Source organism: Epinephelus lanceolatus, chromosome 14 (assembly GCF_041903045.1).
Source record: "Epinephelus lanceolatus isolate andai-2023 chromosome 14, ASM4190304v1, whole genome shotgun sequence".
NCBI lineage: Eukaryota > Metazoa > Chordata > Actinopteri > Perciformes > Serranidae > Epinephelus > Epinephelus lanceolatus.
The window spans coordinates 36,447,743-36,695,809 of record NC_135747.1 but is presented as its reverse complement, the minus strand read 5'-3'; the positions used below and the strand labels follow the sequence as shown (position 1 = coordinate 36,695,809).

The 248,067-nt window shown below is 40.4% G+C and overlaps 7 protein-coding genes across 11 annotated transcripts; 2 read left to right on the top strand and 5 right to left on the bottom strand.

The window, feature by feature from the left end:
* Nucleotides 1-27,352: 27,352 nt before the first annotated feature.
* On the bottom strand, nucleotides 27,353-31,772 carry gja3 (gap junction protein, alpha 3). The gene is made up of 3 exons (XM_033614483.2): nucleotides 31,411-31,772; nucleotides 30,330-30,391; nucleotides 27,353-28,903 (listed from the first exon to the last, which is right to left on the bottom strand). Exon 3 carries the CDS (start codon nucleotides 28,866-28,868, stop codon nucleotides 27,444-27,446), a length of 1,425 nt encoding a protein of 474 aa, XP_033470374.1. The 5' UTR covers nucleotides 28,869-28,903; nucleotides 30,330-30,391; nucleotides 31,411-31,772; the 3' UTR covers nucleotides 27,353-27,443.
* A 2,876-nt stretch (nucleotides 31,773-34,648) lies between these two features.
* gjb8 (gap junction protein beta 8) lies at nucleotides 34,649-38,429 on the bottom strand. The gene is made up of 2 exons (XM_033613272.2): nucleotides 38,292-38,429; nucleotides 34,649-36,073 (listed from the first exon to the last, which is right to left on the bottom strand). Exon 2 carries the CDS (start codon nucleotides 36,038-36,040, stop codon nucleotides 35,243-35,245), a length of 798 nt encoding a protein of 265 aa, XP_033469163.1. The 5' UTR covers nucleotides 36,041-36,073; nucleotides 38,292-38,429; the 3' UTR covers nucleotides 34,649-35,242.
* A 4,644-nt stretch (nucleotides 38,430-43,073) lies between these two features.
* Nucleotides 43,074-103,913, bottom strand: cryl1 (crystallin, lambda 1). Of its 2 annotated transcripts, XR_013493290.1 has the most exons (10): nucleotides 103,775-103,913; nucleotides 102,932-103,039; nucleotides 100,484-100,610; nucleotides 91,878-92,039; nucleotides 84,563-84,658; nucleotides 83,887-83,985; nucleotides 57,637-57,745; nucleotides 46,979-47,088; nucleotides 44,611-44,792; nucleotides 44,430-44,567 (listed from the first exon to the last, which is right to left on the bottom strand). XR_013493290.1 is itself a non-coding variant. In XM_033614141.2 (9 exons), the coding sequence occupies exons 1-9, from the start codon at nucleotides 103,813-103,815 to the stop codon at nucleotides 44,688-44,690; spliced, it is 957 nt and encodes a 318-aa protein (XP_033470032.2). In that variant the 5' UTR covers nucleotides 103,816-103,913; the 3' UTR covers nucleotides 43,074-44,687. The 2 variants fall into 2 exon arrangements, 1 of the variants encoding a protein (XP_033470032.2); XM_033614141.2 differs by having other exon boundaries at nucleotides 43,074-44,792.
* Nucleotides 103,914-104,227: 314 nt separating this feature from the next.
* On the top strand, nucleotides 104,228-143,030 carry ift88 (intraflagellar transport 88 homolog). Of its 4 annotated transcripts, none has more exons than XM_078174660.1 (27): nucleotides 104,228-104,429; nucleotides 104,606-104,668; nucleotides 106,347-106,406; nucleotides 106,827-106,880; nucleotides 107,171-107,234; nucleotides 107,605-107,674; nucleotides 110,061-110,151; nucleotides 110,663-110,767; nucleotides 113,063-113,165; nucleotides 114,081-114,427; nucleotides 114,792-114,862; nucleotides 114,995-115,081; nucleotides 117,168-117,267; nucleotides 119,273-119,359; nucleotides 119,582-119,768; nucleotides 120,111-120,219; nucleotides 120,386-120,536; nucleotides 121,341-121,456; nucleotides 123,242-123,294; nucleotides 123,641-123,706; nucleotides 123,841-123,947; nucleotides 129,994-130,057; nucleotides 130,671-130,718; nucleotides 132,671-132,688; nucleotides 132,898-132,948; nucleotides 139,411-139,518; nucleotides 142,065-143,030. In XM_078174660.1, the coding sequence occupies exons 1-27, from the start codon at nucleotides 104,349-104,351 to the stop codon at nucleotides 142,184-142,186; spliced, it is 2,583 nt and encodes an 860-aa protein (XP_078030786.1). In that variant the 5' UTR covers nucleotides 104,228-104,348; the 3' UTR covers nucleotides 142,187-143,030. The 4 variants fall into 4 exon arrangements, with proteins under 4 accessions (XP_078030786.1, XP_033474111.1, XP_033474117.1 ...); XM_033618220.2 differs by having other exon boundaries at nucleotides 130,668-130,718; XM_033618226.2 differs by lacking the exon at nucleotides 130,671-130,718.
* A 914-nt stretch (nucleotides 143,031-143,944) lies between these two features.
* Nucleotides 143,945-149,607, top strand: il17d (interleukin 17d). The gene is made up of 2 exons (XM_033617190.2): nucleotides 143,945-145,469; nucleotides 147,124-149,607. The coding sequence occupies exons 1-2, from the start codon at nucleotides 145,156-145,158 to the stop codon at nucleotides 147,443-147,445; spliced, it is 636 nt and encodes a 211-aa protein (XP_033473081.1). The 5' UTR covers nucleotides 143,945-145,155; the 3' UTR covers nucleotides 147,446-149,607.
* A 4,296-nt stretch (nucleotides 149,608-153,903) lies between these two features.
* On the bottom strand, nucleotides 153,904-158,859 carry eef1akmt1 (EEF1A lysine methyltransferase 1). The gene is made up of 5 exons (XM_033617041.2): nucleotides 158,752-158,859; nucleotides 157,262-157,456; nucleotides 156,077-156,159; nucleotides 154,784-155,073; nucleotides 153,904-154,402 (listed from the first exon to the last, which is right to left on the bottom strand). Exons 2-5 carry the CDS (start codon nucleotides 157,391-157,393, stop codon nucleotides 154,272-154,274), a joined length of 636 nt encoding a protein of 211 aa, XP_033472932.1. The 5' UTR covers nucleotides 157,394-157,456; nucleotides 158,752-158,859; the 3' UTR covers nucleotides 153,904-154,271.
* A 3,229-nt stretch (nucleotides 158,860-162,088) lies between these two features.
* xpo4 (exportin 4) lies at nucleotides 162,089-245,045 on the bottom strand. The gene is made up of 24 exons (XM_078174659.1): nucleotides 244,907-245,045; nucleotides 239,325-239,430; nucleotides 236,897-237,038; nucleotides 236,237-236,375; nucleotides 228,583-228,699; nucleotides 228,340-228,492; nucleotides 208,942-209,055; nucleotides 191,068-191,225; nucleotides 179,277-179,451; nucleotides 178,527-178,703; nucleotides 178,108-178,250; nucleotides 177,749-177,894; nucleotides 176,838-177,015; nucleotides 170,646-170,805; nucleotides 169,651-169,820; nucleotides 169,134-169,308; nucleotides 167,227-167,433; nucleotides 166,897-166,983; nucleotides 166,540-166,720; nucleotides 166,281-166,402; nucleotides 165,745-165,875; nucleotides 165,165-165,282; nucleotides 164,515-164,607; nucleotides 162,089-163,759 (listed from the first exon to the last, which is right to left on the bottom strand). The coding sequence occupies exons 1-24, from the start codon at nucleotides 244,997-244,999 to the stop codon at nucleotides 163,562-163,564; spliced, it is 3,483 nt and encodes a 1,160-aa protein (XP_078030785.1). The 5' UTR covers nucleotides 245,000-245,045; the 3' UTR covers nucleotides 162,089-163,561.
* Between the last annotated feature and the right edge of the window lie 3,022 nt (nucleotides 245,046-248,067).

Here is a 248,067-nt window from a genome sequence, read left to right as displayed (position 1 = left end):
CATCAGAGGTGAAGTTGACCAGAAAGAGAACTGAGTCCTTTTTCAAATGAACTGACACTGTGAACACAAGAACTGAGTCCCTTTTCTGTTGGTCCACTTTTTGGTGCACTTAAAGGGTGCTTTCAGCCCTATACTTGTCTTGCTTTGGTCTGAATCAGGGACTCATGTTGTTCCAAAGTTGTATAATTGCCTAGAGTTGGTTCGTGTTCTCACGGCAGCATTTACAAGAGGACCAGATCAAATGCCTTGTGTGAGAAAGCTGCTCTTGATTGGTCAGAATTTCCATGTGGGAAAAATCCAGGAAGTAAAGCAAACGTTGAAGAAGAGATAGAAGCAAGATAAATGTGACACTTTCTAATGTCACAATGGAGGGACAACTACGCAGGTTGATTTTAGCGCTGCTCATCGTGGACTATATTGCTGTCATTGTTCATTTTAGTCAAACCATACAGTTTGAAAACGAGGCGCGGCTCCAACTAGAAAACAATGTTTTGATGCATTGGATGTGCTGAATGTGCATATTAAGGCAGTACAGGAGGAGGTGCACATTAATAATCCTCCAGGACTGTAACATGCTCATGTTTAACCCAAACAATGTGTCATGTGACTGCAGTTGCTTCACATCCAGGTCGGAACACCTTCTCACCACAAACCAACCGCACCAGAGTTCGTTTGTAACCGGACTGAGACCACCTCTTCAAGAAGGTCTTGGTCCAGTTGTTTTGGTGCACATCTGAATTCAAATAAACACAAGAAGTTTGTACTCTAAAGAAGAAAAAAAAAAAAAAAAAAAAAAAAAGAAAAGGGGATCAGCGCTCAGTGAATAACCTCCAAAGCCCTACGATAAGCTATTATGGCAAGGCTTAACTATACAGACCAGTGAGCAGTGATAACTAACATGTCTTTGGGGTCATCGGGTGGGAACCTCCTTTCACCGTCGTTTCGTCTAGTTGGTCCCACGACACCTCCAGGAGGCTAGACAGTGATCTCTGGCGTCCCAGAGACACTCCCCTAATGCCAGGTCTCACTGCTCCCCGCACCAACCCAACAACCTCCTTTACCTTACCTATACTACCACAGAGGAGGTAGAGTGTGATTGCTGTGTTCACACCTGCCCAAACAAACCGCACTGAGGGGACAAACAAACTTCGTTTTCGTTTTGTTTGGCCAGCCAGATACAGGATTTAAATAAAATCTACTTACCAGAAAAAAGTTAACAGCCGCATCCGACATTTGCAGGCGACCAAAATGTTCTACTTAACTTTGTTTTCCTGAAAACACTGTGAAAGGGTTGAAGTTCTAGGACGAAAACACAAACAGTGTCCATCAGCTCGTGGAGGAGAGGCTGGTTCTTGTGACAGTGTGAGATGTAAAAATGAATGGCATGTGCTGTAACGTTAGCTAGTTCAGTGATGCTGGGTGAGCTGGTAGTAGCTGGCAGATGTAACTCAGCAAAAAAAGTGAGTGTCACAAGCCGAGCGCCATCTAGTTCCATAATATTGGAGAGCGGGCAGACATCTCTACGGCTGATATCTCCAACACTTGGCTACTCACACCAAAACTATTTACACTGATGAAAAGCACTACAGGTAAGAGGGAAAATATGTGTTTTTAAATTTTGGGTGAACTGTCCCTTTAATCACTGATGACAGGAGGCAAATCAATATGTTTATTTCTTTAAAGTTTCACACACTTACAATTCATTCTGTTTAGATAATTATTCACATAAAATAGACTGAAAATACATTTCTTCCATTATTTTTGGTAAAATGTCAAACTTAAAAAGACAGGTTAAAGGAATAGGAGTGATCACGGGTCAGTGACCTTGTATCCAAGATTATAGAAATATTTTCCCTCTAATGTACAGACTTAAGTTACTGCAGTGTGTTAACAGCACAACACGGGAGGCCTCCTCACTGTGTTTGACCTTCCTCGCTATCATGTACCTTTTTTTTTCCTTAACAAGGTGCCAGGCGGACATGACACTGAGGCGGGGAGTGTTATCTGGGAGAAGACAGACAGCAGGACAGGAGCAGGAGAAGGAGACGAGGCCCGTTGACACACTGAGGTCACTGCAACAGCCTGGGAGACGAGGCCCTAGTCCATGAGACAGGAAGTCATGTTGGAAAGGTTAAAGAGGATGTGTTGCTTCAGTATGCAGAGACGCCGGGGGAGCAGAGTCTCCCAAGGGACTATGAACACTGGTGGAATGTAATGAAGTAACTGTACTTTTTACTTCTACTGCAGTATTTGTAATAGTTTTTACTGCATTACATTTATTTGATAGTTGATACCTTTAGTTGTGTCTGGTTGATCTGATCTGGTACTAAAAGGTGGAGCTGTGAACCCTGCAGTCTGATTGGTCAGTAGAGGACAGTCACTCTGCTCACTTCTCACTCACTTTGCTGCCTCTCACAGCAGCTGGAGTCTGAGAAAAATAATTCACTGGGCCGACTGCCGGCGACCTTTAAGGTGGAACATTAACTTGTAATGTTACTCAATGCATGAGGTGACGACGTGAATCCATCAGCACACCTTAAATTTCACTGTGACAACTTTGACCATCACTTTAGTTTTTATGTGACACACACTTTAAGTAATGAGTGGATCTTCAAGTGTTCATATATATATATATTAATTGCGACCGTAATCCTCACTCTGAGAGAAAAAAAGCATGGCGGAGCATCGTTCCTGTGGGCTCCAGCAACAATAAACCCCTGAGCTTGCCTGAGAAGGACTAAATGCACAAAGCTGCTATTTTTAAATATCCCATGGAGAGAGACTCTCACTGCAGCCTGTTCTATTTTGCTCTGAAAATGTCGGCGTGCAGCCTCGTTCTGTGGACGATAAACCAGGTGCAGACTGATAAAGGAGGAAATACAGTGAGTGCTGGACGGAGCAGTGAGTGACAACAACCCCGCCCACATTTAAGAGTACTGTTTGTGGTGGAAACTCAAGGGTCTAGGTACCATGTCTGAAGGGTTACTGTTGGTTCCAAAGGTACTATCCTGAAAGTGTTTGGTGGAAACAGGGCTTTTGTGACTAACTAGAACAGCAGTTTTTTTTAAATTGGTCCAGTATTGAGGGAGAGCACCACAGTCAGCAGAAACAGGCTGCAATCTCAGGGCGTGTTTGCACTGTCACTTTACGTCTGTTAAAAGTGCTTTTTTTTGCCTCTGACAGGCTCAGATTGTTATTATAGGTGTCTGACAACATTATGGAAAAGATCCCTACAGAGACAGACCTTTTCGTTAATGAGTAGGATCCTTTTAAGATCTGTCTCCAGTTCTCACAAATAGATCAGGACATATAATGCATCAGTCCTTTTCTCTGTCTGTGGCTATCGAAAAACGTAAATCTTTATAGTTTATTATTTATTAAAAGGCTCCGTAGTATTTTCAAAAGACAGTAGGTGACTGTGGTTTTACACAGATGTTACTCACAAAGGAGTGAACAGCACATTTGTTGGGGACTATTCTCAGTGGTGGAATAATACACATTTGGTGCAGGACAGTGTATGTGGGAGTGAGTCAAAATAAATGAAACTCATCGATTAATTTATTGTTGGACTTGTTAACGAGTAGAATAATTCAGATGATCTCTGTATTTCATCCTGTCACAAAGGCAGACATTTGACATTTGCTTCTGTCTTTGTGTCTGAGTGCAACAGAGCACTGTCCCGTCTCTCCCAATGGGGGGCGCTACGCCCTCGCTGTGAACCCCCTCCCCGGTGGGACTGGCTGAGTGTCCCTGATCTCCTGGTTTATCAGCCATCATCACCACCAGACGTGTTGTTAAACTATAACACCCATCATTATCCGCAGGACGAGCTGCTGCTTTGTTGAGCTTCCGTGTCAGGACCCACGTCTGACAAGAGGTTCATCTGCAGCCGGGCGGACGTCAGGCGGCCTCCCCTCTCCTCCCATGAGCCTGTGCACACCCCACCTCCTCCACCTCCTCCTCCTCCTCCTCCTCCTCCTCCTCCCCAGCCTCACCCTCTCACCCTCCACACAGAAGAAGCAATGCACCAAAACTCAAATCTTTTGAAGGCTTTAAGGAAAAACATTCCCTCCATTTCACCTCACTTTTTTTTTTTTGGTGGAGGTGGACGGGTGGAGGTACAAAACAAGGTGACAAAACCCAATTTTTTGAAGAGGCAAGCTTTTTTCTTTCTGTGCTATCTGTCAGAGTTGGCCAGACTCCAGTAACTTGTCCCATTGATCTAAAGCTAAAACGGCCCTGTGCACCCACACAGCCAGGCCCGCGAGGGAGCGGGGTGGGTGTAAAAACATTTTTTCACCCTCGTGGGGTTTTTTTTGTTTGGGCTCAATCCCCAGCTCTTTCAGGGGGCATAAAGAAAGCGCTGTGGTCAGCAGGGTCATGTGGGCGAGGCCCGGGGGGTAGACTATAGGTGGCGATTAGGGCCTCTAATGTGCAATGAATCCTCTTCGAATCACATGATATGAACTAATGTCGCCATTTAATGATAAAACAACAGTGACTGGGAGGGAAGAGCCAGTGTGTGTGTGTGTCTGCGTGTCAGTGAGTGTGAGTGTGTGTGTGGGTGTGTGTGTGTGTGTGTCAGTGCAGTGTACAGCTGCACAGAGGACAAGAGGGCAGGAATGGATGACAACTGCATTTCTCAGGTTGTGTGCCTCAACGTGCGGCGCAGGACCAGCTGGAGGACGGGAACGGGTTCAGCCTGGACAGCTGGGATGTGGGTTAAAGTGCAACACAAATATTTTCCACCTTTCATCCTCTCGGATACTTTTGTTTCTGCAAAATGCACCAAAAATGTCCTCCTGTTTTGGCATCTTCCAAACTATGGATGAAGATATCTGGATTTTATTTCATGGGTATCAACTATCCACACACACACACACACACACACACACACAGAACAGTGTGACCTTGGCTCTGGCTGGTGGCGAGGGACAGTGGGGGGCTTGGAGCTTGGATTAAGTTAAATTTAGGATGGCCTGACCCTATTTGGTGAGCCACAGTGAAGCTGTGAGTGCAGCGCAGAGTCACCAAACTCAACTTTTTCCAAAACGCCCACCAGCTGACACATCACACACACACACATACACACACACACACTGTTCCCCTTTGAAGCCATGATCCCATTATCTCTCCCAAATCTTCGACAGCAGCTCCTCGAAAGTAACATTTGCGCCACAAGTCGAAGTTAAGCAGCTCTTACTGGTGTGTTAATGATGTTAACTGTGATCTTTGACCTCTAAAACCCAGTGATTTTATTGATTCCACACTGATTGATGACGTGCTCCTCCCTAGGACGAAAGAAAAAATGCAGTGCATGATGGTCAAGCTGAAAGAACTACAGAGGGAGGTCTTGTTATGTGAAGAATCCAGAGATGCTGCATCTTGTGGGTCATTTATTTGATACTCACTCTATTTAGCTGCTTTATAACATATAACAACAGACCTTCCAAAAGTCTGTTAATGAGCTTCCAACTGTAAATCATAAGCTCTATATCGTAGGACAACTACTGGACTACGCAGTTGGACATGCCTGAGCTTCTTGAAGACGTTTCACCTCTCATCTAAGAAGCTTCTTCTTTTATAAGAGGTGATACGTTCTCAAGAAACTCAAGCAAGTCCAGTTGCCTACGATATAGCACTTATCATTTCCAGCTGGAAACATAAATATGCCTCTGATAACTTCGAACGGAGAAACTATAGGTGTTATATACACTGGAGAGGCTGAGGACATGTCCGCATCGCTGACGGAATTTGTGGATTTTGTCCCTGAGACTTTTGAAACAAGTCCAGTCTCGCTCTGAAGTTGTCGAAATCCGGCGCTTGGGCAGTGACTTGCGGCATCTGATACTGATGATAAAAGGCGTCCTTTAACATCAGCATGATACGTGGCCAGTTGCTGATATAGTTTGAAGGCGACGTCAGGGGGAAACACAGCGGGACAAGCACGAAAGTTAAGGCGGTGAAAGTCCACGGTGGTGGTGGATGGGTCCAACAAACACCAACTTTTACCCAAGAGAGTGGTGTTCACGTTCCGAAAAGATTCTTTTTTCCTAAACCCAACCATGTGTGTTTGTTGTTGAAGGAAAAAAAAAACTTCAATTCGCAGTGTTGTGCAGACGTACTGCTTTTCTTTTGAAATAGACTGTATGTAAACGGTAAATTTCCTGTGAAAGCAGAAGTGTATTTTGAAAGAAGACAATGCATGTAACAGGCAGAACTTGATACAGCGTCCCAGAACATCAACAACCAACACACCCAGGGTACCTTGCACGTCGTATGTAGACGTGGAAAGTCCATGACCAAATGTCGATATGTGACGAGGTCGGAGTGAGCATGCTGGTAAAACACAGTTTCTTAAAAATGTTCTAAAAAAAAGTAGCTTGCATTAAGAAATGTTAAAAATTAAAAAGCTTTGAGAATGTTTTATTTGCACAATAAGAAAACACACAATACAATGTTAAAGGGAAATTTCGGTTTATTTCAACCTGTCTCCTATCGTCAAGTGACTAGTGACATAAAAATAATAGTTAGCATGTTAGCCGTTAGCCTAGATAAAGCTGGGGCGCATAGTAGTGTCAGACCTGTTAAAACGTAAGTGAACGGGCAACCTTCAAGTGCAAAGTTAGTCCACTAAACAAGCTTTTTTTCCACAAAGACCGCCTCATATCGTTAGGATAAATGTCAGAGAACATATAGAAAACGACATGTAAACGTGTTGTCTTACCTTACCGGTGTGCTGCCATGTTTGTTGTTTACCATTTAGCTCTGCTTTCCAAAGTCCGGTCGAAATATCGCGAGAACAAGCAGCGATCTCATACAGTGCCTTAAATTCTCACGAGAACAAGCAGCAACAGCTGGAAGGCAGAACCGGACAGTAGCCTGAAAAGTTCATTCATTTATTTTATGAAAGATTTATAGAATAATGGCTGACTTTTTGCCAGACTTCGACTTTGTGGAGGAGGAATTTGATTTTGCAGAGTTTGATGGCCGCCCTTATTTATTTGAGCCAGAATACACTGACGAAGAGCTTCGTGAAATTGAAGGACGGAGGAGGAGAGAGAGAGAGAGAGGCGCAACAGGTAGAGGACGAGAGAGGAGGAATGGCTGCTGCAAGGCTGCGTAGCTCTGGAGATTGGTGGTGTACCTGTGAATGCTGTGCCCCAGTGCCCACAGAAGAGGAGTGCCTCTGTTGCAAGGAATGGGACCGGTTGCAGCCTTATTTTCAAGGTCTGGATGTGACCGAGGACGAGACACCTCCACCTGGAGTAGTATCCAGCTGGGCTTTATCTAGAGCTCGCGAGATATATTTCGGCCACGCTTTGGAAAGCAGAGCTAGATGATAAACAAACATGGCAGCACACCGGTAAGGTAAGACAACACGTTTACATGTTGTTTTCTATATGTTCTCTGACATTTATCCTAACGATATGAGGCGGCCTTTGTGGAAAAAAAGCTTGTTTAGTGGACTAACTTTGCACTTGAAGGTTGCCTGTTCACTTACGTTTTAACAGGTCTGATGCTACTATGCGCCCTGGCTGTATCTAGGCTAACGGCTAACATGCTAACTATTATTTTTATGTCACTATGTCACAATTTAGGACGATAGGAGACAGGTTGAAATAAACCGAAATTTCCCTTTAATACAGAAGAAACAAATGTGCGTTGTCCAAAACAACGTAAGCAAAAACTCCCCTCTAAGCTACTCATTCTGCAACAACCCAAAACACGCCTGCGCCCATCAGTAATTTTAACAAATTGATGACAGTTTCTTCTCGTCTAAGTTTTCCATTTTCTCTCTGTGACCATGACAACACTTATTGGCTATTAAAGTCCAGGTGGTTATGATTTAACTCAGATTAATTAATGTGTCATTGCCATGAAAAGGTGCCACATGATGCACATTTAAAGAGTTTACTTCCCCAAACAAAAGACAACTGAAGGGTAAATCATGCCACGTGTGTTGGTCTGAAGTTGATCTACTGGAGAATAAATATTTGACAGAACATCCTTCATTATATTCCATTATGTTTTCATATCCTGAATTGTGACCTAAATTTTGTGTTTGCCTATACAGTACAATATAAAGTCATTTCCAACATAAACTGGTGCATGAATTGGTGGACGGCAGTAACTCTGTCCAGAGGCCTGGGTGGGGAACTGGAGGGTCGCTGATTCAAGTCCCCGTTCGGACCAAATATGGAGCGTGGACTGGTAGCTGGAGAAGTACCCCTGAGCAAGGCACCGAGCCTCCAACTGCTTGGGGCACCTGTGCATGGGCAGCCCCCTCACTCTGACATCTCTCCATTAAATGCATGTATAGGTCCTGTTTGTGCATGTGTGTGTATTTTGGGCCTGTGTGTATATGACAGTGGAGAATTTCCCCCCAGGGATTAATAAAGTATGTCTTCTTCTTTCTTCAGGAAAAGATGTGTTTGATGCTCAAAATAAAACCAGAACATTTGCAGAACATTAAAAAACTTTTTTGTTTTTTTCCTCTGTGCCCTTATGTTCCCGCAGAGTTTCAACACAAAATGTCCTTGCAAACAACTGCAGGTATATATGGTACAAGAGTACATTTTGAATATATTACATTGATGCAAATGGTGTGCAAGACATTAGGTGAAGTGAAATATGTTTGCTTTTTAAAACCACAGAATGACATGGCTCTCAGAAACATAGAGCCATCTAGTTGCAGTTGCCCTTCACTGATGATCTCTGCTCACATGAAAGGAAATGAAACATCAGACACATTAAACCTGAGGCCGGTCTGATTCCAGCTCTTTGCTAAATGGATAGTTTAGTAAGGCAAAGTGAGGAGATGCTGCCACGTTTCATATTGTTGTAAATATCCATATGTGCCTTTCTTTACCTCTGGAAAGACAATTAGAGAAAATCGTTTGTACCTCTTATTTCTTCTCAGTTTACGCAGTCATGATGAATGTGCCTTGGTGCATTCAGGTGAAGTCAGCCAGGTGCACTGTGGGCACCATGTCCATACCTTTGCCTCACCTGTAGGTGTCCCCGCAGAGCTGACCTCCCCTCACATCACCCTCTCACAATGTTCTCCCCCCCGTGAAGCCCCCCACCTCCACCACCACCTCCATCCCCACCCCCACCCCTATTTCCATGGACAGACAGTCAAAACAAGCCGCCCCCCACATGACCGCACACTGTACAACTGCTGCAACATTACATCATTTAACAACCACATACTGTATGTAAGAAGCATATTTAAAAATAATAATAACTGAAATACTAAATTCAAAATGGGTCAGGATTATTTGACTGAGATTTTCTGAACTTATTTTTTAATTTTCAGGCAAGTCATGGTCGAACAAAAAATCTTTCAGAGGGGTTCTCTGTTAATGGTCAATAATAATAGAAATTTAATGGATTCATTTGATTAGCTACTGAGACTTCTGAAGTCCACAGGCCATTCTGTGAACAGTTTGTGAAACAAAATGCTGAAGTTGATGCATTTTCTCTGAAATCCAGTAGATGTAGGACCTAAAAGAGCTCATGCAGAGCTGTACAGTAAGTACTTTTATGGATACTGAACTCATGTCCTCTGTATTGAGACTGAATGTTTAAATGACCTGAGAAGGAGTCTACATTTTGCCACGAAGAGGTTCCACAATAAGTAAATATCTTCCCCCAGCAGCACAGAAGATCTACACAAACAGCACAGTATGAAGATGGACACTCAAGATTAGTGTCACTAATTCCATATCGGACCAAATGTCTCCTCTTCTGATCCTGATCGAGATATGACAAAAGACATTTACAGCTACATGTGCTATTACATGATCTGTTGGGCGACCACCATTGGTTGCAGAAGTGTGTCTCCTTAGCTTGTTCATGTCTGATGCAGGGCTGGGGCCCGAAACATTAAACATTAATATTTCCAAGGGGAGTAGTTTCTGAAGCGTGGTCTGTTTCTGTATTTTTGTATTTTCTGTCCAGCGCCCAGTATTTATCGTTTTTGGATGTGTGTGTGCTTGGATGTGTTTATGAACATAAGTATCGCTCCTGAAAGTTCGACCATTTGACCACAGAAAAAGAGACACAAGCCTCCTCTCCCCTCCCAATCATCTTTCTAACTTCCTCCACTTCTTTTAAACATTGAAAAGTATTAAAACTAGGATAGTGTTCTGCAACAGCATTTACCCAGAGGCTTTAACTCCTAAATCACCAGTGTACTCTTATTACTTTTGTCAGTGTGATATAACATGACCATGTTTATTAATTCATTCATTCATATTATCATTCTCTTTTGCATAAAGGTGTTACTGCTGACTGTGGTCATTTAATGTTTTCACCATTTGTTTTTTTCTCCAACAGTATCTTTTTTGATTTTAAAAACAATAAACAAAGACATAATGCATACACACATCTAGTATGTCTTTGTATACATCTACAACCACATGAAGGAAGAGGACACCAGAACAAAATCTCGGAACAACCGCGAAGAATTTAACACATCCACTCCCACCCCAAAAATATGAATTTAAAAATTAATAAATAATGAAATTAAATGTAATTTAAAAAAAAATGAATTAATGAGAGAGGAAACTAAATGAATCATCAATTACCTTTTCGATTGTTGACAAATGGGGGGTAGATAGGATAGTGACTGTTTTTGTTGTGTCCTGGTGAAGTTTCTGAATTGATTATAGGACTATATGTTATATTTATCAGTAATTTCTTCAAATTTTTACCACTTGTTTTGCTCGGTGTTGTTACTGTGTGTGAAGTATTAAATCTTGAATGCTGAAATTAGACTAGCAGCGTAAAGAAGGTTTGAAAAAGTGTTAAGATCATGCAAATTTTCCTATAATTGAACTGAAGTTAAAAAACATACTAAGGAGGGTGGAGTTTGCATGACTTCACTGCAGTGGTACTGGACTCAGGTGAAAGAAAAACCTCAAATTCTTTCACAATAGTGAGTCAAATCTTTCTTTTCTCACAATAACTCATCTCTTTACTGTGTTTTAGAAATAAACGTACCAACTTATAGTTACACTGATAATTACTTTAACCTTTTTTATATAGGACTTTGAGGTTGCATTATCCGTTCAGTGAAAAATGCCGTCACTCTGGCACCACATTAGAAACGTTTCTGTCAAACAAACCAACATCTTTCCATGAGCCAGCGGTCAGGCCTCCCAGAAACAAATTCATCACACTCCTGAAATACATAAAGAGGGCTTGAGGTATTTGTGCTGTGGGCTGAGTGTGAATTTGTTAGGTGATTAAAAGCTAAATATAGCCTCCTGTCTGCTCTGAGTTGTAGACGGGTGACTCAGTGAGCAGACCTGCTCTGTCTGTAGTAGATGCTTTTCCACCACAGGGCCAAGTGGGGCCTTTCAGGGGCCACGGGATCCGAAATGGATAAGAACCATCGCTGAAACCACCGTCATGACCTTGGAACTTCATGTCTTTACTCTCTTCATGGGCCAACATGTTATATTCTTAACATTTATTTTCAATTACTGAGCTATTTCTATAAATTCATGGAACAAAAGTTAAGTGCAGACCAGTGGCCCCGGGGTCCAGATTTCTTCATAGTCATCAGTTCAAGGTCCACACAGCAGTTGTGTTTGGCCATGTCGTCCAGCTAGTTTGTTGTCTCTGTCAAGTAGCTGTCTGTCTCAAGTAGCTGTCTGTTAGTCACTCAGTTTACAACAGGAAACAGCACTTCAAAATAAAAGCTCTGTGCTGGAATTTCACTGTACTTCAAAATAAAGTGTGTTTTTTTTACAAACTTGACATGTTCGTGAGTCACTTGCAGTCCATTGAGAATGGACCTGTGACCCATTTTTGAACCGCGACCCACCAGTTGGGATCCACTTGTGTAGACAAATGTCTTCAGTGATTAAAATACTAAAATGAAAATGTTCTGTTATTCATTCAGTGTTTCCTGTTTTATTTTGTTGCCCACCTCTTCCCTGGTTTCAGATCACCTCATTTCCTGCTCTGATTGTCTGCCCCGCCCTGATTAGTTTCACCTGTGCCTTAGTAGTCAGCTCATGCACACCTGTTCTGACTCCCCTAATTAGTCTCTCCCTACTCATACCTGCCCAGGCGCTTTGTTTGGTAGTTTGTCCTCATCTTTTCTTTGGAGTTCCTCTGCCACCTGCTTGATTTTGGGACACTAGCCTGTAAGCTGTCTTTTTAATGAATCTATGAACTTGTTTAGTGGCCTTATCATTTGCATTTTGTAATCTGCATTTGGGTCCAATCCTGTTACCTGCTCTCCAAAATGTGACAAAGTGAATGTAATGCTGCCGAATTCAAAGCCCCAGGTGTCGGACACAAAAGCAGGGTAACAATACAGTTAAAAATTTAAATCGGTGTAATGCTGTGATCAGATGTGGTGGCAAATCACCAGATTAATATACATTTATTGACTGCTGATTAGTATATAACTAATTAACAGAGGAAATTTCCTACTGGGTAGTGACAGGTCTGCACCACGTTGTGACCTACAAATATTTTGACCTCACTCTCGGTGAGATCTCTCGCCAGACCAAGAAGTTGCAAATAGTGGCAGATCTTCTTATAGAGCAGTGGTTCCCAACTGGTCCAGCCACGGGGTCCAGATTTCTCTTCATGCTAGCTTTATACTAGCACTTCAGAATAAAAGCTCTATGCTGGAAATTCTCTGTACCTGGAAAATAAAGTGTTTTTTAAAACACGTTTGCAAGTCACTTGCAGACCATTCATAATAGACCAGCATCCACTATTGATCTCCAACCCACCAGTTGGGATCCACTGCTACAGAGTGCCCCAGGAACTGATCCTCAAACTTGGAATGAGTTACCTCTTATGTACTCCACACTCATGAGTGCACAACATCATCACACTGAGCACAGCTTTATAGCCGTTGGGGCGACATTAATTCATGCGACTGTGGTGTAGTTCGTTTATAGTCTAATGTTAGCTTTTTACGTCTGGTGATTGCATTTGAGGTTCAAGAATCATCAGAGTGGTTTTCAGGAAGATTATCTTGCTGAACCAATGTGTAAGTATCATAAACGTTTGTTTGCCACAGAGCTTATTTTCTGCAATAATCCAAAATCCAGTGGAAAAGTCCCACAGGTTTTCTGATGAGGGAACCAAGGCGACTGACTTGGGCATCGGCCTACAGAATCGCTAGAGCACTCTATAGGCCAGTGGTTCCCGACTGATCCATCCTCGGGGTCCAGATTTCTCCTTAGTCATTAGTCCAAGGTCCACACAGTTTAATATATTCAGCATCATACTTGCGTTTGGCCATGACGCCAAGCTAGTTTGCTGTGTCTGTCAAGTAGCTGTCTGTTAGTCACTCTACAGCATTCTACAGCAGGAAACAGCACTTCAAAATAAAGGCTCTGTGCTGGAAATTCTATGCACTCAAAAAAAAGTAGAGTGGTTTTTTTTTTTTTTTAGCCCTAACACCTATGCAAGTCATTTGCGGTCCATTCAGAATGAGCCCATGACCCACTTTTGGACCACGACCCACAAGTTGGGAACCATAAGTGACATGGGCAGCGTGTCAAACTTGTGTATGTGGGAAGTATTAAAGTAGGAAAAAATGAAAAGAAGAATAAGAATAAAAACAAGATGAAATTTGCAAATTTGTATATATCGCATTATCTTATTGTTTGTTTGTATGGTTTGTTAGCTAATAATAGGGGCCCTAATAATGATCATAATAATATTATTCATAATTATAAAAATAATATTGTTTTGGGCAGTGGGGGTTGGGAGTCGGCACTACTCCCAAAAACGTCAAGTTCAAATGGCCATGACCAGCCATGAGGTGCATGACTAAAAACAAAACTTCTACTCCCCAAAGTGTTTGTTGTTTCCTCTACTGTTAATTCACAGGTTTGTGAAATATAATTATTAGTAGATCACCTTTAACACTGAAAATCTAATCAATGGATCCTTTGGCAAAAGCACTCTGTTGACCTAATTCAAACAAGTCAACTTTACAAAATATTTTTGTTATTGTGGATCAAAGAAAAGTGTCCCTGTAAATCACTGAGCTGTGTTCAGCCGGCAGTGGAAAGAAGGCAGACTGACTGAGTGACGGGCTGAGGCCTCCAGTCAGTCGTGCCAACAGATGAACTATCTGCCATCACTCTACAGCTACTGAACCCAAGAGCCCAGCACTCATGTACTGCACTCTGTTGTTGGACTCAGTGCCAAATATCCTGTGCAAAGTAAACCTTCCAAATCCTTATGCTGTTTTATGTTATTATCTAACTTATTAAACATGTAGTTTCTGTTCATCTGGATAGCTTTTCTTATGATGAATTTCTTATTATCACTAATTAACTGTTTACAAGATAAAAACATAATCAGCTGGTCTAATTACTGTCTGCTGAGTTATCCTAAGACACTGGAAGACAAAAAAGACCCCGAAGTTAAAAGAATGGGTTAATGCAATGGTGGAAATACTATCTTATCAATGTAGCTCAGTAGAATAAATGGTGATCAGGAGAAAGGAGTACCTCCTTGGGACCGCTTATGGACTCATATCAAAATAGAGGATAAGCCTACATAATGAACTAGCTCTGTGATTTTGTGACCCTGTAGAGTGATGCATGAGGACATGTGTGTGACATGTTTTAGTTTGTTTTCCTCTCTTTCCTGATACTTATTTGTTAGTTTTTCTTTCTGTACTGGAGCCCACCTCCATATTATAAAAATATGTACCTTGTATTCTTGTATTCCCGGAATTTGATCAACAATGAAGGACGATCACTGACGTAACTGCATTTAGACACTGAAAAAGACCTAAAGAGCAAACTTTAAACCTGCTACAATCAATATTATAGGGACATTGAATTAAATAACCTCCCTGTACACAACCACCAAATCATATGATAATGATAATTGTAATACACTGTAATGTAAGAAAATTGATTATAATGTTCATGTTAACTTAGGGAGCGATCACACCGAGATGAAACGCTAGAAACGCGACACCAGTAAAACCATTGTTTTCCTATGATACGGCGCGTCTGACTGGCGTTCAAGCGTATTTTTAGACGGGCGTTTTTCCAGCGTCTTTTTAGACGCGCGTTTTTGTAGACACCTCGTTTAGACTCGTGTTTTTAGACGTGCGTAGACGCTGAAAAAGTTAAAATATTTTCAACTTTTTTGAGCGTCAGACGCCAGTAGCTAGCGCACATTGAATAAGCGCTTCCAGTGTTTCAAGCGTCTTTGAAGTGTCTGCGTCTCTAGCGTCTCATTTCTGTGTGATCACCCCCTTAATGTTAAAGTAGCCGTTAGCTGTTAGCTTGTTCTGATGTTTTTTGTCCCCTAATGGCCAAAAGGTTTTACACACAAAGAAATAACCATGTTTTTCCTGCCCCACTGGCAAATAGTAAAATATGTCAAAACAAAAACTAAGTTATGGTGAAAAAAGTTATGTGATAAAGTTTGAAAAAACATACTTAAATCATCACTTTACAGTGGATGCTACATTTCGCTGCCTTAACTGAACAACATATTTGCTAAGCTAATGTTGTAGAAGGCTAATATTAGCTTAGGAATAAATGCTAACATTTTACATAGAGTATTTTGTTTGTTTCATTTTTAATAGTTGATGCTATGTTTAACTGCCTTAAGTGACCAATGTATTTGCTAAGATAATGTTGTAGAAAGCTAGCATTAGCTTAGGAATAAATGCTAACCTTTCACGCAAAGTTTCTCTGTTGAGTATTTTGTTTGTTTCATTTTTAATAGCTGATGGTACGTATAGTTTCCTTAACTAACCAACATATTTGTAAGCCAACACTGTAGAAAGCTAACATTAGCTTAGGAATAAATGCTTACATTTTGCATAGAGTTTCTTTGTTGAGTATTTAGTTTGTTTCATTTTTAATAGCAACGTTTGCTTTTTTTTAAATCTAATTTTGTGAATAGTCAGCTAATTTAACATACCTAACTACAGCTAGCTAGCTAGGCTGTTGCAGTAACACTATTTGGTGTGCATGTTAAAATAGTGATTTTTAGTTTCATTGTTGCCAGCAAATATTCCACCTGACGTAATGTAAACTACGTAGATTGCAACGTTAGCCTCATTAACAGAGACAAGGTTGGTGAAAGTGTAGTTTATGCTATGTTTAGCTGCCTTAACTGACCAACATATTTGCTAAGCTAACGTTGCAGAAAACTAGCATTAGTTTAGGAATAAATACTAGTATTTTACATAGTTTTTATGTTGAGTATTTTGTTTGTTTCGTTTTAAATAGCAAAATACGCAGTTTCTTTTAATCTAATGTTATGAATAGTCAGCTAATTCAACTAACTTCAGCTAGCTAGCTAAGCTATTACAGTAACACTGGATGGTCATTTTTAGTTTCATTGTTGCTAGCAAATATTCCACCTGAAGTAATGTAAACTCGATTGCAATGTTAGCCTCATTTACAGGGTCAAGGTTGGTGAAAGTGTTATTGATGCTATATTTGGCTTCCTTAACTGACCAACATACTTGCTAAGCTAAAGTTGTAGAAAGCTAGCATTAGCTAAGGAATAAATGCTAACATTTTACATAAAGTTTCTATGTTGAGTATTTTGTTTGTTTCATCTTTAATAGCTGTAATGTTGTGAACAGTCAGCTAATTTAGCAATCTACAGCTAGCTAGCTGAGCTATTACAGTAACAATAGTTGGTGGGCATGTCGATGTTAAAATACAGTCATTTTTAGTTTCATCATTGCCAGCAAATATTTCACCTGAAGTCATTTTAAGTAGATTGCAACAATAGCCTCATTTACATTGACAATGTTGGTAAAAAAAATAAGTAAATGTTTGCCAGGTTAGCATCTAGTTTAGTCTGCTAGTTAACTGTCCAATTAGTTGGTGTTAAACCATAGACTGTATAAAAATAAGTGTTAAACCTGTTATTGCTGTGTTGCGACAACAGTTGTCCCTTGCCAAACAAGGCATAATGGCCTATGAAAAGTTATTGAATCATTAATATGTTAATTGATTAATTAACTAATATTCATTTTTCTTTCAATGTGTCATCCTTTCAGATAAAACATTCTGTGGGTTTCTTTTCAGGCTTCAGATCTACATTTGAAGTCTTGTTTGAGGGTAAGTGTAATTAATTATTTGTCAAATTGGATGTTTCCCAATATTTTACTGTAAAGAGCTGCTTGTATGCTAGCAATGAATAGTCATTTTATTTGATATAATTAAAATAATATGTGTTTTCATAGGGATACCACAATCCACCGCCACCACACCCAATGGTAGCCTACCCATCACTGCAAGAAACAGTATGTCATGGGCACGACGAGGCCTTTTACCACTGGCTACTACAAGGTGCACTCAGGAGATATTTTGGGGATGTTGTGGTCTGTCACAGTTCCTGTGTGTTCCAGTACCCATACTACCATACAATAAGGTACACCAGAAAAATATTTAGTAAGTCCCAATAAATAGTCTGTCAAATGCAGTATGCCAAAAATACCAGGATTTTCTACTACATCCGGTCCAAGTTTGCAAGCCAGCATGCTTTTCAAGCTATTCTGACCCACAATCCCACAATCTGCGCAATGGACAATACATCACATTGACTGAGTTGCAAACAGCTGACAGCTGATTGACAACTGTAAGAGGTCGCAATGATGGATGACATTTAATTGACTGATGACCAGTCCAATAGTAATAATAAGAATACTGATTGTGTAAGTGAACAAAAATAATCATAAATATTTCAAACAACAAAAATAACAATGACAGAGGACTGCAGATGTAATTTCACTGTCTCAAATATAATAGGTTAGAATCTACAGTCTGTGCAGTTATAATTTGAAAGCAACAACTGCAGATTTCTCCGGGTTGATCTCTGTCTCTGGCAAACACGGTAAGTGACATTTGTTTTATGTCTAAGGTAATGTACAGTCAGGTCCATAATTATTTGGACAATGATACAGTTGTCGTCATTTTGGCTCTGTACACCACCACAATGGGTTTTAAATGAAACAATGAATACCTGCTTAAAGTGCAGACTCTCAGCTTTCATTTAAGGCTTTTTTCATAAATGTAGTATGAACGTGTAGGAATGACAACCATTTCTTCACACAGTCCCCCAACTTTAAGGGCTCATAAGTTTTTGGACAAACTAACATAATCATCAATTAAACAGTCAGTTTTAATACTTGGTTGCAAATCCTTTACAGTCAATGACTGCCTGAAGTGTTGGACACATAGGCATCATCAGATGCTGGGTTTCTTCCCTGGTGATGCTCTGCCAGCCCTTTACTGTAGCCGTCTGCACTTCCTGCTTGTGTTTTGGGTGTTTTGCCCTCAGTTTTGGCTTCAGCAAGAGAAACGCATGCTCAGTTGGATTCAGGTCAGATGATATGACTTGGCCGTTGCAGAACATTCCACTTCTTTGCCTTAAAAATGTCTTTGGTTGCTTTTGCAGTATGCTTCAGGTCATTGTCCAACTGCACTGTGAAGCATCATCCAATGAGTTTTGAAGCATTTGGTTGAATCTGAGCAGATAATGGTGCCCCAAACACTTCAGCTTTCATCCTGCTGCTCTTGTAAGCAAGACAAGACTTCACTAGAATAAATACAGAGGGTTTATCACAAGATGCAAACCATTGGTTAGCCTTAAAAATGGAAGGCCAGATTAGAGTTTGTCAAAAACCATCTAAAAAGCCTGTACAGTTGTGGAACAGCATACTATGGACAGATAAAACAAAGATCAACTACCAGAATGATGGGAAGACAAGAGAAGGAAGAAGGGAAGGAACTACTCATGATCCAAAGCACACCACCTCATCAGTGAAGCACAGTACCTCCACCATGCTTCACCTCATCAGTGAAGCATGGTGGAGGTACTGTTATGTCATAGCCATGTGTGGCTGCCAGTGGAACTGGTTCTCTTGTATTTATTGATGATGTGACTGCTGAGAAGAGCAGCAGGACGAAAGCTGAAGTGTTTGGGGCACCATTATCTGCTCAGATTCAACCAAATGCTTCAAAACTCATTGGACGATGCTTCACAGTGCAGATGGACATTGACCTGAAGCATACTGCAAAAGCAACCAAAGACATTTTTAAGGCAAAGAAGTGGAATGTTCTGCAACGGCCAAGTCATATCATCTGACCTGAATCCAATTGAGCATGCGTTTCTCTTGCTGAAGCCAAAACTGAGGGCAAAACACCCAAAACACAAGCAGGAAGTGCAGACGGCTACAGTAAAGGGCTGGCAGAGCATCACCAGGGAAGAAGCCCAGCATCTGATGATGCCTATGGGTCCAACACTTCAGGCAGTCATTGACTGTAAAGGATTTGCAACCAAGTATTAAAACTGACCGATGATTATGTTAGTTTGTCCAAATACTTATGAGCCCTTAAAGTTGGGGGACTGTGTGAAGAAATGGTTGTAATTCCTACACGGTTCATACTACATTTTTGAAAAAAGCCTTAAATGAAAGCTGAGAGTCTGCACTTTAAGCAGGTATTCATTGTTTCATTAAAACCCATTGTGGTGGTGTACAGAGCCAAAATGATGACAACTGTATCATTGTCCAAATAATTATGGACCTGACTGTATATAACAGCAAGAGGGTCAAAGTTCAGGACATAATGTTTTTAGGAAGTCGCATATCCAGATTGTGAGCATATTAGATAAAGAAGTACATACTTTGTTGGGGCAGCTGCAGCACATATTAAAAGTAATTTAAAAAAGTATGAAATTCGGAATTCACTGTTACTGTTATATATATTGATTTGTGCTCAGTTTGTGTGGCTGTCTGTGTTTATGCTAAGCTAGGCTAAACCAAGCCCCCTGGAACAACACCAGGCTTTGAAGCCAATTTAAGATAGTGGCCAAAAGTGGAATTACAACCTCTGGGTCTGTCGTGATGCATTGGGCCAAAAGACTTTTCCCATAGACTTACATTGGGAAAGAGATGTCTGTAAATCAGTGGATAATTTTTATTGAATGTTTCACTATCAGGATTTGATCCATTTGTACAGATAACATTTAGAATAGCTACAAGATTAAAGTATTTTACTTCCACTCAAGTTAGTGGAGAGCTAAACCGGAACTCAGACGCTTGGCACAGCCACCATCACCACAAGTCTGTAGTGCACTTGCTCTATGGGCCCCACTATGTGCAAGATGTGGCTAATGTCTTCCCATGGAAAATGAGCATTTTGGCTCTCTGTGCCGCTGAGCAGTTTTCATGGGAGTGAACTGGCCCTGCCTCTAATGCTATATCCAGTTCTCTTCTTAAATCAATGGGCCGAACACATATATTTCCATACTTGACACACAGAGATCTTACACTCTAAAAGAAATTTAAAATAGCGTTTTTTTTTTTTGTTTTTTTGTTTTTTTTATCAAATATGTATTCCTTGATGGTGTCCACACAAGTATACTTTAACATTTGGATAATCCACTTCTGTCTCTGTATGAGTGTCTGTTTTACTGTATCTGTTGCTTTGTTGATGCCCACTCTGCCCAAAGATCAAACCGTACTTTCCCAGCAGCAGTAAATTCCACCCACCTCCATCATGTATTACACAGTGTTGTAAATTGTCACTCAGATCTTGTGATGGTGCAGGTAGTCTGTGATAGATGTCTCACGCTCAGGTGCAAGACTGACATGCCCGTCTTATTTTAATTATTTCTGGATGTGGCAATGAAGCGGGCCTGGCTCTGTGTGTTAGTGTCCCTGGCTCAGCGTCGCATTCTGACATTCACTGTTGGAATGCTGAGTGAGGGAGTGAGCTGTGGCGAGGTCGGAGGTCAGAGAGTCTACAAAGAGAGTAATGCCAAAGACACTCAGAGGCTCTCCTGATGCCCATGTGGGCAGCACATATCCTGAAGAGCAAACAGGGTGCCAGCAGTTCAAATGCCCACTGAGAACTACATTCTTTGATGTTGCTACAATAACGTCATGCCATAATGTAAGAACCACTGCTGTCAAAATTAAATTCTAACACATTATTTAACTGGCATTAATATATGAAGACAAAACAATACTGATCTCAGAACTACAAGTTAGTAGATCAATATTCTTTATCTCCACATACGCAGAAAATGAAAAACAAAGTTGTGACTCATCTCGTGTAGGCTCATACATAAAACCATAAGTCTCATTTAAATTCATTAAACTTTGTATGTGAATTTAAAACCCACCGATTAAAGCATGACATACGTCACTGCATATATTTTAGACTTTCATATTGTACTTTAAGGCACTTAAAGCCTGTTTACACCAGGTATTAACATGCATTTTGGCGATCTGAACACAAGTGGAAGGCCGAGACACATTGCTGCTTACATCTGTGTCTACCATGCATCTCTAGCAACCCCTCAGGAAGTGCACTTCAAAGCCAGTTTTGTAGTGGCCAAACAGTGGTACTGCAATATCCAGGGTCCGTCATATGTCACCCTGTGGCCCAGAAAGACTTTTTCCCATTGACTTACATGGTGAAAGAGATGTCTGTAAATCAGTGGAGAAACTTTTTTGAGTGTCACAGTCCCCGTGAAATGACTTGTTTCACTATAAGGATTGGATCCACTTGGTCTGATAACATTTCAGAGGACTAGAAGAGATTAGATTAAATCATTTTATCCCTATTTGAGTTAACAGAGCGCCAAAACGGAGGTTAGTCATTAGGCTGGAGGAAGTACGATATTTGGCCACACTTGGTCGCATCAGCTGCCTTAAATCTGTAGTGCATCTGCTCTATGGGACACACTGTGCAGAAGTAAGGCCAGTCATCCGCAGATTGTCCATTTCTCATAATACATCCATGGCCTCCAGCTTGTGTTCAAATTTTGTTACTGCCTACATCCCTTACCCTAAAAGGTCAAAGGGCCCAGTACAGTTATTACATCCACTCTCACTAGGTGCTTGCTGGCATGCTCGCTAGTTACATTTGTGGTGGTGTCAGTACAGAATGGACAGTCATACAACACTTCATCCAACTTATCGTAAAACAGTCAAGTTATAGAGCGTCAGCGGCTGTCACGAAAACATATACCAAGTCCTGCATAGATGATGTCTTTGTTGGGGATGCATCCGTGTTTACCCTTGAAAAGATAAGTAATCTAATGTGTCCCAGATCATCTTGGCAAGTGGTTTGAGTGATTTTATCACACTGCATTTTGCTGGTCGTAATTAGAGCACTCCACTTACATCAGATCATCCAAGACGCATGTCAGTACAGGTTGTAAACAGGATCTTAGGAACTGAGTCTTTCAGAGAAGAAATTACACATTTGATGATGTCTCCATAAGCATTGCAGTGTTGAATTAATTGACTCCGGAAATCTATTTAAAATATTAGATACAGAAAATTGAATAGCCACAGATACATTGACACTGATGGCACTTGAAGAAAGAGTTTACAATCTTCATGACAACTTGAGCTAACTCCATCAGCTGATGAAGACCATGAGATGTGGTTGAAATCTCTGGAGAAAGCTGGTAAGTTGACACTGAGTTAAATTTTTCTTTTGTCAAACTAGTTGTATATCTCTTAATGTATAGTCTTAAGAGACATTATTAGATATATATGAATTATTGTTCGGACTACTGACCTTGAACTTTTGAAAACGTCAACCTGAGTCATACATGTTTTGTTGTCCATGTATTGAGTTAGCAATTTAATATTTTGTCAATCTCTGTGTTTATGTACTTATGAGGTGTGACGGCCAAATGGCAAAGCGTTTGGTCTTGTAAACCAATGATCGGACTTACATTGCTCATCCTTAATTCAACTCACTAAGTTTAACAAATAAGCACATTTAGAAATTCTCTTTGTTACAAAAAAGCTGAACTTAGTCTTTGAGTGTTTCAAGTCATCTTGAGGCCAGGGTTTTTATCTTCTTCTTACCAGCCCATTCTTTGAAAGTAACGAGCTGCATCTCTGGTTCTGAATATGTGATGTGTGTCCAGTATATACTGTATAATAAGTATGTTTTCCCTCTTCAGAACTAGAAAAGTAGAGATCCTGGAAGTCGACCTGCCAGTTGAAGAAGCATCAGGTGGAGGCTTGAACAACAAGAATTAACGAGAAACCCCAAAATTCACTGTGCTAGTAGCCAGTTGTGTCAAACGCACAGTCCATGTTTGGCTGTCTGTCCTGTTGTGAGAAGGTGGTTCTCTCCAAGATAATTTGGAGAAAAAAAAATTCACCAGGAATGAAAGTAACATTTCGAATATAATGGAGTCCCAAGAAGCAGGTATTAAAACCTCCTGTGACTGAATTCAAAAATGCAAACTCCACCCATGCCCTCATTCTGTTGCTGATCCTCAAATTCATTTGCAAATACTCTTCTTTTGTTCAAACTAATTTGTCCTCCTCCACTCATCTTTGTATTGATCACAGCTGTTTTTAAATCTTCATGCAGCCCAGTCACCAGAAGAAAATATTTGCACTGTGCATTTCTGCAAACCATGAATACGTTTGTGCATTTCATATCAGTGTTTCTAAAGTAACATGGTATATGAGAGTACTTTGTCAGGTTGGAGGGATGGTGGATGGAGTGACATCTCGGTGAGACACCTTCCAGGCTGCAGACCACTGTTCCAGATCATCAGACAACAAACCTGGTTGTTTTTCAGCGAGAAACTGAGACACTCCTGTGTTTCCAGCCAGAAAAGTGCCCCCAAAACCATGTATTTTAGTAAGATTAATTAGTTTTGGTTTATGTTTTTGTACTGTTATATGTTTATGTTAGTGTTTTGGAATATATATACTATATATTACATGGGTATGAGGGGTGACACTCATAATCTATATGATATGTCTCGTGTTCACCTCTGTTGTTTTTATGGTTGGAGAGAGAGGGTGATTGGTTAGCCGTATTTTTGTTGCCCGCAGTTTTATCTATCAACTGTGATCATTTTGATTATAGGTTTGTGCACGTTATATTAAGTTGATTCTTTTTCATTAATAAATTCATTTAATGCGTTTTTGGATCTAAACCAGGCTCAGCTCAGCCTCTCAGCTATCTTTTAGTTTGTTTCATGCAGTTTTTTGTACCTAAACCCAAACACGTTAACCACAGAATTGTTGAAACAAAAAGAACCTTTAACATTCAACGTACCTGCTACGTAACGTACAAAGTGTAACGTATCCGTAGTTTGCAGAAATGGAAAATGGCAATATTTATTCTAGGGATTTGATTGCTTTATTTGCAGGTCCATGTAAGGACCACCGGAATGACCAAGTCCTTCTAATACAAAGTTCTAAAATGGAATGATTATTTATTAATTGTTTGGATTTTACCAGGTTAAAACTTGAAGTCACTCAGTCAATGTCAAGTCAAGCCTACAGTCTACAGTCTGCAGCTATGCGTCTTCATCCATCGTGCAAAGCAAAAGTGAAAGCGAGAACAACAAATATGGTACAAAAAATTTATTTAGTAACAGTTTTGTAAACATTTGAGGTAAATGAACATTTACATCAACTTGTTCTTACAAAAGAATCATTCATACACAAGGCACTTCTCTTGTTTAAGACAGCATTGAAAACAGGTTGCTGTTCTGAGCATTGTGAGATGGTTCCTACTCCCTGACGATCCAGAGAAATCATGCTCTGCATGAAACGTAAGAGGAGAGAGTTTTTTTTGGAGGAGTCAAGGGGACGACGGGCTTTGAACACAACATCCTTTCAGGGCTTCGTATGCAGGGTTAGGGAAGGGCCAGCTACCCAGCTAACATTCTCTCAACAGTGGAGTCGTCTGATGTGACGTCTGTGAGAACAAACCGTGAACACACAGAAAAATACCCCAACTGTTTTTTCTCTCTCGCGCTTTTTTTTTTAAATCTTCAAACTCATCGTTATCTGAGCTCGAGATAAGTAACAGTTTCTTTTTTTTAATACTGCCTTTTGTGTGAAGAGCCACTGCGTTTTAGTTTTAAGACATTTTTTTCCTTTGAGGATCATAGAGATTTGGCAGTTTTCTCGTCACGCTCGCTCTCGCTCTTTCTCTCGCGCTCTCTCTACTACTACTACTACCAATATTAGCATTGTAGAACAGCAATTTTTCTTTCCTAAATGTGCAAATCTTTATCAACTACCAAAATGTAAACTTTTGGGATCAAGAACAAATGCAGATAACAAAGATTTTTTTTTGTCATTTTGAACAAGAAACATGGATTTGGAAAGGCTGCTTTTACCTATGCATCGTGTGGGTGTTTATTCTCCTCTTTGTGTTTCTGTTTGCACTAAATGTCATTTAAGCAACTTAAGTAAGATAGAGTATGAGACATTATATGGGTACAAATACTCTTACACTATACAGTACCATCATTTTGTAACCCCCACCCCCCTAAAAATAAAACAAAACAGCTGCTACCACTTTGCTCTTACTCCAGTGTATTAACCTGCACATTAACTGCTGGAAAAGTATTGCTCCTGTAAAATACTGTGCACAAACATATTAGTTCTTAATCATGTTGTTATGCCCTGTGAGTACAATATGTCCAATGAGTTTTCACACAGTCTTACTGTGCACTTCCAACTCTGCCCTAGAGGTGAACTCACAGGATAATACAGTGGATTAAGGTTGGTGTTAAAGCTTTAAAAAAAAAAACGGGCTTTTGAAGGTGAGTGCCTGGGTTGTGAACGAACCAAACAGCACAGTAACACAACAGAGACAGAGGACTGCGGCTGCTGATGAATTCAGTTAAAAGTTTGGGTTTCTAAAGATCTCTAAGAATCAAGATGAACACAACAAAATAGAAGCCGTCAAGGTCGACCGCACCGTGGCGTTTTGAACTTTGCAGCGCCAGGTCATTTTGTTTAAATCGTAGCTGTTTCGCAACCACAAACTGACTACTACAAGTATGCAATGTATGAGTAAAATTCAATTTAAAAAAATAGCACTTTTCAGAATAAAACCAATGAAGAAGCAACGTAAATGTGTGACGGTGAAAGTCAAACTCCCAAAGTTGCTCTCAATATTTAGGTGTGATGATTAAAGAGAGGGGTTGTGGGTTTGAGGGCAAAGATATCTGCCAAGTCTCAGTCCCCCCCCCCCCCCCCAAAAAAAACTGCAGTTTAATGTCAACCAAAGAGCTCTGGGAGGCTGTTTGTGTGCATGAACAAGGAATATAATGTTATTCTTAATATCAGATGGTGGCTGTCGTGTGTTTTCATAACATTTCCAAAATTCTCTGAAGGCAATTTCTTGTCATTTGTGCAGTTAGTGTAGAGCATTTTGCTTTTCAGACATGTTGACTGAAGGCGACGCTGACAGAGGTAGGCACAAAGGACCTCTTTTGCAAACTTACAGCTTAGTGGAAACGTTTTGATCTATGTTATTGACAATGTAGTGCTCGTAGAAACCCAGGTGCATTCTGGGCATCACAGGGATGACTTCTACCACCAGTTTTGACCCATATCCTGTCCACACTGTGACTGTATCTGTTTATGCTTAGGAATCCGGGGATATCACATCAGTCCATTCCTATCCATTCCATCTCAATTACAATAAATATCGTCTCTGCAGGGAAGTGCAGCAGTGGATCATGGGTAAAACCAAGCTAGCCACCTTTGCCATGCAAATTTCTCAGTGAATCGGTGAGTTGTAGGGCTGCTGGCATGCACACCTACAAGGAACACAATACAAGTAATGTTTGTTGATGGAATTTCTACATGCATGAATTATGTTTAACACAACAGGTGTTTGGTAAAATGATGCATCAAACGACCTTCCAGGTCAAAGAACAAACGCTGTAACAACCTGGTTAACATGTAGTGCAACGCGCAGTTCACGTTTGCGCGGCCGATTTGACTGTGAAACCAGATAAAAATGATGAACAAGATATATGAGCGAATTGTCTGGCTACGCATTGAATAACTGATCTGTACAACAACGCCAGCTACATGTGCTTCCTTCAGTTGAAATAAAAATAAAAATCCAGTCATTGTTTTCACAAATGATCACTTTCATGTGAAATAATCAGTCCTTTAGGCTCAACAAAAAGAAGGAAAAAAAAACACCATGAGATCTTCCCCCCAAACCAAACACCTTGGTGAGATGTGTCCATTTCGATGCAAAATTACGACAGCACAATGTCCTTCGCTCCATGTGGGCAGAGCCGTCTGGCTTCAGCACTGCATGATCACATTTTGTGTGCATAAATTAAGACCAAAAAAAACAAACCTTGCCTCAACTACTCTGCAACTCACCGATTGCACTAAATCAACGACTGCTGCTGATCAAGTCATTTCACATTTGCCTAAACTTTTCTGTTACTCTGCTTTCCTGTCTCTTGTCACTTTGCCTTCTTCTGTTTTTTTTTTTTGTTTTTTTAATTTTTTGGTTTTTTTTCTGCTTTCTGCATGTGTGAGATTTTTTTGTCTGAGAATCACTGTGTTTGGGGGTGGGGTTTGGGGAAGCGGGGTGTTGGTCAGGGAGGGTTTAGGGACATGAAAGGGCTGAAGAGATTTAGACAGCCAGGTCGCTCGGCCTGGCCCTGATGCTGCTGCTCTTGCTGGCCCGACTAAGCCGCCGAGGGTCTGTGCTGACCGTTACTGGAGGCTTGTGCATCTCCACAGTAGTGGTGGTGACGTGACCTTCCTCCTGCTCGCTCTTCCCTCCACTCCAGCTGCCTGCGTTGGATGCAGTGCCAGGGCTGCTGCTGCTGGAGGCGGCAGTGGCAGTCGAGTTGGTGATGTTGGTGTTACTGGTGTTGCTGGTTGGAGGGAGCAGCACAGCATCGATGGGCGGCTGCTGCTGCTCCTTGTCAGCGGTGCTGGAGGAAGAGGAAGATGGGGAGGGGGAGGTGGCCTTCATCTCCCGAGTCTGCTGCTCGGTGGCCAGGTTGGCCCAGTTCTGCTGCGTGGCCAGCCTGTGGTTGTTGTTGTTGCTGATGTAGTAGTGGGAGGGGGAGGGCTGGTGGAGGGACTCCTCCTGCTGGAGCTCGTCCATCTTGAACCCCGCCGCTGAGGGCACGGCTGCCGGCACCATGGGCGGCAGGAATGCCCCGCTGCCTGCCGTCACATCTGTGTAGTTGGGAGGGTAGCTGAGGGTGGATGGGGCAGTTCTGGAGGCTGAGGCCATACACTCAGGCTCTGCAATGTCGACGCGGCGCAGCGACTCGTGGTCAGGGGCAAACTCATTTGTCATGCCCTGTTTAACTTTCTTCCATCCAAGGTGATAGATCTCTAACAAATTCAGCAAAAGAGACACGCAAGCCACCACAAGCATAAATATAATAAAAATAGTCTTTTCAGTGGGCCTCGAAATGAAGCAGTCAACGGTGTTGGGGCAGGGCCAACGTGCACACTTGTACAGGGGCCTCAGCTGGAAGCCATAGAGAAAATACTGGCCCAAAATGAATCCCACTTCAAACAGGGTCTTGAAAATAATGTTGAACACATAGGTACGCAGCAATGCGCCTCTGATACGGATTTTGCCATGCTCGTCCCTGATTGGTGGCTTCTCCTTCTTGCCGCCGCCAGCGCCTCCTCCAGCATCTCCACCATTTCTATAAAGGAGTTCTTTCTCCTCTTGGAACCTGTTTGCTTTGCGCATCTCCTCCTCCTTCTCTTTCCGCTTCTCCTCCATGCGGACGATGTGTAGCACGTGACCCAGGTAGATGAGAGTCGGTGTGGACACGAAGATGATCTGCAGCACCCAGAAGCGGATGTGCGAGATGGGGAAGGCCTCGTCATAGCAGACGTTCTCGCAACCGGGCTGTTGAGTGTTGCAGGTGAAGTCGGACTGCTCATCGCCCCAGACCTCTTCGGCCGCGGCCCCCAGCACCAGGATCCTGAAGATGAAGAGGACAGTCAGCCAGACTTTGCCGATGACCGTTGAGTGCTCCTGAGCGTTCTCCAACAGCCGCCCCAGAAAGCTCCAGTCGCCCATGCTTCAAGATTTCTAGCCTATGGAGAAAGTACAGGCTGGAGAGGACAAAGAAGGGAGGAAAACAAAAAGAAGAAACAGAAAGTTAATGAAATGCTGATGAATCTGTGCTCGAAGTTGGTCTGAATGTTTGTCACATAAGGCCTTACCCCGAGGTTAAACACGCTACACATACGAACACACAAGACGACACAAGGACATGGAGGAGAGTGCAGGTGTCGACCAAACTCTGACATATTTCTCTTTTTCATAGAACGCTTAGCAGAACAAGGTCTTTATAGAAAACTGCCACGTAGGCGTCAGATATCGATAACTAATCGAAACACAGCATTCGCCTCAAACACAGACACTTTTTAGCAGCTGGTATACTGTATAGGCCACCTGTTTGACTGAACCCTGGTTCACTCTGCCTTTCTCTCTGTCTCTATGTCAGGCCCGTCTCTCTCGCTCTCACCTGCTCGCTCCACTGCCCAGCAGGCATGTGCTGAGATCAACATTATAATGTTCGAAAACAGCATTTAGCAGCAATGGGGCTCTGGTGTGGCACACACACACACATGCACACACAGAAACAAATACTGACACATACACACCACCCTCCCTTCCTCTGTCTCTCACTGTCAACTGTAACACTGAAGCCACAGCGACCAAAATGAAACTTTTACTGTAATTACAATAGACAATAATAATAATAATAATAATGTAATCGTGTCTGATTTACAGTAAGACATAAGCTGTTTTAGGTTTTAAAAAAAAAACTCTTAAAGTTGAGATTAAAATTTGGAAAGACTTGTTATTATCATTATCCATTATTTTTTCACTTTTTTCTTTGATTAATTGAATTATTAATTCCTTAAAATGTCAAAAAAATCACATTGATGAATTCAAATAGCTTTCTTTGTTTAAACAATCATCCAAACTGCAAAATTATTTAAAAAACAGTGGCATTAAATGGAGAAAATGAACATATATTTGAAAAGCTGAAATCAGAGGATGTTGGACTTTTTTGCTTGATAAATGGCTTGATTAATCGATTACACAAAGTTTTGTCAATTGACTTCCTGTTGATTGACTCATCTTCTTAGCACCACATCTGTTATTAAATGTCACAGATTTAAAGCTAAGTTTATAGCTGCCTTTTAAACAGACTCGTCAAACAAATATTTTCAAATGTAACTAACTTCTCCGTCAGTGCTGTCTTGGCAAGGTCTCCCTTGAAAAAAAGATCATTGATCTCAATGGGATTTACCTGGTTAAAAATGGGTGACAAATAAAATAAATGAAATTTAAGTAAAACACGTGAACATTTATCTTTTTTGCCCTCTGATGGGACAGGCGGGTGATAAATGTGTCTGATATCTGAAATCTGATGTTATTCTTTACATCTTTTAGACAGTACTGTGTTCATTCAACTATTCATGCAACAAATTCAACACAAACACACAAAGCAGAGGAGAAACTTACTAAAATATTCTTGTATTAAAGGTAATAAATCCATCGACTAGGGTTCACAATATGTATGACACCTGGAAGAGAAAAAACAGTCAAACAATTTCCTTTCTTTCAGACTTTGAATGACGTTAGCAGATTAAAACTAGTGAGCAAAACAAAATAACACATTAAAAGTTATGATAAAGAATTCAATTTATACAGATTAACAAAACTTCGAAGAAAGTATTTTAGAAAGTGTAAAAGAAGTTTTAAAATTTGGTAAACACTTGATTTAGATACTCAACCTACAGATAGTTCATTAAGTATTTGTCACATTTTAACAGCTTATTAGTTTACTTTGTCTGTAGATGTGTATTTATTGAGTATATGTGACAATTCACTACATATTTTTAGAATAAGTTAGTTGAACTGAAACTTTTTACTCAAACTATGCTGCATAGATTGAGAGAATAAGTTAAATTCAGGTAAATTATTCTGAGAATATGTAGGTATGTTCATGATTTGTGACATTTACTTTATAACCTAATTAACATCTACAGAATAAAGCAAAACTGTTTATCTCAACTTATAAGATGCTGAAATGGTCCAAGAAGGAACTATATAAACTATTTGTAGGCAGACTATCCAAATAAAGTGTTACCAAAATCTTACATATTGTAATTTTCTAATTTCTAATGTTTAAGTACTTAATATAAATACTGGTAGTGGTGTAAATTTTGTGGAAACTGCAGCAATTAAACTCAGAGTCATAAAGTCGTGTACCATCTGACCTTGTAATTTTTGGCAAACTTTGAATCAATTTCTGTTTTAGTTTCACAGGTATTTGTGGCATTCCTGTCGGCAGGAGATGAATGTGACAGACAGAGCCAGGTTCAAATACAAAGCCATACCTACCAGGCTCACAATACAGACTGTGCCAGAGTCCCCAGACTGCCTTTAAGCTTTGTCAGGCTTTTGTCTTTCTCTTCTTGTTTAGTAAAAACTGATGCAACTCTTAATTACCTGATAACGCGCCGCTCTTCATTTACTTGGTGTTACTTTACTCCCATTTTAAGCACAGGCAAATATTCTCAGCAGTGTGTATCCGTCATACCTTTAGACCGGAGATGTCATACTTAAACACGAAAAGCAAATCCATCTGCCATCATTGGTGCCATCATTTGAGTGCGTCGAAAAGCGCGTAGACCTCCAGCGGCTGCAGTGACCCTCCCTCTGGCTCCCTGATCCCAAACCCGCAACCTGTCGCCTCTCTGTCAGCTCAAACTTTTTTTTTTGTTTTTCAAAATGCTGCCTCTCAAACTCATTCATGCACGACCTCGTCCACTCTGTCTGGCTGTTTGTCCCGGGCCCGTTAACTTGCACAAGGAAAAAGTTTTTCCCTTTTTTGTTGTTGTTAGTTTTTGGAGGCGGCTTGGAGTCGGAGATGGGGCTCGGTTAAACGGAGCTGCCTCCCGTTTCCAGCCATGTCTGGACTGTCACATTGTGTGACCATGCATGAGTGAATCCACAGAGTCATCAGCCCGTCCGGTGTCACACCACGCCCCTGCCAACCTCCCCAAAACCTGTCCAAAATGCGCAAAAGTTGCCGGAAATGTGCCCCAGAAATTTACGCACAATTGGCTTCAAACCTGCATGCTCTGAATTTCACAGGAAAACCACTTGCTTCCCAAAAGTTTCACCCAAACCCTTAAAACTCTAACAACATGCAGTCTACAATTTTAAAAACAGTAATGGCTAGGCCTACTATATTTTCAAAGGAAAAAGCATCATTAAAGGATCATAAGGTCACTATAAACTTACTGTTGACTCTCTAAACCAGGGGTGTCAAACACATTTTAGTTCATGGGCCAAATACAGCCCAATAAAACCATCACACAATAACCTATAAGTACCATCAGCTAAGATATTCCCCTTTTTCTGTGTAAAGAATTAAAAGTACATTACATAGATGTCCATCCTTTTACAAAACAAACAGCCGGAGATGTCTGAAGAAAAATAAGTGCAGTTTCAACAATATGTCCCAGTTATTCCACATTCAGTCAGTGTCATTACATGTGCATTTATCCATACATTTACTAATACAGACTCTTTTGAACTGAAGCTGCTGATTAACAATATTTTGCACAGTGTTCAATATCTTTAAACATGATCACAGTAAGTCTTCACTGTTACATCAGAGAACTGTTTTGTGGTCAGGATGGAAAAGCCTCTGTAGCAGAATTTTACATGAAGTTGGCACCTCTTAGTCTGGTCATCTAGAGGGTCTGTTTGGACCTTTTGGTGGGCCGGTTCTGGCCCATGGGCCACACCCCTGCTCTAAACACACTGTCTATCCATAAATAGTATTAAGACTACTCATGAAAACCAGGTATCTGGTGATTAAAGGGGACAAACTAGGGGGGAAAAGATATAGTGAGCTAAATACAGTATTCTCTGAGCAGACTAATATTTTGGCACCTCTCGACTCCCAGTGTCCCTGTGTTAGTTGGTTTATTTGGGCCATTTTTAAACTTATACAACTCAAATACACACAAGAAAAAAGAAATATTAATAATAACAATAATAAGTCATTACTTTTGAAGCAGTGACAAACCAAAAGAAGTTATACTGACCGAAAAGCTCACCTTATTCAATGAAAATGAAAGAAACAATCAAAAGTATATGTATATTCTATATACCCCAAAGTCCCATCAAATATTCATATACACACCATGTCATCATAACTTGGTTTCTGGTATTTGTTAATCCTCTTATTTTGAAATATTTTTAAAAAATCTATCTAAAATGATTTACACATTTTTAGCTCCTTTTCAAAATTATTCCGCAAAATTTTGACTGTTATACATCTTTGTATTGCTTTTTTTTTTTTTTTTTTTGTAAACATACAGTACATGTTCCTCTTAGTTCATACTGACTCTGAATTTTGAACATCTTCTGGACACAGTCTGGAAGCATCTTATTTTTTACTTTATACATTAATTGTGCAGTTTTAAAGTCCACCAAATCTCTAAATTTGTTGGTTGGTTCATGATAACCAGCTCTGTCTCACCCATACTGTTCAAAAGAATAAAATAAAAATGAGCCACACAGTTTTGTTTTCACTAATTTATGAAAAAAATTTATTCAAGGATCAAAGTGCAAGTGTGATAAAAACATCTCAGGTACAAAACACAATCACCAACTTTTAATATCTTCATTTGCTTGTTCAGAAAGCTGTCTGTTCATTAGTATGTTGTGTGCTGTTAAAGGCAGACTACTAAATGTAGAGTTATCCAAAAAGTTACAAAAACAACATCTTGGGACTGGAATGATCAAGTGTGTCCCTTTAAAAATGACTGCTATCACAAAGTTTGCATCAAAATGGCTGTTACAGAAAGGAAGAGGTCAAACATACAAAATTAAAAATCACAAATATTATTCTTGCATCTGCATCATCTGGGATGATGCATGACTTTTGGATCTTTGGTCAAAATATTTCTCGCCCACTTCAAAATGTCAACATTACACTTCATGCTCTAACTACACAGAGCAGCATCAGCTATGTAATGTCAATAAATGACTCATCCAGATCTTCTTTTTAGAATTTCTGGTCCGATGTGTCTCTCATAGCCCCTTTCCAATCTTTTCTTATCACTATTGTCCGTTCACATAAAGCGATTTATTTTAACAACACAGATGCGACTAATCCGACTCAGCTATTCCTGGATTGGAGGGAACACAAAGACATTTTCTCTTTGAGATCGGCCCATAGTTCCTCATGTTAAGAGGGCGAGCAGCGATTAGTGTGGTGGCTAAAATAAGGCACTTGCTGAAAGCTGATACAGCCAGCTGGGGTCAGTACACACTGTGGCGACAACACAAGTCCAAATAACACAGGAGGATCAGGTCCAGGCTGGACGGTGTTTCATAAAGCAAAGATTAACAGTTAGACTCAACTTCAAGACCAATGATGACAATTAATAACCTTCAGAAGCAATGACATAATACTTGTTTAAATTTCATAATCCTGCTTCAGGGGGCGAACACAAGTGTTACAAATGCAAAAAGCTGGAGTCAAATAATCATTGATTCATACCTAAAGATCACTGTGAGTCTGACAAATTAGATATCCTCAGAAACCTCAAGCATGTTGTAATTTAAAATAACACTTTGCATGTTTTAACACACCTCAGTGTTTCTGAATTAATATTTTTGTCTCATGTGACATTAACTTTTACCTCTATTTTTTTAGACTTAGATCCAGATCAGTGATGCAATATGATTTGTTAGAGACATTTCTTGCTCTTAAAAAACATCTTATACAGCCAAAACATACATATTTTGCACACACAGTTTGTTTAGGTTATTTAACTCACATAATGAAACCCTTCATACACTTTTAGTTCAAGTAAAAGACAAAAAAAACCACTGTCATTTGATTGAACAGCAAAGAGAAAACTGTTGTGGTGGGTAAAATTTCATCATGTTATAAAAAGTTTTTGTCAGTGTAATCTTGTGCAACACACTCAGTAATTATATTATACACATATAAAAATGAAAAACTCTAGCATCACTCATAGAAAGAATAACTAGTTTCAAACTTCACCTCATTTTTCGGCTTCAGTTTTCATGACTTCATTTGTTCTCCTTTCTCTTCAACACCAGATAAATCATTCAGGCTTTGAGGAAAGTGTTTGTGCTCATTGTGGGGGGTGGGGGGGGTGGGGGGGGGGGGGGGGGGGGGGTGAAACCAACCACCAACCACCACTAGGTGTCAGTGTAGACTGATTCTTCTCTTCAAAACACTCAAGCAACATTAAACTGTGAACACTACATCAAAACCTCCACCGTACACCCACAGTGAGGAAAGTAAGGTTACCATTATAGGTGGCTGGATTTACAGTTTCTGCTTTTCTTCCTCTCTGGTACCCCTCCATAACTTTCCTTCAACACATCTTGTCCCTGGTCGAATCAGGTGTAGGAGACAACAGCATCTCGTTCCTCTTGTTCTCCAGATGGGCACTGTCCCGTGTCATGCTGTCTGTGTGGGTGTACAGGTGTTTCCTCTTGTTGGAGCACCTCATGAGCGCCTTGACGATGAGATAACACAGCTCTGCAACGTTAAGGACCATACAGATCGCTGACGAGGACACCATGAAGATGGTGAAGATGGTCTTCTCTGTTGGCCTGGAGATGAAGCAGTCCACCTTGTTGGGGCAGGGCCACTGCTCGCACTTTACCAGCCGGGGCATCTGGAAGCCGTCGTAGACCATGTACAGCGCGTACATGAAGCCGCCCTCAAAGATGAGGCGGAAGAACAAGCTGCAGGTGTAGGTCCACCACAGTGGGCCTGTGATTGGCAGACGCCTCTTCTTCAGTGTTTCCAGGTCATTATCTGTCATCTTCTCAGTGCCGTTGGAGGCCAGCATGGTCCTCTTATCCCCACGTTTCCTGTAGGCCACATGCATGGCCACCAGCAGAGCCGGGGTGGACACAAATATCAGCTGCAGGCACCACAAGCGGATATGCGACACAGGAAAGAAGTGGTCATAGCAGACGTTTTTGCAGCCAGGCTGCTGCGTGTTGCATGTGAAGTCTGACTGCTCGTCTCCCCAGACGCTCTCAGCAGCCAGAACCAGGATAGTGATGCGGAAGATGAAAAGGACAGAGAGCCAGATCTTTCCTAGACTGGTGGAGTGTTTGTTGACACCGCCCAGCTGGGCATAGAGCGCTCCCCAACTCATTGTGGCGAGGAGGAGTGTGGAAGCTCAGACAACCTGTAGAAGGCAGACATACAACAGAAGTTTAACAGCCTAGAAAACCCAACGTTCAGTGTGTTGATGAGGAGCATCTACCTTTCTCACAGAACTTCTGTCTGCAGAGATGTACCTGATGTCAGCCTACACACTCAGAAATATTTCATAGGGGTGGCCAGATGGGACGACTGAAAATTTTGGGGTGACAATCCAAAACCAAAAGCCAGAACTGAATTTTAGAAATTTGATTTTGCTGCTGCAGTAGGCTATATAAGTTAGTTGAAAACTATGCCAGTATGGAGATTTAAAGAACATCATTCTGATATAATTTCGTTTCTTAGTCTATTGTTATTAGTACTAATTATCTGATGTGTATAGGCTATTATCGGTACAGTTAACTTTTTGAGTTCCACAACAATCCAGTTTTCATGTTATGTTACATGCTACTCGATTTGTTGTTCTTCAAAAATGCTGGTTATGCTTTTCCTTAAAAATCCTTTATCTTTAGGTTTAGGCAACAAAAGCACGTGATTAGGTTTTGAAAACTAAATCATAGTTTGGCTTAAAACTGACATGGAAAGAACAGTGGGACCCAGGTGAAAGACTGAAGTTTGTCTAACCCATCCTCCCTGGACGGACTTTGTCGCTCTTCATATAATGGCAGCTACCGATGGCATTACAAACTGACGCTGCCTGGTTTGTATCATACAGCCCTGAAGGGTGCCTCTGTGTCTGTCTGATGCCGACATCAGAGATCGGCTTTATTTGACAAGTTGGGAGTAAGAACAGGCTGGGGTACTGATAAAGCCCATTTTCATTCTGATATCTTGAGTTGAGAGTTCAGGGGACACCTTTAAAAATGGCCTCGTTGGTTGTTCCCTCGCAAAAATTTAACCTAAATTTGGAGCATTATTTCACCCCCTTGCCAACAGACTACACCGACATGGTTTGAACATGTATGCCTTAAGTTGTATAGTTTCTAAAGATACCACTACCTTCTTGCTAGTTTCCAAAACAGTAATGTCAGCCTCCAATTATTTTTGACAGGGGCAGTGGAGGTCCAGCAATTGTATCAGGTTGGCCATGCCCCCCTTTGGTCCCCTCTTGGGAGCACCACTGCCTACAGCTCCTTTTAGTAGTAGATTGGCATTTGGCAGTGATTGGTGGACACAGGTGACATGTCCCCCTTAATATTTAGAAACATAGAAACATGAAAGTAGACATTTTTTACAAAGTTTTTACAGCATACTTTGATGCAGAAAAGGCACAAATTGGTGCAGAAAAATTAACCAGTATGCAGGAAATTAAGTGTTTGATTCTCAAAATTTTCTATTGGAGGATGTCCCTCCAAAACCCCCCCCTAATGTTGAAACTAAACCTTCACCCTTGCTTTGTGACATGGGCCATAAGTGGGACTTAAAATCACTTTCAGGACAGGAATGAAAAACAGACACAGACTTTATAAACCTGTCCCTTGTGTCTAATGTTTGACTTTTGGATACTGGTTACTTTTATAAACCATATAAATGATACAGGCAACATTGAAAAGTTATTATTTGTTACTATAGAGCACCTATGTTGTCTATGTTTTAGAGATCTCAACATATTTTACTCTATAGTACCTCTTCTATTACTACCTGATCATAATAAAAGTATTACAAGCTCATTTTGATGATAATCCCTTTGAAAATGTATTAATTCGGGATTTACTTTCTAGAGCGCATTCATTTGCTGTCACTATGTTCGGCCTTCATGGCTGTGATTTTTTGTTTAACGTGCAGAAATAAAAATGACGGTGAGGATTAAATGGGGCAGGATTACATCGCAAATTCAGAAAGCAAGCGTCTTTGGTCCTGATTAAACCCATCTTTTTGCCTACCTGGAAATACTTTATAATCTTTCATCTTCATTCTTGACGTATTTAGGCTATAGAATAATAACAGTTAATTTGGTCTTTAAAGAAAATAATTACTTTCTTAAAAGAAACGAACATTTAAGTATTAAAAGGGAGTTTCTGCTTTTTCGCTGTGATTCAGTTAATTGGATTTTTCCTTCAGTGTCCGACACATAAATCACGCTTAGTATTTGCACTCTTGCGACACGAAAGTGCGACATGTAATTATCAGGTAGGGCCAGAAACTGCCTGTTATTATTGTCGTCATCTGCATAACTATTTTAAGAAATTAGGTCAAAGTGCAACGAGCTCACAAATCTAAACATTATAACACAAATAACTCACCTGTTTCTGAAGAGGTTACTTTAAAAAAAATGTCAATTTTCCATGAAGGGAAAAACAGTTAATCCAGTATTTAGTGAGGTGTGAAGAAAAGAAGCAAAGAAGCTTCTTGCTCGTCTCCCAGCTGACAGTGAGACACACCTGCTGTCTTTTAAGGTTTCATCCCCCTCCTGCAGACAGGGGAGGGAGCCGGCCTCAGGGTGGGGCCAGACCTGCCAGACACCCAATGACAGAGCCTGGCTTAAACTTTTAGCGTTCCAAACTCAGCAAATAGAAGTTTGAATTGTGTGAATACTCTTAAGATAAAGGAGGCATCTCATTTTAAAGGTCCAGTGTGCAGGATTTAGGGGGATATATTGGCAGAAAAAGAATATAATTCAAGAAGCATGTATGAAAATAAGAATTATTGTGTTTTTGTAACTTTAGAATGAGCCGTTTATATCTACATAGGGAGCAGGTCCTCCTCTGTGGAGACCACCATGTTTCTACAGCAGCCCAGAACAGACAAGCCTAGCACTGGCTCTAGATGGCACCATTTGGATTTTTAGGTTTTGCCACGGCCACCATAGTTAGAGGCCAATCTGCAATGAGCATTGTCGGAAAAACACTTATTTTTTTGTTTGTTTGTATATTTTATTTTATTTTTTCAAAATATACAAAGCACACAGTCACAAATTGACAGCACTACTGTTACATTACAAACGTTTCAAAAATAAATTAACAGACAATAAAATAAATTGGCACGTGACAATGGAAATAAAAATGTAACTAATAAAATTAAATACTACACTACAAAAATGGGGGCTGGGGGGTTTGAGAGTTGGCGTAAAAACACACAGATTTTTAATGTTAAACTGCTTTATGCAGTGTTTTTGCCGGTTTTAATCACTTGGTCTGTTTGCTTTGAAGAGGAAGAAACCTTTGCTGATAATATGTCTCCATGTAAAAACCTCCCGAATGTCTAGATCTTAAATTATCAAAGAAAACAGGTGAGCACGCCAACAGTGTAGCACCAAATTCGTAGTCTCTGTGAGCCCCCCGCCCTTTCTCTCATTATCCTTGTCTCCGTTACACTCTTTTTGATTTTCTTGTTTTTTAACAAAGTTAGTTTGCTTAATCACATAAAAGATGGGAATAAGGACCTATAACAGGTGAGGGGAGAAAGACAAATGTATATTTTATTCAACACCCTTCATGGCTGAGGATTTATAGGATTTAATATTTTGTATGATAATGTAGGATGGATGATGTGCTGTCTTGTTATATTTATGTGCTGAGATGTATAGTTTTGTTTAATTGTATTTTATTTTACATGATTGTTTTGTTTATGTTTGTTGAAACCAAAATTCAAATAAAAACTTAAATGACAAAAAAAGTTAGTTTGCTTTCTTTCCCTTTCCTTTCAGTCTTTCTTTTATTTTTTTGGAACACTAATTTTCCGTTCTTGGGAGAGACATGGTGTAAACTAGTGCTCCGGCAGCATAAGCAGTCACTTGCTCAGCTGCGTGTAAGAATCCTCATGCAGGAGCAGACTAAACTATTTTGCACCTTAAAGGTGTGAGTGGGGCCTCAAAGAGCTTCCACTATCTATTTATTAATTTATTTGAGTTAAGTCTTTCAAACTATTTATTCAGCCAATTTGAATTTTGTTATAGCACAAATTATTTTAAAAAATTACAAACAAAAAAACAACTTTTTATTCCAAGCTTTTTGGGGGCTCCCCTCCAATTGAGGCCCTGGGTTTATCAGTCCCACTTTTCCCCCAACTATGGCGACTAGGCGAGCCACTTGTCTGTGAACACTGATTTGTCACGTGAAACTTATTTATTTAGTGGTTTGACCAGTTTAGAACACCTCGTCTGTTTAGTTTAGGAGAGGAGGAGACCTCTGTGAATAATTCGCCTCCCAGTAAGATCATCTGATCAGAAAAAAGGTGAGCACACATTATGTTACCAGAGAAGAAGAGCAGTGTCAGCTAATTGCAATCCTCACCGCTAGACGCCACTAAATCACCCTAAATCTTACACATATAACCTTCAAACATCATTGGTGGAACATAAGAGCTATGTTTTTTAATTTAGGTGAGGGGCAAATTATCAAACTCTGGTCAAAATCTAAATGAGCCACAGCTATAAATGAAGACTAGTTTAATTTTTGATGGATGGATGATTGGATGGTCAAATCTGACTACTGATCCAAGGTTAGATCAACTTGTTTAACCAGCTTGTGTGGCTCGTTTGCATTTACTATAATAGAGTACTTAGCTCCATTACATTATCTCCCTCCGCTCCTGTATTTAACTGAAATTCAGTCTCACGTTAATTCAGCCAAGCTCATAATTTCTGCCTTTGGGGAGAAGAGTCTGGTTCTGCTTGAGATTTCTGCCTCTTAAAGGAGAACTATAGGCTCATTTTCAAAATTTATATAAGAGTAAACATTAACTATTCTCTCCCAAATCCAAAAGCTACAGTGCAAAAATTCTAAACTTTGAGATGTACAATGTAATAGAGTCTAAAAGTCTGTAACTATGACACTGACAATGAATTGGGGAAGATGTTCTAGATGACACAGAGCACCCAGCGAAGTGCTCTGTGTATATGGGTATATTTTCTGTTTCAGAATTGAGAACACTACAACAGAAATAAATTCATTTGGGTAAGAAAAAAGAGAAAGCAAAAAAAAGAAAAAAAGCAAGAAAGCAAACATTTTGTGCGTCTCCAAAATCTAACCAATTGCCAGAAAAAATATTGCCATTGTACATTTTTGTAAACCACGGATGCGTTACATTTGCACATTATCATGTAGTGGATTGAAACTTTGCATTTCAACAATGTTGTGGTTAACGTGTGGTTAGCAAGAGATGATGTCTTGGTAAAACGCAGCTGCTTTTCATGGCACAATCACCATTGCCATGAAGAGCACTATCCCAGGCAGCTGGTTATCATATGTTCCACAGTTTGTAGTGGATCCCTGCATTCGCAGTGGGCACTGTCCATGAGACCCCATTTTTGCATTCCTGTCCTGAAGCGTCCTATGCCTCTCGTCAGGTGTTTCCTCTTACCAACAGGATGTGCCTGGAACACCTCAAACTGGAAGTGCCCAGTAGGCATCCTTAAGAAACGCCCAAATCATCTCTACTGACCCCTTTAGACACAAAGGAGCAATGGCTCTACTCTGAGCGTCTGGTGGCCAGGCCTTGGCCCATCAGGCTTAGTCGGGCTCAGCTAGAATAATCAACATTGAGCCGTCGCCCTGTGGGCCCACCACCTGCAGGGAAAGGAATCAGAATCAGGTGCTTGTGTGGCAGACGGCATGCAGGGGTGGGTCTGATGCTTAGCGTCGCAGACTGGCTCCGGGGATACGTTACATTTGCACATTACTATACCATACCATACCAATTTATTTATATAGCACATTTAAAACAACAGAGCTGAGACCAAAGTGCTTTACAAGTAAAAGAAAAAACAGGTAACAACGCACAATCACAACTCATAAATAAGAAACGTACACAGCGTCACATGAAGAACACCAATCACTCAGGCTGTGCTTGAAAAAGCCAAAGAATAAAAATGTGTCTTGAGGCGTGATTTAAACACCTGCAGCGTGGGGGCTTGCCTAACATGCAGAGGCAGCTCGTTCCAAAGTTTTGGAGCTGCCACTGCAGCTGATACGCTGAAACTTTGTTTTAACAATGCTGTGGTTAACATGTTGTTAGGTTTATAGCTAGGAAAAGATCATGTTTGGCCTAAAATACCCAGTTTTGGTGGCACAATCCCCAGTGCAACAAAAAGCAGTATCTCCCTGTCCCACTATCCCTGGTGTAAAAACAGTGACAGGTATCTAAAAAACACCCTTGTGTGGGCTGTCAAATCACAACTGGTTTTGTTGTTTGTTGGTCTCGAACAGTCGTCTGCAGCTTGGCAGGTGTCTGACCTACGTACAAAACCATCCACTATCCCCCCTCGTCCCTCCACCTCCTGATGACAAAGTTACCTTATACACTATATCACTTGAGAAACATTGATATGATACCTATGAAACATACAAATGCAATGTATTCATGTCTTGTAGAGAAATAGGGTGGCAACATTTTTCTTCTAGTTCCCATCAGGCTCCCATTCATTGTCTATGGAGCAGCTCCAGACTTTATACTTGATGACAACACAAGTTTGAGGCTTACTTCTCTGGTTTCTGGCTCTGAGAGAGCGAAGCTTATATTCACACATAGTGACTGAACTTTCCTCGGCCATTGAAATAACATATTTGAATATTACTTTATATGGTGTTTCCCTTTAAAAGGAGGTTTTTCCCTGCCGCTGTTGCTAATGTGCATGCTCATAATAGATAGTGTTGGGTCTTTGACTACATGCACATATGAAACCCTCTTTATAACATCTTCTATTTTCATATATTACTTTTTCCTGACATTATATTTAGTATGTAAACTCATATATATGTAAACTCATATATATATAAGATAAATGTCATAAATGTAAGCCACGCAGTCACTGTGAAATGAAATCTGTAACATGACCAGAGCAGGAAAGTCACAGCGACTGTATGTAGCACTCGTGACATGTTTCCATTCTTTGTTTCCCGTGATTCAGGACCTTATCAGTAACCAGTTAATGCTCCACACATCATCCATTTGTTTTGCTGGAGGGAACAGACACCACTGCATCATTCAACCTAACTTATTTAATATTTGATATGACAGTTTTATTTTCCATCATGAATAGGTTTAAACACGTTGTATTGGATGAACAGAAAAAAATTACATAGACATAAGATTCCATAGTTTTATTATTCAAACATAATACATTTTTTCACTTAATTAATTCACACAGGAAACCAGTATGTGTTGTGTAACACCTGATGAGATAATTTCCTTTAATCCAGTCCCTTTATTTCAAAAATATTAGTCTTAAGATCAAGTTGTAGACAAAAAGATAAAATATAATCTCCATAAAGAGGCACCTTGAGAGCACAAATTTTCATTTTCATTTGTTTAATCATTCTTAATATTTAAAGGTTCTGTAGGAGACATTCAGAGCATTAATACAGCAGTAGATAACAGTTTGTTATGTGAGTAATGGCGTCCTGACCAAATGGTTGAGTCACGCTCCTTCTGTGTGTGATCTGAGCTTCTCTGTCCGTGGTTGTGGTGGACTCTACAGGGGTCAGCAACCTGGGGCACGTGTGCCACCGCTGGCACGCTGTGGCTTAACGAATAGCACACTAGCAATAAGTTTGCTGGAGAGTTTGTTGAAATGTTCAGCTGGAGGTTTTCCCACACGTTGGGATTTATATCACCTATTTTTCCATTATCATTGTACATGTACTTTGGGGACAGACGGAGCAGCAGGACGCTGGGGGCAGTGAAGGTGTAACTTAGCCGTTCATTGTGCTGGGTCTGAAAGTTTCCTTTCACTCAACGCAGCAGCCGTTCCTCTCATCCATTGATCTAATCTGATCAGATCGGATCAACTGAGCTATAGACCCTTTTACTGTTAGTAAACAGTACGGCATTTTTTTGGTGAGCGGGGCTTAGCTGGAGGCAAAACAATTCTCAACAGACATTAGCCAGCGCTAGCTAGTGAGTTATTTTGGCTTGTTTAAGACAGTGAAGGAAGATGATGTGAGTGGTGTGGGAATGTACCGTTTGGGCCTTTAGTCTCATTGCATTTACCTATAGCTGTCTTTGTTTTTGTTGATGGGCAGTGCCTGCTGGTGTGCAATAAAATTTAAGTTTTGAGTCATGACTCCTTCTATTCTGGCTCCCAATAAAACAACAAGACTTTTCTACTCCATAACTCAAACTCCACAAACTGCTGGCAAGGAAAAGAATAAACTCATGAGAGGGGACACACACGCAGGGAAAGTCTGCAGCTTTAACATCGCACTTGATGAGAGTATGGATGTGAATCATATACCACGTTTGGTGGTCTTTTTAAAAAGGTTGCCGACCCTGTGGCAGATGGTCCAGTGGCACCTACATGTTAAGGCATGTGAGTCCCTGAGTGTGAATCCCTCTGGCTAGCTAACCACCACTCGCCACCGCTGTACTGTTGATAATACCTTCCTGATCCATTGAGGCCGACCTTTGTTGTTGCGGAAACATAGCGCCCACCCTCTGGTTCCCCCCGGTTAACACCATTAGCTCTGTCAGCACTGTTGCAGTTGTTAGTGCTGTTCGCCACCTCCATGTTGACAACCGCGTGCAGACAACTCCAGCCTGGACTCTGACTCATAGATATGCTCTCAATGTATACAGCTGCTTTAAATTCTTATCAAATGACATGTCTGTCTACTTAATTCCTGTCCATCTACCAAATTTCATAGATTATTTTTTCAATCATAATCAGACGTTTTCTTGACTTTGGGCCCTGCATGCTGATCTTAGTGCTCCTTCTTCAGCTTGGCCAGACCCATGAGGAGCTGGTCCCTCCTCTCCATCCTGGCAGACAGATGCTGCGGGTTGCTGGGAATCAGCTCACACATCTCCTGCAGACAGCAGGGAAGGAAACGTGAGAAAAAAGCAAAGAATAGATGCCTTTCACATGATGTGACAGTCCTCAGGAACTCCAAAAACAATGGATGAGAGTATAGATGATTGTATTTCCAAAAATATGCAATAGTTGGGTTTAACTGGAAACATATTCTTTCAGCACATGTTGTTTTTGGGTACTATTAGTTTCTTAGCTAACCTCCACTTCGCTGCTGTGAACACATCTGATTTACACACTGGATAATGTGTGCTAGCTCGAACACAGGAAGTGCATGGATGTAAGGTCTGATTCCCACAATGTCTCTGTATTGGTCATGTGTTCTAGCAAACACAGTTGGCCATGCTTGTGTAAAGCTTGTCATCGGACTCTGACTGGTTGGTTGGGATGCCTTCACAGTATGGAAAAGGCATATAGTGTGAACCTTGGTATGTTTTGCCCTCTTGGTGAAGCTCATTGTTGGCAGATAAAAAGAAGAGGCTGGTAACCCCATGTGTCATAAATGTGGCATGTCTGTCTCAAGAGTAGAGTAAAGAAACTGTTTCCAAACTGGGAGAAAAGGAATGACATTTCCTCAAACCTAGGTAGAATTAAAAAATAAGTGAAACTTGTATGGCATGACCATTAGACTCAATATTCAAAAACAAGTTTTTTGCTGTTATCTGGCCTGACTGTCTTTTTAGTTAGCAGTTGAGTTCTTACAGCTTTGGCATTAAGGCTTGAGCTAAAGCAGGAGTGCATGTGGATGCACAGTACATTATGTTGCAGCAGTGTTTGAGAAACATACTGGAAGATTTCACACTATTTTTTCCTGGGTTGCTGCTGGGATCTGTTCTCAATCCAAGCTGACTATAGCTGCTGTCCTCTATGAGAGAACAAGCAACAAACTTCGAAGTTACACCTTTTAAAGCTATAAGGAAGTGAATGAGTGACACTCATATCATTTGTTTTCGGCCAGCCCAGTTGTCAGTATAAATGTTGGCAGGTTTCTGCAAACCCTGAGTACATCAGTGTGTTACTATGTAGTGGATATGTTGGAACTTTATGTCTCAACAACTCTGTGGTTAATGTGTGGTTATGTTTAGACACAAAACCACTTGGTTATGGTTAGAAAAGGAGGATGTTTTGGGTTAAAATGTCCAGTTTTGGGGGCACTATTCTGTCTGGAAACACAACAATGTCTCTGTAAAAAAACAACCACTTTTTGTGGCATTGTCCTCAGTGGAAACATTGCAATGACTCGCCAAAAAACAAGCAGTTTTGTTTTGTTGGTCTTGAACAGTCGTCTGCAGCTTAGTGGGTGTCTGAACTTCAGGTGTCATACCATCCACCATCCCCTACACCTCCCAATGACAAAGTCAGCTTCTTACGTCACTTCAGTAACATTGCTAGGATGCCTGTGAAACTTAAATATGTAACATTCGTGGTTCATGTGGCTGGTTTTTTTTTTGTGCTTCCATGTATCTCTACCGTTGTACCATTAGCTTAGAAAATTTAGCTCCTGGGTGTGATTCTGTATATACAACTTAAGTCAACATGCAAAGGCAATATTGTAAGTGAATGTTTTAGAATATGACTTTCTTAAGACTCCAAACTTGTGTACCACCTATAAATATTTCCTAGGAGAGGCAGAAAGCACCAGAAAACAAGGTATCTGTCACCTTAAACTATTTATTGCACCAGCTTACGGTTTCCTCACACAGTGACCTTGTGTGGCTAACGTTTTAACAGCCTCTGATAGCATGTGACTTAGTAATGCCTACTTAGGAGAGAGCAATTTGACGGCGGAGTGACAAAGAACTCCTGATTTTCAGTCATGCAGAACTAAAGTGACCATTGAGAAAACATTATATTCATTCAACCTAATCAACGGGAAAACAATCATAAAACCAGGCAACAATATCTATTTATTTTTTTAAGATATGTTTTGGTGCATTTTTGCCTTTAATTGATAGGACAGTCAAGCATGAAAGGGGGAGAGAGAGAGGGAGTGACATGCAGCAAAGGGCCACAGGCTGGAGTCGAACCTGGCCCGCTGCGGCAACAGCCTTGTACATGGGGCACCTTCTCTATGCACTCAGCTACCGACGCCCCAACAATATCTCTTTTGATTAAAATGAATAGTTACATTTTGAGCATGAGTTTCAATTAATGCATTGTCTCATTCACTGCCGTCATACTTACATTTACGATTCTCTTGGCTGCCTCACCGCTGGAGAAGTTTGGTACAGTCCCAAAAGAGTTCAGGACCCTCGTTATGCCCTCTCCATACCGTTTCATATAGTCCTCCAAACCTGCGGGAGGACAGTTGGTCAGATGGGGACAGCATGGGCAAAATAACACAAATCTCCATTTAAGTGTTTTGTCTTCTTTGGCCAATCCCACATGGGATTACAAGACACTGTTATTTTATAATAATGGTCTTACATGTACCAAACAAAACACATAAATTGAAAAGAAAAGAAACAAACACAAAGAATTAGAAACAAAACAAACCAGAATTACTGCCTTGCGGTTGTGTACCTCAGTGAACCAGTCAAGTTGCAGTTACAGTTTCACCCCATCTCTATCCAGACTTTAATACAGCCACGGCAGTTCACAATACAATCAGCACAGTTTTAACATGGACAACAAAATTTGTGTCACCAATGTAGTATGTCTCCCCTCTTGTTGACGAGTTAAGATGTTAGAAAAGTGTTTTTGGAGAACATTATGATGTCACAGTGAAGCTGATCTTTCACTATTTGGATATAAACTGTCATGTAATGCCTTATTTCATTCTATTACACATTCATGTAAAAAAACATTCATAATTAGCACATGAATTTTTAGGTTATGGCCAAAAACATGTTTTGTAAGGTCACAGAGACCTTTGACAACTAAAGTATGACGAGTTCATGTGGAAGTTTGTGCCAAATTTGAGGAAAATCCCTCATGGCCTTTTTGAGATATCGCGTTCATGTGAGTGAGACAAGAAGTCAGTCAAGGTCACAGCGATCTTGACCTCTGACCACCAAAATTTAATTTAATTTAAGAATTTAATTCTAAGTACATGTTTGTGCCAAATTTGAGTAGATACCCTGAAGACGTTCTTGAGATATCACACTCCCGAGAATGAGACAATCATGATGTCACAGTGACCTTGACCTCTGACCACCAAAATCTAATCAGTTAATGTGAGTCCAAATGGATGTTTATCTATTTTTTATCTTACTAAACAAAGCATCACACAGTTCACAATAAACAGAGAAGATATTCTTATTTATCTGTTTATAACTGACATCATACAACTGTGAAATGTCTTTTGTAGAAAGTAGAAAACGAATTAAAACTTGTTTTCTATATCGTTAAGACAACACATTGGACAGATCAGCTTTTCTCCTACTAGATTAACAAACCCTCCAGTTTCAACAGTCAAAGGTAAAATACCAGATATCACTTGAGCATATAGAGATCTTTGCTTTTTAGACACATTATATACAACATAATTCTCCGCACCATATTATTTTTTTATCAACGTAAAAGTACACAGTTCAGTCAGGAACCCTTTAGTTAAGGAAAACCTAATTTCCATTTGCAGTATTATATTTGGCAGTATGGCTCTGTTCTGGGGCCTCTCTGCCTTTCATCAGGCCTACACAGAAAGCCTCCTCCACACGCCTACGTGGGAACTCTAAGGCAGAGAGAGCCATGTGCAAATGAGGAAAGCCTTGAGGCACAGAGAGCAAACCTCCCTGCCCTCCCATGCACCTACATGGAAAGCCTGAGGCCTGACGGAGAGCAGCAGCAAAGCCCCCTAGGAACAGAACAGAATCAGCATCCAAACAGAAATGACACTGATAAGCCAGACACAACATAAAAAGGAGGAGCTGGGGTGGAGGCAGGTTGCAAAGCAGCTTGCAGAGGAAGCAGCAATAGTAGGCAGGCCAAAGCAGTTTAAATAGGGCGCCCTGAATGAGATCCACCAATTGGTTGCATAGAAAGGAATCATGTGATCTATCAGCTGACTCCCTTCTATCATTCAGCTGCTCCACTGGGCTGTTTGAGATCAGCTGATGTAGCTGGGATGTGAGCTGAGCTTGACACCTTGTCCTGCCTGAACTAACACTATGCTCAATTTGTGGTCTAGTCCACATACTTTAAAGTAAATATTCTGCTCCACTCCAGGAAAGCATTGTCATGGTGCTCAGGGCAAAAAAGGTGTCCTGACCTTTTACAAATTTCCTGCAGGTGAAGTGACAAACACACTGTAGGAGTTATGAAAGTACATTCCAACGACTGTTGGAAATGGTTTTCCAACAGTCTTGAAGGAGTTCCCAGAGGTGTTTAGCACTTGTTGGCCCCTTTGCCTTCACTCTGCGGTCCAGCTCACCCCAAACCATCTGGATTGGGTTCAGGTCCGGTGACTGTGGAGGCCAGGTCATCTGCCGCAGCACTCCATCACTCTCCTTCTTGGTCAAATAGCCCTTACACAGCCTAGAGGTGTGTTTGGGGTCATTGTCCTGTTGAAAAATAAATGATCGTCCAACTAAACGCAAACCGGATGGGATGGCATGTCGCTGCAGGATGCTGTGGTAGCCATGCTGGTTTAGTGTGCCTTCAATTTTGAATAAATCCCAAACAGTGTCACCAGCAAAACACCCCCACACCATCACACCTCCTCCTCCATGCTTCACAGTGGGAACCAGGCATGTGGAATCCATCCGTTCACCATTTCTGCGTCTCACAAAGACACAGCGATTGGAACCAAAGATCTCAAATTTGGACTCATCAGACCAAAGCACAGATTTCCACTGGTCTAATGTCCATTCCTTGTGTTTCTTGGCCCAAACAAATCTCTTCTGCTTGTTGCCTCTCCTTAGCAGTGGTTTCCTAGCAGCTATTTGACCATGAAGGCCTGATTGGCGCAGTCTCCTCTTAACAGTTGTTCTAGAGATGGGTCTGCTGCTAGAACTCTGTGTGGCATTCATCTGGTCTCTGATCTGAGCTGCTGTTAACTTGCGATTTCTGAGGCTGGTGACTCGGATGAACTTATCCTCAGAAGCAGAGGTGACTCTTGGTCTTCCTTTCCTGGGTCGGTCCTCATGTGTGCCAGTTTCGTTGTAGCCCTTGATGGTTTTTGCAACACCACTTGGGGATACATTTAAAGTTTTTGCAATTTTCCGGACTGACTGACCTTCATTTCTTAAAGTAATGATGGCCACTTGTTTTTCTTTAGTTAGCTGATTGGTTCTTGCCATAATATGAATTTTAACAGTTGTCCAATAGGGCTGTCGGCTGTGTATTAACCTGACTTCTGCACAACACAACTGATGGTCCCAACCCCATTGATAAAGCAAGAAATTCCACTAATTAACCCTGATAAGGCACACCTGTGAAGTGGAAACCATTTCAGGTGACTACCTCTTGAAGCTCATGGAGAGAATGCCAAGAGTGTGCAAAGCAGTAATCAGAGCAAAGGGTGGCTATTTTGAAGAAACTAGAATATAAAACATGTTTTCAGTTATTTCACCTTTTTTTGTTAAGTACATAACTCCACATGTGTTCATTCATAGTTTTGATGCCTTCAGTGAGAATCTACAATGTAAATAGTCATGAAAATAAAGAAAACGCATTGAATGAGAAGGTGTGTCCAAACTTTTGGCCTGTACTGTAGTTTTAATATTATGTAAGCACAAGCTTCTTCAAAGCTATTAATAACATTTAGACTTGACTTAAGTTGTTTTCTTGCAATTGAAGGCTGGAACATGCTTCTCTGGGCTCCATGTAAGTGACATGACATGAATTTAGATATTACATACATTTTTTCCCCTGTGTTGAACCCACCTTCAGACATAAACTTGTTAAACTAATGACACACTGGTCTGTGCAACACACAGGATACCATCCTCCTCAGTGTACATCTAGAACTACTATATTCTGTAGTTGCCTCACACTGAATTGGAAACGTGATAATGCAGCTACAGCAGCAACGTTTCTAAAAGATGTGATCACATTTTTGTCTCTCAAAGCCTTCATACCATGCATCTTATGTATCTGTCCCATTTTTTTAAGTTGTATGTATCCATGGCCCATTTGCGAGGTTTTTTGTCCAGTGAACAAAAGATAAACGGTAACTGCATATCAGCTCCAAGATACAGCACTATATTGCACAAGTTTCATTGGTGACTGTCACATAAAAAGTTTTTTATTTTTCTAGTATTTTCTGTAGTTTATACATCCTGCATCATATTATTTTTAGACCAGCTTCAGTCACTCTGAAGTGGGAACTCCTCCTTGCTGATAGCACATGTTGAATTCTTCTTAAATAACTGTCAGGGTCTTTGAAGCTCTTTCTGGTCTTAGTTTAAGTTTCCATGTGACTCCTCCTGGATGTTATTCTCTCATTACACATCATTATTGATTAATCTTTAATGATTTATTTGTGATGTAGGAAACAGACACTTTGGCTGATGAATGATTCATGTGCTGCCCAAATAAACTGTCAAAGATTAATAAATGAGGGTTCTGGTTTTCCTCTGAACTCAATGAGCTACTTGTTGCATCCACTCAGATGCAAATAGTTGTAGAAAAATGACAACACACAGCCAATTATCTCTGAGGCAACACCTATCCCTGTAACAACAGTGACGAGACAAAACATACCATAAAGATGGTCAGTGGAATAGTTGGTTGACATTCCTGTGATAAGAACCACAGCAGGTGAGGACTAGGTCGAAGGGCATAGCTTTTGTTTCAACATAAGGGGGGGCACACATATGAAACAGAGGGATAGGGGTCCACCACCAGAAAGTTATGAGCATCAAACACTTATTTTCCTGCATCATGCATCTAAAAATTGCATCTAAAAATTGAGGGGGACATGTCAAAGTCAAAGTCAAAATTTATTTATATAGCACATTTAAAAACAACCTCGGTTGACCAAAGTGCTGTACAGTTCATCCAAAGAATGAATGAAGAGCAAAAACCACAAAAATTATCAATAAGATCAACAATAGGTTTAGACAATAAAACATCAACACTAGAGTACAGGTAAAATACAAATAAAAGCTGTAAAAGACATGTCTATCTCAACTAGAGGTGAAAGCAAGCGAAAAGAGGTAGGTTTTTAAAAGAGATTTAAAGTGTTCCAAAGTTTGGGCTGCCCTTACATGGAATGGTCCCATGCGTCGCTCCGAAATCTATACCAATGACTAATGCTTTGAAATACATATTTTTTTTACTGTATTGTTTGACTGCAAGGGTTGATTATTGGTGCCTTCACAAAATATCTACATGATGTGGTTTTTGATTAAGAATCATCAATATGTGGATATAATGACTAAGTGATTAAAGGCAAATAATAGAACAGCTTAAACAGTCTGGTGAGTTCAGAAAATTACGTCACTTTACTGTAATGCAGCCTTTAAAACCAGGAAATAACAACACTTTGTGCATGTGAACGCAGAGTACTAAAAGAAGGCGATTAATAGTACACCTGTCAATACCACACAGTAAAATTTCTACATTCAAATTTTTACTTTAACTAAAAACCGCAAGAGAGGCATTATTATTTATTACGTTGTATAAATGTATTTAACATTTGTTCAAGGTGGAGCTTTCCATTGTAATAACATGCCAGATAGTTTTAAGGCATATTATACAGGATTTTCCTAATAAAATAATATATGGACCCACAGGGAAGTAATTTCTCTCAGGGCTTATTTATGCTCAACGTTAGACATGTCTGTGTGTACTCTGGGTCCCCTTTTAATATATGCATGATTTCTTATAGCTTACGGATACGGATGAAACTCAGCAGTGCCACTGGGGATCGTCGACATGTATTTAATGGCCTTAAAGACCACCACTGTTTACAACATTGCCTCCGTTAATAGGTACATTTTTAAATCTTCTCCATCGTCACATCATTTGTTGTTGTTGTCATCTATCAGATATTTCTATGCCAATTTAAAGGAAGCATTAGGACAGTGACGTTTACGTTTGCAACATACATAAAAGGAGTATAAATGAGCCCTAAATCATCACTTATGACCCAGTAGCAGTGTGTGATGGTGTCTGTATCTGCAGAAAATCTGCCTTCTGCCTGTATTTTCTTATTTTCCTCTTATTTTGTTTGTACAGGACATTTCTGGGTGTCTTTCCATATATTTTCCTGCTTTTTTGTCCTTTTCCATTCACATGCCTGAACGAGAATTACCGCCCCGTGGCTGTATGCCTCCGTGCACGAGTCGTATTCCTCTTATAGTTTACATTCATGTCTGTGAAAAACATGGATGTTTCACACACAGCCCCCCCGCCCCGGCAGCACAGAAGATCTATACCATGAGAAGAGTTTCAAGGTGGACACCCAAGATTAGAGTCACCAATTCAGTATCTGACCAAATGTCTCCTCTTCTGTTCCTGAGATATGATGCTGAATATTGGACAGCAAAGTGTTATATGCAGAATATTTTGATGACCTTTGACCTTTAGGATATAAAATGTCATCACTTCATCATTTAATCCTATTAGACATCTGTGTAAAGTTTTGGCCAAAAACGTGTTTCATGAGGTCACAGTGACCTTGACCTTTGACCATCTACCACTAAATTTTAATCAGTTTATTCTTAAGTCCAAGTGAACATTTGTAACAAATTTGAAGAAATTCCCTTAATGTGTTCTATTGTGTTGACAAGAACAAGACGGACAAAATCAGTTATCTTGACCTATGACCTATGACCACCAAAATCCTATCAGTTCATCATTGAGTAAATGTTTGTAAGTATGTATGAGTAAATGTTTAAGTATCTATGTAAATGTTTGTGCCAAATTTGAAGAAATTCCCTCAAGGTGTTCTTGAGATATCACATTTATGAGAATGAGACTGATGCAAGGTCATGGTGCCTTGACCTTTGACCACCAAAATCTAATCTATTCATCCTTTAGTCTAAGAGAATTTTATGACAAATTTAAAGAGATATTCCCTCAAGGCGTTCTTGTGATATTGCATTCACAGGAATGAGGCATACTGATGTACAGAAAGCATAATGCCTCCGGCTGTGGCTATAACCAGCATGGAGGCATAATAAAACCAGTTAATTAATATCTCAAGGCAGTTGAATCGAATGCAACTGGACAGGCTTCATCAGTTCATGCTTGTCTGACTAGGCTGGAACTAGTCTGACAAACTGGTGTGGACACAACCCAGGCATTTAACCTCTGAGGAGGTCTTCACAAGGCCAATGATGTCACTGGTTCGTTAGTGTTCCAGTGGTGTGTCAATGACGGTCGTTGAAACTCCTGCTGCAACGGTGGTCATTGGAATCGTTAGTCAGACAAGCATGAATTGATGAAGCCTCTTGGATAAGAGGTGAAACGTCTTCTAAGACAAAACTACGTCCAGTTGCGTTCGATTCAGTTGCCTTGAGATAACTATGACCTGGATAAATGAAAATATCCACAGGCAGTTAATTAATAATAATTTAATTTTAGGCCCTGGTAGTATGTTTGCTCCATTGTCGCCTCACAGAAAAGAGGGGTCCTGGTTGAAACCCCAGGGTGGGGGAGCCCTTTTGTACGGAGTCTGCATGTTCTCCCTGTGTCAGCGTGGGCTTCCTCCCACAGTCTAAAGACATGCAGGTTAATTGGTGACTCTAAATTGTCCATAGGTGTGAATGTGAGCGTGAATGGTTGTCTGTCTCTATGTGTCAGCCCTGCGATAGTCTGGCAACGTGTCCAGGGTGTACCATGCCTCTCACCCAATGTCAGTGTGAGGCTCCACCCCCCTGCAACCCCCAACAGGATAAGTGGTTATGGAAATGAATGAATGAATGAATGAATGAATATATTTTGTAAATGTGTTTTTTTGTAAATGTATTCCTGTCTCCCCATATATTTTTTATTTATAAGTTTAAGGGTATTTACAGAAAATCATATTCAGAAAATTTCATAACCCTTCCCCACCCCCCCAACCCCTCACATATCAACAGGAAGGGTACAATTATCAAAACAAACAATTAAAATAAATAAATAAATACACATCTATACAAACGTCTGTGTAAGTCAAATTTCATTTATAAAGTTTTTCAAAAATTTTCAAAGTTCATCGTCTCAGAAAGAATTCAGTCCGCCTCATTCTTTGTGCACGAAAGCAAGAAAATCGCCCCATACCTCATCAAAGGCTTTTTGGTTCTTCTTCAAATTGTACATTATTTTTTCCGGTGGAATATAAGATGAAAGCTCATTCAGCCACATATTAGAGCATGGAGATGCAACACTTTTCCATTTTAATGCAATACACTTAATTGCAGCTATCAAGGCCATTTTAACAAATCTAATATTATATTCAAAACCCAAAGGTAATATGGATTCATCTCCCAGTAATACTAACCTTGTATTTAAAGCAAACTCAAAACCAATCACTTTTTCAATGGTATTTTTTTTTTTTACAGTTTTCCAAAACTCGTTCAAATGGGAGCATGACCAAAACATATGGACAAGAGACCCAATCTCTATTTTGCATCTACGGCACAGAGCCGAGAGATCGGGATTCATTTTATTTAGACACTGTGGTGTGTAATTTTGTTCTCACATGATCTGCTGGGCGACCACCATTGGTTGTAGAGGTGTGTCTCCTTATCTTGTTCATGTCTGATGAAGGGCTGGTGCCCGAAACGTCACATGTGGTGATGCGATTAAAATTTCCAAAAGGAGCAATTTCCGCGGAGTGGACCTGCTTTTGTAGTTTTATATTCTGTAAGTAGACTCTGAATGCAGTAAATGAAGTAGCATGTTTTCCTTTCAAGTCAAGGTACACAGTAAGTAAGAAGAATACAGCCGAGTTGCATATTTTTAAAGTGCTTTTTGGCAGCAATACCACAGGCTAAGCAATCAGCCCAGTCCGAACAGGCCCGTTTTGAACAGGCACTAGACTAGTTCCTTTAAGGATAATGCCGTCCTGTGCAGGTACATGGTTTTACAAAAGCCGAGTCATTCAGGCTTAGCAGAGACAGACATAGATGGAGAGCCTGAGTGCTCTAGTATCTGATTGGACTGATTTAAGGACGGGAAGTAACAACAGGAGTAGGTCTGAGCGATCTTTTGTGAACATGATCATTCTACTGTTTCCTGAACAGAAAAAAAAACCTCAGTAGAAAGCTTCAGGACTATATCTACAGATAGAGCTGGCACCTGGTTTGAAGGCCGTGATGTTGGCTCTGTGAGTTTTGGATTACTGGTGTGAGGGAGTGCATTCATCGGGTCCCATCAAAAGACTGCTTTGTTCTGCCAAAGCGTCCCTTTTTTTGTGTGTGTGTACACAGTCAGGGTTTCTCTCTGGGTTTCACACTCACCTTAGATAATTTCCATCTCCCTGATGGTTGACCCTCGGTCTCTGTGAGTCACAGTACAGTACAGTACATGTATGTTGACCTCAGACATGTGAGCTGTGTCAATGTTGACTCCCACATGTTCTATATAACCAAGGACGTGGCATTCTTACTAAAAGCTCTTCGTAAAATTACTGTCACCTAAAAATTTTAGTGCTAATAACTTTGGTATGTTTTTAGTACGTAGTTCCTGCAGTGTAAATCACATCTGTCATAGTTTAAAGGTTCATCTTGAGGGCTGGAACAGAAGCTGAACAGTTGTAATCATGTTAAATTACCAGTGATTGTACTTTATACAACTGATACTTTCCTCGGTCATTTCAAGTATTTATCCTCTCATTCTTTTTGTATAACATGAGAAATATTGTGTGTAAATCACCAAAAAAAGACAGTAAACTTATACTTAAAAATTTTGATGGGATCCCCACTGAATTAAATATTGACTACCGCTTAAGCCCCGTTTCCATCAAACACTTTGGGTATGGTACCTTTGGAACCAAAAGTAACCCTTCAGACATGGTACATAGACCCTAGTGTTTCCAACGCACACAGTGCTCCTAAATGTGGGTGGCGCTGTTGTCACTCAATGCTCCGTCCAGCACTCACTGTATTTCCTCATTACTGGTGACACAGATGGAAGTCTGCACCTCGTTTATCGTCCACAGAATGAGGCTACAAACCGATATTTTCAGAACAAAATAAAACAGGCTGCAGTGAGAGTCTCTCTCCATGGGATATTTAAATATAGCAGGTTTGTGTATTTAGTCCTTCTCAGGCAAGCTCAGGAGTTTAGTGTTGCTGCCCACAGGAACAACGCTCCGCCATGCTTTTTTTCTTCGAATGAGGATTGGGATATATGCTGTCCCGGTCTTAATTAATAAATATAAATGCTTAAAGATCCACTCATTACTTAAAGTGTATGTCATATAAAAACTAAAGTAACAGTCAAACTCATCAGTGAAATTTAAGGTGTGTCGATGGATTCATGTCACCTCATACATCGAGTTAACATTCCACCTTTAAAGTCGCCGAAAGTCGGCCCAGTGAATTAAGTTATTTTTTTTCTCAGATTCAAGCTGCTGTGAGAGGAAGCAAAATGTCCTTTCATTTTATAGTTACAGTTTACTAATAAAACTCTCCACGGTATGAACAGTGTTTACATGAGCCTAAAAACCAGCCACAACTCAGCCCTGAGCAGAGTGACCATCCTCTACTGTCCAATCAGACTGCAGCGTTCACAGGTTCACAGAATAATCAGCTTGATCTGTAATTGGTCTCATTCGTATTGGTCAAAAACCTGATCAACTGCAATAAAACCTATTACCACATTTACCCCGTTTACCATGCTTATCTTCCTTTTGCTTCATCTTTCTGTTTCTCGAATTTTTGCTCAAAACAAAAGCTTAAAATTTTGTTTTTTTGGGTGATGACCTTTTGTTCATGTGAGCAAAAAGTCCAAAGAACGAACATTACCTGCAGGTGCATTGAGGTGCATTGTTTCCATGGGACCTATGAAGGCATAACGCATTCCTAGCCCCTCTGACATCACCAGGTCAATGTCCTTGACAGAGATAACACCATCCTGATTTAGAAAGAGAGACAAAAAAAACAATTCATTCATATTAATGGGAAACACTACATGTTAAAACCTTTTTTTTTTACATGCACTTGTCAATTTTAAAATTTTGGGCTATTTTTCCTCAACAGTATGTCTTCTTTCCATTTAGTGGAGAGAAAATGTTCAAAATACACATGTAGGTGTTTATTTTACTTCAGGGTCCTGTTCTGAATATTTATGCAAAAAGCTCATGTTTAATTAGGTAATTCATCATTTACACATTTAAACATAAATCCCCCCCCCCCCCCCTCCCCCCAATAAATTGTAAAATCAGTAAGAAACTGGAGGTTTCATGGTGATGTTAGTAAAAAAAAAAAAAAAATTACCCTATTTACCTGTAGTGTCTTTTTGTGGTCTAAAATGTTTTAAATCTTACATGACATATCTTTAAAGACTGTTTTTTGAACCAGCACTTACATATACCAACCTTTCCAGTTTTACCATGCCTCTGCATTGGTAACAGCCATGGCCAGAGGCATTATGTTTTTGGGTTGTCCGTTTTTCAGTACATTCCATTCTCAAGAATGCAACATCTCAAGACTACCTTGAGGAAATTTCTTCAAATTTGGCACAAATGTTCACCTAGACTCAATGGTGAACTATTCGGTTTTTGGTGGTCAAAGTTACTGTGACATTGTCTGTCTTCATTCATGTAACGCAATATCTCAAGAACACTTTTGGGGAATTTTCTCAGATCTGGCACAAATGTTTACTTTGACCCAACGATGAACTGATTAGATTTTGGTGGTCAAAGGTTGATATCTCAAGCACACCGAGACGGAATTTCGTCAAATTTAGGACAAATGTCCCCTTCGAGTCACAAATGAACTGACCAGAATTTGATGGTCAAACGTTAAGGTCAGTGTGACTCTGTGTCCATCTCATTCTCATGAATGCGATATCTCAAGAAGGCCTTCATGGAGTATCCTCAACTTTGGCACAAAAGTCCACATGGACTTAACAATGCACTGATTAGAATTTGGTGGTTGTGGGTCAAAGGTCAGGGTCACTGTGATTTAATACAAGATACTTTTGGCCATAACTCAAGAATTCTTATGCTAATTATAACAAAATTTTACACCAATGTCTAATATAATAAAATGAAGGAGTCCAAAAGGTTAAAGGTCAACTTCACTTTGACATCATAATGTTCTGCAAAAACACTTTCCTGGCCATAATTCAACATCATAACATATCTGACCAAACGTCATAAGACATTTGGTCAGATACTGATTTGGTAACTCTAATCTTGGGTGTCCAGCTTGAAACTGTGCTGACTGTATAGATCGTTTTTGCTGTCGGGGAAAGATGTGTGTGAAGCATTCATGTCTTCACAGACATGGTGCAACTTGACTGGTTCACAGAGGCATACAACCATGAAGCAGTAATTCTAGATTTTGTGTTGTTTTGTGTGTCAGTTTCTGTTCATTCCTATGTATTGTATGTCACTACCTTTGTTTTGTGTTTATGTACTGCCCCATGTACCAATGATAAAAAAAGAATGAGAATGTGTGTAAACTGTAACAGCAACTTGACTGGTTCGCAGAGGCATACAATCACAAGGCAGTAATTCCAGTTCCTATTTATTGTCTGGAGGTTCTGACAGAGGGATTTGTTCATACATCATTCATAGCCTGATTTATATGACATTTTATTCCTGAAAACACGACGAAAATGTTTTTTTCATGGCTTTTGACAGTATTTTATGATTTTTGGAGTGATAAAAAGGGATATCCAAAACCACCAACTCTAATGGGTCAACAAGAATTTTGAACCTGGCTTTATCCAATGTTTGGGTTTCTTTTCTGGAAATGCATGCAAATTAGTACTTAATTATTATTAACTGCAGCTCAAAATTTAGAACATATTATCCTGGCAGTTCAGGTTAGGCAGGTCACAGCTTTTTACCTCCAGGGTTTTGGACGAGCCAAATTCCCTTTGATCCCATCAGACTACTCCCACCATATAAAGTTTCCCTGATCAGCCAATTCTGTGTCCTCAGGATTATGTAGTCAGTACTGGGAGGAGAGAGGCTGAGGATGGAAGGAGGGAGAGACTGAGGGAGTGGTTCAGGTAATCTTTTGGAGATACCTGTTGGCCGACCACGGGAGGAAATCAAAGCTTGGATACGGAGACAGAGAGTAGGGTGAGCAAGAGGAAAGGGACAGGGTTGTCTTTGTTTGGGTCCTGTGTTCAACAACGGGCCTGTTATCTGAGCAAAGCGAGGGGGTGGGTGGGGTCTTTCTCCACCATAATCACTGGGGGGAACCAGTTGCTTTCTCAGCCGCTCTGCTTTCCAACGCTGGCCCTGACTCAAAGACTATTTTCTGTGTGTGTATGTGTGTGTTTAGAGGGGTAAAGGAGGGTCCCTGTTATGTAAGAAGAATCACAAGGCCTTGATGCTCAATAACAAACCTATAGTCCTATTTTAATCTTTTTTGGACTACTGGTCATACTAGTTTGAGGGTGTAATCAATGGCTTACAAGCTTACAAGCTGTGTTAAGCCCCATTTCCGCCAAACAATTTTGGGACAGTAACCCTTCAGACATGGTACATAGACCCTAGTGTTTCCACCACAAACAGTACTCTTAAATGTGGGCGGAGTTGTTGTCACTCACTGCTCCGTCCAGCACTCACTGTATTTCCTCATTACTGGTGACACAGATGGAAGTCTGCACCTCGTTTATCGTCCACAGAACGAGGCTGCACGCTGACATTTTCCGAACAAAATAGAACAGGCTGCAGTGAGAGTCTCTGTCCATGGGATATTTAAAAAAAAGCAGGTTTGTGCATTTAGTCCTTCTCAGACAAGCTCAGGGGTTTAGTGTTGCTGTAGCACACAGGAACAGCATTCCACAACACTTTTTTCTCTCAGAGTGAGGATTAGAATATATGCAGTTCACATGACCTGGTCAAAATTAATATATATAACCACTTGAAGATCCACTCATTACTAAAATTGTACGTCATATAAAAACTAAAGTAATGGTCAAAGTTGTCACAGTGAAATTTAAGGTATGCTGATTGATTCATGTCATCAACTCATGCATTGAGTAACATTACAAGTTAAGGTTCCACCTTAAAAGCACCCGGCAGTCAGCCCAGTGAATTGAGTTATTCTTTTCTCCGACTCCAGCTGCTGCGAGGCAAAACATCCTTTGTTTCATACTTACAGTTTACTAATAAAACTCTCCACAGTATGAACAGTTGTTACATGAGCCTCAAAACCAACCACAACTCAGCACTGAGCAGAGTGACCGTCCTCTATTGACTAATCAACAGACTGCAGTGTTCACAGCTCCACCTTTTAGTACCAGATCTGTGTGCTAGGTACCCCAACAGAGGGGGGACCAAAACTGAGGACGGTACAGAACGGTTTCATTGGTATCATTGACAACTTTTCATAGTGGAAACAGAAAAAAGCGCACTGAACTGTACTGTATTGTAACATTCTGCTCGGTGGAAACAGGGCTTTAGTGAACAGTCACCCAACTGGCAAACATTCAGACTTCTTTTCGAGAATGCACAGGCTTTTTTTTAACCATTTTGTAAAATGCCATGACAGATACCTAAGCAGAAATGCTCTCGTGAAATAAAATCAATTGTTCCAGTGTTGATGGGAATTTCGTCTCTTTACTGTATGGCACTGCCTCTGCTTTGTCAATGAACTTACTAGTTTGAATTTAGCCTCTTTAGGAAAGGTGTGATGTAAATAAAGTTGCCTTGCTTTAACACTTAATATAAACTATAGTGGACCTAGGGCAGGCAGTGAAATTTGGGCACAACAATAAAAAGAACAGTTCTCACTAGAGCTGGGTATCGGTACGCAATTCCTCTGAGATATCAACTGAAATAATCCTGTTCCTAGAAGTATTGAACCTTTTAATTATTTTTTAACCAGATCTAGAAAAAATGACTATTTGTATCTGATAGAGTTGGCAGTTCAGTGAACAGAGATGCCACCAAATGAAGTACTCTGTTGATATCAGTACCACTTAAAGTGACAAGTATTGTAATTTTTGAATGATACCCAGCCCTAGCTCTCACCAAGTACTACTTGGTTCCCTTCATTCGTATCCATAAGTCGTTGAAAAGAAACAAATCGTTGTATCGTAGGCAACTGGACATGCTTGAGTTTCTTGAGGACGTTTCGCCTCTCATCTAAGAGGCTTTCTCAGTTCTAACGAACTGGTGTGGAGTACGAGGACCCACCCACACCTGGACCCATCTAACCCTAATGACACACAAGATGTCCAGGTGGGTCAGTGACTCACATGTGACCTTATCGACTCTGAAACTCAGAGCTCACATGTGACCTCAACGACTCTGGGGTTCAAACCCACAAAGAGTTTGAAGCCTGCAATTCTGCACCAGTCCATTAGAACTGAAGAAGCCTCTTGGATGAGAGGCAAAACGTCTTCAAGAAACTCAAGCAAGTCCAGTTACCTACAACATAGCACTTAAGATTATCATGACCTGGATGACTGAGAATCTTCACAGACAATCAGATCGTTCACAAATGTAACATGACTACTTTCCAGTTGGCCTGCTGATGCTGCCGAGTTGTTGCCACAGTGGAACTTATTCTTGCTTCCTAATGTAATGGGTCATTCTGGAAGATCTGTGATGGAGTGACTGACGAGTTGCCAGTCATGAGGTGACAAACACTGGTTACAGCAAATTAAGTCTGAGGAAAAAATGGACATGAAGAGGACAGTCCTAAAAGTTGTGTCTCATTTGGTGGAGCTTGGTCATAAACCTTGGTGATAATGCAGCCTCTGTTAATACAGTAGGTTTACTGTTTATTTCCTTAGCTCCAGTAACAACAGCACTATTCTCATGGTCCACATGGGTCTCTTTGACGTGTCATAGCAGGAAAGGCACAGGTGTTACTAATAACATTAACTATGGCTCTGTTCTATCCAAATATCCATGACACTGTTTTAGTGAGTCCAGAAAACCATGACCCTAAAAAAGAAGCAACTGAATGGTATTTAGCCATCTTTAATTTCATTATTTACACATGCTTCTCCTGCTGTCACATGTCAAAATGTCTTTTTCCATCAAAGGTCAGTGCTGCCAAGACAGTTTGCAGTTGGTCAACGTCACACGTGATTGTGTACCTTTTCTTGTGCTGCTTACTTCCTGCACATTTTATTATGGTGCTGAATACAAAGGATTTCCAAATACAACTTATGTACAGGAACTTGTTTTAATTGTCAACGATGATTCAAATTAAAACAACGCCTCAGGGTGTGTGACGCAAACTGCGTGACACAAACCATTCTACAGATCACACATCATAAGGTGTGTGTCACAGTAGCCTGCATTGTGACTTTGTGCACGGTGTAACCCTCCATTGTGTGACTATATGGAACAGTAGTGATACGTTAGAACACAAAGGGGTGTGCACCATTTACTGAAGGGCTTGTCAGCGTCATGTATCGAAGCAATACAGACTAGATACAAACTTGTTCTAAAACGTATTATTAGTTTTCTGTGGTGGAATTTAACCCAAGTACATTTACTCAAATATTAGTACACATTTGAGGTATTTGTACTTTACTCGAGTACTTCTATTTTATGCAACTTTCTACTTCACTACATCTCAGAGCCAAATATTGTCCTTTTGTTGTTACTTTTAAGGTTAACATTTTTACGCCCCTTCCTGTCCAGTAAAAACATGCTGGCAGGCAGTCACAAATAAATTAATGCGCGGGAAGCCCTGTGATAATTATATTAATTCCCATCCCTACTTAACATATCAAAAAAAAATCTCCCATGAATATCAAGAATATGATGCATTGCTGAAGATTTCAGCGGAAAGAGACACATAATGACACCATCAGCGTCTGGTTCGGCCCCTATAAACCTTGCTTTCAATATCCAATTCTATCTGCCACCAGGTACGATCTCCCGAAGGCTCGATTTACAGCACAAAGAAAGTACCTCGACCATTGTGCAATCAAACAAGGGGCAGGATAGTGCTTTTGTTTTCCCTGGTACCCATTGGTTGATATCTCCAGTTACCTGCAGGGATGGGTACCAATACCCGGTATAAGAAGGGCCCCAAGACCATAGAATTGATAACCTCTGACATTATTTGTTCTTTTATTGGTACTTTTTAACATTCTGGTGTAATTTATTATCACGCTACACCTTCTCCATTGCTCTCTGTGTTGGGCTGAGCTCATTCATACACACAGGACACGGTGGAGACAAAGTGATGATAACGCAAAGAGCTGATGACAGTTACTGACTAAAAGTAAGTGGAATAAAGCCTTTGCCAGTAAAAAGCCAACACTTTAACAATACACCTGTTCAACCAACATAAACATAAACATGTGTGATGATGTTCAAGATGGCGCTCCCCTGTGTGCAATGCTCTTAGAGTCAAACTTTTGCTACTTCTATTGGTTTCCCTCCCTTTCATGAGCCACGACAGGGCTACAGTAAGAGCAAACACTATCTACGACTGAGCGTCTTTCACTATTTATTACCTGTCTATTTCTGACTTGACTATGTGTTTTTTGCACAAGAATTCCTCTGTACCCAGACTGCTTTAGTTTGATCTGCAGGTTCTCATCCACTGATGCTGTTTTACACCAGCACAGCACGCTACTTTGGCTAATAGCTCATTTTTACAACCAAGCTCAAATGAAAGCTGTCTGTATGTAGCCCTACTGTCTAGCTCAGTTTGCAATGTATTTCATAAGTTGATCAATTCTGTTAAACTTAGCTGCTGTCTGGGACAAACCATCCCCTCCTCTCTGTACCAGTGGTACCTATAGGCAGTGACTCACATCAGCAGCAGAAAGAGGAAGACAGATGACAGGGGGAGTGACTGATGGTAACTGATGTCTGGGTTCTTCATTCTTTGTAAAGTTCACTGAGTATTTTGATGTCAGAAATATAATACTAGTTTCTAGTGAGATCATATTGAGTTTATACTGTGACTAGGCTGTTACTGTCGCTGCTCTGGAAACATTTAGTTTAATTTAAAATATTCACTTCTAATTTATGAATTTATTCTTTTCTAAAAAACATATTTTTATAAAAAGCAATTATTTAAATATGAATGAGAACCAATAAGAGTACCGATAAAGAACCGAACCAGCAAGGAGTATTGATGACAGTACTAAGCAAATAAAATCCCAACGATACCCATCCCTAGTTAACTGTGGAAAACAAAATACGTTGGCCTTACAACCTGTGTTGTTGTTTGTTGCTCAGCTCTGAGCAAAATGGAAAGTGATATGATTGTCTTTGCAGCACCAAAAATAATACCACTTGGAAATGCTTGGTGGAAAAGTTGTCTGTTTCGATTTTCATTTACTCAAGTAAAGGGGCTGAATATTGCTTCCACCACTGCCTTTACAGAAGCCCATAAAATCTAAAACAAATTGACAACCATCATAACGATCTAATACACCTGTTTTATTCAAGAAGTTAATATTTGAAAATGGTGTGTTTACTTAACAGCTTAGTTCCTCAGTACCTCGAATGATAAACCTTAGAGCCACTTAATTCCCTCAGTCTACTTTCTTTAAATTATGCAGTGTCGAGTTTTAGTGTCATAAAAAAAGAAGTGCGTAAAATACTCATAAATTCTTTTCATATTTACCAAGATTTCAAGAGGATGTCATTATCAAATTGCTTGTTCTGTGTGACCAATAGTCAAAGACCCGAAGATATTACATCCTAGATATCCAAATCCTCACACTGAGGAGGCAGGAAGCAGTCAATGTTTGGCATTTAATTTAACTTATTTTTGGCTTTCTAAGTTCATTGACAGTAACATGAGACCGGCAGAAGCATGGGCAGTCATATGGTTTGTGCCTTAACCATTAGGCCATCAGGGCGCCCCACTGTTTGGCATTTATGCTTGAAAAAAGAAAAGAAAAGAAACCTTTAAGTTGTCAAAATTCCTGTAACTTCAGTCTCCTCTATTGTAGTTCATATCTCTTAGATGAAAGATAGAAGAAACACAAACACAAAGCCAAAGCTGAAAGATGTAGAGGATTAGTGTCTATGGGTGACTGCTTGGTGAAAAGTAACATTAATCAACTTCTCTTACTTGTGTACACTACAGCCCGCGACCTTTGACACCAACATCAAAGAAAATCAGTCGACCAGAACAAACCAGTTTCTCTAACTCTGCGACTTCACAACATGATATAGCCAACAGTGAGGTTGTGTGTGAAAGATAAATGTGACATTTACACGACAGAAAAATGATGTTGATTGGAACACATGAAGAACACACAAACATAAAAATAATAAGACCCTTTCTGACCTCTTGTGAGGGAAGAAATACTGAGTTCTATTACCTTGTATTCCAATGAAGCATATGTTTTTGCAACAAAAATGTGTTTCTAACTGAAACATCTTGATTAAAAAAATCCCACTGACCCACAACAACCTTTACCTGATATATTTGAAACTAGCTGTTACACTTTTCAAACCTAAACTGAAGTAAAAGTTGCGTCGTTAACACTGGTGTCAAATGCATCATGCATACCTAACCCAGGGAATGTCAGTTTTGGTTGAATTTACTTTCGACAACCTGAGACCCATTAACCGCTGACTAACAAAAACACAAAATGACGTGAAATACAAGAGGCCTTGTCTTTTGGTTTGGTGCTCCGTTGACTCAGTAAGCTTTAGTGCTGCATTTCAAAGCACTTGTGATGTAAATTATTTTATTTTCTGCTGACTTTGCTGACTGCCAGTTAGCCACATTAACATGTTGAAAGTAACATAATGCCCACTGCTCAACCTCCAGCCTCCACTGGCGAGCTAGCCTTGGCGCCTTTAAATAACGCCATCTGGGTCATGTGGGGCCAAGCGAGCACCACCACTTATTCGTGATTACCGATGGTGACACTATCCCATTATCTCAACTGTTATCTCAGCCTTGCAGTGCAAAGTCTTTCCTCCTTGCTGCTGCTGCATCATGTCCACAGCTCTGTACCAAAGAGTAGCGTGAAAGTCAAAAGTGCTCTCTCTGCAGCAAAATCTGGGGACCAAAATGTCCTCTGAACTACACTGCAGAGCACACTGAAAAAAAGACTGCTTGACTTGAAACAAACTCAGTCAACTGAGGGGTCTCTGACTGATGATTAGAATCTCCGACTTCTAGGGGGCAGTTCTAGTATGCCAACTTCTTTTTGTAACCGTTAACAGCTTGCATATCCAAAGTCAAAGATTTTTAACAGCCAGCACCTTGTGTGAACACCACACAATATTGGTCAGTCAAGCAAGATCACTTTGCATTTTTTCTGTTCACCTCACAATGCCAGGACTATGACCAGAGTTCATAGGCATGCACCTAGTAGGAACTACGCAGGCGAGACAAATATATTTTCATAGACAGACAACAAACATGCAAATGAATGGCTACCAAATAGCAGACATATTGCCATTGGGTCTAGGTAGACATAGCCACAACAAAGAAGCGCAAAGTCAACAGCGAGGGCTGCTGCTTTCAGGAACATTGGAAAGTTTGATATTTTTTCAGTCAAAGGTGAAACAGTTGTGTTCGTCTCATTTGTATAAGTATTTTTATATAAATAAATAATATGATACCATAAAATAAATAAATTATTTAATTCTTTATTTTATTTCATTTTTTTTTTTAAAATAACCCCATATTTTATCTAATCAAGCCCTCATTAAAAAAAGTTTGGACACATCTGGTTTGCAGTATATCAACCTATCAGCAAAAAAGCTATTGGAATATATAAGTATTCCCACTTCTTTCTTGGTAACCTCTCCAGCTACATCAACTACCACTACACCACTAGGCATCATTATCACTTTAAGGGTACTGATACTGGTTCCGGTCTCATAATTCTTTAGACCATACATAGTCCTAGTATCTGTACAGTATCTTTTATTGTGTAAACTTTCCCCTCGCTTTTTTCACATATTTGCCACATCCAGCCACAATTTTAGACCATTTATTGTACTTTCTTCTCCAAGGTCCCTAGTACTGACATGTAACACCTATTTTATACTTCTGAGTTGAATCAATGCCATAGCTACGGCGTAGGCTCCACATCGACGTAGAGTCTACACTGTAACCTACGCCATAGCCGTAACTCTGGTTCAGTTTATTCTAACGACTCCACTTTCTCCTCTGTCTAAAATCCAAAGCATTTTCAGGCATATGCCCGGGCAGTGGGATGAAACTCAGTTCATCCACTTCAACTGCTTTTGGCTCAAGCAGCAATAAAAGCTTTACACATGTTGCCTCTATCTGAGAGAGGAATCTGTCTTCTTCTGAGACATGTTCAGGTTGGGTAACACCTCAGACATCCACCCTGACTCAGAGCCAGGCCCATATGCTGAACTGTGACAGCTGAGACTGATTAATGTTCAGGATTTACCTGCTGATCAACTTTGACAAGGGGAACTGTAGGAAAGACAGCACGATCATTCCTGTCAGACAGGTTTGTTCTTTTTGATGTGTCGATGATGCTCAGAATTCGCTATGAGAGAAATTCTCATCAGTAAGAGGATTTTTTCTCAACTGAACTGAGCATGCACCTGAGACAAGGAAATCAAATAAAACATCTGGTTCTAATGAGAAAAGTACGAAGCGAGCACGTTGCCTGTTTTTTTTTTCACTACAAAAAATGTATCTGCGGGTTTACATTATTGTAACGATTACGCTGTTAAATTTTAAGACTTCTTGTGAAGTCATTCAGTTTCACTAAAAATTGAAAATGAACAAAAAAACTGTTTGGTTGTTCTTACACACGCTAGCAGATTTACTGTGGCTGCAAAATATGCAAACACACTTTAGCTTCGCTGACATTTTTAAGGCGCAGACATATTAACTCGCATCAATCATGGCTCTGTTCCATTTAAGTGTCAAAACAAATATGTCAGGAGCTACATGCACAGTAGTGCGGACTTTGAAATGAAAAACCTGCAGTAAATAGAACAAGGTATCATTTTTTTGATTACACTTTATTTCCTCTATGCCAAGTCCAAATATCTGCTGTGAAAATGATCAAGCTAATCAGAAAAAACAGGTCTAAATCTGTGCAGCGGATTCAGTGGACTGATCTTTAGAATTAATTATCTGATTCAGCTGTTTGTGATTGTCGTATTGATTATGTACTTTTTTTAGATGCTTGAGGAAAGATGGCATAATGTTCAGCAAGCTTTGCTAGTGTGGCCAAATTCTAGTAACTAATCCAGTACTTTCATGAAAGTATAGTTGAAAATTACATGTATGAAAAATGTAAATCTGCAGGTTTACATCATTGTAGGGTTACACACTTACATTTCAATATTTCCTCAGAAGACTTTCAGTTTCACCGAAAACTAAAAGACCTGTTTGACTATACACAAGCAATTCAGTTTAGATGTCATGAGCCCATTAAACAGCCATTACCTGTGGTTTTTAGCCACAGAGATCTGGGTTGAAAGGGCCACCCACATATACTTTTGGGTTCAAAGGCCGTTACCAGCCCATTAAATAACCATTTGCATATCAAAGATTGCAAAACAGTTGCAGTTTCATTAGGTTTCACTTTCACTCCCATCAAGTTTGGTGCAAAACTTCTTGGTTAGGAAAACGTATCATGGTACATTAGTTTAAAAAAAAAAAGTCTTAAGGTTAAATGGATAAAATGTGTCATCGTTGTCCCACAGGACACATTATCCATTATTAATAAACAGTGAGTTGATAGTTAATCAAACTTTGGTTAAAAGTTATATCACTGTTAACAATGAAATAATCATGTTTACTAATTACTAGTAATGCTTCAAGTTATGTTATTTCAACAGTTTATTTTAATACTGTATGACGTATTTGTTCAAGCCCCCCTCCAGTGTATTTTGGCATGTCTTGACAATGCTGATTAACCAAACTGTTTGTCAAATATTTTTTGACAAATAACTTACTTTTGTGCTCGAAGTTAAAGCAGGAAGATTTATGAACCAATTGTTGACGCTTAAGCGCTGGATTTTTATATATGTGTTATTACTCTCGCTGCCAGAGGGGGGAGAAAAGTCTGCACTCAAGTTTAAACCATTAACAAAGACTTAATATTGAATATAAAATGTTGTGATGTGTGCAACAGTAAACTGTTATGTTACCAGGATTACTAATAATTTGTAAGCGTTATTATTAGTTTATTGCTTAACAGTAAACTACTGTCAACTGTCAATAACTTAAGTTTAAGTTTATTTAACTACCAACTTGCCATTTATTGATGATGGTTATTAAGTATTACTGAAAGTCCTGCCACCGAGGTTGACTTTCTTGCTCTTTATGTTTTGTCACCTGACTTCCTCCGCGCTTCCATCATAATCATTTTGGCCACGAGTGGTTCAGTTTAGTTTGTTACACATTAGAACGGTTATTTTTGCGTTTCCATTGTCAAATGTTGTAAATGATACCAACAGAACTGCTCCATACTGTTTCATTTTTTCATTACCCCTCTATTGAGATACCTATCACACTGATCCGAAACAAAAAGGTGGAGCTAGAAACACTGCAGTATGTTGACTGGTCAAGAGAGAATGGACACCCTTGCTCAACAAGGCTTTAAATATCCCATCGACTGTGATACAGATTTAAACAATCCAGCCTGTTCTTTATTGTTCTGAAAATGTCAGTGTGCAAACCCATACCGTGGACGACCATCAAGGTGCAGAGTAGTGGTATAGTGGTAGTTGATGAGGTAGGTGTACTTCTAGGAAGTGGGGTAGGTTACTGAGGAGCAAGTGGACATACTCTCCTTTATATTCCAATGGCTTTAGCCCCATTTCCACAAAACACTTTCGGTATGGTACCTTTGGAACCAAAAGTAACCCTTCAGACATGGTACCTAGACCCTAGTATTACAGTGAAATTAAGGTGTACTGATGGATTCGAGTAATCAGCTCATGCACTGAGTAACATTACAAGTGTGGTGTTCATTATGTCTTTAGTTTCTGATAATGACTTTAGTTGTTCTGTTATCTCAGACATGTTAGGATGTTATATACCATGACATGTTTCGGCGGAAACTTCCACTTTCCTCAGAAGAGGCAGCAGACGGACAGCAGGTGGTGTGACCGTTCTGTCAGTTTTTGACAGGACGATCACGCCTCCCTAATATCGGCTGATTGTTACATCTTAAGAGTTGTTGGTAGTCGGCCCAGTGAATTGAGTTATTTTTTCTCAGACTCCAGCTGCTGTGAGAGGCAGCAAAACATCCTTTATTTCATAGTAACAGTCACTAATAAAACTCCACAGTATGAACAGTGGTTACATGAGCCTCAAAACCAGCCACAACTCAGCCCTGAGCAGAGTGACCGTCCTCTATTGACCAATCAGACTGCAGTGTTCACAGCTCCACCTTTTAGTACCAGATCTGTGTGCTAGGTACCCCAACAGAGGGGGGACCAAACATGGGGATGGTACAAAACGGTTGCATTGATACCATCCACAACTTTTCACAGTGGAAACGGAATAAAAGCATAGTAAACTGAACTGTAATGTACTGTTCCGTGGAAACGGGGCATTAGTGGAATGTAGCCATTATTGAGATAGTGCATTGTATATGTATGTAAGTACACATGTATGTGTGTATATACTATACGTGTACTTGAATTTTTATGTGTATATTTTATCCAAATGTGAACAGCTTTGTAACTTTATGCTTTAAAATGTGCAGAATATATACAATTATTATTATTGCTTCAAGAAATCATACTCTGAGGACCATGAGTTTTTCATGGTAGATTTCCAACAGATCAGCTGATAAAGATGCGTCACAACCACCACCAAGTGACACTTCTGAGGAACGCGGAAGTTTCCACCGAAACATGTAATCCTAACATTCCTGAGATAAAAGAACAACTAAAGTCATTGTTACATCTTAAAAGTTGTCGGCATTTGGCCCAGTGAATTAAGTTGATTTTTTTCTCAGATTTCAGCTGCTGTGAGAGGCAGCAAAACATCCTTTATTTCATAGTAACAGTCACTAATAAAACTCTCCACGGTATGAACAGTGGTTACATGAGCCTCAAAACCAGACACAACTCAGCCCTGAGCAGTGACCATCCGCTACTGACCAATCAGACTGCAGTGTTCACAGCTCCACCTTTTAGGACCAGATCTGTGTGCTAGGTACCCCAACAGAGGGGGGACCAAACATGGGGATGGTACAAAACGGTTGCATTGATACCATCCACAACTTTTCACAGTGGAAACGGAATAAAAGCATAGTAAACTGAACTGTAATGTACTGTTCCGTGGAAACGGGGCATTAGTGGAATGTAGCCATTATTGAGATAGTGCATTGTATATGTATGTAAGTACACATGTATGTGTGTATATACTATACGTGTACTTGAATTTTTATGTGTATATTTTATCCAAATGTGAACAGCTTTGTAACTTTATGCTTTAAAATGTGCAGAATATATACAATTATTATTATTGCTTCAAGAAATCATACTCTGAGGACCATGAGTTTTTCATGGTAGATTTCCAACAGATCAGCTGATAAAGATGCGTCATAACCACCACCAAGTGACACTTCTGAGGAACGCGGAAGTTTCCACCGAAACATGTAATCCTAACATTCCTGAGATAAAAGAACAACTAAAGTCATTGTTACATCTTAAAAGTTGTCGGCATTTGGCCCAGTGAATTAAGTTGATTTTTTTCTCAGATTTCAGCTGCTGTGAGAGGCAGCAAAACATCCTTTATTTCATAGTAACAGTCACTAATAAAACTCTCCACGGTATGAACAGTGGTTACATGAGCCTCAAAACCAGACACAACTCAGCCCTGAGCAGTGACCATCCGCTACTGACCAATCAGACTGCAGTGTTCACAGCTCCACCTTTTAGGACCAGATCTGTGTGCTAGGTACCCCAACAGAGGGGGGGCCAAACATAGGGACAGTACAGAATGGTTCCATTGGTACCATCCACAGCTTTGAACCTGATAGTAAGTATGACAGCCTCCTGCTAATCCATATCTGTGATGCTTACAAACACTGACAATGGCCATTCAATAGCCTGACAACAGCCAAACCAGCTGGCTAAAGAAAACAAATATGCAAGCAATTAAAAGTACATACTACATCTCTTTGTGCTGATATGTTGTACTTGTGTTATGGTGCTACGCAAATATTAAGGTTTAGAGATGTAAAATTTGTTTGGGAGGATGGTTACTTAATTGACAGAAGCCAAAGTGGTTGCTGCTGTTGTTTTTGCCTCCAGCACCTGCCAACATGATGGTGAGTGGTAAACTAAAAATGTTTTAAGAGTCCTGACATCCTTGTTTTTTCACTTTATTGTTGAGCTTTTAGTTTAGAAATCAACCATATCTCCTACAATCTTTTACATACTTAAACAAGTTGTTCGGGGGAGAAATCCTTTGTTATTTACACACTGAGTTGCCACAGTCTGATGCACCATGTTGCACTCAGCTGGAGCTCCCTCCAGTTAAAAGTCTTCACACTTTAACATCAACGTGACATTTTTGTCAGCTGGGACCTGACGGTGCCCTCAAGGTTAATTCTCCTCAGCAGGAGCTTCACAAGTGAGTGCTCCATGCACGGTAAGGAATGTCATGTAGATATGAGTCTGAGCTCTCACAGGTCTGTGTGAAGACACAAATATCACATGGTGGATGCATGAATACGACGTTACAGTCAGCACAGAGTCAGGAGTGAGAGGGACACAGTAATCTCTGCTTCTCTTCCCTGGAGTCTGCTGGATGCTTTAATTCTCAGAAGCAGAGAGTCAGTGACATGTTACCCCCAGTGACCGTTGCTGTTTTCTAGTGTTCAGCATTGACTGAACTAACGAGGGCTTTCGCCAGGCTGCAGGCCCACTTGGCTCGTCAGTGAACCAAGAAGCTCCTCTTGTAACAGAGAGTCATTTGAGGAGAGAGCAAATTCCAACAATCTTAAAGTCCGAACTGTGACAAACCCAGGACCTTTTGTTGCAAGTCATCCCATGATTTCTTACCATAATGCCCACTGCTCTCTACCTGAGTATCTAATGTATGCAATAAAAGTCATGCAGTCTTTTTCAGTGCTATTATAGAAGTGTTACATTCCTGTTTCATTTCCATGAGAGAAAAATAATTACTTGGAACATTACAACATAAATGTTTAAGACATGTACATAGACATGTGCAGCAATGGAGGCAAGAAAATGGTCTTTAGAGCCTTTTCACAGCAGACATTTTGATTCATCAAAGCAGGAAAAGTACAGCTGTAACTTATAAAGATGGCTCATTAAGTGTCCCAGCATGAGCTATGTCAGTGAGCCCTAGAAGTGGCTCACCTAAAGCCCTGTTTCCACCAAACACTTTCAGTATGGTACCTTTGGAACCAACAGTAACCCTTCAGACATGGTACAGAGACCCTAGTGTTTCCACCACAAACAGTGCTCTTAAATGTGGGCGGGGTTGTTGTCACTCACTGCTCCGTCCAGCACTCACTGTATTTCCTCATCAGCGGTGACACAGATGGAAGTCTGCACCTGGTTTATCGTCCACAGAACGAGGCTGCACGCTGACGTTTTCCGAACAAAATAGAACAGGCTGCAGTGACAGTCTCTCTCCATGGGATATTTAAAAATAGCAGATTTGTGCATTTAGTCCTTCTCAAGGAAGCTCAGGGGTTTAGTGTTGCCAGAGCCCACAGGAACGATGCTCCGCAACGCTTTGCTTTTTTTTTTTTCCAAGTGAGGATTAGAATATGCAGTTCACAAAATCCAGATGAAATTAATGTCTAAACACTTGAAGATCCACTCATTTTGTTGTTGTTCAAAATTGTCATACTGAAATCTAAGATGTGTTGATTGTTTCACGCCGTTAGCTCCTGCATTGATTATATTACAAGTAAATGTTCCACCTTAAAAGTTGTCAGCAGTCAGCCCAGTATTATTGGTACCATCCACAACTTTTCACAGTGGAAACGAGATAAAAGCATATCGAACTGAACTGAACTGTACCGTACTGCTCTGTGGAAATGGGGCATTAGTGGAGTGTAGCCATTATTGAGTTAGTGTTAGTTGACTTTTTATGTGTATATTTTATCTAAATGTGAAAAGCTTTCTAACTGTATGCTTTAAAATGTGCCGAATATATAAAATTAGTATTATTGCTTCGACAAATCATACTCTGGGGACCATGATTTTTTCATGGTAAATTTTCAACCCAATTGCCAGAAAAACTGTTGGCATTGTACATTTCCATGAACCACGGATAAGTTACATTTGTACATTATTGTGAGGCAGATACATTGAAAGGTTTCAACAAGGCTGTGGTTAACATGTGGTTCGGTTTAGTCATGTGTACCTTAAAAATGTCATATTGCAACCCTAACTATGTCACTCTAGAAATGGTAAAATGCTATGTATTAAATGTACAAATGCAACGCATTTGTGGTTTGCAGAAATGTGCGATGACAAGTTTTCCATGTGCCACAGGTCTGCAAATTTAGTGGTAATCCATCCAGTAGTTGTGGAGATTTTTGAGTCTGGATGAAAGTGGTGGTCTGACAAACTGACATTACAATCCACAGAGCCATAACACAATAGCATTTCATACAATAACGCTTCTTTGACAGTCTCAATATGTCCAGAATTAAGGTTATTATTTATTGCTGAGACACTGTATTTGGAAGAGCATTGTATTGTACTTTTTTAACTGAATGTTCTGGTGAATGTCTATGTACTGATATAACTGTTTTAAGGAGCTCAGGAAAATTCACGCAGTAGTTGCAACAGGTGTAGCTATAAAAAAAACTTTAACTACTGCACTATAACTATAACTGTGACATAACCAAAGTAAGAGACAAACTGTTGATTGGCTGTCACTCCTTGCTGTTTCTGCACATCGTGCTGCACTTGTGCGAACACGTGAAGGTCACGTTGACAGGCCCTGATGGCATTGTGCAGTAGCCTGCAAATACATGTGCGTAATTTTCAGTTTATCATGCGGTTGATGTGTTTTGGAGTTTTACTGGAGGATGCTTTGACTTTAAGAACATGCCAAACTACCAGTATTGGAATGAACCTTAGGGAATGCCATAGAGATACAAAGGATACCCTGAGGATGCAGGAACAGAGTAATTCAGAGGATCAGCCTGTTCTGACACATTCCTTCTGTCAAAAACACACAAATCATCAGCCTCTTTGGTTTAAAATCTATCAGTGTGACTGACGATGTCCTCGGAAAATAATTCACTTTTCACATCATCATTGAGCTTTGACCCGTAAATGTCATTTTGGCAGCAACAGATCGAGTAACCGTGACTTTTATCTCTTTTTACAAGTCATTTTCAACGTATAACTTAAGAGTTTTATTGCCCCAAAATACTCAGTTTGGTGTTTTAGAGATTTTACATGTTGACAGAGTTAAAGGTGAAATCCATCAGCAGCTAATCAGCCTTCAAAAAGATTATTTAAACACTTTCTTGAGAGCGTCAAGGCAGAGTAAGTGTTAACTGGTGTTTAAACTTTAAAATCCCAAAGCAGGAAATAAAGCTGTTGGTCCCCACGTCATCAGCAGTGACTCAATCCTGCACTGACTATTATGTTCTTTGTTTGAATGATGGAAAATGAGGGATAGGCTGATGATAAGTAAACGGCCGTGTCCATCTACACTGTCATAAAATCCTGCAAATCAAGGAAAAATTTCCATTTAGGCGTAAATGCACGTGATGGAACAACCCGACTATTAATGTACAACAGAGGAAAAATTCCCATCATGCCTTCATCCTTCTCAAGTACTGTAAAGAATCTGTTCCAGAGTGTAAAAAATCCTTTTAGTGTAAAGTCATGAGTAACTTAAAATAGATTAATTTTCTACTGTGAGTGTCAGTGTATCTGTACAGATGTTTTCTCAGCTGCAAACAGTTACACTTAGAGACAAGGCTGTAGTCACCTATTCAATCACCTTCTGCGACCCAACCCTTAGTGAATCTGAAGGAAATACACCCCACATTTCTCTCTAATGTAGCACAGTGTTAACTAGGGCTGTAACGGTACATGTATTTGTGTCGAACCGTTTGGTACGCGACTTTCGGTTCGGCACGACCCTGTACCGAATTATTGGGCGCAGGATATTATTTTATTTTATTTTGTTTTATTTTAATTCCGTTTTTGCGACCCGAACCATTTAAAATATCTAGTTACCTGACGGACATAATTGAGTGACGGACCGAGTCCCGTAAATCTCCGCTTTCACTTTGTGCAGCGCATTCTCGCATTTTGACAACATGGCAAGTGAGCCTGACGAACATGAAGACCCACCCGCAAACCTTAGGTCCTCCGTTTGGGAACACTTTGGTTTCAGGGTAAAATACGAAGATGGAAATAAACAAGTGGACAAGACAAAAGCAGTGTGCCGACACTGCAGAACAGTGGTTGGGTATGTACTTGGAAACACGTCTAACATGCTAACGCATCTAAAGCGACACCACCACCACGAGTTTGAACGTTAACCGGCACGACTAGAAAAAGCAATCTGGTGCAAACTACGATATCGTCGTCGTTAAAAAACAGAGCGTTTCCCTGACCATCGCGCTAAAGAAATAATCAACGCCATTGGAGTTGAGTAAAATTGTTTAAGCTGCACTTTAGATATAAGCATGTTTTGTTTACTGCACTTTAACAAAGTGGGAAAGCTAAGTAAGTTCCTAGTAAAACTGAATCTGAGCAGGCTTTAAAGCTGACCAGCTGCACTATACTTTTTATTGAGTAAAACTGTTAAAGCAGAAATGTATATTTATATTTGTCATTCAAAAAATGTGTTAAAAAAACAGCAGGATTTTATTTTTCACTTTTATATTTCTATTTTCATTCAAACAATGTGAAAAGGCAGGATTTTATATATATTTGTTTCATTCAAAAATTGTGTAAAAAGAGTTAGCTGCTGTGGTGGTATGTTTTAATAAGGTTACCAATAAGTAAAAGATATTTAATAGTTGTCTATTTTTTTCATTACTGTACCGAAAAAAAAACGAACCGTGACTTGTGTACCGAGGTACGTACCGAACCGAGATTTTTGTGTACCGTTACACCCCTAGTGTTAACAATGTTACTGATACTATTGTTTCTCACACCTTCAACTCAAACCACCAAAATATATCATTTAATAATTAAATTGATATCGTAAACATACGGGCAACTAGTTGACTAATGGACCTAAATGACAACTATTGGTTGACTAGGAAAATTCTTAGTCTGGGGCAGCCCTAGACAGCGGCATTCATGTAATACAGTAAACTTTGCTTCTCAAAGTCAAGGATGCTTCCTTGGTAGGACGGGTCCTTCCAAGTGGGTTCCTACAGAGGTTGGGCAAGACTCCTTTCTAGCATTCGGTGAACACACATTGGAAAAGGCTAGTGAGTGCCCCGGTGTACGTCACTGAAGAGGCCCTGCCTTTAATGCCAGCAAATCGTGCCCAAAGAATTGTGGGTATGTCAAGCCCCCTGAGGATACCAACAGGCATCCTTGAAAATTCTGCAAAAAAAGACTTGGTCCTTGAAAACTCAGTGCTCCACAACAATTGTTTTATGTTGATAATCTTGTTTCATAACTGTTTTGGTTGATAGCACAACCCTAAACTGAAAGCATGTCTTTTAATCCACCTCAGGTGCCAGGCTGTCGGGTGTTACCTTTTCTAACCGTGGAATCAAAGTTATTTGTTAGCGTGTTTTTGTTTACATATTTCAAACGTTGCTCTCTAATCGGAGCTGCCAGTGACTACAAAACAATCTATGTGACTCAGACCTGCATTGGTTAGTTAAGTGCATCATCCTTCTGACAACATTGTGCTGAACATCACACCTGCATTGTGTCATGTCATGATTTTGTTTCACAAGTCTTTTGTTTTTGTTTCATTGCTATCTGCAGTTGTCCAAACTTGTGTGTACCTTTTGTGTGTGTGTGTGTGTGTGTGTGTGTGTGTGTGTGTGTGTGTGTGTGTGTGTCCATCTGATTCAGTTACATTCTGTAAATCAGGAGTACAGTAATGTCAGGGACAAGGACACTGCTGATTTAGCTGTGAAAAGGAAACTCTTTGTTAGACCTCTCAGACAAAAAAGAGACAGAATAAAGAGGTGGAGAGACACTGATCTAAGTCCCTCTTTAGGGTTATTGTGTCCTGTGTGTGTATGTGTGTTGGCTCTGAAATAAGAGATGGGATTTATTCTAACATACAGTAGTAACTTATCCCCATAGAGGGCAGAGCTAATTCATTACAGCTTTAATTATCTTGTAATCTAGTCAACAGTCGGCTAAGGAGTTTTTGTTTGGCAGAAATAGGCAGCACAGCGTCTGAAGAGATTTATTACAGAGTCAGATATAGGGTTGGAACTCGTTAGGATTTTAACGATTCCGATTCCTTACCGACTCCTTAACGGTCCGATTCCTTACCGATTCCTCTTACCGATTCCTACATTATATTCATTATACTTGCTATACTTAAACAAGTACAGTACAGGCCAAAAGTTTGGACACACCTTCTCATTCAATGCGTTTTCTTTATTTTCATGACTATTTACATTGTAGATTCTCACTGAAGGCATCAAAACTATGAATGAACACGTGGAGTTATGTACTTAACAAAAAAAAGGTGAAATAACTGAAAACATGTTTTATATTCTAGTTTCTTCAAAATAGCCACCCTTTGCTCTGATTACTGCTTTGCACACTCTTGGCATTCTCTCGATACTTTTCGTGGTCTGATTTGTTTCATAAAAACAAACATATCTTACAACAGTTAATGTAACCTCACTGAAACGATGTAACCTAACTAAACACGGTGCGATTCACTGCGTGCTCTTACTTTGACATGCGGAGATGACATCATCAGCTGGGTGATCACGTGCTATCTGAAAATGGCCGAGTGATACAAGTGCATTTTCGTTCTGACCGGCGGAAAGTTTGTTTCAAAACTCTGTGTGTAAAAAGCAAATCCACACGTGCAGAACTGAGATCCACAAATGTTTTTTTGATTCACAAATAAAAACTGACTTCACAAATGCCTGTTCAAAAGTTGTAAATGTTAGGAAGATATTCACAAATACTTTTCATTTATTTGCAAATTAATTTAATGTACTCACAGATATTTTTTTTGGAAATTTGTGGAATGTGTTTGTGTATTTGCAGATCTGTTTTATACTTGCAAAATATTTTTGTGAGTTTACAAATCTTTTTTTGTATTTGTGGAAGGTGTTTTATATTTACAGATTACACATTTACACACAGATTGTCGATTTGTTCACACACATAATTATGAAACAAATCTATCTCCATAGTGGCCCTATTCTAGCAGGAAATGCAACTGCAGTTCCTCTAATGGCCACTTGAGGCTGGCTCCAAGAGCGAGTCAATCTTCATAGACCCCCATGTTAAAATGCCCAACTTTACAGCAGAAATAAACATGTTTACAGCCTGGTACAAAGAACTGTTTTGGTCTCTATGGCTAATTTCAACATTCATGACAACTGTACGGGAGATTCATTTTTATATAACTCACACTAATTTCAATGTTATTAAGGCTTAAAGTTATGCATAACTAAGAGTGTGGTTATCTAAAATGACTGGCAGAAAATAGTGTTCATGTAGGACCCCATCACTCAAATAAATTTCAGCGTCTTTAAATCTTGTCACAGTATTCATATAAGTGTTCAAACTGATTCTATAATGTTGCTAAATTTCCTGCGGATGGCAAAGTATTTTTCAAATATTCTATGCTCGTATCAGTAGCTTGATTTTGTTACTTTAATCTTGATTATTAACAGAATTGTACTGAGATTTAAAAGCCTTTTAAAAGTATGTGGGAATGCCCTCAGATAACTGTTTTTTTCGAGGAAGGTCCTGGACCTAACTGGTCATATTATTGGTAAAAAGGTACCCTTTGATCCTAAACTATGTATTTTGAATATTTATCCAGATGATTTTGTCATCTCAAACAATGTGAGGGCCTTGTTGAATTTTGGTCAGCTTGAAGCTAAAAGATGTATTGCTCGTGTTTGGAAGGAACAATCTGTTTGTGGAATCTCTCAGTGGCTGAAAGGAATGACTTTTAACTTTGCTCTTGAAAAGAGCATAATTATTATTATTATTATTTCACCAAAAACAAACTGGACATGTTCTGGAAAATATGGAACATTTTCTACACTTACTTGGAACAGAATGAGATCCGGACTGATGCTTGTAATGACGAACTGAATTGACTCTAAACGGCTGTATTTTTATTTTTTTTTTCAGCACTATCGTCCTTATTATTATTGTTATTATTATTATTATTATTATTATTATTATTATTACAATACTACTTTATTTAATACCATAACCATTACTATTGTTCTTGTATCACTGTATATTGAGATGGTTATTTGTTGTCCATAAAAGCAATAAAGAGATGTTTAAAAAATTTTAAAAAAAAAAGCCTTTTAAAAAGGAGACCGACCAAAACAGTGGGAGCTACTAGAGTTACTGACGAACAGAAGATAATAATGATACAAGTCAACAAATACTGCAACAAAAGACAAGAGTAAAAGCCTTGAAACAAAGGCAACGAAAGAGAAAGTATCACTGAATATTTGGTACAAAAGTTTATGAATCTTCTACAGAAATATCTGCTGTCATGTTATTTAATAAACAGGGTAATTTGAGGTAATCCTGTTTGAAGCCTGACTCACAGTGAAATGTTTTCATGTGTGTTCAGTTCAGGTAACAATCATCAGACTCATCGTCCTCATTATCATTCTGACCATTTCTGCCATGAGTGATCGTGTAATGGTGCCTGTCATCAGAGGCTAAAGCTCATTTACTCTCATTGTGTTCCTTTTTTGGAGGGAGATTATTGCAGTGCTGAGCTGACAAGGGGCTTCCTCTTCTCTGCCTCTATTACAAACCCATCAGCAGCCACACAAAGCCTCACTGAGACTGAGGAGCTCTTATCCACAGATAAAAACAAACACAGATACAGTCTGGTGTGTCTCATGTTATGAGGACCTTATTTATTATTAATCTCAACCCTAAAACAACATATTTCTATATGCATTAGGTGGAAAAAGGCCAAACTGAGAGCAAAATTGCTTTTTAATAGAATAATTCAAACTGTAACCCTTTGTTGCTCTAGCTAATAACCTTCATAAAAGTAAGTATGTTTTTGTCATATTTGCTAAATATGTCACGTTGGCTCCAAGGGTTGTACCCGATTTAGAATTTTGGCAGTTGAATCAGATTTGGGAATTTAATACAAATATTATTTGTTTTATTTTTATTTTCCATATAAAGATTTGAAGTTTGGTCGGGGCTCAGTGAGACGTTTAGTGTGACAGTGGCATTCTTTCATGTAATATAGTAAACAAGCTAACGGTGCTAATAATGGGTCGAAACTTTTTTTTGTTAACACTAGATATCAAACAAAAACCAGAGATTGTTTCATCTTAAGTTGCTGTGAGCTGTAAATCAACCACTTCCAAGCAGAAGAGAGAAGATAATGTTATTCCGCAGCCTTAAGCGGAATTTATGCTTCTGCCTTGAATCAATGCCAGACCCTACGCCATAGCCTGACGTGCACCTCCTCAGAAATGTAACTACACGTCACAGTGACGCAGACCTCCTGTCTATTTCTGTAAGCTGAAACCATTTCCCTCAGTGGAAACAAAGCTTTTATTTACTTCAGTTTCACAGATAAGAAAAAATAAATTGCGAAGACAATAAAGCCTCCACAAAAATAGCATTTTAGGTCATGTGTGATTTATCCTGGCTTCATATGAGCAGAGGAAATGTCGGTGAATCTTGTGAGCTGTAACGGAATGAAATGTTTTAACATTACCTTTGTTAATTAATTTGTTTTGTTTGTTAATACAATATAATATACCATAAGCTTGTGCTAATAACATTAGCATGCTGTATTTGTGGGGAAAATGTGTCCAGATAAAGACAAGTGTTTGTCTGTGAATGCTGCGAGTTATAGTGAAGCTGATTTGAGTATTTGTGTTTGAAATTGTCGCTGTTAAGCCATGTTTAATGTGTGTTTAATGTGTGCTTAATGTGTGTTTGGTTTTTTATTTTAATCAACTTAACTTTACAGCACTTCACAGAAACCCTGCCGTAGACTAGTGTTTTGGAGGTGTGACTGCAGATTCACACAGACACACCACTGCACAAGTATAAATGCTCACAGCGGCGTAGGCCACGTGTGTAGGCTATGGCGTAGACTCTGCATAGAGCTAATCAGCGCTAATCAAATATGAATCAAAATTCTTTTACTGCATCGCCAATTTTTTTTTAGCTCAAATGTTTTCAGACACACATTTTAGTGTAGTGTTTATCTGTTTAATGAGAAAGTTGCTCCAGCATGTGGGTAGTGCTTCCTTTCCATGGTGGCCGGGTCACAAACTCTCATTTTGCAGCTAAACAGTACACTAAACATGTTTCTAAAACATCTGAGATGAGAAACAGGCAATGCAGTAACAGGGTCTTGATTCATATTTGATCAGCGCTGCGTAGTTTGACAGTTTAAAGATCAGGAGACGTGACTGACACGATTGACAGCTGCATAAGAGACTTCTCGACTCCGATTGGTTGTTTTTCCTCCAGCTGCTGTGATTTTTTTTTCACAGACTCTCTCTCTCATGTAGATGCACTGACAGTTTCAGCAAATACGACAATAACTTAATTTCATGAAAGTTACCAATCTAATATCTAATGTCACAATAGGAAAGGATAAATACAACGCCCAAAAGGAAAAACAAAGAAAGTCCTGGTTGCAAACCATACATGTGTCACAGGATAATACATTTTAGGTGTGTTTAAAACTGCAAACTGGTGTCAGCAGAGAAGCAGTAACACAATCAGAGACTGTTTAACGGAAGTGGACGTATAGCCTTTGTGACATCACCTATTGGTTTGTTGACTCACATTTCAAAGAGTTGAGTTTGTAACCAGTGTAGTCGCCCCCTGCCGGCCATTAGAGAGAACACAGGTTTAAGGTACTTATGCAGTGGCTCCAACCCTGAGGCTGCGTCCACTTCATTTATACAGTCTATGAAAATAACTGCTCTAAATTAATTGGTTGAGCTAAGGACAGAAATAAGACACTGACCTGGACCAGCCTCCAAGACTCTGCAATGATGGCGGCTTGCACTCTGTTGATGGCGAAGCCATCGATCTCTCTCTTTAGACAGACGGGCACCTGGCTGACCTGAATCAAAAGAAATCAGTCATGTGATGATATTACTGCATCTCTGAAATAATAAACAATTCTTGTGATTCGTGTGTGTTTCTGTGTTTAAAACGATGAATTAAAAGTTTATTTACATGACTGAGAACCTCAGTACACCAAGAGATTTAATATGATTTCATTCCAAACAGGAAGCTACTGGTTTCCAATTTCATTCAGCATATCATGAAATTCATCTTGCACAGGCTTGCAAGGAAGGAGACTTACTTGGAACAATCACTGTGTGGTCATCCAGGGACTAGTGACACAATAACATCTCAGATTTGATTCATCTGTGACTGGATTCACAGAATGTGATGTCAGGTAATCAAATTTAGAAAAAACCTAACAAACAAATGGATAAACATGCCAGGATTCTTAACACTAAACATATATTATTACTCCAGTCCTAACCTGCTTTAATTCAGGATTCTTTTAATCACACACATGATTTGGCTTTGTCATAAACCTGATGCCTCCATCCGTCTCTGATATTGACTCATTTGTTCCATCCTGCAGGTCACGACATACCCAGGATTGTGTAATCTGGGATCCTTACCTTGGTCATTAGGGAGTGGGTGGTGTCCATAACGGTTGCTGCCGTCTCTGGGTGAGGTACCAGCTCCACCAGTTTGACATAGTAAGGTGGGTTTACCTGGGGAGCACAGGACAATCATGCATCATACTGTGGGTACTGCACTGATACAGAGGATCTGTATCCTCAGGTAGGTACAGCACATAAAATGCCCAAAAGCTGGTAAGTCATTAGAGTTAGTGCATAAAACTTCCCATTATAAGGATGCTGTCAAAAACTATTCCAAACTGCACTATGATACACCTTATTATTACATGTGTATTGTACATCAAACTATTTTATAACTCTATTAATCTCTACATTTACCATGTACTATGCTACATTTTCTCACACTTTTCTATGTGCTGCATTATCCTGCAGCATACTTTACTAAACTACATTGTTATTTTAGAATACCCAGTGCAATACTACAATAATTGTACCCTCACATTATGAGACATTTGGACTGTAAAGACACAGTTGGTATTTATGGGAACACCCTCAAAACTTTAAAATCCAGAAATAAGGCTATATTTTTCAACCTGGACCCTATTTTCTCATGTTTTTGTGTCTAAATGAGTACTGGGAGCGACATATTTAAAATCGGTCTGGTGCTGAGCAAGAGCAGCTTCCATGTTGCAAAGTAAACACTCACGGGAATGTTGGCACTGTCAATTTACATCCACTAAAAGTGTTTGTTTTTCCCACTGACAGGCTCAGATTGTTATAAGTCTCTGATAAGATTATCAAAAGGATCCCTACAGAGACAGACCTTTCTTTATAAAGGAGCACAATGCTTTTTGTTCAACCAGAAACTTCCTTTGAAATCGCTGTTGTCAAACCCACCAGACTCAATTTAAATAAGCTGTAATTTTATAACCGTGAAACACACTTCATTTAAAGTTGACAGAAACAAAATAAACATCTCACAAACCATCTTGGTTCGTCTTTCCACTGTTCCAACAATCACCAACTCCTGTTTGGGTAAAATAAACCCTGAATTCACCCAGTTAGATGTGAAAATACACTGCCTCTGATTAAACAAAAAGGATCTAATGCCTTATCCAAACTGAAAAATTATGAGTCTGTAGAACCTGTAGTTCTTGAGGTTGCAAATCCCTGTGTGACAACATTATAGCACAGCACATCGTCGAAACAGGCTAATGGTGTGAAGTACTGCTTTAGCACTGCTTTACTGTCTCGAAATGTGCAGGATTTTGCTAACACATGCTAGTATATTACATCATAGCAGGGGCAGCAATAGGACGGCAAGGTTGCATGGTAGCATTGTCACCTCACAGCAAAAGGGTTCCTGATTCAAACCCTGGGTGAGTGGTTCGAAACGGGGCCCTTCTGTGCAGTTTTCTCCGGCTTCCTCCCACAGTCCAAAGACATGCAGGTTAACTGATGACTATAAATTGTCCGTAGGTGTGAATGTGAGTGTGAAAGATTTTCTGTCTCTATGTGTCAGCCCTGTGATAGTCTGGCAACCTGTCCAGGGTGTACCCCTGTCACTCAATGTCAGCTGGGATAGTCTCCAGCCCACCTGCGACCCCTAACAGAATAAGCGGTTACAGAAAATGAATGAATTAATAAATAGCAGCAGTGGCTCAGCATGTGGAGACTTGGCTTGGGAACCAGAGGGTCACTGGTTCTGGAGGTTGCAAATTGCCGGTTCAAATCCTCGTACGGACCAAATGTGGAGTGTGGACTGGTAGCTGAAGATGTGCCAGTTTATGCTCCTGTTCTTGAGCAAGGCACTAGACCCCCTCTAATAGTGTCTCTTGTGTAAGTTTAAAAACCTTGCTTAAAGGACTAATCTTCCCCTTGCCGACCACGCCCTCACCATGCTCTCTAACTATGACTACACATCGACTGTATCCATACACATCGTCTTCACCTACAGTTTAGTAATATTAAATCAGACTTCTGTCCTAGCTTTACCAATTATTTTGTTCAAAACTTGCATTAAATAATTTATATGAAATAACAAGATAAATGTATTATTGATTGTAATGTGTCATTGAATTTGTAGAATCCTGAATGGGCTCCTGGTTGTGTGGCTCCAGTGCCATTTCATGATAATATGAGATGATAATATCTATGTTAAAACCCTTTGATAAAAATGTCTACAAACATATGTGGCAGAAGAGAGCACAGTACACTACGGTATGCTGTTCTACATCAAGACCTTTACATTACACCTTTTGAACCTGGAGATTTATCATCATAAAAACAGAAGCAGTGACAGAACAGGATGGTGCAGTTGTGGGGTGACATCTTAATCCCTTTCAAGCTTGGTGGTGACACGTAACTGAACCTGTCATTTTCACTGTAGTATAGGTGGGTCATGATAAATGTTACCACACAGAGCCAGAGAGCTTGGAAAATAACAGAGAAGCTTTTTTTTTGATTGACAGCAGAAATTATCTAAAATGTTGGCGACAATCAAACTGATTCACTGAGCGGAGTTAGATAAACACCAGAGGCAATATGCAAATATTCAGGTCTGGCATAGACTCATACTTTCATTCGTTCTCTCTGTATACATACAAATTAAATATAAAGGGTACACTGTATTTGACAGTTAATAGGCGTCCCTGCTGTTATAATAAAGCTGTAACATCAGTGGCTAGTGGTTAGTTTTCAGGGTCAACAGATAAATGGCTGAAACATTTTCTGATTCCCAGAAGTACAACAAAAAAGGCACAAAATAAATATTTCATGAACAACCTGGACACTGATTAAGATTGCTTGTTTGTAGTTATGAGACAAAATAGCTGGCTGTGGTGAGGCCAGTTAGCAATGGGTGCTTTAATGAAATGACAATGAAAAATGGGCACTAAAAGAAACACATTCCCACTCTGACTGAAGTTAGGTTGTACTCTAAACATCCACCTCATGGCTACAACTACAGTTGCTCCAATACTGATACCAGTATCCAGAATGCCTCTGATACTGATACTCTTAAGTCTATGCACCAATCCAATACAACGGAATTTAAAAAATAACTAGCCTCTACATAGAGTTGTGCTGTGCTAACACTGGATAACTGTTGTTTTAGAACGGCAAAGAAGAATTCATTCCTGGTAAATGATGTAACGTTAGCCATCAACAAAATGTCATCAATTTGGCAACAGTTTACACAGGATCATCCCACCAGTGAAAAGGAAATGTGCACAACATGCAAGGCTATGGCTCTGAAGAATGGCACTAGTGTTGCCAATGTTACAAAGTATTTAAAGATGCATCACATGAAGGAGCACGACAAGTTCACCAAAGCGAAGATGAAAAAAATTGACAAACTTCAGCAGCAAACATTAGAAACTGCATTCCAACGATGTAAAAAAATTCCCCAAAGACAGCCCAAAAGTGACAAAGTTAACTCATTATGTAATGATTCATTGTTCTGAACAACCGACACTTCAGTCGTTGAACTCTCGGTACTCAATATCAGTCGATACGCAAGTTCAGGTATCTGAATCAACACAGGAAAATGAAAAAATATTATCAGGATATCTTATATTATCTAATACATTGAAAGTGGCTTGTATAAATGGGTCCAATTAACCCTTTGCTAAGCCACGCCCCTTTGTGATGGTGCATCAAGCTGTCGCAGTAAGCATGCAGCCCACACTGTAACTAACTGCACTCCCTGAAGAAATATTATCATATTTTTGGAGAAATGAACCAGTGATTCCAGAGAGAGGCAGACAGAAGGGTCTACAGTCTGTGTTTGAAGGATATATCCAGGATGTCAAACTGACTCAGCAGCAACAACAGGTTAAAAAGACAAAGATAGTTAGAAGCTAAAGCCGAACTATAGGCTACAGATCACAGTGTAAAAGTGAACCACCACATCACTGCTGATCGCCACACAAGACAATGAATATAAAGGGAAACTTTGCTGATATTGAACCAGCTGTGTGGCATCACAGTGTGTGCAGATGAACCGTGTTTGGCTTTGCCACCAGACGGGCAGAGATCTCCGGGTGAAGTCAAACAACGTTCATCTGCACACACTGTGATGACACACAGCTGGTTGAATATGAGCAAAGTTTCGCTGCTTCCCTTCACTGGTTCCTGTACAACAGGGTCGGTCTTTGTTTCACTGTTAAAATCATTAAAAAGCAAAAGCAGCATGTGTATACATTCAGTAGGCTATATCTTCAGTAGCTAGCTAGCTAACCCTACACTTTTCAGGGTTTGATTTTGGTTTTGGAACAGGGAAGAAATGTATATCTTTTTCCAACCTCTCCAGGTAACGAGTATCATTAATACACGACGTGCCCCAGGCACAACATTTAGCTCCAAATCCACCAAACCATCCACAAAAATGAAGTAAATCTTTTACTCCATCAGCTACTGGATAAGTAATAATCTAGCTGTGGACTGAGAGAAATGACTTTGTTGGTACATTTTAATGTAACACTGACAGGCTAAGGTGTTGGAAAGAAAATAAATCCAATTGGACCCAATCAAATACAGTTAATTATGTTGGAGACTAGCATTTCTTGAAATGTAAACAGTTGTCTATAGCTATTTTTTTCCAAAGGGCTTTTGACTCCCAAAATGGCTGCCTGGAGATAATGACATCATCCAAATGCTCAACTAATAAATGAGAGATAAATATGAAGCTCCTCAATTGGCAGTAGGGGTGTACCATATCATTTCGTTCACAATATATGTTATGAAAAATTCTACCATGATATTTCGGCCTGTTTACATAATGACGTCATACTGTTACCCACGGCAACGAGCATGACGGGAAGCGAAATTATTACTGACTCCACGGTGGTTCCAAAAAGAGGAGCAGCTTCAGTAGTGTGGAATAAACTGTGGCGTCCTGAATGTTTTATGAACAGCCCCGGACTTCTCAGACTCTTTTAGTGACTTACAGCTAAGAGGGAACTCATTCAGCGGCTCCTCTGGCAGCAGCACAGCGTCTCTCCCTCTCCTCTCTCGCCGTGTGCACACAGGAGTCGGTGTCATCACGTGATTTTGTCATATATATGTATGACAAAAACACCCTGGAATATCGTGACATTACTTTAGGACCATATCGCCCACCCCTAATTGGTGACCAATAAAAATAACAGTAATGCATGGTAAGAGCTGCGTACTGATGAATACAAGCTAAGCTAAGTTCACCAGTTGGGCGTTTATTAGTTTGAAATCCCTTTACACCAGTGGTGGTAAACAGCTCTTAAAATATCAAACAATTCTTGGACAGAAGCAGTTTTTAAGTCTGTTTGTTTTAGTTTTTATTGACCTGTACCGTCTTCCAGAGGGGAGGGAGACAAACAGACAGTGTCCAGGGTGGGAGGGTCTTTTTTATGATACAGCTGGCCTTCTTGTAGTCCTTCAGAGGTGGTAGCGAGGTCACAGTGTTCACAACAGCTTCCCTTGGTCTTCCCCAGTGCAGCAGCCTCACCACACTGTGCAGCAGTAGCTGCAGAGGCTCCTGATGGTGGCCCAGTAGAAAGTAGCAGCAGCTGCTGTGGGAGGTAGGACTGTTTTAACATCCTAGGGAAATAGTGTCTCTGCTGGGCCTTCTTCTCCTGGTAAAATATGTTTACAGACTATAGGTAGTGTGACGTGATGTAGGAATCTGAAGTTCTCTCCTCCTCCTCTCCTCTTATGCAGAGGGCAGAGTGCTCATTTCCTCTTGGGTATCTGAGGTCTATTGTGATCTCCTTGGTTTTTGTATCGTTGAGTCCAGGTTGTTATGGAAACAAGACACAGTCGAATGTTTAACCTCCTCCCTGTACATTGTTTCATGGTTGTCTGTTATCAGTCCTACTATGGTCGTGTCTTCTGTGAGTTTAGCCCTTTCAATACCAAGATTGTCCGACAGAGCCACGACAAGGTCCCCTTGTGCCTCCTTTGCATTTTCACACAGAACCAAATGACAATGGCATCATGCTGCTCCCGTGTGTGATTGCAGACTTCACTGCAGAATCAAAAGAAGCGTGACAGGCGTGACGTGTAACACAACAGCATCGGCCTCTAGTGTGCTATATGGCAGCTGATCTCAACCTCGTTGTTTTTTCCAATTTGTGAACATTTTCAGCCACTGTTCTTAGCTGCTAAATGCTACAAGCTGCTTTTAAAATCTCCCGCGTTGAGTCACACGCATAACACGTCACAACCATCCTGCCTATGGGCCCTTACTGCTGGCTGCTGAAGGCAAAGTGGCCTAATAGTGCGATACTCCCGCCTCAAACAGGCAGTGTAAAAGGGGTATTTTGATGATGAGCTTGGAGAGGTGAATGGGGGAACGGTCGTGTAAAGAGGGAGCAGAGAAAAGGGCTGTGAACACACCCCTGTGGAGCTCCTGTGTTAAGGATCAGAGTTCAGTAGGCATTACCGCCAATCCTGACATTTTGTGATTTGTTTCTCAGGATGTCCAGTATCCATGAGCACAGTGAACTGTTCAGGCCAAGATTGCTCTATTTTTGGAGCAGTTTGTGGGGGATTACGGTGTTAAATCCTGAGCTATAATCACATACAGCGTCCTTACATATGTTCTGCTGTTCTAAATGAATAAGGGCTGTGTGAAGCGCTGCTATGACTACATTATGTGTGGATCTGTTGGTCCGATATGGGCAGCCATGATGTGGGAGAGAATCAGTCTCTGGAAACACTTGGTAAAGATGGGGGTTAAGGGGGATGCGGCAGACCGTATGCCATAGACCACACACGTGGCCTACGATACCATACCAAAAGTGTTTGGTGGGAAAGGGGCTTAAAATGGCAGAGAACTGATGAGGTCATTCAGGCTTACATGAAATAATACTGTGAACATTACTGTCCATGCACCAATTATTTGTCAACTAAGAAAGCTACCGTGGCTTTTGCCAGTTACGTGGTAGCTGCTGCAGGCTGACAAATTAAACTCCTTTTAAACAGTTTTCCTGGGGCCTCGCCATTATGTGTTAAGCTGTGCACCGGTGCAATGAAAGAGCGCGGACACACAGCTCATGAACAGTCAAACTGTCAAACTAGGCAGTGCTGATCAAATATGAATCAAGATTCTGTAACTGCATTGCCTATTTTTGACCTCAAATGTTTTCACAAACATATCTTAGTGTACTGTTTAGCTGTAAAATGAGAAAATTGCCAACATGGCGGCTGGGTCACAAACAGACACGAACAGACAAATGTAGTACTGTAAAAAGTACAATATTTGTACAACTAAACTAAAGTTTAGTTTACCTTGAATTTGCGCTTAAGTAAATGTTCTTAGTTACTTTCCACCACTGATATTCACTAGTACCGGGACTGTAGTATCACTGACCGGATGGGAGATGAGGCAGCGACTCCTGTTCCCTACTTTAGAGAAGACGTTGCTTGGCACCAGACAGGAAGTGGAGCTGCTCAGGATGACGTCTTTTCCCACAAGACGCTCGATGTCTTGGAAGATGTTCTGCTTGACTTCAAGCTGCTCAAATACACACTCCTGAAAAACACATGCATACAAGGGACAGTATCCATCACATACAGATGCATATACAAAGGCATAGACGCACACTATTGGTTGTGAAGTCATTGAGAAAAATGTGCCACCACGCCATGTCTGTGTGTAACACAGTGCGTAAATAATACATCTAGCCAACGTCTTTGTAACACACAGTGCAGTATGTTCAGGGTGTCTATAGATATCAGACCCTTAAATTTAATGCTTTAAGACCTTTCCAAGACATTCTCTCACTAAATTTATGAATAATTTTTAGACAAATCATCTTCTTCTTAATCAAGCATTACAGGTAAGTCTAAGGTTAGTGTATGTGGTCCTGAGCAGAAGTAAGTTTTATGTAGGAATATGGTTATTAGAGTGAGTTATGTTAATCTACATTTTGCCAACAGGTAAGTGCGAGTATAAAGTAAAAAGACAGTATTAGGTTCAGTGGTAGGTTTAAATATTTGTAACATCTGCAATGTGGACTTTGACGCAGAGCACCTTGAATTATTTTGACATGACAAACTAAAAGATGGATAAATTAAGACCTCACAAATTCAAATTCAAGACTATTTAATGTATGTGAAGGCCTAATATTTATATAATTGAAAATATATTAAGCTGTTCTAAGGATCTTCAGACACCCTGGGCCCTATTAAACAATCTTTAGTGCATGATCTACAGTGCAGTGGCATTTAGGGTGTGTCCAACTCCACGTCTGCTGGTTAAACAGCACATAATCCTGGCCTAAAGTAAGACGCTAGGGGCAAAGGAGTCGCATGTAATCCCTTAATTAATCATAGATGTATTTGGGTATAACATGAATCTCGTATAACCGGGTGCATCCGAAGCATTTACATGGTGGATTCTGCAAACAGAGGAAGCAAGCTGTTTTCTGCCGAGAGTAATGCAGTCAGGGCAGTAATGTCCCTGCAGCAAATATTGAGGGACATTTGAGCAGAAAAACTAAAAACTGTAGTTATAAACTTGACAGAGGAAACAGAACTGAACTTTTAGCTTCTGAAATGATCAAAGTTATGCTGCTGCTTGTGCATAAATGTGCACAGCGTCTCTCTTAATGTGGAGTCGGACAGCAGCTCTGCAGCTCTGCTCTGATCTCTGCTATGTTCACATTTTAAAGAATGTCATTAACATTTTCTTCATTAGTGATGTATTATTTCACCCACCTGCAACCCATCCACACGTCCCTCTGTGTTTAACAAGCTGAGTGTAAGCATGTGTGAACCAGCCTATGTAGGCTGTAGGCGTATTTTACTATCTGAATAATGCCCCATTTAAACAGTAGGAAAATACTGAACCAGTCTGACATTAGACCAGGTTTTTGTTGGTCAATGGAGCAATCGCTTTCTGCTGCCTCAAAATAGCAATCTACCAACAATGCCCCTGTCTGCACTTCATTTCAAGACCTACACGCCCACGGGCGCATACAATTGCTACTTACACAATGTAGGCACTTGCCATGAGAATGACAACCGTGTTGGTCTTAAATTAACAATGACTGTTGTGCTGCACTGTGTGTCGCTTTGTGAAGGGTGTAAGATGGGGCCCCTGATGTTCCTGCTCCCACATTTCAAACTTTACTTTCGAAAGTCTACAAATTTCTGCAAAATAACAGAAACAATCCTCCAATTTAAACACTAAATTAGTAACTTAGTATTTAAGTGTTGGCAGAGCACCAGAGAAGCATGACAGTGAAGATGAAAACTTACATCAACACAACAGGTACACGTCATACTACTGTATCCAGAAATTACTATGGCCTGTAGTGGTATGTATGTAGATAAATACCACTAAGGCTGAGTGAGAAAATTAACTCAGGTGAATCGATCCTTTAACTTTGTACACTTTGTCATCAGTCTTTCTTTGATTATAGCAAAGATAAAAAGTGTAATCATCACAACATTAAATAAACACCTATTTTGTTCCGTGGTGAGCAGCAAAGTACGACTACGGAAATGTACTCTGATAAATACGATAAAGGCCACATTGTTCTCACATGCTTAAAACCGGATACAACCAGTTTCGTGTTTTTTTTTTAACCATCCATCAAATTCAATTAGAGCTTTTATGAACATCCATCAAGTTCAAGTTGAAGTTTTTAACCATCAATCAAGCTGAAGATGAAGTTTTTAAACCATCCACCAAGTTCAAGTTGAACTTTTTTAACCATCCATTACAGGCTGGACTGTATATTACTGAATTGTCTGCACTGTCAGAGTGATGGAAAAAGGAGTGGCTGTCAAAAGTGATAGTTGAGTGTTAATATGTTCTTTAAATGGCAGTCATCAAGTATGTGGAACTGCAATAACTGGCTGGGCGAGCAGCATACCTGCTGAATGCATGCGCATTGCGCAATAAAGTGATGCTCCACTCATCAACATGTGAGCACCAACAGAGAACATAAAGTTCTGATCAGACTTTATATAAATTTAAATCCTTTAAACTTATATCCTTTCATAAAGTCTATAAAGTCTCATTTTATATCCTCTGTTCCATTTCTATAGTCTGTTTTTATTATGTTATTTATATTGGCTATTTCACTCACTGCCTCTTTAAGATTATGTTTTGATTTGTAGCAGATCATATCTCCTCCTCAAACAGGGAAACAATAGATTCCTAGACTCCTGTCTGGATACATATAGACAGTGGTGAGGAAAGCAAGGAGTGGTAATGTAGTCTATATACGATCCGATAGTATGCCATGTACTCTTCCCTCAGTAAGGCTGGTAAGGATTAACTTCAGAGTGCACTGAACACGTTCTCAGTCAGCTGCAGCTGTTTGATCATTTTTTTAGGGAGACCTGTAAAAACATTGTTAAAGCAGTCGAGTCTACTGAATATGAATGCATGTTTTTACAAATCCTGCGGAGACATGAGTACTTTTATCCTTGATATGTCCTTGATAGTAGGCTGACTTTGTAATTGTCTTTCTGTTGCTCTTGAAATTCAGGTCTGAGTCCATGACTTCACCAAGAATTTTTGGCTTGGCCACATTAGTACTTAATAATTAAAGTTCTGAGGTCTTTACACCGTCTTCCTGTCTCTCAGAGAATTGATTTCAAAAATACTACCGCTAGTTTACGGCACTAAATGGTTTAGGGCCCAAATACATTTCTGACCTTCTGCTACACTATGAACCATCGAGACTTCTCAGGTCATCTCGGACAGGTCTGCTTTTTGTTCTCAGAGTCAAGACTAAACATGAGGAAGCAGCGTTTAACTTCAAAACTTCAATACCCTACGTCATCGCCGCTTTTTTCGCATCGCCCAATCGGATGATTTGAGAGGCAGGTCTTCTGTGGTGGTCACAACAACAAGTTTACAGTTAATAAACAATGGAGAAGAAACTGGTGGTAGTGGCTGCTTTTCTGGCCATTACTCAACATCATATCTCAGGAACAGAAGGGGAGACATTTGGTCAGATACTGAATTGGTGACACTAATCTTAGGTGTCCACCTTGATGCTGTCATGGCTTCATAAGACTCTGGTATGGGTGTAAACTGTAACTGTAACTTGACTGGTTCATAGAGGTTTACAGCTGCAAGTAATTTTAGGTTTTAATTTTCTGTTCTCCATCTCTGTAATGGTGTTTTTAAATTGTATCTAGATATCCTTTTATGTTTCTTTTGCACATTGTCTTGAGGCTTTTGATGTCTTATGTAAAGCACGCATTGAAGCTTTGAATTGCCTTGTTGCTGAAATGTACTTTATAAATACACCTGTCTTGCCTATTGATATGTTGAGCAACAAATCTGACTGAGACAAACTGCTGTTCTCAGGGTACATGCACCAGGGTGATATTTGCATCAGATGGTGTCATGGTATCAGGAAACATGAGGCTGACTATCTGAACAGGAATACTCTGCATATTCCTACTTGTTATTTCCCTGTTTCTAATAAGTCCCCTATTGTTCCTTGTTGGATGGACTCAGTGCAGAGTATTGATTTATTCTGGCCCTACCTGTCTCTGCTGTGTTCTGATCACCATCCCTGTGACACAAAGCACTATTGTCTGTTTAAACAGTCACGGTTGCAGCATGCATGACATTTTTCCAGCTTAAGAGGTCAACTTTCTTTTTTTTTTCAAGTGTTAAATGTGACTGTGTTAGGACGAGCAAATGTCCATTGTTCAGGATGTTTGAGTTCTTAACATGACAAGATGAGATGAGTGACTCGATGTTAAATTGTTATATTTCAGCAGCGGGGCCCCTCTTGTACTGAAACCTCGTCCTGAAGCTCTTGTCAAAGGAAAGCTTGTCTTTCGCTAGTTAGTTTATGTAACAGACTGCTCATGGAAAGCTCTGATACAGTATATTCAGGTAGTTAGAGAACATTAGGGCATAATGTAATAAAGATGAGCCAAACAGTTAAAGGAACACTTCATCCACAAAATGATCACTTATATATCAGGTATTCACCCAATGTTATGTTTAATTTGTGAAGAAAACTTTGTTTTGTTGGGAATTCTTAATGAATTGGACTCAGCGTTTAACAACAGCAGCAAAACTGTATCAGAACATTGATTTACAAACTCTCACATAACTGCTGTATAATCGAAAGTCCCTTTTACACTGCCAGTTCATGGTGGGAATGTTTTGCTATTATTCCGCCTTGCTCTTCTTTAGAAAAGGTACAATGGCAAAATGGAGGAACAGAGTTCTCTTTCAGTCAGCGACTGTTCCAGACTGGGTGTCAAAGAAACTTAAAAAAATGCCTCCTGCTAAGAGGGTTTTCGTCTTCTCCTGTGATTGATCTGGTGACTCCAATGAACTCTTCCGGGTCTGTTTGTGTTTCTGAACCAGTGATGAAGAATCTAAATCATTTCGAATGGCCGAGGGCTCGACTGGAAAAATCAGATTTTTGGAAAACATTTGGTTCCATTTTTACTGTGTCAGTTTTGTTTACAGTATATGCGTAGCTGCGACAGAGAAAGTAATTTGTTGTCTTATTTTAGTGGTGAAATAACTGTTTCCTGTAATGTTTAACAGCCAATCAAATTGCTCAATGCAGAGTGCTACACAAAGAAGACAAAGACTTGACAAGAATGATTTTATGTGTTTTTTATTTTTAAGAAAATATGGTAAAAAGAGCATGGGGCAACAGAGGTAATAACGGTGCCGAATCGACATCTGTGTAAAAGGGACGGCCAGTGGGACGGGATCATGGACAGGACAGGTGTGACATTTGAGGGAGGTGTTATGTGCATGACAAACTGGCAAATAGCAGTTAGCAGCTAACTCAAAAAAGAGGAACAGCAGCTGCAAACTGGAGAGACAATGAGGTCCAGGAGCTCCTAACCCTCTGAGCAGAGGACGAGATCAGCCGCCATATAACAGAGACAGTAAATGGTTGTATTTGCCATGTCATACCATTGTTATTGTTTTTAAAGTGCTGCCAACACTTTATATACCTGTTATATGGCACATTAGCGACGCTGTTGCGTTATATGTCACAACCGTCACGTCTTTTTTACTTCCACGATGCCAGCATGCTGTCTAAAATCACATACTGATGTTTGGTTCTGTGTAAAAATGCAAAGCAGTGTGAAGAAGGGATTTCTTAGTGGCCCTATTGCAAAGTCTCTCTGTATAAAGAAAAGGGCTCAAGTCTCATTTGTGCAGTCACATGCTCAGTGTTTCCCACAAATATGTATTTTTACGATTAAAAACCTAGGATGGTTTTCACAAAAATCACGTTTTGTAAGAACTGAGCAAACGACTGGATAAATTAGACTCTGGCCTTGTCTACATGTACACAGGTATTTTTCTAAACGTAGCTTTTTCTATGCAATTTGGCCTTTTGTTCACATGCAAACTAACAGATTTTTCAGTAAAACTGTCCAGATTCTCATAAACTCTAGCCCCTTTTAGATAGGAATTGTGCAAATTTGCAGGAAAGCCCAATCAGTGTTTTTTCAGCATTGGCAGTATAAAAACAAAATCGGGGAGTGCAGCAAAATGCCGCCTACCTACTTTTGTTCATACAGAATGCGCCTTTTTCGGGGCAATGGGGGACGTGAGCAAGTAACAAAACGTGTAGCTCAGTGTGTGACGTAAACAGTGACGTGCTCTGAGGGAAGCTGCAGCTGGTCAGTCCTTCTGTGATTCTCTCATAAGTTGGCTTGTCCTTCGTTGTCCCCGTCATTTGAGGGTTAATGGCCTCTTCGTTTGCGAGGGCAAGGAGGACGCGCAAGTCTTTGTCTCCCCAGTTGCTCATCTTTACAGTGTCTGTCAGGTTTGCATTTCCCTCTTGCTACTAGCTGCTCATTCCTGCTATCAGCTGTTTCCTGTTTATCCACCGCCAGTGGCTTGCATGTGCGGTGTCATCAACAGCTCCTCCCACAAGTCATCAACAACCCCTCCTGTGGCGGGAGGCTGCCTGTCTTTTTAAACCAAAAAGGTTCCGCCAATACGACTACCCTAAGAGACAGAAAATTGGGCACTTCGGATCAACTCGCCAATCCAGCTCTGTGTGTCTAAACATTTGCAGCTTGCCGGCAAAACGGCCCAACATTCGCCAAAATTTTCAGTGTTCAGTGTTGACGTGTTGACACATATAACAAAGTTTTGGACTTGTAACGTCAGAGTGTGCAACATTATCTTCTTTTCGAGGTGTCACAAATGTGGCTTAAACAGGGCTGGCTCCAACCTTGCTAACAGGAATTTTTACATTTACACATAAATGTGCAGTTAGTCTTCCACTATATTGAGGAACAGAAGCACCAGAATGCACCACAGAGGTCACTGCAGCCAGCCTTTCAGTAATAGTTTTTTTTTAGGCCTCTGACTCTTCTTCTTCTTTGTGTGGCTTTAGAGTTATGAGTATATCGGCACATGTTGGTAGACATGCTCTTGACTGCACATCAGTTTTATTTTGCGTTTTCATTTGGGTGGAGACTTTCTTATGAGTGTCAACTCTAATGTTTTTGAGAGTGAAGGCCTTAGATAGTTGTGTGAGAGTCTGTAAACAGATGTTTTGATATAGTTTTGCTGTTGTTAAATGTGGCCCCCTTTTACTTTAATTCATCAATAATTTGCTCTGTTTTTGGATTCTTCGTTCATCATGGAGGCATGCAAGAAAAACAACAATTTCTTCATGGATTCAACAGAACATGGGGCGAGTTACTGATGTACAAATTATCCTTTTGTGGGTGAAGTATTCCTTTAATGTATGATGACCTCAATAAGTATTAGAAAGCAAGGCTACATTACAGACAGGCACAATCCAAAGTCAATCATAATGACCATGGTAAACAGTCATGATATGTGACAGATAACATGCAGTGAGTAGTCTGTCACACATAACTGTCTGAAACATTAAAACTGACTTTACTACATACAGAATAAAATCCACAAAGGGGGAAACAGTCTAAACTTTGCAAAATGCTGGCGCTCAGTGGTGAGATGTATTTTAAGGTTTATTCAAACTGTCATCAGGGGTGTCTGGGGTATTGCGGACTGTCAGTATTAAACAATGATGTTGCGCCCCCTTAAGGCCAATCAGTGGTTCTTTTGAAAATACACATACTGAACATACTGTACTGAGATTACTGTAATCACAACAAAATTTGATTTAAGGTACATGATTGAATGCATGTGATGAATGAATTAACTTTGCAGAATTTCCATTGGGTCACACACTACATACATCTGGTGGAAAAAGTACTCAGATTTTTTTACTCAAATAAAAGTAGAAATGTGTTCAGTTTTTCCATTAAGTTTATTTTGTCTTAATGGTTTTAAGCCTGTTCTTAGCTAACAAAAATTAGCATTAGCATGATGGCAATTAACCATGACTGTGAATACATCGTGCTAATCAAGCCAGCAGCTACCGTTAGAGTAAGCTCCACCCTCTTGTCCAAATATGGTCACTTCTGGCTCCAAAAAACAAGGATGGAGACGACTTCAGCCGTTCAGCTGAAGTGCCAGACTCAAGGCTTCAAAACGAGTCCACAAACCTGTGGTGACTTCACAGTAGCTACATCCATTATTCATACAGTCTATGATCATAACACAATAGTCATTATAGAAAATGTTAGTATTCTGCTTTTATTACAGATAATACATGTAAGAGTATTTCGGTGTTGTTCTTTGTTAACATGTGTTTTTCATGTTAAAGGTAACTTAAGTTGTCAAATATAGTGAAGTAAGAAGTACAATATTTCCCTCTGAAACAGTAGTAGCATAAAGTGAAAATACCCGAAAGAAGTTCGAGTACCTCAAGATTGTACGTACTTAGTACATACTCAAGTAAATGTATTTAGTTACCCACACTGCAGTGACGGCAAACAAAGTTTCATCACCGTGTTAAATGTGTGATGGACGAACAAGTGAACGATACAAATCAGCAGAAACCAATCTCTCCTGATTCCAGCATGTGTGGTTCAACAAGTGCCAGTGCTGGGCGTGGTCTCGTGTGTCACCTGAACAAAGAAGGCTCCCTCCAACGCCTGAGCCAGGTCATCGTACGTGCTGACCAGGGCGAGCTGCTGCGTGGCGCTCAGCTCTCCTCTCAGCATACAGGCTTCCTCCAGGTCCCCCAGCTGCTTCCTGAGCCAACACATGAGTGAAACACTCACCAAAAACACTGCAATTATGTTTGTGGGTAGACCCTGAATGTTGTCAGGTTGGTTTACCAGCCAAAACACAAACCTCAACTAACTGGCTGCTGGTCAAGAGTTGCACAGTAGCAGCACATCATTTACACGATCAAATAAGTCAGTGACATGCCAGACCATGACTACATTTGTTAACATAAACATGGTGTAAAGTGAGTAACACTTTATTAAAACTGGGTGTGTTGAGTAGAGACACTCCTCTCAGCTTGTTCAGCAAGAAATCAAACACAAAGGGAAACTGAAAACCAAAACAATGACACCATCTACTGTTCATACAGGCAACTGAACTGTTACAGTGACAGCACCAGAGGCAGCAAACATATGCACAAGATAAATCAAAGTTAAATTGGTAACATCTTGGCATGGAATTTGGGTTTGCTTTAAAGTTTGAAGGGCTGCAGAGCTTCTTCATATTAGTTTTTTTTCTTGTTTTCACAAAAAGCCCTTTGTCATTCCACAGTAATGTTTAACTAGTGATCACTGGGCTGTGAAAAACTTTTTAGGCCTGAACACGTTTGTCCTTTTGTTCCTAGAGGAAGTCACTGATCATGCAATGCCCACGTGTTGTTTCAAGGAAGCACTGGAAGGAAGAACAGGTTATATGTTGGACAGAGTCTATCTATACACCTTGTTAATGTCCCCTTCATGCTTTGCAGCCACACACTCCTGTTGACTGGAAAGACAGAGGAATGTAAATCTCCTGCTAAGGAAGGCAGCAAACTGTTTGTAATGCACACCATCAAATGCTGATCATCATATTCTAGAGAGTTACAAACGTCGACCCAAAACTGAATATCATCTTAGTCTGAGTGTGATCTACTGTTGGTACATGCTATATTCAATATATTGTCCAATATCTCCTCAGAAAAACACATTAAACTGATTACTCTCTGTGTATGAGGGCAAAAGCAGTTCCACTCTGACTGGGAGTCCTTTAAAGCTGTGGTGGGCATTCAAGTTGTCTGAGAGAAAACTAGACTTCTGCACCTCCTCTTGGCTCTGTTTGCAGACTTTAGATAATCGAGTTACTGATGGGAGACTTTGGCCAATCACAAGTCATCTCAGAGAGAGGGCGCTCCTATTGGCTGTTCTACAAATGCAGATGTGCGTGCAGGTCCCTTTAGTGAAAGCCTGATTCAATGGAGAATCTCGAAAAGACGGTTGCTAGTCTAGCATTGGTAACAACTGCCTACGCTGCAAAGCAACCCAAGAAAGGAAGACAAATTACCAAAAAGAGAGTCTAAAAGAGAGTCTGACAATGAATGAAGAAAAAAAAACATGTCAATATTAGCGAAGCATTTCTGAGGTGCACGTTTATGTAGCTAACATTAGCCAGAGCCTTGAATCCCAGTAAGTCCTCCGCCTCACTTTCCACTGCTACAGACCAACTCCCTGAGAAAAGAGCGGACAGCAGCTCCGGAGAAGGATCCCTAGTCAGCAATCGCAGCAACTCAAATCCAGCTAGTGCAAACCCCAGTTCCAGGAGACCAGGCAGTCATGACTCCCCACCGGATCAGCAAACCTTCTGTTGCTGCTGATACACAGGTTAGACCTAGCACTACCGCTGACCATCAGCCCACTGTGGCACCAAGCCTGGCCGAATCAAAGCGACTACAGCCGCTGACCCAAGGTCCATCTCACAAGGTACTACCTGCTCTCCTCCCGGGTAAGCTGTCCACAGAGACAGGGAGCGGGGCAAATGGGTGGTGGAGTGGCTAGCTAGCCAATTCTTGTCTCATTTGTGGTCTGATAGACAGAGAGAGAATGCAGGGCAGGGACGAGCTGAGCAAATATGCTGCACACAACTCTCCAATAACATAAGATTAAATAAATCAATATATGGGAAACACTGGGTTAATGTATGAGGCATGTACATATGCAATAACACATCACAAAAGAAAATAATGAAAACATTTCTCTACCTATCAGAAGATGATTCCAGAACAGACGACTAAGAAATCACAAGTAAACACAACATAGTTTCAGACTTCACTCAGTCTTATCCAGGACATCTGGGCAGGTCATGTAAGTTTATTAGTTGCATCGTCTCAACAGGCTTTACACAGGCGCACAACATCAACAGTTTCTCGACCCGGCTGACGCTAAGTCCTCTCTCCAACAGGCCTGTAATCAGGCTGACTAGAGCGTGTTAATAACTATGGACAGTGCATGGAATGCTACATTACTTAAGACTGCATTACACAGTGTCTTTTATGCAGGACAAAGACTGCAGTATTGTGTCGTTCGGCTGACCTGATCTCTGTGAGAGCCTTGCCAGCCTGTCCTGGTTGGTTGTCATACATCTTCACTTTGTAGCCTCCACTGATGAACACCATGGTCCAGGAGCGGCCTATCAGCCCACTGAAACACACAAATACACTTTTAGGATGTACTAACAAATAGTGGACTGTATTAAAACATTTGAACATTTAATGTCACAGTTGGCCTGGTCTTTTTTTTGGTCTTCTTCTTTGCTCATTGCTATGATGTGTCTGCACCATCACTTCCTCCATGGACAACAATGTTATGCTGCAGTATCTCTCTTGCTATGCCTGTCTCTTTTTGCAATTCCCAGCAGTTTACTGTTCCTTCCCTACACTGGGGTTTGAGTTAAACAACAAAATCATTGCAGGTTTTGCTGTTACTCATTTAAGCACATCCACCGTTATGTAGAAATTCAGGTTTGGGAGGTTGTGAACTTAGTTCCCATGCAAATTCAAGGAAAGAGGAGAGAATATTTGGCTGTGACTTTTACTATTTACATTCCAGGTTTAAGGGGGGGTCATTGCAAAGGACTGCAAAGTTCAGCTGAGTGTGTAGAAATAATGAACAGGGTGCAGACAAGTTAAAATGTGCACAAAGAGTGGAGCCTCAGTGCAACTACCTCATAGAGTGAGTCAAACGTTGTCTACAGAAGCAAGGTATCACGATAAAGTACAAGAGGTCAGGGAATATCTTAGTTAGCTAACATGCCAATCAATGCAATGCAATCAGTAACCTATAAAAAAATGTAAAGTAACTAAGGTCAAGCAAAACAAAATGCACTTCATCAGTAACTTGAGTTCAAACATCATGTACGCGTCTTTTCTTGCTTACCTGCCGATCACAGTAATTATCTTCATGTCAGAAGAGCTCATTTTAAAACGTTATGAGATCAGCTGTAACAAACCTTTCACAACTTGTATCGGAACTGCCCACCTCCCCTGCACAGTTACACTCATGGTCACACGGCTATATATCGGTACGGTAAGCTAGAAGGACCAAATAAGTTTCCAAAAAGTGCAACATAATGTATTTTCCAACAAAAAAAAAAAAACACAAAACACATTACCGCCATTTAATCTAGCTGTTACTGTTTATCAAAAGTTATATTTACACTGTTAAAGGCGAAAACGTGAAGAAACAACCAAAATCTATAAAGTGTCTTACGGCTGTATCCTAGCAACGGCAGAACTCATCCTCAGCCAATTGTGTCAAAGCTGATTGATGATTGACGCGTAAATGACAAATCAGATTTTAGAATTGTAACTGTCCCACCCACGTCGCATTGGATTGTGGGATGGAATCCTGAAACGACAACAAACTAGCTGCGCCGTTATCTCCGGTAGATAACCAAGTGTTTTCCATATTTATAAGTGTTTCGTTATTCCACCTCACCGGAGAAGGAGAGATGGAAAACGTACATCTGGCGGTGGAGGAGGAGGATCTTTATTCGGGTTACAACGACTATAATCCGACATTTGACTCCGAGGTGAGTTAGCGACTGTGCTAATGTTATATTAACGCTAGCTAACTTAGCTCTGAAGTTGGCAGAGCTCAGAGCCATTTGCAATCGTCAACACAAGTATATTTGAAATGATTAATTTGCTACGTCTACTGTTGTATTGGTATGTAATGAATAAAAACTCATTATTGATTAATTTCAAGGAGTTGGAGAATGATGTGGGCTTCCAGCAAGCAGTGAGAACAAGTCATGGGAGAAGACCCCCGGTGAGTACCCACCATTATTTAGAGTAGTTACTTTACAGATTTTATTATTATTATTATTATTATTATTATTATTATTATGAAATATAAATTGACTGTTAAATTATGATATGGTATTATATGTTACGACTCTCAGCAGTAATAAAAGTTACCAAGATTAGCCCCACCTTTATCAGCGGCAACTAAAAGAAGTGATGTATACATTAATGCAGCAATAATCACATTATTATACTGTAATGGTTCATTTATGTATTATGAGTACTAGATAGATAGATAGATAGATAGATAGGTATTACTTTATTGATCCCAGACTGGGAAATTCTTGTGTTACAGCAGCAAGTAATCAAACAGTATGTGCACAGTAATATACATGTAAATACGAGAAGACATAACAGATAAAAAATAAAATATAAGAGAAGATAGAAATATATATACAAAAAAATAATACTAAAGTTTAAAATATACACGAGAAATATACAGGAATAAAATAAAAATATGAAAACTGCAGGAGTAAACAAAGAAGATCAGTTATATACACAACACAGTGAGAAGTGAGGAAGAGGCTGTGAAAATGTGCAAAATAGCTAACATGTGATGAACAGAACTTTTACCCTTAACCAAGTTTTTCTGTACTGGGGTAGTGTAACTTTTATTCAAGCAAAAGATCAAATACTTTTTCCACCACTGCAGAGGAAGGATAAATTCAGGTTCAAGTAGGCTTTGGTGGTTTCAAGGTGTTAAGGTGTACCGGAGTATTGAGAAAACCCGACAGTATGAATTTCAACACCTTAAAAAATTCTGATGCTTCTCTTTCTTGTAAAGTAATAAACATACAAAATAACAACAATTTTTTAAAAAGTAATTAATAACTAATAAACATACAATACACATAACTGTACTCTTATTCTGTATTGTAGTTAAAATTTTCACACATCCTCAGCACAGTGATGATATGTTTTGTTTTTGATTTTTTTAATATATTAAGTACTGGTGTGAAACACTAGCGTAATTCACATTTTATTTTTATTTTTAATGCACATTTTCTTTAATTTGTTTTTAATTTACTGCCTTATATTTACATACTTCTTTTTTTTATTTTTTTTTTTACTATTATTCTTACATCTTATAATGCTCTATTCTTTACATCGGAGCAACTGTAACAGATCACAAATTTCCCTCGGGGATCAGTAAAGTATTTCTGACTGATAGGGAACTGCTTGGGTATTGAGGCGATGTATTGTAGTGCACAGCGAGCACCACTAGAGGTCAGTGTCTACTGGTGGAATGGGCAGCTGAGCTGAGAAAGATGGTGACTGCCAGTGGTGGGGATAATGCAACAAAACTCATCAAAAAGAAAAATGCCTCACCCCCAGGTTAGGAGTATTGCCACATATAACTATGTTAACATGATTTCTTCTAAGTACAAAGGCAGTTTATCATCTGTCACAGCAACAAGTGTCATTGGGTCCTAGCAGGGTCTTATTATCTATTCATTATATAATGTGTAAGTATTTAAACCCAGCAAAACTTGTCTAAGAAGGTTTATCACATATTAGAAAGACAGCATTGTAGACTAGACAATGACATACATGCTGCATTGACTGCTATCACCAGTAGCTCATCTTTTTGGCCTTCAGTTTTTATTTTTAATAACACAAATGTCATGTCTTTAATTATCCAGATGACTGCCAAATTTCCTGGCACTGCTGTTGGAGCTCGGCCTTTGGCTTCTTCTTTTGGAGTAAGTACAATGTACTGGCGTCATTTTATGTCAGACCAGCAGCACTTGCAGCTCATGTTATCTTGTGAAAAGGATTCCTGCACACACAAGACTTTTATTGAATCAGCCCATCAAACGAACATTCTCATCCCCACAGAGTTTTTTGTAAAAAAAAAAAATGACACAAATTAATAAATAAATTTAGCAGTACGTACAGTAGGTGTCAAAGTGTGCCGCTGAAAATGATGCAGCTGCATGAAAACATTTTGCAGGATAAAGAATCATCATACACTCACAACAACCAAGATGAAGAACATTTCAAATGTACACTGTTATGAATGAGCATGGTTCTATCTCATAACTTTGTGATAAATGATATTGTGAGGTAAACATACCTAAATTATTCTCACCTGTTTTATTGTTACTTATTGTTTGATGAAGGCGCGGATCCCCATGGCCTCTTCAATCGGCAGACCCATGACTGGAGCTGTGCAGGTGAGGGGGACTGAAGGTCCTATGATACATTCATTAAAAGCACTTCATCTCATTTACTCACTAGCATCAGAGGTTTTATTAGAGTTTTAACTTGTGATTTTACAAATATTTGTATTTTCACAACTTGCCAGTATCATGTATTTAATCAAAGCTCGATAACAAACTAATAGCTCTGTTTTGTGAAGACAATTGTGAAAATGTAGCACATGTGGAAGCTCTCTCTAATTTTTCCTTTTTTTTCTTTTTCTTTTTTTTTCTTTTTTTTTTTTTGCTGTTTTAAAACATGTCAGGATGGAGCTGCCCGACCGATGACTGCTGTCAGAGCAGCAGGTTACACCTCCTCCATGACCCGTGGTGAGTTAAAGAGAAACACAACAGAACTAGTCTATCACAGCTGCTTTAGTGATTCATTCTTGCTCTATATGTGTTGATTTAGATTACTGCATGTTTGTGATTTAGCTTGCGTTTCTGTGGCTGCTCATTTTTGTTGTGTCAGCATTGTGGATATGGTTCTTTAGGAATAGACAGTTGTGGAAAGGATGTGTCAGCATGACACAGCAGCAGGAAGCAGGATGTTATTTGTTGTTTTTATTGGTTCTAAGCTTCAAAAACGCGAAAGAATTTAGCTCTTTTTATTCATATGAACCTCTGTGTGTATCTGTAAGGACAGACTGTAATCATGTAAACAATAAAGTATAATTATTAGTGTGATTTGTATTTTCAGGCTCAACCTTTGACCCTCTGGGTCAGTCCAGGGGCCCTGCACCTCCACTTGAAGCAAAGAATGAGGACACGTGAGTAGTCACTCTTTAAACTGTTTCATTGTATAAGATTATCTCTGCATCATCCTCAGTAAGTGTTTTCCTCTCAGCAGTGTTAAGGAAAAGACCTGTACAGAGGTATTTATAGGTGCTGTGTCACATCTATTAGAATTAGGATGAAGAGATGCATATTATTAGTCATAATAACATATATAATTGTCATATCCTCAAAAATACATAAATGAATATAAAACAAAATATATTTACAACTAGTGCTGTCAAGAGATTAAAAAATGGAGAGATTAATTAATTATGATCTGTAATTAATTGATCTAATTAATCTCTTTTTTAATCTCATCTCAAAATTGCTGAGAGAAGCCCTCAACTTGAGGTATTTTCATTTAAATTCATTACATTATTGTGGCAGATGATCAAAAGATTGATATATATTACAAAAAGTGGTTTTATAAAGTCATATTTATTATTTTCAACAATAACACACTTGAACACAGATGCAGAACACCTAGCCATTACATTCTATTGTTTTTGAGATTAGTCCCAATAAAGAGTGCTGCAACCTTCAGTCTTGACCACCAGGGGGATGCTTGACTGTCATGACATGTCAGCTTCATTAAAAGCATAGCTGCAGATTAACGCAACAGTAGATGTAAAAACACACAGAAACAACACATCTGTGATCAGTTCCCTAATTTTATTTAAACAATTTTCTAAATTATTTTCCTCTTTTCCAATTTCTCGTTTTATTTCATGGAAGTGATCAATGTAAGTGCACTTGTCCTTTAAACTTAATACAAAATAAAAGCTAACAAATTAAAAGACACCTGGTACATTCGTTACGGCTGTATCAATTTATAGAACAGTTTTGAACAGTTAGAACAAGAGGCTGCACTGCAACGTGCAAATCACTCCTTCTCTCTTTTCCCTGTCCTTGTGGCTGCAACTTGCGGAACTGCTGCAGCCAATGTGCAGCCGGTGGGAAATGCATGACAACTCAACCACCATGATCACTTTTTAATGTTTTATCGGGCAATAACTACTCCAGACTCTGCTCTAGTGTAATCCTGCCCTGATTGTCCCGAAAATTACACAGAGGTTGCCGGGGAGGTCAGATACTTGCGTGCTAGGGCAGACAGCCTTTCATAGGCTCCTGAGTGAACAGACCACCACTGCAGGGGACAGTCAATGCTGATGCTGGGCTCTGCTCTGTAGCGCTGCAGCTCTCCCACAACTCAAGCACAAAGAAGCCCAATTATACACCTACAGACGGATTTTATAAAAGGCAACTCTGTGGCATACAGAAACAGTAAAGTTAGAGATTAAAAATGAGATTAACGCGATCAAAAAACATAGCGCGTTAAATATGGCTGTAATTAATTATTCGCAATTAACGCAATAATTTGTAAGTAAGTAAGTAAATTTTATTTATATAGCACTTCTCACAGAGAGGACTCACAAAGTGCTTCACATTTGACACCCCTATTTACAACCAACTAATAAATCCAACACATTTAGGGTTCTGTAACTCTTTTAACATTTTGTTAAGACTGACTTGTAGTTTTGTCAGAGATATCTGTTGGAGCTATAATATAGTTTTTTTTTCTTTTCATTTTATTCTTATTTTGATACAAGGTAAATATAAATACACATATGCAGTTATTAAACTGAACACAGGGTGGAGCATTCATGTGTAAAGGGCATATAGGTAAGCTCCAGGTAATGGGAATCAGGTGTGTGGAATGGAAACCAACCAGTTTTTGACTTAAATCGTAGTGACTTTCTGATCAAATCTGAACAAGCCACTCAGGGGCCAATGGGTGAACTTGTTCTGTATGCATGTTCTGAGCTAAGAATAAACCATGTCCAGTGTGCGTTATCTATTTGGGTTTGGTGATCCATTTATTGTCAATACAATATACACATGCTCACCATAATATAGAGGGGCAACAGCACTGTCCATATGTAATCATTATTCCATTCTGCAAATTCAGTTTTACACACCAATACTTCATGCTTTCACAACATGTCTCCATAACACGGTCAAAAACTGCTTCCTGTTCTGCACACCTGATTCCCATTACCTGGAGCTTACCTATGTGCCCTTCACCTTCTTATTGTTAATGTGTAATACATTCATTCTGCTGTTCACTGCCACTACCCAAGAAAAGAACAGCCTTGTTAAATTAGATTTTTTTAAATAAAGAATGTACATTTTATGCCCTCAATGTCATTTTTCCCTATGTTATTGAAAATGGTATCCAATGACGATATTTTTCAAGGTATTGTATCAAAGTTAGAAATGTCAGTATTGTGATGACACTAGTATCTTGTGCAGCAGGTAGGGAAAAGCTTGAGCAGCAGTATCACACATTGTTGTGTTTCTTTGTCTGTGGTCTTTCAGGCCTGAAGAGAAGATCAAGATTCTGGAGAAGAAAGTGAACGACCTGATAGAAGAGAGCTGCATGGCACAGAGCATGGGAGCCTTACAGTTGGTCAGACTCTGTCAGTCTTTAACAGGCTGTTTAGTAAATCAATAGCTGTGTGGATTTGAAAAGAAGGACCTCCAAGTGAGGCACTGATTCATTTTTCATGGTGTCAGCTCTGTACTCCCGCACACTGGAATGAGTATCAGGTTAAATTGTATCGTCAAGGGCGCCTTACGTTTTCTACCTAATTCAACTCTGTAATAAAGTTGTTGGCTCACCTGCCAAAGCTGATAAACCTAAAGAAGGTGGCCAAAATCTCAAGTTTCTCGCCCTTCTCATAGTATTAAAAATCTGCTATAATTTACTGGATTGATTTAGAATTGAAGCAACCCAATGCTTTCTGAAAATCTGACTTGACAAATGAACAATATTTGTCATTGACACATTTGACTGGCCTGTACTATTATTCATTCTGGATGTGGCTGCTGGTGTCACCACTGTGTTTGTTTCTTTGTGTCTTTGTGTGGACGATGTGCATGTCTCCCTATTTTATGTTCTGGTACTGATGTGCTTACAGGCTCTTGAAAAAGCCAAAGAGGCGGGGAGGAAGGAGAGAGCACTGGTGAGACAGAGGGAACAGTCTGGCAATGCGGACCACATCAATTTAGACCTCACCTACTCCGTAAGTAAAGCTGCTGTATATCAAAGGTTGTTCTAGTGTCTGTAAATGAAATGACTAAATATTTACCTGCTGCACTCTGACATAAAAACACATTTTTAAGCCTGTTTTTTTATTAGTTACTAAGTGACTAATATCACCTGTTGTTGTTTTGCAATCTTAGTTATTTGTGATTCAATAAATGGAGTGTGTGAGGAGATATTTGGTGATCAAGTGCTTTAATCTTTTTTCCTTATTTGGCAAATCCACTGGCCCTCAATCCACCTTCTTCGTCTCTTTAAAAAAAATAAATAAAAATAAATTAGTTTTTCATAATCAGTCAAAAATTGACATTACACAAACACCAATTTTACATTACGGATGCTTCAAAATAAATGAACAGACAATAAAATAAATTGGCACTTAATGCAAATAAAATGTAACTAATACATTTTTTGGCAATAGCCAAGTGTGACTCCATGGATTGTGGATTGCCCTCAGCCAGGCCACATCTAAAGCAAAGGGGTGAGAAATAGGAGGTTGAACCCATGAAGCTTGGAAGGGGTGAGGTACATCTCATGAAGAAAATTTGAATTGAATTAATCTATATCTTGAGTTTAGTGCACAAGTAACACCATTGCTACATAGGTCTCTCCACAGTGCAGGATCAGTCTCTATATCTAAATCCCTCCCCCACCTAAGATCTTTACAGTTCAGAAATTGAGATAAAAGGTAGCAGGGCTTCATAAACCTAAGAGATGGTTCCCTGCATTGGTTGACCATCACGAAAACAAGGTTTGATTGGTGACATGTTGGGTAGTTTCCACTCACTTTGGAGGTCTACCCTTATAAAATGTCTTAATTGTAAGTGTTACAAGAAATCTTTGTCAGATCATTGATATTTTTCCTTTAACTGTTAGAAGTAAATTAATATTCCATCCATATAACAATGTTCCAATGTTAACAATGTTATGCCAAGAATCAAAGTTTTTATTCTGGTACAGGATAGGAATAAGCCTATTTTCCCACAAGGGAGTCTTGGGAGGCTGAAAACTTGGCCCAAGCATCTTGTGTATTTTAAACCAAGTTTGGACTGAGTGAACAAGGATTACAGGAAGTACGTCAAACTTCAAACTTTCCATCCCATTTATGTGAAATATCAAACAGACTGCGCTTGTTCATTTCCAGCCTTTCAATGTTCAGCCATGAAAGTGAGGGATCCCCCTCTAAAAATCTAGATTGTACTGCCAAATAATACAGTCAAAAATTAGGGCGTTTAATCCTCCTTTTGCATAATCTAGGGTCAGTTTATTTAAAAGTGACCCTTGGGGATTTACTTTGCCAAATAAATTTTCTGCTCAGCTTGTCCATCTTCTTCATCTTTCTGGAGTATGGTGGCTATGTAAGAATAAGACAATACACTGTATTTAGTTGTGACGTGACATTGTCTGAGATTTGCCAGTTTCAAACTGGAACAAGACATGTGTTAATCACCACTCAAAAGTGCCTCAGAAGTATATTACTCACAGCTACATCATATGTTAAGGTGCATTCTCTCTCTGATTGTTCTTGACGATGGCATATATAGCCTTTATGTATTTAATTACTGTACGTACAGTGATGTTTATTAATACTTTTTAAAAGACTGTTGGAAATGTATTTCTTCTTCTCATTCATATTAATTGACTTCTAGTTATTTTAATGTTAAATGGAGAGACACAGTAAACAAAGTATCTGGCAGAAATTGATCCACAGCAGCTGAGCACATGTTTGGCCTCGGACGCAGTGGACTAACCTCTCAGCTATGTGGGCACAGTTCACAGGAAACGAATTAAATGAAAAGTTAGCTTCTGAGTCACTTCCTCACATCGTAACCTTTTTATTATTCATTATTAAATTTAGAAATATTGAATATTTCGGCGGCATGGTGGTGTGGTGGTTAGCACTCTCGCCTCACAGCAAGAGGGTTGCCGGTTCGATCCCGGGCGTGGGAGCCCTTCTGTGCGGAGTTTGCATGTTCTCCCCGTGTCAGCATGGGTTCTCTCCGGGCGCTCCGGCTTCCTCCCACAGTCCAAAGACATGCAGATTGGGGACTAGGTTAATTGATAACTCTAAATTGTCCGTAGGTGTGAATGTGAGCGTGAATGGTTGTTTGTCTCTATGTGTCAGCCCTGCGATAGTCTGGCGACCTGTCCAGGGTGAACCCTGCCTCTCGCCCGATGTCAGCTGGGATAGGCTTCAGCCCCCCCGTGACCCTCAAGAGGATGAAGCGGTTAGAAGATGAATGAATGAATGAATGAATATTTCTTTCATTACTAGGTTTTGCTCAACCTTGCCAACCAGTATGCAAACAATGAGATGTACCCAGAGGCCCTGAACAGCTACCAGGTCATTGTGAAGAACAAGATGTTCAGTAACGCAGGTGAGCAGACCACTCAGCTTCATACTCATTATATAGATTTGTTTAAATCACAGACTGTTTAAAATAATGGATGTAGCCACTGTGACATTGCCTGTTGGTTTGTGGGCTGCAAGTCTGGCATTTTGGCTGTCACCATCTTGAATATTTGGAGCCAGAAGTGACCATATTTGGACGAGAGGATGGCGATAACTGTTTTCTTTTTTCCTGAAAAACTGAACATCAGACTCCTCAGAGGTTTTTTTTAGTACAACCAAACGCTGAACAAGACTTTTTATGGGCAACTAAACATTACAATTAACTTTTACAAACTGAAAACACACAAACTAGCTACAGGTACAGCTACACCTTTAGTCTGTTAATCTGGGGTTACGCCATGATTATGTTACCTAACCAAAATTGTCGCCTTGTCAGCAGATGGCACCTACTTGTCACTCAAAGCTGTCACGGCGTTAATTTTGCCTAATTTTAGGCGTTAATAATATTTAACCGCAGTAAGTTGTACAAAAATTCACCCCAAACAGTTGTGAATTGAGAAATTAGCTATAGATTCCGATAGTATTTTTTATAAGGCTGTAAACATGTTTATTTCTGTTATATATCGCCCTTTTAAAAGCCACCAGACTTTGTAATATTGTGTGACTTTGGTGAATCCAAAATACACTTTGCTGCAGCTTCTCCAAATTGGAGACGTGCCGACTGCCATCTACTGTAGCTTAAACACTGACTATTGATAAGTAACTCATAAAACCACACTTCTAAAAACTACCCCTTTAAGATAGTCAACAGATAGCATAAAAAATGACAAAGACTTTCGGTGTACTTGCCAAATAATCCTCCCTGCGTCATATTATTTGCTGTAGCAGTTGTATGTTTGTTGTGGTTTTCCCTCAAACAACATCTGTGCTGCTCCTCCAGGCCGTCTGAAGGTCAACATGGCCAACATCTATGTCAAACAGAAGAGCTACCCCAAAGCCATCAAGTTCTACCGGATGGCGCTGGATCAGATCTCCAACGCTCACAAGGAAATGAGGATCAAGATCATGCAGAACATCGGCGTCGTCTTTGTCCGCATGGGCCAGTACTCGGACGCCATAACATCATTTGAGCACATCATGAGTGAGAGTCCCAACATCAAGACAGGCTTCAACCTCATCCTGTGCTATTATGCTATCGGAGACAGGGAGAGGATGAAGAAGGCCTTTCAGAAGCTCATCTCTGTCCCTCTGGGGATCGACGATGAAGACAAGTACATCACATCGAATGTGAGTTACAGTTAAATATGTTTGTTTATTAATACATGTAGACTTATAGTGTGTATTAAGTTTCTTTCTTTGTTAGTGTGTCTGTGTGTACAGTAGGTGTCTATAATCTTCATCTTTCTTGTGAAGCGCCATTGTTTTGGTGTTTCTGTCCTGCACTGTTGTATAATAATGATCACTGCTCGTACAAACTATTCAGTCGTCTTATTTCTGCCTTTCATCTTGTAACAAATGAAGCAGTTTACTATACTCCTTTTTCTGTAGGTGACAACAACAGACTTTATACAGAGCAACAATATTTACAGTAAAGTGTTGGGTACTGTTGAATAACTTCTCAATGTCAGCCTTGTCCTGTCGTCTCTCTCAGGATGACACTGAATCAAGTATGGTCACTGAGGCCATTAAGAACGACAAACTTCACCAGATGGAGAGAGACCTGTAAGAAAAGTCTCAACACAGACACACACTCGTCCTCAGCAATACATCATCATGTGATTATCGTCTTGTCCTTAAAAGCTTGTTGTACTTACCTGTTGTCCTCTTCTGTTTCTGCCTGTGAACTGTACATAGAAAAGTCCTGGCTGAGAAGTACATAATGACCGCAGCCAAGCTCATCGCTCCGGCCATTGAGACTTCTTTTGCTACTGGCTTTGACTGGTTTGTTACTGTTGGCTTTTTATTTATTTCATTTTAACATCTGAACACTAGGGGGCAGACAATGATCCAAAGGACTCCTGCTCCATGACAGTCATCTGAAGAACTCAGAAACACAAAAACATGATTTTCAAAACACTATGACACTATACTTTATTATATATTAGTGTTTCTGCTGAACTGCTGTATAGACGCTGAACTGGGCTCAGACTACAGGAGTTTTGGGGCCAATTTACCCCGAATTCACTCCTCCCAATAAAAAAAGGAAATCTAGTCAGGGACTTTGTTTGGTACTAATGTTTGGCCCAGATTATCAAGTAATGTGAGAGGTTTACAGATCCAGTCTTATGATAATAGTAATATCATAAACAGACAAGACATGAAAACAGCAACTTTTAAAAGAACTGATAAAACACTTTAGTATATAAAAACTGAGGAAATAAGATACGGTCTAAATGAACTTAAAACTCAAGTAAAATCAGGAAAGGCTCTCAGATTTAAGTATGTTATAAGAAGGGATTTAAAAGAGATCACTGACTCGGCCAACCTGATTTCCTCGGGCAGACTGTTCCAGAGCCTTGAGGGTTCTGACAGCAAATGCTCTGTCTACTTAAGTTTTTTAGTCAGGCCTCTGAAACAGACCAAAGACCTCTGCCCGACGACCAAAGTACGTCCTTGCGCATACAGCATTAAGAGGTCGGAGATGTAGCTGGGAGAGAGACCATGAAGAGCCGTATTGAAGTAATCAATAAAATCTATTCTAAAACATACTGTGTACCACTGTAAAGAGGCTAAAACTGGAGTGATGTGATCATGCCTCTTAGCAACTGACTTCTGTACATTCTGGAGTCGATTTTTGATTCAGGCAAGAAAAGAAGCTGTTGCAGTAATTGAGGCGTGAAGAAATGAAGGCGTGTGAAATTGTCTGTGTGTCTTTTCAAGTTCAAATGGATCATATTTTGAAATATTTCTAAGATGATAAAAGTTGCACAAGCTTTGTGACATGCTGCTCGAAACTTTAATTACTGTGAAACCACACTTCAAAAATTCTTGCAACAGGTTTGATATTATCCAATAGGGGACCAGCCAAAGGTAGAATTTGTTAAGTAATGTGGTGGAGCCCGATGACAACAATCTCTGTTTAGTCTGAGTTCAGCTGAAGACATTTTTTTGACATCCAGCTTTTAACATCAGTAAGGCAGTCATTGAGTGAACCCATCATTCCATGGTCTGTGGATCTAACGGGCAGGTACATCTGTGTATCGTCAGCATAAAAATCAGTCCTAAACCTCCTGAACTGCACACAGACTCATCAGGGCCGCCCTGGTAATTTCAAACATGTTTGATATTTAGGATTTACAATCTGGATGTTTATGGTTATGATAACGTAACAGTAATGAGTGGCTAATGTTAGCCAGCTTACTACTGTTGTTGAATGTTTAAAAAGACAGTCAAATCTCACCTTGCTGAAGAATAGTGTTGACCATTTTCTCATCCAGACTCGTTTAGCGTTCTGCTTTCGTTTTTCTCACTGCAAAGCATTGTTAACATTACAGCAAATTGTCACACCATGTTACTCTATTTGGTTTACATCGGTCTCCCCATGAGATCACATGGTGCATTCATGCTCTCTTTGGCACAATAATCTTAATAAATATCCTGTAGTCGGTGTTGTACCCTAATTTTAAATCTTGTAATATGTGCATGTTTGAGATTGGAAAGAACAACATTGGTGAATTTTCCCCTGATGAATATGACGCAACCTGGCTTCAAAACCAGTGAGGATTATAAAATTCCTGTAGTCTGAGCCCAGCTTTATTCAAAATTCTGTTTTGGGACTGCAAATCAAAAGTTTAGGGAGTGTCATTGGATGTCTTAGAATGTTTTCTCTTGATCCTCGTAATCAGATTTAATATTTTCCTGGACTTCCCACCCACTTAGATCACTCTACAGGCAAAGATGGAAACAATAATAACTGCTGGACACAAGTTTTTAAATTTATTTTGCACAGTTTCAGGCCAGTAAAAGAGGCAGGCAACAGATAGCAGTGTTACACTGTGCATGTATGGTTCTTGTTTTTCTCTTTTAGGTGTGTGGACATGGTGAAGAGCTCTCAGTATGTGGAGCTTGCCAACGATCTGGAGATAAACAAAGCCATCACCTACCTCAGACAGAAGGACTTCAACCAGGTGACTGTTTGTCTTAACGGGATAAAGGGCAATACCACTCAGTTTAGGCTGCTCACTCCTTCAGTCTGTGCTTGTTGCCGCAGTATTGTGCTAATATCTGCCACCTTGTAATAGATTTGATAGAACATGCCGAATATTGTATGCAGAAATTGTTAAAGTGGGTGGTATTTCCCTTTAAATACACGTAAGATGTGGGTGATTTGGTCTTCGTTGTCCTCTTCATTTCATTTTTCCATCTTTTGTGATTTGTATATTTATTACAACATTATTTACCAGCGTTGTTTTACATGTCAGTTTTCTCCTGCTCATGGTGTTTTAGGAGTGTGCAGTATCAGACTCAGATTTCCCCCTTCTCATTACCCTCCATTCTCTCTTGCTTTTGTCTTGTTTCCTTCCCATCTGCATGCCTAAGGTTGAGGTATGTGTGCTTTCTGTTTCCGTGTTCACTTTTAGATTGTGTTGGGTTTTATTTTTTATTTTTCCTGACATGTTACTACTTAACATTGCACTTTTCCAAATAACAACACTGCCAGGGGAAGTTGGAAAAGCAGTTATTACTTTAAAACCCACAGACCAGTGAAGGAAATTATAATTATACCTTCCATAACAATTTACCGCTGTGTTCATAACGAACTGCAGCCTTGCCAGTGGAGCTGGTCTGTGGTCAGCAGTTGAACACTGATAACACTTTCCAGCTCCAAGGTTTTCCAATTATATGAACCTACAGCAGCCAACTCTCTAACATCGACAGGCCTTACATTTGTGGAACCCCAAAATGTTCGATATCAGGAAATTAGAAAGACATTATGAAGTTGATAACCATATGAATTCATTTTGTGAAATATATAAATGAATCAACAATTTTCAACTCAAAACGTTATGTCATTGTTCATTTTTCTGATAGCTGGATATCAGTTTTATTTCACTATAGACACTTTATTTCAAAATGCCCTTTTTCTAAAGTCAGTTTTTATTTCATTTTGGTATTTCTCCCAGTAACACTTTCATATCATGCCAAGTTTTACTTTATAATATCACTTTTCATGACAGTGGTGTGCTGTTTTTATTTAGAGCTGAAAATAGATGGTTGGTTCAGAATTACTTTGACATTGTTGTCTCCCGCTAACAGGAGCTAACTGGCTAACTCTGGTAGCATTTGTTGAGCTTGCTATCTAAAGAGACAGGGCACATGTGATTGGTTTTCCTCTCTTTTTGTTATGTCCACGCTACTTTCAATTCCTCCTCACCTCGGCACAAACTTTGCAGTGAAAAATAGGCATATACAATGACGCAGATCCCCAACACTGCAGACTGACTGACAGCTGTCTGTTAACTTATGCTACATGACACTGTTTGGATCTGTCCAGGTCTATTCATGTTGAGTAAAAATGACTGTAGTTTATCATCGTCACTGAGGTACATTTTATCGCCCAGCCCTGAGGACGAAATAACATTTTATAATGAGCTGAGTTTCATGAATTATTTCACTAATGATTGTTTAACTTTCATGTGATTATTTATTTCATAAGTATCTATTAATTTATCCGATACTGAATACTTTGGAGCTCCATATTCATCTGATGCATGTGTGTGTGGTGCTTTAACACTCCTGATAGACGGTGGTGGTTTAACCTGTAGCATCCATGCAGCTGTAGCCTAGGTGGTGGTTTCTCAACAACTTTTACAACTTTAAAACTGGAAAATCTCCCCAGTATGTAACACACTTCCAGCAGCATAACAACCAATTAAATATGAAGAGTTTTATTTCAAAGTTATGTGTCTGAGGAAAAAGCTCATTACACTGTGTATCATCATCAATCATTTTTTATCTTTAAACTCTTTCATTAATTGGGGATTACTTCATGGTTTATAGGGGTCCCTTCACTTGTCTATTTAATATACTGTAGGTGTTTTACATACTGGGGTAATTGGCTTGTACTGAAGTTATGCAGTATAATTGTATACATAACGTTTACCCTGACAGCTTTTTATTATGTGTTATCAGGCAGTGGAGACTCTGAAGACGTTTGAGAAGAAGGACAGCAGAGTGAAGAGTGCTGCTGCCACCAACCTCTCCTTCCTCTACTTCCTGGTAAGATCCTCTCATTGACTAATCAAAAGGCTCTCAGATAACACACAGAGACATTTATAAAGAAGCTGAATGATTTGTTCAGGTGCTCAAGGACACTTCAGCACAGTGGATGTTTGCTGTCGAGTGTATTTCCAGTTGTAACGATGGCTGAATCACAGCCTCCGCTCTCTGTACCAACCTGCTGCCGGTTTATTCTTCCTCTCTGATCTTTCTGTGTTACAGGAGAAGGACTACGACCAGGCCGACCGGTACGCTGACCTCGCCATGACTGCTGATCGTTACAACCCGGCAGCACTTATCAACAAGGGCAACACGGTGTTCGTCAAACAAGACTATGAGAAGGCTGCAGAGTTCTACAAAGAAGCTCTGAGGAATGACTCGTCCTGCACTGAGGCCCTCTACAACCTGGGTAACATCCATGTCCATGATACAGTGTAGTAGCGGATAATCTAGACATTGATTTATAGTAACCTTAACACAAAGTGCACATGGATCATTCATTCATGAATATCATGGACGCCTAAAGCCCAGTTCAGACCACAGATTTGCAAATATGATGTGCAACGTTCTAAAAACCTCCTGGTTCGCACCAATGCAACTAGATGAGACGGCTCTTTCTCATATTGCAAGGTGGCAAAGGCACTTGTTATAAGACACTTTAAGACACTTGTTATAGTGTCAGTATCAGATTGGCCTTAGATTCACAGTACATAAGTTAAGTTTTTTTTTTTTCATTGTCCACTTGTACCAGGTCTAACCTATAAGAGACTGGATCGTCTGGAGGAGGCTCTCGACTGCTTCCTGAAGCTCCATGCGATTCTGAGGAACAGCGCACAAGTCATGTACCAGCTGGCCAACCTGTATCCTACTGATAACAAGTGTAATCTATTGCGTGTGTTTGTCTGGAACTGCTTTGAAAATGTTGTACCTCAGTAGACGTTTCTGGGTGCTCACTGAGAGATTCAACTCTGTGTCTGTGTTCATTCCCACGTGAGCATCTGTTGGTCCTTGACTCACTGGCTTCATCTATGAGCTTCTGAATGACCGCCAGCAGGCAATTGAGTGGTTGTTACAGGTGCTGAGTGTAACTCACACCGACCCCCAGGCACTGGCCAAACTGGGAAAGCTCTACGATGCAGAGGGGGACAAGTCCCAGGCTTTCCAGTACTACTATGAGGTAAGAGATGATTTAATGTTTTTTCTGTCTGAGGACTTGAAGCAACTACAAGGAGTTTTCAACTGCCCCTACATCAGCAAGAAGATTTCTGTATAATTATTCTTGACGCCTGTCCCCGGGTCTGATTCCTCCACAAAATCAGGCCAAACAATTTAAAGCAGGTAGACCGATAGAGTCTGTGTTTACATTATCCCAGGCATAATTTTGCAGTGAGTAGTATGTTAGCCAGTTAAATGAAAGCAGGAGGAGATTTTTCACTAGAGAATTTTATTGTTGATGTAATATTTTGTGGTAATAGCTGATACTGGGTAAGGATCGGTACAGGGAAAATGAAAATAATTGACCGTATTCAAAGGCTGAAAGTCATTGGGGGGTGCTATAGAGCAGGGGAGCCATGCCTGAGATGAATTCCACCACCAAATCAAAATAATTGCAAGGCTGAACAGCAGAGTGTGCAAAGGGCAAAGTTTCATGAGTTCTTTTGCATCTGAAATCCTCAAATGTGTTTGAAAAATGAATATTACCGCACAGTATCCAAGATGACTACCTTCCTTACCTTGCCTTGAGTGAATTTTTTTTCTTAATTTAATATGCTATTGAATATGAAAGCAATGATCCACTAATACTTTGTGAACATTGAAGGAACACCCTGGTGTGTGTTTAGGGGTGCTATGTGACCTGCTTTTTGTTGCTCTGGCTTTTGAGCGCGTCTACATTGACAGCAGTGGATCTGAAAATGGGAAAAATACAGTAAGCACAGGCCCCGTAAGTGCTCTGATGTTGGTCATTTGTGTTGCTGTCCAGTCCTTCAGGTACTTCCCCTCTAACATTGATGTGATTGAGTGGCTCGGGGCTTACTACATCGACACACAGTTCTGTGAGAAGGCCATTCAGTACTTCGAAAGAGCCACACTCATACAGTAAGTGACCACCAGTGATAGTCATTAACAAAGTGATTGTAACAAACTAAATAGATCTGTGTAAACTTGATGATAATTTTAGCAGCTGGCAGTTCATATACTGGCAGTGTTTCCTGGTAAAGTTCAGTTCTTCCTGAGAAACAATGCTATTTCTACACTTTTCTGATTCGATTAAAAGATTCATGTCTCATTTCATCTTGTTTTAGTCGTTGTGTTCTGCTTTAATCAACCACAAAGCTTCATCTAGAAGTTGTTTTCTGTCCTGAACAAAGAGGACAGATTATTTGGTTTTGTTTGTCTTTCAGCCGAATTCCAAATTGTTTTTTTTTTTCATTTACCAGTCTCTTCTTTAAAGGTCCAGTGTGTAGGATTTAGGAGGATTATGGCAGAAATGGAATATAATATATAGAGCTGTCAAGCAATTAAAAATATTAATCTAATTAATGACATGCTCTGTGACTAATCTAAATTAATTGCACACATCAACTTTTGCTGTAAACATACTTTTAAAAATGCAATTTAATTAATTTTGGCAGATGTGTCGAAGTAAAGCTGCTGGATTCTGGACACAATTGTCCCCCTGTCCTCTACCACCTAAACTGGTCTGCTGTCCATTGCAGTCCATTCTGTAAGGGAGTAAGTTAGTCAATCACAGGTAGACTTACTCAGTTTGTGTCTGAACGCCTGGTCGAGTGTGGCTTGACGTGGCTGGCTGCTAACTTCAGCATCAGAGGCTGTGCTAGCTCAGACCTCTGGGTTCGTTGCTAAATGCTTTGTGTTGAGGTGATATTTCAGTCTTGAAATACTTCGATGGGGGTCCATGTCATTGGTTCGACAGCCCATTGGTCCGACTGTCCGCGGTGCTGAACGGCTCGCGGCGGGCGTATGGTGCGCCGCAACCGGCTTGAGGCGGAGCAGGCTCACGGAGTTTGTCACTTTCTTTTTCATTTTAACCCACACCATGATCTTTTCCTGACCCTAACCAAGTGGTTTTTTGTGCCTAAACCTAACCAGACCTTAACCACAGGGCATCATGAGGATTTCAGAACAGACTTCGGAACAATGAGTTTAATATGGTCGGAGCAATGGGATGTCGAACCAATGGGCAGTTCCCCTTCGATGGTACAAAAATTCTTTCTGCAGAAACTGCAGAGAATGGTGCTACTATCAACTGTTCCATGTGGGCATTTTTAAAATGTAGATGTTCCATTCACAGGGCCAAGCAGTGTGACAAAGCCACTGTGGCCTTCAGTAACACGCCGGGTTAAAGGGCACCACAGAACGTGATTAATCAGTGTGATATTTTTTTTAATATAATAAGTATGTTTTCTTTAGCGTATAATCACCTCAAAATAAGAGTCATCGTGTTTTGGTTACCTTAGAATGACCTGTTCATATCAACATATGGAGCAGGTCCTTGACCAAGGAAATGTCCACCACCACGTTTCTACAGTAGCCCAGAATGGACAAAACAAACACTGGCTCTAGACAGGACTACACGCTTTCACGTCGGCCACCTTAGCAGCATCGGAAAAACGCTGATTTTTAACATCACCTGGTCTGTTTATTTTGGAGAGGAAGAGACTTCTGCGGCTAATTCAGCTCCCAGTGAAAACCTCCTGAACAATGAACACTGAAGGAATTCTAACTAGGAGAAGTTTCAGCTGGTTGTAATCTGCAATCCTCGCTCGTAGATGCAAAGAAATCCTCCTAAATCTTACAGTTTCTTTAAAAAACAAAAAAGGAAGTTCAGTGTATGTGATGTATTTCTACTGTGTTCCTCAGACCAACCCAGGTGCAGTGGCAGCTGATGGTGGCAAGCTGCTACAGAAGAAGTGGTGAGAATGATTCTGTCTTCTTTCACTGAACAGTAAAATATCATGTTTTGCATATTCTCTGCCAACCTGACACTGAAAACCAGATCATAAAGTATAGATTCACTCCACATTGGAATTCCCAAACTGTATCATGTCCATGATACACAAGCAGCAGTGCTCAGTCGTTTTGGTCCACTCTGATCTTGTTAAGTTTGGATGTGTATTTACTGACTGTGAGTGTGGGAAAGTAACAGCTGTTTCACGTAACGGCTTCAAAACAATCGACTGAGCCTGTTTTTGCTGAGTGACCTAGCAATGAGCTTAGTTAGAGTTGTAAACATAAATGCTTTTCTTTTTTCCCTCACAGGAAACTACCAGAAAGCTCTGGAAACATATAAAGACATTCACCGCAAGTTCCCAGAAAATGTGGAAGGTTCATCCTGTTTGTTCCACAGTTTTAAACAGAACTCTTGACAAACAGCAGATGATGCACTTATCGAAGTGCAAAGGAGATAAAAAAAAACTGTGTGTGTGTGTGTGTGTGTGTGTGTGTGTGTGTTTATCCAGGTCTGCGTTTCTTGGTGAGGCTGTGCAAAGACATGGGATTGAAAGAAGTCCAAGAATACGCCGACAAGCTGAAGAAGGTGGAGAAGATGAAGGAAATCAGAGAACAGGTACATCTAAGTTTGCATTTACAAGAGCAGCTGGCAACATTTTTGTGTAAATAAACATCTGTTGTGCTGTTCTCTACAAAATGAGCATCATGATGTGTGGAGAAAGACTTGGAACCAGAGATTGAAGCCATAAATTGTTGTGTTTACGTTCATCAAGTGAGAAGTAGGGTCATTTTCTCATAGACTTCTCTATCAGCTCACCCCCTACTGGCCACTAGAAAGAATGCACATTAAGGGTGCCTTCACACCTGCCCTGTTTGGTTTGGTTCAATCAAATTCAAGTTTGTTTGCCCCCTAAGTGCGGTTCATTTAGGCAGGTGTGAGCCGAAACACCCGGACCAAGACCTTCTTAAAAAGGTGGTCTTAGTCCTGTTACGTAGCCACTGTACCTCACCCATCGGTTTGTGGACTCCCGTTTCAAGCTTCGAGTTTGGCATTTTGGCTGTCGCCATCTTGGATTTTGGAAACCAGAAGTGACAATTTTTGGGCAAGAAGATAGAGCTAATCCTAATGCTAGCTGCTAGCTTGGTTAGCACAATGCATTTACAACTATGGTTAACTATGATAATGCTAAAGCTAAATGTCATATTTGCCAGAAGAAAAACAGGCTTAAAAACATAAAAACAAAATGTGCTTACTGGAAAAACCGAACATTCGACTCGACATATAGGGTCCTGTTGTACAACCAAACATGAAAAGAGGCTTTTTATGGGCAACCAAAATCTTAAAATTAACTTCAATGAATTCAGAACACACTGAAATAGTGACAGCTACACCTATGCCTATTCTCTGTTAATCTGGGGTTATGCCATGGCTACATTACCTAACTAAAGTTGTTGCTGTGGTAGCAACTTGTTACAGAAGGCACCTTCCTGTCACTCAGAGTGGCCACGCCCTTAATTATGCATAATTTAAGCCTCAATAACATTTACACAGGTGAGTTATATAAAAAATTCACCCCCGCACAGTTGTCATGAATGGGAAAATTAGCCAAAGAGACCAAAACTGTTTTTTGTACCAGGCTGTAACATGTTTATTTCTGCTGTAAAGTTCAGCATTTTAACATGGGAGTCTGTGGGGACTGACTCGTTCTTGGAGCCAGCCTCAAGTAGCCGTTAGAGGAACTGCAGTTTTTAGCACTGCAGCATTGCTTTCATTTTCAGACCTGGAGGTTGGCACTGGGGTTCACTCTGTTGGCAGCTTATAAAAGCTTTTACAGTTGTCATCACTTGGAGTCTGATAGCTCTCCTCTCAAAATGGCACGTGGGAAGCTATGTATTTTACATCTGCAGTTTGCTCGGAATAAAAAGAAAAAGAAGTGGGTACCTAGCAGCAACCTTGGTAACTAACATCATTAAACAAACATAGAAAATGACAGAAAGTGAAGAAACAAAACTTCATGACCATAAAGTCTGGAGGACGATGTCACAGTGTTTGATCGATAGTAGGTCTGTTGGCATTGCTCTGCAGAAAAAACACACAGTGAGAGTTAATCACCAGAGATGAAAGATCAAAAATGTTCTGGATTATATTCAAGAGTCCAAATACATCAACAGTCTTACACAAGCAACCTCATTTAATGATATAACATTCAAATTAGGTAATACATCTGAATAATATTAACATCCTGCAGCTTCATAAATGACCTGCTTGTTTTGCAGTCTTACATTACAGACCTTTCGCAAGCTGTCATTAATCATCTTTTCCTCACCAATATCTTGGCGTCCTGTCGTCTGTTCCTGGACAAGAACACGCTGATTGAAAACACACATGAATCCTTTTGCCATAAAATGGGTCAGTGGTCACTGCAGCTCCAGAAATGCATGAAAAACAGCTGCATTTCTCCAGTTCTGTTGATTTTCCATGAATCAAACCGTGTTCAGAGGAGACGCTACGCAGCTGTCCAACACCTGGCTGACACGAATGCTGGGTCATTTTCAAACAGTTGTTGTGTTTGGACAGTTGTTCAGTGTCACCTGAGACATCTGAATGGATTAGATATGTGGTTACGGGCTTGATTAAAGTCAGGATTATTATTCTGTATTCTCTGATGGGCGAAGGAAGCCTGTGGTTTCCTTATCAATCTAAATCCTGAATTACTGGAGGCATGTTCCTGGATTGACAAGTGCTGTGTTCTTGTATCTTAGTGGTTTCGACACTTATCTTACACAATATTATCTTACAAGACCTGTTTGAGTATACTCCAAACTCTACATCTGCTGCTTTCCTGTTTTCTTTTCACATAATTTTTGTCTTAAAAAGGATCAAACTCGATGCCGCAGAACCTGAGACATTGTCTTATTTCTATTCTGCGTAATATTCTTCTTCATTTTTGAAATCTGGCACCAACATTACCCCCAATGCAGCTTGACAGCCATGAGTTTGATGCGAAATAGGGGTGTGTTATGCTAGTACTGGTAGGGACGGCTGTGGCTCAGATGTTAATCTGAAGATTGATGGTTCAATCCCGAAGTATCCTTGAGCAAGATACTGAACCCCAAATTACTGATGGTTGTTCCAACGGTGAAGTAGCGGGTGGCACCTTGTATTGTAGCCTCGGCCACCAGTGTATGAACGTGTGTGTGAATGGGAGAATGTGACTTGTAGTGTAAAAAGTGCTTTGAGTGGTCGGAGGACTAGAAAGGTACAGTCCATTTAGTAGTAACTAATGTAGCCTCAAGCTGCTGTCCTCAAGCAGAGATGAGGAGCTGGCTACAGAAATCTGATCTGACTTTCTAATTCCACACCTCCTCATTTTATTTCAAACTTGTTTTCTTCAGCCCCAACTAACACTGACTGCAGTGTTGCCAACTCGTTTCCAATGAAAGTAGCTAGCACTAGCTTTGAAAGTCGCTAAAAGTCACCAGATTAGAATTTAGAAGTTATTTCAGTCTGCAAATAGAAACTAGAAAACCACTCGGAGAGTGCAGACCTCCGCCTAGTAGTTGATATTCCCTCCCCCTCTGCATCAGATTTTGCAGCCTGCCTCACAATTAGGTTATTTGCATCACTATCATTATTAGGTTATATATGCCTTCACCATGGAGACAGTGTGGTGTATTTATTTCGTTTTTATTTTGTACCAACACAGAATATAATGTTTTTTTGTATTTTTCACTTTCTTTTTTTCCAACACAGAACATTAATTTCAACTTTAGAATTACAACAATATTTAGCAAGTAGAACAAGACGTGCTTTCCGACCACCAGATGGTGCTATTTTCACCGTCTCATTAGAAATTGGAATTGCTGCTGAGGCTGTCAGACGATAGACTTTATTTATTATTTTATCCACTTTGCTTCAACCGATCACCACCAAAATTTTATCATCTGTTCCTTGTCCCATTATCCACCTTTCCTGAAATTTTCATCAAAATCCATTCATAAGTTTTTGAATTATTTTGCAGACAAACAAACAGACCAACGCCAGCGAAAACATAACCTCCTTGGCGGAGGTAATAAGAACATCATGTATTGATCTATACGTTCATGTAAATAAAGTCACAGCCTCTTACAGAAAATGGTATATACTTAAATAGTCTTAAACAGTCTTTGGTTTAATAAAATTTGAAGTCACATCAAAAGATGTCCACTTGAAATACTTGAAGTGACATCATATGCTCATTTTCATACTGGTGACGTCACCATGCATCAATGGAAGCATCAAAACTACACTGAATTAGATTCAATAGAAAAATCTCAAACAAAATCTTTGAATGATATGAGAGCTTTGGTACTTATTTTATAGCGCACAACCTTCTCATGCAAGGTAATCATAGAAGATCACTACAACTGAACTCTCACTTCTGCTGTGAGTGGTGTCTTCTCTCCTCATGCCTGGTCCACGCCTAGTACATTGCACAAGAGGAAAGAGGTGGAAAGACCCTGCGCTGATGGCCAAAGAGCCGTGGACTGTGATTACTCTGAGCAGCATGCATGGAATTGAATTACAATATATTTCTCTCTTTTTCTCTGATGGTCTCAATACGTCACCGAATTTGTTGCTTTTAAGAAATAAAGTTCCTAAGAGGGTCTGAAGAGTTGCAAAATCTAGCGGTTATGCGCCAAGTTGGCAACACCGGACTCATGTGACGTCCCTTGGAGACATTTACCAGATTTTGAAGCTTCTAAAGACTTTATACAAGTTTTTTTTTTCACTTATGCAGTTGTACTCTTCAAGATGTGCAGACAAACGATGGAATTCCCCTTTAAGTGGTAATGCCAAGATCACAGGATACACAGGATCCATTATTCTGTTGTCTTGTTTGTGTTTATCATCAATTTATTCAGCTCTGAAAATAACCCATTTAAAGCTATATGGTGTGGGACTTTTACATATAAATGAACGAACGAAGCCCAACAAGTTCACATCATACTGAATAAGTGCGTCACCACCAAGAGAAGCCCTGTATTTTTTTATCTGTGTATACCTGAGTTGTGGTGTCTGATGTCAGCTGTGACATTCCTGCACTGGCCCACCAGAAGTGATGCATTTACCATCAACTAGGCACAGCAAGAGGGGGCAGGAAGATAGAGACCATAGTGACGGAGCAGCAGCTACTGTAGGAGTACAGAGGAAGCCATGACGGAAAATCCTAGAAAGCATCCAAGAAAACTTTCTTGAGTTGATGCCTCAGATAAAAAGGAAACTCTGCATTCAGAGGAAGAATTAAACTTGTAAAAAAGAAAGTGATTATCGTTGAGGACAAATACAGATCTCCACTGGTGTAGCTTTTCCTCGTTGGAGAGCACTGAATGAAGAGAGGGGACAAATATCAGACACGACTGTAGTTAGCAGTTAGTTTCTATCCACTAACCTATCAGTTAAAATCTGTAGGTAATTAGCCGTTGCTTTATAACAACCTTCTAAAAAAAAGTGTACTTGGTGGAAAGGCTCTTTTCTGTGGCATAAAGAAGGGTACATTTCTGGCAAAGATAATAACCTCGTCTGACGATTCTATCACCTTTTCTTTCCATCTGCCTTTGCTTGCATGGAATACTTGAAGAGAGCTCTCCTGGTTGGGGAAGATGCAGCGAGCTCACCTGCAGACATACGTCATGAATAATGTTCATGTAATTACTACAACTACCAGAGGTTGAAGACAAAAGTTCTGCACTCAAGTAATTCTTCACTGCATCCTTGTCTTGAAGGATGCACTAACTAGTATCTGTGTGGCTCCAAAACATCAGATGCTCGCCCAAAAAGTAGATAACAAGCCTTTTGGTTTGGGGTCAGTCATCTTTTAAAGAAGGCGTGATTCAGTGTGACAGATCTGTGTGCCATCGAGCCAGGAACGAATGAGAGGGATGACTTTGTTAAATTATAAGCAGCTGCTCTTAAATCAGTCCAGAGAAACTAGAGAGTCAGACAGAGTCAGAGGGTTGAGTCATCAGTCCTGAGAATCTCCAAACTGAATGTTAGCGAAAAAACAACTCATCCTTCTAATATCACTGGATACTGTTGAAAATGATGAATGAGAGCATGATTGGAAGATGATGAAACCACGACTCTGTCTGATGCTGTGTTTATCTTAAATGTCTTATTTTACCATGGAAATTCATGAATCTTTGTTTTACTGTTTTTAAATTCCCATCTTTGTTGCTAACCGCTCGTTGCTGTGGTGTTTCAGCAACAGACTCAGAAACCCCAACTGAGAATATAAGACTTGTTCACATGTGACATTTATGTTCTGTTTTTGTATTTTAATGTCAAATTCCACTTGAATTTGTATCTTAATGTTTCTGTTTAGCTTTGTTAGATGGTTTTAGTTTTAAGAATTGTTTTCAAGCCATTAAAACTGAACATTAATTCATGAAACACAGAGGGAGAGATGACAAAAGAGAGAGGAAAATGTCACTAGAATCCATTAATCTAGCATGAACTGTTTGTCCTTTTTTGTTTCAAGTGCAGGTTTTTGTTTTTATTTCACCAGTATTTTAATAAAACAAAAACACAATCATGTTAAAAGCTGTGCACAGCAAGTTAAACACCACAGTTTAATCTTAATTTTTCAATTACCTTCCTCCCTTTGTTTCTTCTTCTGCAGAGGGTGAAGTCAGGGCGTGAGGGCAGTGCCAGAGGTCGGAGAGAGGGCAGCGCTGGGAGTGCTGGTGAGTCAGTAGTCACCGTAACATACCATGTTCCTATCATGTAAAGGTCTGGAAATGTTTTAAAGGTCTAATGTATAAGTAACTCATATGAAAGTACAAACACAAATCTTCAGATCAAACATCTGGGGAAGAGTGCATAGAAGAAACCATGAACATAACAATTAACATCTTGTACAATATATTGTAAGAAGGGCTGTGTTTCAAACATTTTTTTAGCACAGTTGTGTCTGTAACAAAAATCAGCCTCTGATTTAAGCTGTAATTTTTCAAATTTCAGAGTGTATATCATATATCAAAGTTCTTATATGTCTTGTAAGACAATGTTAAACGTTCAAGAAGTTTGGATTTTTCTGTGAACTGGTCTTAAAGAATAGCATGTTTTTATTTCTGAAAGTTATATATTAAAAGAAGTATTGAAACATGCCCTGCCATCGTGGTAAGGTAATTTATTTATACACGGGTGGTTTTGGTTAGAATCAAAGCTGATAATCAGCGCTGTTTTTAGCTCATCATCATCATCATCATCATCATCGTTTTCAGTCTCTTTGTTCTTGTATGTCATCACTTCCCTTTCTTTCCTTGTCTGTTATTTACACATGCTGCTGGGCAGCAGGCGTCTCCACACCTGTCCTCACCCCTCCTAAGAAGGCTGCCATTACGGGTATACCTCTAAACACCACACTGAGTCCTGACTAGAGTAGAAGGCTGCAGTCATATTCTGTTTGTAGTTTGATTATATTTAGGTCCGTAAAAAGAACTGTTGTGAGGCTTAGCTGTGTAGCTGTTACCCTTTAATGAATCCCAAATAGGTCAATAACCGGTTCCAAAGGAACTCTGGTGCGGTTGGTTTGTGGTGAGAAGGTGTTCCGACCTGGATGTGAACCAACTGCAGTCACATGACACATTGTTTGGGTTAAACATGAGCATGTTACAGTCCTGGAGGATTATTAATGTGCACCTCCTCCTGTACTGCCTTAATATGCACATTCAGCACATCCAATGCATCAAAACATTGTTTTCTAGTTGGAGCCGTGCCTCGTTTTCAAACTGTATGGTTTGACTAAAATGAACAATGACAGCAATATAGTCCACGATGAGCAGCGCTAAAATCAACCTGCGTAGTTGTCCCTCCATTGTGACATTAGAAAGTGTCACATTTATCTTGCAAGTGTACTCTTCTTCAACGTTTGCTTTACTTCCTGGATTTTTCCCACATGGAAATTCTGACCAATCAAGAGCAGCTTTCTCACACAAGGCATTTGATCTGGTCCTCTTGTAAATGCTGCCGTGAGAACACGAACCAACTCTAGGCAATTATACAACTTTGGAACAAAATTAGTCCCTGATTCAGACCAAAGGAGACAACTCTAGGTCTGAAAGCAGCCTAAGGCCTTGAATTCTGTACACAGCTTTTTAATGGTGGGACTTCGAGTGTAAAATACTACAATTATTGCTGAGATCTTGCAGCTAACGTTAAATTATGTACTGGAAATCAGTTATTTTACGCTGCTCTAAAACAGTAGTTGCTGGTGGCTACACAGTACATCTTGCTGTGTAGGCTACTGTTTTGAAGCAGTGAATAAGAATTGATTTCGAGAGAAACTGGTGTTTTATCAGAGTGTGAAACTTCTTTTATTAATTTATTTATAAATAAATTACGTGGTATGGTGTCGGAGCTGCCAATCCAGCATTTTAGGCAGTGTCAGAGGCATTTCAGACACTGAAATTAGTACAAATCCAGTTACCAAAAACTCCCTGGAGATTTTAATATTTTCACTGTAACTGTGTGCGTTTATTGAGGCTGATCTTTGTGAACTGGACTGATTTTGCATTGAGGCTCATTAGTGTAGAAAGAGGCCAATTTTGCCCCAAATCCATGCATATTACCTAATTTAAATACATGCAGGTAACACAGAGCACCAAGACACTGTTTGCCTGACAGCACAGTCTAGGGTTTATGTCACCCTTTGTGGGTGTTTGAAGAATTTCCAGGTTTCTGTTTATCTTATTTATGCACGTTAAGCAGCCACAAAAGCCACTCAGTTTTTCTCAGCTTTTTGTGAATTCGCCCGTGAGAGCTTTAGGCCGTAGTCGACACCAGGGAAGGAAAACTACCACAGTGTAGCACTCCTTCACTACAGATCCACAACAAATACAGACACATACTCCAGACTGGCTCCGACCCTGGAAAGCTGGCTCATCTGCAGATTCCAAACGCAATCCAGACAAACTAGAGAGTTGCCAGAAACTGTAACGAGGCCCAGCTTTTCTCTCTCTGATGCAGCTGAATGTCTGTCCTGTAGTGTAGTTAAATATAGTATATATCAGGCACCTGTTAATGTGACTGCTGCTTCACCCTGCCAAGACTTCCATTATTCCCCCGCGTCCTGATAAATTAGAGTAGAAAACCTCAAAAATTAGATTATAAAACCTCAACCTTGTGTGCTTTTGGTGTTCCATTTTGTCTTGTGCTGCCAGATCTGCAACTGGATCGGTTTAAAAGAAGCTTTCCCTCCAACATGTTCAATCTCTTGTACTCTTGAATATTGGTTATGATACTTAAGATGCTTAACTAAACTTAAACCCCTTTCTTACTTTCTTACGGCACATCAGAGACGGATGTTAAAGCAGGTGAGATAATGCAGGTCATAAAATGTCATGAGATTAGTTCTCACCAGTGCTCTGTTGTTGCTTCTCTCTGTGCTGTTTCGTTTTGTATCTGCTTGCAACAATCTTCAGTCCAACTCTGTAATCTTTCTTTCCTCTTTGTCTTTCTTTCTGTTTCTCTGGCTCTTTCGGCTTCATCTGTATTCCCGCTCTGCTTCCTCTTTGCTGCCCAGTGTCTCAATCTGAGTCTAAACAGCTCAGTCCACTGTTGGACTCAGGGAGAGGTACGTAAGATGGTTATTTCAAATTAGTTAAGTGAAACCTGCAGGTTTGTGGGACTGTGTGTGGAGACCTTTCAACAATGTCTCATTTCTGCTCAGGAATGAAACTGACAATCTGTATTTTCTTTTTACCTCACAATGACTTCAGGTATCTTTGAGAACAAGGTTTTGCGTTAATTCAGTTATAGATTTTTCTTTGCAATATTGTCTTTGCAATAAGCAGATGAGCCACAACGACAAATTATGTTGCTCTCCTTTTCCTTCTTTGTGTCTTTTCACACTGGGATCTTATATTCAAATATTAGTGTCCACAAGCAACATTGAAAATTTAGATTTAAATGGACTTTAACTCGACTGCTAAACAGCTAAACTCTCAATAATGAATCATGGGAACTTCTTGAATTTATCTCACGATCATTTATTTAACGGGAACAATAAATAAACATCACTTTACATTTTACATTTTTAGCTGAAAGGTTTATTCTTAACTGACTAGTAGAATGGCAGATTTTGTGCTGTGATGCATTTTTTTAAATTTGCCATTTTCCATCAGAAATGCTGACAGGGATAGTTTTGATCTTTTAAAGTTAAGTTGTATGAGGTGCTTATCTGTTCTCAGTGTATTACTTACAATAGATGGCAGTCGGCATGCCCCCAGTTTGGAGAAGCAGGCAGGAGTACCACCACAGAAGCTACGCGCAAGTACTGCTGTGGAGAGGGGCAGCAGCAAAACTTATTTTAGCCACCTTACACTATGTTTTCATTGCTTGACCTTGTTGTCATACAGGGATGTCTAACAGAGAGCTGAAGTCATTATATCCATCTCTGCTCTCTCCAAAGTCCTTTGACAAATACAGTAATTTCACCTTGATGATGACAGTAATTTAGCATTACTCATCGCAGGAGCTGCTGGTCGACTGCTGCCTCCATCAGTTGGCTTGTTTGTGTTACTGTGTGACTTTGTTGAATCTGAACTAGCACTTTAAATGTCAAAGTCTCACAATAACACAAACAAGTTAACTGTTGGAGGCAGCAGTAGATCAGCAGCTGATGTGATGAGTGATGCTAAATTACTGATCTTCTCAGTGGAGTCTTTGAAGAGGGAGATTTAAAGGCTGCAGTTCCTTGTCAAAAAGGCTGTCTGACAGCAAAGTAAAGCAGTAAAAAAGATTCTAAATATAGTGTACACTTAGACTGGTTTTCATTTTTTAGGTGGCTAAAATACATTTTGCTGCTGCCCCCATCCACAGCAGTACATTCCTTAACTTCTGTGGTGATACTCCTGCCTGCTTCTCCAAGCTGGGAGCATGCTGACCACCATCTACTGTAGGTAACACACTTAGAAGCCCACTTCAAAAGATGCTTTACATTTAAAATATTGATAGATGTGTAAAAAAAAAAAGAAAGAATTTGACTAAACTGGCTTTTTAAGGCGAACACCACCTACGATATAAATTCTAATATGTTCTTTCTATGGCCAAGGAAACGTCAATCAATATTTATGAACATGAGCTGCTCTCTCAACCTGAAACCAGAGATGTAAGTCTCAAACTTGTGATGTCATAGGATATGACAGTCTGGAGCTGCTCCACAGACAATGAATGGAACCTTGATTTTATGGATCCACAAAATATTTGTCTTCTTTTTTATACCCAAATGTGCTTTATTCTGGTAAACGCAAGAAATGTACCTATATATACCTTGAACACTCCCCTGGCTGCTCTAGGTGTCATCCAGGACAGTGGGGTCCGTGTACATTTGTTTTTCGTTTCGAAATAACAAATTGAAACACAGAAAACCAACCTTTATCGTTTTTTGTTTTGAAATGACCAAACAAAAAAGGAAAAAAACGATCCGTCTCCTGTTTTTTATTTGATAATAAAGAAAAGAAAAATGGAAAACGAATCATTATCCGTTATCCGATTTAATTTGGGAATTTAAAAAAACCCTGTGGGAAACTCCTTTCTCTATTTTTTGTTCGTTTCTTCTCTGTGACCAGTAAGTTGCATTCATGTGGTGTTGGAATAATCGGAAAAATGACTTTCCGACCGGGAAAATACACATGAACGCCTGCTCATGTCGGAAAAACAACTCAGAGATAATTTTGGAACAGGAGTTGCCTACTTGAATGAAATAAGGAGTTTCCCACAGGGTTTTTTTAAATTCCCAAATTAAATCGGATAACGGATAACGATTCGTTTTCTGTTTTTCTTTTCTTTATTATCAAATAAAAAACGGGAGACGGATCGTTTTTTTTTTCCTTTTTCGTTTGGTCATTTCAAAACAAAAAACGGATAATGGTTGGTTTTCCGTGTTTCAATTTGTTATTTTGAAACGAAAAACGAATGGCCGCGAAGTACACGGACCCAGTGGTTCCCAACTGGTGGGTAGCAGGTCCATTCTGAATGGACCGCAAGTGACTCGCCAATGTGTCAAGTTTGTAAAAAAGTCACTTTATTTTAGAGAACAGTGAATTTCTGGCGCAGAGCTTTTATTTTGAAGTGCCGTTTCCTGCTACAGAGTGAGTGACTAACAGACAGCTACTTGACAGAGACAGCAAGCTAGCTCAATGACTCAGCCAACTGCAAGTATGATGCTGAATGTATTAAACTGTGTGGACCTTGAACTATTGACTGAGGAGAAATCTGGACCAGTTGGGAACCACTGTCCCAGACCATCTTTCCCAATTTATTGTCTGTGGAGCAGCTTCTGACTCTGTACTCTTTAACATCAAATTTGAGTTTTAGGACTCTAGTTTTTGGATTTGGGAGAGAGTTCTTCATGTTTAGTCATATTTTTGGACTGTCATGAATGGACATGTATGCATTTTGAAAATGGGCGTGTTGTTTAACCACAGCCGTATCATTTGGGTAGGCTTTCCCTTTAGGCAAGATATCTAACCTTAATTCATTTAGCAGATTAATTTCCTTCATTTAAGGAGCCATTTTCCAAGAGAAGAATGGAAAATACACACATTTTCACTGGCTCAACACCAGTGTCTAAACGTCTGTATTGTGTGTTATAAAAACACTGCATGTGCACAAACATACTTTGTAAGAAACTTTGCATTTGCAGTTTGCATTGTAGATGAGAGACGGCAGAGGTGAATAATTGGAAAAGTTTTCTATAAGTCCTGAGTGTAGCGTTTCAGTCAAAACATCTGAACCTTGTCCAGAAATCTTCTGACAGGCAGCTGTGATGTTGAACTGTGGAGGAGGAGGGAGTGCTCGCCCAACGCTCTTTCAGATATTTGAGAAAACCTCAAGTGGACCTGAGAAATTTCCCTCTTTTGTGTAAAGTCTGCATATTTTCAGCACCATGAAAAGAGTGTGTTTGTGTGTGTGTATGTCGACTCAAGGCTGAGAGTTTGATTTCTCATGCACCCAAATCTGCATCATTCTTTTAGACTAGCAAAACAACTGTCACGGAGCAGGAGGTTCATGGTCCAACATGTGCCAAAACTCTTCTTGTCTGAGCTTGTTTCTCTTTTTGTTTTGTATCACTTCACTTTGGTTTTCTTATTCTCCAAGTGTTTCAAGTTCCAAGTGTTTTTCCTGAGAAGTTTGAGCAGGAAAGGGAGTTGCAAACGCCAGAAAGTTGACTCATCGATATTGATCAACGTCTCTATCAAAACCATGCAGAAATGTTATGTCCATTCGTACTGTGGAGGCGTATAAAACTTTGTTATTGCAACTTTAATAGTGGAAATTATTGCACACGATCAAGATTTTAAGTCTGGCTTCCAACCTGTGGTGTCATCCCTTTTTTCCATGTCTCCCAATTGTGTATTATAAAAGAGAAACAGAGACATCCAAGAACAGAGGAAGAAGGGAGAAAAGAGTTGATTTTCCAGCTGAGATTTTGGTTTGCCAGCAGTTTGCGAGGCCTCGTGTGAGATGTTTGGGACTGTGAAGGAAGGTAGAATATCAGGCCTCCTTCTCCTTCCTGTTTTTCAGCTTTCTGCCTTTGCTCTCATCAGTTTCCAAGGCTACCTGGCAGCCAGATGTGAGCTGCTGCTGACTGCAGTCATGTCTGTCCTTCAGCTCACTACAGCGCTCTGTCAGCCTGGCACACACACACAGATATTCTCCAACATATTCATCACTTAGTGTGAAGAGTACCAGCTCTGTGTTTGAGACGATTCAGACAGGAGCTGGTACTGTTATTCAGCATTTTGCTAAGGGGCACTCTAGTAGGATGGTTCGTGAATGGTATCTTGTAACTGTTCAGCTGCTTTACTTCAGTAAAAGTATTAATACCACACTGTGAAAATACTCCATTAACCTGCATTAAAAACCTTAATTAAGTAAAAGTAAGTAAGTAAAAATTATCAGCTAAATGTACTTACAGTATTTTCAGCTTTGTCACGATGCATTTTCCAGCGGATCCAAGAGGGTTTTCAAATCGTTTATTTAGCTTGAAGGTCTAGTGTGTACAATTTAGTGGCATTTAGCAGCAAGGTTGCAGATTACAACCAACTGAAAACTGGCACCTGTGTGCCAAGCATGTAGGAGAACTACAGTGGCAGACGCAAAAACGTGAATGGCCTTATCTAGAGTGATTGATTGGTTTGTCCAGTCTGGTCTCCTGTTGAAACATGGTGGACTTAGTGGAAGAAAACGTGGGGTCTCATTTATAAAACAGTGCGTAGGATCCATACCAAAAAGACTATTTCCCAAAGACTTACATTGTGAAATCAGTGGATATATTTTTTTAACAGCACTACCCCTGCAAAATAACTTGTTTCACTATCAGGATTTCATTAATTCGGTCCGATAACATTTCTGAAGTTTAGAGCAGCCACATGATTTAATAATTTTATCCCCATTCAAGTGGAGCAAAAACCAAGTACCACTCACTAGCTATGTTTCCATCCAAAAGTGATTCGAATCATTGGGAAATGTGCATTAAAGGAAATACGAATCCTGTGTGTTTCCATTAAATGTACGGACTTTGGTGAAAACTACGAACTCGCGCGGGTTTTCCGCAGAACAGGAAACAAAACAAGTCTCGCATTCTTCTTCTTCTACGTTTTCTGGCGTTGGCAACCAGCTTGTAAATGCATTACCGCCTTCCCGACCGGGAGTGTGGATATCACCATGGAGAGAGGTGCGCTACGTCAGACTTAATTCGAACATAACTGTTTCCATCCCCCGTTTTGCGAATCAACATTTTTTTTTTTTAATCAACCAAAATCCGGCTAAAGCGAACAAATTTTAGTTTGTGCGAATCAGGGGATTTTAATTCGAATTTTGGCGTTTCCATCATAATTTTCCGATGTGATACTTCTAGATGTGCATCTAAACAGGCTGATGGAAACATGGCTACTGGCTGGACCAACTGTCTCATTTTATAGCTAAACAATGCGCTAAAATATGTCTCTGAAAACATTTGAGGCGAAAAATAAACAAGGCAGCAACAGAATCCTCTTTCAAATTTGATCAGCGCTGCCTAGTTTGGCAGTTTGACCACAGTTCTCGAACAGTGATTGACATGATTGACAGCTTCGTTAGAGAGTCCTCGGCTCTGACTGGTACTTCAGGTGCGATAATGTCATTAGAAGTGCAAGGAGGAGGCAGACCAGCATCAGGTTTTTTTTTTGTTTGTTTGTTGTTTTTTTTTTTTACAGATTATCCGTCTCCTGTGATACTATGTGAATGTAGTGACAGTTTAAGCAACTATGACAAGAAGTTATTTTTATAAAAGTTACCAACAACAGTTTCAGTGGTTGAAACTTTAAGCTTCTGCCACTCCAAGTGGTAGCAATATGAAACCAACCCTTAAGAGAAAAAAAAATCAATTCCTGGATCACTGTCTTGTTTCTGTACCAATTTTTATTTCACATATTTAAATGTGTTTAAAAACATCCAGTTTAAAATCAGTTCAAATTAACACAAATATGATGTGTGATGCTGTGTGGGTACATGGGGAACTACTGTGCTACACACACATACATAGACACGTCATAATTTACGGTCTGTGTGAGATGAAAACCTCACGCCTCCGCCATGTTGACTTTTCAGAGTGTGAAAAGAACCAGCTCACTCTCACTCTGACCTCTCTGCATTTTCAAGTTTATCTAGTTGGGTTTGACATTTCTTAGGACGCCAATAGTCATGGAAGTTTCTCACTGCACATCTGACAGCTGTTGTTTGATACATTCTGAATAATGTCTGATTTTTCAGCATACAGTTTGTTAAAACATGTTATAGAAATAATTCTTAAAAACAGACTCTTTCACATATGATGTCAAACACATGCAGACTACACTCATATGCACAAACACCCTGATGAGGTCTCACTCCACTCAACCAAAACAGAAACTGCTCCAGATTTGAGGGACGTTTAAACACCCTATAACTGTCAGAGTTGGCAAACATACCCAGTAATGACCTTTTTAAAGCATCAGTCATAATCACAATCAGTTGTTGTGAGTGTTTGTTTCTGCATGTGTGTTTTGCGTAGACAGCGGCCACAGCAGCAGCAGCACTAAAGGAGAGCGGCTGAGCGCCAAGATGAGGTCACTTCCTGGTTCCAATGAGCCCTATGAGGCCAGCAGCCCAAAAGAAATAGGTGAGGAAACCCAAGTTTTTTGACTCACTCTCTTTTCCACTCTCTTAGTAATAACCTTTGAAGCTCACTGACGCTTCAGCTACTAGTCTCATGTATTTGAATACTTAATAACCGCAGAGCCAAAATGGTTTTCATGCAGTGTCTGCATCTCTTGCTGCCAATTCTTCGTAGACAGATTACCTGTAGTTATCAGTCTAGATTGTTTTGGAGACCTTGTTTTTGACCCCCACAGACCTTGTTGTGAGCAGTTTCATGTAGGAACTATTTTCTCTCTACCAAACTACAACCATTAACCGTATCACCGTGCAGAAGAAAACATGCATCTGCTCATGGACGAGAGGACAAGAGAGAGCATAAGATGTACAGTACAGGCCAAAAGTTTGGACACACCTTCTCATTCAATGTGTTTTCTTTATTTTCATGACTATTTACATTGTAGATTCTCACTGAAGGCATCAAAACTATGAATGAACACATGTGGAGTTATGTACTTAACAAAAAAAGGTGAAATAACTGAAAACATGTTTTATATTCTAGTTTCTTCAAAATAGCCACCCTTTGCTCTGATTACTGCTTTGCACACTCTTGGCATTCTCTCCATGAGCTTCAAGAGGTAGTCACCTGAAATGGTTTCCACTTCACAGGTGTGCCTTATCAGGGTTAATTAGTGGAATTTCTTGCTTTATCAATGGGGTTGGGACCATCAGTTGTGTTGTGCAGAAGTCAGGTTAATACACAGCCGACAGCCCTATTGGACAACTGTTAAAATTCATATTATGGCAAGAACCAATCAGCTAACTAAAGAAAAACAAGTGGCCATCATTACTTTAAGAAATGAAGGTCAGTCAGTCCGGAAAATTGCAAAAACTTTAAATGTGTCCCCAAGTGGAGTCGCAAAAACCATCAAGCGCTACAATGAAACTGGCACACATGAGGACCGACCCAGGAAAGGAAGACCAAGAGTCACCTCTGCTTCTGAGGATAAGTTCATCCGAGTCACCAGCCTCAGAAATCGCAAGTTAACAGCAGCTCAGATCAGAGACCAGATGAATGCCACACAGAGTTCTAGCAGCAGACCCATCTCTAGAACAACTGTTAAGAGGAGACTGCGCCAATCAGGCCTTCATGGTCAAATAGCTGCTAGGAAACCACTGCTAAGGAGAGGCAACAAGCAGAAGAGATTTGTTTGGGCCAAGAAACACAAGGAATGGACATTAGACCAGTGGAAATCTGTGCTTTGGTCTGATGAGTCCAAATTTGAGATCTTTGGTTCCAACCGCCGTGTCTTTGTGAGACGCAGAAAAGGTGAAGGGATGGATTCCACATGCCTGGTTCCCACTGTGAAGCATGGAGGAGGAGGTGTGATGGTGTGGGGGTGTTTTGCTGGTGACACTGTTGGGGATTTATTCAAAATTGAAGGCACACTGAACCAGCATGGCTACCACAGCATCCTGCAGCGACATGCCATCCCATCCGGTTTGCGTTTAGTTGGACGATCATTTATTTTTCAACAGGACAATGACCCCAAACACACCTCCAGGCTGTGTAAGGGCTATTTGACCAAGAAGGAGAGTGATGGAGTGCTGCGGCAGATGACCTGGCCTCCACAGTCACCGGACCTGAACCCAGTCGAGATGGTTTGGGGTTAGCTGGACCGCAGAGTGAAGGCAAAGGGGCCAACAAGTGCTAAACACCTCTGGGAACTCCTTCAAGACTGTTGGAAAACCATTTCAGGTGACTACCTCTTGAAGCTCATGGAGAGAATGCCAAGAGTGTGCAAAGCAGTAATCAGAGCAAAGGGTGGCTATTTTGAAGAAACTAGAATATAAAACATGTTTTCAGTTATTTCACCTTTTTTTGTTAAGTACATAACTCCACATGTGTTCATTCATAGTTTTGATGCCTTCAGTGAGAATCTACAATGTAAATAGTCATGAAAATAAAGAAAACGCATTGAATGAGAAGGTGTGTCCAAACTTTTGGCCTGTACTGTAAACATTAATGACGTCCTTCTCGGCTGAGCTGTAACTTAAGCTAGCTCAGTGGTGCTAGGTGAGCTAGCAGTAGATGCACTCTTCCTTCTTCGCGGTGAACGGTTGACTGTTAACTTTACAGCTCAGCTGAGGTGGACACCATTAGCCCTGTTTCCACTGAACACTTGTAGTATGGTACCTTTTGAACCACAGTAACCCTTCAGACATGGTACCTAGACCCTAGTGTTTCTACCACAAACAGTCCTCTTAAATATGGGCAGGGTTGTTGTCACTCACTGCTCCGTCCAGCACTCACTTGTATTTCCTCCTTTATCAGTCTGCACCTGGTTTATCGTCCACAGAACGAGGCTGCACGCCGACAATTTCAGAGCAAAATAGAACAGGCTGCAGTGAGAGTCTCTCTCCATGGGATATTTAAAAATAGCAGCTTTGTGGATTTAGTCCTTCTCAGGCAAGCTCAGGGGTTTAGTGTTGCTGGAGCCCACAGGAACGACGCTCTGCAGCAAAACATCCTTTAATAAGGAGTAAAACCTCTGTTCCTCTCGTGTGTAGATGCGTCCTACGTGGACCCACTGGGCCCACAGATGGAGAGGCCAAAGACGGGAGCCAAGAAGCGCGTCGACGACCATGACCTCTTTGATGATGAAGAGCTGGTAGACGAACTGCTGCCGTAGGAGCAGCCTCCTCATCTGCCTTCACTGTATCGTCAGGACATTTGCTCTTTTGTCACATGCTCAAAGGCAAGAGCACAAAGTTTCACCACAAAACCAAAACATTTTAACTCAGCTCTTCAGCAAAAAACATTAATGTGACAGAATAAAGACTTTATTTTTCAGGGGCAGCAATGAGGGACCAGTGACTCCACTTTTGAGTCTCGGAGTGAGATGTTTTTACCTCCATCTGATTGGTCATATTCTTACATCTGAGTATTTATACATTTACATTATACATTTAGCAGAGGAATGCCTGTATAGATGGAGTGAATGCAAACATGTTTATCAGTCTGGAACTATTTGTACAGTTGTGTTTTGGCTCTGTACTCCAGCACAATGAATTTGAAATGACTGAAACAATCACAGTGAGGGGAAAAGGTTGAAGTTTAACTTAAATTTAAATGTATTTACATTCATATTGGATGACATGTGAAGAAGTGATATACCGTTTTCGACACACTGTTCCTCCCAGGAGTGAAGGTGTTTATTGCTGTTCACATAGTATGGATGTGAACGCCCTAAAACATAAGTCTGGAGCTCAGAGCCAAAACAATGAAAATCATTATCGCTGTTGTCACATGTTTGACTGTTCTGTATGTTTCCATGTGTGTGAGCCTGGGAACCTTCTGGAAAACCCATCAACATGATGTAACATGTTGTGTAATTTGTCCACTTCAGGTCCTGTTTAGACACATTTCACATTTTGTACTCACTCGTAAAATATTTATTTGTGTTATAGTATTTATTTTTGTTTGTTTCTCATTATATAAATAAACTGAAAATATTTTATATATTCAAGAAAAAAGTTGAGCTGTCTCATTCTGAGCGCGATAACAAACTTTGGTGGTATATGAGTTTTTTAATACAGTGCCTTGCGAAAGTTTTCACCTCCCTTGGCATTTCTCTTATGTTGTATTACAACATCAGTGTGTGGCCCTGTCTTGGCAGGTTTGTTGTGCTGCCATATTTTTCCCATTTTGTAATAATGGATTTAATGGTGCTCAATGGGATGTTCAAAGTTTGATATGTGTTTTTAGAACCCAGCCCAGGGGTCTCATTTATAAGTCACTGTGTAAGATTCATACTAAAAATATACACACGGACAAAAGACAAAATGGTGTGCGCCAAAAAATATTTGACATTTTCTACAATCAGGCTTCAACCTCACCGTCTGAGTTGCCAATTTCCTGTCTCCAAAATATTCGTAAGCCAAAGTCAAAGTTTTTCCCATCAAGTCTGTTTTTATAGATCATAACTTTTGTGTGGGAAGTGGTGTACTCCTCTTTCAGGCCTTGTGCAAACACAATGTTTATAGATGAGACCTCTGGTCTGCTCTTCTCCAGGACCTTGTCCCTGACCTGTTTGGAGAGCTCTTTGGTCTTTATGGAGCCGCTTGCTTTGTGGTATGATGTGGTATGATTTTCTTTTCTCCCTTTTGTGGCCCAAAATGGCTCTTTTATTAGTAAGGGTTGTCGAACCCTGTGGTATCACTTTCCCTCACAATTTCATTGCAAATAATGATTTAAAAAACACATAAAAACATGGCAACATGCAGCACATTTTTTTAGAGAAGCTGCTGTGAAATCAGGCATTTCAGGCCCCAGTAATCCCCGAAACAGCCCACCGATATTGAAAAGCCCCCTTACTTACTCACACTAGTGTCACTTCTATAGTGAATTAAATCATGTAATCATGTCATGTAAATCATGTGTCCCCGTTTTCTGGGGACCCCTGGAACTCCCTCAAGGACCTCTGGGGTCCCCAGACCTCAGGTTGGACACCACAAGCTTAGTGGTGCTGCAGACTCACAGAGGTGGACTTGATTTAACTAATGATGTGACTTCTGAGGATCTTCATAGTAAAAGGTACGTACATATGCACTAGTTTGTTAGCTTTTAAATCTTTTAAACAGCCTTTTTCCATTTCACTTCACCAGTTTTGACTGTTCTATGTGGCTCATTACCTTAAATCCGAATTAAATTTCAGGCTGTAATGCAGCAAAACAGGAAAAACGTCAAGAGGGGGTGAATACGTTAGTGTGGAGAGCACAATCTGAGTTATTAATGTTAAGTTTTCCCCGACGTGGCAGCAGATTTAGTGGAGGTCAAACTGCACCGAAGGAGCTTTAACTGGCTTTTTATGTGCTTCACATAAATCTTAATGACTTCAGTACACACCAGACTGAGTGACAGGAAGGACCGTGGCCTCAGCATTTAAGAATGATTTGTATGAATTTGCGGTTTGACCTTGTAGTTCCAGTTTCTTTGTGAAAGCAGAGCAGACAGAATGGATCCAGTTTATGTTTCAGTGAAGCAGACTCTGGTGCGCAGCCAGGATCCAGCAGCAGCGCGCACACAGCCAACACTCAGGACTTCCCACTCCAGTCAGGAGCTGCTGGCCTCGTGTATCACCAGATGACGGTTCTATCAGTCGGTGCTTCAGTGTGAGTAGACCTGTCCTGAATGGTGGATCACGCTGTTCGTGCGCGTACAAACGCCTCCATCGGATTTTACGCACACGTCGGTTCAGAGAAGCAACAGGAACACACTGTCAGTAGCATTTCAAACGGAAGGCAGCAGCAGCAGCAGGTGTGAAGCTTCCAACTCGGTGATTATTTCTAATTGTGAGGAAATTATTACTTCTGGCGACACTGTGGATGTGGAGTGCCAAAATGTTTCCGCAGTTTCCCTGGCGGCGCGCCTGTGCCTCGGTCTCCAAGCCAGGACTGTGGACTGTTCGCCTGCCGCTCACTCTCCAACATTACACTGGATTATAACAGAGGAACCTGTTGGCGTCATTACTGGAGGTCACTTCATAATCTGCGTGTGATCTTTTAAGGAAGGCAGTGAAGGTGACAGCACCGCGCACAGAGACACCTTTTTCCGTGGATACGCATTTTGGCACAGCACCGCACCGAGGAGCGCGCAGTGATGCCGCAGCGGATCCGCGTCCTGCTGCTGCTGCTGCACCTGGCTGTGGTGGTGCTGCTGGGCGGGTCGGCCGGAGCGGCCCGGGTGCGGAAGAAGGCCACCAGGACCCGGCCGTGCCTGGACCTGCCGGAGGAGATCCTGGAGCAGATGTTCGGGCGGCTCTCGGTGGGAGTGATGAGCGCCTTCCACCACGCGCTGCAGCTGGAGCCGCAGGACAAACTCAACCTGACGTGCCCGACCGCCGCTCGGTCCCCGACCGACACCAAGACCCGCCTCCCGGTCAACCTGCTCAGCATCTCCCCCTGGGCCTACAGGTGAGCGCAGGTGCAACATTTGCGCTGTGATCTGTTCTTTATTGAATTTGCATTAAAAACTTTTTACATTAAAACAGAAGAAACAAGATCAGTGTTGAAAAACAGTGCTGAAAATTGATTTGTATTTTATGTTGTTATTAATATTCCAAACATTCAACATAACTTGCTCAGGTGTGGATACACGAAATAATGTGTTTATTATTATTTATTTATTTATTTATTATAATAATACGAGGAGGGGCTCTAATGTTTGCCAGTTTGTATCTCTTCTTCTTCTTCTTCCACTTTTTTGTCTTCCTCTTCACCTTCTTCTTCTTCTTCTTCTTCTTCTTCTTCTTCACCATCTTCTTTTTGTCTTCTTCCTCTTCTTTGTCTTCACCCTCTTCCTCTTCACCTTCTTCCACTTTTTTGTCTTCTTCTTCTTCTTCTTCACCTTCTCCTCCTCCTCCTTCACCATCTTCTTCTTTTTGTCTTCTTCATCTTCTTTGTCTTCACCCTCTTCTTCTTCTTCCACTTTTTTGTCTTCCTCTTCACCATCTTCTTCTTCCCTTTTTGTCTTATTCTTCACCTTCTTCTTCTTCCACTTTTTTGTCGTCCTCTTCACCTTCCTCTTCTTCTTCCACTTTTTTTGTCTTCCTCTTCACCTTCTTCTTCTTCCCTTTTTGTCTTATTCTTCACCTTCTTCTTCTTCTTCCACTTTTTTGTCATCCTCTTCACCTTCCTCTTCTTCTTCCACTTTTTTTGTCTTCCTCTTCACCTTCTCCTCCTCCTTCACCATCTTCTTCTTTTCGTCTTCTTCCTCTTCTTTGTCTTCACCCTCTTCTTCGCCTTCTTCTTCCATTTTTTGTCTTCCTCTTCACCTTCTCCTCCTCCTTCACCATCTTCTTCTTTTCATCTTCTTCCTCTTCTTTGTCTTCACCCTCTTCTTCTTCACCTTCTTCTTCCATTTTTTTTGTCTTGCTCTTTATCTTTTTCCACTTTTATTGTCTTCCTCTTCACCTTCTCCTCCTCCTCCTTCACCATCTTCTTCTTTTCGTCTTCTTCCTCTTTTTGTCTTCACCCTCTTCTTCTTCACCTTCTTGCACAATCAGTCTTAACTCAAAGCTATTGTAAAAGTTTCAGCTTCTTTGCATAGTAAGATTCAGTTTTATGAATGACCGACCTTTTGAATATAAATTGTCATAAACCCACAGCTGCACCTGGAAAACTGAGAGTTTGTTTCAAAAATTATGTTTTAAAAGAAATTATGTTAAAATGTGGCTGTAAGTTTCGCCAAATTATGTTTTGCTCTTTAAAACAAGCACATTATAGCTACAGAAGCTATTTTTGATTTCCTTATTATATTCAAAATATGAAGTGCACTAGAAATAAATGATTTTAACATACAGGGAAAAAGTGTGTGGCCTTCATTTTATCTCTCCTGGCCTCAAGTCCTCGTCATTAATCCCGCTTCAGATCCAAAAGAGAAGATTGACTTTGTGCAGCAGCAGAACAAAAGGGCAAAATTCATGTCAGTCATCTAATTATCTTAATTTAAGAAAAACAACTCAGGATGAAAATCTACCAACACAGTCATATTTTCTTGCAGAAAGTTTGCAGAAATATTTCATGTTCATGTGCTCAGAAACTGATTCTGATGATTTCATTCTTTCAGGATCTCCTACGACCCCTCCAGGTACCCTCGCTACATCCCTGAGGCGTACTGCCTGTGTAAAGGCTGCCTCATCGGCCAATACGGTGCAGAGAGCAACCAGTACCGCAGCACCCCGGTCTACGCTCCCTCTGTCATCCTGAAGAGAGCAGGCTCCTGCGCCGGCGGCCGCTTCTCCTACACCGAGGTGTACGTCTCCATCGCTGTGGGATGCACCTGTGTGCCTCTGCTGGAGAAGGAGAGGGATGGCCAGAACAGCAACCAGAGTCTGGACAGAGTGGAGCCCAAAGCCAGACGGCTGGTGAAATCAAGGAAGAGAGTATGAAGGAAGCAGTGATGTGGGGCTCCAGAGAAGTTCTTTTAAACCTGATCCACATTATGGGTGTTTGTCTTTTTTCCACTGACACTTTAAACACCTGAGGGGATCATACCTGTGTGGTAGAAGCCCCTGTGTAACAGTCCCTAAACAAGCATGCCCTGGGTATTTGGGTGACAAAGGCTTTGGCTCCTGATCTACATCTCTGGTCATCTCTTGGGGAATTTATTTTCTGGAATCAAAGGAGGACAGTTTGTTGTCTGTTTTTGCTCTTCGAATTTTTTGTCTTTATTCTTGGCCTGGTTTTGATGCCCTTTGGGCCTGAACTTGATGTCTTGACTTAAGGTGTACAATGATACAAAATCTAGAGGTATTGTATCGGCAGAGAAGAGGCGACAAATCCAGAGAAGACTAGATAAAACTCTAAAGTACATTATGATGTTTGAAGGGTTGGTTCAGTCCAAAGTGCAGAGGATCATATGTGCTGTATCGTAGGCTCAACTGTTCTTGCTTGAGTTTCCTGAAGACGTTTCATCTCTTCTTCAGTTCTGACGGACCTTACAGAGTCTTTGAGGTCACATGTGAGTCGTTGACCCACCTGGCCATCTTGTGTGTCAGTAGGGTTAGGGTCCAGGTGAGAATGGATGTTAAGCAGGGGTGTGCCCCATCATCTCGTTCACGATCTCGTTCATATTGTGATCCTCGCAGTATTTCAGGTTGTTGATATATTGACGTCATACTGTTACCCACGGCAACAACAAGCATGGCTGAAAGTGAAATTATTACAGACTCTGCGGTGGTTCCAAAAAGAGGAGCAGCTTCAGCAGTGTGGAATAAACTGTGGCGTCCTGAATGTTTTATGAACAGCCCCGGACTTCTCAGACTCTTTTAGTGACTTACCGCTCAGAGGGAACTCATTCAGCGGCTCCTCTGGCAGCAGCACAGCGTCTCTCTCGACAAAAACTCCACATATGTGAATGTGTGATAGTTGTGGTATCATAACAGCCTGTCACAGGTTACAGTGTGATGATTTGAGGAGAAATGGCAGAGCATAAAGGTCCAGGTGGGAAAAACACAACTCAGTCATTCACCTGTTGATTTATATATATAGATCCCAGGGGACAGTTTTTGTATTTGGGAGCTGTTTAAATGTGTAATTTGTGGTAGATTTTATTTAGTTACTAGAACTATTAATATTGTAATAGAATCTGAATCTCACTCTGAGTTACTGTTGATGTTCACAAACTAAAGAAATGAGAGATCATTTTAATTGATGATGGCTTTTTCCCCATCTCTTTCAAACCATTTTTCTTCTCTGGCCAAGATGCGCACATTGCTGTCCTCGAAGCAGTGTCCCTTCTTCTTAAGATGTAAATGGACAGCTGAGTCTTGACCTGATGAACTGGCTCTCCTGTGCTGTGCCATGTGCTTCTGGAGTGGTTGTTTTGTTTCACCAAAGTTTCACTTGACTCATGTGTGACCTCAATGACTCCGTAAGGGTTCAAACCCACACAGAGTTTAAGGCCTGCAAGTCTGCACCAGTCCGTTAGAACTGAAGAAGCTTCTTGGATGAGAAGCAAAATGTCTCCAAGAAACTCAAGCAAGTCCAGTTGCCAAAGATGTAGCACTTAAGATTACCATGTTCTGGACGACTGAGAATCTTCACAGACAAAGTGCAGATGACATATTTCACTTATCTCTTGTATCTTGTTGTGCACATAATTTGGGTTTTATTTGCTCTGGTTTTGAGAAATGGAAGCATAAATCTCAAAGACAAACATCTCAAATTGGACAACTGAAACCACAACTATCTGCATGGATAGATACAAGCAGAAATAAATTAGGACCTGTATATTTGTAATGTGGGTGGACAAACTCTTTCATAATGAAAGCAAACATTTGACCAATGGAATAAAATGCAATGACCAGATCAATGCTGCCACCTGCTGCTGTAAAATGCAACTGCAAGTACTTTTGACAACTGGATATCGTGACACACTGTAATAACAATTTGTCATCAGTTATACAAAAAAATGTAGCATTTGTAGATTTACTGGTTTCATTCTGTATTTTTGGGTAAAGGGACTGTTTCAAACTCAGAAATCAGTTGACTTAAACAGCCAGTGTGATCCTCAGATCATTAATGGGGGTAAGTAAATAAACATTTCTATGACAACTAAACTATGATCTTTTCCTTTTTATTTATTCTTCCTAATTCTTTCTTGTTAGATTAATTTCATATGACAGTTGATGGTTTTCTGTCTCCTCTGAGGAGGACTCAAATGAAAAGTATAAAAAACCAAGGTATATGCAGGAATCCGTCAGAACAGTCAGAAAATGTCATGATACAGAATGTTTTACAGATGCAGGCATGCAATTAAATTTTTTTTTAATGAAAGTGTATTACATGCTATACTATGACTTTTTTTCATGATTTTGGACGACATACTATACTATGACTTTTTTTTCATGATTTTGGACGACATGCTATACTATGACTTTTTTTTCATGGTTTTGGACAACATACTATACTATGACTTTTTCCATGATTTTGAACAACATGCTATACTATGACTTTTTTTCCATGATTTTGGACGACATGCTATACTATGACTTTTTTTCCATGGTTTTGGACAACATACTATACTATGACTTTTTTTCCATGATTTTGAACAACATGCTATACTATGACTTTTTTTCCATGATTTTGGACGACATGCTATACTATGACTTTTTTTCCATGATTTTGGACGACATGCTATACTATGACTTTTTTCCATGGTTTTGGACAACATGCTATACTATGACTTTTTTCATGGTTTTGGACGACATACTATACTATGACTTTTTTCTATGGTTTTGGACAACATACTATACTATGACTTTTTTCTATGGTTTTGGACAACATACTATACTATGACTTTTTTCTATGGTTTTGGACGACATACTATACTATGACTTTTTTCATGGTTTTGGACGACATGCTATACTATGACTTTTTTCCATGGTTTTGGACGACATGCTATACTATGACTTTTTTTCCATGGTTTTGGACAACATGCTATACTATGACTTTTTTTCATGGTTTTGAACAACATACTATACTATGACTTTTTTTCATGGTTTTGAACAACATACTATACTATGACTTTTTTTCCATGGTTTTGGACGACATACTATACTATGACTTTTTTTCATGGTTTTGAACAACATACTATAATATGACTTTTTTTCCATGGTTTTGGACGACATGCTATACTATGATTTTTTTCATGGTTTTGAACAACATACTATGACTTTTTCATGATTTTGGACCACATGCTATACTACGACTTTTTTTCATGATTTTGGACCACATGCTACTATGACTTTTTTTTCATGGTTTTGAACAACATACTATACTATGACTTTTTCCATGGTTTTGGACGACATGCTATACTATGACTTTTTTCCCATGGTTTTGGACGACATGCTATACTATGACTTTTTTTCATGGTTTTGAACAACATACTATACTATGACTTTTTTTCCATGGTTTTGGACGACATGCTATACTATGATTTTTTTTCATGGTTTTGAACAACATACTATGACTTTTTCATGATTTTGGACGACATGCTATACTACGACTTTTTTTCATGATTTTGGACGACATACTATACTATGACTTTTTCCATGGTTTTGGACGACATGCTATACTATGACTTTTTCCATGGTTTTGGACGACATGCTATACTATGACTTTTTTTTCATGGTTTTGAACAACATACTATACTATGACTTTTTCCATGGTTTTGGACGACATGCTATACTATGACTTTTTTTCCATGGTTTTGGAGAACATACTATACTATGACTTTTTTCCATGATTTTGGACAACATACTATACTATGACTTTTTTTTCATGGTTTTGGACGACATGCTATACTATGACTTTTTTTTCATGGTTTTGGACGACATGCTATACTATGACTTTTTTCCATGGTTTTGGACGACATACTATACTATGACTTTTTCCATGGTTTTGGACGACATGCTATACTATGACTTTTTTTTCATGGTTTTGAACAACATACTATACTATGACTTTTTCCATGGTTTTGGACGACATGCTATACTATGACTTTTTTTCATGGTTTTGAACAACATACTATACTATGACTTTTTCCATGGTTTTGGACGACATACTATACTATGACTTTTTTTCATGATTTTGGACAACATACTATACTATGACTTTTTTCATGATTTTGGACGACATACTATAATATGACTTTTTTCATGGTTTTGGACGACATGCTATACTATGACTTTTTTTCATGATTTTGGACCACATACTATACTATGACTTTTTTCATGGTTTTGGACGACATACTATAATATGACTTTTTCCATGGTTTTGGACGACATGCTATACTATGACTTTTTTTAATGATTTTGGACAACATACTATACTATGACTTTTTTCATGGTTTTGGACGACATGCTATACTATGACTTTTTTTCATGGTTTTGAACAACATACTATACTATGACTTTTTCCATGGTTTTGGACGACATACTATAATATGACTTTTTTCATGGTTTTGGACGACATGCTATACTATGACTTTTTTTCATGGTTTTGAACAACATACTATAATATGACTTTTTCCATGGTTTTGGACGACATGCTATACTATGACTTTTTTTCATGGTTTTGAACAACATACTATACTATGACTTTTTCCATGGTTTTGGACGACATGCTATACTATGACTTTTTTTCATGATTTTGGACGACATACTATACTATGACTTTTTTCATGGTTTTGGACGACATACTATAATATGACTTTTTTCATGGTTTTGGACGACATGCTATACTATGACTTTTTTTCATGATTTTGGACCACATACTATACTATGACTTTTCCCATGATTTTGGACGACATACTATACTATGACTTTTTTCCATGGTTTTGGACGACATACTATACTATGACTTTTTTTTCATGATTTTGGACCACATACTATACTATGACTTTTTTTCATGGTTTTGGACCACATACTATAATATGACTTTTTTCATGGTTTTGGACGACATGCTATACTATGACTTTTTTTCATGATTTTGGACCACATACTATACTATGACTTTTTTTCATGGTTTTGGACCACATACTATAATATGACTTTTTTCATGGTTTTGGACGACATGCTATACTATGACTTTTTTTCATGATTTTGGACCACATACTATACTATGACTTTTTTCTATGGTTTTGGACAACATACTATACTATGACTTTTTTCATGGTTTTGGACGACATGCTATACTATGACTTTTTTCATGATTTTGGACCACATACTATACTATGACTTTTTTCATGGTTTTGGACCACATGCTATACTATGACTTTTTTCCCATGATTTTGGACCACATGCTATACTATGACTTTTTTCATGGTTTCGGACGACATGCTATACTATGACTTTTTTTCATGATTTTGGACGACATGCTATACTATGACTTTTTTCATGGTTTTGGACGGCATACTATACTATGACTTTTTTCCCATGGTTTTGGACGACATGCTATACTATGACTTTTTTCATGATTTTGGACGACATGCTATACTATGACTTTTTTCATGGTTTTGGACGACATGCTATACTATGACTTTTTTCATGGTTTTGGACGACATGCTATACTATGACTTTTTTCATGGTTTTGAACAACATACTATACTATGACTTTTTTCATGGTTTTGGACGACATGCTATACTATGACTTTTTTCCCATGGTTTTGGACGACATACTATACTATGACTTTTTTCCATGGTTTTGGACGACATGCTATACTATGACTTTTTCCATGGTTTTGGACGACATGCTATACTATGACTTTTTTTCATGGTTTTGAACAACATACTATACTATGACTTTTTTCATGGTTTTGGACGACATGCTATACTATGATTTTTTTCATGGTTTTGAACAACATACTATGACTTTTTCATGATTTTGGACGACATGCTATACTATGACTTTTTTCATGGTTTTGGACGACATGCTATACTATGACTTTTTTCATGGTTTTGGACAACATGCTATACTATGACTTTTTTTCCATGGTTTTGGACGACATGCTATACTATGACTTTTTCCATGGTTTTGGACGACATACTATACTATGACTTTTTTCCCATGGTTTTGGACAATATACTATACTATGACTTTTTTTTCATGATTTTGGACCAAATACTATACTATGACTTAACAATGAAAAATTTTATGACATAAAAATGCCATTCAATAAAAGTCATAGTAAAATTTAAAGATAAATGTGATGCAGTATTTGGTCGCTGTAAAAATCCACAGCTGTGACACATTAGTCATTGTATATCGTATTCCCCTTTAATTGATTGATTTAAAATAATTAATAGATGGTTACAGGTCCATCACAATTGCATAGAGTCAGAGATTAACAGTCCAAAACACAAAGATATTTATTTAAAATGATGCAAAACAGTAAAGCAGCGAAACAAAAAACTGAAACCACTTCATGTTTGGTGTTTTTTGCCCAATTACCAGCTGAAGCTGTTCACCAAAATCAACGTCAATAAATTCCATCGGTTTACAATCATTTTTGTAAAAACCCATCAACAAGCCCAAGTTCACTTTTAATTTAACAAAATGTCCACTTTCACTGCAGGTCATAACGCATCCATTCATTCCTCAACAGTTCAGGAGCACAGTACTAAAAGCACTGTGCCGTAAAATGTCTGTATGATGTCCTCCCTCCATCTGGTTCTTTCTGCTCTGAACAGTCAGTGTTGATGAGACAGAGGTTCAGGACAGCAGGTGAGAATGATAGTTGACATAACAGCGAAACTCGTTGGACAAGTTTTTGTTGTGTTTTGGTAGGAAGCTGCACACTCTCACATCCAGGAGGTCTTTGGCGAAATCCTGCATGACGGCTCCTGTGAAACACAACAGACCAGAAACCAAATCAGATGTAAAAAGCTGCTTCAAAGAACATTAAGTGAGTTGTTGTTGCAGCTCAATTCCTCCACTAAAATTTAGTGGAAATCTTTCATAAATACAACCTCAAATTTGGTTCATGTTGGGCTCAGTAGGAAACAGACTTTGCAGAAAGTTAAAAACCTTTTATCTCACAATTGATGAAATGCTTTTAATCCAAATGTTTAGAAGAGCTTCTTAACTGCAGTAAATGTTGAATAACTAGTTGTATTTTTAAGATAATTATCTTTAAGAAAAACAGGTGCTTCTCTCTGTGACTTTCATAATACATAAGACTAACAAACTGGCATCAGACATCCGAGCCCCCCGCCTCCTCTCACCTGTACACAGCAGCACTTTGCCTTTGCTCAGGTACTTGATGGTTTTGGCCACTTCACTCAGACACTCCTTGGACAGGTACGGCGGGTCAGCGATGACGATGTCGAAGCTCTGAGGAGCCACGCTGCCCGGAAGAGCCAGCGGCTCATTGTAGTCGTAGAAGATGAAGTCATCGCCATAGGAGGCAAAGCGGCGGTCATACTCCAACACGACAGCGGATATCCGATCAGAGCCAGCCACCACGCCCTGCTTCAACTTCTGGTACACACTGGGCGCGCTCACACATGCTATCCTGCAGCGAAAGGACACGTTAAGAAATATGTTAGAGATCAGGCTTAAATTTGGGGTTTGTTGCTCTGTGGTCAAACAAACTGAGGACGTCCTTCTACAGCTGCCATTTTGCAGGTTTAATTGTAGTCAGTGGTGAAATGTAACCAAGTATATTTACTCAAGTATTGTACTTAAACACAAATTTGAGGTCCTTGTAGTTTACTTGAGTATTCCGATTTTATGCTACTTGTCGTACTGATATAGTTTAGTGTCTTGTAAGCCCATGTGAGCTGGGCACAATTATGTGCATGATACTTAAATAAACAAATCAATCAATGTATTTTGACAGTGTGGTACTAGTACTTTCTACTTGCTAGTTAAATATTTCTGACACCACTGTCCTTACGTATCTGTCTCTGGCGTTTGCTCACCTCATTCTGTCCCTTGTGTCTTTTTCACACTTCTGTTTGTTAAATTGAAAATGTACAAAATAAAGGTTAAAAAAAGTGTGTTCATCTTTTATTGGGAGCTTATGACACATTTAAGCTGGGGTAGGCAGTTCTATTTCTGCATCACTGGGCAAAAATCCCCAAATTAAACTTTGAGAATATTGGATTTCAAGTGGACTGAGAGAAAACTAGACTTGAAAAGCCTGATTCAAAGGCAGAGAGTCCTGCAGGGGAAGCTGCTATTCCAGCAATGGCAACATCTGCATACACTGCAGAGCAACCAAAAAGTTTGATGGACTTAACAAACAGAGAGTGAGACAATAAACCACGTGTGAAAACAGCAAAGTGTTTCAGAGATGGAGACAAAATGCTGCCAATAGTTGCTGCAGGAGGAGGATGTGTTTTCAGGTTCCAGATTTCTCTCTACCCCGGCTTTAAAATGAAGCAGTCAGTTCATGCAGCATGTCTAGGAGCTACGATGAGTTCAACCAAAGAGTGATTTATTTCGTAGTAGGTGTGTGTGTGTGTGTGTGTGTGTGTGTGTGTGTGTGTGTGTGTGTGCGTGTGTGGTTTTACCTGCCTCCCTCTCCAGCTTCACGTATGGCTTCCTCGGCTAACTTAGTCGCTGTCTCGTCAGTGTACCAGAACTGACTCATCCGCTGGAGGAAACACAAACAAACGTATCAGTGACACTGTGGAAACTTTAATCAACTTCAGAAACATTTAATTTAGGGCTATACCTTAAGATTACATGTATTATCAGTTAATTTTCCAATTCAACCATCAATAAAATGACCAAAAATAGTGACATTGTGTCTTAAAATTTGTCCAACAAAACAGTCCAAAGCTGAAATATATTTAATTTCCTTTTTTTTTTTTTTTTTAGTGTAAAATACAAAACAGAAAGTGTAAAACAGTGGTGACTTTACGATGATAGGAACGGGAAGAAAATATCCAAGAATAGACAAAAAACACAAGGTGACATACAAAACAATAACAGAAAATAAATAAATAAAATAAATATAAATAAAAAAAGACAGAAAACAAGGTGATGTCCAGAACAGAAAAAAGGATAAAGTGATAAAAATAAAGCAAAAATAGCTGAAATAAAATAAAGACAAAGAAAATGTGACGTACAGAACAACAGAAAAAAGGGGTAAAATAAGAGCCAGAATAATTCAAATAATATCTTACAGCAGCACTTAAATTTGCGAAAATTTGTTAAATATTGTATGCGTGTTCGTGTGTATGATTACATTTGCATACGGGGGAAATAAAATACAAGAAGTAATACAAATTTAAGAAAAGTAAAACAGCTGGGCGGTAGTAGTAGAGAAGGCATGAAAAATAATTACATGAATGAACAGCTGCTGTAGTGTGCAGGTTCTGACAGGGAAATGCAAAAGATATTTAATTTGCAATAATATGAAACAAAGCAAATATTCACATTTCAGAAACTTTGTTTGCATTACAAACAACTTCAACTGTTAATCACCTCTCTAAATAGTTAGTGATCAATTTTCTGTTGATCATTGTAACAGGACTTAACCAGGGTTCCCTCAAATGTGCAATTATGTGCATTATGAACTGTACTGTTACAGTTAATCTATATGTTGACTATGTATCTGTGATAAGCCAATAAAACACTTGTCCATGTCTCGTCCTCTGTGTCTTTTGGTTCCTTCACCACTGCTGAATCAAACCCAGAACTGATCCAGAGTCAGTGTTTCTGTCTCCTGTCACTGAAACCAGCGAACTCACCCAGTCCTCCTCCACTGCTCCCACAGCAAACTGGTCTGACGGTGTGGTGTCTCTGGTCTCATTGTAAAACTCCTGCAGGGCGGCCAGAGTGTGAGCGGACAGTGTCGGGACGTCGTCGTCACTGTCACTCATGGCTGAACGAGGACGGCGAAGAGGAAGTGTGCAGCTGCCCTTCAAGGATCTGGAGACCTGAAACTAAAAGATAAATATTGTTAGTGGTGACACTCAACAAATAATTACACAATAAAGTAATTCAAAATTATATATATATATATATATATATATATATATATATATATATATATATATATATAAAGAAAAACTACCTCGATTTAAAGTACTTTTAGATGTTTAGACGAAACACAAACACCACAGAGAGCCCTGTGTGGGGCCACAGCAGTTCAGTATTCATGAGTCCACGTGTTAAATGTCCTTTTATTGTCCACAGACAGTCACAGTAAAGCTGTGTCCTTGTCTTCTGAAATAAAGAGTCCATTTCTCTCATCTTAGGCCTCAAAGGAAAACTCATCTTTTCCATTATAAAGAACTCCTTGTTTATGTCCGTCCATTGTTTCAGGCTTGGAGGCTCAGATTTGTACCAGTTCTTTGTAATCGCTTTGTTGCTGGCAATAAACAGCATTTTACACAAATACTAATCTTTTTTATTTATCACATCCTCCCTTATTGCTTCTTATAGAGATAGTAGTGTTCCCTGATACCGTAGTTCTGGGTTCATAGCCTGTACGGCACAGGGAATATATGACCTCTTGTACATGTTCTGACTGGTTCTTGGGACCTTAAATCGATGCCCAGATGGGAGTACATTGGCAGTTTCCTGTATACAGCACTGTCAAATATATTGCCGAGTTGTTTCTATGACTTGTCAACCAAATTCCCTGCAATACTGACAATCTTTATCTTTATGACAGTCTTGAGTTTATTATTGCACCTGCACTCAGGCTGCCAAAGTTTTACAGTATTCAGCCCTCAGCCAATCAGCCTGGGGGAGACTCCATACAGGGATGTGTTAGAAACTGGTCTAACTGGGGTTTAATGGTTTGGGATATGGTGACAATTCAGACCGGTAATTGTGCAAGAGTGTGCAAATCATGGGGAGCAGGTGGAGTCGACGTCATCATAAATCCTACAGAGTTTAGTATCAGTTAGATGAATGCTGTGAAGGACTGTGCAGTCAGTCACAAATGGTGGAGGAGTGAAGCCGAGGCAGAATCAAACCCCGCATCTCCTCTGTGCTTTATCTGTCGGTACTTAAAGTATATTTCGATGCAGACATGTTTGTACTTTGTTCTTAAGTCTTGAATGCACCATTTAAACTTGTACCAGAGTTGTCTCCTCCACTGCTGATGAATGACTGATCGTCGGTAAATGAGCCGACAGTTAAACACATTAAACTTCACTGACAAAGAATCCGCTCATTAACACACACTTAGAGTCAATAGGATCAAAATATGGCACTAAAATAAACGTACCTTATCACAAACTGCTCCAGGTGAGCTCCTCACCGCTGCTGTGTTATGCACATGTAAGAAGTCGCGCCATGATGACGTATCGCAAACAGCACGGTGTCCGACGAAGGACTAACGACTCAGCTTCGAGTCTCTGTCTGATTACATAACAAGGTGTTAGAGAAATCAAACATTAGCTGCAGTGGCACATTTATTTAAGCACTGTATTTGGGTACAAATCTTTAAGTAATTAGGCCAATACTTTACCTGAGTATTTTTTTTTAATAGCACTTTCTACTTGTCTTCCACTGTAATGTATTTGTCCTTCTTCTTCTTTTTCTTCTTCTTCCTCAGAGGAAATCATACTTCCCATGGGTGAAAACTCACCAAACTTTGCACAAAGGTCCAGTCTCATGCCAGATATCCTCAGCTGTAAACTCAAGCCAATAGTCCTGATGGTGGCGCTACAGCAAGCGTCTAAAGTTCAAAACTTTGAAAATTCATAACAAATCAACCATACGTGCTACAACTTCACAACTTTCATCAAACTGTAGCCCCAATACTGAAGAAACTTTTGTACATTTAAACCTATTAAAAATTATGAAGTTCATCACTCTGTTTTTTCAAAAACTGTAAAACTTCTTAAACCTATCTCCTCCCACAATTTTTCTGTCTAGATGCAATATGTGTATTTTCAGATTTTTGTCTTAATAACTGAATTTTTTTTACAGTGGTTTCAAATCTGCCTTTCCATGCACGGATGGCTGCTTTCCTACACAACAGTGAATGGCTGACTCAATTTGTGAAGCCACTGTTGAGTTGCTACTTGCCAATTACCTCAGAGCAGTAGATGACTGTCTTAGGTTCCAGAGGTGGCAAGCTCAAGCCTCAACTGGTGCAGAATCCACATTGTAATATAAACATCTTCTTGTGCTCCAGCTTATTGCTTAAAATTGCCTGAGCGTGACTCATCACTGTGCAGCATCTTCAAGACTTTTTTCTGCTAGAAAATCTGCCTTCTCATGCTTGAAAAGAAACCAAACTTTGCACAAAGATCCTGTGTCAATACTTCAGTGTGAAACCATCTGATGCTTCTCACTTTGCACATAGCTCAACTAGTTAAACATCAGTTTTTCACTTATGAAGCAAATCAATCATTGTTAAAATAAATTACCAACATCTCCATGCTGTCTAGATGCAATATGTGCATTTCCATATTTTTGTTTCGATAACTTTTTTTTTTTTTTACAGTGGTTTGAAATCTGCTTTTCCATGCATGGACGGCTGCTAAACTTGCATGTCTGGCTTAGTCAATTTGTGAAGCTACACATGAATTGTCACTGACTAATTGGCTCAGGGAGATAGAAATTGATAGGTTGTGAGTTCAAGCCTCAGCTGATGCAAAAGGCAGATTGTGTTGCTAAATTCCGAAATGTCTTCCAATTCTTCTGCTTGTTGCTCAGAATTGCCTAAAAATGCCCGGACCCGACCCATCGCTGTGCAGCAGCGATAATTAGTTTACATTTTTGCATAAAAACATAAAAGCTCATCCGATATGTTTGTTAATAATCGAACTCCCCTAACAGCTTTTTACAAGTGCAGCTGAAACCAATGACTATTTTATTGCTGATTAATTTGTAGATTAATTACTCAATTAATCGAGTAGTTATTTGGGCTATAGAATGCCAGAAAGTTATGAAAAATGTTGATCAGTGTTTCCCAAAGTCCAATATAATGTCCTCAAATGTCTTATCTTGTATTACTCATAGAAGAGTAAAGAAAACATATTTACATTTAAGGGGCTGGAATGAGAGAAGTTTTTTTTTATTTTTTTCATATAAAAATTACTCTGTTAGTTGGCAATTAATTTAATAATGACAACTAATTGATTACTTAATTAATTGTTGCAGCTCTACAGCTGAAACAATAAGTTATTGAATCACTAGTCGATTGACAGAAAATCTGCAAATATTTACAGAAATGCAAAAACGTTTCATGGTTCTAGCTTCACAAACAAGAAGATTTGCTGCTTATATTTGATGCTATATTTAATAATGTTGAGGTCTGGACTGTTTGTGGGACAAAACAAACACTAAAGATTTCAGTTTGGGCTCTGGGTCACTGTCCTGGGATGTTTCACTATTTTCAGAATAAACACCAAACAGTCGATTAATGGAGAAAATAATCAGCAGGTTAATTTATCATGAAATAATCAGTTAAAAGTTCAATATGAGCTCCACAGCAACAAACTAAGACAGTAAAATCCTTTTTCATAACGCGTGAGTAATAATTATCTTGTGATAATATACAAAAGTCTATCAGTCACTTACTTTTAATACTTTACGTACATTTCTGATTACATACTTTAACTTAGGTAACATTTTTAATGCACTTGAAAGAGTATTTTTACAGTTGGGTTTTCCTCCACTGTCTCCACTTACTAATAAGCAGTTTACATTTGCACAACAATCTGGTCACAGAGACATGTGACTACACCCAGGCCTCTATAAACAAATCCTAGAAGTATCAAATAAAAAGGAAAGGGATCATCATCATTGTAATGTCCTGAAAAACACAATTTCCTCAATTTTTATAACTTCTTATTCTTCTCTGATGCATGTCTGACGCTTAAAACATCACAATCTTGCACCCTCTTCTCTTGGAGGCTGCCTGGCCTCTCGCAGAATCTGCAGAGGTTAACTGGGCGCCACAGAGCCTCTCGTCAGTCTGCTGTCTTAGTTAAAGTTGTGAAGAAGTGGAATTTCATGCGCAAAAACATCAGAGACTCAGGAAGCCTTGCAGTGTTTAACACCAACCTTAAACTCTGGCTACAATCAGCAAAACTGTGTCATCACCAGTGATTGTATTTATCATACTCATTTATTAGCTCACGTTGATGGACATTTATGTGTCCTGCTGTCCTATGTAGAGTATTTGCTGCTCTGTCGTTTTTATGTCGACTTGCCCAGCGACAACAGATGCGAATGCTGCTAACTGACTCAGGTGTAATTACTTTAATTTGTGTGCTGTCTCTGCAAAAAAATAACAGTAAATAAATTAAATAAAAATATCGTACCTCAAAATAGACCTTCTTCACAGCAGACATTTTGACATGTCACAGTAGGCAAAGCACAGGTGTATTTACTGACACTAATGATGACTACATTCCATTTATGGGAGGCACTGATATTGTGCATGCTGGCTCATCTTACAGGGTCGCCTCATGGAAATGAACCATCCTTAATTTACTCAGTTTCACCCGTGCTCTTCCAGCTACAAGACAAAATGTCTGCTGTGAAAAAGGCCTGTGCTTCATAAAACAGACACGACTGGTGTAAAGGAAACATTAGAGGCCAGGAGGTTTTATACAATAACTTTATGTACACTTTTACACTTCATTAACAAAACAGCCATTCTACAATAACCAGGATAGTGCTCTGAACGAGGAGGTCTCCAACATAATGCTTCGACAAGTGGCTCTGCTCCTTTTTATTTGGTTTGTTATTGCTGTCCTTCAGCTCAAACAGTCTCTGCTTCAATCCAGTGTGTGTTGAAGAGTGATGCGCTGCTGTAGAAAAATACTACTGGAAATTAAATCTGCTAAACTTTAGAGGCCCCGAGCCTTCGCGTGTCCCGCAGTACTACCATCTGAATAGAGAAAAAATACCAAACCGCAAAAAGGTCAAAACTGAGAGAGTCGCTCCCTCGTCATCTGAATTCATAAAATGTTCAACTCATACAACTCTTCCTGCCGTTCACCGGCATATAAAAACATTTCAGTCATGTTGTTGTTTTTGTCTTTGAACAAACATTTCTCTCGTGGTTTCTGATTTGAAAACTTTATATATATATATTTACACCCTTTAGTGAATCTGATTTTGGTTTTCTGTTGTCGCCAACAAATAAACAAATGCCCTCCTGTGCTGCGCGGTTCAGCAGCCCCAAAGACAGCCAAGGCCAGCCATACCTCTGTTGTCATGGCAACATCTCGTGCGTGTGTGTGCATGTGGATTTTTTGAGAGAGTGTGTGTGTGTGTGTGTGTGTGTGTGTGTGTGTGTGTGCATCCGCTGTGTTCTGGGCGAATGGCAGGCACAGTTTGTTGTCAGTTGATGGAGACAAAATAAAATTGCACACACACACAGAACAATCAACAAAACAAAGGCACTCTGGGAAGGATCGGGGCGGGGTGTGTGTGTGTCACTGTTAAAAAGAAGTGTGTGTGTGTGTGTGTGTGGTCGTCATGGCATTCTTGAAACAAAATGGCCCCTCTAATACTTTCAACTACAAAATCTCACACTGGAAAAAAAAAATCCTTCAATTTTCAAAATCAACAACTTGTTTTACCCTCAGTATCACTCTGTGTGTGTGTGTGTGTGTGTGTGTGTGTGTGTGTGCAGCCTCCAGGTACATGAGGTGGAGGAGGAGGCAGAGACGCCGCAACATCAGCCACCGCTGCTCCGCCTCCTCTCATCGTCATGATGGTCAATACTCAGTGACATCAGTCACAAGGATCCTCAGACTGAGTCCGTCTTTTCAGTCTCCATGGTAACCACATCATCATCATCATTATCATCTTCATCGGGTCTGTCGATCATGCTGGAGGGGCGGGGAGAGAAACCAAAAAAAGAAATCCGAGGAGGTGAACACGGGGTAAACATTCAGGCATGAGATGGATCCCTCGGCAGGCAGAGAGACAGAGAGTTCCTCCAGCTGCCTCTTCTACCCAGAGTTCTTAGGGACGAAGCGGGGGCGTCTTTTGATTGGTTGCTTAAAAAAACCCAAAACAAAACAAAGAGAAAAGATGATCTGAGGCGGAGTCAGAGTTTCCAGTGGTTATTTCACGCAGAGCAGGCCGCCCACGTTGGCCACAAACTCCTCCAGGCTCTTGAGAAAAGCGACCTTCTGCTTGCGGTCCATGGTGGGCGGCGTGCTGCTGGCCGTCAGCTTGTTGAAGGCGTCGGCCAGCCGCTGGTAGATGACGGCGTCTCTCTGTGAGGAGAGGAGAGTCTCAACCAGCTCCGAGTACTCCGCCTGACAGAGGACAAACAGATCGTCACCTCAGGGTCCAGACATTAAATAAGAGAGCTGATATCATTGGCTGATGTGTAGCAGAAACAGTGTGAGGTAAACTTTATGTCCCTGAATGCATCATGAGTACAACAAAAGAGACACGTATCTAGTATCACACACTGTCAGGGGTAAATCATGGACATTAGTGGTCACTGCTGGTTAAGATAAGTAACAGCAGACAGGACAACAATCTGTAACGCTTTTAGGGAGGCAAAACCAAAACAAATATCAGCTGAGCTCTATGTAATAACTGAACACTACGTACTGAATGGGTCAAAAATAAAAACAATAAAGATAAAAAAAAAAAAAAATCAAAATCAAGAAACCAGATTTTTGGGACAGGAGAGAGACCACTCATTCACTGAGGACAACTTTAAAGTGAAACATTGTAGATGGCTTTTTGTTAGATGGCTGACAAAAAACAAATTTTATGAATGTTATATTTTATTATTTGTGATGCCTTTAACAAGTGTTGTGGTAATGAGGGCTCAGTTATGTGCTATGACACAGACCAACCACTAGAGGGCCTCTGGTGTCATTTATCTGCCTCCTGATGAAGACGTCTGACAGGTTATATTTCGGTGTCCTAACAGTTAAGAGCAGGAAACTTTCTATCTGTCTGTCTAAATGTCAGCAAAGACCAGAGTACAATCATTCTGTATTTGACCAGAGGACACCTTTACTGGAGCCTCAGGATGTCTGTGTTCTTCACTCACCTGATGCAGGCACACGAGTGTGTAGAGGGCTTCTCCTGCCGCCACCGTCATCTCTGTGTTGTGTTTTTGCAGGACCAGCATGTCAAACACCAACTGGGGGCACAAAGGACGCAGCACACGGTGTGAGCAGAGTTATTAAAACACAGAGGAGTACGTCCAAATAAATGTTGCAAGAACATTTTCACAGTTTACAATAGCACACTGTTAAAGAAATAATTTCACATTTTAGCAAATGAACTTATTCTTTGTTGCCGAGAGTTAGAGGAGATACCATAATATACCATCAGTTAACTGACATGTTGTAGTTTTGAGGGGAAAAATGTGCCGACTGTTTCTCAGACAGGTGCAGTGACTTCTTGGAAAGAGAATGACATGATGATGTGTCCCAAACTGTCTTGTGTCTTACAAATCTTCAGCTTTCAGTATTTTAACTCCTCAAATGTGGCTCTTTTTTTTTTTTTAGCAATTTGTATCATTACGTTCACATTAATAAAACCTTTTTGCCTTGAGGGAAAAAAACACATGAACAACATATAACATAAAAACATGCATCACAAAAAAGCATGAGACACCTCTTTTTATACCTACGCCCTTGAGGGTAGAGTGTGCATGTATGCACATGCTTTATTGCAGTGAACAGGTGTGGTTACCTTGAGGAAGTGACGAGTAGCGATAAAGAGAGGCGTGTCCTTCTCCTGGTTTTTCGCGCACTGCTCAGCCAGAGGAGACAAAGCCTCTAAACACAGCTGGCTGATCTCTGAACTCATCCTGAACACACACGTTAAGGAAACTACACAACAGTTCACTCAAAAATCGGTGAAACTCTTCTCTGCTGCTACATTAAAACATTTGGGTTTTTTAAATATCTTATATCCTCTGTACATCCAAGCGCCTGCAACTTTACTGTGTGGAATAACTTTTTTGTAAATAGAATTTCTAGTCTGTTTACAACATGGTGACTTACCTGAAAAGAGGAGAATATTGGTGTAGTTCATGTGTTTTCCATTTAACAAAAGAAACCAAAGTTCTCAGAAACTGTCTGATCAGAGATGAAAGAAAAGAAGAGTACAAGTCTGAGCAAACATTTCTGCCAACTTTCCGTACTTGAAAGATTTTAATACTCTGTGTTACGACCACATTTTGGTCAGTACCAAAAAGATATTGAGGCTCAACACCATCCACAAATTATGCACACACACACACACACACACACAGGCAGTGGGAGGATACGAGGTCATTCCCAGCTCCAGGGAGAACATGAGGCTTTTGAAGAGGTCTTCCGGCAGCTGTGGGATCTTCTCTGGAAAGATCTCACAGATGAAGGTGATGAGCTTGTAGTACTGGTTACACAGGGAGGGGAACTGGGAAAACAATGAGAACGAGATCAGCAGGTCACACAACATGTCACTGAAACAGATCCAGAAATGTGGAGCCTGGAGTAGCACCGCAAATTATGATTACGTTCATTATCAATAAATCTGTAGATCTGTTTTTGATTCATCGTTTGGCCTGTCACAATATCCTAGAGCCTGAAATGACGTGTTCAAAATGTCTCGTTTTGTCCAACCAAAATTTCCAAACCCAAAAATAATAAACCCTCCTTAATGTAAGACAAAGAAAGGCAGCAAATCCTCATTTGAGAACCCGAAAGATCACATTTCTGCTTGAAATTGTTGATCAAATACTCGATTAATTGACTCATTGTTGCAGCTCAAACCTGGATCGTAAATCTGTCACTAAAAAACATCAACGTTTTGCAGTCTTACCTTGAGTAAGTCCTGAGACATGAGAGGGAGAACAATATTGACACCATAAAGAACCACATCTGCTGCTGATACTGTCCGATTGGACGCCGGCGTTCCCTGGTCTTGGTTTCGAAACACCTCGTCTGGAAACACACAGCAGTTTGAAAATTTAATCTCAAGCACCTGAGGCAACATGAACAAGAAGAAGAAGGAGAAGTCCTCTGCTCTGATATTCTCATTTTAGTGGATATTTAAAGGCAGAGACATCGAGCAGACTCACCGGTGTCGCTGAAGTCGATGAACTCTTTGGAGAGCAGGTTTGTGAGCAGCTCCATGATGAGCAGCAGGTCCTGGTACTGGTCCTCCTCCGCTGTGGCGTCGCTTCGCTTCCTGCTCTGGTTGTTTTTGGAATAGACTTGCAGCAGCGTCAGACACGCCTCGTACAGCTTCATGGACTTCGTCTGGATGAGGGGACAGAAGTGGTAGTAGTTAAAATCTCAGACAGCCACACAGGCCTTTTTTCATTAATTCATTCAACCTTCATCTAAATCTTGAGGAATCATTAAGGGCTTTAAGGGCCCTCAATTTCAGTGATGACTGAATTTATCTGCAGGTACATTTAAGACGTGTAACTCACCTCTCCCAGGTAACAGATCTGCTTGTGAGCCACTTCCACAAACACCTCGATGATGAGGTTAATCGTCTCCGGCGTGTTGCTGTAGACCTGAACGACAAAACAGTCAGCTGACATATGTATGTGTCATGTAGATATTTACAGGGACTCTAATCACAACATTTTAAGGCCTCTTGCATCGTATTACTTTAACTTTAGAGTGTAAAGATATTTTTAGATTCCTATGAACTGTATCCAGAGTTTTGTTGACTTGTCTTTCAAGCTAAACGCTACGTATCAAATCAGATCGAACACCATCACACAGGCTGCCTTCCACTTTAACTCCGCTCTTACCTCCATGAGGCCGATGCAGCTGGACAGGAAGTCCATGAGGAACGAGAAGAGCGAGGCAACGTTGTCGATCTGCGTCGCCTCTGCGATGCCACACAGCGCCTCCAACGTGGCGACGATTTCCTGTTTGACGGCCTCCTCCTGGCTGATCTGAGCGAAGTTCTCCTGGTTGATGAGGTTGAGGAAACGCTGCTGGAGAGGGTGGAGCACCTGGACGGACAGAAACAAGGAGCGTCTGGTTATTCATGAATCAAAATGGACTGTTGCCCCGAATGTGTTTGAATCGGTCTCCAAATTGAAGCAGCCTGGAGAAAATTCAGTAATTGTCAAGGGCGATTAATCTCTTCTGGCAGGACTTAAAAGACATAATAGTCATTTTACGTATTTAACATCTAAAAAATTATTATGGTTTTATGGCAGACCTGCAGCCAAACAGACTGAAACTTCTGACTAATCTTAGCCTAAAAGCCCAGACACACCAAACCAACATAAAAGAGCTGGTGACTACGAAAGCTGACTGTTTTGTCGCCTCACATTGTCTCAGCAAAAAAAGCTGCACTTTAACACACCACAAACACTACAACCAACGGCCAACTAGCACATATGTTCTGTCCCTACATAAGAGGAAGTAACTCTCCATTACAGCAGGTGGTGGTAGTCTGTATTCGTCATTTAAAAAAAAAAAGAAAAGGGAAACTTGAAGACCAACGGGACGGATACAAGACGCTAGTTAGACAGTTAAACCTGATATTTAAAGACTAAATGAAGCTCAGCGTAATTTCAAACGATTCAAACCACCACCTGCGTCTATTAGTCTATTCAACTATAGATCCATCACTCTCCTTAAATCACACCATCTCGACGGGGTCTAATTGCCAGAGACTTTCCACATTTTTCATTCTTATGTGCAAGTTAATTAATACTCTTTTTACGATAAAAACGAGTCTCTCCTGATTTAAATATATTTTACTATGCATGAAAACAAACACAAACCGTTTCTGCTGAAGAGCTCAATGGCTAAATCAAACAATCTTTCCTAATGTAACAAGTTTGTTTTGGTCTCACTCCCTCTTGACATTAGTTGTTTGTTTACGTTCCTCACTTCTGTTTCTCTTCTTGCGAGCTCAGCTGAACTGCCAATCAGTGATTCCTCTCAACAATGGACTCCACTGTCTCCAACACGGATTTGATATACTGAATTGACCGCAAAACAGCAGTTATGGTCGGCTAGTGTCAACAATGCGGGACACACCACAAAGATGACGGTGATAGATGCTCACTGATGGCTAAACACTGACTGACAGTAGACCGTCTGCTCATTGTGTCAGGCCCTTAAACTGTGTTATCTGAACTCACTTATAACAAACTGTACGTATCAAACTAAATCCAAGCTACTTGAGGATAAAAGTGATTTCTCGGTGCATGTAAGGGAGAGAGGAGGAATGTGGGGACGTAACAAAGGAGTGTTTGATCAGTTGCTGGGTCCATCTCCTCCAGCAGAGCCTTCCAAGTTCAGACAAAGCAGCTGCAGGAGCCAACAGCTGCCGTCTCACTCGTAACACCCCCCCTAATTACTCTGGAGTCGTTGTGGCTTTGCACCCCCATTTACTACTGTCAGCCTATTAAGACAAAAGGCCTCCAGGATCACAAAAAGGATCATGTTATACACCCGGGAAAAAGACTCGACGGGGGAATATTATCGACTGCATCCATCACTCCTCCTCTGATGAGACTTGAGTCTGCAGAGCTCTGAGGAAGACTTGTATTGTTTTAATGTAGTTTAAGTCATGTACTCTGGTTGTTGGATGTTCCACCTTAATGGATTACTGCAGCTCTCAGTAAGAGAGAAATACATAGTTTTTAAGCACCTACCATCATTCCAGCCTTGTTTTACACATTTCATTTCTTACCTCAGCCCAGTACTGCTGCTTGGCGTCAGAGTCCATGTGAGCGAAGCCTCCCAGAACCAGAGCTTTCATCAGCGTCCTCTGCACGGAGCTGGACAGCAGGTGGAGGGGAGGGCTGCGGGTGGCAAACTGCTTCGCCAGGTTCCACCAGCTCTCACACTGCACCACGATGTTCGCCCTGAACGGACAGAGGGAGGAGGCAGAGTGTCTGTTAGAGTCTGTGCTCTGGTAGGATCCACTTACATGTTTTAATTTTGGCTGAAAGAAAAGATGTTTCCCAAAATCTTCTGAGCACTCTCAATATCTTAACACAATACGATCCATTTGTCATTTCACCAGACAACAAGGCTGTTTATGTGGTAAACAGATCAATCAGACTTCTCTTCTTATATTTTTCTAATATCAAAAGGAAGCAAAGAGGCTTAAACCTATTCAGTCTTTAAAAATAACAATTCATTGATAATAAAAATGATTGCAAATTCATGTTCTTGTTGCAGCTCTACATCGCCTCTGTCCTCACCTCTCTCTCCTCTCCACCAGTGTCACCAGCAGCTCCACGGTGTCGTTGGCCAGCTCAGCCTCTGAGCTCCAAACTGACAGATTGTTGATCACCTTCTCCAGAAGATACCCCACAATCCACTGGGCCCCCTCGGTGTCTGCACCGAACGCTGTACTCAGGGGGATGCTGATCTGAAGAGAGATGAGGAGAAACATCTGGTTAACTGTTGTGATGGGGAAAAAATACAATGACTGCTGACTGAGAATTTTACTTTGGTACTAAGTCAGTGCCAAAACTTGGAAAAAGTGACGGTACTCGTTTTTTTTCAGTATCCTAGGTACTGAGGATGCAATTCTTTCGGACCTGACAGGGCTGCGTACACGCCTGCAGGTGTTCTAGTCTGCTGTTAAAAGCCAAAGTAAGAAGACTGTCGACCAGCAGAGAACTACAAAAACAACATGTGGAAGATGGCGACAAGTGCAGCTGCATAAAACATTTCATTTTGTTATTTCATTGCAATGGGAGCACCACGAATTTATAGTCTGCTACACACGGCAGCAGCATGGTGACGTTTCCACCAAACACTTTCAGTATGGTACCTTCGGAGCCAAGTATAACCCTTCAGACATGGTACCTAGACCCTAGTGTTTCCACCACAAACAGTAAATGTGGGCAGGGTTGTTGTCACTCACTGTATTTCCTCCTTTATCAGTCTGCACCTGGTTTATCGTCCACAGAACGAGGCTGCACGCCGACATTTTCAGAACAAAACAGAACAGGCTGCAGTGAGTCTCTCTCTCCATGGGATATTTATAAATAGCCGCTTTGTGCATTTAGTCCTTCTCAGGCAAGCTCAGGGGTTTAGTGTTGCTGGAGCCCACAGGAACGACGCTCTTCAACACTTTTTTTTTCCTTCGAGTGAGGATTTGGATATATGAGGTTCACATAACCCGATCGACCGTGATTTCTACATGCCTAAAGTATCTGATGTCATGTGGAGGTACGTCAGCTCATACCTGCTCGTACAGCTTCTCATCCACCAGCAGGTACGTCTTGGCCCAGCGTCTGAGGAACCACACAATGTCTTTTCCCATCTGAGGGCTCAGCAGCTCTGTCAGACTCGCTCTCGTCGCCCTGGACTCAACCTCTGACGTCCGCAACACCGCCGACAGCAACCTGTGACAGAAGAATATAAAAGAAAGTAGCTGGAGTGAAACATGGGAGACGAGATGGCAGAGAAGTCCGTGCAGGTAGAAAACTGAAAGGTTAGGAGATGAAACCGTGAGACGACATGAGAGCAGGAAGGTGAGTAGTCTAAAGGATGAGAGGAATGAAGACTGAAATAGACTGGATGATATAAACAAGGTCGTAACAAGAATAGCTCAGCAGAGAGAAAAATAAAGGAGCAGCTTTTGATTCAAATACTGAAAAGAATTTATATAATTTTGACCTCGACATCACGACATACGCATAAGTCTAAGAGAGCACTTTTTTATATTGAGTTTGAGTGAAAGAAAGAAATGTAACCTGGTGCAGTTTGGGAAAAAATGTAAATGTTATCTAAAGGAACAGTGTGTATGATTTACTGGTATCTAGCAGTGAGAAGTGCAGATTGCAACTAGCTGCGACTTCTCCCATGTGCCGAACATGAACTACCGATTAGGAGCTGAATTACTGAATTAAAATTAAAAGTGATCAAATCTAAAGGTAGAGGCAAAAAACAATCCAGGTGTGCAGGTGGTCAAGATTTGCTGGGTGAGGTGACTGTAGAAGCAGAGTGTATGTGGCAGCACTGCACCTGTTCAATGCAGTGATTCAATACACAAAAACTACCTGAAAACTAAAATAATACTTGGTGATATATTCACGGTATTAGGGAGATAATTTTGAAAACTGTTGACACCGTGTGCTGCAATTATGTGATGCTGTTTGATGTTATCTTTGATTTCCACAACCGGCGATAATAATGTAGCCTCGTTAACGTGGTTTAGGTGAAAAAGACTCCGTTGTTAATCATAGTTCTTAAAAATGAAGAAAATCAGAGGAATCTGCAGGTCACACTTTCCTAAAATGGAAACTTGGCCAAGAAAATCAGTGCATCTCTCACTCACACAAACACAGACACACACAGAGCATATAAAGGACAGAGAGACAGAGGGCTTAAAGCAGCTTACAGGTCCATCCCCTCCGTCGAGGACAGTGCACAGTTTCACATTGTTTGCAGAAAACAAAACCACGCTGACATTTACGGGGCCGGGGTCGGACGCTCGCTGATAGGAAACCTGACGCCATCGGCCACTCATCTCAGCAATCCTCTGTCGTTGCCGTCATCCCCCTCTCACACACACATACTGGACACACACACTCCTTGACATAATGAACAATCTAGAAAACACAGGGCTCAACGACCTTCAACAGACAATGTCACTGGCTACTGTGACTGTCTATTGTCGTCACTGTGATTATCTGTGCACACACAAGTGCGCCTGCATACAGTGTAGCTGCCAACATCCCTGAACTGCACAACGTTTCTAACACCGCAGTTACATTCTGTCGGGCTGCACAATTAATTGTTGTTGAAAAGATAAATCCTGTCTGATAGCAGCAGTGAGATGCGCTCTGCTACCCAGAGTCCATTTCATTATAATGTCGGTGTATTTTTATCAGCATCATTTTGTGCTGTTGTTCAACAGCCTCACAGGGACACGCACACTGTGAGAACAACTTCTAATCCAAACAGTAGCAGAGATGGACCAGCATGCACTGCAGCAACTGGAGAGGCATTTAAATTACCATAAACACATATTTCTCCTCGTACGGAAGGAAAGTAACACAAGGAAAGTACTGTCTGAACATTTAGTCTGGAAGTTAGAAATCTCAGCCCTCGGGTAAAAAATTGTTCAATAACTTTTATCGATCAACAACTTCTTCGACCGTCCTGCGGATACATTATTGTCACTTTGAGCTGTGACACAGAAGAAAATGTTTAACTGCAGCAGCAAATTCATTCAGAGCTGAAACTGTGTTTGGGAAAAGAAATGGAGGCTCTGACTCTAACCTGCAGCTGGCACCTGGACGTCTCCTTATTTATCAACTTATAATAGCGGGCAGTGCTGGGGTGTTTGCACTTGGGGTTATTTTCATTACCAATAAATCTCACTTTTTATGTTTTGATTAACTGATTAATAATTTAATATATTAAAAGTCAGAAAATGGTAAAATCACAATTTCCCAGAACCCAGGCTGACTACAAATTGCTTTTTATGTCTGACTGACAATATCAAAACTGGGATAGGCAGCTCAATTTTGGCTTCATTTGGTAAAAATCCCTTAATAAACTTTAAGCATGGTTTAATTCAAGAGGTCTGAGAGAAAACTAAACTTCTTTTTTTAGGCTTCAGAAAATCAGCCTGTGACATAAAAACATGTTTCAATATTGGATAAGTGTTTTGGAGATGTAGAGAAAATGTTGCTAATAGTTTAGCCTTCTGCTAACTGGAGCTAAAGCCTCACAGTTGCGACTTCAAGTTCACATTTATGTAGCTAACATTAATTAGAGCCTTGAGTCACAGTGTGTTCTCCGCCTCACTTCCCACAGCCACAGACCACCTCGCTAGGAGGAGAGCAGGCAGCAGCTCTAGAGATGGACCTCCAGTCAGCAGCTGCAGCAACCTAAATCCAGGCAGCACAAACCCCAGCTCCAGGGGACCAGACAGCCCTGACTCCCTGCCCGATCAGCAAACTTTCTGTTGCTGCTGTTACACACTGTGACACCTGGTGCTGGCCAAATTCAAGCTGCTACAGCCTGCAACTGAAGGTTCATCTCCCAAGCTGCTGCCCACTCTCTGCCTGGGGAAGCAGTCCACAGTGGTGGGGAGCAAGGCGGAGTGACCGTGGGGTGTCTAGCAGCTAATTCCTGTCTCATTTGTTATCTGATAAACAGAGACAGCAGGGCAAAGAAGGGCTGAGTGAATGAGCTGTGAGCAACACTCCAATAAAATAAGATTAAATAAATCAATGTATGGGAAACACGGGGTTACTGTATGAAGCACGTACATGTGCTTGTGGTCTTGTGATGGGAGGGGCTTAGAAGAGAGAAGGAGAGCTGCTGGAGGAGGGTGCATTTTCACATTCTGTAGCCTTTCCTAGTTTCTGCCTGCTCCAGCTTTGAGGGGATATAAAGAGGACACCTCAGCCCACTTATATTTTTGTTCCCTGTGAGGTTGGACTGTCTTATTATCATCAGAAGATTCTCAGGTTCAGGAGTGTGAGAGAAACACCTCCATGTCTGTGTGAAAGAGAGCTCATGCTATAGTAGTGACAGTTTTATTAAGCTGTTTTTTACCCCGTGCGTGTTTAAGTGTTTGTCATCCTGAGACACATGCACCGCATGTTGGTCTTAAAACCACATTAAACCAAACCACAGTGAGAGGGTGTTTGTTTCTGTGTTTTACTGGCTGCACATTCAGATGGTGTTTGGGTGTGAACGTGAAGGCACTGACCCACCTTTTAGCTTTATAGGATAATAACTGTGACAACACTTAGAAGTCCAACCAGCCTCCGACAGCAAGGAAGTCTATTCTGGAAGTTTATATGGAGGTGGGTATGTTAAGATGAAATAAACTGTCAAGGACTCCTCGACACAAAGACATACCATCAACCATCTATCTGACAGCGTTTGCCTGGTTCTTGAGTCAATTTCAGTGTCGAAAATACTTTTCGAACATGTGCTGCATGACATTTTCACAGATGCTTTGCTTAACATTCTTTCTGTTACACAAATTCAAACCTGAGACCTTCGTCCACAAAGTCTTGTGTTGTTGATGGAAAAACAGCTACTGAATGTCAAATTCCTCTTTCACCCAACCTACACGTAGTTTCTTCTTCTTAGTTTGGAGACTCAAGCTGTCGACCTTCCAGCTCTCAATGCCGTGTGCCACTAAGTAACTTTTCAGTAGTCTCAGCCCCTATGACGCCTTGAAACCCAACAAAGGAGGAACACACTGCTCAATAGCTCATGAACTCTTGGTAGCAAAGAAATTCATTTAACAGCCAGAAACTGCAGTGAAAAAAATCCTGCAGGAACACTTACAAAATGCTGCACAATTCAAAATATAAAACTTTAAAGTTCCTCCAGCCGCATCATTTGAATCCTTGTTTACACTGTATGTGTTTTAATGGCAAAAAGAGGAAGACAATAACAACTTAATTCCCGGAAAATTGAGACAAAAAGGCGGCTTTAGACATGAAACATGAAATATTTGCAAATTCATTTGGTTCCAGTTGCAAAAAAAGGGGACTAGTGGTTTGATTTAGGGGTGATCCTGAATAGTCGACTATTTGATCTAAGGAGGTGGTTATGAAACAAAGGATCATTCCATTTTCAAATTCATAAATCAGAGCACTCACAATAGAACGTAGTGTTTACACAGTGTTAATATTTTTTGATCTTATAAACAGTTTTCTGTCAAAACCTGCAGAGGAAGACACTCAAACAGCTGTTTATGTCTTACATCTCTCTCGCGCTCCAACAGAAAGTCGAAAGTTCTGTTTCCACCCACCGAAAGCAAACAGGAACTGAACTAAGTGATGTGTTCTGACTGTCTATCGATCTCTTCACTCCCTATCAGTACTGTCGACAGCGCTGCTGCCGCACCTACAGTCACACACACTTCTACACAACAAACAGGGATAGATGGAACCAAGTTTGTTTGTCAGGCCAAGAAGATGAATTGTTTAACTGGGTGTTTCAGCTCTTTTTTTTCCTGGTGTGAAATTTTTTTAAACTAATGCTGAAAATGACAAAATGGATCAATGAGCAAAAAACCCAAAACAAAACATGATTCAACTTTAAGGCCCAATCCCATTTCTACCCTTTAAATCTTTCACTTGGTATTGAGTGCCCTAGTTTACAAGACCCTTGATGAGGGAAGTGAAAAATATTAGGGTAGAGATCTTTCCCTAAGAAATGGGACACCACTTCATGCAAGTCTGCGTGGCCGAATTGCAGGCATATGTCACGCATAGTAGCGACGCAATGAAAATGCCGGCTCCTGCGCTTGTGTTGTGGTGTGTGCTATGTTTATTCTTCTCTGTCTGATGAATCAACGGAGAAGAAATGCTGAAAACAGGAGGCGCCTACAACGTCTTCTAGTTCTGATCGATTTTGTTCGGGTACGTCGTTTTGTTTAAATATTTGGACGCTGTGTTCAACCCAGTTGCTAATGAGTTTACGCTAGTCCAACCATCTCTTGTCTGTATAGCCTACATTCCGATCGTACAGTAACGAATTGTCTTTCAAAACTTGCCGAAGTTGCTGACTTCACAAGTTGTTTCATCTTCTACTTCGTTGAAAGTGTGGGCTGGGGCTCCCTTGGAATCTAGTGCGGGTTTTAAGTGTTGGAAACCATTTCCACTACCTCAATTCTGTTTTGGGACAGCACTAGCTTAAACATGACCGCGCACAACCAAGTGCAAGTGGGTATTTCTAGGGAAAATGTGGGTATTGGGACAGGCCCTTAGTTGATGACAGGCATGACTTGACGAATCCTATTCAACAAAGTAAATTCTTAGTCGGGGACTCCCCTATTTTCAGTATCAATTTAATCTAATCTTTTTGTCAATAAAATGTCAGAAAAAAGTGAAACATGCCTGTGTGATTTTACAGAGCCCAAGGTGACGTCTTCAAATAGTACGTTTATCAGACGAACGGTCCAAAAATTCAAAGCTTTTTGGTTTATTCTCATGTACGACAAAGAAAAGCATCAAAATCTCACATCTAAGAAACACGAAACAGCAAATGTTTGGCTTTTTTCACTATTAAGCAGAACTCCCTCTGCACAGAAAGTATCAAGCACCAGGTGCTGGTCGGATGCAGGAAAATCTCAAATAAAATCCTAAACATAAACCACTACACACTGAACTGAATTACTGTGATCTTGTTGAGAGACAACAATGTGTTTTGCCTGTGGCTTCTTCAGGTTCACTCAACAGAATCCAACGGATGTTTCGGCCCTACTGTTCTCTCTGATGTACGATGATGGAAATAATCGGAAGAGTCTTCAGTGTGTTTTGGTAGAGGACAACAGCATACTCAGCACATCTTATAAATTCCTGAGTGGTCAATCTTGTTTTTCAGCAGCATCCAATGCCAAATGGGCACTTAAAATATTTCAAAGCATTTTATCGACCTTTAACACACACAATACCTGATGACGGAGTCTGTGCGGTTGCAGCCTGGTATGGATGAAGCCTTCTCCCCCGGTGACCCGAGGATCTGCAGTGTTGTGTTGATGTCTACTTCTGTCGAGTGTTTGATGGAGAACTCCATCACCTCTGAGGGGATCAACGGGGTTTCACCCTGAGGGTCGTCTGCTAATAAATACCCTAAAGGACGCACAGACAGATATAGATGGCATGTTAAAGCCTACTTTTCCAAAACAAAAAATACACAACTAGATTATCATCATTAGTGTTTACATCTTGTGCTGTCAAACATCTCGTCCATGAGTAGATGCACTCTTCCTTCTGCACAATGATATGGTTGGCTGGTGTAGTTCAGTAGAAAGAAACAGTTCCTACATGAAACTGCTCACAATAAGGTCTGTAACAGGGTCATAAAAATTAAAATAAAATACAGAATTTCATCCCTAAAGGCCGCTCCTTTGGGCCCAGCCAACCTAAATGGTAAGTTTATGGTGAGGAGTCTGCAGTGCTGCTGTGCACGCCCTTAATGATGCTGATTCAGACAATATTTCATTAACACAAACCCACACAGCCGGGTGGAGCTCTGCTCATTTGTCTTGTTCACAAATAACGTCACTTAATTGGAATAAACTGCACTGGAAAAGTAATTTGTGAACACTATTAAAAAATGCCATATTCTAGTGTAGAAGAACATCACACAGCTTTTTCAAAGTGCCCTCTGTGATTTCACAAATATATGTCTGAACCCTGTTATACTTGACTGCAACTAGTTTAAATGTGTATTTCTTAGTAGTGAAATATATCGTTTTTCACTAAAATTGATCCAGTCAATGTATAAAGAGATCAGACAACTCCAAAATCTTATATCTTTTTAAAAATAAAAAGACACAGAGTGTCACGTCTTGCTGCTGACCTGACACCAGTATGAGCCAGTGGATGTCCTCGTAGAGGTCGTCCAGCACTTTGCGGTCCATTGACCCGGGGTCAGACGTGGCCATGAGGTGCTGTTGGGTCCTCTGGAGCTGACCGTGCAGCCGTGTCACCCGGTCCTCGAGGAGGCTGCAGGACGACGTCACAAGATTGGCGTTAACATGGGAAACACAATCACAGTGTTCGCTACCTGAACTCCAAGATTACAATATATCTCCAATGAAATTATAATTATGCAACTAAACAAAAGTCAAGAGAGAAATTCTGCCTTCTGGAGGTGTCTCATGGAGAGGTCACAGCAGGAGATGGTATGAAGTACTTGGTTAAGTTTTACTAGTTTACCTTGTGAGCAGAGGGATACAGTGGTCAGCTGCTACACGTCCCAGCACACCGATGCTGGACAGCTGGTCGGAGAACAGCTCTCTGTCGTCTTCCTGCAGCTCGTTGATCTCTTCTTCTTCATGAGATGATATGCCATTCACTGACTGAGGAAGGTGAGCGTGGGGTCAGGGTTTTATAAATCACAAAGAGAAAATGTGAAAGGAAAAGTAAGTCAACGTGTTGTGAGGAGGATAGAGAGCAATCATGGCTTTGAACATAATGGCATGAGTATATCTAGTATTATAGTGCTGAAATTAATGGAACAGAATGCTTCATTTCTATCCTGTAACACATCTTCCAAATCTTTAGGGTTGCCTTCCCTCAGTAAAACACACTGTTTTATCATGAATGTTAAGTGAAATACTGCATCAGAGTCTCACCAGGTTCCGGGTGCCGTCAGGAGCAGCCAAGTGACACTGGATGTACGAGTTAAAAACCTGGATCGCTGGCTGGACGAAGCAGCCGCGAGGAAAATGCTCCTCGTCCTGGACGAGCGTCAACCACGACTCCAGCAGCTTGTCGTACGCCTCCATGTAAACCATGTCGTCCTTATCCAGCTGAGCAAAGAGAAGAAGAGCGAGTGGATGTCAGCAACAAAATGTCATAATGAGACTCAGATCTCTGGGCTTTGTTGTCTTTAATGACCCAGTGACAAGTCAGTGACATAAATCGCTCAGGTCATATATTCAATATGTGTTCATATCATACACACAGAATCATTTTCACACTGTTGAACAGTGGTCACTGATGCGCTCTGGCCTAAACTGTGACTTAAAATTTGGATTTCACATATCAAAGATGGCTATTTTTGATCACTTTAACTCCTACAGTCACTGTACATCGTCTTTAAATGTAATGATATTATAATAAGGAATAAAAAAATTCAAGGAGCTCACGAGATGATTTAACAGAAGAGGAAAGCAGAAAAAAACATATTTCTGCTATAGAAAATATTTATTACGATTATCTCTTGATGTATGTTTTTTTCCCTTGTGATATTGGATTATTTTATTCCATTAGGATCCTCAAAAACATTCAAATGAAATAAAGAAAGAACCAAAAAAAAATTGAACACTTAATCCTTTGAAACCTTCAGCAAATAGGTTTGGCATGAACTCCTTATTACTCACCACCTCCTCGAGGGCGGCGCTGCGTCCAAACGAGCAGGTGAGCAGCGTGAGGCAGTTGATGAAGGAGGTGAAGAGGTCGCTGGGCAGCGCTGTTAAAGTACTTCGAGGGAACATGGTGATCATGTTGGAGATGATGTTGGAGATGCCCACAGCCTCCGAGTCCTCGATCTCAATCCTGAGAACACAGAAAATAAAATGTGAACTAAAGAAAAGATCCACATAAATCAATAAAATGATTAATACTGTTGGGAGAGTCAGGGTGAGAAATTATCAGTGCAGCATGTACTATATGTATTTGTTCGAGATAAAAACAGAAAATTATAATAATCTAACACCTTGTGAGGAGTTCTGCATAATGACAACTTTTACTTTTGATACTTTAAGTACATTTTGCTGACAGTACTTCTGGAACTACCTCGAGAACGTTAACTTCTAATGAAGTATTTTTAGGCTGAAGTATTTCCACTTCAACTAAGGGATCCGAGTTCTTCTTCCACCACTCATCCAGTGGTACAAAATCAATTTCCTTCTCTTGTCAGAAAAGGTTAAACTGCTCCTTTTCCCAAGCGTTGGCCCGAGGACGGACAGTTTCCACTCCGCAGGGTGAGGCAGAGGCTAAACTGGGGTCACTTTCCAGTTTACCCACTGGTGACTGAGGTTTTGGAAACAAGCATGAAAATTGATCCTTAACCAAAAACTCGTGGGCAACTTGACCCCTGAGCAGTTTTCCACAGCTGCATCTGAGGTTATTTTTATGGTATTTCTCCCTCATGGTACGGTACACAAAGTACATGATGATATACAGGATGGCTGTAATTACACATCTCGTTTGGAGGAGGCTTTCATCATCAGATCGTACCACGAAGCACGAAGTGACATGTGTGGACACGCTAAAATCATATTTGGCTGCGTGTTGGTGAATTTTAAAAGCAGATATAAAAGTGGCTTGTAATCGTAATTCTGCACCATCAGGACAAGCCGACCGCAGTGTCTGTACGATCAATGTGAAGACATATCGGAGGATCACAAGAAGAAGAAGAAGAATGCAGCCACGTTTTTAAAATAATAAAAAGCTCAAAGTTAATGAGGAGCATTTAATCAGGTGTCAGATATTGTTCAGTAATACAGAGGGCCCTAATGATCTATAGATGCATTCTCCAACTCCACAAGTGAGGTGTGAGGGGCAAAGGGTGAGAGTGTACACAAGTTGTGAACCTGCCTATGTAGGCGCATCTTACAATCTAAATAATGCACCCTTTAAACAGCAGGAAAATACTGCACCATCTTAACTTGAGACCAGGATTTTTTTTAGGTAATTGGTGCAGTCACTTTCTGCTGCCTCAAAATAACAATATGTCAACAATGCGCCCATGTCTGCACAGATAGGACAACATATACGATGACACAGATAGATCTGTGATAAGCTAAAGAACACAATATTAAGACAGGCTTTACTCATGAGTGCACAACAAAACAAACAGGATTAAGTTCTTATACGATGAAACAATTCTGAAAACTTGCCAGGATTTTCTACATTTTTGATGAGTGAACCTTTTCCACTCCCCCAGGGAAGGGACGCCAGTGTCCTCAGCCGACAGTACAATCTTTCAGAGGCTGTAGTGAGCTGAGTTTAGAGTGAAGATTCTGGTATCGTATGAAACGAGACAACCTAAGGCATCCATTGGTAACCATGTCATGCCTGCTTGTTTGGAAGGTAGTTAAGTAACGCTTCAAAGTTAGGCTAAAGTTTGGCGAAGGAAAAACTGGCATGGCCATTTTCACAGGGGTCCTTTCACCTCTCATCTCAGGAAATATGAATGAAAATTGAATCTATGGGTGCTCACAAGTCTCCACTTTACAGGGAGGCCCACTTTATGCTAGTCCCATGCAGTTCTGGGCAAAAACTATGCAGTTTTCTTCATGCAGTAAAAGTTGCCTATTGTATTTGAATATTTCTGCTTACTGGGGTCCATAATGTCTTGGAATTGTATAAATTGAGTCTGACTGGAAAGCTGAGACTCTTGTGGATTCAATGAGCCCATTTTTATTCATCTGTGATGACGTTACCCCCCATAGGACCCATTTCATTGTAGTGAGACCATTTATTGAAACTTGACCTCACTGTATAAAATGACCCACAGTGACCTCTACGATAATCACAGCCTCATGAAACTTCACAGCCTCAAACTAGAGACCTCGTGCATCTAGGGGATGGATGGCTTTCGTAGGTATATGGACAATAAGGAGGATTCTCAGCAGCTTCCAGAACAGAAGTGCTCACCATCCAACTGCAGAAGAATGCAATTCTTGCAGAAATCTCCAAATGTCAGAAGTTTTTGAAACCAATTCCCAGCATTCATTTTTGTTCCTCAAAGTCTTGGAGTCTTAATGTGGCATTGTTGACAATTTTTATCAACTATAAAGTGATATAAAATGTTAAAATTTGGCATCAAATCTGTGAGACTAATAATATCAACCCAAAAATCTTATGAGGCATAACTGAATGCAGGAATGGCCATTATATACTTCAATCATAATGTTCTACACCTCTATACACTCAACTTTAAAAGTTTAAATAAATGTCTAACCAAAAACAATGTTTATTACAAATTTGTGACAAGAAAAACTCAAATTAATTTCCAGGTTTCCAGGCTTTCAGATGATGTACACTACTTCTATGTGGTATCTACTGTTGACCTGCTATCTCCACCTAAAGATCCCCTCTCCCCTCTTAAAAAGGCAAAAATGGCTCTATGGTTGAGAGCTGAAGAGGTTAACAGATCAAAGTCTAAATATGCCATGTTACTAACATTCAAGGGAAAATCCCTCATTTAAAAACCCTCCACAAAACCAACACCACCCTTGAAGTTTCCTGTATATTTTAGTCTTTTTTGTGTGTGTTGCCTTTGCTGCACCAGAAAAAGCAAAAGTCTGAGTGTTGAGTTTGTGTTTGAGCCGACACACCTCTCTCTCCCACAGTCAGTCGGAGAGGAACGCTGTGTGAGAGAGGCCTCGCTAACCCCTATCAGATGGAGTTAAATTGCGAGCAGAACTGTTCAATCACTGCAGATCGGCCATCCCTCTCCGCATGGTTTTCCGATGAGGCAATTGGAAAAAAGCTCCAAGAATAGGTGATTACAGACGGAGCAGGAGAGGAGGGAAGAGAGAGGGAGGGAGGGAGGGAGGGAGGGCCTGTGAGAGAAAAGAGAGCGACCCCTACTCACTGGATCACATGGTCCAACAACAAGCTGCTGCTCACATTCAAGTGTACGTCTCGGTTATTTATACTTCATATGTGAGTGTAAGTCAGATCAGAACCACTGGCTGCAGACACACCCGCAAACTAACGTAAAACGCTGCTTCTAGATAATCATCTCTCCAACACACACACGCGCGCACACACACACAGAGCTCCCATGAACGCCACTATGTCTGTTAAAAACCCTTCAATAAACTATAACTTTTTTCTATCCCCCTTTTATTAACAGTTACACAGAGGCTAGACAAAGGACACAAAATGATTCAACTAGAAATGTCATCTTGTGGTTACACGTCTGCGCCAATCATTAGAGTTGCAGTTCACATCCATGTCTGTACAGACTTGCGTAGCCATGACCGTAGACAGTGCCTCACATTTGGATGCTGCTGTGAAGAAGCTACAAATTTTAAAACATGGATGCTTCACACACATCATGAACTAGGCAGCATGGACGATCTGCCCTGCCACCACAGTTTCAAGATTAGTGTCACGTATTCTGTATCTGACCAAATGTCTCCCCTTCTGTTGCCGAGTTAAGACACTGAATAATGTCCAGAAAAGTATTTTTGCAGAACATTATGATGTCACAGTGAAGCTGACCTTTGACCTTTTGGTCTGTCATCACTTCATCATTTTATCATATCAGATATCTGTGTGACATTTTGTCATGATTAACGTACAAACTACTGAGTTATGGCAAACGTACTATGATGTCACAGTGACCTTTGACCAACCCATGCTTGTACATTTTACGCAGTGACTGTACATAGAGATGGACATTACGTCTCCACTTCCTCCAACTGTACAGAAATGAAGCCAAAATATCCCGGACAAAGCCGCCGCCATCATGCAATGGTGACGTAATCTGGGGACAGAGTCTGAGCAGTAGCAATCTCTGTGGTATTGAGTTCTTACCCATACATCTGTTGAACCAATCATGATCGGCGCCACCAACTGGCACACACAGCTGTCATTACGAATGTCAAACCTGCTTTTTATAGCATCAAATAACTTAATCAAAGCCAAACTTTCCAGAAACAAGAACACGTGAACAAAGACCATCTTTGACGTGTATTTTGATATTTTAGTTTGGCCCATGTCCTGTTCGCTTACACAGAGGGGGCGGGGTTGAGACTTATCCTGCAGCCAGCCACCAGGGGGCGGTGGAGATGTTTGGGCTTCACTTTTGGGGAATGGTCAGGCCCCCAGGGATGCAGCTAAGCCTTGCATCCGATTTTTTCCAGTGGCCTAAAATCCCTGCAGTCCAAAAAGCATTTTTCCCCGTAGACCACCAACGTGAAAGAGACGTCTGTGAAACAGTTCGGTTCATCCCACAGCACCAGTTGTGCTTACCAAATGTGGGCCACAAGGCATCTCACTTTCCAAACCTGGCTCCAGACCAGCGAGCCGGGCTTCTTACCGATTTAAAGTTTGAGAGTAGGTTGAGAACGTTTCCGTCCAAAGACCTCTAATGATTCGCTTCATCAGATAAAACTGCGAGACTCTGAGCGCCATCTATCCTGAGGAAAACTTTGGCGGGAACCAGCTACTAGATAGTTCTGATTGCAAACAAGGTCAATTATGACTCTTTATATTCCACATTTTTACACTATAAAGGTTTTGTATCTGTAAAACTTTCCTTGAGCCGAAAAAGTGATTTAAAAAAATCTGGGATGTCGTCACAATGTAAAGTCTGTGAGCCAAGCAGGAACTTGTGGGCAGGGCCAGTGGGAGAAACACTACTGCACATATTCAGTGGGCCGCATACCATGAAAGTACACCTGAAAGCTAGAAACCTTCTTTGCTGTATGTGCCAGGTAAGCAACTCCATTGGAATGAATAGCTGCCATCTTGGGGTCCAGTATTTAGTTATTATTATACACCTATGGGAGCCATGTTGGAGTGGAGTCATGTTGTCCATCTTTATTATACAGTCTATGGTTTTACGAAATAGCGAGGCAGAATAATGATGCAACATTCCCGCCTTGGACAGGCTGTATATAGGGGGCTTGAGAGAGTGCTCTCGTCTCTGAAATTCAATGTCCTTCCTGTTGCCTGCTTAGGCTCGGCAGTCAATCGCACACGGCATGACAAACACAATATTACACACACTGTCATACTGCTTAGACAAGTTAGATTCAGTGCTGTGACACTGTTGGCACAGGTTGCTGATGTAGGTGTGGCAACACTGGTTCACCTTCCCTTCGGCACTACAGACAGCTGGTCTGGCTGTGAGGCACTCAGAGACAAGATGGTGTCAGCAAGGTATTCAGCAACAACAGTGCTTTGCTCAAACAGCGCTGCAGGGACGACAAAGGTAGGAACAAGGTGAATAATCTTTTCCTTCTTGCCTTTTATTCTTAAAGTCATACAGATTCTCATGTCATTTTTTTCTAGCAGAAACTCAGACTATTCTCTGGCTAAAGTGACTCCAGTGTGCAGATTTGCTACTTTTCTGTTTTATTATTATGCACTATTTTGGGTTTCAGACTTGAACAAATCAAGACATTTGTCACCTTGAGCTTTAGAAAATCGTGGCGTTTTTCACTATTCTTTGATGTTTGACTAAGCAACGATTGTTAAATTAAAAATAATGGTTAGTAGCACGCTGTAGAGGACGCTCCTTTAACAATTCTAAACACATGAACAACTGGGGCAAAGTTCTTTTGTCTGCACTCTGGCATTACAAGGTGAGAAAGGGCAGAGTGTGTTTCCTTTTTTAATTACTTGAGGCTGGTCTTGGACGCTAACCGCCGCCTCACCCAGCTGCTAAAAACAGAGCAGTAATCTCTTCTAATGCATTTTCCTGTAGCCCAAAACACACTGTGACTCCCCTGCACCGCGCACAGGAACAATCAATGGGCTCCAAGCAGCTGCCTGTGAGCAAATCCACAGCATCACACAGCTCTATTTCTTCACATGACCTCTGCTAACAAGCAGCTGATAGAAGAATCACAGACTGAGGAGGTCCTGTGGCTCTTTGATGACACACATCTGCAGAACGCCAGTGAAACCCATCTCTTTCTCGATTCATCTCGAGTACAACTGATCATTTTTCTGTCGGTCACTTTGATTATAACTCCTTGATTACTTGAGTGAAGATTTGATTATTTCTGCAGGACGGAGGCTCGAAACAATTGCTGCTTTACTTCTGACTGTAAGCTCTGATTACAGATTCTTGACGCAGAGGTCCAAATTGACGCCTCTGCAGGAAGTATTGATGAAAACTGGCTTTGAGGCTGAGCTGGAGAGACGAAGAACATTTATTTCCTTTGCTCGGAACACCCAGGTTCAGTTCTGCTTAGTAAAGGGATTTACACTGGAGCACACACACACAATTTGTTCTAGAGGAAACCAAAAGCCATTTTGATGCTTTGTGAGTTTTGAAAACGCCGTAATAATGAAACAAGGACAAGAGCTAACTTTTTTTGAATAAGAGGCCAAAATTCACTGCACACTTTCATTATTTTATCAGTCAAAAATATATTTAGATAACAGCTTTAAAGACTGACCACAAACTCTGATTTTGGACTTGAATCAGCTCCAGTTTTAACTTTATTTCCATGTTACATTCATTTACTAGATTTCTGTGTTTCCCACTTCTTTAGAATACCTTAAAAAATAAAGTGTGGTTTCCTTTTCATTTAGAAAAATAAATGTGCCAAAATAATGTGACAGAATTTTTCACTGTAACATATTTCAGTGACTATAATTTCTCATATTTTGTGGCTAATTGTATTTCATGTCTTGCTCTTGTCTTTTACTGTTAAGCACTTTGCGACATATGAGCTTAAAAGGTGCTTGAAATAGTTTCGTTTCCTGCTTACTTATATTTATGTGCATTATGCTGTTTCACTTTGTTTTATTTTAATCATCTATACATATTTATAACTTTTCTATAAAAGCACTAGTCAACATTTAGTTGACTATAGTGAAAAAGGTTTGTAGCTACAGCAGGCATTGACCCTGATGAAGACCTCTGAGTCAGAACTTAGTCTTTTTTTTTTAAATCTATATTGCCACGTAAAATACAGGCATTTTTTGCACAAACCCTACAGTGTGCCTTCGATTGTTTTTGAAGGAGACTTGCATCTTATATATTTTTTTTGAGAGTAAACTTAACCCATGCAATGAGCCCCTTACGAGATGGAATAATTTCTCAAATTACATTTTTTTTTTTTAAAGATATTTTTTCGGGCATTTTAAGCCTTTAATTGATAGGACAGACAAGTGTGAAAGGGGGGGGAGAGAGAGAGAGGGAGTGACATGCAGCAAAGGGCCACAGGCTGGAGTCGAACCCGGGCCGCTGTGGCAACAGCCTTATACATGGGGCGCCTGCTCTACCACTAAGCCACCGACGCCCCTTCAAAATTACATTTTGTTATTGATGTCCGACTCCTGCTTGAAATTATTTTACAGATATCAATGATCCACAGTTACCAGATGGCTTCTACCCATACTAACATGCTATTTAGTAAGTTAAAATAGTGTGTATGAGTTTTCGTATGTCTGAAGCCTTAGTATGAAACCACAAGAATGTGAATGACATAATATTTCCAAATAAACATTATAATGTGGCAACATTGGACACTGCGCTGGCATAAATATCCCACAATGCAATGCAGTAGTGATGAAAACATTACCAACAGCAGCAGTGACCATGGCCGTTCTGTAACATCAATAAGTGATGAATTATTTTGGTCATGAGTCTGCTGCCTGATGTGCAATTTAGAAAACACCATATGAAGTATTGTGGTTGGGAAACCATGACAGATGGATGACTTATTACAGCTTTGTTATGGAACATCATTGTTTGGGCTTTTTGTTAGCCATGCAAGCGGCGTGGCTCCAGGGACATTGGTCGGTCACTCCAACCCTTTGATCCAGATTGAGATATCTCAGAGACTATTTGCATGGCGTGCCACGACATTTGGTACACACATAAACATTATTCCTGCTACACATTAGCTTATCAGCATGTAGCTAAGATGCCTGTGACGAGATGTTACACAACGAGTTAGGCTGTGGTTAGCATTTCCAACAGCTGAAATAACTTTCTCCAACAGACGTTATGAAAAATAAAAGCTCCAGAGGGTTCATCATGCTGCAGATGATGGTACAGATGAGGCTGGCGTAGGTTGCCATGGTTATGAGTCTCCAAATGGCAAAGAGGCTCTCAAGAAGTGGCGTGGTAATTACAGCTCAGTGCGTCCAAAAAGACACACACTACTGTTCATGTACATAAAAGTATGCTGAATGACAATACACATATTGGGTATGTACAGCAAAGTATGTGGTTTCATACGCAATGCAGGTTAGAATATTTCTTTTTATAGAAGAAGAAATAGTTTAAATATTAAACCTATGCCACTCTGGATTCAACATCAGCTTTATGTTAAAGGTCGGACAGCTTCACTTTAAATTAGAGGGCAACTACTGTAGGACTGACACACTTACACACACGTACACCCAGTATTTACCAGTGTTTCAGTGGTTGCTAGTGATGACTTTTCCTCCCCCGTTGAATAAACAGTCTCTGTGACGACTAAAGCCATAATTTGATCCACTTTCACGTAAATTCTGCTTCAGATGAAACTGGGAAAACGCAAATTCCTGGTTAACTCTATTTGTTACTGAAGTGGAAGACACACTGTTCCCTCTCCAGCCAGTTTCCCATACACTGTGCACAGATGCTGGAATCAGAGGCCATTAAAAACACAGACTCAACAAGCAATTACTTCCTGTAAATAAAGCAGAAATGGCACGGTATGAGTCACACTCCTGCTGACGTTGGCCTCCCATCACTTGTTGAGTTTCTGAATTTAAGAAACATGAAATCCTTGAGATTGTGGAGGGAGATAAACAGCCACTGAGACCGTAGTCAAGGTAATAGAAGAGTAACTGTGCTGACTGATCCTGCTTTGTGAACGCTACGCTACATAAAATGAACAGCAGAGGTTGTAGAAAAGCATTAAATTTAGATTTAAGTGCACAAACGCAGACATGTGGCCTTTATTACACAATATTATTATTCTGTAAATGCAGTCCTTAGACCTCATGTGATTTTTATGCTCTTTATTCTCCAGTCATTCCCTGCACAATGCGATCCATTGAGCAAAGGAAAGTTCATTAATTTTAGTGTGGCGGGTGTGTAATAACCTCTTCATCCCGGGGGATCTGCTTTCAATGGGCAGATTTGAATTACTTCCATCTGTCGTTCGTAACAGCCTCACCTGTCAGTGCCAAATCACCTGAAGGTGCCGCAGATTATCAAACACAAGACGTGCCAAATTGTCAAAAGAAAGCAAGACAGAGATTAATGTGACATGTTTAAATTAGTTAAATGACTGCTGGTATCAACTGGAACAAAACTGCAGCTTTGAAAACACCATTTTAAATCAAGCAGGTCCATACTGTGAGAACCGATGATTTTGGGATCTCTTCACAGCTAATATGAAGAGGAGGAGCAATAACCAGATGCAAGTGGCATATTAGTGTTGTTTTAAGACAAATTTAAACCTGTCCTTAAAGTCATTCCTGTTACTGGCACTACTTATCAGCACACAACCTCACATTTCACTGATAAATACACTTCAGACACACTGCACTGGTTCAGTCCTTAAAATTTAACCCTGAAATGGTAGAAATTCTCCACAGTGGCTGGTGGACACCCTGATGCCAACACCGTCACTGTTTAATCAGCAAGCTGGGGCAACATTATTCAAACAAGACGCCAATAACAGTTCGCACTTTGCCTCAAACTACAGAAACACCACAAGCAACATTTAACCTTCAGTGTGTCTCACAATAACCAGAATCCAACATGATATCTCGTCTATTTAAAATATGTCAGTATATTCTTGAGCTCAACTTGAAGGACAATGCTGACGCTCCTCCAGGCTGAGAACAAGTACTTAAAGAAAATATGAAACTATATTCTGAATAAATCTGACTCTTAGACTCCGATGAAGATTGGACTGCAGCCGCTAATACCAGTATGAATTTTGCATCACTTGCAACCACTATCTGCGCCATCTTACGGCCCGATTCACACAAAATATTGCGCTAATGATATACGGCAAAAACATGGCCATAAAGTTTTGCAGTCGAGTGCAATTTGCCCTTTATTTTCAACTGATATCAATTATCCATGTGGTAATGTCTTGTGAAAGGAGTGAAAAAAGTCTGACCTTGACTATACCGACTTGTTTCTGTGCAAAGTTTGTCACTATAGAGGTGTTCACATTCCTCTACCGAAGGGGGTGATGCCTGGCACTTCCCTAAAATCTGAGATAAATCTGGTGGTGTCATCTGGTGGAGGCATGCTTCCCAGGCGTCTGTATGATACCAATACCAATGTATAGCACATGGGGTAAGTGTTTCTTGTAGGCTTTCCCCAAGACAGCCTGTTCTGAGAGAAATGTCTTCATTTTAACCCAATCCACGACTTTTTTCCTAACCCTTACCAAGAAATCCCCTGGTAGAAAGCCCTCGAGGAAAATATCTCCCAGTTGCAAATGAACACCAGGCAAGCTAGATTAGGCATGTCGCTAATATGAAAGCCAGTCGCTGTCTAATATGGGACTTCAACACAACAATGGCAAACAAACCTGAGCACAGCCCAGCGCAGATCGGACTTGTCAGTGCAGAGATCCGACTTAGCATTAGCATGATGAAAGCTGTGACAGCAAACATGTTACAGTGACCAGATTTTGGATGCAGATCGGATCTTCAAGCTTCCTTTCACTATACCTTCCAAAAACTCCGTCGTAGCAGATATTACTGTAAGTTTCACAAAAAACAACAATGTGTCCGAAACTGCCAGTTAGGCTACAAGCTAAAAAACAACAGAAACAAATAAAAGATGCTAACTGCTGATACCATTCTGATAAGTCTGCCTGTCGTCTATTTTGGTGCACAACAGACTCCTCATCTCATCTGAGTCTGGGTCTGGGTCTGACAGAGGGTCAAACAAGTCTGGCTGCATCTCTACAATGTTTCCTCTGATGCTAGCACTAGCCATTCTGGCGAATACTCATCTTTCACCGGTCAACCTAACGCAAGCAGCCCTGAAGAAGGTAGAAAGCTAAACGTACCACAAACAGTGGTGGTGGGCGGGGCAGAGGCCAGATCCAGAGTTTCTCAGTGAGGGAGACAGAGTAGATCTGCTGCCAGACCTTTGTCAGAATTTTTTTTTTTTACCTTTCATGTGGGAAAACCATGCTAAACAAAATATTAGTATTGCTATAAGTATTTAAAACATGTCTGGAGGGGGACTTCAATCGGCATCCATTTAATAGCTGTTGAGATATTGGACCAGACCACTGACAGACAGACCAACACTGCGATCCATTAAGCCACTAGCCTGGCTTAAAACACTTCACCAAGTAAAGACAAACAAAGTGAGTGTAAGACGTTCATCCCTTTAGTTTTAACTACAAGCTGCTACAAAGCACTAAGCACAGAACTGAAAGGAGCTCTGAGCCACCGACAAACTGTAAGTTCAGCTTTCCAGCACAGTGACACACTGACCCGTTGATCATGCTGAGCAGGCCCTCCACCAGGTGAGCCAGGTAGGAGACCTGGGCGCTCTCGTCGGGGAAGATGGGCCCGTGCATGGAGGCCAGCTGGGCCAGGCACTGCAAGGAGTCCTGGGCCATGTCCGAGTCCTCCCGAATCTTCCTGTGTACCTGCAAGACGAGAGAATAAATGTAAGTCTCAGTCTCTGTTTTCAAGTTATAACACAATGTACTCAAGTGAAGGATAAACCTCTGAATGAACCCACAGATACCTCAGATATCCGAACATAGCCCTGTGAAAAAGACAGACTGACATAAAATATGTGGAAAAACTTCTGCACAGTGTCACGTTTAACAACTGAACAAGCACAGATCATTCCAGTCTTGTCTTCTTGCCCACCTGCAACATGAGAACAAGGAGGGTTCACATTTTTCCCTCTGGATTAACAGAGGCAAAGCTCAGCTGTGTGGTCTGAGTCAATGTCTCATATCCTCCCTGATTCTCATGACCACCTGCAGGACTGCAACACATCTACCTGACATTCTCCCCCAGAGTGCCTTTTATACATGAAAGACCACAGCAGAATAAGCTTAGTGCAGGATTGTTTCAGTGATTCCCACAAATCTAGCACTCATAATGCAGGAAATTCCAGCACACATTTACAGTAACATCTGATAAACTTCAGCCAAAGTTTGCACTGGTGTGACTGGCCAAAATGCTCCACCAGCCAGACCAACTTCCGCCTCCAGGACAAAACACCTGACACACTCTCTCCCTTTCACTACCAGGTGTATGAGTCCCGGCTGCTGTTGCAGAATCTCTCTTGTGAACACATACAGACAGGTTACAATAATATGGAGTGTTGAAGGTATACAAACATGATAGACCGCTGACAGAACCTGAAGGATGATGTGTAAATGGCAGCAACAGTGAAGTCAATGTTAAAGTTATTCCTCAGGCTCCTCAGACAGGCAACAGTAATGCTTCTAAGGTGAAGCAGCAGTCCAAAGACACGTTTCAGCCTAACTGGCTCAGAAATATCCGCGGCTCCGACTTAACAGTAAGATAAGCTGATGATTTTGTAAAATGTACAGTGCGGTGACTTTTACCAGCCAGTTTTACAAAACTGCTCAGATGGTGTTTCTAATACAGCAGGGACAGGGAATAACCAGAGCAGAAGAAAGCAAAAGAAAGACTAAAGACAAAGAGATGACTACTAGAGAGAAGGAGAAAGAGACAACAAGTGACAGCATATGTAAAGAGTTCGGAGAAGCCTGAGGAGAGCAACGAAATGTAATCTGAGGTACGAATAGAACAAGGTAGTAAGTACAGTTAAGGTCCCCCTTAAAAATGAATTCAAGGCTCTGCAAAACCAGCTGAACTGAGTGAAACAGAGAAGGTGTGATGGGAAACTGCAGTATAAGCACAATTTAAATGGTGACAGCTTTGACTCATGTCATCTGAGAAAACATGTCTGATGGCTCCACAGGGAGGTCAGAGGTCAGGATCACCAACAGAGCAGCGACCTGTTCAGCAACACTTAGAAGCACGCTCGACAGTGAAGTAATTTAAACTTGTCTTCTTGACTCCACTGCACCTGTTTGTAGTGTACATATATTAAACTGTGCTACTTTGTCTTTGTTGAATTATTTGCATCACCTTATGGAGTCTAGGTCTCAGTTTATAGTTTGTGCTTTGAATGATAGATTCTGAATTTGTTTTTTATGGTTAGGAATATTACTGTGATTTAATTTAAACTTAAATTCACCGTTAAACATTTCAATTTAAAACTTACATTTATAAGCAAATTACTGAATGTGAATTTATTTTATTTTTGTCTTAAAAATCCTGGTGCAGTTGAACCTCAAATAAAACACAATTCAAAAAGTTTTGCAGCAATATTCGACTGAAATAAGTGAAGCTGTAAACGGCATTTTTTCATTCACTTTGAGACCTGAGCAGTTATTACTTGGCAGAACATCATCACTGTTTCAACAAACCGGCAAGTATGTGTTTAGAATTTTCAAAGTTGGGGCACATAAACAGATATCATAAAACTGTCTGAAGCCAGAGGCGCCACAACTAAGGAAATGGAAGGACACAATTAACAAAATGTATAAAATGGAGACAATAAACCACAGAATCAGAAATCTAGATAAATTGTTTGATATAAGATGGAAGAAAGTACAGAAAAAAAGTATTGTACAAAAGTAGATGGGAAGGAGGGAGAGGAGAAAGATGGAAAAAGGGGGGCAAAAAATGAAAAAGTATTTACTTAAAAGGTATTCCCAGAACCAAAACCTGTTCTTATTTCATGTTAATTTTTTTCTTATTAGCTTATTTAAATTATTAACTTTTTAAATTTATTTTATGTTATTTATCATTATAATCAAATGTATATATGTATTATTTATAATATTATTATTGTCATGAATATTATTTTCTTTTATTCTTTTGAAATGTTGGGATGGGTGGGAAAGATAAACAGTAGCTGTTATAAAGATTGATACTTCCATTTTCGTTTTCTTTTTTATCTGAGAGGTAACTACAGTAAAATATTGTAATTTTACAAATATTAAAAAAAAAAAAAAAAATCAGATTTCCCTGACAAGTTCAAGCAACCAGATTTGCTCTATTTAAAATAAATAAATCAAAATAAAATAAGATAAATGAAATAAAATAAAAATTAAAACTCTTCCATTATGGCACATGCTGGAGTAACCACCTCCACAAATCATGAAAATGATCCTTAACATCTTGCCATACTTTACTGATTTACTGTTGTTAACTACGTACAATTCTCTTTATTAAAGGCGACCAACTTGAACTCTTTGCTTTGGCTTTATGCAACAGCTCCAACAGGATTAAATTTAAGACTTTTTTATACCTTTAATACCACACAGAATGCAATTTAATACAGTTTTAACGGTCAAAACAGTCAATGAACGACGTTTATCAGTACTTCCCCACTAAAAGCCCTCATAATATGACTAATAATTTCTGCCACTAACAGATTATGTGTTTATCTGTTTTGCACATTGTTCTTTTGTTTTCCAGGATGAGTCTTGCTTTTTACCTACTTCGCTTATTATTGAGTATAAAATCCGCCAGATCATTATAACTGTGTTCTTTTGTGCCACTGTTATCTTGGTATAGAAGAAAATAAGATTGTTTTAATCAGAGTGTCTACAGCTTCAGGCAAGTTATATTTGAGACTTTTTAAACGATTGAATGCAGAAAGCCCCCAAAACACAAGAACTGACATCAATTACTTAGGGTTATGGACAATTTAATTTTAAGTAAATGCCAGAAGCAATTATTTTAAAAAAAGGTGTTACCAATTATTTTGAGATTCTACAGTGCAACATCAGACAAACGATTAATCACAAAATCATACTTCTCGTCTTAGCATTTTTAAGAGCTTTGACAGATTGATTTAAGACACTTTAATACCAATTAAGGCCTTATTTTTAAATTAATTTGGTGCCTTTTATGACTTTTTAAAAGAATAAGCAGTTTTTGTTTTATTTACCAGTGTGGAGTGTGTCCAACAATCGCATGCAGTTAAACATTGTTAATAAAAATAACAAACTGATTTACGTTCAGTAAAGTTTTTGCAATAACTGACGTTCACCCAAGCCGCTGAGCTTCTCAGCTTCTGTGGCTGGCAGCAGTGACAGTGTGTTGGCTACAGGTCTGATGGTCCTGATGGAAACTCCCCAACAAAGGACCGAATAGCCTTCTGCGTCCACAATCACTATTGCACCAGTTTTACTTGTTTTAAAGTTTTTAATCAAATTTAAGATAGATATTTGGACTTTTTTATTAAAATTCAGTCACTGCAGGTGAGTATTAAGGTAGACTTGGTCCCGTGCAGGGGTAGGATTCATGTGAGAACATGGTTATTAGAGTCAGTTAAGTTAATCTACATTTTGCCAACTGGAAAGTGCAAGTATAAACTGAGGAGTAGGTTTAAATATTTGTAAAATCACAAATGAGGACTTCCAGAAAGAAGATGTTGACTTACTTTGACGAAAACAAATTAAAAGATAGATAACAGAAATTAGATAAAATGTTTGTAGCATTTAAGACCCCACAAACTCAAATTTAAGACTGTTTATTGACTTTTAAGGCACAATTTATAAGAAGTAACACATCTCAAGACTTTTAAAGGACATGCAGACACCCTGCTTTAGGTGTATACTTAGCCTGCAACTGCATGCAACAAGTTATGACTAATGTTATCGTCTACGGCAGGTAGGGAAAGCATTCAAGATCTTTGCACATGAAATTCAAGACTTTCTGATACCTTTTAAGGCTTTTATTTGAACTGCATTCAGTGTTTTTAAAGACCTTTCAGCCCTAGTAGATGCCTGTTTATATTATGTCTCTGAAAGGACAAACACGGACCCACATCACATCCCCGAAATACAGTGTGTGAGGGGGAATTTAATCCACGAATGTTGATTAATGTCGAGACTTTTATGCTTTCTGCCGATGAAACTTAAATCAAAATAAACAGCATAGAGAGCACCACTTTGAAATAGAAAAGTCGCCGAGCGAGAACGAAAAGGTGAACCTGCCTCGTCCTCCTGTCACCACTTTCAAAAACAGTTCAGCTGATACCAGTCAGAATTAAATACTCACTGGCGTCACCCACCACCCAGCGAAGCTGAGCCGAAGCGAAATGGCGAATTGATTTTTCGACGCGTCCGTCTCTTCAGAGACGCTGTGACCCCCTGGTCTCTAACAAACAATCACTGAGCTCGTCTGGACACTGCAGACAGCCTCAATCAAACCCAGAGAGGAAGGTATCCGGCTCCTGACGGAAAAAGACTCCTCGATTCAGTCTCATCTCAGCTCCGAGCTCCTGTTCATCTGTGGGATTTGGGGGTTTGTCCATGCCGAGCTGTCACACTCCGACAAGAGAAGAGGCATTGTTGGTTTCAACTGTGCACAAAGACGAACGTTACAGTAAGGCAGCAGCAGTAACAGCACTGCGAGTCATCACAGCCTCTCAGCAACATGGGTTTCCACTGACGGCACTACGCGGACGTCTGGAGCTCAACTGCCTTCCTCCTGTGAGCTCTCTTCTCAGCCAGTCCGAGCTCTTTTCCTCTTCCTTCTGCTTCTCCCGCGTCTTGAACTGTCATCCTCTTAAATCCAGAGTGAGTGCTTCTTCACCGGCTCCACACACTAAGCCAGCGCATGGCCCCATCGCAGAGGCAATCAAACTTTCAACCTCCCTCTCCTTGTTGCTTCTTCCTCTTCCTCCTCTCAAATCCTCTCCCCTTCTCACTCCCTCCCCCCCAAAATTCTTTCTCGCTGCCTCTCCCCAACTCCCCCTCCCCTCCCTTGTCTCTCTGCTCTCCAGCTGGGGTGCCTGGTTGGTCGTAAGCCACGCTGCTGGGAAGAGATCTCAGATGCTAACGTAGCGTAGCCACCATAGTCTCTGCTGCTGCTGCTGCCCTCTTCCAGAGCGTGAAGTCATCCTCTGGAAGAGCTCAGTGAGGAGGGAGAGGAGGAGGAGGAGGAGGAGGAGGAGGAGGAGGAGGAGGAGGGGGAGCCGGGTGAGTGAGCCACAGAGAGAGACAGAGCAAGAGGGAGGGGTGGGAGAGGTAGTGCAAGGCCAAAGGATTGAACAGCGCGAGCTCTGAAAAAGCAGCTGCACCAGCGAATGATCCGTGCGATGCCAGTAATGTCAGTCGCCTTGAGTCTGACTATAGTTAGAGATACACAGCATGTGTGTGTGTCAGTATGCGGGGAGTGGGATGGATGGAGGGAGAGAGAACAAGATACAACAATATGGAACATTTTGGGCATGCAGCTCAGATGACAGCAGATTTTGCACACTGATTAATCAATGGATTTGGTACCAGCAAAGTGTTGGCGTTGTCACAGCTGCTAATTTGGTGCTTATTATGTTTGATCTGACACTGGACTGGACTTTTTTTTTTCATTTAACAAAAATATTATCAAATATTAAATGTTGTCTGAACACAAGTGGCCACACAGAAACAAAGCCACAATAAAATAGTGTAAAACTGGCAAAATTATGACATGAACTGAAAATATGAAAGAAAAAAAGAGTATCTAAATGGTGGCATGTTGGTTTTAAAGCTGGGGTAGGCAGTCACCTCTTCTGCTCTGTTTTTAGTCTAAGAATCTATCCTGTGACGGAAGACTTTGGCCAATCACAGGTAATTTCAGAGAGAGGGCGTTCCTATTGGCTGTTCCCTTGGTGAAAACCCGATTTAATGGTGGAAATTCCTGCAGAGAAAGTTACTATTCCAGCACTGGCAACAACTGCCTACACTGCAAAGCAACCCAAAAAAGGAAGACGGATTTATCAGAAACAAAGTCTAAAAGAGAATCTGACAATAAACGAACTAAAACATATCAACATCAGCAAAGTGTTTCAGAGATGGAGAGAAAATGTTGCTAATATTTTAGCCTTCATGGCTGCTGCTTCAGATTCAGGCTAATGTAGCCAATGTTAGCGAGAGCCTGATATTACAGCGTGTCCTCCGCCTTACTCCCTGCTGCTAGAAACCACCTCGCCAGGAAGACAGTGGGCAGCAGCTTTAGAGACTGACCCCCAGTCAATGGCCATAGCAACCCGAATCCAAACAGTGCAAACCCTTTGGGACCGCACAGCCCCGACTCCCTGCTGGATCAGCAAACTTTCTGTTGCTGCTGTTACACAGGTTAGACCTGGTGCTACCGTGGGCCACCCAGCACTGGGGGGTTTGTACTGAACAAAATTCAAGTGTGCATCTATTGCTAGCTCACCTACCACCACTGAATGCCATTAATGTTTACATGCCGTGCTATCATAAGCACAAGCCTCTCATCCATGAGGAAGATGCATACTTCCTCCTGAGCAGGGATACAGTTGATGGGATGGTTCGGTAGAAAGAAAGTAGTTCCCACATGAAACTGCTCACAACAAGGTCTGTGGATTATCTTGAATAACCAGGTCATGATTTCTTGAAAGAGACATGTATATTTTGTTTTTCAAATATAAATATTTTTTGGCACTTAGTTCCATTATATTGGAAAAAAGACAGACATCTCTACAGCTGATATCTCTGACACTCTACAACTCAAACCAAAACCAAGCTAGATGGATAAATAGCACTACAGGTAAGAGGTAAAATATGTCTTTTTGATTTCGGGGTGAACTGTCCCTTTAAAATACAACTCATAGCCGCTGTGGTTCTGCTGTCTGAGACAAAAAATAGCTGATACCAGATCTAATGATTCTATGAGCTTGGTTATCTAACTTTAATTACTTCGAAATGTTGAACGCTAAAGCTAAATACATTTGATAAGGGATTTGAAAAGATAAGGCTCTGAAAAGTAGATCTGATACTGGACTCAGATTCATTAAACCCAAACCTCACTGCAGACATATTTTAGTCTGTACCAAAGATGTATTGGGGTGCAATACCCATTCTATATTAAAGTGAAAGAATATAATTGGGAAGGAAAGAAAGGGCGGTTAGGAACAAGGAGAGTCAAAGCAAAGAGAAAGAAAATGAGCTATAATGAGAGAAAACTGAGGGAAGAAGAAAGGCAGGTGGACAATGAGGTGAGGGAGAGGGCGAAGGAAAGAGGATGAAGAGAGAGCTTGACGGCAGAAGAGGAGCGGGAAAGAGAGGAGTGGGGAGACAGAGAATGAGGAATGATATTTATAGAAGGAGACAAAGCCTGGTGTCTGTTACCTCGGGGGGCTCAGAGGCTCATCTTTCTGTTTTTTCAAATCAACACTGTGCTTCCAACTTATTGTCTTTCGCTCTCTTTTCCACCATCACCCTCCCGCTCTCTTTCAGATTGGGTTACTGTCTGCCTGCAGGCCAAGTCAGAAGAGAATCAGCCTCTGCTGCAGCCTCATCAGTCCCTGCACTCCACACTGATTGTGTTTACTGGCTAAACACGAAATGCTTACTGTGTGTGCTCTCGTACTTCTATCTCTGTGAGGACTGGCTTTTCTATCTTTGCGAGGACAATGTAGATACGTATCATACAGTATGTTTCCTGGAAATTTAATTGAGAAGCTCCATAGATGAAAAAAATACCATATTAGTGGGTCTGTTATTGGCCAATCTAATAAATGAAATATCTAAAAATGAAAGTATTGTATCATATTGATGCATCAGCGCTTCAATATTGCCAAACAGCGGTGGTACTAATACAATGATGCCACAAAATCTGTCATGTTTGATGCATTTCTATTGTCTGATAGTATATAACGTCATGTCCCTTGGTGAGGAGCAATTTTTTTGTTTAACAATGTCATTAATTTTCAGTTAAACCACATATTTGTTTGCAGCATTTAATGGAAATGAAAACATGTAAGAGCATAGGATAGCTGCACTAGAGCAGCTGGAGACGGCTTTTTGTAAATGTTTTCGCGTTTCTGTGCTCTGAGCGCCTGGCGATTTTGGCGGAGCATTCTGAACTCCTCCAGTTGAAAAAACTTCCAACTCAGTGCGGAAAAACACCCCACCTCATCTCACTTTTCATCATCTTTTTTTCCCATTGTCCACTTGGATGATTTGAGAGGTGGGCCTTCTGTGGTGGTCACGGCAACAAGTCTACAGTTAGTAAACAATGGAGGGGAAACCGGTGGTAGCGTTTGCTGGATACCCAGAGCTATACGGCCCAACAATAGACAGCAGGTTGTCAAACTGCCCCTGAGTCATCCTAAAATATGTCTGGAAACGGCCATCATGGATGCGAAGCTCCTGGACCAACTGGTGGTACTCCCCATGACCCACCCTCTTTTTTAGGGTCTCATGTACCCACACAGATCTCTGTTTATCTGCTGACAGCCTGTCACCCTCAACCAGAGCTACAGACAGTACCCTCTGCCTCAACATGTCAGGAACTACACACTGATTACTGGGAAATAACTAGAATAAATTAACAGTAGACTGATCACATGGCAAGGTTAGAATAAGGATGTGAGTCTGTGGTTGCCTGGAAACAATAATAAGGTGCAGCGAGCATTTTTTTTCATGCATCTCGGTACCCTAAACTGCCAACTCCATCAAATACACTGTGCCCGACTTATCACCCTCTTCGTGTAAAGCCTGAAGGCTTCTAAAGGTGTCACAATGCTTAGTCATGCACCTCTGAATTTTCGTATCTAGCTGCCCACTGTACGTGCTTCGCTTTTTAGTTCAACAGGGATGCCTATAAATAAGACTGGCCGAGGAGGTTCGCCTGCACAAACATCCGTAATGTTCTCCAATAACAATTTTTCATTGAGAGATCAGAGGGGCGGTCAACCAGTCTTAAATTCTTGGAAAGAAATAGCTGTCCAAACTGGGGAAAGAAGAGGCTTTTTGCCGCAGGTTGTGGAAGAACATGAGAGATCACTGTAACCCTCATGGAAAGAGTGGCGACCCGTGGGGAAACAAAGCAGTATAATATTATTGTGACTTTAATGTAAGCAAAAGATGTGATTACAGTACACAACTGCACATTGGTGTTTAGTACTGTTTACTACTGTGCTGCCAGGCAGCCTAGTTTTCCAGTAATGTTTACCAGTGAAACTTGTTGACTTCTTGCTTATCCATACAAAATAATGTTCGTATGCCACCCGGTGTTTCAGAGCATGCAACAGAGCATAAACTCCTCTATGCACGTTCATAGTTTGCACTCCATCAACGGAGGCCTTTGGGTTGTAGCTGCTGCAGTAGTGGGCCATTGAACCTTGCAGTGATTGGCTGTGAGCAAAGCCATACAAACAATCTTTTTTTTTATATATATATCTGGGTATAAAAAGGATCAAATACAGGAATTGTTTCGATACTACTTGGTATTGGTGTTATTTCGGTCAATGCCTTAAAGCCACTGGGTAAGGATACCCAGCCTTAGTAGCTACAGCATCACCACATCACGCTTGATTATAACTAAAGCTTTAGACAGGTAGTCCTGATGGTTTAGGAAGTACAAACGTGTATGCCTGTGTGTTTATGTGAGTAAGTCTGTAGAGATGTATCTACAGGAGTAAAAGCCAGTCTGCATTAAAGAAAACACATGGGTTGTTTTGTGTTTGTATGTGTATAAGAACCCTTATACTTATGGTTGGATGCGTGTAACAAAGTGTGTGACACATGTTCAGTGTGGTTGCATGTGTTACAGTCTTACTGTAGCGCGTGTGTGTGTGCATGTCAATTTGATGCGATGAAATAAACCAGATCCATCCAAAGAGTCTTGGATGTGTGTGTGTGTTTACATGTGGGTACATAATCACAATTTAATGCCGCTCTCTAATCACTCAGAGCCAAACAGAAACTAAAAACTCAAGAGAAACACAAAACAGACAAAAACACACAGCTGAGGCCAAAATTACAGATGCTTCAGTCTGTGTGTGCACTCTCCTTTTCTTCTGTTTCTTTTTTTGTTGCTGGAGCCGAGGTGTGTGCTGTGGTCAGGAGGTGTTAAATCGACAAAAGTGGAGCGTGTTTATTTTGAAGGAGGCCAACAATCACCAGGGTCCTCTTCCTTTTCAATCTACCACGGCCAATTTATCCCCAAACCTCTCTCACGCTCCTGCAAACTGCATCCACGTTTCACTCTCTGTAAATTGTCTTTCTCTGTGCTGTGTTTTTTCTTTGTCTCCCCCGTAAAAATGATAAACCTCTTTCTATTCCTGCACCTCTACTTTCATTTTCTCCTTTCTTTCTCTTCACCGCTACCCTCATTCTTTTCTGATTCTCTCAACTCTCATTCATCCACCTTCAATCACTCCATCTCTGAGTCTCAGACTCGTAGCTGTCACTGGCTGAAGTGGAAAAGAGATGAATGCTTTTCCAAAACCTCAGGAGACAGAATGACACTTTAAACATCAGATTAAACATCTCCTCGGCAGCAAAATGACTGCTACAAACTGTATAATTACTGAGCTGATTTCCATAATATGTGCTTGGAGATCCCGACCTCAGGCCTGGTGGAGACCAGGAGCTATCAATAATGGTCTGGCTCCAGTGTTTTCTCACTGGTTTGTAGATTCATTGGAATCATTGTCAATAAACACGTCAATCATGTCTGATATTCAAAACCAAAAAGGTCTCGATGGTTACAGATACTGGCTACTGGTTCTGATAGGCTGGTGTAAAATTCCTGTTCATCACAACTTGGGTCTTGTTGTCTTAGTTTTGTCCATCATTTCTATTAGCAATGATACTGCACACGCCATTGTAATTGCCGATATCTGGGAACACAACATTGCTGCTGCAACAGGGAGCCCTTGTGCACTTGAGGTTTATGTCTCTCTCCCTCACTTCCTGTCGTCTCTCTGAGACATGTTGGATCCAAAAACCAGACAGTAACAAAGTGACTAGGAGAGTTGTGAATGGCAACTGCAAAACACCACGTCGTAGATCTAAATTTGGCCAATCAGCTTTCTCCTGACAAGAGTGGAACACATTACCTACTGAAATCAAATTGATTGCAGATACAAAATAATTTACGACAAAGATAAAGTACGGGCTGAAAGCAAACCTGAGCTGTAGCCATTTTTAGCTAACTGTATTGGTGTCTTGTGTTTACTGAATGAGTACTACATTTTATAACCACATTTGTAGTATATAGTGGTTTTATGATATTGATAGCTGTAAATTTTGTACAGTACAGTTACTGGGAACGAGAGTTGAAAGTTAGCAATAGCTATGCTCCGTACCTGGAACTATGTTAAATTACATTGCCCGTATTAGAATAAATTCTGAATTATTTTACTTTTGACTGTCTAATAAAAGCAATGTAAAACAAGCGGACAACAGGTTTTAGATCAATATCGTCTGCTGCATGTCAAACAGAGGTATAGAAATAATTCCTCATTGCACAGGAACAAGACTTCACTGGATGTAAGGAAGGTCAAAGCTTAGTCTAATGGATGTTTGTTACCAGACAGTTTGTGTAACAATTTCACAGTCTACCTTTCAGCTATTGAAAACCTACCACGTCATGTCAGTATTGCAATGAACTGTGGGCAATTAAATCTGTGAAGTCTGTTGAAATCTACATCCCAAGCGACTCTCTGGAAGTCTGCACGAAGTCCGCTTGAGGCCCCTTGTGGACTGGTTGAATTGTGTATTGTGTATTTGGACAGCACAAAGCACTTCCAGATCACAAAGTCCATGAACTTGCAAGTGCAGTGAAGTCTAACTTTAAACCTTAATAAAATGTACACAGGTGAGTTATATAAAAATTTCTCCCTGTACAGTGGATGTTGAGATTAGCTACAGAAACCAAATCGTTTTTGTACCGGCTGTAAAGTTGGGCATCTTAACATGAGGGTCTATGAGGACTGACTCACTTCTGGAGCCAGCCTCAAGTGGCCATCCACAGCACTTGCGCGCTGGCTTCATTTTTCAGCCTCAGAGGTTGCCTCTTGGCTAAAATGTGACCTGCAACACACAGTGATGCTTGATGCTTTTAGCTGAGACATTTTCCTGAAAAATAACCCCTACCAGCAGGTTAAGAGTGACAGATCAGCATTTAATGACGATGTGAAACAGTCAATAAAACCTTCCTTGAACATACAGGTCTACATGTGCACTCAAATATTAGACTGATTGGTCCAGTAGTTTGCAAGAGTAACTGCAAACACAGATACACGCACACCCCACCAAACCTATGATAATAAACCCCAATAATACTAGGGAGTGGGGGAAGAAATGCGCAGTGAGACAAGGAACCCACTATTAGCTTACAACAGTGATCAGTGAGGGAGCCCTGGAGCCAGTTAATGGGAGACTGACAGACACCCACCCACAGAGGGATGGAGACTCCCCCCTTGAGCCCCTCAACAGGGTGACGAGTGTGTGTGTGATGGGTGGGTTACTGCGGTTGTTAACAGGGGCCCCTAATCCTGGGGCCAGGCTCTAATCCTGCCACCGGTCTGTTGTGGACTGTGACCCTGATGGCGCGTGTCTCTCAGTACCCCCTCCTCAGACACACACACAAACTTACCTCAGCCAGCCTGTTGCCCCTCACAGCTGAGGAGACGCAGCAGCTGAGACAGCAGAGGACCCCATTAAATTGAATAAACACACATACAGTACATGGAAACACACAGGCACAACACAGATCCATGCAGAGCGTACACACAAACATACACTACACCAACTCAAACTGACACAACCCCACAGAGACAGATATGCGCCAACACACACAAAAATGCACACAACACAGCCAGGAGGATGCTGTAACACACACATATACACACACATACACATACACATACACACACAGACAGCTGACCGTGCCACAGCAGCCTTACAATAACAAACAGTTGAGCTACTAGAAATACCAGCGCGAGAGATGAGACCGGAGGCCTGAAAACTGAAACCAACACAAAACACATTCCAGCAGCGAACAGAACCGACCGAAAAATGACAGACATTTTTATTCATGCCAAAAGTGCTGCGACCGGCCAATCAAATCCTTGATTAGGCCTGTGTGTGCTTTGTGTGACAAACCTCTGATTACAACCGCTGCTTAAGAAGCCAATTACAGTCCTTTGTGATTGCTTTGTGAATTAAGTTGCAACAATCAGACTGAAAACTTTTTTCTTCCCAGGGCTGTCAGTGAATGTTGATTATCAGCCAGTGATGGAAAAGAAATACAAATAAGCATCTGCAGACTGAACAACAAAACACAACTACTACTACAAAAGTTTTTTCTTACAGTGAGAATGGTACTGAATATATAATTATTTTCACTTCAAACCAGCTGCATAAAGACAATAACTGCAACCACAGGAGGAATCTTCAACAGTGGTGACCTTCAATAAATAACCTCGATGTTAAACACACACAGAGACACCTGAGGATTCAGAGGATATTTGTGTCTCCTTGATGGTGAACAAACGACACAAACAAAACGTGCTGAAGTGAGAACAGAGATGCTTCCTCACATGGAAACACCACCTGTTGTGATCTTTTAGACGTACAGCACACATTAAACTAACAACATGATGACTGGAAGATCACATGTTAAATTATTCATTGCTCAGCCCTGCTTTTAAACCACTTTGGTTTCCGTATTCAAAGAAAAGGCTCTCACTAGAGATGGTTTATTTTCTCTCTGTGTAATCCAAACAGAAAACAGACACACTGAGGTGCATTAAAAGTTAAAAATACTTCAAGATAAAAAAGTCTTTTTTTGAAAGCAACAACACAAATGACAACCAGAGCTTCACTTGACCATCTGTTGAAAGTAAAAGCACTAAACAGAATTATCACAAAAGCTAGACCCGATTTATTTTCCACCACTTCCTGATAAAATGGTCCATAAACAGCCAGCAAGTTTCTGGTTCTGTATCTGAACAAAAACAAAAGCTGCCCAGGGAACGACTGGACTGTAAGGACGAGTTAAACCACTAGACTGCACAACCAAAGTACAAGTAAAGTTAGGACCGATTGACAAACTTAATAGCCATTCAGAAGCCCTAAATGGCATTTCAAGGTCATTTAAAGAATAGCAAAGCGAGTATGTTGTGTGTGTGTGTGTGTGTGTGTGTGTGTGTGTGTGTGTGTGTGTGTGTGTGTAAGGAGAGACTGATAGAGCAAAGAGAGATTGACCATGAATGCCGTGAAAGCGGACGAGTGACAGAGGAGAGTTTAAGTTCACCAGTGAAGATATAAAGTAAATGTACAGCAGAGTGTACAGTCTGTACAATAATTAATGCTGCAGCTCCTCAAGACCTGCAGAAGTTTCATGTTTCTTGCCATTTTTACTTCTGTGGATATTTCGTATCACAGCAACCAGATGGAACCAAAGCGCCTCATCTGAAAATGAAATATCACAGTGCCTCCAAAGCACTCTTGCGCTCCCAGCTTGGAAAAAAATGCTTTGGTGGAAACACACTCCCTCAAAGTCACACTAACAATTGTCCAACCAGTGAGAACTTTGGTTGGACAAGACAAGATCGATCACCCAATCGACCAGAGGGTGTCAGCCCTTTGAACGATCCAACTAGCCAACAAAGGCCAAAGCTATTCTACTTTTAGCCTGCTTTCAGACCTAGAGTCGTCTCCTTTGGTCTGAATCAGTGACTAATTAACTAAAAAATACCACTAAAAAAGTTGTATAATTGTCTAGAGTTGGTTCATGTTCTCACGGCAGCATTTACAAGAGGACCAGATCAAATGCCTTGTGTGAGAAAGCTGCTCTTGATTGGTCAGAATTTCCATGTGGGAAAAATCCAGGAAGTAAAGCAAACGTTGAAGAAGAGTACACTTGCAAGATAAATGTGACACTTTCTAATGTCACAATGGAGGGACAACTACGCAGGTTGATTTTAGCGCTGCTCATCGTGGACTATATTGCTGTCATTGTTCATTTTAGTCAAACCATACAGTTTGAAAACGAGGCGCGGCTCCAACTAGAAAACAATGTTTTGATGCATTGGACGTGCTGAATGTGCATATTAAGGCAGTACAGGAGGAGGTGCACATTAATAATCCTCCAGGACTGTAACATGCTCATGTTTAACCCAAACAATGTGTCATGTGACTGCAGATTAGGGCTGTCCCGAATACCATTTTTTAACATTCGGACCTTCGGCAGGGGGTGTGCTGTGGCCGTGCTGCCTGCTCTCTCCGGTTTTACGCCAGACTCGGCTCCTTTCAAAGACTCCTTGCGAAGCACTCCTCTGGGGTTTTTTTCGGAGTTTTGCATAGCGGCGACCAGATCTTTGCTCTCAAACCACAAAAAATGTGATGGCACAACAGTCTCCTTCAGTACATTATTCTATGCTTTCTTTTGATTTTCACATTGGCTAGTCATCCTATTTAATTTGTCTTCTGATTAAATCGGAACCGTTGAAACAAGTTGTAGGAAGCCTCTGCAAGTAATTGGTTGCTGGCGGACACTCTGTGCTGCAATAAAATGGTTAATCAGCAGTGCCGTGCACTGTAGAGCCGATGTGCTGCTGGTTCTGCCGGCCTGAATAGAATATAATGCCTATAGCCTTACTGTTGTGTGTACAGCCTTATAGACTGAGCTGAGTAGTGATGCGCGGGTCGACCCGTAACCCGTGGGACCGGCAAATGGACCTGCAGGTTGGGCAGCAGTGATCGTCTGTTAAATCGGTCTGTAAATGATATTTTGACATTATTGGCTATTACTGTCATGGCATCCGAAGGTACTGATGCGATGAGCAGGTGACAGTCTGCGGCCGTTTTCAAAACACACTTGTGTCACGCACTCCAAAAGAAACTTGCTGAAACTTTAAACAATAATTTACTGTACAAAACGGGGGAAACAAACATTGACAAAAACGGTTCCATAATTCATATTAAATTCAAAAGAATGGAAAAACAGCTACAAGTTAGAGGGAATAGTGATAAAGTGGTAAAACTTGGCATTGATCCACAGCCTCAGACGGATGCGCTCAAGTGTGCCGTGCGCACAAGCTCAGTTGGTAGGCGATACTATATTTTCACATTTTTAACAATGCAATTTAAAAGTTTTGATTTTTATTGATAACCTACATTTACCAAGAACAGAAAGACTACATTTAGCACCAAAAAAAATTGTTTAAAAAAAAAAAATAAAATAAAATAATAATAAAAAAATTAAGTAAATAAAAAAACGAATATCGAATACCAAATTTTCATAACGAATACCTACCCATAGAAACGAATATCCGAATATTTGGGTACAACCCTACTGCAGTTGGTTCACATCCAGGTCGGAACACGTTCTCACCACAAATGAACCGCACCAGAGTTCGTTTGTAACCGGACTGAGACCACCTCTTCAAGAAGGTCTCAGTCTGGTTGTTTTGGTGCACACCTGAGGGAGATTGCTGTGTTCACACCTGCCCAAACGAACCGCACTGAGGGGGCAAATGAACTTGAGTTTGATTGAAACGAACCAAACCAAGGTCAGGTGTGCAAGCAACCATCGTGTTCCTGTAGGTTTCAAAGGGTTAAGTGAGTGGACCAGTATCAATATTTACAGTTGACAGGTAGGGAAAGAGTAGTGTAGCAGTAACAGTGTAGCTGCAGAGGTTGCAGTAGTGAAACAGAAGGGAAGTGGAGCACTATATGGCAGCAGGGCAGCGGACAGGCTAAGCAGTGGAGCAGTATCTGGCGAAGGGCAGCCAGTAGGTTTAAACGGATGCTGAAATGGAAGAGGAGCTGACCAGTTTGTTCCACACTTCCCCTTCCACACCATTTGCTTTAGCCAGCGTGGGCCGCCTCTTAAAACACACAAGTCACTGCACAAAAATACACATTTACTTCACGGGGCGGTCCTCTGGACAGTCACACAATAACACGACCCCACTGCAAAGCACCCATAAATCTACTTAATGGTGCGCCCAAAAAACCCACGAAAGCAGTAAAAACCTCACATGCGCCAAGGAGACGAGGTCAAGTGAAATGTCTTTGCCCAACATGAAAAGGCAAACCGTCTCTCTTTGTTTATCATAAATAAACCGCCATGTAGAGGTCAGGGGAAAAAATGAAAGAGAAGAAGAAAGGGTAAAGAGGGACACAAGAAAACTGAAATGGAAATGTGTGTGAGAGAAAGACATTGACTTTGGATGAGAACCTGGACAGACCTCCCAGACAGACAGAGATGGATGGATGGAAAGACACTCACACAGACAGACGCAGATTAATTGACAAAATAAAGAACATCAGAGGGTGAGACATCTGCAGGTTAATTTTATGTCCGTACTTTTTCATTATGCCACAGACAAACGAAAACAAAAATTTAAAACCACTGTGACTGGAACAATTTCATTCAAATCTTAAACAGGTTTTGATAATTTTAAAATGTCCGGTTAATTAATTTTAATTGATCAGAACCTGCAATCCTCTAAGCAAGATAAAAACATCAGTGATGGATACTCACAGTGAAGAAGAGGTCCATGACGCGGGTGTCCAGCAGTGCTTCCCTCCAGGTCTCCGTAGGCTTGAGCATGACGTTCTGCGTGGCCTCGAACATGGCGATGTAGTGGCGCCCCAGTGACCCGCCACCAGTTAAGGCCAACAACAGCATGAAGAAGAGGAGGAGGAAGAAGGAGAAGGAGGAGGAGGAGGAGCACTCAAAAAACACCAGCTCCTGTCACTAAGCTCCCTCTCAATGGGATATTTTTGTCTCTGGTTTTGGCTGGCAGCAGAAACTTGTGAAGTCACTTGTTACTCTCCCTCTCATTAATCCTGTCAGTCTTTATTCCACTACAGTATTTTTCTCACCCTCCCCTCTTTGTTTTCTTTTTCTCCTCTTTCTCCTTCGTCAGCTCTTCATGTGCCACAGCTCTCACCCACAAACAAAACTCCTTTCTCACCCTCTTGTCCTCACCACCTTCCCCTTGCTCCGATCTTTACCCTCTGACTTGCCCTCTTCCCTTCTTGTCCTCCTCTTCACCTCTCCTTCCTACCAGCACTCCCCTTCCTTGTGCACACTCAGATTTCTCTCCCCTGCTTCCTCACAGGATCTTAAACACACAAGACACACTCTCACCGCAGCCAATCCAGACTGCTTGCGTTGCTCTGCCTCTGTCCACTCCTCTGCAAGACGTCCTCGAGACTCCTTACTGCCCTGAAACACTCCCCTCTCCCTCCTCAGCCAATCACTTCGTCTCCCTTCCTGGCTGCTTTCAGAGACCCGAGCAAGACTCTCACAATTTTCTGCTGTCCCTCCTCGTCCACACACTTTCTTCTGATTTAAAACTTTGTCTAAACCAACAACACAATCACACTTTGTTCTAAAAACATTTTCATCTTCCTTTCCCTCATTCTCCCAGACATGTCTTTCTTTCTCCACACCCCCACAACACAAACAGTCTCCTTATTTTAAGACTTTCTCTACACCCACAACAAGTTTTTTCACAGACCCACAACACACATTTTCTCCCAACGCAGCCGCAACACTTCCTGTCTTTATTCAAGTCTCCTAAACACACCCACAACATGCTTTTTCCTTAGCTCATCAAGGACAAACCCCCTTTACTACTCCTTCCACTCTCCCAAGCCAGGCGTTCTCACTCCTCACAACACACACTCTTCCCTCAGTCGAAGCATCTCACAGTCCCACACTCTCTTCACACACCAGTCAGTCCTTGTCCTCACAGCATATATAATCCCCTGATGAAGGCTTCATGCAGACGCAAGTCAGCAGATTTTTCAGCCTGCTGATTGCACATAAATTAAACCCAAGACATCGACATATGAGGTCATTCTCTTTTTTCTTAATTTGTGTTTGGGAAATACAAACAAACAAAACTGCTTTGCTCTCACCTAACTCTCACTAAAGAACAACCAATTAAACTCCTTTCTCTCTTCAATATTCAATATTCTCTACAAAATAAAATTAGAGGACATATTAAAAACACACTCCTCCCTTCATTCAGCTCTTTCTTTCTAACCTGTTCATGTCCAGTTTTCCATGTTTATTAGGTAGCTTTAAAGGTTGGTAAAATCATCATATTCTACTCTGTCTGACAGTATCCTATACGAGGTGTCTACAATTATCAGATACTTAAATGTAATGATTTTTAAGACCATTTCAAGATACTTTTTAACCACATTTAAAACTGGTCCAATCATCTTCTTTTTATCCAAGCATTGCAGGTAATTGTAAAGGTAGATATTGAATATGTGGTCCAATGCAGAGGTAAGTTTTATGTAGGAATATGGTTATTATAGTGAATAAGATTCATTTACATTTTGCCAACAGTTATATATATAATATATAATATAAAGTTAAAAGACAGTATCACCAGTAGTTGCTACCTTGGTAGTCACTAATGGGGGTCCAAATAAATACATCAAATAAATGAATAAATCAGGTTTAGTGGTAGGTTTTTGGTAGGTTTAAAGATTTGAAGCAAAGTGTTTTTTCACAAAAGGAGCTTTATCCATTTTGACAGAAAGCAATAAAGAGATGGATAAATGACATTTATTGACATTGAGGCCTAATATTACAAAAATTGAACAAGAAATTTTAAGACTTTTTGAAAACCTGCAAACGCCCTGTTTTCAGATTTAAGACTATTTATTGACTTTTAAGGCCTTTCTAAAAATGAATTTAAGACTTAAAGACTTTAAGGACCTGCAGATACCCTGATATATACATATTCTGTATCAGCTTGTTCAATGAAGCTATGAGTAAATATTCAAACTAGGGCAGCAATTAACGATTATTTTCATTATTGATTAATCTGCAGACTATTTCCCCAAATAATTGTTTGGTCTGTAGAGCAGCATGTCAGAAAATAGTGAAAATGACCAAGGCTGTCTTTGGAAACACGTTCTAGAAACTACTAATGAATGCATTTATAAGTAGTTCATAGTATTAAACTGTTGAATAGATTTTTTTTTTACTATGCTTGGCCAAACTGAGGAAGTTTCCAGTTTTGGAAAGCTGAAAAAATATAACTTAACACTAGATTTTAGTTACGGTTGTTGTGAGTTTTCTTATTACCAGCTCGCTACGATTAACATTGCTGTCTTTGTGACATCAAACGTTAGCTTGACAGGCTTAAAATTACAGCTGGTAACTTTTCCATGACTTTCCAAAACTTTCAATGATTTTTGCTAATTCCATGACTTTTCCAAGCCTGGAAGATGAGATTGTGAAATTCCATGACTATACCAGTTTTTTTCCATGATTGTGGGAACCCTGAGCATCTCTCATATGGGGCAGTTTGTATTTTTCATGGCTAATATCATACAATAACAGCTGGTCAGACATGGCAACTATTACTGTCTCCTCCACACATACTTCTTTGCTACTGGTTGAGGCTGTGACATAGCAGGTTAAAGTTCACTAAAGTTGAACTCTACGCGATGCGAAGATGCAAATTTTTTGACATTGAAAACTAATGATTTCTTGCCTCAAATGTTTTCAGAAACATATTTTAGTGTACTGTTTAGCTATAAAGTGAGAATGTTTCTTTACCCCGCTGAAGGATGGTGTTTTGTTTCAGCTCAGTTGTTTCCAATATGGTGGCTGGGTGACAAACGCTCTCATTTTACAGCTAAACAGTACACTAAAATATGTTTCCAAATTCATCTGAGGCAAAAAAATTGGCAATGCAGCAACATAATCCTGATTCATATTTAATAAGCTCTGCCTAGCATATATTTATACTTATTTGATAACTGTGTCTCCAATAAAAAATACAATAAAGTTCTGTGGGTTTGAACAATGTTTATGTAGACTGACCAGTGGACCAGCAGAGGTCTAAAAGGGTCTAAAATACTGCATGGATTAATTTATGGTCCCGTATCCAAGATATTAGATGGAAGACTTTAACAGTACGACTACCACCATTAACAATTTTTGCTTCTTTGTGCAGGTTTTGTTTTAATGTTTAATATTTTCTTCTTTTATCTTGCTTGTAAAACGACTGACAAATAAATCACATCAGAAAATGACACCCTCTCTTCTCTTCGTCTTCCATCACCCACACTAAACACATAAAAACACACACAAGCGTATCACTGCCCCGCGGCTCGGTGACTGCAGAAGGGGGAAACTTCCAGAGGAATGTTTGATCAAAGCCAAACAGCGGCAAGAGGCCGGCGAGGTCAAGCATTCCTCCGACACCAGCCCACAGTCACTCCCCGCGCACACACCCCGCCACAACACACCACACCATGCTTTTCGGCACAAAAGTTGGCACCTGTCTAAGGGTCTGTACGATCATGTGTGTGTATGTGTCCAATGCTTGGCTTTCAAGCTTTGTTAAAAATAGTCGTGGTGAAGCAGAAGACCTCTATATGAACCTTTCTGAAGAAGGAATGAGAAAGAGATCGGAATAAGTAAGCAGGCTGCTGCAATATAAATTAGTTCATGTTTATCTGTTTTATGCCAAAATTCATCTGTTTGTTTCTGATCAGAAAATGTAGAAAATGTTTTACTTTGTTTATGAAATGCTTTTTCTTTCACTCACTTTTTATGAACTCTCTGCCTGTGACTGAAAACTTAATCTAGCTGGTTTTAATCTTACAAATCCAGTAGATACAAGACAGAGAAAGAGCGTAATATGAGGACACTTTTCCTCCCGCAACAAGAGGGACTGACCAACTCCTACAGACAGGAGGCCGTCTCCGCAGGGAAAGACCACCTCAGTGACAGAGTTTGCACAAACCCTCCTAAAAGATCATATGACTGAGACAAAACTCACAAGAGACCTCAGGAATGATAACTACACAGCTACATTTTACAGAGCCGGACAGAGACGTACAATGGGTCTGACAGGTTGACACCAAAAAGTAGGAACGCTGCAGAGAAGGAACAAATGAGCAGTTAGGATAAAGTCAGGTTTAATATGTTTACTATGAAGCCATTTCTGAGATGAGACAACTTTAAAGCAGCGACTGTAAAAGAAGAGTTCAGAGTCTGAAAGACTGAAAAATACCTCTCAATTTCTTCTCCAAAGGCACTTGTATATTTTTCATTTTTAATTTCTCTTCTTATTTTAATTTTCTAAACCTCTTATTTATTTTTTTTGTACTATTTCTGCCATTGTGCTGCTGCAATCAAATTTCCTGCCAAAGATCGATAAAAAATATCTTTAAAGTGAAAGTTAAAGTTATTTACTTTACACACTGAAGGTGATATTATGACTTTTACCTGTTATTACTTCAATGTTGGTCTTGCGTGCTGGCTGGTTTTAAAAATAAAACATGCAGCATGATTAACGAGACAAAGAAAACCTGACTTCAGTTCTGACTCAAACTATTAGGCTATAAAACATTTATGTTCCGTCCCGAAAACAGTTAATATAAACTGAAATTAAAGTTCAACTTACTTCTTGTTATCTTGTATCTTAGTGCTCATCTTGATAATAAGTTTATTTATAGAGCACTTTTTAAGCTGCTTTCCAGACTACAAGATTTACAGAGTAAAACACTTAAAATCCGAACCCTCCCAACCCTTATCTGGGTTTTACAGTAAAAAGTAAATTGACCTGCTATATGAACACACTGCCTCGGCCAATTGTATGTTTTTATTTATAAAGCTATTCTTGGTAAAATTCCGACCTACTTATCTTCTTTTAAATTTCATCTATGGAAATTACAGTCTTAGTTCACTGGACTTTTTGCTTTTTGTTGCACCCAAAATCAGAACTTCAATGGGAAAGAAAGCGTATATGTTCTCTGCACCTTCTGCAGGAACAATCTGCAGATAAATCTAAAGCTTCCAGACATGATGACGCTAAATGATTTAAACTTTAGTTAAATCTGTTCAGTCCAGACTGTCTGATCATTTTAATGGAATTTAAATCTATGGGGTTTTATGTTAATTGTTGAAACTGCATTGCTGCTATTTTTGGCCAGATCTCTCTTGTAAAAGAGATCTTTGATCTCACTGGGACAAACCTGGTTAAAAAAGGCCAATCTTGGAACCCATCGGCTATCGGTCTGACGGGCCATTATTTTGGGCTGATCTGGTGTAGCCAGCAGATGTCTGAGCAAAGACTTCCCCCATTATACAACAGTCATTTCGGCTAATCTTTAATACATACACAAAAATTTGTGTATGTATGTAGATAAATTAAAAAACAAACAAACAAACAAACAATATAAAGCTAACTTGTCGTCCGAAATTGTATTTCAGCCGATGTGTTCTGCCTCTCCACACGAACTGTTGACCTGCCTTATTGGTCACTACTGCTCAAACTATAAACAGAAACCAGGACACTTTAAATGTCAAAATCCTCTCCTGTAACCTACAAATCCTACATACATATGTTGATGTCTGTTTATAGAGATAACAAAGGCTAAATAAAATAAATAAATAAAACAAAAATTAGGAACATGAGAGCACAAATGAGAGCCCATACATAAAGAGACTGAGGTGCAAGGGCAAAATAAATTAAATAAGTTCAAATATAAAGTAAAATGCAGATAAGAGAAATAAGTTCATAAAAAGGTAAAGGATATACCCACATTTATAAACAAATAAGATGCAAATATAAGAGAAGATGTCATATAAAGCAGAACACCAATAAACATATGAAAAAAAGCCCTTAAATTTGGAGGAAAGTCCAACTTGATGAGCTGTGAAGTGAATTTACAACTTCAACCGGGCTTTCCACTCTGCTGTAAAAAGATGGACAGCCTGTGTGTGTGTGTGTGTGTGTGTGTGTGTGTGTGTGTGTGTGTAGTGAAGTGTACATGCCTCCAGGATGAGTAATGTGCGCGGAGTGACTAGGACATGTGGCTGTGGGTTTGGTGGGTTTTTAAAAGACATCACCTGCTACTATCTCAACCCTTCCAGCAGGCTCAAGAATAACTAATGTGACACGTCAATTTTCCACTGGAAAGATAAGACGGACTGACAGATAAACGGACACACATTTGACTGACCTAATACGCAGCCAATGTGACCACAAGTGTTTAAATCAAACGCCAGTGAAGAGAATCGCGCACGTTTAGTTCCCACACGTTGCTGCCAAATTTGCAGCCACACAGACACATAAACACACATTGTAATACCTTAATTAACACCAGCCACCAGTCAGATGCCAATAAAACTGCTGCTGGTAGTTACTGCCAGTTACTTTGGCAGCGTAACAACCAGCATTTCAACTTTCATTTCCTGCGCTGATTCTATTTATTCGGACTTGACCAAAGCAAGCTGCTCCACGTCTTCAGTGACAGACACTCGGACATTTGGTATTTATGGTTTTGCATGTGAACCTTAGCCCAGGTAGAGTGCGTCAAAGTACAGTTCTCCACTTCAAAGCGTGACGGGAGCATAGTTGCAATAAAAAGCCATCATTCTTTCCTTCATGGGCTGTAATTCAGCATGCGATGCTACGCATAAACCAACCACATGACTACAAAACAGCAAATGTGGGCTAAGTCCTCTCTGGATGCACAAGAGAGGCTGAGTGATGTGCACCACAAAACCAAACGAAATACGTCAACACCAAAACTTCTGGTCATTTTGTGGACTTGTTAGCACAAGTAAAAACAAAGGTGGACGAGCTATAAATTAAACTTGAACTCTTCAACTTTGTCACAAACTTTATATAAACAAGACTCAAGATGCATTCTAATACCCAAACTACGATGCTGTTTAGTATGCAAGAAAAAGATTTTCTAAGTCCCAAAACATAGTATGTCAAACACAGTATGCCAAAAATACCAGGATGTCCTTCTGCATCCAATCACATTTTGCAGTTCACAAGCCAGCATGCTTTCCTGGCTATTGTGACCCATGATCCTCAGCACAGCGGAAGATACCTTGCATTGACTAAGGTGTGGACAGATGACAGCGCACTGACAGCTGAAAGAAGCTGCGATGACTGATGACACCGTATTCAAGTGTGAGGTCTAATCTGTACTTTTGTGCTTGTGAAGAACTTCCGCAGAGCCACAGAGATGGTTTGCGGGACTCACAAAGAGCCGCCGGACACCTCCTGAAAAATGTGACAGCGCGCCGGGCACAACAGATGATGCAGAAATCGTGTTTGATAGACATCAGAGCGATGAGGTTGTAATACCGGACAGTTCTGGTCCCAACATGCATGTATGAAATTAAATGCTACGTGCTATCTGCCACACTACACATGTCTGCCGCTTGTGAGGGGTGCCTGCACATAACATATTGGGGCACAGCTGTAGAAGCAGAAATCAGGCAGAAGTGTAAAATATTTTTTGTAGTTGGTGTGTAAAATTAAAACTTTAATCTACTACTGCTGCTGCATGAAGCTAAGTGGACTGTGACAAATGAGCAACAGGGTCAAAGTTCAAGGTCCAACATTATGGAGAAGCAGCACATCCCAATTTTATGCATACTCCATTTATCAATAAGTACTACATAATGGCACCTGCATGTCATTAGTTTTGCATGTATTTGGACATTAACAAAACTACTGAACAACTTAAAATTTTGTTGACACAATTAATCTCGAGGGGGATATGTATGCAAATTTTGTGCAAATCCATTCAGTAAATATTGAGATATTGACTGGAGAAGTTAAAATCTTGACCTGTCTTTACCAGTCTGGTAATTACTAATGTTCTCCTCTGGTAACCATGGATACATGTGTACAAAATTTCAGAGCAATCAATGCAATAATTTTTCAAAACATTCAACTAAAGCCTAAAGATGCTGGCTTCATCACAATTCATGAATTATAAAATTGAAGATTATTCAATGCAATACACACACACACACTTTGAATTCATTAAAGCTGGAGTAGGCAGAAATCTGGAGGAGGCACATATAATAATTGAAAACAGAAAATTTGAAAATGTCACTGTTCAGCTTCCATTTCTTTTCAGTTTCAAGAATCTAAAAAATGTTTAATACTCCACAAAAACTGACTCTTTGAAACCTGAGCCAAATGGCTCGATTTCTTCTCAAAAAATGGGAAGAAGACACTGAAGAATGAAAAGCAAGAAATTAGTAACAAAAAAAAAAGATACATTTCAAAACAAGAAAATGAGTTACAAAAAAAGAAAGTTAAAAACAAACAAGGAAATTAACAGTGTACAGTGTACAAGATTTATAATAATTCTGTAACATAATTTTTTAAATGTAAAAATAATAATTATTATAAATATAGTTTCCCCAACCTTTGTTCTTTTTTTACCAATAATTTTCTTTATATGTTTTTTTTTTAAATTTGTGGGACATTTCTTACCAAGATGCTCATTGCCTTTTTTCCCCATGTTTTTGAAAGAAATCGCACCAATTTGGCTCAAGGTTCAAAGGTTTAAATACTTGCGAAAGGCGTCTGAAAGCATCACAAGAAAAGTGATGTTGCTCCTGGTTTCAAATATTTAAGTAATGCAAAGCGTGTGTAATTTGTAATAAATGTGCTTAACTGTGCGCGCTGCTGGTATGGTTTATAGTTTAAGCACCTGTACACCAAATCAAATTAAAGCTTCACATTTCACATTCCCAGCTCTTCTTTCATCAACAATTTGCAGACGCTGTACAAAACACTTCACAGATCAATTTGATATGATCTTCATGAACACTTTAAGTAGACAATCTCAGCGATCTGAACATCTTGCAGGCCTGAGCGACCTTCGTGCCCAAGGGCTGAGGATTAGCGAGCTTCTCCTGTATCCTCTATTCATTACGGTTGATCCTGCTGACTGAGGATGGACCCGCTGCACAGGAAGACGGGCTGAGCGTCTGCCAGCGGCCGCGCAAAGAGCACAGTGCTATGCTATGGCGCGTGGTAGGGTTTAAGTGATATATCCTGCTTTAAGTCTCCCCTGCAGCCTCGCCATGTGAAATAACAGTCCAGGAATACCTCCTCACTTACCCCATCCCCCTCCCTCCCCTTTCCTTCTACTGTTTGGCCCCCATCTGTTTGGACAGCAGTTGTCATTAAATCTCCCTCTACTGAATAAACCAATAATATATCAATTATGCCACAGAGATAAGGAAGCGATAAGTTGTGGATGAAGGTGGTGATTTAGACCTCATGGTTATTGTTGGAGTTGAATCGGAGGAGAAATTAACACGGCAAATAATAGTTAAATAAATATTTCACAACCTTCATTTAAAGTTAAAACCTGCATGTTCCATGCTTTATTTTTTTATATTTTGTCTTTTTGCTAAGTGCTCATCATGGTTTCTGCTGCTTCTGCCAACTCTCGTCTTCACTGTATTTAAGTTAAATTAGATGTGTTAAATGAAACATCTTCCCTGACAGAGCAAACAGGTCAAAGACAGTGATGTGAGCTGGACACTGTGGATCTCGTCATGTTTCAGCTGCCCAAGCTGATGGCAGCTACCCTGGAAATCCAGAGTTCTCGCGAGAGCACGATTTGAATTTGCTCAGTGAGTCACTCTGGTAATCAGTAATGATGCTCATTACCTATGCCCATGAAACCGAGCTGCACCAATCACATCGGTGTATCTTATATAGGCGGGCCAGAGGCGAGCTAAACAGATGACGACAGTGCTGCAACGACGAAGTCCGGAATCAGTCAGTAAACATTGCAAGATGGCTATGGATGAACACCAGTTGTTTGAAACGGCTTTGGCCGCTACAGTGAACGAGTTAGACTTGGCTTTTTCTCTAAAAGAGGAACAGAAGACAGCGCTCGAGTCTTTCCTTTGCATGAAGGACGTTTTTGCTGTTTTGCCGACCGGATATGGCAAGAGTCTAATCTACCAGTTAGCTCTGCTGGTAGCTAAGCGTATACGTCACCCCGTGTATTGTTCTGATTGGTCATAGTGTTATCCAATTGCGTGCAGTGATATTTACAAATGCATGCTTGGTGCCGCCCCTCGAGTTGGGCCATCTTCATTACTCATGGCCAGACCCTAAATCTTTCTAGATTTGGGTCTGGATTTCCAGGCTAGATGGCGGCCAACCTAGACAAATCTTTTAATTCTAGCACAAGTGGCACAGCGCGCTTTAGAAGATACAAGATAATCATGAGGATTAGAGAAACCATTTAACTACATTGCCCTCTTGCTTACTTATGGTAGAAGCACAAATATCAAGGACAAATGACCAAATCAACAAGCCTCCAAATTAAGACAGCTTCTGAAACGCACCCAGTGTGGTATAACGCCATGCCGCTAACAGAACAAAACCGAGTTGCAGTCAGACCATGGAGAGCTGTGCCTGGTGGAGATGCCCCTCCTGACTCTCGAGGATAATGAAAAATGATGATTCATTCATCTCGTCTTCTGCCTCACTTTAGTAGATCATAGCATATTGGATATGATATTTCTTTGCAGATAATGCGGTTCAAAATGAGACCAAACTTTCTGTGGATGTCAGTTTTTGGACCACAGCAAACGCCAAAATGTGTACTGCAATAGATGTTTGTTTTCAGCCGAGTTGATTTCTGGAAAACCAGGGGGGTATTCCAGAAAGCAGGTTATGTGAAAACTCAGAGTAAGTTAACCCTGAGTTGAGGGAAACTCTGAGTTATCCGTTCCAGAAAGAGAGATAACTGAAACTCTGAGTCAGTCACCATGGTAACAGGCTCTGTGAACATAACCTGCTCGCTGACAGGTTTTCTTTAATAAACCCTGAGTTTTTCTCTGTCTCCTCCCTCTTACACGCTGTTTATTTCCTCATTCATTCAGTCCGTGTCAAAGCTTGTATCGAAACGTATTCATTAGCGGAGATTTACCGTCTGTCACAGTCTAAATCCTGCTGGATATTAGTTTGTTACTCAGGACTGTCTTAATTTACGAATTTATGCAAATCAGTCATTTCTTTGGACATCAGTTTTTGTCTTTACATTCAAATATTACACAGCGAGAATTCACCCTCAGCTCAGACTCAAACCTCTGTCCTTTTTATAATTATTATTTTTATAACACTGTGCACAAGGATCAGACTGTCAGTCTGTTAGAGCAGCTCTCAAATGTTTATTACACATAATGTATAGGTCTAATTATTTAAATTTTAAAAATCGGTATGAAGCTTTAGACAAGTAGTATCAATGACTAATGATCTCTATCACTGATGTCATTGGTCGCACTGGTGGAACATAATTCCTATAGCCTAATATTGGGGATTATATGTTAATATTTCTGAGTGAGCAATGGTGCAGCATTTCAGTGTCTTTAAATTTACTACATTTGTAGCTGAAATAAAGTCACTGAATTCTGTTGAGTCAAGATACAAATAGATGTGCAACATTTTAAAATCTACTGTATTTTTACCTCAACGTCTTTTCAGGTGCAAATCACCAAACATATTATTACTGGGTCAGACTGTGAGTTTACAGTCATGTCTTTATGTCTTTGATCTATAGCCTAGCCTATATGTTTTAAATCTTCCTATTTTTCAGTTGCTGCCTCCTGTGTTTTTCCCCATCAGATTAAATCTGAACAAATATATTATTGTATATAATTAATTTAATGTAATGTATCTACAGCCTGATACACAGTCAGATTCCACCACTTTATCTTCATTAAGGAAATGTAAGTGTAAGTGTATGTAAAATGTAAGTCTGATAAATGATGAATAAATGGACAACACTGAATAAAACGTTTTTATTAACTTCATGGTTAACTTATTTACACTTTCCTCGCTCTGACTCAGGCTCTTCTTTTAAAGATAAACGTGCACCGTCTGCTACACATGCATTAATATCTCTACATCCACTGGATTAAAATGGAGGCGCTGTCTTTTATTTACCTGTTGCCATGGTGAATCGTGGAGTCGGAGCTCCATTGATGATGGCTTTTTATTGTCGGTTTAACTCAGAGTGAACATACTCAGAGTTGACTCTGATCAGCTGTTCTGGAACCGGTAACTCAGAGTTTCCCATCTCAGGGTAAATCAACTCAGAGTTCAGGGATAGACTCAGAGTTTGTTGAACCTCCTACCTGGAATACCCCTCTGAAGTCTTACTGGTTGGTCAAGAGGAGTAACAGGTATAAAACAATACATTTCAACAGGCTTTCAACAACTGTGAACCATTGCAACTACGAGAGGTCCTTGTGCATACAGTCATAAATGTACACACAAGATATTAGGCCTACTGGTCCAGTAGTTTGCCTGATTAGCTGTGGCCGACAGATACACACACTCAGACATGTGCACACACAACCAAATGCATGATCCCCTCCAGACTTACGCCTAGCAGAGATAACGAACATGTCTTTTTAAGTGAAAGATACGACTACTTTACTAAGTACTTTAAATCTCAGCAATCATGGTGCAAAGCACACGCACTTCTTTAATGTCAAGGTGTTGGGTCCAAAAGAATCACCGATACTTATGGTTAAAAAAGTTGTCTTTCTCAATGTAATAAAGATTGTTTTTTAAAGAGAGCATTTTACAGTGTCGCAAGTCCTTGTGAAACAGTATCTAACTTTAAAATACATGCACCAACATTTCACCCATCTGCATGCCCCCTCCCATCTGTGTTTGGACAGCGGCGGTTGAAGATTCTCTGTGCAGGTCAGGGCCAAGACAAACATCCAGCATCAGCTTACACACTCCAAATCCTAACCTTAACCTGAGGGCCAAACTGCCTATAAATTGACCTACGAGCAGCTAATGAGAATACAGATAGGGCCGGGGCAAGTGTTAGGCTGACAGTTGTCTCTTCAGCACAAGAATAACTCATTACTGAAGGCTGGTGGGGGTGACTGTAACTCAGGGATAATTAATACCAGTTTTATTAAATCTCACTAAAAATAAGACAAAAAAATCTAAAAGCTGTTCTCGTCTTATGGCAAAGTATTTAACTACAAGTCAAGTAAGAGGCAGATGTTCAGCAGTACCCCCAGAATTACTGACTTTTTTGGGGGGACTGCTGGGGCCTAAAATGCCTGATTTCACTGGAGCTTTTCTAAAAAGAATTGTGATGCATGTTGCCATTTTTTTAGACACTTTATTTCCACCAGAAATCATGCATTTGGTCGTGTGTGCATGCATTTGTGTGTGTGTAGCCATCTGTCCGCAGCTAACCTTGCAAACTACTGGACCAATCAGCCTAATATTTTGTGTACATGTATGTTCAAGGACCTCTCATGGTTGAAGTTATTCATGGTTGTTGAAAACCTGTTTAAAATCACTGTTTTAAATTGTCATTGACAACTGACTACTTACTCCTCTTGACCAGCCCCTAGGGGACGCAAGATTTTGGAAATCTGCTAGGCTGAAAACAACAAGCCCAGCCATCTGTTACAGGCCACATTTTGGCCTTTGTTGTGGCTCAAATACTGACATCCGTAGACAAGTTTGATCTCATCTTGAATTGGAGCAGATTAATTTCATACCAGATATGTCAATTCTACTGGGCACAGCAGCTCCAGCAGCCACGGCTGCAACCAAGTTTTGAATGCAACAACTGAAAAGAAAAAGAAAGTCATGCAGAATTCACAAGGATTGTTTGAATTTTCGTCAATAGTCACACTCCCAACATCCTGGAGGGGCTGATTAAGACAACAGTGCCTTAATGGAAGAGGCGGCCATGGTTTATTCTGAAACAACTTGAGGTTTAGTGAGCTGATACACCATGAAATCTACACATTCCTCTCCACTGAATAAAAGAACAGATGGGAGAGAACAAAACTGCTGCAGAACAAAGCCCCACTAGCTTTTATAGCAACACAAGTGGCACAGATTACTTTAGAGATTCCATAACATACCGGATCCATCAAAACAAGGCAAAGAGGATCGAGATATGCAGACTGATCCAGCAGAGTGGAGGCAACACCGTTCGAAGGTGATCTATCTGTCAGCTCGGACAGCCATTTACAGCACCTGACTGCCGCCGCAGCCTCGAGGCCTGACCACGACCCCAAGCAGAGTCAAGCCCGGTGTGGAGTGACACAGTGTCGCACCGACGCCCATGAAACGTGCCTCCACCAGATGACACCAGAGACGAAAGGGTCAGACGGCGGCGAGGACAGATGACATGCATGCCGCTCAGTTCGTCTGAGGGAGAAACGCTTTTTAAAAAAGGGTCTTTGAGCTGGTCAAGGAGCGTGTGTATTCGTGTGTGAAAGACGGCGGCTGTCAGCCACGCAATTAGAAGAGGCCCCTTGATACCCGTCCTGGCATACGTTTGCATCGCATCACACAAGCACAGGCGTGTTGTGACACTTGCAGACAGGCGGCCGCACTCACTCAGGCCTCCCAGTGGCCTTCATCAATCTGTTCTCCTTTTCAACAACAGTGCAGACACTTGTAGGCTGTGCATACACTCACATGTGCACAGAATTTCAAGGAGAATGCCACTTGATTTAAGAACTGATCTGCTGATTTCTATTTCTATCAACATTGAGAAACCAGAGAACTGCAGCTGTATTATCAGGCGCCTGGTAACCTGAGACCTCATTTTATTTATGAATTATCAGCTTCCTTTACTTCACAGTCATTCAAATTTACTTGATGATTTTGGAAAGGTATCTGCAGGTTGCAGAGGGCCACAAGTAAACATTTTTAATGTAACCGAACTGTGACAATTTGACCAATTTAAGATGGGGGAAAAAGAACACTTTGATTACAGCTAACATGAAATGTACAGTGCAGTAAGTTTAAGTGCAAGCTTTAAAATATCTATCAATATCTATACTTACTGAGGTATAGTTAATTGGTGGTACAGTATATTAATGGGGAATTCAACTGAAAATGTATAAATGATCCACTGAAATATTATTAAATATTTCATCACTTGAATGCAAAAATTCTTCCATCCATAACAGTCATAAAGTGGTCATGCTCACGGAGCTTCTACCATCCCGTTGTCATTCCCACAGTCCTCACGAAGTGCGACAGGCATAACATTCAACACAACAGCGGCAGCCTTTTGTGTAAAATATAATATATGCAAGCGCTTTATAAACAATAGCATTGGCATACAATGGCAATAACAATCGTTCACCATCTCTGTTACATGGCGGCTGATCTCGTCCTCTGCTCTGAGGGTAAGGAGCTCTGACACCTCATTGTTTTCCCAGTTTGTGGACATTTCCCGCTGTTGTTCTTTTTTGAGTTAGCCGCTAACTGCTAGCAGCTACTTTCTAAATCTCTTGTGGTGGGTCCCATTTACACAGACATTGCTTCTGTGCTGTTAGTAGCGGCTTAAAAGCAAGACCAGTCTGACCCCCTATTCCGCGATTGTAGTTTTTATACAGAACAGTGAGGCGGCATAACGTAGTGAAATTCCTGCCTTGAAGAGGCAGTTTAAAAAGGGCTCTAATAACATGTGATTGAAATGGTTGTGTTGCGGTGAAGATTAGAAAAAAGGCTCATATTGTGGGGGAAAGTCAGTACATTTGTTACTTGACGATAACGTAAGTTGACCTAAATACCTCACAACTGACACCAGTGTGGACAACTGTACGGAAATTACGTCAAAACAAAATACAACACAGACTTTTGGTTTCGCATGAGCTGCTGAGTGAAAGTCTTGTTTTGTTTGACCCATCCACCTCTTCTCCATCCAGCCCTAAACTGACGTACTCTCAGAGTCAAGTATTTCCATGAACAGGTTTATATTGGAGTTACTTAAAAGCCCGGTACGTCTAATAATGACACTAAAGGGTGCCTTTGGCGTCGATATCACATGCCGAGGGTGTGACAAAGCCACCTGTCTGAAATCACACATTGGAGCCGCCGCTGTTGTTGATTCTGTGCAAAAATGCAAAGGTGGCATGAAGAGGGGACTTCGTAGAGGGCCTTTAGCATGATCTCTGCGTAAAAAGGGCTAATGTGTTTCAGCAGTGTGTCACATACAGACGCTAAAGGGTGGGATGTGCAACCAGTGACAAATCTATCAACTTATTCAGACCATCAGGGAAAAGGTGCAAAATATAATTAGATATGTTTTACGGTTTACCTGTAAAATGAGAAAGTTTGCTATGACTGGTGGGCTGTGTTTCGTGTAGGCTGGACTGTTTTAACATGGCTAACATATTTTAGTGTACTGTTGAGCTGTAAAATGAGGATGGTGTAACCTGCCTGCCATGTTTGAAACAGTCGGGCCAAACCAAAGCACCACCCTTAGGTAAAAACTGTTCTCATTTTACAGCTAAACAGTACACTAAATTTGTTTCTGAAAACATTTGGAAGTAAGTAACAGAATCTTGATTCATATTTGATCAGCGCTTACTTGTTTGATAGTTTGACCACAGTTCACACACCTTCACTGAAGTGACTAACAGCCGTGTTACAAACTCCTCGGCTCTGATTAGTTGTTTTCCTTCATGTGCCATTAGAAGCGCTACGAGGCAATACAGTAGGGAGAATTTCCCAACAAATTATCCATCTCATGTGTATGTGGCAAAAGTTTTAGCAAATATTCCAATTTTTTTTTTTTTTTGAAAGTTACCAACTACAGTTTTAAATGTGCGATAGGCGCAATGCAAAGCAATTTACAGCAAGAAACTCTAGTAACTGCATTAATGATATTTAATATTCAGTATCCTGCTTTAACCTCAACCTGAAAGGTCCCTCACATGAAGAGTAACTGCTCTGGTGGCTTCAAATATTCAACCAACACTGAAATAATGTTGAACTGCAACAGCTAATACACACAGACACACACAGAGGACTTAAAAGTGCATCTTTGAGAACACATATCGAACCGAGCGTGCCAGGCATACCAAGGGGAGCCTCAACAAGCCAAGGCGGGGGTGGAGGGCCGCTGGAATGACACGGAGATGGACACACAGACACCTCTTTGAAAGTGATACATGGCCCTGGCTGGCAGCAAAGCGCCACTCCAGATCCCCTCAGACAGGCAGAGAGGATGCCAGGCTGGTAGGGATTTAGGCCGTAATGAGCCTGGACTGCGCGCGCGCGCGCACACGCACACACACACACACACACACACACACACACACACACACACACACACAAAACACACTAAGTGCCTAAGTTTGCTCAACAATGCGGCCAACTGCAAAGATAATATGTATGTGTGCCTCCGACTACAAAGCAAAGCTGATGGTCACATATGCATTCCAGAGTATCACATATTTGTAGCACCACACACACGCATACACACTCAAACACACACACACACACTACAGGGACAATGCATACTGATCTACAAGAGAAGAAAAAAAAACCTCATGTATATTCACACAAATATGTGGACAAACACACAATGTCTTACAATTTGGAGTGCGATCCACTGACTGAACTTTGTAACCCCGACATGAACTATTTCTTTTAACCTAAAATCTGTTGTTTTTTCAAAGTCAAGAAGATTGAAGAAGACTTCTCTCTCTGCATCTGGATACTTATTTCCATTTTCCTAGACAAACCTTTTTACAACCTGGGTCTCATTTTTGTACTTTTAGCCATCAACATTGGGAGACACTTTATAATGAGCGATACAAGTGGTGCCATGATCAAATTACATACACATTTCATCGCCTAAGTTACATTTAAGAAACATGGTGAGGACAACGCTGTGATTCTTCATCACACTTTGACTTAGAGGCCATACACATGCTGCATTTCTTGCACTCTAAAACCCACCCATGTCTATGGAGACGCGTGGCAGGCGCACTCAAAAGCCAGAGAGACGCTGTTGCAGTGCACATGCTTTGCCAAGAGCCTATTTTATTTTCAGGGCCGTACGGCTGCGCTCTGAGATGAACAAAGTTCAACATTTAGTACGAAGCAGTGCGCACCGCATGTCAAGTGACGAGGAACAACCAATCACAGTCAGCAGATATCTTACCACAGCAAATATGGAGAAGAAGCTGGTCATTTTAGTTTAGGGCTACCCAGAGCTTTACATCCATGGACAATATTTTCAACCTAATACACACTACAAAGCAACGCCAGGAAGATCAGCTCTGCACTCAGGATTTCTGGTGAGTAATTTCTAGTTCATTTGATCAGTGTGAACACTGTGTACCAAACCCTGGCATGGTATGCCGTTCCGTGCCCAGGTCCACCTGAAAGAGTGGTCACAAGTACAGTTTTTGTTCAGGTGTGAACACCAACTGCACCGAAAACATGGAAGTGGACTTCTATTTAATGCAACTACGAGGAGTTTTTAACCGGTCATTCTCAATTTATAACTGATGCCTTCATATCAGACGGCAGTGCAGCCCGCGGCGGCAAGACTAAGATCTGGGATTGTGGCCGTCTTCGAACCTGAAGGCTCAGTCCCCGAAAGCAGCAGCTCCTCGACAAGGAGGGCAAGGAGCAGAGCATTGCCTCGCTACTCCACTGGCCCCCGCTGATGACGGGCAATGTCGGGCATGCTGATGACGCAAGTGTACTCAAGTACGTAACATTACTAATGTGAAAGCTAAGTGGCAAAGGAAGTGGACCAAATATAAAAACATCCTTATTTACTCCAACAAATTATACAGTCTGCAAAATGAAAATTCCTCTTGACTTCAGCTTATATTGACTTACAAATATGTTGTAAGATAATGTTTGGGTAAAAAAGTTAAAACTATCCAGATCTTCTTTTGTTGCTTACATAACTGAATTCTGTTGGAAAATGGAGTGTAGCAGAGTCATGGTGCCAGTTTTTACCAATTAAAGTGCTGAATAAAATCTCTCAAACCAATAAAAGTTGATGGCTAAAACTACAAACATAAAACCACTGGGGTTGTCTTGAGTTTTATTCTGTGCCCAACTTGGCGTAATTACTCTGTAAATTCTCTTTAAGAATAATAAATATTCCAATGTGTGAAACAGCAAGCCATAAACTGCCCTTATTGTGTAGTTATGTTGGTAACTGACCTGTTTTTCCACGCCATACTTGTGCCAAATTTATCCAATCGTTTGAGAAGATCATCAAATTTAAAATCCTGACATTTTGAGGTGAAAGACTCCCCACCAGGCTGTGACAAAGAAAGGATATGATTGGGTGGCAGGAAGTTCCAGCAGAGGACCTGGTTGGCCAGAGCCAGGTAGCGCTGGAAGACAGACGACATTTGGGCGTTGAGGTTTTCTCTGCGGCTGAACTCCTGCAGCACCTGCATGGTTAACATGAAGATCTGACGCAGGCCCTCTTCCTGTAGGAAGAAGGATGAAATGAGGATTAAAAGTATACAGTATTACCAGCGTGTAAAAACACTGACCAGGAAGTGAGGCTGTGAACAAACCTGGAACAGACGCTTGCAGCTGCCGTGAAACTCCATGCTGAGGCCGATGCTGCTGGTCTTACTGGAGCTGGAGAACTCGCTGAGCAGAGCGGTCAGGATGGAGCAGGCCAGTGTTTGCTGCAGCAGAGAGGGGTGTGTGATCATACGGGTCAAATGTTACACAAAGAGTTACACTGAGGTCAAACTAGAGCAAGGATCATCAGTCAAGACCTAAAAAGGAGGCTTCATGTAGAAAGACTGGCACTCAGCCCCAACTCTATACTACACAACAATTCTAAGCAAGTTTTCAGTGTGTGTGCGTCACACTGGAAAAACTACACAATTAAAAGTAAGTACACTGAAAAGAAAAAGTCAGTGCTCAGCTTGATTTTTGAGTGTGCTGATGGTGTGTAATGTTGCTCCACAATGCAACGCACAAAGGAAACGAAGCAGCTGCAAACCATTAAAACAAGTTGTGGTTGGTGGTGAGACAGCTCAGTGAAGGTCTGAGAAAACAAAAACAAGTATGAAATCTTTGGAACAACATTTTGTTTTCTCTTGTGTGAGGATTACTTGGTGGTGATGTTCGGAGTTACAGTGAAATCGACTTCTGTTAGAGCACATGTTGCATCATTTCCTGTACAAATTAGTGAAGTATATCGATTTTCTTTGTGCAACAACGTCAAAGGTATACCAGAGGATGCCGTGCACTGTATTCTGTTAAATCAATCATTTATTTGTTAGATGAAGTGATACAAGGTACAGCTCCTTCATCTTCTGTGTCTTCCTACATTGTTGGCTGCCACTTTATAATCGTCCATGTTTCCGGATGGCTCTGGTAATCCATGGATTCTGGTTGTGGACTGATTTAATTACAGTTTTGGGTAGAGTTACTTCTGTTCTACAAATTAAATCCACCACAGACTCGCTTCATCCATTGATATCATCAGTGACGTTGATGCTGGTGTCCTGGAACATGCTCCAGGCTACGTTTGGCTCCTTCTCTCACATCTTTGGGGGCATTCATCGCAGTTTGTCTACATAATTTGACCTCAACCAAATGGCAGCATGGTTGCTCTTCTCTACTCCTCTCTGCAGCTGCCTCTGAAAGGTGTGTTGCAATGATCCAGGGTGTTCATTCTCCGTGGTGCAGGATGAACAGGAACAGGACAGCACCTCACATTCCCACTGTCACGGTATCACAATAAAGCACACTTCTTCTTCTCTCGGTCGGCATATAGGACGAGTCACCTGGTCAAGTGTTGCTGTCCAGTATTCTAGGTTTCAGCCAAGTTTCCAAGAATCAAAGGATACAGGTCCTGATATTCCGTTGGAAACTGATGCAGCACAAAGGTTGTTATCCAAAGCCTGTGCAATGGCTAACAGGATACTAGCTCAGCTGGTGCCCATTTCTTCTCCATCTTTTCCTTGATATTTACATTTGAAAGCCGCAACCTGGCCAGCCAGCAGTCGTCAGAAGACTTCACAGACTGGTGAGTTGACTTCCACATCCCGATGAGCAACCTGCATTACACACCACCACCACCACCACCACCCAACGCCAACCAAAAAAAAAAGCACCCCTACCATCGGCAAAACAGACATAAGAGCATAAATTTAGCACATGTTTAGCAGAGAGAGGCGACTGGAAACATCCATGCCTACATCATACTGTTGGTATGTAGTATGGAATCAGGACACAGCATAGATATATTTCTGTTCTGGTGCACAACTCCTAACCTATTCATGGATAATACCATTAATACAGGACTGAATATCATAATATCACCTTTCATCAAGAATACAACTAGTCCTTGAAGGAACAAGAGTAAAACCATCAGAGTTCACTGAAGTTTTCATAGAACAGTGGTCACATATGTAAATCACAATATAATCTAATCTATGACTGGTGGTTTGTGATTGATCCCTTTAAATCCTCACACTGGTGAAGCTGAAACCACAAAGAGCATCATATATTTAGCATTTTTTCTCGATAAATCACTCATCAATTGATTGTTTTTATTTCGATTGGACTAATAGTTTTTAGTAAGTAGTTACTTTTAACATCAGGCAGATAAAAATTAGCCATCTTGGTGAACTACAGCCCGTCCTCCAGTGTTTGTCTGTTGATTACAGAGCATCTTCTCACCACAACCAGCTGACTCACTCAGATTAAACAGTTAATTTAAACTAGGACGTCCAAAATGGATGCATGGCGTTTTATAGTACAGTTTGTAATTGTAAATGGATTGTAAGTGGATTTGCTCTCTGTGGTCCAGATTCTAAATTAAGTTTTGGGGGGCAGTAATTGTTGAATTTTTTTCCAAACAAAAACTGCATTAAATGACACCACTGATCACTTTCTCTTATCATGTTTTTTCCATCATTATCAGTGAAATCACCTGCTCTCAGCCCTCCACGGCACACAGTTGTCCCCTATCTAGTTCTGTGTTTGGTTAGCTAAACAAATGAAATAGTGCCATCTACAGGACTAACATGTGGCTGTTTTATAATACAGAGCAGCACTGAGACAAAGTCATGCCAATATAGTTTTGTAAACACTCATTTTGCCTTTATGCAGCAAAGCTTCATCAGTGTGCCGAGTCAAACACATCTTATGTATTGAACTATGACAGCTCACAGCACCAAACACAAGAAACATGTTAAAATGAAAAAATGTGCTTTGATAAATACACATAAAATTGATTTAAGTGCATGAGCAAAGAAAACAGGCACTTGATATTTAACTTTCTTCTGACCACAGGAACATGCCTGGAGCTTTTTTTTCCCTCCCCAGTATGGCCTTTGTTCCATTTTTTATTTTCAGACTGGGCTCTCTGTAATCTGAGCCAGATCCCATGCAGGTCTGTAACCAGGGCACAAATGTGGTCCATCAAGTCACAAATAAAATAAACACGATCAAAGCTTTAGCCCAGTTCTGTTAACAAGTGCTCCTCTCATGCTGTGAATACACCAGACCAGTTGTGCCATTTATCTACAACTGTGTTTGGGTGTGTTTTAAATTCATGTCTTCAGGGACAATAAGAACAGGATTGAATAGAGATAGGATCAGAACTAAATTTGTGACATGTCATTATTTGTGTTACTCTTCACCTATTTGGAAAAAAAATTACAAATGTGTTGTTTCACAGCGACAAACACTGATGATGGTCAAATTCACAATTTTTGTACATGAGTGTTCAGAGGTAGTAGAGGTAGAGATGGTTCACAAAACATTTATTTATATATATATAATAAAAAATAAAAATTCACAGCCCATACAGTTATCAACGGGGAAATTAGTTACCTCAGAAAACTATTTTTGTAACAGGCTGTAAATAATGTTGCTGTACTGTTGGGCATTTTAAAGGGAAGGTTCGGGCTTTTTAAAGTGGGATTGTATGAGGTCCTTATGCATAGTCAATTATAACCTATGATAGATGGCAGCCAGCATGCCTCCATTCCTGCCAGCATGCCTCCATTCCTGCCAGCATGCCTCCATTCCTGCCTCCATTCCTGCCTGCTTCTCTTGGAGAAGCAGGCAGGAATACTAACACAGAAGCTAAGCAATGTCCTGATTTGGAAGGGGGCAGCAACAAAATATATTTTAGTCACCTAAAAAAAGTCCCATTGAAAAAAATGAAAATCAATATAATTTGAAGTGTACCCCATATTGAAAACATTTTCACCTGTTCACCTTGCCGCAGACGATTCCCTATCAGTTCTCCATCTATGCTCTCATGAAAGCCACCAGACCCTAGAGCTGGGTTGAAAAAAATCGATTCGAATCGATTTTCCTTTAAATGGCACAATATCGATTCATTAATTAAAAAAATCGATCTTTTACTATAATTATTTATTTTCCTCCGTGGACGTGTTGTACAGCCGGTAGCAGACTGCAGCAGCCTGCAGTACTATCAACCCAGGTAGTCTCGCGAGATCAGCATTTAGCACCTGAGGTCATGGCAAGAAATCTCGCGAGACGGCCGGACACTGAATGAAGACAGAGCAGCAAACAATGGTGGGAGCGCGTCCACTGAAGGCATGGGTCTACGGTGCATTTTTCTCACTCGCATTTTCCCCTAAAACTATAACGTTAATAATGTACGCATGTTTATTAAATGCACATCAGTTTCACAGAAAAGATTAAGAAATACCACTAAGCATCAACACACTGCTAACTGTCGCCTCAGTTTGTACTTCATACAGATTTGCTGGTAAAGTTAAAGGGCCAGTGTGTAAAATAGGCTGAGAACAGTGACATCAGTGGCCAAATTCTAGATTGCAGGGCTCACTCGCTCACCCCTCCCGTCGGGTAAATGACGGTGGCCTCGTAGGGACAAAAAGCCTTGCGCAGACACGAGTTTTTCAGGAGTAGGTCTATCTAGCGACGAGGTGAATGTTTATTTAGAAATCTAAACCATGTTATGATATTGTAATGAATCACTCACGATCAGGAGACCAGAGGAGCGTTCGGGAAAAAAGCCCGTTTATTTGAGCACTCCAAAAACTCCGGTAACACTCCAGGGGGTAAAAGACTCCCAAACGTCCCAAACTCTGACTCTTCTAGTGTAACACACACACTCTATACACACATTCTCGTTTACAATACCAAGCGGGTACCCCCTCCCCTCTCTGCTCCACCAATCTCCAGCCCGCACACTGACTGACAGCGTAGCCTGTAAACAGAGCTCAGCTGTTTATTTAGCCTAGCAATATCTCCGGACTATAGTAGCTGCAATGGACGACTTTGAACGCGATTTTGAAGAGTTTCTTGTAGTGGACACAGACCCAGAGCCATACCTGTTTGAGCCGGAGCACACAGATGAGGAACTTGGATGCTGAGTGGGCGAGACGAGAGGCTGAATCCTTCGCTCCCATTTTGCTGCACAGAATGGGATTCGGTGCTACTGCTGCCATTGTTGGGGAGATATATCACCAGGAGGAAAAGCGCCGCAGAGAGTGCATCACAAGGAGTGAAGTTGCGTCTCCTTTTCCTCGCAGATGGCGGTTCGGGTTCATTCTCTCCTGTTGCGTGGTAAGTGTGGTCCATTCGCAAACTTTATAACTAAAAAAAACCTTTCACTACTCTCTGTCGACGAACTACTAACACTCTCTGCTGTTTCCTCCTCCTTCTTCCTTCCTTCCGCTGTCTTCGTTGGTTTATTTATACACGCGAAACGCGTTCTCTGGCTGGCTGGATTGTCCGCTCGGGCTGCGTTACATACATGGCGGCGCAAGATGGCGACCTCTCTAAAGCAAGGCCCTTGCTATATATATATATATATATATATATATATATATATATATATATATATATATATATATATATATAAAAAAGCATAATTATAAGGCTACGAAAACCAAACGAATTTTATTTTATAGCGATTATACACTTATATAAACATATTAATGGGTAGAATATTCAGATTCAGATTCAGATTTGACGATAAACCATGCCAAATATTACACACTGGCCCCTTAACTTAGCGTTAGCAAGCGTGATAAAAGACGGCAGAGAGGCACGTTGTGCAAATAAACCAAATATTTATTAATTCTCTGTAGCAGTAAACACATGGGCCGATAACAAATGTGTTAACCAACTATGCTAAAGCTTTACAAGCTATTCAGGGCTGCCGACGATAACGTTACATGACAAACAGCAAAGCTAACGTTACGGCTAACAAGCTAACATACTGACGCTCCTCAGACACTCACTCACACACACACACATATACCGGACAGCCTCTCAGTCCTTCCTTAGCCGCTAACATTACCTCATGTACAACACAGGTACCACACAGAAACTTTTACAAAGGGTCATAATGTGCTTGTAGTGACTGTCAAATCGCCAGTGAAGTTGTTTACACTGCAGACATGGAGCTGTTAGTGCCTGCTCTCATGAGACAAAGATCCTCTGAGAAGAAAGACGGTTCACTCTGCTCTGCCGCCAGGAACAAACTGGGGGGCAAAGATCCTCTCTGAGGAAGAGGGCTCACTTTGCTGCAGGGTTCACCTACATTGTTTCTCTTCTGATACAGTCAATGTGTGCATCACAACCACTGTAGTGTATTGCGGAAAAAGCTTTATAAGACGGTTACAGGCAGCAAACTTGTGGATGTCCTTTGTTTACATTTTTTGTAGCCACTTCATTTAAATTCTCTGCCTTGTGATTAGATTTAATTTAAAATATTTATTTTGTATGTGTCAGGTAATGTTAAATAAAAGTACATGATGACTAATGTACTGGTTTGGGGTCAATTCTTAATGTAAACAGTATTTTTAATAGTAATGCACCAGGTCAGAGGGTTCCTTGTTAAATGTACTTCGTTAGTTCTCAGAAAATATCTTAATATCCAAGCAAATTTTGTATCATAATTGAAATATACTTGACTGAATTGATATTAAACTGAATTAATTCAAATCGGATTGAATCGTTAATCGAATCGAACCGAGTCCTTGAAAATCGTATCGAATCGATCTGGAAAATCTGAATCGATACCCAGCCCAACCAGACTCTATTGGCAAAAATAGTAATTTAAGCTCACTGCACATAGGAGCTGCTGGTGAATCGTTGCCTCAATGAGTTTAGTAAAGCCGTGGCTGAATCGATGCCCCCCTCTCTTCTGATGCTCGCCAGCCTGTGTCCATAAATGGCGTCAATGGCGCCGAACCACCACCAGCTCTTTCTGCCTGCACCACCCCAGCCATTGTGGTCTTTAATTTTTCTGTGGTCACTTTTGAGTTTTATGCATTTGGTGGGACATTGTTCGGCCGCCCGCTGAAAGCCGTGGTCAGCCATTCGCTGGCATACAAGTTGGAACACCTTCTCATTCCTCACGGCGCCGTCCAGTTCCCGCTGTATTTCCTCCTCTCCCATAATAGAGAGTAATAGAGTAATAATAGAGATCTGCACCTCGGTAACTAACCAAGAAACGTTGTGCTGACATTTCTGGCGAGTTTCCACTTTGTGAGTTGAGCAAAAGTGATGACCAATCAATGGACTGTTGTGTTCACAGCTCCACCTTTTAGTACCAGATCTGTGTGCTAGGTACCCCAACAGTGGGGGGACCAAAAATGGGGGCAGTAAGGAACGGTTCCATTGGTACCATCCACAACTTTTCACAGTGGAAATGGAAAAAAAGCGAACCGAACTGAACCATACTGTACTGCACGGTGGAAATGAGGCTTTACTGTGTTTCTCAATGGAGTCTGGCTTTGAAGAGAGCGACATAACGGCTTCAGTCTCCTGTTGGAAAAGTGAAGTGGTGAAAATATTCTTAATATAGCATACACTTAAACTGATACAGATTTTTTTTTAGGTGGCTAAAATAGGTTTTGTTATTGCCCCTTTTCACTGCAGTACATTGCTTAGCTTCCATGTCAGTACTCCCGTCTGCTTCTCCAAACTGGGGGCGTGCCAAACCCATCTACTGTAGCCAACACACTGACTATGGATAGAAGTACCTCACACAACCCCAGTTAAAAGTATCCAAACTACCCTTTAACATGGGGGTCTATGGGGATTGACTCGCTTTTGAAGTCAGCCACAAGTGGCCTCTCAAGGAACTGTGGTTTTTGGCACAGCATGTCATTTTTCAGCCCCAGAGGTTGCCACCATAACCAACATTAATTAAATACATCATGTACTAATGCATCTGTGTGTCTCTCTCACCACTGTGGTGTTGCCGCTGCTGATGAGCTGTTCGACCTCGTGAAAGATGCTTTTACAGTTGATACTTTTGTCTAGAGAGCCTCTCTTCACGATGACTGCCACGGCCAACAGGATCTGCTCACGGACATACTTCTGGAGACTGGAGGGAAACAGAGAGGTGTGGTTGGTTAGTGAATCAATGCTCTGATGAAGAGGAGCTTACAGTAAGTGCAATAACACTGACAGACAGCAAGGAAAACAATTTTCTTTGGCCTGTATCACATGGAAAAATTAACTTTGATGCTTTTCTGTGTTAGTTCCTTTTAAATCACACTGTCTACTTAAATGAAAGCAAATAGAAATCCTTCTAGTTTGTTTAACAGAGCTTTGGTAACCTGTCCCTGCTCCAGGTCAGAGACTCTGGAGCAGGTTTCTGTAACTTGTACTACACATCAAAAAGACCCTAATATATCCGTGGGATTTAGAATTTTGTTGGTGAATATTAAAGGCTTTTGAATGACACAAATTTATGTGTTTCAGACTCATGTACCAGGAGATGAGGTCTATCGATGTTCTTGCCAAAATCCACCTCTCACTAATGGAGGTCCATATAGGTCACTCATACTTAAAGCTCCTGTAAGACACATGCAGGTCTAATTACACCTTTTCCTGCTTTCTTACTTGGGTCTCTGTAAGACGTAGGTGAGGAGGAACGCCCGCAGCGACTCGATGCTGGTCTTCTCCAGCAGGATCCACTCCCGCACCACCGCCTCCATGATGGCTGTGGCTGCCTGGAACAGCACATAATCCACCTTACTGGTCTCTGGAGAGGAGAGAAACAGGAGGTGGGAGAAGAGAAATGTAAAGATGGAGAATGTTAAAGGACGAGAAAAGACAAGTGGGTTAAAATGAGTGCCTGGGAAAACTCATGTTCTGCTTTGTGAGTCAGTATGTTGAAAGTTAGTTACATCTTAGAGTTTGGAGATATGAATTCTTAATCAACTATCAATTTATGTCAGTGATCCTCAAACTTTTAACACCCCATTCTACCTCAGAAAATATTAGGCAAAGTTACAGGAGTGTCAGCCTACCATATTCAGATACAGACAGTTCACGCAGGAGGCAGCTTTATTCCTAGTCAGAAGATTATTCATTGTTATCAGCCACAGCCAGACTGTACCAAGAGAGTAGCACTAGACCTGATAATTAAACTCTTCCACACAGCAAGAGTCAGCCCTTCATCAGGTGCTTACAGAGACTTCACTGACACTGTTTAATGAGCCACTAGCACTTGTGTTCAGTGGATTGTCGTCCACTTCAGTTTCAACAGGGCTGCTTGAAATATTCTCCTCTGGCAGTGATGTTAAACCATTAATTTTACCTCCATGAAATATTTCACCATCATAGCTCAGCTTGTAGCAAAGGATGTTCCTGACAACTAATATTTCTGATGCTTAAAAGAAGTTTAGTCTACTAGTCAAAAAGTAGGAAAACACTTAGAAAACAGCACAGTTTAATCTATAAGGTTAAACACTGTCTGAAAAAATACTGTGTATATCATGCGAGCCATTTGAAATGGTTGATTACAATTTTCAGAAATCAATTTTAAATTTTGCCGAAACATGTGGAACTTTGCACCGTGCATTATGAACACTGAACATTATCCTACAAAACATCCTAAATGGTTAATCAGAGTTAACAAATGACATTTATTGAAAACAATTTTCTAGGAAAATGAATCTTTAGGAAACGTGCCCAATTATTACAACAATATTTTCATTGGCTCTAAGGCAGCCAAGTTTAAATACTCTCTATGAACTCCAAATGATGGAAATCCATCATAGCGACGCAGAACTTAAACCCGTTTGTTAGAGTTATTCTACAGATGGAGAGTATTAATAAAGTTATGATTAATCTGAGGGGAACATAATGTGAGTAACATAACCCAATTTATGAGACAATTTTATGACTTTGGCACATTGCATTACACTTAGCCTAAACTTAATATGCTTTACATTATAATGCAAACATTAACAGTTATATACTGGGCACACCTCGCTATAATGAGTCCAGTCTAATGCAACAGTCCTGCAATAAATCCATCCTTCATAAAGTTTATAATGTTCAGTTTTTGTTTAAATTATTTCAAGAGGTGTTGATTCAAGTTTATGATCATTTTGGAGGCTGTAAATTGTGCCCCTCTTAAACTGTTTTACATTATAGAGGTGTTTCTAATATTTTGTCTACCCTTATTGTTATAAATGTGGTGGACAACATACACTCAGCGGCCACATTATTAGGAGCACCTTTCTGGTACCAGGTTGGACCCCCTTTTTAATTCTTGGTGTCATAGATTCAACAAGGTGCTGGAAACATTCCTCAGAGATTTTGGTCCATATTGACATGATGACATCACACAGAATCTCCCGTTCCACCACATCCCAAAGGTGCTCTATTGGACTGAGATCTGGTGACTGTGGAGGCCATTGGAGTACAGTGAACTCATTGTCACGTTTGAGATGATGTGAGCTTTGTGACATGGTGTGTTATCCTGCTGGAAGTAGCCATCAGAAGATGGGTACACTGTGGTCATAAAGGGATGGACACGGTCAGCAACAATACTCAGGTAGGCTGTGGTGGTTAAACCATGCTCAGTTGGTACTAAGAAAATCTCCCCCACACCATTACACCACCAGCAGCAGCCTGAACCGTTGATACAAGGCAGGATGGATTCATGAAGCCAAATTCTGATCCTACCATCTGAATGTGGCAGCAGAAATCCAGACTCATCAGACCAGGCAACGTTTTTCCAATTTCCTGGTGTACCTAATAATGTGGCTGGTGAGTGTACATTACAATGATAATTTTTCTGTATGGGGTTATTGACATAAATTAAGGTTCATGGCAGAAGGTTTGTGACGCCCACACTGGATGGAAAAACCTGACTGAAATCAAAGTAATGTGAAACTGAGGCGGCTTCTTCCCCTCGAACAACACGTAACACACGCAGACACATAACAGCTCTCATTCTATAAAAAAAAGAGCAGTCTTCCCTGGATAAAATCATGCTTATAAAAAAATCATGTAGGTTGATTACATCAGTAGTTACCTAAGATGTGCTTGCAGATGGCAAAAGGGGATTTGGATTTCCTGAAGGAGAGGAATATGTGTTCAGCATGCTGCCTCTGTTCTGTGCTGACCATGGACGGCGGTGCCTGGAAACAAACACACACACAAAAATTTATTTATAGACAAGTTTATTTCTACTATGTTCTGGTCCCACATTTCTCAGAACATCTAATTTCATTTATATTTGTGATTTTAAAGATTTTTGTTTGCAGGAATATGCTATTTTAACCAACAAAAAACATTAAATTGTAAGCAAAGTGCTAACTAGGGATGTTCCTGGCGACTAATTGCCCTGTCGACCAAACAAAATTTTTGATTAAGACTAACTGACTAGTCTAAAAAAAGAGAAAAGACTCAGAAAACAGTCAAAATTTACCACAATTTATTGTTAAGTATTTGAAATACTGTCCCAAAAAATATTGTGTGCATTAAGAGCCCTTTGAAGCCCTGAATCTCTGCCTGCTTTTATTCTAACAGCCATAGCTGCATATAAGGTGTTTGGAAATGATCCTGCTGTGCACAGTATCTCTTGAAGGAACAGCAACATGCCATGATACATAAAATGGAAAAATACTTTCTACTACCAATCACATTTTAAGAAAACAAAACCCTGTTATTTCTCATTTTTCACTCCTTATTTTGTCCAGGCGTCCAGATGAGAATCTAAACTTTGAAAGTGCTGCTGTAGTATGAGCACAAACACATGGAAATATGAGCCCCGATTGGCTAATTGACAACCAATCGTGCAGCTGGACACATTTGCACCCCCAAGAAAGGAGGCACTATAAGTGGTTGGCTAAGATTAGAGACTGTACAGTATGTACAGCAATCACTCAGAGTGTACAGTATAAAACCATCACACGCCCTGGTGTAAATATAGGCAGTGTTATACTTTACAGAAGAAGTCAAGGCAAGACAATAACAGAAAACCCTCCATGATAACAGCCTAAATAGGAAAGCACAACACACACACACACATACACACTGACAGCCTTTTATTGAGGAGTGTCGCCATGATACAGCTCAGCAGGAAAATCACATTCCTGTCCTAATTGCAGTAAAAGCAGCTCTGAGGCTGAAGGCAGCAGAGGGAAGAAAGACCCTTTTATCTGAGAGCACACACACACACACACACACACACACACACACACACACACACACACACTCTTCAAGGCACATAATATACTGTAATGAGATGGCAGACACACAACACGCCATGAAAAATCTCAACAAGATGGAATATTTAACTTGATTACAATACACATTACAGCTGCACTAATGGATATTTTTATTCTAAGAGGTTCTTTATGCGACATTCACAGCATTAACACAGCAGCAATCCTCCATTTGCTGTAAAGCTATAGTGGAATAATGGTGTCCTCAGCTTGAATGACATCACTTCTCTGTGGTTTGTTGCGGTAAGCTGGACCAGCTGACTGTGTGTATCTCACTAGCTAGCTCATCGCTCACACTTTGCACTGCTCTCATACGACAGTTACTGCTGATATTATGATAGTGTTGTTGCGGACACTGACAGTGTTAACCCCCCTGGTTAATAACCAGTCCGGCAGGAAATCCAACTACAAACATGACGTATCATCTGAAACATGGAAGTAGCTACATGCTCATTATCCCACAGCGTCATTAACAGGCGGCTCGCTCAGTGTGTGACGTGCACTTGTAGATAAAATATAGGCCTATATTAATGAAGGTTCATTAGTACGGTTTTGTATTTCTCTGTAATGTAGCACAGTGTTAACAATGTTACTGATACTATTCTTTCTCACACCTTCAACTCAAACCACCAGAACATGTCATTTAATAAGTATATTAATATCGTAAACATGCAGACCACGAGTTGACTAATGGCCCTAAATGACCACTACTAATGGACTAGGAAAATTCTTAGTCAGGAGCAGCCCTAGTGCACATAACTCATACGCTCTGAATTTCACATAGAGCCTCTTTAACAATGGAAAAAGTTACTATGTGTGACCAAAAGTGAAGTCTTTAGGCTAATTTTTTACATCTTACAGCCCAAAACTTGCCTGTTTTGGTTCAAACTCATCAGCATTTTTTCAGCCACAACAAACAGCTGTTATTAACAAAAATGGTCTGAGATTTTGATTGTTAGATATTATGATGAACACCAGAATTATGTAGTTGAGGAGATTACTGAGGAGGAAGTGAAACCTATGATCAGGACAGTCACAGAAGAATGACTCTTACTCACTTTGGGCCCATTTCTACAGAAGTAAACTGTGAGAAAAAAAAAAAAATTCCCCATTTCTCTGGGGACCCCTAGGGCTGAGAACCACTGGTCTAATACAATAGTCATGTAATACAGTCATTCATTCATAAAGTTTATAATGTTCAGTTTGTTGAGGTGATGTAATATATTATGCTGTTTCACTGTATTGCATTATAGCAGCTGTATCAGTGAGAGTCTGTTACAAACACCCTATAATATAATGCACTACAATTAAGCGGCACTAGACTGCACTGTTCAACTAATATTCAATGAACTGCATTGTACTGAATTAAATCTAACAACATATATACATCTATGGTTACACTCCTGATTAATCCAGACACAGAAAGTTGCACATTATGGTTCACAATGACTAATGGCAGACAATCAATAATTGGACACACTGCCTAGCTCTGAATTACATCCATTCAGAAAGAAAATTATTGGCTAAAATGAGGAGTTAGTATCATATTTAACAAGATCCAAAACTGTATATCATGATGTCTGTGCAGATACGGGACATCACATATAAGTAAGCTGATGTTTGGGACATGTTAAACATGGAAGACGAAGGCTATTCTACAAGAAAGCTGACACAGTAAGTATTAAGTCTAGGTGTATACCGATAACGGCACCACAATTGATCAATAAGGCTTGCAATAAGGCTGAGTGCAATGTGGAAATCACAGTCGCTGTCATTTTTTGATGAAGGTAAAATGTGTCACAACAATTATAAATGAAGCACTGTGGTGCTGCAGAGATGCCCCGGCCTACAAATCATATTCCAGATGTAAGGGAACGTGCTTCCTCATTACAGACCTCAGCAAAATTCACATCATCAATATTTTTATAATTTGTTTTAGTTAAAATGAAACATAAAAATCGTCCTTCCCACTACAAATGCAGCTCATATCCCAATCGCAATACCAAGCAAGATAATGGCAATAGGATTTTTTATGTATTTATTTTTTGCATATCGTGCAGCCCTGATACTGATTCACAAAATTTCCATGTTACAATAAATTAACAACTGAATACAACCATAAGCAAATCAACATTAAAAAGGCTCTGTACTTGACAATGTTCCTGATATTTCTAACTTAAATGCATTGATCAAAATATAACATTCATCCCCCTCTCCCGTCCAATAAAATGCCTCAAATAATGTAAGAAAAAAAAAAAAAAAAAAAAGAAGAGTACGTGTACAACATCTGAGATTATACAAAAAATAAAACACCAGAGTTTGGCCTGAGCTGTTTCAAGTGCTTCTTAGCATCACAGTAGTGTTGATGTTGACGACGTGTGTGATGTCATCGGGTTATTCTTGTACTATTTTTATTATTATAACGATTATTATTTCAGTCACTGTGTCTGTTCACGTGCCAGCCGAAATGTTGTTGTAGTAAGGTAAAAAGTGCCAGCAGAAGCCAGGAGCTACATTTGAAGTTCCATACACAAACATGCAAGTCACTGAATCCTCCACAACAAGTTCCTGCAAATGTTTCACAATAAAAGCCTCTTTAGGAAACAAAAGGGATTCTCTCAACCTAAGTTATACGGGGCTTTTAGTTTGAAACAGATACAGGGAAGTGTTGAGTTTGAAAGGACGGCACAATGCATTAACTTAAACAAGGCAAACCGGAGCGGATAAAAAGTAAAAATATAAAAATACAGAGGGAATAATAAATAATGGACCGTCTATAGTCTGTTTCAAATGAAGCTGGTAGCCTCTGACGTTGCGGTGAGTAAAAGCCACTATTTTTTTAATTTTCTTACTTTATGTCCGTCTGCATTATGAAGAAATAACATTGTTTGCTAGCTTGATGCTAATGAGTAAAGTACTCACCAGGTTAATAAAGTACCTCTGCTGTTTCACGCCATAACTTTTCCCTTTTTACTCTGTGTGATAAAGACCCAAGAGGAAATATCTAAAACCCTGGGCTGTTGTTGTCATACAGTTGTCCACTGCAGCAGATCGTTCTGTGTTCCTATTGGTCAAAGTGACGGCTGTGATGGGAGTAGTCGTGAATGACAAAAAAAAAAAAAAATCAAACATGCTAGACTTTATATCGGCATGTCATGAGGCGTTCCAAACATGCCATCTTTTGTCATCTACTATGACACACTACAAGAGATAAAACGATGGATTATTGTGTACGACACTCATTGTCGTTCACGATCCGAGCCGACACCGCATGACACTGCGTCGGGCTAGAATCGGGCTGATATCGTGTAGTGTGTGCCAGGCAGTAACGCAATGAAACGATTCTACAGACCTTTAACAACATATAAGCTCCTCTTTTATACCAGAGACTCCAGATTTTTGTCCATGGACACTTTTTCGGAGAGGTCAGGGTGTTGACCCTGAAGTTAACCAGAGCAAGTTAACTGTTCAACATAAGTTACCATGGCAATTTATCCCAGCAAAATGAGAACCAGCTACACAGCACTGAAAACCCAGAGTTAACCCTGAAGTTACCTCGCTAACTTAAAATCCTGTTTCCTAGTACAGGCCTCTGGATCACTAAAATATATACATTAGAGTCACAGTACCTAAAAACAATGGCAAACATAGCTAACCATCCATTCAGAGGACACCTGAGGAATAACATGAAGGTATAACACTTGTATTTACTGGTATCGTGTTCACATCACTAAGACAGGCTTCTCTGTCAGGATTATATTTAAAATTGTCAGTTTAAAACCATAACAAGGGAAAGCAAAATGGCAGAGAGCAAGAGCAGGCTGTAGCTAGCTAATTCACCCCACACACACACAGACCCATGACAGCCACATGGTTAGCCAGTTAGCCGGTGTGTCCACACATGTATTAAAATGGAGTCTGAAGGTAAAGGAGGTGAACACAGGATGTTAGTGAGTGTTTGAGGAGGTGCACGAGGAGCTACAGCTCCACGCCGAGTGGACCAACAGCACCGGGATGCTCCAACTGTCTCCACTGAGACTCATAAAACTTAACGGCTCAAACGGCTCAACACGACTCGCTCAAGTTTCCGGAGCGTCATTAAAACCCGTCCGGGACACGGTGGGGTATTTTAGGGTGGTAGGGGGTGATGAAGACGGAGGGAGATGAAGGAAATGTGGGATATGGTGGGATTTTTGCGGGATGGAGACAAGCAAGGGAAGAGAAGGCGCCACGCATCGCTCACATACCGTCTCTCTGGGCGAAAAACTGAACACATTTAAGAAGTAAACCCGGGAATACCCGCCGACATACCCGCCCGCAGACACTACGGTAACATATACGTCACAGCCCGGCCTTCATGGCGACAAAACAACGGTTAGTTTCTCACCATTAAAACTTTGGCAGCGCTTTCCAGCTGTGTGATCACTTCTGGTGCACCGACCGCCGCCATCATCGTCGTCCCTCTCCAATGACGCGCCATGCGCTCTGCATTGTGGGATTACAGAGAGAGCTGGTACCCGGCCGGGTTCAACCCCTCAACCTGCGCGTGGAGGCAGCGGGGTGTTATGTAATCCAGAGAGAGAGAGTAACACTAACTGTCACACTGAGCCAGGATTTATAATCTAAATATAATATTAAGAAAATATATGAAAAGATTTAGTTAGTTTTAGTTATCCAACTGTGTATTTATTCAGTATTGTGGGTGTACTTTACCTTACTGTTATATGTGTGTGTGTGTGTGTGTGTGTGTGTGTGTGTGTATGTAGACAACAAAGACACATGTATATGATGTATGATATGATATGTATATGTATAGACAACTTCCACTTATGGACCGTTTCATTGCTATTCTGTTGCTAGGGCAACAGCTTTGGTCCCTGTTAACTTCCTGTCAGTGTCTGCATTAACATATATTCAAACAGGAAATACAAAGGGACCCATTTAGAATGTTAACATACACACACACACACACACGTATATATATATATATACAGTACAGGCCAAAAGTTTGGACACACCTTCTCATTCAATACGTTTTCTTTATTTTCATGACTATTTACATTGTAGATTCTCACTGAAGGCATCAAAACTATGAATAAACACATGTGGAGTTATGTACTTAACAATAAAAGGTGAAATAACTGAAAACATGTTTTATATTCTAGTTTCTTCAAAATAGCCACCCTTTGCTCTGATTACTGCTTTGCACACTCTTGGCATTCTCTCCATGAGCTTCAAGAGGTAGTCACCTGAAATGGTTTCCACTTCACAGGTGTGCCTTATCAGGGTTAATTAGTGGAATTTCTTGCTTTATCAATGGGGTTGGGACCATCAGTTGTGTTGTGCAGAAGTCAGGTTAATACACAGCCGACAGCCCTATTGGACAACTGTTAAAATTCAAAAACGAGTGGCCATCATTACTTTAAGAAATGAAGGTCAGTCAGTCCGGAAAATTGCAAAAACTTTAAATGTGTCCCCAAGTGGAGTCGCAAAAACCATCAAGCGCTACAACGAAACTGGCACACATGAGGACCGACCCAGGAAAGGAAGACCAAGAGTCACCTCTGCTTCTGAGGATAAGTTCATCCGAGTCACCAGCCTCAGAAATCGCAAGTTAACAGCAGCTCAGATCAGAGACCAGATGAATGCCACACAGAGTTCTAGCAGCAGACCCATCTCTAGAACAACTGTTAAGAGGAGACTGCGCCAATCAGGCCTTCATGGTCAAATAGCTGCTAGGAAACCACTGCTAAGGAGAGGCAACAAGCAGAAGAGATTTGTTTGGGCCAAGAAACACAAGGAATGGACATTAGACCAGTGGAAATCTGTGCTTTGGTCTGATGAGTCCAAATTTGAGATCTTTGGTTCCAAGCGCCGTGTCTTTGTGAGACGCAGAAAAGGTGAACGGATGGATTCCACATGCCTGGTTCCCACTGTGAAGCATGGAGGAGGAGGTGTGATGGTGTGGGGGTGTTTTGCTGGTGACACTGTTGGGGATTTATTCAAAATTGAAGGCACATTGAACCAGCATGGCTACCACAGCATCCTGCAGCGACATGCCATCCCATCCGGTTTGCGTTTAGTTGGACGATCATTTATTTTTCAACAGGACAATGACCCCAAACACACCTCCAGGCTGTGTAAGGGCTATTTGACCAAGAAGGAGAGTGATGGAGTGCTGCGGCAGATGACCTGGCCTCCACAGTCACCGGACCTGAACCCAATCGAGATGGTTTGGGGTGAGCTGGACCGCAGAGTGAAGGCAAAGGGGCCAACAAGTGCTAAACACCTCTGGGAACTCCTTCAAGACAGTTGGAAAACCATTTCAGGTGACTACCTCTTGAAGCTCATGGAGAGAATGCCAAGAGTGTGCAAAGCAGTAATCAGAGCAAAGGGTGGCTATTTTGAAGAAACTAGAATATAAAACATGTTTTCAGTTATTTCACCTTTTTTTGTTAAGTACATAACTCCACATGTGTTCATTCATAGTTTTGATGCCTTCAGTGAGAATCTACAATGTAAATAGTCATGAAAATAAAGAAAACGCATTGAATGAGAAGGTGTGTCCAAACTTTTGGCCTGTACTGTATATATATATATATATATATATATATATATATATATATACATATCTTAAAAGGAAAAGTGAACTCCTTTTATATCTTGTTAAATTATGTTTTTGTAGAAATCTGACAGAGTTGACAACAATCTAAGGGGCCAACATTTTCATTTTCAACATTTACACTGATTTTATCAGTGCATGCTGTTAGTTTTAGATTTTGATGCTTTTAACACATTTTAATTGACAAAGGTTGACAAAGGACAGAGGTGTTTTCTGGCGCAAGGCAAGTTTTTATTTCATACATATATATGTATAATTCCTTTAAAAATAATGTTTCACCCTACAAACAGAAAAATTGTGTTGGTGAGTTATAAATTTAATGTTTTTTTTTTTTTCTGCACATGATTTCACCTAGGGTTGCAGCGATATACTGGTTTTAAGGTACACCGTGATATATTATAAAATTTGACAGTTATCATACCGTGTATATTTGTTTATTTACAATATTGAAGAAAAAATCTGACTAAATGGTTTCAAGTTTCAATTATAGTAATAAGAGTATTGTTCAACCAAAAATAACCCTCTCATTTGCATTCCTTTAAGGGTCATTCTGACTGATGATAATGATATATATATATATTGCAGTTATCTCTGAAAATTACAAAGAAATTAAATGAAGAACATGGCAGCAGTTCCTTTCAACCTCCATGTGGAGGCAGTGGGGTATTATGTATTATGTAATACCCAGAAAAAGGAATATTAACTGTCAAACTCAAGTCAGGATTTATAATCTAAGTCCTATATTAAGGAAAAATATGAAAAGAATTAACTGTAAAAACTAAGCATTTGATTCAGTCTATTCCATATTAGTACAATATTGAGGTTCTTTAGGTGTACTTTGTGTTTACTTCCATTTTATGCCACTTAATCCCTTTATACAATTTCTACATTACATTTTTTTATATATGGTAATTTAAGTATATTTT

Coding starts and splice junctions, on each gene's coding strand:
- gja3 (XM_033614483.2), bottom strand. CDS start 28,868: ATGGGCGACTGGAGCTTTCTGGGGCGGCTGTTGGAGAACGCTCAGGAG.
- gjb8 (XM_033613272.2), bottom strand. CDS start 36,040: ATGAGTTGGGGAGCGCTCTATGCCCAGCTGGGCGGTGTCAACAAACAC.
- cryl1 (XM_033614141.2), bottom strand. CDS start 103,815: ATGAGCTCTTCTGACATGAAGATAATTACTGTGATCGGCAG. Junction 84,659..91,877: donor GCTGCCTCATCTCCCATCCG/GTCAGTGATACT, acceptor TGTGCTCCCCAG/GTAAACCCACCTTACTATGT. Junction 83,986..84,562: donor CCCACTCCCTAATGACCAAG/GTAAGGATCCCA, acceptor CTTTTGATTCAG/GTCAGCCAGGTGCCCGTCTG.
- ift88 (XM_033618220.2), top strand. CDS start 104,349: ATGGAAAACGTACATCTGGCGGTGGAGGAGGAGGATCTTTATTCGGGT. Junction 107,235..107,604: donor CACCTCCTCCATGACCCGTG/GTGAGTTAAAGA, acceptor TTGTATTTTCAG/GCTCAACCTTTGACCCTCTG. Junction 114,863..114,994: donor CACCAGATGGAGAGAGACCT/GTAAGAAAAGTC, acceptor AACTGTACATAG/AAAAGTCCTGGCTGAGAAGT.
- il17d (XM_033617190.2), top strand. CDS start 145,156: ATGCCGCAGCGGATCCGCGTCCTGCTGCTGCTGCTGCACCTGGCTGTG. Junction 145,470..147,123: donor ATCTCCCCCTGGGCCTACAG/GTGAGCGCAGGT, acceptor TCATTCTTTCAG/GATCTCCTACGACCCCTCCA.
- eef1akmt1 (XM_033617041.2), bottom strand. CDS start 157,393: ATGAGTGACAGTGACGACGACGTCCCGACACTGTCCGCTCACACTCTG. Junction 155,074..156,076: donor GAAGCTGGAGAGGGAGGCAG/GTAAAACCACAC, acceptor CTTTCGCTGCAG/GATAGCATGTGTGAGCGCGC. Junction 154,403..154,783: donor CAAAGTGCTGCTGTGTACAG/GTGAGAGGAGGC, acceptor TGTGTTTCACAG/GAGCCGTCATGCAGGATTTC.
- xpo4 (XM_078174659.1), bottom strand. CDS start 244,999: ATGGCGCGTCATTGGAGAGGGACGACGATGATGGCGGCGGTCGGTGCA. Junction 228,493..228,582: donor GCTGCAAGCGTCTGTTCCAG/GTTTGTTCACAG, acceptor TTCTTCCTACAG/GAAGAGGGCCTGCGTCAGAT. Junction 163,760..164,514: donor CACTCGTGTGCCTGCATCAG/GTGAGTGAAGAA, acceptor GTCCTCTGTCAG/GCGGAGTACTCGGAGCTGGT.